We start from the raw sequence: 288,358 nt of genomic DNA, 5'->3' as shown, positions 1-288,358 counted from the left end.
ATTTGACAGGATTATGGGATTAACGGGCTAAGTGAGCCCCTCATTTAAACTCAAGGGTATTCAGGAACAAGAAGGAATTCATTTACCTCAATATGCAGGTATTGTATGACCATTTGCAGCACATCGTGTAAGCGAATGTCTGCTATTCGGGGAGATTCAATGGTGGTTTTATAATGAGAGAATTATCCATCTCACAGATCTTTGAGCTCGAATACAATGTGCATGGCTGGCTACCAGGTGACAAGGGTTGCTCCCGATACTCCAGTTTATGACTCCCTGAAAAAGACTCAGACATGAACTGAACACTCATACAACACCGGCTTAGTGTTAAGTGACGGGGCAAGCTGGAGGTAGACTTCTCCATCCCCTTAACAATGGTCCATAAGCTGCCATACAGGATATCCATTGCACCAACCATTTGGTTTGGTTTTCCTTCCTCTGAAGTTTGGGTGCCTAGCACTACTTAAAGGTATTCCCTAAAGTGGAGAAACATTGTGGCTGCTGGAAATGTTGAGAGTCTTTTCAGCAGTGTGCTGTGGAAGAATCAACAATGGCATAACATAGAGTGTGCACCTAGGTTTTCAGATACTGCACTGAGTTTTACTACATCAAAATCAAAAAATTGAATCCTAATAGTCACACTCTATTTTTAAATCATCAGTTATGCTAAAGATATTAAAAGTACAATGAACTCAGTTACCTATAATCTAAACCAAACTCCTCACATCCACTTTCCTTCTATACTCAATAGACTTAAATACCTAAAAATTCAAGTCAGATACTTATCAAAAATTAGAAGATTAACCATTGGCTCTGAGTACTGCTTTGAAGATTTATATAATTATTGAGAGTTCTTGGGCCTTCTACTTTCTTCTGACAAGGTTTTCCCTTCAAATCTTCTCCAACCATCCTATGGTTGCAAACTCCCTATTCAATACGGGCATCTCTAGCATCTGAAGTATAGCCACCTCAAGTCAGAACTCTCCTGGTTATAATAGTCTTTAAAATAGGAGCCTTATATCTGAATATCTTTCTATCTCTTATCAGCTGGGCTATACCAGAAATTCAACTCACTGTTAGTAGTTAAAACAAGAGTTTTAACACTTTTAGCCAACATCCAGAATTTCAACCAAATCTTTCAGAAATAGATGTTTTCTTCATTCCAGCTTGTTCTAAAGCTGAAAACTAAACTGCTTGAACAGAGAACCATCCTAGGAACCTACTCAGCCCTAAAGTTCACTTGTTGACCATTCTCCCCTACTGTTCATCTCCAATCCAACTTGGTCACAGGATCATTTACTGGAAGTCAGTCACTGTTTACCAGAAATCAGATTCTAGACAAGCAAGGTCTTAAAGGGACCAATATCCCAAGATAAAATATAACCTTTTACCCCTCAAAAGCACATGGGCCAGCACACAACTACCTCAGATATTGACGTTGCATATTTTAGAGGATAGGATAGAGCAGGTATCTGTATGTGGTGAAGTACTGGTGCACAGTGGCTAAAGCAGTGGCGGGATGGGTCAAGAAGAATTGTGGTTCCAGCTCAACGGAGGGTGAGATTGCACACTAGTTCTGCTGCAGAGTATTCAGATAAGGGCTTCAGTGGGCTGCAGATGATTGCTGCAGTGAAAGCCCAGGCTGCTGCTGTTATGGCTCTTGATAATAACATTCAAACGGGCTTCCAGGGCATCACAGCAGTTCACCAATCTGTCTTCCAACAGATTATTAGGATTGCTGAGACACTGCTCCAGGAGAATGTCAGTGGATCCATGGAGTTCAAACCTGCTGTTCTTCATCAGGATGATAGCATTTGTGCTCCCACCTTGCCCAGCAGAGTCACAGCTGACATTACAATCCAAATACAATTGGATAAACCGACTGGAAAACCTCATCAGGCTTGCCAGAAGAGAACGCAGGAAAGGCTTACAGATATTCGTGTCTGCACTCTCCTGTTCGCACTGCTGCAATCCAGCTTCAGTTATTGCTGTCAGATTCCATTGTTCAGTGGTTAGGTTCTCAAAAATAAAACCTACTTACTTGATCATAGTTTCCTCATACTAATCTATAATCCCCCTTTTGTGTTTTACAGTAATCAACCCCTGTCTCTTTCAAGTAAGCAATGGATGGAAATTTAATAGGATTAAAAATTCAAAATTAAAACATTGTCCAATGTAATGTCATCAGCAAAAATTATTTAGTAGAATATCAATCTCTAACACTCACTGGAACATATACACACAATTCATTTTTAACATTGGATGGTAAAAGCATGATCAATAAATTTATCTCTGCTGTTTTATACTCAGTGATGAAGTTTCAAAAGTACTCAATACTATCTGTTATTGATGATCACAAATATGATTTCTTTCATCCAACATTTCCAAAATTGTAAGATGAAAGCATGAAGGTGCAATGCCACAGGGATTGATAAACCATTTATTCAAAATCCAACATGTTTTCACCTCTGTCAACTTTTCCATATTAAATTCCTCATTGGCACAATTGTAACTGTCTATGCAAACTTGTCACATCATCCCTTCTTCCCATATGCCTCCGTGAAGTAGCTTTGGATGTTTTTCTACATTAAAGGTGCTGAGTAAATGCAACTTATTGTCATTAATCCTGCCTTCTAATTTCTCAAACCAGTTTTGAAATAAAATTATCCACTTCCCACTATTGCCCAAAAAAAAATTACCCTCGATATGCGGCTCTGATAAATAGTGCTACAGTTTTGTAGCCCTGAATCTTACCCACTTTTCTGACATTCCACTGGAACATGCAATTGGGGAGTTAATAAACCCCTTCCTTTCTTTTGCACTTTGGATAAGCAAACTATTTTTTCACCAGAAAAAAGATCCTTCCTTGCAATGTAACTGTTACGGTTTACTTTTAGACCAGATTTCAATATGTAACATACTAAGCAAAATGTGGTCAACAACCATGAGGAGGAAGTATCATAGCTTTACAGTAATTAATTAAGAAATTAGAAGAAAATTAGTTCTGTAATTTCCTCTTTTCAAAAATGGGTTAGATTACTTTGTAGAATTTAATCTGCACCAATCAAGGTGCTCAGGATTTTGCTGTGAATAATTTTGTAATTCCCTAGTGGGAATAAGACACCTAAAGTATTGCAGGGGTGCCACTTAACTCGTTTAAATTAAGAATACTTTATTCAAGTAGTGGAGTGCAAAAAACTTTTGAACAATGGCACAATGAAAATTTAGGAATTTCACTGACTGTGGTTTGAAGCTCCTTTAAGATTGTTTCTTTACAAAAATGTAATCAGCATATGGCCCAATAGTCAGAACACAAAATCACCCATGCCCCTATCCTTTTTGATCCAGTCTGTCAATCCTCATCCTTGTCTTTGAATTTCTCCATGGATTTGTCCCTTTCTATCCCTGTAACCTTTTCCAGCTGCAACTTCTCCTATCCCAAACTATCTTTTCTTATGTCTCAGGACTCATGTGCAACCACCCCATCCCTTCACTCTACCCCCATCATTGGTAGCTGTGCATTCAGCCACTTAGGCCCCTTGCTCTGAAATATCCTCTCTAAATACATCATCTTCTCCACAGCCCTCTTTTCCTTTTAAGGTTTTCCTTAAAACTCACTTCTTTAACGAAGATATTTGTCACCATCCCAATACCTCTTTCTTTTCCTCAGCATGCATTTTTTTGTTTGTGCTTCTGTACCGAGTTATTTAGGTGCAAGTTGTCATTCTTATTGTTTATCGGTGGTTCTGTTCCAGATGTTTTGGGGACAAAAATCCAAGATGCATTGAAAACTAGCTTACTTTAATAATACTTATAGACAACACTTAGATAGGGATTCAGATATCTCAGAGTGCCACTCTTCCAATTTGAAACACTCATTGGGCTTTATGTTGAGATGGCTTCCATTAGTGTCATGAAAATTGTGCAGTCAAGTTACATTAATGTTAGCAGAAGTTCTGGGCAAGACATAATCCTGCCAAAACAGTTATAGGCTTCACTTGAGAAAGCAATGTGCCAACAGTTAAGAACATTCCTGGCACATGGTGCAGATAATCAGAATTATTCATAGATGAAAATAACAAGCCTTCCAAATCAAAAGTAGTTGGTTCAATGATTACACACTGCTGCTACTGTGAATTTCTTGAGAAGAAACAGTAAGATTCAACAAGTCGTATTCAGAATCAGACCTGCACATGCTGTTAAAACATGGATTATTTTATTCTCCTTCTAAACTGCCTTTGCTGCTCTCCTGGTACATGGTTATGATAGCCTCAGGTGGACAAAATGCACAATGCAATTTTCAGTAGACTACATCCCTCCACTTCTTAGTAAATGAGAGTCATTGAGTGTTTCAAAGGTTTTTTCCAAAAATGTAAACAATAAACTTAAGCTTGACTTGAAAATTCAACTTCACCAGTAACACTATTACATATTCTAATTTTTGTATTTGCACCCAATCATCTACAATGGGATAAAAGACTGGTTCACCAACAGAAAATAGTTTACTTTGTAACATAATCATTTAACTATGGTGGACTTTTCTCTGACGAGTAGGATATCATCTGACATCAGACGTAAACTCATTTAACTCATTCTTCATCTAAGATGTCAATATCTAAATCATATTCAATGCTTGCGAATAGAGTTTTCAGTGCTTTGAAGAATGGCATATTTCCTATGATGATTTGTGAACCATGCCCAGTAGTGATCATTGATCCTTTTGTGTTGGCCACATCAAACAGCTGGATGTCATTGGAGTTGTTAGCTTTCCAGCATGACAATCTTGTTTCACAAGCACTTTATCTCTTAGCTTTAGCGGTGTAGCTCTAAATTTCATAGCCTGAATTTTTAGGTCCATGGGAGGGCGCAATTGGCAAGCCTGGGAACGGCCGAGGAATGGACCATCAACAATGATCAGCCCCCAACTGCGATTTTATGCTGACGGGCCAATTGATGGCCAGCCAGCAGGAAACACATGCTGGGAATCTTAGTGCTGCCAGGGTGGGAGCGGGAAGAGGGCGGGTGCTGATGTCCACGCAGGTGCAGGCCAGTGCTGACAGAAAGCTCCCTCAAGGCAGAGAGCTGCCTCAGGGAGCTGAAGACCTAAAAAAAAATCAAAAATAAAGGTTTCAGAAGCTAAGTGTCCATGCATCATAATGAATCACCTGAAAATATAGCTACGAAAAATGCTGTCCACAGAAATTTATTTGTATTTTATTTCATCATGGAAACCACCTGTGGGTGAGGTTTCATGAAAAATGTAAAGGCAACCTGGCCGATTTGCTCATCTGCCAACTGTAAGGTTGGACAGACAATGAAAAATTGGAGTCAATTGCTCCATTAATGGGCTTAATTGCCCTCTTAATTGTCGGCAGGCCACTTCCAACTTTTGCACACGCCCACTGACCGAAATATCGCACAAGTGCGGGCTGACATCAGGACTCTCGCCCAATGTCATCTCGCACGATTTCATGCTGATTGGCTTGGGCGCGCACCCATCCACTGAGCTAAAAATTCTACTCTATGTTTTGCTCTGCATTTATTTTCACTTGATCCTTCTGTTCTTGATCATGTTTGCATACATGCTGATCATTAGCTCCACAGGTTGGCTCAGGAAAATGTGTGTGCATTGGATGTGCAAAGATGATTGTAGTTGGAAGCTTTCCAATAGTCATTTTGCTCCGGCATCTCAAAAATATCTTCCAACTCTCTGCCTTCGTAGTGGCAAATAAGGCCTTTTTTTTTGTTTTCTATAATTACAAAACCTGCCATCACATCTTCGAAATGCAATAATCACTTTTGCCAATGTGGGAATACAGATGATGGCTCCAAATGCAAATCAATGTGGTAGATTGGGCATAGACAATGCTACATTGATCAGCAGTGCAGTGATCAAGCACAACGAAGTGTCCAGGAACATATTTGCTTCATAGAAAAATTCCTCTTTTTGGTTGGGTGTTTCTTTTCTGAGATCAATGTGTGTGTAGAATGTGCAGGCCTTCCTCTTGCTCATCCCAACAGGAGTGCCTCAGTGTGTGTCTAACAACAGGCTATAGCCTCAATGTGTTCCCTAAATCCCCAATTTAAAATGTTGTCTGTAGAAAGTAGACAAACACCTTCTAGTGTTTCATGCCTGAAAGCAATGTTTCCTATTTCTCACCCTCTTCATCACCATTGGGAAGTTCTTGGGGAGAAACAGTCTGATTCAGTTAGAATAATTCAGAATAGCATGTGCTATTAAAACATGGATTCTTTTATTCTCCTTCTAAACTCCTCTGCTGGCATATGGGTATGGTTGACTTCAGTGGACAAAATGCAGAATGCGCATTTCAATACACTACAACTACTAACACAACTAAGGGAATACCTGATAGTAGGACATCTTTATATGCAGTTCACAGTTGCACATATATCACAATGGGTATTGCTTGTCTAAGTTTAGTACCAATTTAAGACAAAAATGGCAGATGTATTTTAAAGGTGATAAATTAATCTATTTTGAAAATTTAGTCAACTTAGAAAATTTCCTCCATCACAGTCTCACTGTTTGAAATTGTTATAGCAGCCATTAGTCCACCTAATCAATCTGTCATTAGCACACTTTGATTCTTTCACAGTATTGAGAAAAACTTATACTTACTTCAGAAGCATTTTAAATACTGTGTGGAATTTGGATATAAATTATTTAACCATAAACAGACATGCACAATAGTTTTCATCAGAGGTTAGGTCAGCAGTATAACAAATTAACAAAAACAAAGGCCAATTACAATCATAAATTTCTGTTTTTGGCACAAATCAACAATGGATTAAAAGTACTTTCTTCAGAGAATAAATGTAACTCAGAAGTTGCACAGAATCCCAAAAGGATTTCAGATGTGTTGTTCATAAACGTGTAGTTAAATATGAGGGATGATTCTATGTAATTCCAGCACTGCAGCAATTTTGAAAAGGTATGCTGGCAGAATATTGAACAGTGTACCTTCTTGATTCATTGTGGTACTTAAAACTATTTGGTTACATCTACAAAAGTTGAAGAGCTAGAATTTTTCTGTTTATATGGCTTAGGATGTTTTGCATAAGCAGAGCCATACAAGTAATTTTTTTTTAGAAAATAACAATTTGATTAATTTGTTGAAATGTCACAGAAATTCCTTCTACTTGAAGAAATTTGCAGTTCACCTTTTATGCTTCATTGAACCCAGATTGGATGGAAACATATAGCTAACCACCTTTCCCGCTAAAACATAACAGAGAAGAAAATATATTCATACAGATCCTTTCATGTCATCCAAAAGAACTAGTAACCCAGAGATCCAGGGTAATGCTCTGGGGACCTGATTTCAAATCCCACCACGGCAGATGGTGGAATTTGATTTCAATAAAAATCTGGAATTACAAGTCTGATGATGACCATGAAACTATTGTTGATTGTTGTAAAAACACATCTGGTTCACTAATGTCGTTTAGGGAAGGAAATCTGTTGTCATTGCCTGGTCTGGTCTACACATGACTCCTGACCCTCAACAATGTGGTTGACTCTTAAATGTCCTCTGAAATGGCCTAGCAAGTTACTTAGTTGTAACAAACCGCTACACAAAAGTCACAAAAAAAGAATGAAACCGGACGGACAAACTGGCATCGACCTAGGCAGTGGAAACAATGGCAGCCTCAGCCCTGTCGACCCTGCAAAATTCTTACTCCTCACTAACATCTGGGGTCTAGTGCCAAAATTGGGAGAGTTGTCTCATAGACTAGTCAAACAACAGCCTAACATAGTAATCCTTACAGATAATGTTCCAGGCACCACCATCACCTTCCCTGGGTTGGTCCTGTCCCAGCAGCAGGACAGACCCTGCAGAGGTGGCGGCACAGTGGTATACAGTCGGGAGGGAGTTGCCTGGGAGTCCTCAACATCGACTTCAGACCCCATAAAGTCTCTTGGCATCAGGTCAAACATGGACAAGGAAACCTCCTGCTGATTACCATGTACCATGCACCCTCAGCTGATGAATCAATGCTCCTCCATGTTGAACACCAATTAGAGGAAGCACTAAGGGTGGCAAGGACGCAGAATGTACTCTGGCTGGGGTACTTTAATGTCCATCACCCAAGAGTGGCTAGGTTGTATCACTACTGACCAAGCTGGCCGAGTCCTAAATGGCATAACCGCTAGACTGGTTCTACGGCAGGTGGTGAAGGAACCAACAAGAGGGAAAAACATATTTGACCTCATCCTCACAAACCTAGCTGCCACAGATGCATCTGTCCATGACAGTATCGGTAGGAGTGACCACTGCACAGTCATTGTGGAGAAAAGGTCCCGCCTTCACATTGAGAATACCCTCCATTGTGTTGTGTGGCACTGCCACCGTGCTAAATGGGTTGGATTTTGACCAGATCTAGCAACTCAAGACTGGGCTTCCATGAGGCGCTGTGGGACATCAGCAGCAGCAGAATTCTACTCGAACACAATCTATAACCTCATGGCCCAGCATATGCCCCACTCTACAATTACCATCAAGCCAGGAGATCAATCTTGGTTTAATGAAGAGTGCAGGAGGGCATGCCAGCACCAGGCATATCTAAAAATTACGTGTCAACTTGGTGAAGCACAGGACCACTTGCATGCCAAACAGTATAAGCAGCAAGTGATAGACAGGGCTAAGTGATCCCACAACCAATGGATCTGCAGTCCTGCCACACCCAGTCATGAATGGTGGTGGACAATTAAACAACTCACTGTAGGAGGAGGCCCCTCAATGATGGAAGAGCCCAGCACATCAGTGCAAAAGATAAGGCTGAAGCATTTGCTGCAATCTTCAGAGAGAAGTGCCTAGTGGATGATCCATCTCAGCCTCCTCCGGAAGTCCCCAACATCACATATGCCAGGCTTTAGCCAATTCAATTCACTCCACGTAATATCAAGAAACAGCTGAAGGCACTGGACACTGCAAAGGCTATGTGGCCTGACAATATTCCAGCAATAGAACTGAAGACTTGTGCTCCAGAACTTGCCACGTCCCTAGCCAAACTGTTCCAGTACAGCTACAACACTGGCATCTGCCTGGCTATGTGGAAAATTGCCCAGGTATGTCCTGTTCACAAAAAGCAGGACGAATCCAGCCCGGTCAATTACTGCCCCATACTCTCCATCATCATTAAAGTAATGGAAGGGGTCATCAAATGTGCTATTAAGCGGCACTTGATTAGCAATAACCTGTTCACTGACGCCCAGTTTGGGTTCCGCCAGGGCCACTCAGCTCCTGACCTCTTTACAGCCTTGGTTCAAACATGGACAAAAGAGCTAAACTCCTGAGTTGAGGTGAGAGTGACTGCCCTTGATATCAAGGCCACAGTTAACCGAGTGTAGCATCAAGGAGCCCTAAAAAAATTGAAGTCAATGGGAATCAGGGGAAAAACTCTCTGCTGATTGGAGTCATACTGAACACAAAAGAGGATGGTTGTGGTTGGAGGTCAGTCATCTCAGGTCCAGGATATCACTGCAGAAGTTCCTCAGGGTACTGTCCTCAGCCTAACTATCTTCAGCTGCTTCATTGATGTCCATCCTTCCATCATAAGGTCAGAAGTGGGGATGTCGCTGGTGATTGCACAATGTTCAGCACCATTCGCAATTCCTCAGAAACTGAAGCAGTCCATGCCCAAATGCAACAAGACCTGGACAATATCCAGGCTTGGGCTGACAAGTGGCAAGTAACATTGGCACCACACAAGTGTCAGGCAATGTCCATCTTCAACAAGAGAGAATCCAACCATCACACTTTGATGTTCAATGGCATTACCATCACTGAACACCTCACTGTCAACATCCTGGGGGTTATCATTGACCGGAAACTGAACTGGAATAGACACATAAATACTATGGCTACAAAAGCAGGTCAGAAGCTAGGAATCGTGTGATGAGTAACTCACCTCCTGACTTCCCAAAGCCTGTCCACCATCTACAAGACACAAGTCAGGAGTGTGATGGAATACTCCCCACTTGCCTGCATGAGTGTATCTCCCACAACACACAAGAAGCTTGACACCATCCAGGACAAAGCAGCCTGCTTGATTGGCACCACATCCACAAACATTCACTCCCTCCACCACCAATGCACAGTGGCAGCAGTGTGTACCATCTACAAGATGCACTGCAGGAATTCACCAAGGCTCCTTCGACAGCACCTTCCAAACCCACAACCACTGCCTCCTAGAAGGGTAAGGACAGCAGATAGATGTGAACACCACCAGCTGGAAGTTCCCCTTCAAGTCACTCACCATCCTGACTTGGAAATATATCGCTGTTCCTTCACTGTCGCTGGGTCAAAATCCTGGAACTCCCTTTCTACCAGCACTGTGGGTGTACCTACATAGAGTGCTGCGGTTCAAGAAGGCAGCTCATCATCACCTTCTGAAAGGCAATTAGGCATGGGCAATAAATGCTGGCCCAGCCATGATGACCACATTCAATGAATGAATTTTTAAAAATGTCAAAATTCTTTACAGCCAACTTTGCAATGTTGTTATATTGACAAATGTGCAACCCAAGATGCACAGAGCAAGCTTCAACAAGCAATGAAACAAATGAGCAGTTAGTCTGTTTTTGATGTTCATTGAGGGTTAATGGTTACCTAGAACACCAGGGGAACTCCCATGTTCTTCTGCAAATAGTACTATGGTATTTGTAGATAGGGTCTTGGTTTAGGAACAATGAACAGGGGAAGGCAGTTAGCCCCTGACCCTGCTCCATCATTCAGTAAGATAATGGCTCATCTGTACTTCAATTCAATTTGCCTGTCTTTGTTCCATATCCGTCGATACTCTTACCTCTTAAAAATCAATCGCTCTTGGTCTTGAAAGTTTCAATTGATCTGCATCTGCAGATCATTGGGCGTGTGAATTCCTAGATTTCTACTACTCTGAGTTTGAAAAAATGTTTCCAGGTTTCACTGCTGAATGACCTACTTCTAATTTTAAGATTATGCTACCTTCTTCAGGATTCCCCCATAATAAGAAATACTGTCTGCATCCACCCTGACATCATTTCTGAATTATTTTAAGTACTGTGAGATCACTCCCCAAACTCTACATGGAATACCAGCCAAAGTTTTGCAACCTGTCCTCACAATTTAACCCTTTAACTTTGCTAACATTCACATCCAAAATTCAGCACTTCCAACAACACAGAGCTCAGTATTGTGCAGGTACTTTGGCCCAGATAATGTCCTTGGCTATGGTCCAAGTGCTGGTAAATGGGATGAGGTAGGTAGGTCAGGTGTTTCTCATGTGTTGGTGCAGACACAATGGGCCGAAGGGCCTCTTCTGCACTATGTGATTCTGTGATTCTGAATGGGGCCTGAACAGAGGACCTACTGCCACTGAAGCAAGAATGCAACCACTGCATCATAGTTGATCATTTATGCCCGCTTATTACAAAAATAGAATTCAGGTTCCTATGCTCTCAGCACTGGGACAGGCATTCAGGCTGAAGGTTTTGAACTGATTATTTCATTCCATTGGAGTTAGATTCTGATTTTTAGTTAGATTTATTGAGGAATTTTATCTGTTTCAAAATGAATTGGTCTTGCCTCAGCGATGGTGACATAATTCACACAGGTGCCAATGAGCATGATGATGTTTCATCAGGATGCCAATATATTGCACAACAGCGGATACAACAGCATATGTCACCTGTCTGCACTATAAATAAACTCAAAAGCTTAACAAGCCATAACTACAAGATGCTTCATCATCCAGAAACTGCATAATATTGATTTGTAACTGGCCTACTGATCCTCTGAGCCTGATCATGAATCACATTAGCTGGAATTATAAGCTGTTTAAAAATAATCGCTGCTCAGGACCATTTCTGGATCACGACCCACACTTCCTAGCAACATGCCCGCTGGCACAATCTCCTGGAGGTAGCCTCCTGATTTCCTGGCTCCACATCTGCCGTCCAATCGGCTGCAACTGTAGGAGAAGAACTGCAGGAGCTCCTCCATCTTGAGGCACCCTCTGAAGTCATGCCAATTTTGTAAAAATGAATTGTGGGCCACAGCTACCAGATCATCCCTGCATGCAGCCTTTGCCACTTCCACTGGCCTCTGGCAAAATTATCTGCAGGTAGGAACTCATTGGTCCATCAACCTGACACCCCCTCTACATTCCTCACAGTCCCGCCGCCAAATTCACCTTGGTGGGACCAGGAATGGTTCACCCATTATTTCTCTATTAGATTGCGTGTACTCCTTTCATTGTAATAATTTTCACACACCCTCCTTACCAAAGATCAAGTGTCAGGATATAAATAGCAACATCAACATTAGCAAAAACATTTGCTACTGCAGGGTGTAAACAGTGTTCAGTTCCACAAGGCACACCCATGGGGCAGAATTTTTCGTCTCACGGGCAGGCACACGCATGACCCAAACAGGAGTGAAATATCGGGCAAGCGTCCCGACGTCATTGCACACTCTCACGACCTTTTGATTGGCGGGCGCCGACAACTAACAGACCTATTAAGGTCCTTAAGTAAATAATTAAGCTTCATATTTTGCTGCCCACGCAGCCAATCGGTTGGCAGGAGGGCGAATCGGCCAGGCGGCCATTGTATTATTAACGAAACCACATCCACAGGCGGGATGAGGTTTCCAACGCTTACTAAAAAAAGCAATAAAAAATGTTTAACATCCTTTTTTGTCCCTCTTCATGTGACTGAGTCACCTGTGGGGACATGTGAAAAGTTTATTTTTGTATTTAAAATCTGTCAGCTCCCTGTGACAGCCCTGTGCCTTCAGGGAGCTGTCAGTCCGCGTTCCCCCACACATGAGCATACTTCAGCACTCGCGCTCCTCCCGCCCCGACCCTGGCAGCATTGAGGCTCTCAACCCGCGTTTCACGTTGGCTGGCCAATTAATGAGCGGACAGCAGGCGGTCTCACAGCCGTTCCCAGGCCTGCCTACCCAACAAGAGGAAAACCCTTCCCCATGATGTCAATGTATTAAAGTAAGTAGGCTTTAACAATACTCGCACACCAACACACTTTCTACCTCTGAATGATATTCTTTGGAATTTCATTCATTTTGAATTATTGCATTGTCAAATACATTCAGTCACTATCAATATGCATGTTATTGACCTCCTCCAGTAAACAAAAAAATGTTCGCTCTTTCATTCCTTCATGGGATATAAGTATCATTGGTAAGGCCATAATCTATTGTCTATCACTAGTTGTCCACAAATAGGTAACAGTGAGTCACCTTCTTGAACTGTTGCAGTCCATGTTGTGAAGATACCCACACAGCACTGTTAAGTAGGGAGTTCCAGGATTTTGACCCAGTGACAGTGAAGGAACAGCAATATTGTTCCAAGTCAGGATGTTGTGTGACTTGGGGAATTTGCAGCTGGTAGTGTTCTCATGCCTTTGTGTTTCTAGACGGTAGATGCTGCAAGTAGTTTTGGTGCTTATGAAGAAGCCAAGGCAAATTGATGCAGTGCATCTTGTAGAGGATCCACACATAGCTACAATGTGCCAGTGTTGGAGGGAGGGTATAATTAAGGTCTTGGATGGGATATCAGTCAAGCAAACTACTTTGTCCTGGATAGTGTCAAGCTTCTTGAGTGTAGTTGGAGCTCCACTTAATGGGCAAGTGGAGAATATTGCATCATACTCCTGACTTGTGTCTTGTAGGTAGTGGAATGGCCTTGTAGTCACTAGAGGAGTCACAGACTGCAGAATACCCAGCCTCTGGCTTTCTCTTTAAGCCACAGTATTAATATGACTGTTTCAATTAAATTTCTGGCCAATGGTGACACCGAAGACATTCTTTTCCAGGAAGTCAAGTTGTAAATTGAACTGGGCCTTTTAATAGCTTTATTTACAAAAATAACATTACAAGTCTGCACCTTATGAACTAGCCACAACATTTTTATCAAGCACTGCATGATTCCTTTCACAAAGTCTGTTGCTGAAAGGGTGTACTGCAGTGCTTTAAACGATCATGATGTTCATATTTCACACAAGTCTCAGAATTTGTCATTAACATGGAAGGAAATTTTCCAGTCAGAAACTTCGATATTGTCCCAAGTCAGTTGCCTAATCATTTCTCCATGATTTTGTCTATAGTAGCCCTTTTGTCTATGCTATGTATTATTGTAGAAAGACTAAATCTGATCGCCAGGTTTACAAAATATAGGATGAACATATTTCTGTCTTTGTCCCATACATTTAGCTCCATGGCAACTACCTCATTAAAGTGACAGGCCAATAGAAGGCTTACAATAGGGCATACCCTTCAATACTTTTTACAGCTATCATACTTCCTACTATTTTTTTCTAATAGCCTCATATACTCTTCATCAACTACAACTGAATCTTTTAGCAGGATTTTTAATATTTGACAAAAAGAATGAGCAAATTGCTTATGTAACTTCAAAACTTATTTTCCCTTTCTGATTCTTATCACCTGATGCCATTAATAAAGCTCATGGTGTAGGGGTTAACATATTGGCATGGATAGAAGATTGGCTAGCTAACAAGAAACAGAGGGTAGCCATAAATGGGTCCTTTTTTCTGGTTGGCGGGATGTAATGTGTGGTGTGCCACAGGGATTAGTGCTGGGGCCTCAACTTTTTACGATTCTTATAAATGACTTGGATGAAGGAACTGAAAACATGGTTGCTAAATTTGCTGACAATAGAAAAATAGGTAGGAAAGTAAAAGCAAAAAACTGTGAATGCTGGAAATTCGAAACAAAAACAAAAATAACTGGAAAAACTCAGCAGGTCTGACAGCATCTGCGGAAAGGAATAGAGTTAACGTTTCGAGTCCGTATGACTCTTCACCAGAACGAAGGAAAAATAGAAAAGAGGTGAAATATAATCTGGTTTAAGGGAGTTTGGGACAGGTAGACTTGGATAGAGGGCCAGAGATAGGTGGAGATTGCCAAAAGGTGCCATAGACAAAAGGACAAAGAAGTGTTGACGGTGGTGATATTAGCTAAGAAATGTGCTAATGGTGACATTAAGGGTAGAAAGCAGGACGAGCAAGGTACAGATAGCTCTAGAGGGGGTGGGGTGGGGGGGAAGGGATCGAAATAGGCTAAAAGATAGAGATAAAACAATGGATGGAAATACATTTACAAATAATGCAAATAGGTGGGAAAAGAAAAATATATATAAATTATTGGGAAAAGGGGGATTGGAAAGGGGTGGGGATGGAGGAGAGAGTTTATGATCTAAAGTTGTTGAACTCAATATTCAGTCTGGAAGGCTGTAAAGTGCCTAGTCGGAAGATGAGGTGCTGTTCCTCCAGTTTGCATTGAGCTTCACTGGAACATTGCAGCAGGCAAGGATAGACATGTGGGCATGAGAGCAGGGTGGTTTGTTGAAGTGACAAGCGACAGGGAGGTCTGGGTCATGCTTGCAGACAGACCGAAGGTATTCCGCAAAGTGGTCACCCAGTCTGCGTTTGGTCTCTCCAATGTAGAGGAAACCGCATTGGGAGCAGCGAATGCAGTAGAATAAATTGAGGAATGTGCAAGTGAAATGCTGCTTCACTTGAAAGGAATGTTTGGGCTCTTGGACGGTGAGGAGAGGGGAAGTAAAGAGGCAGGTGTTGCACCTTCTGTGGTTGCATGGGAAGATGCCGTGGGAGGGGTTGAGGTTTAGGGGGTGATGGAGGAGTGGAGCAGGGTGTCCCGGAGGGAACAATCCCTGCAGAATGCCACCAAGGGGGGTGAAGGGAAGATGTGTTTGGTGGTAGCATCATGCTGGAGTTGGCAGAAACGGCGGAGGATGATCCTTTGAATGCAGAGGCTGGTGGGGTGATAAGTGAGGAAAAGGGGGACTCTATCATGGTTCTGGGAGGGAGAGGAAGGTGTGAGGGCAGATGCGCGGGAGATGGGCTGGACACGGTTGGGGGCCCTGTCAACCGCCGTGGGTGGAAAACCCCGGTTAAGAAAGAAGGAAGACATGTCAGAGGAGCTGTTTTTGAAAATGGCATCATCAGAACAGATGCAACCGAGGCGAAGGAACTAAGAGAATGGGATGGAGTCCTTATGGGAGGCAAGGTGTGAGGAGCTGTAGTCAAGGTAGCTGTGGGAGTTGGTAAGCTTGTGATGAATATTGGTGGACAGTCTATCACCAGAAATTGAGACAGAGTGGTCAAGGAAGGGAAGTGTCAGAGATGAATCATGTGAAAATGATGGACGGGTGGAAATTGGAAGCAAAATTAATAAATTTTTCCAGGACCAGACGAGAGCATGAAGCAGCACCGAAGCAGTCATCGATGTACCGGAGAAAGAGTTGTGGGAGGGAGCTGGAGTAGGACTGGAACAAGGAATGTTCCACATACCCCATAAAGAGACAGGCATAACTGGGGCCCATGCGGGTACCCATAGCCACACCATCTATTTGGAGGAAGTGAGAGAAACTGAAGGAGAAATTGTTCAATGAGAGAATAAGTTCAACCCGACGGAGGAGAGTAGTGGTGGATGTGGATTGTTTGGGCCTCTGTTGGAGGAAGAAGCGGAGAGCCCTCGGACCATCTCGGTGAGGGATGGAGGTGTTGAGGGATTGGACATTCATGGTGAAGAGGAGGCGGTTGGGGCCAGGGAACTGGAAATTGTTGATATGATGTAGTGTGTCAGAGGAATCACGGATGTAGGTGGGAAGAGACTGGACAAGGGGAGAGAGAACGGAGTGAAGATAGCAAGAAATGAGTTCTATGGGGTGGGAACAGGCTGACATGATCAGTCTGCCGGGACAGTCCTGTTTGTGGATTTTGGGTAGGAGGTAGAAGCGGGCCGTCCGAGGTTGGGAGACTATGAGGTTGGAAGCTGTGGAGGGAAGATCTCCAGAGGAGATGAGGTCAGTAACAGTCCTAGAAACAATGGCTTGATGTTCAGTGGTGGGGTCATGGTCCAGAGGGAGGTAGGAGGAAATGTCTGCGAGTTGACGTTCAGCCTCTGTGAGATAGAGGTCAGTGCGCCTTGTGAAGAGGATGTAAGCAGGCTACAAAGTAGGTGAAGTGAGTGAGCAAAGATCTGGCAAATGGCGTATAAAGTAGGCAAATGTGAAGTTGTCCATTTTGGCAGGAAGAATAAAAAAGAAGCTTATTATTTAATTGGTGAAAGATTGCAGAGCTCTGAGATTCAGAGGGAGATGGGTGTCGTAGAGCATGAATCACAAAAAGCTCGTACGCCGGTTCGGCAAGTAATTAGGAAAGCTAATAGAATGTTATTGTTTATTGTGAGAGGAATTGATTACAAAAGTAGGGACATTATGCTTCAGTTATACAGGGTACTGGTGAGACCACATATGGAATATTGTGTACAGTATCGGTCTCCTTATTTAAGGAAGGATGTAAATGCATTAGAACCAGTTCAGTGAGGTTTACTAGGCTAATACAAAGATTGGGCAGGTTGTCTTATGAGGAAAGGTTAGACAGGTTAGACTTGTATCCACTGGACTTTAGAAGAGTAAGAGGCAACTTGATTGAATCCTTTAAGATTCTGAGGGGTCTGGACAGAGTGAATGTGGAGAAGGTGTTTCCTCTTGTGAGAGAATCTAGAGCTAGGAGTCATGGTTTGAATAAGAGGTTGTTAATTTAAGACAGAGATGAGGAGAATTTTTTTCTCTCAGAGGGTCATGAGTCTTTGGAACTCTATTCCTCAAAAGCAGTAGAAGCAGAGTCTTTGGAAATTTTTAAGGTCGAGTTAGATTCTTGATAAACAAGTGAGTGAAAGGTTATCAGGAGTGGGCAGGTATGTGGGGTTGAGGTTACAATCAGATCAGTGATGATCTTATTGAATGGCAGAGCAGGCCCGAGGGGCCAAGTGGCCTACTCCTGCTCCTGATTCATATGTCCATAATATTTGGCTAACATTTGGTTGAGAAACATAACCTCCTGGGTACACTACTAATCAACTGACTTTCCGAAAAATAAATTGGCTTATTATGCTCCATGTCAAGTCTCATTTGTGCAATTTCCATAGAAGGTTTACTCAACAGCATAGTTATCTCACTAGAGAATACATCAGTACTTGAGGAACCGTTTACTTTAGCTATGTTACATGGAATTACAACTCCCTTTAGTGAGCTCAATGTGATGTCATTGTCAAGCCTAAAGTAAGCAGTACATTTTATTCCTTCCTACTTAGTGAATCAGTATAACATTTTAACCAATGTGTTGCACATATTATAAAGGTGTAAGCACTATCCAGCCCAGTACAGATAAAGAAATCTGTGGTTAACACATTCATCACAGAACTAAAACTCATTGTGGCAAGTATAATATGTTCAGGTTCATCATTATCTTGATCTCCTCCTCAGAATTAATTTCATCATGTGTCATTTGAAGGACCATGCCTCTTCAGTTCGGGCATTTGAACACATAACGATACTTCAAATCACACCTGAAACATTTATTACTGTTCCTCGGGCATTATTGGTTTAATTTGCCCCTTGTTGTTGTTCCAATTTTGTCTTCTGCTGTAGTAGCCAGATCTGCTAATGGTGCTTTCATCCTCATTCTACCCATCTTTATTCTTTCCATTCTATTGATGCCTGTATGCAGCATCTGGAGTATTTCGAGTTCTGGCAATCACTGTGTCTTCCATTCTTTGTGTCACTGCAGAATGTCTCATTTGTTTCATGAAGGCTGAAGGAAATAATTGTTTCCTAGGATCTTGTTCAAGGCAATCCAATAGGTTTTCCTCCTCTGAGAATAGAATGCCAGTTCGAACCAGTCGCTTGTCCACATGACTTTAGCACAATCCAGTAATTTAAACACAAGTACCAACCTGGAGATCCCCAAAATGCATTTCATCAACTTTTTAAACAATCTGTTAAAGTCAATGATATATTCTTCAATGGAATGACCATCCGTGTTCTCAAATACATCAAATTCTGTTCATACCTGACAGGTATTTAACAGATCATCCTTCTGGTAGATTTCACCCAAGAACTCTTATAGAAGGTCCAACTGTTTATCACCATTAACTGATGGGCATCCATCTCACAAAATACTTTGAGCAGAATCTTCGGCTCGGCGAGTGGAGATAGGGCCCACTCGCCGAGGCATAAAGTGATGCACAGTGACGTCAGGCGTGCGTCCTGATGTCACCACGTGTCATGTAGATTTTCAGTTCAGCGGGTGTGCACCCGAGTCAGCTGTGCATCCGCCGAACTGTCAAAGGCCTATTAAGGATAGTTAACTATTAATTAAAGCAATAACCTGAGCTGCCCATCCAACCTAAAGGTTGGCGGGCAGGCGAAGAGTCCAGGCAGCCTTCGCATTTTTCATGAAACCTCATCCACGGGCGGGATGAAATTTCTTAAATGTTTTTAAAGATTTGAAAATTTTTTTAATAAAATTCATAGACGTGTCCCAGCTCATGTGGCAGTTTCACATGAGGGGACAGGTCCTAAAATTCTTTTGTTCCTTTATTAAAATATTTTAAACTTAAACTATTCTCCCTGAGGCAGCTCTGTGCGAAAGAGTGCAGGCCCCGACTCAGGCAACTTTCCCCCGGCCCGCACAGGGAGCGCTCAGCACTTCCAGGTGCGCTTTACGCTGGGCGGGCCTTAATTGGCCTGCCTATGTAAAATGGCAGCGCCTAGCCGATCGCCACGGCAATCAGCTGTGTGCACGCCTGCACCCGCACCTGCACAACCCCCCCAACGGGGAGGAAATTCTCCCCTTTATTTCTTAGTTTATTTCTGGTAGGAAGTAACAGTGCCAGTGCAAACTGTTTCCCTTTAGTAGGAGTGTAACCTGTGTCCACACACTGGGCAGAATTTAATATCTCTCCAGTAGTGAGTTTGCAGGTTTGCATTTAATTGGGCAGGAGGGTGCAGGCTGGGGACCCTGCTGCCTTTCCGTGTGTTTCCGATTAAGTCAGGGGCAAGAAAGCTCATGGACAACCTTCCCATCCAGAGGCTAGTTGAGGCTCTTAAGTGGGCAGTTAATGCCCACTTAAGGGACTGATCCCACCTCCATTGGTATTCAACCAGCAGCAACCTCTATCCTGTCCTCACTCACCTGTAGCCTGGGTCCTTTTGTGATCATAGGCCTCTGGTGGGTGCATTGCTCACAGCTGCCACCACTCCCAGTGGCACTGGTGTGCGATGGAGAGCTTCCAGCCCCTGATTGGTTGGAAGCTCCCAGGATTTCTGCTCCCGAGATCCTAAATCCCAAGAAGGCCCATCACTGGCCAGTTAAGTGCCTGATGGCTACTTAATTTGCAGGCCTTCCCTAACAGAGGCAACGCAGGGTTCTCACCAACTCTCCAGCTGATGGGCACAACTCCCGTCACCTAGATTAAATACAGACATCCACTTCATTCCTCCACTGATCATCTGGTTTAGACTCCGAGAATATCGGCGGGTAATCATACACCAAAAATTTGCACTTTCTGCCATGACCATTAAGATTTAGTTTTCTCTCTGAAAATGTTTCCTCCTAGTTTCCAACATTCATCTTTAAACAACATCCCCTGCTACCTTGTACTATTCCAGAAAGCGACGTGATGAAGGATAGAACTGACGCCAATCTTTATACATTTTTATAAGTTTTATTTGCAGTGATGCACATTATAAGCATGCATCCCTAACCTGGCCATCACAGTTTCACTTTGTTCTTACTTATTGGAGCACAAATTAATTCTCAGCTAATGTCCACCACTGCATACAGTTAAACACAACTAATATCCAGTTAGCATAGGATGTTGATGTTAGAGGATTTGACCATAGGAATGCTATTGAATGTCAAGGAGAGGTGGTAGATTCTCTTTTCTTGGGGATGGTTATTGCCTGAAGCTTGAATTACACAAATGTTACCTGCCACTTATCAGCCCTAGGTTGAATGTTGTAAGTGAATTGCTGCATGCAGGAACAGACTGCTTCATTGTCTGAGGAATTGTGAATACTGTGCAATCTCCATTCCTGACATTATGGTGGAGGAGAGATCAGTGATGAAACAGCTGAAGATTGTTGGATCTAGGATGCTGCTCTGAGGAACTCCTTCAGCAATGTCCTGTGGCTGAGCTGATTGGCCTACAACAACCACAACCATCTCGTGTTTGTGCTAGAGAGTTTTTCCCCTGATTCCCACTGACTTCAGTTTTTCTAGGAATACCTTGTGCCATGCTTGGTTAAATGCTTTCTTGTTTGTCACGGGCTGTCAATCTCACCTCACATATAGAATTCAGCTCTCTTGCCCATGTTTCCACCAAGGCTGTATGAGGTCTACAGCAGGGTGTCTCTGGCAGAACTCAAATTGAGCAATTGTGAGCAGGTTATTGCTGAGCAAGTGTCACTTGATACCATGACTGACAACTCTTTCCACCAGTTCCTGATGATTCACAGTATGCTACTTAGGCAGTAATTGGCTGGTTTGGATTTGTTCTGATTTTTGTGATTGGACCATACCTACGGCAATTTTCCATTTTGGTGGTGCCATTGCTGCAGCTGTACTAAAACACCTTGGCTAGAGGCACAGCTAGTTTTGGAACACCGACCTGAAGCACTATAGCCAGGGTGTTGTCAGGTTCCATGTGGCTTTTGCTGTATCCAGTGGGCTGGATTACATTGGCAGAAGACTGTGATGGTGGGATATCAGAATGAAATCTGCTGATACTGTAGTAATTTGATCACAATATCTATCAACCCAAAATCAGAACTACTGTTTTATAATAACTGAATGGCTTGATTACAGTAAAGTCCCACCATTCATGACTTCCCCTTTCACAAATTCGCTCATCTGCGCAAATGTCTTTGTACACCCATTGCATGCCCAAATGTTCACTTATTCGTGGTTTTAAAAATAAAAAAATTGAAGTCATCTATTGAAAATGCTAAAAAAAACACCCAAATAAAGTTAAAAAAGGAAGCTGTCAATGATGTATTTCCTGCAGTAGGAAATGCGCACTGCACGTGCTTCATCTGCCGTTGTTTGCACATGAGTGTTCCTTGGTGCAGTGATTTAATTACTGATCACAGTTCACCTCTACTCTCAAGTACTGTAAGTATGACAAACTTTACATTTTTCTTGTTTTATTAAACAATTTCTCCAGTAAATTTCTCCTTAAATTTATTAAAAGCATAGTTTTTATTCCCTTTGATCCTTTATACATGTAACATTTTAAAATGTCTGGAACCTATCTAATTGACTCCCATTGCAAAGTGTGTTCGGCATTCGCGGTTTTGCCATTTGCAAGATTTCGCAGGAATGTAACCCTCGCGAACGGCAGGACTTCACTGTATATTAGAAGCATAGTTTTTTAAAGGAGTTTCAGTAATCTCTTTCCATGCTTGTGGACCACAAAATGAGACACAATCTTGGCGGTTATGCCCACAGGTGTTCTCCCGTGCCAGCCCTGCCCATGTCTGTGGGGATAACATGAGGACATATTATTTGATTGGCTGGCTGGAATCCAGGTCACCATGGCAGATCTCAAGCACCTATCCATTCCATGAAGCCACTAAATTAGGCAATTCCTCACCACGGGGCAGGAAGACTGGAGGAGGAGGTGAGGGAGTGTGGCCTGGTCAATCCACCTCTTGAAATCTAATTCAGTTTTTCTTTGACTGAACCCATTTCATCTTTGGGATCCACTTTCTATATCTGTACAAACTTGAATTGGCCCTGCATACACAGCCTTTTGGGGATGGAGAATTCCAGATTTCCAATCTCCCTGTGTTTAAAAAGTGCTTCTTGATTTGTCTCCTAGCTATATTAGGTCATGGACCATGAACAGGTAACCTAGTGTGCAACATAGGACAAAGCCACAGCAAACTCGCACCTATTATAAGAAACAAGATAAAATGTTTAGATGACCCAAATGAAACTCTCTTACACATTTGATTTTAAAAGAATCAATACATTATATGCTTTTTAACAATTTTACTGTTTAATTAATTTTGATATCACCTTGGATGTAACAAACATCATATAGTTTTACATTGAATTTGGATATTTCAACCTTGTAAGGATGTGTCTGAAGGTTCCTGTCACAAAGAATCACTTGTCTTCCTTCATGCTTTGAGATAAACAGATTGCTAAGCAGTTAATAATAAGACTGCCTTTACTTAATCTTCTTACTTAGCTAGAAATCATGCTTTGTAATTAAATAGAGTGCTTTGAATATTTATGCTATTTCTGTCAGTCTTATATGTCTGATATATGTCTTAATAATGCAATTAATTTTATTTTAATTATTTTAGCTGATACTAATATACTTACCTCATTAAATGTTAATTTTCATATATATTAATCCTACTCCCCAAAATGCGATTAATGGTGTTTTATTAATATGTCATTAATAATGTAATATTATTTATTACAAATAGCATCCAAGAAGTAAACAACGGGATAATATTTTTCCATAATTTCTAACATTCATTTGTTTCATCTTTCTGAAGGCCTTCGTTCATGACACAAGGCACCCTTTATACATCTCGAAGAAGCCACAGGCCGCCATAAAAAGTGTCACCAGGCTATGTGACTTTAGGTGTATCTCAGCCCAATCCAGTCACAACCCAGCACCCAAGCCTATACATTAGCAGCACTACTTGTATAATAATCAGAAACAGGAACCCTGACTGACTTTCACTGTCCCTAGACCAGTGACACTATAGTGGCCCAACAATACTGCTGATGCTGAGCTTAGTTACACAGAATCATATCAGCACAGGAGGAGGCCATATCAGCCTATCGAGTCCATGCCAGCAGTTCCATAATAAATGTGAACATCGGAATATACAAAGGAAATTTCAAATCAGGATAAAACTACATTAAAATGAGATAAAGGCAAAATAATTTGGATGCTGGAAGTCTGAAATAAAAACAAAAAATGCTGGAAAACCCAGCAGGTCTGACAGCATCTGTAGAGAGAAAGATAGAGTTAACGTTTCGAGTCTGTATGACTCTTCTTCAGAGCAATTAAAATGAGAACTGATTTCTGTCTGTGCGCTCTGATCCAATTATCTAAGTCACCTAAATCAATCACTAACTTGTGTAGCAATTTCAATATCCAGTGAAAATTACTGTTACAAATTTCAAGTCTGTCTTAAATATTTTGTCAGGTTTGGTGGTGCTCCTTCCTCCTACCTACCTTATTTTCAGAACATGTTAGTATTACCCAATATGTAATCATATGATGGCACCAAGCAAGGTGCAATAGCAGTACCTTTTGGTGATATCAACTAAATATAAAAGAGTAGGGGAGGAAACTGAGGTGGAAAACTAACTTGTATTCTAAAGTAAGACTTAGCTTTTTTTACTGGAATCTCACTGAGAGAGCTGGCTGTGTTGAGAGCTTAATCCTGAGTAAGCCACGATTACAGTGACAATCTCATTTGACTCCTTTAAACTAAGTCAGGAAAATACCTTTAGATTGTTTTTGTTGGTGCAGCAAACACATTGCCACAAAATGTTTCATAAACTATGGTTTAGAAAAGTTACACCAAAACAGGAAGAACCAAAAGATACTCAAAAGATTGGACCTCAGCTGGAATCAAAGGGACAGGTTAGTTAACAACTAATTGATTTTTCCACTCAGTTCTGTTATTGTTACTATCACATAGTTTTTTTTATTCTTTGTTTATCATAGGAAACTAAAGTGAGTGATAATGACTCCTGGAATGCTGAGGAAAGGGATACAGGGGTCACGACAGCCCCCATGAACACTCATGAGCAAGGTCTGGATTGAGTAATAGATACTATGTACTGCTTAGAGCACGGTCATCAGTATTGTCAATATGCTTAGTACCGACATAATGTAAGAATTAGGAAAAATCATTGCTTTGTACGGCCGTTTAGTACCATGTTTTATAAAATTCACAAAAACACTGAATTTTAAACGCATCAGATGAACGTTCCTCAACTGCCAGTTTTGTCCTTTTGATATAATTGTAAGCAAGAAAGATTGATGAAGTATTTAAACATAGAGGAACCCAGAGAGTAAATTAACAAAATAATTAAGCTGTTTAAAAATATGAGAAGTACCTTCATTTAAAAGTATTTCATGACTACACAATTTTGCCACTCTTTTCCTACTTTACCACAGCACAAAAGTGAGGAACTGTAACTGAAATCAGTTTCAACAATAGTAGTAGTGTCACAGTGACAGCCAAGTTCCTGGCACTCACTCTTATGCACAGAATGGTACATGTTGCAGAACTTCTCACAATCCCTTACATAGCTAATCTTCATCCTCAGTGAGAGTAGCAATTGGTCTTGGAGAGCCTGTTCCCTCTCAATCTTGGTACCTATTTTCAACATAATACACTTTGGTCACCATCCTGTTGCATACCCTAGCATTTATCAAAGCTATTGGGACTAGAATATCTTAGACTGATAATACAATATTTTCTTTGTGCTGTCTTCAAATGGAGATTCCATGCTGGGAGTGCATGATCACAGTGTTATCCCTATAAAAATTGAATACATTACTAAAGAAGTATGTCAGTGAACTTCAGTATGCAGATGCGTATGTGTGTGTGTGTGTGTGTGTGTGTGTGTGTGTGTGTGTGTGTGTGTGTGTGTATGCACTCACTCAGAAACGGAGCTCCAGGTGATAGTTGACTTCTCTGAAACATACCAGAAAATGGCCTTTCAGTAGACACCTGGAAAACTATGGTCCTTTTCCAACCAGCTCCCAAAGCACAACACTTCCCCCTATCGACTCAGATCAACAGTGGAATCCTGGAAAATGTGGACATTTTTCCATATCTTGGGAGCCTCCTCTTGACAAAGGCAGACATAAATGACAAAATTCATCATTATTTGCAAAGTGCCAGCTCAGCCTTCAGCCGACTGAGGAAAAGAGCATTAGAGGACCAGGATCTCAAACCCGGACTAAGGTCACATAGCCAAGCTCCTGTATGCTTTGGAGACTTGGATGACCTGCAGCAGACGCCTCAAAGTTCTGGAGAATTCCAGCATGCCTTCTCAAGATCCCCCAAATCCAGTGGCAAAAAAGGAAGCCTCATAGCTGCATCTTCTCCCAAGCCAACATGCCCAGCATCAAGATGCTAATCACTCAAAACCAGGTCCACTGGGCAGGAAATGTCATTTGTATGCCTGACAGCAGATTCATGAAGCAACTGTTCTACTCAAAACTCAGGTGCAGCAGAAGGCTCCCAGGAGGAGAGCACTCCCCATCACTAACAATTCAGGGATGCGCTTAAAACATTCCTTGAAGAGATCAAACAGTCCTGCCACCTGATGGGAGTCCCTGGCTTGTGACCATTGAAAATGAAGAAGGCAACAAACAAAAGCAAAGTCAAGGCATCAAAGAGAGCGCACAAAACTCAACACTTCATGTACCTGGTCCTTCAAGCACCACCTGGCACGCATGAGGCAGAGTCAGCAGATCATGCATTGGACTTATCAGCCATCTCAGAACCCATTGAACCAGAGTGGAGCAAGAGGGCCTGAGAAGAGGCATTGGGAACACAGCATAAGATATAAGAGCAGGAGAAGGCCATATGACCTATCAAGCCTGTCTGAAGTTCAATAAGAACATGGCTGATACTGCGCCTCAACTCCATTTTCCCACTCACTTCCCATATCCCTTAATTCCCTGAGAGACCAAAATTCTGTTTACCCAGTCTTAAATAAAATCAATGATGCCGTATCCACAACCCTCTGGAACAGAGAATTTCAAAGATTCACAGCTCTTTGCGTGAAGGAAATTCTCCTCATCTGATTCCTAAGTGATTGTCCCCTTATCTTGAGACTGTACCCCCATGTTTTAGATTCCCAGCCAGCAGTAATAATCTATCAGTTTCTACCCTAACAAGCCTCTTCAGGATTTTGAATGTTTCAAATGAGATCACCTCTCATTTTTCTAAACTCCAGTGAATACAGGCCCAATTTATTCAGTTTCTCATTATAGGGCAACCCCCTCATCCCAGTGACAAATCTAGTGAACTTCTTTTGTATTGCCTCCAAGGACATCCTTCCTAAAATTTGGAGACCAATATTGCAGAAAGTATTCCAGGTGTGGTCTCACCAATGCCCTGTATAATTGTAGCAAGACTCCTTTCTTCTTGTACTCCAACAGGCCAACATGACATTTGCCTTCCTAATTACCTGCTGTACCTACATGCTAACCTTTTGTCTTCCTCATACAAGTACACCCATTCTTTCTCAACATTAACATTCACAAGTTTTACAACTGTTAAAAAATATTCTGCTTTTCTATTATTTCAACCAAAGTGAATAACCTCACATTTACACACAATTTACTGCAACTGCCATCTTGTTGCCCACTCACTTAACCTGTCTATATCTCTTTGCGTTCCTCTTAGCTCACATTTCCACCTAGCTTTGCATTGTCAGTAAACTTGGATACATTACTCCCTGTCTCTTTATCTAAGTCATTAATTTAGATTGGAAATAACTGAGGCCCTAGTACTGATCCTTGCAGCAATCCACTAGTCACAGCCTGCTACCTTGAAATTGACCCATTTATACCTACTCTTTGCTTCCTGTATTTTACTCTATCCATGCTAATATGTTACCTCCAACTCCATGAGCCCTTATGTTGCCTATTAACCTTTTGTGTGGCAACTTATCAAATGCCTTTTGGAAATCCAGTTATACTACATCGACTGGTTCCCCTTTATCTACTCTATTAGTTACACTAATAAATTTGTCAAACATGATTTCCCTATTTTAAAACCATGTTGCCTTTATCTGATCATACTGTGATTTTCTAAGTTATTGTTAAGACTTTCTTAACAGATTCCAGAACATTCTTGAGGACTGATGTAAGAATAACTGGCCTGTAGTTCCATGTTTTCTTTCTCCCTCAATTCATGAACAGTGGTGTTACATATGCTAACTTCCAATCTGCTGGGATCATTCCAGAATCTAGGGAATTTTAGGAAATCATAGCCAGCGTATCCATCACATCTTCAGCTATCTCTTTTAGAACCTTAGGAAATAAGTAAGTAGGAAGGAAATAAGCCATCAGGTCCTGGGGATTTGTTAAATTTTAGTACCTCAACTTTCTCCAGTACTTTTTTCTACTGAATTACCTAATTACCTTAATTTCCTCAATCCTTTTAGCACCTATATTTCAGCAACTCTGTTTCAGGTGTGTGTCCTTTACTGTGAAGGCAAAAAAATTTCAATGTTTCTGCTCATAATATCCCCCATAATAATTTCTCCTATTTCTACTTCTATTGGATCAATGTTTACTTAAGCTACTCTCTTTGTTTTTATATACTTTTAAAGGCTCGTAAAATCTGTTTTTATATTCCTGGCTGGTTCAATCTCTTTCCCCGCTTTTTTGTCAACTTTTTCCTGTCACTTTACTGGCTTCTAAAACACCCCAAATATTCTTTGCAAAATCAAAAGCCTCTTCTTTTGATTTAATATTATCCATAACTTCCTAAGCAAGTCACAGATGGATCCTTCTCCCTGAAATTCTCTTTTTTCAATGGAATACATTGTTGTTGAACATTTTGGTTTAATTCTTTAAATGTTTCCTACTGTTTATTTACCATCATACCTTTTATTCTATTGTTATGGGCCGAGAAGGGAAGAGTGCGCAGATAATTTTAGCCCTACATCTCCAAAGGTCATTACAATATTTTAAATGTTTAATTCATCCACAAAACTGGTCAATTGTTTACCTTTGATACTGTTATTCCCAGACTAAAAGGACTCTAGCCAGGCTTCTTCCAGTAAACACAAAAAAATGTTGATTTAATATAAAATAAACTACTTTTTTAAAAAACAAGTTAATAAACTGGTTAACATAGAAGTTCTAGTTTAGAAGTATAATGATTTTACCCTTTTAAAAAACAGATATTCAAACCCTCATATACGTACACAAACAGGACAAAACAAATACAGTCCCCTGCAGAGGCTAGAGGACGGGAAAGTTTCTTTTAAAAGGCTAAAATTCAAAGCGATCTTGATGCTATCATATCTAACAGAATTCTGGGAAGAATAGATCTGGAAATTCTTTCAGATGGATATTTTGGTGAAACAGTCGTCAATGACTCTTATTTATCACAACTTGCAGACTTTCAAAAGAAACAGAATAGTTATCCCGAAGAGAATTTTCTGAGGAAAGATTAACTCATTCTAGACCGCATATAACACAAAAGTGAGGCAGAGAGAAAAGGAAAGAGATTTTTCTTGCAGCCTGCTTCTAAGGCACGCCCACACATACTCACGTCCGACTGAGAGTTTTTTAGACCAAGATGTTCAAAGAATACTTCTCAAGTATTCAGCAACCAATCAGCAAGAGTCTTTAACAACACAGCTCAAAACGTTAACTCGGATTTTTTTTCTCTCTCCACAGATGCTGTTAGACCTGCTGAGTTTTTCCAGCGTTTTCTGTTTTTGTAGCAAGAGTCTTTAGCCTGGCAACAACAGTTCTTTGTTAACTTAGATATGCAAATTATCCCTTCCCTCTCCAGATGTTCCCACTGGACATTTCTGTTGACCAGTGGTTTCTTGAAGAATAACTTATTCAGAGCACCAAATTAACATTGCAGACTTTTGAAAATAACTCAGGAGGGAGAATGTCAAAATTCAACATCCTTCAATTTTTCCAAAAACAGGTTCCTCACATGCCCTCACCTGTAAGAAATGAAACATAATTTTCAAACGCATTTTATTACAAAACAGACAGGAAAAACACATACAACAAATATACAAAAATTTTAAACATTCACCCACCCATTCTCATTCACTCCTTATACAGAATCTCTGTATAGATCCTGACCTTTGACTTTCTATATTACACTAACAAAAATTACATTTTGGATAATACCTCAGCAGTTACCTTGGCCAGAATTTTCCCGTCAGTGATTTGGGGGCAGGGCCCGCTCGCTGACGGGAAAATGACGCGGGATGAGGTTTCATGTCCATTTTTAAGAAGTTTCATAAAGTTTGTGTTTCTTATTAACATGTCCCATCTTGAGTGACATTGTCACATGAGGGGGACATGTTAATAATTTTAATATTTTTCTATTTTTGGAGTTTTTTTACTTGTCAGTAATCTCCCTGAGGCAGCACTTGGTCTCAGGTAGCAGTGCGCTCTTTCTCATGCATGCACGAAAGAGTGCACTTTGACAGATGGGGAATCCCTTACCCCTGGCACAGGAAATGCATAGCGCTTCCTGTCAGGCAGACCACTGGGTGGTCCGCCCACTCAAAATGGCGGCAGGCCCCGTTTCGGCGGCGGAGTTCGGCTGCCCGCCCACTGCCGAGCAGGTGGAACCCACCCACCCACCAAGGGCAAAATTCTGCCCATTATCTTTTCCAGCAATATGGACAACCTTCAAGTTATAAGGCTATAATATTAGATTCAATCGATACAGTCTGACATTCTGATTCATAATCGTTTCTATGATGGCCGGGGGATTATGGTCAGTATATAATTAGGGTTTCTTTGCAGCCATGAAGGACACATTTCTCAAAATGTTTTAGAGCCAGGAATAATCCCAGGGCTTCTTTTTCTATAGTAGAATATCTTTTTTGATGCCAATTTAACTTTTTAGAAAAGTATCCCGCTGACTTTTCTATGCCTGATTCATCTTCTTGAAGGGTTTAGTGAAATTAGGGGCAGCCAATATCAGTTAAATTAAATGATTTTTCAACACGTGTTGGATTTCTGCCGCAACCTGAGCCTGTTTCTCTGGGCTTAAATGATAAAGGTGTTGTTTTATAGGAGAAGATCTCCCTATATCCATATCATGTGTGGCTGAAGTTGTACACTGATTTACCCCTGCAGATCCCTGCAGAACATTGGGCAGAATTTTACGTCCTGCTGGCGTAAAATAGCACACAATGACATTGAGTGAGCATCCCGACGTCATCACGCAATATTTCGGTTTGTGGGCACGAGTGGCTGCCAGAGCTGCACCCGCTATTAATTAAGAGGCCACTTAAGGCCATTAAAAAGCCAATTGACTGCGATTTTTCATTGCCCGTGCAATGAGTGTGAAATCACATGGGCAAAATCGGGAGGCAGCCAGCTAACAATTTCAAAAAGCTCATCCACGGGCAGCATAAAAGGGGTGAGCAGCATTGCCAATGTCAGCAGTGGGGAGTTTGGTTCATAATTTGCTGCTGGTGAATTATTGGCACTTGGGATCTTCTTCTCTGTTCAGGGCTTCATCGTGAGCATTTCCAGGCTTCATTGATGTCTCCAAGGCCCCTGGAGGATTAAGACCATATGGCCCCTTCCAGGTATCAGACAGTCTTCCGTTACCCTGGTAATGGGGATTATGTCCTCCGCCGGTGGCACTTTCTCTGAGTTGGAAGAGAAGGGCAGAAGGGAGCGGAGGCCAAGTGTCACAATGCAGCTTCCAGGGGAGGAAACTGTGGGAGGAGAGGCACAGGCACAAGGGGCACAGGGCCAGCAGGATTCCAAGGTGGAAGGGGCCACTATCCTGCTGCCAGGACTTACAGGCGGTGATGCAGCTACCTCAATATGTCTGAAGTGCAGTGCCAAAGAAGGCTCCGCCTCTCAAGGGAGATAGTGACCTCCATTTGTCAGATGATCAGCCCTGAAGTCAGCTCTGACTGTGTGGGTGGACACCCCATGCCATTGGCTCTGAAGGTCACAGTGGCCCTCAACTTCTATGCCTCCAGCTCTTTCTAGGACTCACTGGGGGATCTGTGTGCAGTCTCCCAATTGGCTGACCACAGTTGTATCAAGCTGGTGACAAAAGCTCTGTTCAGGTGGGTACTGACCATTATTCTTTATCGTACGGACGAGCCAGTCAGACACAGCGAGCCAGAGGCTTCGTGGCCATTGCTGGCTTCCCCCGCATCTAGTTGCAATAGACTGTACACATGTGGCCATCAAGGCGCCAGCAGGTGAGCCCGGTGCCTTCGTCAACAGGAAGGGCTTCACTCCATGAACGTGCAGATAGTGTGTGATCACAGGATGCTGATTCTACAAGTCTGTGCAAGGTACCCAGACAGCTCCCACGCCGCCTACATCCTGAAACACTCCCAGGTGCTGAGGCTCTTCAGTGCTCCAGCCCGACTGGATGGATGGCTGCTGGATGACAGGGTCTATCCATTGAAGGGGTGGCTCATGAAGCCTCTCAGCCACCCAAGAATAAAGACAGAGCAGCGTTACAATATGAGTCATGCCTCCACAAGGATGATAGAGAGGACCATAGGTCTTCTCAAGATATGATTCTGATGCCTGGACCATTAAGGGGGAGCACTAAAATATTCTCCAGAGCGGGTGTCACTGATAGTGGTTACATGCTGTGCTTCCCACAAGCTGGCACTGGCATGAGGGGACTCACTGGAGGAAGAGGATCTTGACGCAGCTGCTCAGGCAACTGATGCTGAGTCTAGTAGTGAGTCCAGAGGTGAGCACGGTGTGGAGAATGCTGAGGGCATGCAGCCAGACCTTGGTAACCTCCAGGGATGCAGGAACAGCAGGGTTGCCTTGATCCAGTGCTCCTTCAGCTAGGGTACCAAAGATCAGCCTCAACCTCATGCCAGGGCCGCCACCTCCATCCCAAATGTCTGAAATGACTCTTCCATTTGCAGCCAAAGTCCATTCAATGCCTGTGCAATAAAGTATCCAGCCACTCATGTCCAGCATTACATACTGACATACCCTGCACCAGAAAGAAAAATGGTGAAGCACACTCAGGCCATCAGAACTAAAGCAAATTTAATGTTATCATCACATTGAAATCATTATGACATTACAATTACTGGTGTTGATTTCCACACCAGCAGACATTAAACCAAACATAAATGAACAGAAAATCATGCGTGAACAGTCCCTCTTGTGCTCATGGTGCCTTTAACTTATGTTTGCGAGTGCTACGTCTTGGTGCCCCCACACCCCCCACACCACCCCCCACCCTCACCGGCACCGGTATTGGAGACAGCCTGCTGACTCTGGTGTCTTGTTGGCCTTAATGACCTTGGCGGTCATCCTTTAGCCATTGGAGTCTGTGGTGGCCCCGCCTGGGAGGGAGCAGCCCAGTGCCATGGCTCACATCTCCCCAGTCATCGCAGCCTCATCAGAAGTGATGTTATTAGCAGTGGGGCGGAGGAGCTGCTGCCGTCATCCAGAGCACCCTGAGAGGAGCCCACAGAGACAACAAGCAGCTCATATGCCATCATGAGGTCGCTCTGGACCTCCCTGCTCACCATGGATGGATGGACACCTAGCTGGGATATTGAGTGCCTCATCACCTGAGGTCATTGCCTGTGTGAGGGCTTGCAGGTTCAAGGGCAACCCCAGGAACCCCTGATTCTGTCCCTGGAGTTGCCTCTCCATGAGAGTCGCCACTTTCTCAATGAAGGGGGCAGTGCACTTGGCCATGAGGGTCAATGCAGTGCTCACACTCTACATGGACTCCTCCATAACAGAGACCATGGCACGCAGACCCTCATGGGTCTCCGCCAGATGCTCCCACATATCCTGCTGGACATCCAGCATCTGCCGTCTAATGGACAACTCCAGAGGCTCATCATCTGCCTTCGACTGAGCAACGTCCTGGTCCCCAGCCATCCTCCTACTGCCAGTGCCCTGGGGACTCTCTGTCTCTGCCTGCAACTACAGCAAGTATGAAGTGCTGTCACCAATGTGCTCCGACATTCTAGCTGCCAATTCTAATGCCCACCAAGATGCTGGTATCTGCACTGGTGCCTGCTTCAGAGACCAGGTGTGACCCAGGTGTAAGTGAAGCCCAGCGGTCCTCTGGTGTCAGGGGTGATCCTTCATGGTCCAGAAATCGATCGCATGCTGGCGAACCTAAATGGGAGAACAAGGACATGTCATTAGTTAAAGTTATCACACTGTCACTGTGCATGTCAGGCACTCTAGTCAGACAATGGAGATCTGCATCACAGTGGCAACATCTCTCAATGATCAAGGGGGATTCCAGGTTTGAGGCTCCCATCAATGAAGAGACTACATTAGAATGGTTGCACAATCCGAAACTCTCATCTCTGTACACTGCGGTCTTAGCTTCAGCTGGCACCCTTGCTTCTCCATGCCCAGTTAAACGGGGAGTGTGCCGGCTCTCGAGCTCTAAGACGCTCTGCTCGAACCTTCTGAGCAGCAGCAGATTGGGTGGGCCTCCGTCTGTACATGCCCTCTCTGCTTGGCTATGGCTCATCTTCTCCTGAAAGGACAGAGGAACATTGATTAGCCCACTCTCTACCTGCAGCCCCATTGCAGCCTGGCTGACCCCACCTGAGGAACACCTTGAGAGCACATCTGAGTCGTGGCCCTTGAGCCACTAGGTGCTTAGTCCAAGCAGCCAGGGCTTACTCCCTTGGCCAGATTCAGCATCATTAACAGTTGACACTCAGACTCTAGCATTCGAGGCCCACAGAGTGGGACAGCCAGACCTTAATACATCTGCACACTGACCCATGCAAACACAGTACTCAAACTTCCTGAGCACAGTAGGTCATAGCACCTCTTCTTTCACTGCATCCATGTGGGCCACACCATGTCATGGCTGCTCACCAGTACTGCAACCTCCTCCCATGTCCTCTTTGTGAGCTGCGATGGCCTGCTCCCTCCATCTCTGGGGACAAAGGTGTCCCTCCTAACAGCCACCTCCTCCAGCAGGACGGTGAGACACTCATCCGAAAAGCGGGGGGCCCAAGTGCCCACCCAACCTTCCCTCCTGCTTGGCGTCTCCAGCCGCACTCAACTCTATCAAGATAACTCAAAACAAACGTCATTCAGTGGCAGCCTTTCTGGGGCTGCCTGGGCCATTTTTAAACCAATGTGAGTCGCCATTGGACCTGGCCCACGCCGCACTCAGCCCTTCCCGATCAGTGAAGAGTTGTGTTTCAGGCTGGGCAAGCCTTAACTGGCTTGCCAGCGTGAAATTGTAGTCGGGGGCTGATTGCGGGCAGTGGGCCATTTCCAAGCCACTCCCAGTCCCACTGACCGCACCCGCCTGCCGACCACAAAATTCTGTCCATGGTGTCTAACTGTCCTGGTATTTCAGAATTAGCTAATTTAACAGGAGGTTTAATTGGTGAGCTGTCTAAATCTCCTTCTGTCTCACTCTCACTGTCTCCTTCATCCTCCACTCTCCTTACCACCTTAATTCCCTTTCCTCCTGACTATGATGGTATGGCTTCAACATGTTGATGTGACATAGTTGATACTTTCTCCTGTGACCTTGGGTGTCTATCAAATAACTTATTTTACTAACCATCTTAACTACCTTGGATGAACCATTGAACCATAGTTTCAGAGGGTCCTTCTGTAAAGGCAATTACACCAAAGCTTCATCCCCCGGTTGAAATTTTTGGGTGTCAGTTTTTTTAATCTGCCCATTCCTTATCTTTGAGAAACTTTAAGATGCTCTCGAGCCATTTTGCAGGCTCCCCTGAGCCATTCCTGTAACAAGGACACATATATACAGGATTCGTCCCTCTGTCCTAAAAACTTCTCTTTGATTAATTTCAGAGGACCTCTTATCTCATGTCCATAAATTAACTCAAAAGGACTAAAACCAGTAGATTCATTTGGTGAATCTCAGTTGGAAAATAAAAGAAAGTCCAGGGCTTTGTCCCAGTCACGGGGATATTTAGTATGTTTCAATAATTTTTTTGAGAGTTTGATTGTGCCTCTCTGAAGCTCCCTATGTTGTGCTGATGGTGTGCTGTGGACTTTAACTGTTGTATACCCAAAGTACTTGTTTTGAAAAATTTTAGACATAAAATTGGAACCTTGATCTGACTGGATCTCCATCAGTAATCCATATCTAGTAAATAATTGAGTTAGCTTCACTGCCATGACCTTAAATGTAACCGTTCTCAAAGGGATGAACTCTGGAAATCGAGTTGCCATACCAATAATGGTAAGGATATACTGGTATCCCATTTCATTTTCAGTAATGGTCCCATACAGTCTCCTAATGCTGTACTAAATGGTTCTCCCAAAACTGGTATGGGAATTAAAGGTACCGGTTTGATTGCATGCTGTGGTTTTTGCACCATCTGGCACATATGGCATATTTTACAAACCTGCACCATGCCCTTGCGGAGACCTGGCCAGCAAAACTGTTGACTTATACATGCTTGTGTCTTTTGGATCCCTACCTGCCCTGCCATAGGAATCTCATGAGCCATCCTTAATATTTCCTGACGATACTTGGGTGGTACCACTACCTGATGAACTGCCATCCACTCTTCATCCGCAGATCTGTGAGGAGGTCTCCACTTCCTCATCAGAATCCCACTTTTAATATAGTAGCGCCCCAGAACCCCTCCTGCTTCAGCTTCAGTTTGGGCTGATTGTGCCACTTTACTCTGGATAGGCTTGCTGAGCCTAAATCAGAGATAACTTACTGAACATTCCCTTTGGATTGTCCAAATCCCCAAAGAAAATTTCAGTTAGCCAAACATCTGTTTTCTGTGCCAATTTTACCTCTGATGATAGAACTTGTTTAGCTATTGCTCACATCACTACACAAGAAGGAAAAGTTGCTGGAATCTTTTCCTGCAACTGTTCTGTCTCCTTGACTTCACTTAGCCTTTCTGTAACTACTGGAGAAGCTGCTATTTTCACCCCGGCCAAATCATTTCCAAGGAGCAAGTCAACTCTGTCTACAGGCAACCTATGAACAACTCCTACTGTTACGATTTCAGACATTACACTCCAGGTGTACCCGATACAAAGGTACAGTTATATACTCCCCACCAATACTGTTCACTAAAACCTTGGCATTTAGTGAAGTCAGGTGGAATAGTCAAGCCTTTCTCCAGCAAAAGAGTTTGGGTAGCTCTTGTATCCCTAAGTATAACTATAGGTATACCTGCTTCACTGGAGGAATAAGGAGTTACTTTTCCTTTAGACCAGAATTCCCTGTAGCTTTCAGGTATCTTGTTCACCTCACCTGCACTCACAGCAGTGTTCACATTTGGACTCACAGCTGCAACTTGATCAATTGTATTTTCAGTTGGAGCTTTTTTTTCTGAATCATTCTTAGGTACCTCAATAAGTCCCATGGATTTTCCCATGCTACTTCCAGTAATTTTTCAGAATGTTTCCCATCTTGTTACAATGGAAACATTTAGGCCTTTGTATGTCACTCCCATCCTCAGAACTTTCCTTTCTAATCTGAGGAGGAGATTTCAGCACATCTCCAGTTGTCCCTTTTCTTCCTTGGCTACTTGCCTTCCTTTTACTCTTCCACTTTCTATCATTTTCAGATTTGTGGAGCTAATGGAAAAAGGGTTTGGATTTATGGACAAGCTTCAAATCATCAGCCTTCTCTGCTGCCTATCTAGCTGTTGAAACCATCTGGCTCTCCACATGAGTTCTTATATTGGAGGGACTGAATTTTTAAATTCCTGTAGAACTATTTCCCTAAGGATCTCATATGTGATCTCTACCTTTAGTGCCCGTATCCAACAATCAAAGCTAGTTTGCTTTACTCTCTCAAATTCAGTGTGGGTCTGCCCAGACTGTTTCCTTATGTTTTGAAACTTTTGCCTGTATGCCTTAGTGACCAACTCATATGCACTAAGAATAGCCTTCTTTACTGTATCATAATTCATAGACACCTCATCCAAAAGTGATGCATAAGCCTCATGAGCTCTGCCCACTATCCTACTTTGCAGGAGCAATGTCCAATTTCCTGGTGGCCACTTCATTTGCTTTGCTACCTTCTCAAACGAAATGAAGAATGCCTCTATATCGCTTTCCTCAAACTTTGGAAGGGCATGTGCAAATTTAAACATCTCCCCATTGGACTCTTGGTTGGGATAAGTTCTCCTGTCCGCAAAACGTTCCCAGCATCTGGTACCTCTGTTTTAAAGTTCAGCCCCTTAAACTATTATCCCCTTTCTCGTTCTTTCTCTCTTGTCTGAAATTCCAGTTCTAGCTGCTTAAATGCTCTTTCTCTTTCTTTCCCTGCCCTTTATGTTTCTCTTTCTGCTCTTTCCTGTTCGAGTTTAAGTTTCTTCATTTCTTTTTCATATTCAAGCTGCTTCATTTGCAACTGAATCGTAGCTAACTCAATTGACTCACCCTCTGGAAAATGTGGTCTCTCTTGTAACTCTTTCGAGTACAAACACGTTTCCATCTGTTCCTATTCAGATGAAGTTACTTGTTTCATACTTTACCATTATGAGATTTGAACTCTTGATCTTGGGGTTATAAGCCCAGTACCATAACCACTTAGCTATTTAGGCCAAGCGTGGTCTCTTTTGTATCCCTTCCAATTTCAAATGCTGTGCTATTACCTCAACTACGTCTGCTTTCCTCTCCTCTTCCGTTATTTCTAACTTAAACTTATCTGCCAATTCCCTTAGCTTAGCCATTGATATGTTTTGTAAGCCTGTCAGAGGTAAATCTTCCATCTTTAAAAATGTCATAGCAACCTCCAAAACCATATAGGTTACCAATGAATCAGAACCCTGGTATCTGTCTTTTATTCTTTAACAATTATTCTTAATCTGCATCCAATCACTCATTGTCCATGCTTTAAATCACCTGACAGACCCCAATCTAATGTTATGGACGAGATGGGAGGAGTGCATAGTTAATTCTAGCCACACTCCTCCACAGGTCGTAACAATAGTTTAAATATTTAATTCACCCACCAAACTGGCCAATTGTTTACCTTTGATACTGTTACTCACAGACTAAAAGGACTCTAACCAGGCTTCCCCCAGTAAACACAAAAAATTGTTGATTTACTATAAAACAAGCTACTTTTAAAAAACACAAGATAATAAACTGGCTAACATACAAGTTCTAGTTTAGAAGTGTAATGATTTTCCCTTTTTAAATAAACAGATGTTCGAAAACACAACCACAAAACAGCACTAGACAAATACAGTCCCTTGCAGAGACTGGAGTATGAGAAAGTCTTTTAAAATAATAAAATTTGAAGAGATCTTGATGCTGTTGATCTAATGGACTAATGATCAGAATAGATCTGGAAGTTCTTCCAGATGGATTTTTTTGGTGAAACTGTGCTTGATGACTTTTAGTTATCACAACTTTGCAGACTTTCAAAAAAAACAGATGAGTTATCCTGATAAGACATTTCTGAGGAAAGTTTAACTCACTCTAGACTGCATGTAACACAAAGGTGGGGCAGAGAGAGAGGGAAAGAGGGTGTCTTTTCTTGCAGTCTGCTTCTAGGGCACCCCAACACATTGTCATTCTGTGACTGAGAATTTTTAAGACCAAAATATTCAAAGAATACCTCTCCTAGGCCAGGTGTTTTTAACCAATCAGCAAGAGTCTTTAGCCTGGCAACAACAGTTCTTAGATAAAAGCAAAAAATTGCGGATGCTGGAAATCCAAAACAAAAATAAAAATATCTAGAAAAACTCAGCAGATCTGGCAGCATGTGTCCGGCCCATCTCCCGTGCATCTGCCCTCACATCTTCCTCTCCCTCCCAGAACCATGATAGGGTCCCCCTTATCCTCACATATCACCCCACCAGCCTCCGCATTCAAAGGATCATCCTCTGCCATTTCTGCCAACTCCAGCATGATGCCACCACCAAACACATCTTCACCCCCCACTCCCGCAGGGTTCGTTCCCTCCGGGACACCCTGGTCCACTCCTCCATCACCCCCTACACCTCAACCCCCTCCCACGGCACCTTCCCATGCAACCGCAGAAGATGCAACACCTGCCCCTTTACTTCCCCTCTCCTCACCGTCCAAGGGCCCAAACACTCATTTCAAGTGAAGCAGCATTTCAATTGCACATTCTTCAGTTTAGTCTACTGCATTTGTTGCTCCCAATGCGGTTTCCTCTACGTTGGAGAGACCAAACGCAGACTGGGTGACCGCTTTGCAGAACACCTTCGGTCTTTCTGCAAGCATGACCCAGACCTCCCTGTCGTTTGCCATTTCAACACTCCACCCTGCTCTTATGCCCACATGTCCGTCCTTGGCTTGCTGCATTGTTCCAGTGAAGCTCAATGCAAACTGGAGGAACAGCACCTCATCTTCCGACTAGGCACTTTACAGCCTTCCGGACTGAATATTGAGTTCAACAATTTTAGATCATGAACTCTCTCCTCCATCCCCAGCCCCTTTCTGATCCCCCCCCACACCCCCCCCCCCCCCCCCCCATTTTTTTCCAATAATTTATATATATTTTTCTTTTCCCACCTATTTCCATTATTTTTAAATGTATTTCCATCCATTGTTTTATTTCTATCTTTTAGCCTATTTCAATCCCTTCCCTTCACCCCACCCCCACTAGGGCTATCTGTACCTTGCTTGTCCTGCTTTCTACCCTTAATTAGTACATTCCTTAGATAATATCACCACCTTCAACACCTCTTTGTCCTTTTGTCTATGACATCTTTTGGAAATCTCCACTTATCACTGGCCCTCTATCTAGCTCTACTTGTCCCACCACCAACCCCCACCCCCCCCCACCTCCCCTTAAACCAGCTTATATTTCACCTCTTTTCTATTTTTCCTTAGTTCTGTTGAAGAGTCATGCGGACTTGAAACGTTAACTGTGTTCCTCTCCCCAGATGCTGCCAGAACAACAGTTCTTTGTTACCTTAGGTATATAAAGTATCTCTTCCCCCTCCAGGTGTTCCTGCTGGATATCTCTGTTGACCCAAGGTTTCTTGAAGAATAGCATATTCACAGCCCCGAATTAATCTTGCCGACTTATAAAAATAACTCAGAAGGGAGAATGTCCAAATGTCACTGTCCTTCAATTTTTTTCAAAAATGGGTTCCTCGTACTATTCACCCAATCAACCTTAGCCAGTTTTCCCTTCATACCTTTGTAATTGACTTTGTTCAAGTTTAAGATTCTTGTCTGTGATTGCAGTAATATGCTTTTAACATGGAATTTGGTTGCATTATGATTACTAGTTCCCAGAAGATATTTTACAATTAGATTACTATTCAGTCCTGCCTCATTACACAATATTAGATCTAACATTGTTTTATCCTGGCTCCCCCTCATTTTGCTCCAGGGAACTCTCACAAAAATATTCTACAACCTCATCTTCTGGACCATCTTTGTCAATTAGGTTGCTCCAGTATATAAGCAGATTAAAGTGTCCCACAACTTTTAAACTGCCTTTGTTACATGCTCCAATAATTCCTTGTTTAATGTTCTGTCTAATGGTAAAACTGCTATTAGGAGATCTATAAACGACTCCCACCAGCATTTTTTGACTCTTGCAATTATTATTTAAGGGGAGGCGACAATGGTGTAGTGGTATTGCCGCTGGACTAGTCATCCACAGACCCAGGGTACTACTTTGGGGATCCTGGTTTGAATCCCGCCACAGCAGATGGTGGAATTTGAATTTAATGAAAATCCAGAATTAAAAGTGTGATGATGACCATGAAACCATTGTCAATTGTTGTAAAAATCCATCTGGTTCACTAATGCCCTTTAGGAAAGGAATCTGTTGTCCTTACATGGTCTGGCTCACACATGACTCCAGACCCACAACAACGTGGTTGACTCTTAAAATGCCCTCTGAAATGGCTTAGCAAGCCACTCAGTTGTAAGAAACCACTACAAAGCCACAAAAAAGAAATGAAACCAGAGAGATCACCTGGCATCAATCTAGGCACCAGAAAAGACAATGGCAATCTCAGCCCTGTCGACTTTGCAAAGTCCTCCTTACCTGGGGGCTTGTGCCAAAATTGGGAGAGCTGTCTCACAGACAAGTCAAGCAGCAGCCTGACATAGTCATTCTCATGGAATCATATCTTACAGATAATGTTCCAGACACCATCATCGCCATCCCTGGGTATGTCCTGTCCCACCAGCAGGACAAACCCAGCAGAGGTGACGGCACAGTGGTATACAGTTGGAAGGGAGTTGCCCTGGGAGTCCTCAACATCAACTCCAGACCCCATGAAGTCTCATGGCATCAGGTCAAACATGAGCAAAGAAACCTCCTGCTGATTACCACGTACTGCCCTCCCTCAGCTGATGAATCAGTGCTCCTCCATGTTGAACACCACTTGGAGGAAGCACTAAGAGTGGCAAGGGTGCAGAATGTACTCTGGGTGGGGAACTTCAATATCCCTCACCACAAGTGGCTCAGTAGCACCACTACTGACTGAGCTGTCCGAATCCTAAATGACGTAGATGCCATACTGGGTCTGCAGCAGGTGGTAAGGGAACCAACAAGCGGGAAAAACATACTTGACCTCATTGTCACCAACCTGCTTGCTGCAGATGCATCTGTCCATGACAGTATCACTAGGAGTGACCACCACACAGTCATTGTGGAGACAAAGTCCCGCCTTCACATTGAGGATACCCTCATCGTGTCGTGTGGCAAAAGCACCGTGCTAAATGGGATAGATTTCAAACAGATCTAGTAATCCATGAGGCACTGTGGCCAATCAGCAGCAGCAGAATTGTACTCAAACATAATCTGTAACCTCATGGCCCGGCATATCCCCCACTCTACCATCACCATCAAGCCAGGGGGTCAATCCTGGTTCAATGAAGAGTTCAGGAGGGCATGGAAAGAGCAGCACCAGGCATACCTAAAATTGAGATGTCAACCTGGTGAAGCTATAACACAGGACCACTTGTGTGCCAAACAGCATAAGCAGCAAGTGATAGAGCTAAGAGATCCCACAACCAACGGATCAGATCTAAGCTCTGCAGTCCTGCCACATCCAGTCATGAATGGTGGTGGACAGTTAAATAACTCACTGGAGGAGGAGGCTCTGCAAATATCCCCATCCTCAATGATGGAGGAGCCCAGCACATCAGTGCAAAAGATAAGGCTGAAGTATTTGCTACAATCTTCAGCCAGAAGTGCCGAGTGGATGATCCATCTCCGCCTCCTCCGGAGGTCCCCAGCATCACAGATGCCAGTCTTCAACCAATTTGATTAACTTTACGTGATATCAAGAAATGGCTGAAGGCACTGGATACTGCAAAGACTATGGGCCCTGACAATATTCCGGCAATAGGATTGAAGACGTGTGCTCCAGAACTTGCCGTACCCCTAGCCAAGCTGTTCCAGTACAGCCACAACACTGGCATCTACCTGGCTACGTGGAAAATTGCCCAGGTATGTCCTGTACACAAAAAGCAGGACAAATCCAACCCAGCCAATTACCATCCCATCAGTCTACTCTTGATTATCAGTAAAGTAATGGAAGGCGTCATCAACAGTGCTATCAAGTGGCACATGCTTAGCAATAACCTGCTCACTAACGCCCAGTTTGGGTTCCACCAGGGTCACATTGCTCCTGACCTCATTACAGATTTGTTTAAAACATGGGCAAAAGAGCTGAACTCCCGAGGTGAAGTGAGAGTGACTGCCCTCGACATCTAGGCCGCATTTGACAGAGTGTGGCATCAAGGAGCCCTAGCAAAACTGGAATCAGTGGGAATCAGGGGGAAAGCTCTACACTGTTTGGAGTCATACCTAGCACAAAGGAAAATGGTTGTGGTTGTTGGAGCTCCAGGACATGACTACAGGAGTTCCTCAGGGTAGTGCCCTGGACCCAACCATCTTCAGCTGCTTCATCAATGACCTTCTTTCCATCATAAGGTCAGAAGTGGGGATATTCGCTGATGATTGCACAATGTTCAGCACCATTTGTGACTTCTCAGATACTGAAGCAGTTCATGTCCAAATGCAGCAAGACCTGGACAATATCCAGACTTAGGCTGACAAGTGGCAAGTAACATTCATGTCACACAAGCGTCAGGCAATGACCATCTCCATCAAGAGAGAATCTAACCATCACCTCTTGGTGTTCATTGGCATTACCATCACTGAATCCGCCACTGTCAACATCCTGGGAGTTATCATTGACCAGAAACTGAACTGGACTAGCCATATCAATGCTGTGGCTACAAAAGCAGGTCACAGGCTAGGAATAATACAACGAGTAAGCCACCTTCTAACTCCCCAAAGTTCCACAATTTACATTCCATAAGTCAGGAGAGTGATGGAATACTCCCCACTTGCCCGGATGAGTGCAACTCCCACAACACTAAAGAAGCTTGATACTGTCCGGGACAAAGCAGCCCACTTAATTGGCACCAAATCCACAAAAATTCACTCCGTCCACCACCAATGCACAGTAGCAAAAGTATGAACCATCTACAAAATGCACCACAAGAAGATCATCAGAGAAAACGCTGGCTGGAAGAAACAACAGTCCATAGATGCGGTTGTCAAATGGCATCAGGTCGATACAGGGTCGGTTGAGATCCGTACGATCAGAAGCACAAGGATTTCAAATGGAAATTCACAGGGCATTGTAATTCAAATAGCATTGGATGGACCTCTGGTAAACATGGAAGTTGATACTGGTGCTCAGTTAGCGTGACTCCTGAGTCATTGTAACATGAAAAGTTGAGTCAACATCAGCTGGAAAAATCATGTTAGGAGTTAAGCAGTTATTGAGGAAAGAAAATTCCCATAATTGGAAATGTATCATTTCTGGTCACCTATAATGAGCAATGTGGCAAACTTCCCATCATTGTTGTGAAAGGTGGAAAGCCAAGCGTGTTCAGAAGAAACTGATTAACAGCACTCAAGTTAAATTGGAACAAGCTTTTTCCTGTTGAAGTGAGATTCACAAAGCAAGCTGGCATGATCAACAAACACCCTAAGGTGATTAGTGAAACCAGCAAATCAATTCAAGACTATAAGACTAATGCATGTGTTTAGAGGAACACAAGACCAGTTTATTGAAGGCCGCATCCAGTATTCTGTGCTTTAAGAGAAAAGGATTGAAAAGACTTGAGTCTGAGAGCATTATTGCTAAACTAGATCAGAGTAATTGGGCCACTCCCATACAGTGGTGCTACTAAAGTCATATGGTAGTGTTAGAATATGTGCTGATATAAGGTAACTGTAAATCAGATACTAGAATGCAATCCACCTGATACTTTGCCAGAAGTGGAGAATTGTTGTCAAGTCAGATTTTTTCAAAGCCAGATCTGACAAATGCCTATCTGCAACTTCAATTTCGTAAACTGCCATTTGGTGTTTCTTCAGCCCCTGGAATTTTCCAAGGGGAATGAACCAAGCTCTGTGAGGAATTGAGGGAGTAATGTGCTATTTGGATGACATGCTTATTTCAGCTCTGAGCAGGCAGATCCATGATGACAAACTGAAAGAGGTGCTCAAACGTTTGGAAAAGTATTGAGTTCAGGTGAAGACACACAGATGTGAAATGTTTCAAAACTCTATCCAATACTTGAGTCACAGGATAGTCAAAGATGGGTTACATCGATCCTACCAAGAGTAAAGTTCAGGAAATAAAAAATGCACCACATCCTAGAACATTTCTGAGCTCAGCTATTTTTTGGGTTCAGTGAATTACTTTAGTAAATTCATACCAAATTTGGCAGCCTTATTGTAACAATTGAATGAAGTCTTGGGAAAGGGTGTTCCATGGAATTGATTAAAGGAGGGTGACAAAAAATCAATTTTTTTAAAAGTCAACTGGTAGAGGGCACAATGCTTGTACATTATGACGTGTCCAAAAATATTAAGGTAGCATGTGATGTCTTTCCATACGGAGGGGTTGCTGTGATCTCTCATGTGTTGGATAGTGGTGAAGAAAGACCAATTGCATTTGCTTCTTGCTCCCGCAGTGCCAGTGAGCAAAATTGTGCTCAGATAGAACATGAAACATTGTCTTTGATTTTTGGAGTAAGAAGATTTCATAATTACTTGTATGATTGTGGTTTCATGATTGAAACTGACCATAAGCCACTGACAACTATTTTGAATCTAAAGAGTCCATTACCCACTTTAGCTGCAGAGTGCAGAGATGGGCTTTAATTTTGTCTGCTTGTAAGTACAACATTAGATGCAGACGATCAGAAGATCATTGTAATGGTGATGCGACATCTAGATGTCACCTTCAGAGCTGGAGCCCAACAGGAAAGATGTACATTCCTTTTTGGATGCCGATGAGTTGACAGTCACAGCAGGTGATGTTGGTAGAACAACATGTGGGGACCACATATTGGCAAGAGTGTATGCCTATATTGCAATGGGTGGCCAACACAGATTCTGGATGTGGAAATCAGGCCATTTTCTATGTGTAAAATTGAGCTGTCACTTGATAGGTGTTGTGTTATATGAGGAGCCAGAGTTGTAATTCCTGAAAAGTACATATCACAGTTGCTAGGTGATCTACATAATCAGCACTTAGGGATGTTTTTGACAAAGAGTCTGGTCACTCTTTTGTGGCCAGGGTTAAGTAAGGACATAGAAAACAGAGTGGAACAGTGTATGTATGTTAAGCCATAGAGAGGAAGCTGCCATCAATAGCTTTGCAAACATGGAAATGGGGAGCTAAAGTGTGGTTGAGCCTGCATGTAGTTTTCACAGAATTTAAAGGGTAACAGCTATTCATTGTGATAGACAGCCATTTAAAGTAGGCTGGGGGGTTCCCGATGAATTGAACAATTAGCAAATCTCTAGATATTTTGCATTGTTTGTTTGCAGCTTATGAGTTACCAGAGGAAATTGTGTTTGGCAACAGACTTCAACTTTGTTCAGAAGAGTTTGCACAATTCAAGAGAATGAATGGGGTAAATCACAATGGAATTCCACCAAATCATCCTGCTTCCAATGGAGCAGCAGAGTGCACAGTACAAACTTTAAAGCATGCTCTTGTTAAGAAGTTGCTAGATACAAATCTGAAGAAACATCACTTGTCATTGGATTACAGGTTGGCAGATTTTCTGTTTGTTCATCATAACATACCTCATGACTACTGCAGAATGCCAGCTGAATTGTCTCTTAGAAAACAGGCCAAAACAAAGTTTTCATTGCTGAAGCCATATCATTTAGCACAGTCAGTAGAAGAGAAATAATCAAGAAAGAAAAAGGGTCGTGATAAGGGTAAAGTGAAAGAAAGAAGCCTAAAGTTAAACCAGAAGGTTAGAGGGAAGAATCATGATCACAAGAGGTTGAAGTGGCTGCCAGGAAGGTTCATGAAAATATGTGGTCCTCATACATATTTGGTTAAGAAGTTGGTGGATTTGGTGGAAAGGTTAGGTTTGTACAGAAAGATCAAGTTTTACCTTCAGAAGAAGAAGGAATTTTGGGAAGAATCAAACTAGTCTGATGAATCAGATAAAAGCAAAATACTGTGAATGCTGAAAAACTGAAATAAAAACAGAAAATGCTGGAAAAACTCAACAGGTCTGAGAGCAACTGTGGAGAGAAAAACAGAGTTACATTTTGAGTCTGCATGACCCTTCTTCAGGGCTAAAGAGAAGTAGAAATGTGACCTCATCTTCCGATTAGGCACTTTACAGCCTTCTGAAGTTAACATTGAGTTCGACAACTTCAGACCATGAACTCTCTCCTCTATCGTCACCCTATTTTAATCCACTTTCTTTAATACTTATTTTTATTTTTTATCCACTTATTTTCATTTTGATTCATTTATTCATTGTTGTATCCCCCTTTTTATCCCCTTTTTATTCTTTTCTCCACCCTTTTTCCCCAACCACAAAACCTACCCCCCATCCCACCCCAAAAAAGCCATCAGTTACTTGTTCCTTGTTGTTCTTTCACAGAGTGCTTACCCTTGTTCTGCTATTAACACATTCTGCTTTCTTACCTTTATACCACTTTCAGCATCTCCTTTAACCCTTACCACTACCATTAACACACCCTTTATCTTTTTATCCATGACATCTTTGTCAATCTCTCCTTAGCCCCCACATATCCCTATCCTTCTATCCAGCTTCACCTGCTCCACCCCACATTTCTACTACTTTTTATCTCTGAAAAAGGGTCATAAGGACTCGAAATGGTAACAATAATGAATCACATAGTTGGGCTGTAAGTCAAGTACCAATAGTCACTCTAACATTAAGTTCAGATTCAAGTCCAATTCAGACTGATATGCCTGATTAAAATGGAAAATACAAGATTAGTCAAGATCAGGATCAGTCTTTGTTGGAGGAAACTTCTCTTCAGACTCAGTCCAAGATGGGTAAAGTTGTCGTCCTACCCAGCTTCCACCCTACCCACTTACTCATCCATGTAGTCACCTATTCACTCACCCATTCACTCAAACACTGAGAAGCTTGGGGAACCTTAGAACACTTACCAGAATGTGGCAGTTTGTGCCATTAAAAAGGGAGCATGGCTTCTGCGTAGATTCTGCACTAAGGGAGTTTTTCAGGATCCTCCTTTGGAAGTTGGAGCCTTTTCAACATTTGTAGGTAAGTAGGTTGTTATTTTCAGACACAAGTCCAAAACGTTTGGGCCATTGTAATATTTTCATTAAGAAGGGAGGAATGTAATAACACCTTCTTAGGGCCATTAGTGTATTTATGTAGATAAGCAAAATCAGGTTAAACCAGTTCACCTTTGTATCAGACATTATGTTGTACACACAAGTGCTTTTGTTCTACGAAGGTGTATGAACATACGTTTGTATGAACATGGCCCAATAACTCACTTCCTGTAATTTGGAATGGGAATTGGGTCTGTTCAGGTGAATTTAGAGTTAGTTCTGCCACTCTTCAGCTAGCACAGCACCCAGCCAGAATTTTGGGGCCAACACTTCATCCATCACAATCTCAAATTGTCCAAATGCAGTCACTTGTGTCCTGTCCGCCACAAAGTCACAGTCACCCATTACCAATGTCCTAGCTAACATGCTAGCCATCTGCTTCACCACATATTAAATTCAGAATCCTTATGGATATCTTCAAATCCTCAAGTCCTGCCCCACCCCATCTAAGTGAGCATACGAAGTAGGAGCAGGAGTAGGCTACTCAGCCCCTCAAGCCTGCTCTGTCATTCAATAAGATCATGACCGATCTAATTTTAACTTCAATTCCACATTCCCCCTACCCCCAGTAACCTTTTGCCCCCTTACTTATCAAGAATCTATCTACCTCTGCCTTAAAAATATTCAGGCCTGAATCTTCTGGTTGGCATCCGGGGGCGGGCCCCACTCACTGAAGCATAAAATGATGCGCGGTGATGTCAGGCATGTGTCCCGACGTTGCTGCGCGTCATTCCGATCTACAGTTCGGCAGGTGTACACCGGAGTCAGCTGCGCGCCCACCGAACTGTCAAAGGCCTATTAAGTCCATTTAAAAACTAATTAAATGGATTAACAGAGCTGTCTGTCCAACTTTGATGTTGGTGGGCAGGCAAAGAGCCCAGGCGGCCTTTGCATTTATCATGAAACATCATCCATGGGCGGGATGAGGTTTCATGAAGGATTTACAAATCAAATAAATTTTTTTATTGAAATTCATCGACACGTCCCAGCTCATGTCACATGAGGGGACATGTCTGAATTTTTTTTTCTTTATTAAAATTTTTCATACCAAAATTAAACTCCCTGAGGCAGCTGGGTGGCTCAGGGAGATTTCTGCGCTCTTTTGCACGCAGGCCCCAACTCAGCCTCCTACTCCCCCCCACCCCCCAACATCCGCACAGGGAGCGCTCAGCGCTTCCGGGTGCGTGCCATGCTGAGCAGGCCTTAATTGGCCTGCCCATGTAAAATGGTGGGGCACGGCTGATCACGGGCAGCGATCAGCTGTGTGCCCGCCCACGCCCGCTCCCAGTCAGCCCCCCCGACGGGGAGAAAATTCTCCCCTCAGAATCTGCTTTCACTGCCTTTTGTGAAAGCGAGTTCCAAAGGCTCTGAGAGAGAAAAATCTTCTTCATCTCTTCTTTAAATGAGCGTCCCCTTATTTTGAAACAGTGACCCCTAGTTCTAGATTCTCCCACAACAGGAAACATCCTTTCCACATCCACCCTGTCAAGACCCCTCAGGATCTTATATGTTTCAATCAAGTCACCTCTTACTCTTCTAAATTCCAATGGGTACAAGCCTAGTTTATCCAAACTTTCCTCATGAGACAGCACTCCCATTCCAGGTATTAGTCTAGTAAACCTTCTCTGAACTGCTTCTATTGCATTTACATCCTTCCTTAAAAAAGGAGACCAATACTGTACGCAATATCCCAGATGTGGTCTCACCCTGTTTAATTGAAACATAACCTCCCTACTTTTATATTCAATTCCCCTCACAATAAATGATAACATTCTATTAACATTTCTAATTACTTGTTGTACCTGCATGCTAGCCTTTTGCAATTCATGCACGAGAACACCCAGATCCCTCCGCATCTCAGATCTCTGCAATCTCTCATCATTTAGATAACATGCTTCTTTTTTATGGCACAAATATTATTTGTCACCTAGTAGCCCAAGCAGAATGTTATCTAGGCCTTCCTCCATTTGAGCAAAGAATGTATCAAGATCTGAAGAGTTGCAAATGGTACTGAGCAATGTGCAAACACCAGCATTTATCTACATATCTGACTAAGTGGTTATTGAGGCTAATTATCTCAGTCCCAGGTAATCACTGCAGGAGTTCCTCCAGACAGTGCCCTATCTTTAGTTGCTTCATCAATGAACTTTCCTACAACACAAGGTCAGAAAATCATCATAAAATCAGGCAGAGTCAACATGGTTTATTGAAAGGGAAATCGTGTTTGACAAATTTGTCAGAGTTCTTTAAGGATGTAACAAGTAGGGTGGATAAAGGGAAACCAGTAGATGTAGTGTATTTGGACTTCCAAAAGATATTTAATAAGGTGCCACCTAAAGGGTCACTGAACAAGTTAAGAACTCATGGTGTTAGGGCGATATAATAGCATGGATAGATGATTGGTTCGCTACAGGCAGTAGAGTCAGGATTAATGGGTAATTTTCAGGTTGGCAAACTATAACAAGTGGAGGGATAAGTGCTTGTGCCTTGACTATTCACAATCTATATTAATGACTTGGATGAATGTATGTTAGACTAATTTGCTACCAATACAAGAATCAGTAGGAAAGCAAGTTATGACGAGGATACAAAGAGTATGCAAAGGGATATAGATAGTATTGCTGAAAAAAGAGATATGTCTAAGCTTTTTGTCTCGCACTCATCAGGATGCTCACAAGAATACCAATATAAGTGGGAAAACAACTATTTATACTGTATATGAAGAGAGTGCTGATTGGTTCACAAATGGCGTTGCCATGGAAAATGCACCATTGATGGTGACTGACAGTTAACTGCTAAGCATTGTTTGAAATTTAAACCAGGGGACAAGTTGGGGAAAAGTTGAGCAGACTGGGTCTTTACTCATTGGAGTTTAGAAGAATGAGAGGTGATCTTATTGAAACATATACGATTCTGAGGGAGCGTGACAGGGTAGATGCTGGAAGGATGTTTTCCCTCATGGGGCAACCTACAACTGGGGGACACAGTTTAAAAATAAGGGACTGCCCATTTAAAATTGAGATTCAAAGGAATTTTTTCTCTCAGAAGGTCATTAGTCTTTGGAATTCTCTTCCACAGAAAGCAATGCAGGCTGGGTAATTGAATAACTTCAAGGCTGAGCTAGGCAGATTTTTGACCTAAAAGGGAGTCAAGAGTTGTGAAGGTACAGGCAGGAAAGTGGCATTAAGGCCACAGTCAGATTAGCCATGATCTTATTGAATGGCAGAGAAGGCTCAATAGGCTGAATGGCCTACCCTTTGCCCCTTTTTCTTAGGACCACAGCTCCTCAAGGATGCCAGTTTTGAGCTGCTGGATGTTCTGATTCTATTCCATTTGGCATGGTGGTATTGCCACATGGTGCAAAGAAGGGTATCCTTAGTGCGAAGTTGAGACTTTGCCTCCACAAGGACTGTGTGGTGGTCACACAATACTGTCATGGACACTTGCATCTGCAACAAGTAGATTGGTGATGTTGAGGTAAGGTAGAGTTTCCCCTCTCATTTGCTCTTTCATCACCTGCCACACACTTAACCTGGCAGATATGCCCTTAGGAACTTGGCCAGCTCAGTCTATGGGTGATGCAAGCAAGCTATTCTTAGTGATGGACATTAAAGTGCCGCACCTGGTGTGATTCTGTGTCCTTGATATCCTCAGTGCTTCTTCCAAGTGATGTTTAATATGGAAGAATACTGATTCATCAGCTAAGGGAGGGTACTAGGTGATAGGCAGCAGGAAGCTTCTTTGCCCATGTTGAACTGATGCCATGAGACTTCATGCAGTCCATAGTCAATGTTGAAGACTTCCAGGGCCACTCCCACCCTACTATGTACTATTATGCCACCACCCTTTGGTGCATCTGTCCTACTGATGGGACAGGATATACTCAGGTATGGTAATGAAGGAGTCTGAAACCTTGCTTGTAATTTTGGCGCAAGTTTCTATATATTACTGAAGAGGAATTTGCAGGATTGACTTTTGTTGTTTCCAGTGCCTAGGTTGATACAGGGTTGGTCATCCGATTTTATTCTTATTTGACATTTTTGTAGTGGTTTGATACATTTGAGTATGCAATTAAGAGCCTATTACATTGCTGTGGACCTCAAATCGCAGAATCACAGAAAGGAGGCCAGTCAGCACCTTGTGTCTCCACTGGCTAACCGAATGAGCAGTTCATTTAGTGCCATTTCCCTGCCGTTCTGCCCATAACCCTTCAGAGTCTTCCTTTTCAGAAAACATTCTAATTCCCTCGTGAATGCCTGGATTGAACCTGTCTCCACCACACTCTCAGTCAGTGCATTCCAGACCTTAACCATTCAGTGCATGAAAAATTTTTCTTCATGTCACTTTTACCTTTTTTGCCAATTACTTTAAATCTGTGCCTTCTCATTATTGATCCTTTCTCCCTATCTGCACCATCCAAACCTCTCATGTAATTCACTAATTGACCCTGGTTCATTGATATAATATGAATATATTCTATTGAACATGAAGTAGCTGAGTCTCATGCAGGCCAGGCCAGGTAAGGATGGCAGATTTCCTCCCCTCAATGACATTAGTGAACCAGATGGCTTTTCACAACAATCCTCTAAGCTTCATGACACATTAATTAATTGAATTTAAATTTCCCCAACTGCCGTGGTGAGATTTGAACTCATGTCTCCAGCGCTTTAATTTGTAAAATTACCACCATACTACCTGAGAAGTGACATCTCTGTGCCTTGTCCAATATTTCCTCTATCCTACAGTCACACTTGTACTTCCAGATCAGGCTCCTGGATCGTGATCAGAGCATAATCTCAGGTTCATTTTCTCCTATGTAATTCAGAGCACTGTGGCACAATGTAGCTGCCCAACCACTGCTCCAGTTTTGATCAATGAATTCAGTACTAATGCAGGATTAAACTTTCGACCTTCCTGTTTGTATAGCTCAGCAACTGATGGCTAAAACTGGTTGAACCTTCAAAGAAGAACCCCATTATTTATTCTGTTTTTTTGTAAAAAATGACTAGTTTCTGTCTTTACTTCTTAATCTACTACTAAACATTATTGTTTTGTAGCTACATACTTTATCCAACCATTTTCTTCTCTCCTTATTTCACTCTCTCATGGTACATTTATAGAACAATTTATCTTACAACACTGTCACTAGAGTGGAAACCATGCAATTAATATCACATTTACTGTATGGAACCACTTTGGAACAAGAGCAGGTACTGTTCATAACTCTAGCTGTTGGTATGTCTAATACTTCAATTGTTGAGTAAGTACTGACAGCTTTCTAAACCAATTTTTAAATTAAAATTTTAATGTAATGTTCATGAAATTCCACATATAGGTTTCATTCTATTGTTACTGCTTTTTAAAAATTTGCTCAAAAATAACTAAAGAGAAGTGAGATGTGTTCTGATCAGAATGTGTGTAACAAAAGTACCATTGGCTTTCAAGGTGTTCAGTGAGTTTAGTGCATGACTGAAGCATCAGTCAGTGACTGGAGTACTATTTAACCAATACAATCACAATATTGTTTCCTATGCTACCAAAAACATTCTGAATCATAATGCCTCAGAAGACAGCGGGGGCCAGGTTGAGACTTAATTGCAATAAGTTGGTATGAAGATAGATTGGAGAGGTTGGGACTGTTCTCCGTGGAGATGAGAATGCTAAGAGGAGATTTGATAGAGGTGTTCAAATTCATGAGGAGGCTGGTTAGAGTAGATAGGGAGAAACTGTTCCCATTCACAAAAGGATTGAGAACGAGAGGGCAGAGGTTTAAAGTCTTTTGCAAAAGAAGCAAATGTGATGTGAGAAAAATACTTTTTTCACTCAGCGAGTGGTTCAAGTCTGGCATGCATTGTCTGGAAGCATGGTGGAGGCAGTTTGAATCGAGGCATTAAATTGAATTGAATTCAAGAGGGCATTAGATGATTATTTAAATAGAAAAATGTGCAAGGGTCAGCACATCCTTCCTGATATACGGGGCCCAAAATTGCTCACAATATTCGAAATGTGGTCTGACCAGAGTCTTATAAAGCCTCAGCAGCATATCCCTGCTTTTATATTCTAGTCCTCTCGAAATAAATGCCAACATTGCATTTGCCTTCCTAACTACCGACTCAACCTGCAAGTTAACCTTAAGAGAATCCTGGACTAGGACTCCCAGGTCCGTTTGCACTCCAGACTTCTGAATTCTCTCCCCATTTAGAAAATAGTCTTTGCCTCTATTCTTTCTACCAAAGTGCATGACCTCACAATTCCCCACATTGTATTCCATCTGCCACTTCTTTTCCCATTCTCCTAACCTGTTCAAATCCTTCTGCAGCCTCCCCACCTCCTGTCCCTCCACCTATCTTTATATCATCTGCAAACTTAGCCAGGATGCCCTCAGTTCCTTCATCTAGATCATTAATGTATAAAGTGAAAAGTTGTGGTCCCAGCACTGACCCCTGCGGAACTCCACTAGTCATCGGCCGCCATCCTGAGAAGGACCCCCTTATCCCCACTCTCTGCCTCCTGCCAGACAGCCAATCTTCTATCCATGCTAGTACCTTGCCTCTAACACCATGGGTTCTTATCTTACTGAGCAGCCTCCTATGCGGTACCTTGTCAAAGGCCTTCTGGAAGTCCAAGTAGATAACACCCATTGGCTCTCCTTTGTCTAACCTACTCATTGCCTCCTCAAAGAATTCTAACAGATTTGTCAGGCATGACCTCCCCTTGATGAAACCATGCTGACTTTGCCCTATTTTACCATGCACTTCCAAGTATTCTGAAATCTCATCCTTAATAAAGGACTCTAAAATCTTACCAACGACCAAGGTCAGGCTAATCGGCCTGTAATTTCCCGTCTTTTGCCTCACTTCCTTCTTAAACAGGGGGGTTACATTATCGATTTTCCAGTCCTCTGGGACCCTCCCTGACTCCAGTGATCCCTGAAAGATCACCACGAACGCCTCCACTATCTCTTCAGCTATCTCCTACAGAACTCTGGGGTGTAGGAGTGTAATCCATCTGGTCCAGGTGATTTATCCACCTTCAGACCTTTCAGTTTTCCTAGCACCTTCTCCTTGGTAATGGCCACCATACTCAACTCTGCCCCCCGACTCTCTTGAACTTTGGGGATGTCACTCGTGTCTTTCACTATGAAGACTGACACAAAGTACCTATTCAGTTCCTCTGCCATTTCTTTGTTCCCCACTACTACTTCTCCAGCGTCATTTTCCAGCGGCCCAATGTCCACTTTTGCCTCTCTCTTACCCTTTATATATCTAAAAAAAATTCTTGCAATCTTCTTTTATATTGCTGGCTAGTTTACCCTCATATTTAATCTTCTCCCTCCTTCTTTCATTTTTAGTTGTCCTCTGTTGGTCTTTGTAGGCTTTCCAATCCCCTAGTTTCCCACTGCTCTTCGCCACATTGTATGCTTCCTCTTTAGCTTTTATGCTAATTGACAATGATTTCATGGTCACCATTAAACATTTATCTCCAGTTTTTTTTTATTGATTTCAAATTTCACCATATGCCATGGTGGGATTCAAACCCAGGTCCCCAGAGCGTTACCGTAGGTCTCTAGAGAACGCCTCCAATGACAATACCATTACACCACCACCTTCCCATAATACTTCACAAGGAATGCTGAATCTAAAGCACAGGAACATAGTCTTAGGATAAGGGGCTGATCATTCAGGACTGAGATGAGGAAAATTATTTCACTCAAAGGGTTGTGGACCTTGGAATTCTCTACCCCAGAGGTTTGTGGATGCTCCATCGTTGAACACATTTAAAGCTGGGATAAACTGGTTATTGGTCTTTCAGGGAATCAAGGAATTTGGGAAGCAGACAAAAAAGTGGAGTTGAAGCCCAAGATCAACCATGTTCATATTGAATGGCAGAGCAGGCTCAATGGGCCTTATGGTCTACTCCTGTTCCTATTTTTTTGTGCATGTTCTTGTGTACTAGGTAATGTTTCTTTGATATTACTTTGACTTGTTGGTTTGTTGCAGTAGAAGTCTTAAAACTTGAAAGCCTGTCATGCAATTCCTTTACTTTGGTCACTGGGAATTCAAACTTCTTGTTTAAAATTATTGGTCTCTAGGGGGATTGTAACAGTATTCATATTTGAAAGTATATAATTGTATGTTGTAATTGAAACAAGTTATTTTTAATACTATACAATTTTTAAATGCTTTTTTTAAATGATAGAAGTTATAATACAAATGCATTTGGTTTAATGCAAAAAATAATATTTTCACAACAGCACCTTCCCAGCCTCCTCCTTGTTGGAAAAATGCAAAGTTGCAGACAGCAGCTGAAGCTCTCCCTGAACAGGGGCATGAATCAAGCTTCCAAATAGAACCAGCATCAAATGAAGAAGTTCGATTTAGGTAAGTAGCACTCAGCTAAAACTAATTAACACCTTAACATACGGAAGTATTCAAGTTGACATTAAAATTATCTTATTCTTTAAAATGTTTTATTAAGTACATAGTGAGACCGGATAAAACTAAAATAGCACATTGATATTCCTCACCTTGACCCTACAATTAAAAAAATAATAGTTTTGATGTGTTAATGGAAGGAACAACTTTGTTCTGCTTCATAACTAGTTAAACACAGGTTAAGGGTCTACTGGAAAATGAATAATATTTTGACAGTGATGAAATGTTCTAGGTTGTTCTCACTTGCATTGAATACTCAAAGCTTATGTGTGCCCTTGGACATAAGATTTAAGGATTGACAGTTAGAGTAAACCAGCTGAATTTAAACTTAGACATGGGGTCTGATTTTCATTTACTGGATAGTCAGATTTGAATTCCTTTGCATTACGATAGATTTTAGTAGGAGCTTTAAGTGCTATCTGTTACAACAGCTGTCCTGTGCTTACAGATTCTGTTGTGGATGAAGCTGAAAATAATCCTAACTGAGAAATTCAGAAATGTTCCAACAGACCTCTGGTGGTTTGGTTCAGAATCTAAAATGTCTTAAAAGCATCAGCTATATTTTATTTTGCACTGTCGACTGAACTAAACAGACTGTCATTGAATATTTGTGTGGAATCAAAGAAAGAGGATTTTGTTTTCACCTGATTAAATGACACCACATCATAAACTATCCTCCAAATATTGAGTCCTATTTAATACTTTGCTGCACGCTGGTTGTAATCTTAGTGCCATCTTCGTCAAGTATGTGCTGTCACCCAGATAGATTAATTATTATTTTGCTTGGCAGAGTGTAGCAATGCGCATTCTGCTATAAAAAGCATTTGGTGGGTCTATCCTTCCGGTGGGATGCAGGTGTAGGAGTTTGGTATGTTGGCTAACACAATTTTGTGAACATGACTATGCTAGGCTATTGCTTGACTGGTCTGTGGAACAGCTGTCTCAACTTGGGCACCAGCTCAGAGATGTTAGCCAAGGAAAACTTTGCATGCCTTAGTCTTGCCCAGAAGGGTGCTGTTTTGGTTCCAAAATGGTGCCACAATACACATGCATATTCCTGGTTAGAGCCATGCTGGACATAAACTTGGATAGGACATTAGTGTGGGTGCAGGGAGATTGCACCAGAAGTATGCAGGGCAGGAAGATCATAACTTCAATCGGTGAGTAATGTTGATTTAAATCCAGTTGTGCCATTTTGGAGTTCAACTCTTCAGCTAATGCTTTCTCTTAAACGCATGCTCATCTGTGCATGTTTGACAGTAGGAAGGACCCCTCCACAAGACTATTTAAAGGGATCATTATTTTCACTTGCCATTCACCAGCAGTCCCACACCTTACCTTCCCTCTGTCACTTACATTGCAATGTCCACTTGATCACAATGTTGAAATAAAAACCTTAACAAAATAAACAATTCAAAGCAAATTTATAAACCAAAACCATCCAACATTCCATTCAAAAGTTGATTAATCGCCCTTGTGTATCACCCTAATGCCTGACTTCTATGTGCCTTTGTCTAAATGCTCATACACAGTGGCACCCCAGTGGCTGCAGCATTCCTGCTGACTTACAGTAGAGGAACTACAGATGGCCTTGCAAGCTAACCTTGAGCAGCTCTGGACCTTGAAGGCTCAAATTCAGTCTCTACCATCTTAGCATAGACGGAAGCATTCTGGGCTTGGTGACTGATGAACAACAGCAAGGGCTCTGGTGGAGTGACAGCGTTAGGAGGAGGAACACCTACCTGACAGAGGACAGCAAGTTTGTGCTGCACAAAGCCACTGCCATTCCCATGGGGTGGCACCTCAGCAATCCTAGCATTTGTTGGCAGACAAATACAGGACTGCTATGACACTCTTCAAGTCCCTTTAAAAACTAATATCCACAGCTATGATGGCAGTCGTCTGAACTTGCATGGCAGCAAGCTGAGCTTGCATGACCTCAGTTTGAGTTTCCACTGGAACATCCAAATGTTGGGCAGGCTTTGCTTGTGCTGCAATGGAAGGTGAGATATCATCCATCAGATACCATAATATTGGTATGTCTGCATGTGTTCTCTTGGAGCTAGCCAGCGCTTCCATGCTGCAGAGAATGGGCTCCAAGCTCTGCACAATGCTGGGTGCCAAGCTGGTGCCTGTTTCACTCATGCACTTTGACATTGACCGCATTCAGTACATTACCCATTAGCCTTCATTTGTAGGCCATCTCATCAAAGACCACATCTGAATCCACTGCAGGAGAACTCAGGCATGACCTCCCCCTCAGGCAAGTTCTGTGCTACCCTTGTCCCTTGCCGAGGCTGCAGCCAACACTTGCCTGGTATGTTGCCAAATGCAAATCCCGCCCACCTTTACGCTATCCTCTAAAGTATGCACAATATGAGCTGGTGACTGCAAGAGTCTGAGCAAGTGTCTGTTCTTCTTTATGACTCTTCCTGCACTTCACTCTTTTGCTCTTTCATCAGATGGTGAGGTGAGAGTGACTGCCCTTGACATCAAGGTCGAATTTGACAGAGTGTGGCATCAAGGAGCCCTAGCAAAACTAGGGCCCTATTCAATGGGAATAGGGGGGAAACCTCTCCACTGGTTAGAGTCATACATAGCACAAAGGAAGATGGCTGTGGTTGTTGGAGGTCAATCTTCTCAACTCCAGGACATCACTGCAGAAGTTCCTCAGCGTACTGTCCTCAGCCCAACCATCCTGAGCTGCTTCATCAATGACCTTCTTTCTAGCATTAGGTCAGATGTGGGGATGTTCGCTGATGATTGCACAATGTTCAGCACCATTTGCGACTCCTCAGATACTGAAGCAGTCTATGTCCAAATGCAGCGAGACCTGAACAGTATCCAGGCTTGGGCTGACAAGTGGCAAGTGCCTGTGCCCCACCAGATTGGCTGTAGAATGGACATCACCAGATGAAAAAAAAAGACAGCCGACAAAAGACCTGGTGAACTACATTTAAGGAGGACCTTCAAGAGCCTCCTGGACTAGAGTGAAAGAAATTGCGATGGACTGGGGCTGGTAGTGGAGCCTTGCTGTCCATTGGTCCAGCACAGGACCGGAGGAACTAGGTCTAAGTAAGTTTATGTCATCTGGGCTGCTGGTCCGTACAATAGCCTGTAAGCTTCCCAGGGAATTTCACCCTTTGACCCCTTTAGAATCTGCAGCACAGCTCATGCCAACTGAGAGCTGGTGTGCATTGTGCTGAAACCCTGTGAAAGGCCTAAGAACTGTTTCTACAAGAAGCAATCAACCCTGGAAATGATCAGTTACCTGCAAAAAACTCTGCATTGGTTCCCCAAGAAGCTGAAGATTCCTATGTCCATTTTATCACTAAGCTCTTGCTGGGCCTCCTCTGCTTCATCAAAGTGGTATGATATTGCTCTGATATTCCACACAGTTGATCAGAGTAGGCACATCTGAAGTGCATCCTGCATATTTTACTGGCCCAGATCTTCCAAGCAGGGGCAATAATGATCAGATTGCCGCTGTGCTCGTAAATTCCCGACTTAACACTGCTCTGCATTTCTTTCCAGAACTTCCAATGCTAGCTCTCACAGCAGTTTGCAGTGCAGTCCCTCTGGGAACTCCATGGGAGCTGAGTAAAGTTGGGGGAAGATGAACATGTCCCTTTTTATGGCACTAACTTCTGTATTGTAATTTTAAACGTCCAGTCTTTGAATGTTAGTGAATGGATGGGTGAGTGGGTGAAGTAGAATACGTAGGTGAGTTAGGTGGGTAGTTGGGTGAGGTGGTGGGTGGGTGAGTTTGGTATCCAGTTCTGGTTAGGGTGAGGGAGTGATCAGGTAGGTATCAGGTCTGGTCAGGAGTTGGGGCCATTTGTCAGCCAGGTACTCTGGTCTGTTCGGGGGAGGTGAGTAGTCAGGTGGTCAGGAGGGATAGTCAGGTAGGGTGCGGAGGGTTAGACAGCTCTGATCAGAGTGGTTGTCACTTCTTCAGGAGGTGCAGTCTGATCTGGGGGTTGGTCAGGCCTGGTTGGGCGGGGAGGTAGACGGGGTTCAGGGGGATGATGGGACTCAGTTGTGGAGTTACCCAGGTGTTGGACTTGGATTTGATCTGTCTAACATTCCCTGGGGTAATTAGCGAGGTAAGTACTGAAGAATATTTCAAAGTCACCAACTCTAGCTCAGAGTCAGAGACATTTTCAGAGAGGCTCGGGAACAGGGGACTTTCTTATTGGAAGTTGAAACTTCTGGGCAATTACCACATAGGTTCAAAGGTCAGGAATCCCACACAGTCCCGACATGCATCTTCAGTTGTACGTCCAATCTCCAACAATCTGGAGACCGGAAGATTTGGCCCACTAACTCATTTCCTGTCATTTGTAATGGGAACTGGGTCTGTTCAGGTGAATTTAGAGTTAGTCCTGCCACTCTTCAGCTAGCTTGGGGCCATCACTTCATCCATCACAATCTCAAATTGTTCAAATGCAGTCATTTGTGCCATGTCCGTCACAAAGTCTCAATCACACATTACCAATGTCCTTGCTAACATGCTGGCCATCTGCTTCACAACTTATTAAATTCAGAATCATTATGGGTACCTTCAAATCTTGAAGTCCTGCCCCGCCCCATACATGTGAACATATTAATAGGAGCAGGGGTAGACCACTTGGCCTCTTGAACCTGCTTTGCCATTCAATAAGACGGGAACCTCACATTCCCGTCTACCCCAAATAACCTTTCACCCCCTTGCTTATCAAAATATCTATCAAGCGCTGCCTTAAAAATATTCAAAGGCTCTGCTTCCACTGCCTTTTTTAGGAAGAAAGTTCCAAAGACTCACGACCCTCTTCTCTGTCTCAAATGGGCCACCACTTCTTTTTAAACAGTGACCCCATGTTTTAGATTTTCCCAAGCTCTGAAAACTCCTTCAGCCACAGAGCACCCTCCCCCCACCCCTCCCTCACCTTTCACTCTTCTGACTCTGGTCTTTTATAAATTTTCCCCACCCATATTCTACCAATTATGTCAGAGTCTTCAACTGCTATGTTTCTGGAATTCCTTCCCAAATTCATCTCTCTCATGCTTTCTAGAATTTCCTCAAAATCTATCGTTTTTTCCATGCTTTTAATGTCTTTCTAAGACTCAGCATCAGTTCCTTCATTCTTCATCTATTCCTGAAACACATTGTATGTTTTTGGTGTTAAAATTGCTAGTGAGCTGATACTCAGTTCAAGTAGTCTGTATGAAGACCAGCATTTGCAGGGAGTATTAGTCATGAGCTAGCAAGCCTGGAATTCCTAATTTTCCATCTCTTAGTTTAAATGGACAAAAAAGTTACAGGCCACAGGCCACAAACACAGGCCTGTGATTTCCCAATTAGAGCTCCTCATTGTGTCCAGCAAGAACTGGACAATATCCAGGCTTGGGCTGACAAGTGGCAAGTAATATTTGTGCCACACAAGTGCCAGGCAATGACTGTCTCCAACAAAAGAGAATCTAACCATTATCCCTTGACATTCAAAGGCATTACCATCACTGAATCCCCCACTATCAACATCCTGAGGGGTTACCGTTGACCAGAAACTGAACTGGACTAGCCACATAAATACTGTGGCTACAAGAGTAGGTAAGAGGCTAGGAATCCTGCGCTGAGTAATTCACTTCATGACTCCCAAAAGCCTGTCCACCATCCACAAGGCACAAGTCAGGAATGTGGTGGAGTACTCTCTACTTGCCTGGATGAGTGCAACTCCAACAACACTCAAGAAGCTTGACATCATCCAGGATAAAACAGCCCGCTTTTTTGGCACCCCATCTACAAACATTCACTCCCTCCACCACTGATGCACAGTAGCAACAGTGTGTGCCATCTACAAGATGCACTACAGGAACTCAACAAGCCTCCTTAGACAGCAACTTCCAAACCCACGACCTCTATGATCTAGAAGGACAAGGGCAACAGACAGATGGGAACACCGCCACCTGCAAGTTCCCCTCCAATCCATTCACATATCGCCGTTCCTTCACTGTCACTGGGTCAGAATCCTGGAACTTCCTTCCTAACAGCTCTTGGGTGTACCTACACCACATGGACTGCAGCGGTTCAAGAAGGCAGCTCACCACCACCTACTCAAGGGCAATTAGGGATGGGCAATAATTGCTGGCCTATCCAGCAATGCCCACATCCCATGAACAATTTTTTAAAAAATTCCTTGAAGCTTCAAATTAGGCAATTAACCCTCAGTAAAATGCAAATTTTTGCTGCAGTATAAGTGAAATGTTCAGAGGTCCTGCACCATTGGTGAGGCATCATACATAGTGGGCAGCATATTGGCAATTATAGATACACTCTCCACATGTGATTATCCATTCATTGACATGACTTTCATTTTGCACAAGGTCTCAGAAAATTTTGCCCATATCGGCTGGAATATGTATATTGGTAATGAATTCAATACTAGATGGCCTTTGATTCAGATAAGTTAAACTTTCATTGTCCATAATCAGAAGGTCTTTTTTTTGTTCATGGGGTGTGAGCATTGCTGGCAGGGCCAGAATTTGTTGTCCATCCTTACTTGCCCTTGAGAAGGTAATGATGAGTTCCTTACCTTGTAGTGTTGGTACACCCACAATGCCGTTAGGAAGTTGCAGAGTTTGATCAATTATCACTGATGGAAATGTTCCTTAAGTTCCAAGTCAGGATGGTGTGAGTGTGTGTGACTTGGAGGGGAATCTGCAGACGGTAGCATTCCCATAAGCCTGGTGCCTTTGTTCTTCTAGAAGATAGAGATCACAGGTGCTGTTAAGAAGGCTGGTGAGTTACAGCAGTGCATTTTGTAAATTGTACACAGTGCAGGCACAGTGCACCGATGGTGGAGGGAGTGAATATTTAAGGTCACGGATGGGGTGCCAATCAAGCAGGCTGCTTTGAATTAGATATTCTTTAGTGTTTTTGAAGCTACACTCCTCTAGGCAAGTGGGGATAATTTCATCACATTCCTGACTTGTGCCTTGTAGATGGTTGACGCTCTTTGGGGAGTCAGAAGGTGAGATACTCGCCACAGAATTCCCAGCCTTTGATGTGGTTTTGTAGCCAGTTAATTTTCTGGTCAGTAGTAACCCCCAGGGTGTTGATGGTGGGAGATTCAAGTATGGTAAGGGGAAACAGCTAGATCCTCTCTTGTTGAAGATAGTCATCGCCTAACACCTATGAGGCATGAGTGTGACTTTGCCAATTGTTAGCTAAAACCTGTTCAGATATTGCAGCATGTGGGCATAGACTGCTTCAGTTGCTGAGAAGTTACAAATGGCACTGAAAATTGTGTAATCCTCATTGATTATCAACACTCCTGACCTTATGATGGAAGGAAGTTATTGATGAAGCAGCTAAAGATAGAAACTCCTGAGAACCCTGAAGAACTCCTGCAGCAATGTCCAGGGACTGAGATGACTGGCCTCAATAACTACAAGCATCTTCCTTTGCCCCTAGACATGATTCCAGTCATTGAAGAGTTTTGCCCCTGATTCCCATTGAATTCAATTTTGTTCAGGATTTTTGACTCCACATTCAGTCAATTATTGCCACGATGTCAAGGGCAGTCACTCTCATCTTAAATTCATCTTAAGTTTTCTGGCTCATCTGAACATAGTATTGTACCTGTTGAAGTAAACTTGTGTGTATTTTAGTAAAGAGCAACATCCTAGCATTGGATTGCACTTTACTGTTTTTATTAAACTAGATGTTAGTATGCATCATCATTGTAAAGCTGCAGATGAAATAAAGGTTCATACAAGTGTTATGCCTGTAGACAATGGCCAGAATTTGATGCCCCCTCCCCAGGAGTGTATAATCAGGTGGGCTGTTCAGGGGCTATGGTGCCTGTCACTTTTCCACCTCGCTGATATCTTACATGAGATGGGATAGAGATCATAAGAAATAGGAGCATGAGTAGGCCATTCAGTCCATTGTGCCTGCCCCACCATTCATTAGGATCATTGCTGATCTGATTGTGGCCTTAGCTCTACTTTCCTGTCTGCCCCCATAACCCTTGACACCCTTGTTGATTTAAAAATCTTTCTAATTCAGTCTTGAATATATTCAATGACCAGCCTCCAGTGCTTTCTGTGGAAGAGAATTCTAAAGATTAATGACCCTCTGAGAGAAGAAATACCTCTTCATCTCCACCTTAAATGGAAGAGCTCTTATTTTTAAACTGTGCCCCCTAGTTCTAGATTCCATCATGAGAGGAATCATCCTCTTAGCAAACATAAGCCCCCTCAGAATCTTAAACAAAATCAGAAAATTCTGGAAAAACTCAGCAGATCTGACAGCATCTGTGGGGAGAGAAACAGAGTTGACATTTTGAGTCCGTACAATTCTTCTTCAGAGCAGCAGAGAAGTAGAAATGTGATGAAATTTATACTCTTTAAGGGGGGTAGAGCAGGTGAAGCTGGATAGAAGGTCTGTGATAGGTGGGGACAAACGAGAGATTGACAAAGATGTCATGAACAAAAGGACAAAGGGAGTGTTAATGGTAGTGGTAAGGGCTAAAAAAAAAGGTGCTGATAGTGGCATTATGATAAGAAAGCAATATGTGGTAATAGCAGGACAGGGGTAAGCACTCTGAAAAGTGGTGGGGGAAAAGAAAAGGATCGAAATTGGGATAAAAAGTGGGGGAGGGAACATTAAGAACACGCCTCAATTTTCTAAACTCTGGGCTGAATCTGCTCAACCTTTCCTCATAACACAACCCCTTCATCCCAGGAATCACCCTGGTGAATCTTCTCTAAGCTGCTTCCAAGTGTATCCCTCCTTAAGTAAGGAGATAAAACCTGCACACAATACTCAAGATATGGCCTAAATTGTAGCAACCTACTTTTATACTCCACCCCTCTTTCAATAACGAGTATAAAACAGAAGGTGGTGGTGGCATAGTGTTATTGTCACTGGACCGGTAATCCAGGGGAATGCCCTGGGGACCCGGGTTTGAATCCCACAATGGCAGATGGTAGATTTTGAATTCAATAGAAATTTAATGTAAAAGTCTAATGTCAATTGTTGTAAAATTCCACCTGTTCACTAATGTCCTTTAGCAAAGAATGTCTGCCATCCTCACCTGCTCTGGCCTACATGTCACTCCAGATCCACAATAATGTGGGTGACTCTTAAATGTCATTCAGTTGTATCAAGGTCAATAAAACTGAATGAAACCATAGGACCACCCAGCATCGACCTAGGTACTGGAAATGACAATGGAAAACTCAGCACTGTCAACCCTGCAAAGTCCTCCTTACTAACATCTGGGGGCTTATGCCAAAATTGGTAGAACTGTCTGACAGTTCAGTGACAGCCTGACATCATCATCCTCACGGAATCATACCTTGTAGATCATCAGTTCCATTTGCCTTCCTAATGACTAATTGTATCTGCATGCTAACTTTATGTGATTCATGTACGAGAACAGCCAGATCCCCTTTACTACAGCAGTCTGCAGTCTCCCTCCACTTAAATAATATCCTGTTTTTTCTATTATTCCCACCAAAGTGGACAACCTCACATTTTCCCCTATTATACCTCATTTGTCAATTTTTTGCCCATTCACTAAACCTATCTATATCTCTTTGCAGACAATTTGCATCCTCCCCACAACTTTCTTTACTATCTTTGTATCATCAGCAAATTTGGCTACAATACAGTTGATTCCTTCATACAAGTCATTAATAGAGATCATAAACAGTTGAGGCCCCAGTACTGATCCCTGTGGCACTCCACTAGTTATAGTTTTCCAACCTGAAAATGACCCAATTATCCTGACTCTGTTTCTCTTCATTAGCCAATCCTCTATCCATGTTAATTTCTCACTTCCAACACCATGAGCTCCAAAGAAGAGTCGTGCAGACTCGAAATGTTAACTCTCTCTTTTCCACAGATGCTGTCAGACTTGCTGAGTTGTTCCAGCATTTTCTGTTTTTATTCATATTTCCAGCATCTGCAGTATTTTGCTTTTATATTACCATGAGCTCTTATCATGTGCAGTAACTTTTTGAATGCATTTTTTTTTAAATCCAAATACACTACACCTACCCTGCTTGTTACATCCTCAAATAACTCGAATAAATTTGTCAGACAATTTCCCTTTCAAACAACGATGCTGACTCTGCCTGATTGTGTTACAATTTTCTAAATGTCCTGCTGCTACCTCCTTAATAATGATAGATGTTAAACTAACTGGTCTATAGTTTCCTGTTTTCTATCTTCCTCATTCCTTGAAGAGTGATGTTGCATTTGAGGTTTTCAAATCCACTGGGATTCCAGAATCTAGGGTATTTTAGAAGATTTCAAGGAATGCATCCACTACCTCTGCAACACTTCCCTTAAGACTCTAGGTTGCAGGCCTTCAGGTCCAGGGGACTTATCTGCTTTTAATCCCATAAGTTTTCCTCGTATTTTTTCTCTATTGTTAGCGATTATTTGAAGTTCCTCCCTTCCTTTTGCCTCTTGATTTTCTATTAGTCTTAATATGCTTTTTGTGCCTTCCACTGTGAAGACAGACAAAAAATATTTGTTCAAAGTCTATACCAGTAAAACTTGGCAGTCTCCCTGCGGGCTCAGGAGACGAATGTTTCTGCTGATCAGGAATCTGGTGGCCCATGGAGGAAAGCCCAGTGTATGAACTGCTCCTGCTGCACAACCCCTCCTGCATTTATGATCAACCCACTCCCCTTCCCCCATCTGGGGCTTGCCTGATTGGACCCACCAATCCCCAACCCCATTTACATGTACTCCAGGCCTCCTCAATGGTTGCTGATCCTGAACCTGCTACAGATCTAGCAGTGGCCAGTGCTCCAAACGGAGCTGCTGGGTCTGAAGAGCTGCTGGCCCTTCAATTGTCTGGCAGCTCTTGGAGGCGTGGCATCCTGCCCCAGAGGGACTGAAGCTATGACTTCAGGCAACTAATTGCTTAAAGCACCTAAAATTGAGTTGCGGCTTCCAGGGCTGGTGGAGGCAGGCTTGCAGGCCACACCCCTCCATGTTAAATGCCAGTCAATGCTCTTGAGCTTTAGGCTGATCTTAATGAGTTGTGGGATAGTTTTGCTGACTGGTAAATAATGTCTAACTTGGAATGGTGCAATGTTATGCAAGTGGGCAAGGTGAATGCTGAACATGCATAAAGACTTCAGAGAAAAAAAGCATCAAAACAGGTGGAGACAGAAAGACGTCTGGGCCTCCCAGTGCACAGATATCTAATAGTTTATGAGCAATGCCATGAAGTGACAACTAGAGTGAATAAGGAGTTGGGATGCATTTACAAGACAATTGACTGTTAGGCAAAGCATACTATTTTGCCCTTGTACAAGATCTTGTGCAGGCCTCCGTTAGAATAATTTGTCCATTTTTCCTCACATGGTAGGTGAGATTGAAATTTTGGAAGGAGTGCAGAGGGGAGCCATTAGGCTAACTCCCAGTTTAGTGCATGTTAGTTATGAAGATAGCCTTAAAGATTTGGGTCTCTAAACTTTAGAGAAGCAAAAACTTAGGAGAGATCTGATTGAGATATTTAAGATGATGAAAGGGATAGATTGTGTTGCAGTGGGCAGTTTGTTCCAATAGGTTGGGGAGGACCACAGGTCACAATTTTAAGTTGTAGGTCTAAGTTAGATGCAGAAGGGGTTAGAATAGAATTATTGTACAATACAGCACAGAAAGATGTTGTTTGCCCCACCATGCCCATGGTATTCCTATCCAAATTAGCCCCTGATCTTTCCCCATAGCCTGCACAGGTTTTTCTTTCAAGTATTTATCCACTTTCCTTTGTAAGTTACTATTGAATCTGCTTTTATTTCCAGGCAGTGCATTCCAGATTACAACCACTTGCTATGTAAAAATAATTTTTCTCATATTGCCTCTGGTTCTTTTGCCAATCACCATAAACTTGTGTCCTTGTGTTATCTTTCCTTCTGTCACTGGAAATCATTTCTCCATCACACACTACACATGTATCAAATCACCTCTTAACCTTCTCTGCTGTTAGGAGAACAACCCCAGCTTCTCCAGTCTCTTCACAGAACTGAAGATCCTCATTCCTGGTACTATTTTAATGAATGCCCTTCTGCACCCTCTCCATATCTTGAAACCAGCATGATGCCCAATATTGAATAAATTGAAGCTAGAGTCTCAGTAACCTAGGACATATCCCATCCGAATCAGATGACAATTCTACTTTGAGGGCTGTAAACCATTTAAGTGCCTCCTCTTCATTTTTTTTATTATATTTATAATACTTTCTCTATTACTGCAATGCTGGAAGAAACTTCTTCTCTAGTGAAGACTAATACAAAGTACTCATTATTCTGGAGAATAGTTGAGCTCTGGAACAGACTGCCAACTTGGACAGTGGATGCAAATTGACTGAATTCCTTCAAACAAGAGCTAGACCTGTCTCCAACTAGAGTGGAGATTATCTCTTACAAAAGAAAGATACTGCATAGAATCACTAAGAACAGAAAGACCTCCTGGTCTAGTTTCCATCACCAGGGGTGATGGGGCGGGAGTGGGTAGGGTTTCTTAACGTTGAAATTTTGCAGCAATAGAATGCATGCTTTAAGTTGATAATTAAGCACAGCTGTGCCCAGTGGGGAAGGATTAGGGAATCACTCAACAGTATAGAAAACCAGTTCATTCTGGGTGTCTGGGAGAGTCTGTGACTTTGTTGTTTTAGAAATAAACCTGGTTTAAGATACAGCCCAGCTTCAGACTCATTCTTCTTCAATATGAAATTATTGGAATTAACAGGGTTCAGACAAGAATTTTCCCCAAAATTATTTTTCCCAAATGAACCGGTTTTTATCTGATTTATTTTTTTGCCTGTCCAAGGGGAGGGGTAGAGAGTGCACTTATTGTGATAAACAAGGTATTGAAATTGTGTGGGACCAGGGCATTATTTCCTGTTCATAAATGTTCATATATTCATCCTTTTACTTTGATTCCAGAATATAGCATGCCTCACTACATCGATTGATAATTCCTCAGGACTCCTGTTGCAACATCTCTAATAAAAAGTCATGCTAATTTTCAGTTAGCAGTGTCAAACTCCGAGCAATAAAAAAAACATTAAAATTGACCCATTAAGCCACAATGTTGACAAGCATAAGTGAAATACAAGGTGGAAGGGAGTTTTTGTCAGGAAGCCCGGAAGTCCTTGCACGACATTGATTTTTAACTCCACAGTGAGTGACTTTTTATGTTGAATTGGTTCCCAACCCAGAATCTAGCCTGAATGACAAACTTGGCTCCCTGTTACATGGAGAGTGCTCTGGAGGAGATTGCAGGAGCAGTTACAAAGCCTGCTCTTGTGTTAGCAGGTGCAGGAGGGGCTGAACATTCATGGCGGAGGTGAGGAGGAGGGTGGTGTCCAATCCCCAATCCAGGGGTTGGGATTTCAGATGGGTTAGTACTGCAATGGGAATGATCCCTGCTCAGGGTGTTGTCTCTTGAGTGGGAGTGGTGGTGGTGCTGGGAGCAAGCACTCCTGCTCCTCCTGCCCCACAAGCGGTGCTGTAAAGTCACTTAATTATTTTTTATTCTTTCATGGGATATGGGTATTGCTGGCAAGGCCAGAATTTGTTGGCCATTCCTAATTGCCTTTGAGAAGGTGGTGGTGGGCCACCTTCTTGAACCATCTGGTGTATTTACACCTTCAATGCTACTGGGAAGGGAATTCTAGGATTTTGATTCTATGACAGTGAAGGACTGGTGATATAGTTCCAAGTCAGGACAGTGTGAGTAGCTTTGAGGGGAACTTGCAAGTGGTGGTGTTCTCATGAATCTGCTGCCCTTGTCCTTCTAAGCGGTAGAGGTTGCGAATTTTGAAGGTGCTGTTGAAAGAGCCTTGGTGAGTTGCTGCCACGCATCTCGAAAATGATGCACACTGCTGCCGTTGTGCATTGGTTGTGGAGGGAATGAATATTTATGTTGGTGCATGGGGTGCCAATGGATTGCTTTGCCTTAAGTGGTGTTGATCTTCTTGAGTGTTGTTGGAGCCTCACTCTTCCCGACAATGGAGAGTATTCCTTTACACTCCTGACTTGTGCTTTGTAGATGGTGGACAGGATTTGGGGAGTCAGGAGGTGAGTTACATGCCTCAGAATTCACAGCCTCTGAACTGCTGTTGTAGTCACAGTATGTATATGGCTTGTCCAGTTCAGTTTCTGGTCAATGGTAACTCCCAGGATGTTGATAGTTTGGGATTCAGCGATGGTAATGCCATTGAATGTCAAGGTAGATGGTTAGATTCACTTTTGTTGGAGATGGTCATTGCCTGGCACTTGTATGGCACGAAAGTTTCTCCCCGCTTATTAGTGCAAGCCTGAATGTTCTCTTGGTGCATACTGGCATGGATCAGTATCTGAGGAGTTGTGAATGGTACTTTTCATTGTGGAATCGTCAGTGAAGTCCCCGCTTCTGATCTTGTGATGGAAGGAAGGTCACTGATGAAGCAGCTGAAGATGGTTGGGCCTTGGACACTATCCTCAGAAACTCCTGCAGCAATATTTAGGGACTGGGATGATTCACCTCCAACAACCACAACTTTCTTCCTTTGTTCTACATATGACTCCAGCCTGTGGAGAGTTTTCCCCTGGCTCCCATTGACTTCAATTTTGCCAAGGTCCTTGATGCTACACTCGGTCAAATGATGCCTTGATGTCCAGGGCAGTCACTCTTATCTCCCCTCTTGATTTCAGATCTGTTGTCCATGTTTGTATCAAGGCTGTAATGAGGTCAGGAACCTTGTGGCCTTGTCAGAACCCAAACTGAGCATCAGTGAGCATTTACTTATCTTTTATCTAAAGCAGTCCTTGTCTCCTTTGAGCTGTCAGGTTTCTCAAGCCTGGGAAATCGACATGACCAGGGTCAAACTTATAAGACAGGTTTTAAGTGTGAGGCCCCCAGACTCGTTATAAAATGGACAACCCACTTCCTATATGATAGATTGGCTGTCACCTTTTGTTTCACCTGTGTTAACTAGGAAATGGGTGGGTTGTAAGTGGGTTGTGATTGAGATTTTTAAAATTTTTACATCTTGTCCTATTCAAATTCAGCCATCTTTGGGTGTTAAAATCGCCCCCATTGTTGTCCATTTTTAATTTGATCTTGCACTTTAAACCTGACTCATTGGTATTGGTTTCTTGAAATAAGGCTAGTTGTCTGTCAAGGACCCAAGGATTTTCTGCTTGAGCAGGGATGACATTTCGATTGCTTAAAATAAGAGCTTAATTTAAAAGTTACCTTGCAATCTGTATAAATTAGTTTGTCAATAACAGATGGCAGGTATTTATTCAACACCTTGGGGTATGTATTTTAAAATGATCAGAATCCAATGTACATGCTCTGATATTTACAATTCTTTACAAGGTTCTTTAGAAACTTATTAAACCCGTGCATGCCCCATGTTGTTGGAAAATATAATAATGGTACTTTGTTAACTGTGGTCAGGCAAGATTACATGAACAAAATATTGATTTTTGATAGGATGATGTTGACATTTTCCATTCCTAATGCAGGCAAATGTCACTGAGTGTTCTATCTAACATAAACGATGAAGTAATCATCCATCACTGGTTGGTGGTGGCAGAATGTGTTATGTCCTTTAAGCACGCACAGTACAAAGACAATTAAGAGATTTATGGTGTGTCACTATTAAGGTATTAAAAGAATTGCCAGAAGCTTCAATGAGAAAAAGTAAACAGTCTTAAGTAACACAGAACAACAGTGCACTAATACTTTCTATATTAAGCCACAGCTATTTTAGCATCCTACAGTAAATCCCAGACTTCAACAAGGCAATTAGGATAAGTGTTTTGTGGTCATGCGTTCCCCATCTTGAAAGGATACATAGCTCCTGACATAGGGGCTAACCTTTTACTCATGCCTGAGCTGTGGTGAAGGATATGTAAAGTTTAGTTATTGTTACATTGTTGGATTTTTACTCGAGATATTTTTCTCAAGTTCAGGTCAATCTCCTCATAAAACTGGCCTTTCACCTCTGTAGTGGAGCACAGCATTGGAGCATAGATGTTCATGAGGTTAACTGGCCCTGTTTGAGTTGAAAGGCTGATGAAGAGAACACATTCTGAACAATTTTGTGGTGGTTTCTATGATCAAACAAATTCCTTACAACGAAGCCTAAATCCTGCTCATGCATTTCCTCCAAACTCTTTCTCTGCCAGACGAATGTGTAAAGTTTTTTCTGTCAGTATTCTTCTCGCAGCAGGCCTGGTCTCTTGTCAGGAAGCTATATTAATATTCAGCTTATCAAGTTCCACATTAATCATGACTGTTCTGTGCACATTATTAATCAGCTGCAACTCATCTCTCAGTCCCTTGCTGATGTTGTCAATCAAGGAGCTGGCATCTTCTTTCTTTTCATTTGTTTTGTTTGTTTGCCTTGTGTGATGGATTCTGTCCACTTGTTGCGCAGAGAGTCCAATCTCCAAGCACCTATTGAAGCAGATGGACTTTGGCGGGTCAGCAGCTCAGGAGGCTGCCTGAATTGACATGGGCAGTGGCTGACCAGTGAGAGATGACAGTCCTTCCCATCATCAGAGACAGCGCATAGCACCCATTCTCTACACCAATCAAGTTGGGCTTATCGCTTGTAACTCCTGACTCCAGTGTTGTGTTAATGCTCTGCAGTGAAATTGGAGTGTCCTCTCAAGGACGCAAGCCTGGGCAAAATTTATGGGGAGGCTGCGCTGCCCAAGCATCAGGGTCCCCTTCTCGACTTCACATGATGAGTCCAAATGAATGCAACGCACTTCGTCAGGCACTGGCTTGGTTGCAGGATTTGTTGGAAAGATGACATATTTAGACATGGGTGGTGTGATGTGGGGCTGAATAATATACCCCGGTGTAGTGGGTGGGATCCACAGCAGGAAATGGGCAGCCTTCTGACTTCCGGGCCTGGCATTGTAACATGCTGAATAAAGCGTCAAATAGGCCAGTAGGGAGTTGGGGGTGGGCTGAGGGCCAAAGGAATTGAAGATTCCGCCCAATCAATCCTGGAATGCGGGATATCCAGCATCAGATGTCGTTGGCCCTGACCTGGAACAAGATCCAGACCAGTCATTTATAGGGCCACCTGGCATGGGGCAGAGTCAGGTGACCCAGCAAATGTGGTCCAACTGCACAGGACTTCGGCATTAGTGACCTGGAGATATTTGCAGGCCTTTAAGGTGATTGTGCATCTGTTTAGGCTTTCTCTAAAATGTCCATGGTTTGCCACTGATCACAGGTGACATTAACAAGTTTCCTGATCTTAACATAGAGGAGTTGTCTAGTTATTGCATGTTTCTCTCCAGAGATGTCCGAGGCAAGGGAGTAAGGGGAGAGGTGGGGGAAGAAGGGTCAAAGCCACCCCTAGATTTGATGAGGACTCACTGCTTGGTCTCCCCCATTCTGCGTCCACCTGACACGAGCTACTAATGCGAGCAAACAGGAAGAGGAGACCACCGCCTGTAAGGCGTGCAGCCTAGGAGGAGATCAGCAGTGTTAGGCTGGTAAGGTGCACATGGGAACAATGCCAGAAGAGGCTCAATAACCCCCTGAGGTCAGCCAAGGTGAGAAATTCCTTAGCCTGTATATTCTTGTGCCAGGAAGATTTAAGGTAAGGGGCAGGAGGTTTAGAGGGCATGTGAGGAAGGATTTTTGCAGCCAGAAGGTGATGGGAATCTGGAACTCACTGCCTGAAAGGGTGGTAGAGGCAGAAACCCTCATAACGTTTAATAAGTGTTTGGATGTGCACTTGCAATGCCATGACATACAAAGCTATGGGCCTAGTGCTGGAAAATGGGATTAGAATAGTTAGGTATTTGCTTGACCAGTGCAGAATTGATGGGCTGAAGGGCCTTTTCCTGTGCTGTAGACCTCTATGACTCTATGAAGCTTCAGGATAACATTGCGAATGCTCGAGGCATGTGCATTTGTCTGGAGATCCAAAGTAACATGATGCAGCAAAGGAATTGTGCATTTATTGTGTTTGGTTTAGGTGGAGGGTGCGGGGTTAGGAGTCTATGCAGATGAAGAAAGTGAACATCATCTTGGCTGCCAAACATTTTTCTGATTATGCCTGGGTGGGGGGACATGAAATGACCTAACAGTGTTTTGACTGCAACGTAACACCGATTTTCAGGAGAAGCGTGCCCACAACGCCCAGGAAAGAGGCCGAACTGGAAGGGTTATTTCAGATCTGGTGATTCTGACACCATTCAAGGAGGAGGTTCTCGAGCTCTCCGTATCTGAGGCCTCCAGGTCAATTGGCAGAGATGAAATTGAAGGAAGGCGTGGGTCTGGTGAGGTTGCAAATGGCTGTAACCAGCAGAAAGGGGGATAGGGAAAGTGGGAGCTATGTTGATGTCTGGCACGATTGAATGAAAGACATAAATCTCAGCTGGAGACTAAAACCCAGGAAAGCTTACTAGTCAAAAGCTTTGGACATTGCTGCAAGTGTGTATGGTGTTTGCATCATCACATATCTAATGGTGCACATGACTGTTAAGCTGCTGAGCATTGTGACCTTGCACAGCAGTGAAAAGGCTTTTGAAAAGAACTAATGCCCTTTTGTTTGTCTCTCTGGTGCAGGTGATGTCTCTTCAGCTGACCCGAATGTCATTGCAGGACTGTCATTCCCCTTGGAGGAAGCACTGCCACAACCTCTTCCACAGCCTCAAGCACTAGTGCAGATATTGGTGAGGGCACTTCACAGTCATACACACAGATGCCAGAGGATGTGGTGGAGCAGGCTTCGGGCAGTCAGACGAGTGCCCGAGGTGATCCAGAGACTGATTCCGGGTCATCTGGAGCCCCTAAAGTTGGCTGTAAGGTGGCAGATGTTGGATTTACAGCACAAGGTGTTTGGCGATTTGGTGGATATACCAGAGGGGTTGCATGCTCTGGCCCAGACTGTGGAGGTGTCCATCCAGGCAATGTGCTAACCTGCACCTAATCTTCGGACCACCAAGCTACCTCCACGGACAGACTTGAGGGGCAAATGAGGGTATTCCAAAAGCAATCATGAGTATGCGCTCCAACCTGCACATCATCGCTCTGGCTCTGACCTCAGGGGCCCATAGCCAGGGCAATAGAGGAACATGGGCACTGAACCAGCTCCTGGGACCTCACGAAAGACAGGGAGGACCAAACGGATTTATTGGCAGAGGACAAGCGTCAGTTGCCACCATCTGGAAGCACCTCTCAGGGCACTCCTGATGAGGGCAGCATCTCCTCCATCCAGCTGCCATTGACACTTTCCTCATCTAATGCCACAGCGACAGAAGCTCCTCCTGCCACTCAGCAGGAGTCTTCTAACATGATGGGCTGCTCAAGGCTGCAGCTGCATAGAGGATGCCCACCAAAGCCATCCAGGGTAACGGAGATAGCAGATCAGCAGCCTGCCTCCATTGCAAGCAAAGGAGGAGCACAGTGCTGCAGCGCTAGGAAACACATCAACAAAGCTCCACAGTAGTCACCAAGTGGATCACATGGATACATTTCTGAAGCCTGTTAATGTTAAGTCTCCTAATTATTATGTAAATAAATCCTAACCTCATTGTTTCTCATGCAGAAGTTATTTTAATATGTTATGGCTGTTGAACTTCTTTAGGGAAATAGACAATAGCTTTAATAGTTTGCGGCAGGGCAGGATGCATCAAGTCAATAAATGGACAGGGTAAGTGCATTGGCAGTGACATGAGTCTCACATTCTACATGGAAAAATGTTTGGACACATGCCATGCTTGCGGCTCTGAGGCCAGGACTTCAAAAGCTATAGAAACCTCTGCCTTTTCAAGGCATGCCTGATGTCACAGCCATCCATGTGATCACATCCAGGGCCTTCCACCTAAATGTTGCTGTGGTCCCTCACCACATCCTCGCCCGCATCCTCAGACGAATGGCCTCTACCTGCCATCTCCTCTTTCTCAAAGGCATCCCCTTTCTGAACAGTACACCATGACCATGAGGAACAAACGTGATGGAGCACTTTGCATAGCCCCTCCTGATTTTCAGTAGCCCTGTGGTCTGTTTGATGATGGCCATGCTGCTTTCATAGCTCCCATTGTATCCCGCTCAATGTTTGTTCTGGGTGCCCTCACTGGGGTCATGAGCCATCTCTTCAAAGAGTAACCCTTGCCACCCAGAAGCCATCCATTGAGGGCATCAGAGCTGCTGAATAGGTGTGGCATCTGTGAGATACGCAGAATGCAACAGTCATGGTTGCTGCCCAGGTACCTGCTGCATACCTGAATTATCCATCAATGATGATCACAGACCAGCTAAATGTTCAATGAGTGGAAGCCCTTCCTGCTAATGAAGATGCAGGGCTGTCGATCTGGAGCCTTTATGTGCAGTCAATGGCTCCCTCTGCCCTGGGGAAACCAATTATTGCTGCAAACCCTCTGGCTCTTTTGAGTTGACTCTGATCATCCTCTATGAAAGAGATGTAATTTCCTGCCCTTCTGAACATAGCATTAGTGAAAACCCTGATGCAGTGGCGTGCAGCAGGCTGCGTTATGCAGTGGCGTGCAGCAGGTTGCGTTATGCAGTGGCGTGCAGCAGGCTGCGTTATGCAGTGGCGTGCAGCAGGCTGCGTTATGCAGTGGCGTGCAGCAGGCTGCGTTATGCAGTGGCGTGCAGCAGGCTGCGTTATGCAGTGGCATGCAGCAGGCTGTGTTCTGCCACTGAGGTCTCCCCATGCTGTCTGAAAGGACGCCACCATGAAGAGGTTTTGCACAACAGTGATCATTACAGCTACAGGCATTGGGTGACCCTCCAATGCAGAAATCTCCCCTGCCAGCATGTCGCACAGGGATGTAACTGTGGCTCTAGAAAGCCTGACCCTCCTTTTGCATTGTGTTATGGACATCTGCAGATAGCACAGACTCTGCCTATATACTTGAGGGGCTGCATAAGTCCTTCAATGCCTCCATTGGGATGGATGATTGCTTCATCACCTTCTGGGTCTGGCACAGCTCTGGTACTCTCACGCACCACCAGTGCATCCTGGACCTCCCAATGTGCCCTCCTATCTCTCATTGTCCTCCTCCTCATCCTCCTCTCCTCCATATTAGAGGTTGTGTCTCCCACAGAGACCATAGTCCCCATGTTTGGCCTAGTTTGAAGGCAAAGGTGATGATCAACACCTAAATGGACCTCTCTGCAGGAGGAACAAGGCCTCTAAATAAGATAAGTTACAAATGCAAACTCTACTCCTTGCATGAAGCATTTCCAGAACCCTGAACTGCTAAACTGAAACTCAGGATTCAACTGAACTCTTTAAACCTGCCCTAACAAGCACTTTATTTCTCACATTATGTATTATTCAGTCAATTACCTGATTAACGAGTTTAAATAACCACTTTAATGAAATTTGAATAACGCAGGTGGGCATCCGATTTTTAGCCCTACCCGCCAGCCAAATTACCCGCAATTGGGGTGATGATGTCGGGAAAGCGACCCAGTGTGATCGCACCTGATAATAAGCACATGCACATAACCTTCTTGTTTTTGGAGCGTATTATTCAGTCTAAATGGTATGTCCGACAGGTCGATGTGATGCATCTAGTCTATGGGTGAAGTTAGCAGGCTTTCCACTTTTCTGGGTTAGTTTGCTTCTCATTTTCATCCCACTCCACTGCCTAGCAGCAATGTAAAAAGCGAACCAAATGCATAAGTCTCTCCTGTCAGTACACAGTCTCTCCATCAGCAAGTCCTCAGCTGTGTCTCCACGTGGCAACACATGGAAACTGGGTCCTTCTAAAGCTTCAGAGGAACTCAGAGGATGTTTGGTCCCCAGACATTCAGGCTGCAGGCCCACTGGCAATGTGGATGCACCCTGGCACTCATGAACCAGCAATAGGTGAATAGCTCCACTAGCTTGTGGATACCTCAGGAGAGTTGAGGATTAAGGGAGTTAACCCTAACAAAAAATCTGGAGTGAAAGGCAGACTGATGTCTAAATATGATATTGTCCTGACAACTCCTTGATGCCACATTCAACTAGATGTTGTCTTGGTGCTTTAATGCAGGTTCTCACTGGCCTACATTAAAAGGACACAGTTAAAATATTGGATAAATGAATAGTAAACTCCATGCTTTGGGCTGGATTTCCTTGCAGGCTTCAGGGCACAGACATCAGCATCAAATGAGGGTGCTGAGCCCACACTTCCAAGGAGCTAGAACAACCGAGCAATCTTCCCTCCTAAATTAATCCCCTCCACAGTCACCATCCAATTAAGGACAGTGGATCATCTCCAGGTGCTGCTGGCCCCAATCAGAGGACTGGCAGCTCTTGAGCCTTGGCTATCCCATGAACAGAGGTGGGTGCTGCTGAGGCAGATCTGAGATCACAAGGGTGCCTTCATGTTTAACCACCCTTGGAGACGTAAATTTAAATGAGAAATTAAGTAAGGCCTCCAGTGGAAGCGTTTGGGCTGTGGGTGCAGCCTTGCCTGCCTGTGGCCCCCTCTTTGTGGCATGGTGCATCCTGTTCTGAAAGCCCCGGCCTGTCACAGGGACACCACCTCCATAGAGCTAGCAGTTTCCATTCATGGTTTGGCAGGGGCTGGGCTGCTCTGCCACTGGCAAAAATACTGGCAAGGCCACAAAATTGGGGCCTTAATTATGTAAATTGGCTGGCCCCCCTTGGTGCAGTGGATGGACAACCCACTTCTCGGGGTACCCTGGGAAAGTTGGCTGGAACAGGATTGCATCAGGAAGCTGTCCCAAAGGCACTCCCCTCTATTTTCCTGAAGCCTCGTCATCACGGAATCAGGAAAATTCTGCCCTTTGTTTCAGCAGGATAATATAACATTATGGTGTAAAAAATAGTTTTTCATGACAATAACTGCCATAGCACCTTACAATCTTCAGCAGAAAGTGGCTGCCACCATGTGACTTTAGAATCGTAGTTGTTGAAAATTACAAAGTAGATATGCTCATGCTCGCTGCAACCGTAAGAGCTTAGCCACCAAACTGTTAATTAACTAATTAATAACGCAATTAATGAGTTTTCCAAATAGCTTGAATCAGTTAATAATTTATAGTTCAATATCTTTTGTGCATAAGTGTTGATTTTTATTTTTGCAGCATTTCATCCTGCAATAAATGCGAGCAAAAACAACAACCCATACTTAGCAGTGATTTAGCTGATGCACAGATCCAGAACTTAGTGACACGTTTGCGGGAAAGGACGATACTGTACAAAGAAAAGCTACTTGATCAGCATGATTCTTCAGCAGAAGAAACTCCATCAGCTTGTAAGTTCTATCTTCAGAGACAAAGATCTGGTAACTAATGAATCATGTAGCACATGGTAATTAATGTACTGTGGCATTTAGTCATGTAAACTGATGAGTAATGTATCAACAGATAATGTAATTAATAATATGCACTTGTGTTCAGAGACCAAAGCTTGTTATGGGCTTATTTTCATCACACCAATTTTGACTCCAAGTGCTTTAACATGATATAGAAACTAAACTGGCTAAGAATATTTCACAATGTTGGATTTCCAATATTAGGAAATTAAGTTTAAGGACTAAATAATCTTATCTTGCTTTATGAGCCTCTCTTAGCGAATTGAATGAGTATGATAGAGTATATGCTAGGGTAGATTGCATATGGTTTTCAGAAGGAACAGACTAAATGGCCCTTCCTTATTCCGTGAACCTTTCAATTCCTTAGAAAGTGGCTGGAGGATATGCACTTTCACACTGATACATAGAAAAACATAACTTTTATTCAGAAATGTGATGATTGCAGTCAGCTGTTTATTTAAGGTACAGCATTGATATTGGCTAAAAAAACATATTACATAGGAACATTCATCCTACGTAGGGAGGAGAGTGTGCGAGGAGGACTCTGGGACAGGCAGTCAGCAGCACCTAGAGGAGAGTGTGAGAGGAGGACACTGGGACAGGCAGTCAGCAGCACCTAGAGGAGAGTGCAAAAGGAGGACCCTGGGACAGGCAGTCAGCAGCACCTAGGAGATCTAGTCCATCTAGAAGATCTAGCATCTAATCTATACTCAAGTAGGAGTACAGATAAAATAAAAGGAAGGGTCCATATTCTATTTAGTTAAGATATATCTAGGGAGCTCAGTCCCATGATTTGCACATCCTGTGCTATGTGGGCAACCCTAGATGCTCATGGTGGTCTGGATGACCATGTGTGCAGGAGTTGCCTCCAATTGGAGCAATTCGAGCTCCGGTTTTTGGAGCTTGAGCGGCAGCTGAGGGCACTACGGTGCATTCACGAAGCTGAGAGGTTTATGGCTAGCATGCTTCAGGACGTGGTTACCCCGCAGCTTAAGGAATTGCAAGCAGAGAGGGAAAGGGTGACTGCCTGACAAAAGAAGGCAGGGAGTGAGGGAATCTCCCGAGTGCATCTTGCTCACAAACAAATTTTCAGCCTTCGAAAATGGTGAGAGTGATGGTTCCTTGGTGGAGGCCAACCAGAACAAAAGCCATGGCACTGTGGGTGGTCCAGCTGCTCAGGGCAGGAGGAAGAAGTGTGGAAGAGCAATAGTGGTGGGGGATTTGTTGGTGAGGGGAGTAGACAGGCGCTTCTGCGGCTGTGGCCATGACTCAAGGATGGTATGTTGCCTCCTGGGTGCCGGGGTCAAGGTTGTTATGGAACAGCTGCAGGAAATTCTGAAGGGGGAGCGTGAACAGCCAGAGGCTATGGTCCATGTTGGGACCAATGACATAGGAGGAAAGAGAAATGAGGTTCTGCAAGCAGACTTTAGGGAGTTAGGTAGGAAATTGAAAAGCAGGACTTCAAAGGTAGTAATCTCCAGATTACTCCAGGTGCCACGCAGTAGTGAACATAGGAACAGGAGGATAGAGCAGAGGAATGTGTGGCTGGAGAGATGGTGCAGGAGGGAGGGCTTTAGATTCCTGGGGTATTAGGACTGTTTCTGGGGGAGGTGGGACCTATACCATTTGGGCGGGTTACATCTGAACAGGAACAGGACCAACATCCTCGCAGGGAGATTTGCCAATGCTTTGGGATGGATTTGAACTAAATTGGCAGTGGGGTGGGACCCTGAAAAGTAGTTCAGAGGGGAGAGAAGCTGAGCTGCAATTAGAAGTTAAAACACTAGTAAGTAAGTCTGGAAGGCAGAGGAAACATAGGCTAAATAAGAAAGAAGTGAATTTAGCAAGGCTAAATGGAATATATTTTAATGTAAGGAATCTGAGGAATGAGATAGATGAGTTTAGGGCACAGATAGGCCTATGGGAGTATGATATCATAGCTATGATCGAGACTTGGCTAAAAGGGCAGGATTGGCAACTCAACATTCTGGTTATAGGGTATTCAGGTGAGATAGAGAGGGGGATAGAAGAGGAGGGGAGGTTGCAATATTGATCAAAGAATCAATTATAGCAATGAGGAGGGACGATATCTTGAAAGGATCATCAAATGAGGCCATATGGGTAAAAGTAAAAAACACAAAAGGGGCAAACATGCTGTTGAGTGTGTGCTATAGGCCCCCAAAGTCAGGGAGGGATGGAGGATCATATAGGCAGTCAAATTTCAGAGAAGTGTAAGAATAATAAGGCAGTAATACTAGGGAATTTTAACTACCCAAATATTAACTGGGATAGTTTGAGTGTGCAAGGTAGAGAGGGAGCAAAATTGTTAAGTTGCATCCAGGAGAAATTCTTTAGCCAGTACATAGAAAGCCCTACAAGAGAGGGGCAGTTCTGGACCTAATATTCAGAAATTAGCCTGAGGAGGTGGAAGGCATATCAACAGGGGAGCATTTTGGAGATAGTGACCATAACTCAGTTAGATTTAGGATAGTTATGGAAAAGGATAAGATTGAGCCGGGAATAAAAGTTCTAAACTGGAGAGAGGCTAATTTTGATAAGATGACATGCGATTTGACCCAAGTGGACTGGGAGCAACTACTTGCAGATAAAACTGGGGAGGCATTCAAAGATGAAATAGCGAGAGTACAGGGCAAATACGTTCCCGTAAAGACAAAGCAGGGAACCAAGTCTGGAAAACATTTGATGTCAAGGGAAATAAAGGTTAGGATTAAGAAAAAAAGAAGTTTATGGCAGATATCGAGGGCTTAATACGGAAGAGTCCCTGGAGGAGTATAAAAGTGCAGAGGGGAACTTAAAAAGGAAATTAGGAAAGCTAAGAGAGCGCATGAGAAAGCATTGGTGGGTAGAATAAAGGAAAACCCAAAGGGGGTTTTTAAATATGTAGAGCAAGAGAATAACTAGGGAAAGAGTAGGGGCCAATTAGGAGCCATAGAGGTAATCTGTGTGTGGGACCCAAAGACTTAGATGAAGTCCTCAATGAATACTTTGTGTTGGTCTTCACAATGGAAAAAAACAATGCAGTTATAGACATCAGGGTGGAGGACTGTGAAATATTAGAGGAAATTAACATAGAGAGAGAGACGGTACTAGCAGGATTTAGCAGCCTTAGAAGTGGATAAATCCGCAGGCCCGGATAAGATATATCCCAGGCTATTGGGGAAGGCAAAGGAAGAGATATCAGGGGCCCTGCCAGTAATTTTCAAATCCTCTCTGGCCACAAGTGTGGTGCTAGAGGACTGGAGGACTGCCAACGTTGTCTCATTATTAAAAAAGGGGGGAAGAGATAGACTAGAAAATTACAGGCCAGTCAGTCTAACCTCGGTGGTGGGGAAGTTACTAGAAAGAATTCTAAGGGACAGAATAAGGGACTGCACTTAGAGAGACACGGATTAATCAAGGATAATCAGCATGGATTTGTTAAGGGAAGGTCATGTTTGACAAATTTGTGTTGATGAGGGTAATATATTTGATGTGGTTTACATGGACTTTAGAAAGGCTTTTGATAAAGTCCCTCATGGCATCTGGTCAAGAAAGAGCCCATGGGATCCAAGGCAAAATGGCACATTGGATCCAAAATTGGCTGAGAGGCAGGAAGCAGAGGATAATGGTAGGGGGATGTTTGTGTGATTGGAAGAATGCTTCCACTGGGATTCCGCAGGGCTCAGTGCTGGGACCCTTGCTGCTTGTGCTGTACATAAATGATTTGAATTAAACGTAGGGGGTGTGATCAAGAAGTTGGTAGAAGACACGAAAATTGGTAGGGAGGTAAATAGTGAGGTGGATAGCCATAAACTGCAGGAGGATATCAATGTACTGGTCAGGTGAGTAGAGCAGTGGCAAATAGAACTCAACCCAAGAAAGAGTGAGGTAATGCGCTCAGGGAGGGCTAATAAGGCAAGGGATTAGACTATGAATGGTAGGACTCTGGAAAGTACTAAAGATCAGAGAGACCTTGTGTGTATCCGTAGATACCTGAAGGTAGCAGGGCAGGTAGATAAGGCGGTCAAGAAAGCATATGACTTACTTGCCTTTATTAGCTGAGGCATAGAATACAAGAGCAGGGAGGTTATGCTGGAACTGTGTAAAATGCTGGTTCGGCCATAACTGGAGTACTGCATTCAGTTCTAGTCACCACATTATATGAGGAATGTGGTTGCACTAGAGAGGGTCCAGAGGAGATTTACCAAGATGCTGCCTCGGCTGGAAGGTCTGAATTATGAGGAAAGATTAGATAGGCTGGGGTTGTTTTCCTTGGAGCAGCAAAGGTTGAGAGGGGACCTGATAGAGCTGTATAAGATAATGAGGGACATAGTTAGGGTGGATAGGAAGGCACTTTTTCCATTAGTAGAGGGGTCAATAACCTGGGGGCATAGATTTAAGGTGAGAAGTAGAAGATTAAGAGGGGAGTTGTGGAGAAATCTTTTCCCCGGAGGATGGTGGTACTATGCCTGAAAGGTTGAGTCAGAAACTATTGTAACACTTAAGAAGTATTTATATATTCACTTGAGTTGCCATAGCCTCCAGGTCAATGGACCAAGTGCTGGAAGATGGGATTAGTGTAGTCAGATCTTTGTTGACTGGCATGGACATGATGGGCCAAATGGTCTCCTTCAGTGTGTAAATGTCTATAACTCTATCCAAATAATAGCATGGCTAGTGTTCAATTATCAGAAGTGACAGGTAAGTCCCTGAGTCTTCTTATTTCACACTCCCATTTTGTGTGGTCATGATATGGTGATGCTTTGTGACATTTATAATGCCTCTGTGGCATTGCATAATACATTAAGAGTATTAACAGTATTGTCCATTTTTATTACATGTAATAGGTTACATTGTAACACCTGCTATTAAATCCTCCCACTGGCACTATGGCTTGAATTACTCAACTCCATTTGCCAATTCTTTTTGCTTTTTCTTTTACGATAAGCACAATAAATACAGCTCAAAGTTAAACCAATTCCTGTGACTAACTGTGAGCAATATCACTGGAGATTCACTGGCAGCATTAAAATAATTTATATCTTGACAAGAAGTGTTTGCTTCAAATTCTAAGTACAAATCACATTTGATCATAACACAAGTACAATCCAGAATCCCCTACCTGGCATACAATGCAGCTCCAGATACCATTTCTCTGAGTCTGAATAAGCCTCTCAATGTGCCCACTCCCACTTTCATGTACAAAGTTTCAATTCTATTGCCTGTGAAACTGTGTGAAGCCATTTGGCCATGTAATGAACAGCAATTTGTGAGAGACTATGGTATGGCAACTGGTACCTGCAAACGCTGCAGTGGGATATCTCTCGGAAAATAGTATGAATTTTTGGGTGGAAGGCTGGGTGGTGAACATCTGGAAGAGACTTCAAAGCACTTGGGACAGAGCAACAGTTAGGAAACTTACAAAGAGGCCAACATGGGTGGGTGGCAGAATCTGAATTCTTGAGGCAGCCTTCACCGGGCCAGGAAAGCAAGAGGCTGGAGCCTTTTGTCACTTTGGAAGGGAGGGAATCAAATGAGAAAGTGAATGTCCTGCAAGTGAGCAAGGTAGGGATTAGATTGGAGAATGCAAGTGAACTAAGTTCCCATGTTTGATTCCACAGGTCTGCAAGACTCCATTTGACAATCATTGACTTGTGCATTCATTATAAGACCAAATGTGTTTAATAAAATGCCTTTTATGCTTTGTCAGTATGCATTGGCAATAAAGCTGCCTTATCCTTTTTATCTTTTATCTTCTCTGAGGCATGTTTCTTCACAGTCTCCCTTACTATTTTACACTTTCACAAAACTTATTCTTAACCCAACTCAGTGTCCTCTATGAATCCTCTATTCTAGCTCATGGTTTCAGTTGACTCTTCTTCCCTGGACTCTATTTTTTCTTGCTGTGAAATTTTGTTTGATAACACTCCTGTGAAGTGCCTTGGGATGTTTTACTTAGTTAAAGGCACCATATAAATGCACACCAATGCTGTGGAACTTTCTCTCCAACAACACTACGCAAAGCATCAAGGTACTTCTTGAGTTCAACTATCCATTGTTCAATTGCTGATTTGACAAAACCTTTGCCAATTTGGACTCCGCTGTTCCAGTGAACACCATATCCTAAACACCCTGGCTCAACAAGCACTCTTGCCTTTAGCTGCATAAGAGGCACCCCACTAGCATTATTTAAATGGTCCAGCCATGCAACTTGCAGGTAAGGTGCTTTTGACTTACTTTTAATTCTGCAATGTTAAAGTATCGGATGAGTTTTGGAGCCCTGCTGGGTTTTAGAGATAGCGTAGCTGCATCCTGATGGGGTGGAGTGTGGAGGGCGGGGATGGGATGGGGTGCACAGTGCAGGGCAGATGGTGGAAATTGTGCCGGTGGGGGAGTCAGAGAAGTTTTCTATGTAGAGAAAGCCTGCTGAAGTAATGGGGGCTTTATTTGCAGACCGTCTTGGTCTGCAATATGACAAGGAGATGGAGTTGAGGCTGCTGAGAGGGAAGCCATGCCCAGAGGGAGGAGGACGAGGGTTCTCCACAGAAGGCCCTCCCCACCAAGCGCCTTCAGGGAGCACTTCTCCTACCTCTGCTTTGACCAGGAGCAATTCCTGAGGCATCTGCAATTCACCATAGAGGTAGCTACGGAACTGCACCACTTCCTTCAACATGACCTGCAACCTCATAGCACTGCTAGTTGCCTTCAAGGTCACTATAACTTGAAACCTCTACGCAACTGGATAATTCCAGGTGAGACCAGACAACATTGCTAATATTTCCCAGTTTGCCAACCTTTGCTGCACCTGAGAGATGATGGAGTCTCTGTATGACAGGAGAGGAGCCTTCATCATCTTCTCTCTAACCAAAGAGAAACAAAAAGAGCGGGTACATGGCTTTACCAGGGTAATGGGATCCCCAATGCTGCAAGGAATCATGGGCAGCACAACATGTGGTTCTGCAACCCCACACGTAAATGGAGCGTTGTACCGCAATCGCAATGGGTTCCACTCTATAAAATGCAAGTTCAGCTAGCTGGACGTTCTCAAGCACTTGCAGTTGTCAGCTGAGGTGGAGGCAGGCTGCTGACCTTTCTGCTCTGTGGTCTTCAATGAATGTGACAGTTGTTCTCTGTTTGCCTGAGGCATTGAGGGCCCCAACACACTGGGGACCTCCTGGACAGATGTAGGAGCTGTCTTTGTTATCACAGCTTTCTGAAATGTTAATGTGTTTGTCAGAGGGGATGTAAAACCACCACCCATTCTAGGAACCCTCTGCGAGGAATTCCCCAGATGCTTCAGGCAGCCATTCCTCTTCTCTTTTAGGACATATTTGTCCTTCCCCCCTAACCTGAGGAGTTTGAGGACCTGATGACGATTTCAGACATCTCGTATCCCTCTCACCGAGCCATTGCTGAGCTCATGAAGGATGCAAAGGCAAGCAGGTCCACATGCACCTTCGGCATCCACTGTGTGGTTTGCTGGCTGTGGTTCTCCATGAAGGTCACCACTTCCTCAATGGAGGATACCATGTGTGCTTACCACATCAAAAGCCTGGGGCTTGGACTGTTGTCAATTGCTCCACATGTTGTCTTTCTCCTTACAACCATTTGCACTACACTGCAGTAGCTTCAGTGAAATGAATTCAGTTCTCTTTTAAGAGTGGGAGGCTGCCTTTAAGAGATGCAGGCTAGCTGCAACATGTGCTAGCCATGCAAGTTGCTGGTCCCCCAATTGAGTGTTCAGTCAGCCAGAAGCACAGATCCTGCTGTGCTGAACTTTGCAATCATTCAAATGAGGAGGTGGCTTAAAGTTTTAATATTATCGGTCTCAATGGGACTGCACAATGGGCTAATCATAAATTGCAAGCCCCAATTTTAAACAGAAGCAATCCAATTTTTAGCTCTTAGTTTATAGTTCTGATGAAACCTAACAAGCTGAACTATTAATTCTTCTCTCACCACAAAAACTGCCAGAACTGCGGAGTATTGCTAGCAGTTTCTGTTTCTATTTCATATTTCCAGCATCTTCAATATTTTGCTTGTGTGCTGAAAGGGAGAACTCTGCCTCTTATCTGCACCCACCATTCTTTTCACCCACTTGTAGGACAGTTTTGAAAATAACCTCCAGTCTTCTAAAAGCAGCTGGTATTTGATAATCCACTCTTTGATGGACTGGTCCTCCTAGAATTTAATGAAATCTATGATAAAAGTGCTGAACGTTTAATTACAATTAGCTGATTTCTTGCATAAGGTCATCAAGAAACAGTCCTGCAATTAATTTATGGATTGAATGTCTTTAAAATGTTATCTGTGAGCTACTAGAAATCCACTAGTAGCTGATTATTTCTAATTAGTCTGATTAACATTGCAAGATTACATTTCACATTTCTGTCTATAAGCATTGTCATTGGAGGTTAATCAGGAATTTTGCAGTTTTTTAAAGTTAGATTGAAGCACAAAACATCTCATTGGTTTGGTAAAATATAGCAAACACCATTTAATAGATATATATAGATATATATATAAAGTATATTTCTCTTCTGCTTAGCTCCAGAGAAGAAGCTTCCTCCACCAAAAGAAGACAAAAAGGAAGTAAAACAAGAAGAAATAAAAGATGATGAGATCAAATCTGAAGAAGAGCATTACTGTGACATGATTTGCTGCCAATTCAAGAGGCCTCCAATCAAAAAGTTCATACAAAAGTTAAGAATCCCTGAAAGCATTGATATGTACACAGGTAATTTATTGTTAATCCACAGTTTTATCAGTTTAGATTGAACGATGAACCAAATTTAGAATTAGGTGCCCTATTTTGTCTGATTCATGAAGAAGTGAATCTTGCCAAAATTTACATTTCCTTCTAGTGGGAGGCATTTGATTCTGCAGTCTTATGGTGGCATATTTGGTAATCTAGTGAAGAACTTGGATGTCTCTCAATTGTAGTTTGATGTGGGAGAAGGGAAAACCATATCCCAGGTGGTCTAATAATGCAGTATATATTTGTTTTGCTTGGTTAACTTGATGGACAGTTTCAATTGCAGGGTGTCTACTTCTATTTTGTAGCAATACTCATGATTTTTATTTAGCTTTCTTATAGTATAGTGGAGGAATAAATCAATATTTTCTGGCAACGTTGAGAAGACACCCTCACCAGTGGGATTAGGATTCCACTGTCATGAAGAAATGCTTTATGTCAACTAATGATTTCTAAACCACTGGCTAGAAACCTGAATTGAACTTTTAAAAAACATACTTTTTTTAAAATACAGAGACTAAAATATCTTGAACCCACAGCCCAAGATGACTCACCCCAATTTTCATTACTATACATTCCACATCCCAATTCATTGGAGTGGAGTCAGTCGACCTGCAAAACCCATAAAAAAAATGACTTCAGGGAGAATGAAGGACTCACATCTCCTGTCTCATTAGCAAGGCATCTATGGCAATCAACTGAGGCATTCAACTGCTGGAGATGAGCCTTTAAGACTAGTTGCTTGGATAATGGCAACCTAGCTAAGTTAGCTTCAAGACATCAGCTAATCAAGTCACCTTTGCAATACGAAGACAATGTTTCAATTATTTTAATTCCTCTTGCAGTTGGAGAAGGAATGTCACATGACAAGTCAACCTTTTGTATGTTTTAAGCACATGTTTCCTCAGCAGAACTGAGGACAAGCAGCTTAGGGAGAAGACCCAAGTGAGTGTCACTGTTCTTTTTCTCCAACCCACCTGGTAAGTTTCGAGACCTGCTTGCTGACTGATCATTCAGTGATGCCATGGTGCTGACAGAGATTTCTTAAAAGAACCCAAAACAGCGCTACTGTCTCCAGAAGAACAATTAACTCCATCAGCTACATCTTTAAATTGGAAGCATCAAGAGCATCAAATTCAATCTGAAGCCAGCTAAGTCACCAAAACCTACAGATTTTTTTTACTTTTTTATGGACTCTAATTTGGCCAAACATCCTCCCCATTCTATAATCTGTACTTGTTTGTATGTGTGTGTATTTTATTATTTTACTTAGATCGGTTTAAGTATAATAAAGCTAACTTCTTTCTTTGTTAACCTGTCCTAACGGTTCTTTTATAATCACAGCATGTAAACAGTTAAGTACTCATTGAATAGGCGAGTATATCCTTGACAATTAACAAAACCTGTTGTAGACAAACAAAGAGAGGCCAAAGAGGGGAACTATTTGATCCTCCTCGCCTGGTTGTAACACTATCATTAGGTTTAGAAATAACCAAATTTGCAGAATTCAAAACTGAAAATGAAGCTTTCGTGGCTCCCATGAACATAATTTTCCTGCACAAAGGAAGATAGTTGTTGGATGCTAAACACCTCTGTTCCAGGATGTTGCTGCAGGAGTTCCTCAAGGCAATGTCATAGTTCGAACCATCTTCAGCTGCTTCATAAGTGACTTTTCCTCCATTATAAGGACAGAGGCAGGATGCACAGTGAAGAATGCACATTTTTCTGTACCATTCGCAACTCCTGAGATAATGAAGCAGTCCATACCAGCATCCAGCAAGACCTGGACAACATTCAGTTTGCACTAATAAGTGGCAGGTAACATTTGCACCACACAAGTACCAGGTGATTACCATGTCCAAGAAGAATCTAACTACCTCTTCTTGACAACTTAGCCTTTACCACCTCCAAGTCCCCAACTATCAACATCCTGGGGGCCAACAGTGACTAGAAATTTAACTGGACCAGCCAGATAAATGCTGTGACTACAAGAGAAGATCAGAGGCTGGGAATTCTCTGAGAAACCATTCACTTCCTGACTCGCCAAAGCCTGTCCACCATCTACAAGGAACATGTCGGGAGTGTAATGGAATACTCTCCGCTTGACTGCATGAGTGCAATGCAATAACATTCAAGAAACTTGATTCCGTCCTGGACATAGCAGCCCACTTGATTAGACCTCATCCAACACCTTAAATATTCACTCCATCCACCACCATTGCAGAATGGCTGCAGTGTGTACCATTTACAAGAAGTAATGTAGCAACGTGTCAAAGCTTCTTCAACAGCACTTTCTAAGCCTATGACCACTACTACCAAGAAAAACAAGGGCAGCAGGGACATGGGAATATTGACAGTTGGACATTCCATTCCAATTCACACACTACCCCAAGCTTGGAAATTTATCACTGTTCCTTCATCATTGCCATTTCAAAATCTCTACCTAAGAGTACTATAGGTATACATGCAGTGGGGCAAATTCCCGTACCCTTCCATGGGTAACGCATCCCTGATGTGTGGCTAAATCCCCTGGATTACATGTTCCTGACATGTGGCTATTCAATTCCCCCTTTTTAGTTCTTAAATACTAGAATTACAAGATGATATGCCTATACCAGAATTTGGTTGCAAACCCGTTCACAGTGTTCTGGAATAAAACTACAATAAACAAAGTTTTCTTACAGTGTCCAGGAATGCTTACCAGCACCCACCCAGTCAGTCTTCTGTCGGTGAAGTGACCAGCCAAACTCCTCTTCCTGCATCTGTCTGCAGATCAGCTGTCTTCTATCTTTTTCTTTTCTTCTCCCATTCTCTCCCTTTCTCTTGTCTTTTTCCTCCTTTGGCTTAAAGCTGTCAGGTCTAATACCTTTCTTTGCTGCTAGGTTCCTTTCTTCATGTAGGCTGGGTTTCAAATGACCACAGTGATCTAATCAGTTGTTGGGTGACTTCATCCATTGTGGCCACAATTCACTGTGATCTAATTAGTTCAGCAACTTATGCCCTGGCCTTTGTTGATTTTTATAATAGGGTACAGTAATGGGCGATACAGTAAAAATATCAGTATTTAATAATGCTAAACGGTTTAACAATGCCCTTTTGCTCCGGGGTCAGTATTCCTTCTGCAGTTTGCTGAAGTCAGCTAAATCATCCCCAGGTCAATGACCTCTTACAAAGCACAATATGGATTGCAATGGTTCAAGATGGCGGTTCACCACCACCTTCTCAAGGGCAATTAGAGATGGACAATAAATGCTGGCCCAGCCAGCGACACCTACATCCCAGGAACAAATAAAAAAATAATATGTTGGCACTAAGTACAAGTGCAATTAGTGATGATAGGTGCGTTGTTATACTATGCTGTTCTGGTTAAGGGTGTGTCACAGTCCTTCCAGTGCCATCATCTGTAGGTACAAAAACAGGTACATTTACATAAATACATATTACCAATTCATTATTACTTTTAGAAATAATATGTATAATTGATTAAGGCATTCATGTTCACTGATTCACAAATCAAGAGAAATTAGCGTGAATTTGCAACATATCAGAGTACATGCATCACTTGCTCAACTCCTCAACAGCCTTTAATGAGTTCCTTATCATTGCAGACATCAGCTATTGACCAAAAATTGTTGGGGGTGTCATTATGTTACATCCCTATTTTGCATTACTTAGCCTGCTATTATTTTCTACATGAGTGGAATGAGAAGACTGTGTTGACTTATATAATAATGAATTAGTTTTCCTGGACTATAATGGCATGCATAACACAAATTTTAGAAGAAAACTGGGGGTGAATTTCACTGGGACTCTCCCAACAGTCTGCCATAACTTCAGTAAAAGGCTTGCAGAAACCCTGGGAAAGCAATGGCTCTTCTGCCAAAGTGAGCACATGGGAGAGTCCCCATGGAAATAAACCCCTTCCATTAATTATGGTAGTGCAATGTTTAGTATGATTTCTTTACTTTAAGGTGCCAGGTTGAAAATTTGAAAGCAGTAACAAATAGAGAAAAAAAGAAAGACATGCATTTATGTAGCACTTCTCATACCACCCCACCCCACCCCACCGGACGTCTCAGAGCACTTTAGAGCCAATGGATTACTTTTTGAAGCGAAGTCACTGTTGTAATGTAGGAGCAATAGCAACTGATTTGCACACAGCAAAAACCCACAGAAAGCACTGTGTTAATGATTAGATAATCTTCTTTAGTGATGTTGATTGTGGGATAATTATCGGCCAGGACACTGGGGATATTTCCCTGCTCTTCTTCAAAATAGGGCCATGGACTCCTTTACATCCATCTGAGTGGACAGATGGGCTTCAGTTTAACATCTCATCTGAAAGATGCAACCTCTGACTGTAATGCTCCCTCAGTACTGCACTAGAGTGTCAACCCTGATTTTTGTGCTCAAGTCCTGGAGTTGCACTTGAACCCAGAGCATTGTGATTCAGATGTGGGTGTGCTAAAGACGGAGCCACAGCTGACACACATATACAAAGCATAGTATTTGTGGTTCCATTTCAACATTACCTTAAATTATGGTTTTTATTTCTCACACTCTTCCAGGTCCAAAGAGTCTAGAAACGTGTTTAGTCGGCCATTTTATGGTCCCAAAAGACCATCTTGTTTGTCATGCATTCTATCAGAGTGAATACTATAACCTTGATCTAAAATAAAAGTATTTTGGATGTTGAAAACTTCCATTGCTTCTATCTTCAACTTCCTTCACTGTATAGCTCTATTTATTCTGAAACAGCTCTACTCCAAAATACAGATACTGCAGATCATGGCGTATAAGTCAATCCATCATATAAGAAAACCCCTTTTTTTAAACAACAAAATTCATTTTTAGACTGAGACTTGGTGCAGAATTTTATCCCTGGCGTGTGGGCTTGGCGGGCAAGGCAGGGGCAGCTGGGAAGCCCATGATTGGGCCCGGAAGGCAATTTCGCACTGGTGGGCCAATTAAGGGTAGCACAGTGTGAAACATGAGTGGCAGCACTCAACACTGCTTGTGTGGGTGGGGGAGGAGGGCAAGTGGGCCGAGCGGTAACTTTGTGTATGCACGCGAGTGCATTACATAATCTCCCTGAGGCATGGAGCTGCCTCAAGGAGATGAAAATATAGGAAAATAAATAAATAAAAATGTAATGAAACATGTCCCCTCATGTTATTAATGAAAAATGAAAGTTTTTATATTTTTATATTTGCTTTTGGAAACCTCATCTATGATGAGGTTTCCAAAAATGTGCAAAAGCCGCTTGGCGTTTTCGTCTGCCGGCCAACAGTTTGATATACAGGTACTACTCACAAACTGAAATATCTGAACTTTAATTTTTTTTCCCAAAGGAAGAAAATATGCTTATATATACTGTTATTTACACTATGGTTCAAGTACCATCAGTAGGCTGGGTTAGCCAATGGCATTGAAATTGAAAATCAGAGTCTGTAGTTTCACTGAGCCTACAACATGTAAAAAAAATTAGCTTGAGAAACATCATCGTCATAGCTTTAAGTAAAACATTAAATGGTTTGAAAATATTTACACTATGTGGAAATGTTTATTCCTGATATTGTATTATAATTATGAAATACTATGTTTCAGATTGGCTTTACGTGCTGTGGCTGTTTTTTGTGGTACTAGCATGGAACTGGAGCTGCTGGTTTATTCCTCTGCGCTGGACTTTCAACTATCAGATGCCAGAGACTCTTATCTTCTGGTTAACCATTGATTATATATGTGACTTCATCTATCTACTTGATATGTCAGTATTCCAGGTCCGACTGCAGTTCATTAAACGAGGAGACATAATAGTAAGTTTCTCTTTCATCAGCCAATTTCAAATAATCATGCAACTGATCATGTTTTGATGAAGAAGGAGCAGAAGCTCTAAATGCACCACTGATGTGCCATATCGAAATGGAAGATCCCTTATTTTTTCACCAGATTCTGTTGAATTAGTTAGTCTTGTTTTGGGCAGAAGTGGAAGTGCTCCAATTGGCTTCACTGTCCCTGAGGTAGGAAAGGCAAAATTAAATCAGAATTCCTGGTCCTGATTGCCACCTGGTGATAAGTGCTGGAAAGTGCATGGAACATATTTCCCCTTTTGCACTTGGTCATTAAAGAACTGCAGCACTTAAAGAAGATTTGCCCCCAACTTCTCAAGGGTAAGTAGGGATAGGAAATCAATGCCACCTTTGCCAACGATGCCAATATCCCATGAATGAATTTTTAAGAAGCACATGGACAGATTAAGGAATTGAGGTAATAGATCCCAAATGATTTTTCCATTCATTTAAATGATGATGCCCTTCACAGTCGAACAACCTGCCAACATTCATTGCCAAAGCTAAGACACAAAGATTAAGGGGAGCTTCTGGAGGACTTATGTGGCCTAGAGCTACATTTAAGCTTTTGTAATTACCTTTAAAGGAGGGATACAAAAAGATAAGAAAAATGTATGGAGAGGAATGGCCTTGGTATCCCTCATTGTCAGGATAGCTGCTGAAAGTGGGAAATGCTCCAGGGTCAACTTTGATGGGGCTTAAGTTAATTATGTATTCAGAGAGGGCTCCCAGCAGTATTTCATTTGAAGTATTCCACTGTGTGGGGCCATACTGTTCCCAAATTTGATGTCGTATTTGACATTGAGATGAGCTTCTGGCCATACATGGATACCACAGTTAAAACCATCTATTTCCACTTCTGTACTATTGCTCTACTCTGCCCCTCCCTCAGCACATCTGCTGCTGAAACCCTCAACCATGCCTTTGTTGCCTCTAGACTCAACTACACCAATGCACCGCTGGATGGTCTCCCCCATTCTACCCTCTGTAAATTTGAGTTCAGCAAAAACTCTGCTGCCTCTGACCTTACTCCTTATCTCACACGAGTTCACCCGTCATCTGTGCGTTCACTGATTGATAATGGCTCCCTATCAAGTAACAGCTCAATTATAGAATTTTCATCCTGTTCCCAAAGTCCTCCTAAGGTCTACCCCTTCCCTATCTAATCTCCTCCAGCCCCACAACCCTGTGGGATAACAAAAACAGAAAATGCTAGAAATACTCAGTAGGCCAGACAGCATCAATGGCGAGAGAAACAAAATTGACGTTTCAGATCAAAGACCTTTCATTAAAACCTTCCAAGATACCTGCACTCCTAATTTTGGCCACTTGACTATCCCCAATTTTAATCAATCCACCATGTCTTCAACTGCTTGGGCCCTAAACTCTGGAATTCCCTTCCTAAATCTCTGTATCTATTTTTTGCCTCCTTTAAGATACTCCTTAAAATGTATCTCTTTGACCAAGCTTTGTCATCTGCCCTAATATCCCTTATTGCGCTGTATCAAGTTTTACTTTATAATGCTCCAGTGAAGCACCTTAGGATGTTTTATTATGTTAAAAGTGCTATATAAACATAAGCTGTTGTTGTGGTAGAGATATCCACTTAATGCAGCTGCTTAACAGGATTAGAAAGAAAGACTTGCATGCATGTAACAGTTTTCACAACTACCAGACATCTCAAAGCCCTTTACAGTCAATGAAGTATTTTTGAAGTGTAGTCACTGTTGTAATGTGGGAAATGCAGCAGCCAAATTGCGCACAGCAAACTCCCACAAGTAGCAATGTGACAATGACCAGAGAGCTTGTTTCTTGTGATGTTGATTAACAAATAATTATTGGTCAGGACACTTGAGGGTAGCTCCCCGCACTTCTTCAAAACATTGCCATGGGATCTTTTATATCCACTGAGGCGTACACAGCCTTTTTAAAAATTATTTCATGGGATGTGGGCGCCACGGCTAGGTGAGCATTTATTGCTCATCCCTAATTGCCCTTGAGAAGTTGGTGGTGAGCTGCCTTCTTGAACTGCTGTAGTCCATGTGGTGTAGGTAGGCTGTGAAGAAGGGAGTTCCAGGATCTTGACCCAGTGACAGTGAAGGAAAGGCAATATATTTCTAAGTCAGGATGGTAAGTGGCTTGGAGGGGAACTTCTAGGTGGCAGTGTTCCCATCTATCTGCTGCCCTTGTCCTTGTAGATGGTCATGGTCGTGGGTTTGGAAGATGCTGTCGAAGGTGCCTCAGTGAGTTCCTGCGGTGGTGGAGGCACCAAGGATGTGGTGCCAGGCTGCTTTGGCCTGGATGGTGTCAAGCTTCTTGAGTGTTGTTGGAGCTGCACTCATCCAGGCAAGTGGGGAGTATTCCATCACACTCCTGACTTGTGCCTTGTGGATGGTGGACAGGCTTTGGGGAGTCAGGAGGTGAGTTACTTGCCACAGGATTCCTATCCTCTATCCTGCCCTTGTAGCCACAGTATTTATATGGCTAGTCCAGTTCAGTTTCTGGTCAATGGTAACCCCCAGGATGTTGATAGTGGGGGATTCAGCAATGGTAATAGCCATTGAATGTAAAGGGGTGATGGTTTGATTCTCTCTTGTTAGAGATGGTCATTGCCTGGCACTTGTTTGGCACAAATGTTACTTGCCACTTGTCAGCCCAAGCCTGTATATTGTCCAGGTCTTACTGCATTTGCTGCATCTGAAAGATGATACTTTTGACAGTGTCACACTCCCTCAGTACTCAGGCTTGATTTTCATGCTCAAGCCCTGGTGAGTGATTTGAATGCAGAACCTTGTGATTTGAGGGGAGAGTGCTACCAACTGAGCCAGCTGACACACATTGGGCAAAAATAGAATAAAATTACTTTGATATTAAAATATTTGATGAGATGTATGTTCCACTTTGACTGAGGACATTCCTTGAGGAAGTTGGAAAACTAACTGACTCAGATTTTCAAGATTCTGCATTCTGCCCCTAATTACCATCCAGTGACTGCAAAGTTGACTGAGATATGGAAATAGCATTAGGTTTGGCACCAGTAATATTAATTTGTAAGTTGCCACTGCTTCGAATAATACACATGAGGAGATGTGGAAGCAGCTGAAGAGAACCAGATGGTTGAAGGAAGGCCTTGTAATTAGACTCACCATCTGCCTTCTGCTGCCATTCATGCAGATGAGGTGATCTCATTGAAACCTACAAAATGCTTAAAGAAATAGACAGAGTAGATGCAAGTAAGATGTTTCTCCTGGTTGGGAAGCCTAGAACCAGGGGACACAATTTCAAAATAAGAGAGGAACCGAGACGAGAAGAAATTTCTTTACTCAGAGGCTTGTGAATCTTTGGAATTCTCTACCCCAGAGGGCTAGGAAGCGCGTTATTGAATATGTTTAAGGTAGAGATTGATAGATTTCTGATTAACAATAATGTAAAGGTTATGGAGATATAGGCATTGAAGTGCTTGATCAGCCATGGTCATATTGAATGAGGGAGCAGGCTCGATGGGCTGAATGGCCTTCTCCTATTTCTATGTTCTGAGATGTTGTTCTCCAGAGGTGGAGCTGGGCAGTGACTAAGAAAACTGAGTCATCAGACATAGCACCATCTTCTTGCTGGTGTTAACATATGATGGGGTGAACAAACAGTGAGTAGACTCCACTCCAAAGGACTTGAGGTAAATTTCTGTCCCATTTTCCTTCATTTTCTTCCTCCATACCAGTCAAAAGGCAGTGTTTGGGAAGAAAACCCAGTCACATGACTTAGTATTTCCAAATTTAAAATAGATTATTTTTGGAATATGTGACATTCCTAGATAGCAAAGATATCAAGGGATATGGGGAAATGGTGGAAAAAAAGTGTGGGAAAATGGCATTGACGTTGAAAATCAACCATGATCTAATAGAACGGCTGAGCAGGATCAAGGGGCTGAATGGCCTCTCCCTGCTCCTATTTCCTATGTTCTCATTTGTTGCATGAGAGAGTGCTTTCTTCTAAGAATGCAAATTGAATTGAAGTCAAAGCCTAAGTTGTTCTAATACTCAATTCTAATTTGCCATTGGTCTGTTCATTTTTGTCTTTACCTTCCCACTTAAGATAATGACTGTTAAGTATTCATCTTCAGCCAGGGCAACATAACCTTGTCAGCCACTGTCTTACAATCCCTGTCACAGGTGCTCAGGGTTAGCCAAAGGCAAATGAACAAACAAGTTTCCCTTCCCACCAACCACATCTTAGAGGGGCTCTGAATTTAGTGGTCTAGTGAAAAACTAACATTTCAGTCTTAGCAGTGGAGTAAAGTCCAAGAAACAGCATCTCATCTAGAGAAATGTGATGGCATACATGTCATTCACAATGGGCTTTCTTAAAGTCAAAATGTTTTTTGCTGGCCTTTTCTCAGTATGTGCAAGGAGCAACAACTGTGTAAATAAGAAAACAATGTGCAGCTTTGACGCCCTGAAGGAAATGGAAACATTTTGTTTGTAATAAAACCTTCTGTAATATACTCTATTTGTTAATCCGTGGACCCTATTCATACCTATTTTGGTGAAGTATTTAGCAGCTAATCAGTTGACGCAAGTGGTTGATCATCTCTTTCCCAACTAAATGGGTTGTGAACTGAAGTCCCCGGAGTGCATGTTTCTTAAGCCTATCTGACTCGATGGGAGACAAATTTTGTTCTTTCTGGGCAGGCTCAGTAGATCGAAAGCTTTGGCTATGGTGGGACACTTTGACAAGGAAAGGAGAGAACTGAAGCCACTTGCTCAGCTACAATTGCATCTGGTCTCAATGAGTCATACAGAAGCAATGACAGCTGCGGGACAAAAACTGAAATTCAGTAAAAAGAATTACACATCAATCAGTTCCAACTCAGTAAAGACTTTCAGTATGGAACCAGCAAGTTTAATAACGCATTCACTACACATCACCATTAAGCTGTTATGACAGCTATGGTCATTTTGTGCAGTTGCAATACTGCCATCACTTGGTGGATTCATTCAGTAGATATGAGACAATAATGAAAAAAAGCATAGGCCTGAATTTGTCCCCCGTTGGGTGGGCTTGGCAGGAGACAACCACCTCCTGCAATCAAGTCCACACCGCCATTTTATGTAGGCAGGCAAATAAAGACCCGCCCAGCGTAATATGCGAGCAGTAGTGCTATCTGTGCAGGTGGGGGGAGGAGGAAGAGTCGGGTTCAGTGCTCTTTCGTGAATGCGCGCAAAAGAGTGCTTCAATCTCCCTGAGGATCAGAGCTGCCTCAGGGAGATTGAAGCGCTTTTGAAAAAAATAAATGAATGTAATAAAAATTTGATGAAACATGCCCATCTCATGTGATTGTGTCACATGAGATGGGACATGTTTTTATTTTTCAGAAAAACTTTTTATTTAATTCGTAAAAGCTTTAAAAAACCTCATGCGGCTTGTGGATGATGTTTCCTAAAAAATGTAAAGGCCGCTTGGCCTTCTCATCTGCCCGCCAACCGTAAGATTGGATGGGCAGCGTAAACTTGACATTAATTACTAACGCTGGGACCAGGCCAGCCAGACTCAGTGAGCCAGAGGCTTCGCGGCCATTGCTGGCTTCCCCCACATCCAGGGTGCAATAGACTGTACACATGTGGCCATCAACGTGCCAGCAGGTGAGCCCAGTGCTTTCGCTAACAGGAAGGGCTTCCACTCCATGCACATGCAGATAGTGTGTGATCACAGGATGCTGATTCTACAAGTCTGTGCAAGGTACCCAGGCAGCTCCCACACTTACATACTCAGACACTCTCAGGTGCCGAGGCTCTTCAGTGCTCCAGCCCAGCTTGATGTATGGCTGCTGGGTGACACTGATATCACCTCAAAAGGTGGCTCATGATGCCTCTCTGCCATCCAAGAACAGAGGCTGAGCAGCGATACAATGGGAGTCACGCCTCCACAAGGGCTGTGGAGGAGATAACCACCAGTCTTCTCAAGATACGCTTCCGATGCCTGGAATGCTCAGGGGGCGCACTCCAGTAACCCCCAGATCATGTGTCGCTGATAGTGGTTGCATGCTGCACTCTCCACAATCTGGCGCTGGAAAGGGATGACGCTGTGGACAAGGAAGACATAGACACAGCTGCTCCGGCTGCACACGATGAGGCCAGCAGTGAGTCCAAGGATGACTACGCACAGGAGAATGCTGAGGGGGCAGACTCTGACCCGGGCATACTCCAGGGAGGCAAGGACACCTGAGAGGCTTTAATCCAAAGATTCAGCTAGCCCAACACAGATGGACCTTCAACATACACCAGGGTGCAGGCTGCATACTCGATACTTGAGTGCTAAATCCGGCTGGATACTAACATTAACTAAGGCCCTTGTCAATAAAGCTCAATGTCAAACAACTCACTCATAACATCATGGGTTCCTGTCCACTTGCAGAAGTAAGGAATCACCCTAAGGCATGGAAATATATCAACATTTACAGAGAGAACAAATGTAACTTGATAAGCCAAAAAAAAGGTGTTGGACATCACACCAAGTCTTCAATAAACTACTAGGCCAACATAAAAGCACCAGTGAGAAATCTGTGGTGTGCCTAAGGTGCCTTAAATTTACTCTTATGGGTGCTACATCTAGGTGCTGCCCCCTCGCTGGCACTGACATCTGAGGCAGCCTGCTCACTGTGCTGTCCTATTGGCCTTGATGACCTTGGTGAAAGTCTTCTGGCGCGTGGAGCCTGTGCTGGCCCCACCTGGGAGGGAGCGGCCAGTTCCACAGCTGGTATCTCTCCAGTCGCCGCAGTCTCATCAGATGCCATGGTCACTGGAAGAGCGGCAAAGGAGCTGCTGCCCTCAAGCAGAGCACCCTGAGAGGAGCCCACAGAGATGACAGGCAGCTGCTGCGCCGACATGAGGTCGCTTCGGACCACCCTGCTCAGATGGATGGGCACCGGGCTGGGATACTTGGTGCCCAAACCATCTCCCACATGGGCGATGAGGAGTTGAGGTCAATACTGCTGTGGGGGCTTGCAGATCCAAGTGCAACCCCAGGAGGCCCTGATTGGTCTCCTGGAGGAGCCTCTCCACGAGAGTTGCCACTCTGTCCATGGAGGAAGCATGGCGCTCGGCTATGAGGCTTAATGCATTGTGATGCTCCGCGTGGACTCCTCACGTACAGGCACCATGCCATGCATAGTCTCATGTATGTCCGCCAGATCATCCTGTGTACCCTGCTGGACTTCCAGCATTTGCTGCCTCACAGACGACTCCAGAGGCCCATCATCAGCCACTGACTGTACCTGGTCCCCTGCAGTCCTCCAATTACTGACGCCTTGCGCACTCTCTGACTCTGCCTGCACCTGAAGTGAGTGTGAAGTGCCCTCACTGCCATGCCCCGGGACATTAGCCGATGATCTAATTCCCACCGAGGTGCTAGCATCTGCGTTGGTGCCTGTCTGGCTGAGATGGTGTGACGCTGGTGAGTGGATTTCCTCAGGGGTGAGAGATGGCCCCTCTGCCTCCTCGTCCCGGCCCTGCTCCAGTGATGCTGAAAGGAAGAACAAGGACATTTGATTAGTTACAGTGCAAACAATGTCAATTTGCATTCCTGTCCCTCGGATCATTATGCGCTCATCCTTCTATAATCAATGGTCAAACCATGTTGCAAACTTCAATCACTGAGCACTCGGCAGTGCCATGGCTTTTGGGACACACATGGTGACCTCAGTGCTCGGCAAACAGACCTCCCCATGGCACCCCAGCCTCACCGCCACTGGTGGACCTGAGGGCCTCTCCAGATCCATGGCCTGCTGCTCATAAGGTGCCAGGATGGCCAATTGGGCCTGGCCTCCGCCAGTCCGTATCCACTCAGCTGAATTGTGTGCAGCCTTCTCCTGGAAAAGAGAGAAGAGCATTGATTAGTCCAGCCTGCACCTGGATTCCCAACATATCCCTGCCAACCCAGCCAGAGTGGGACATTGCAGGGCTTTAGTTCTTCGTTACCCTGCAGCTGCTGCACACTCACCCAAGAAGCCAGCGCTGACCCCGCTCCATTGCCCAAATGCTGCCCCCTTCACATGAAGTACCACTAGGTGTCACTTTGCTAAGCAATAAGGCACAAGCACGTTGAGTGCAAAGGCCAGCAGATAGATTGGTGCCCCGCCACCTGGAAGCTCCCCTCCCAGCATGTTAGCACCCTGACTTTGACACGCTTCCCAGTTCCAGCACGATGCCTAGATGCAGATCCTTGACTTTCACCCCCATTCTAAACTCTGAGTGTCAGTGTCACACGTGCTGCAGATGCAGAAGCCATTCTGGCTCAACCCTGGTGAACTAGGCATGGGCAATATCTGCTGGCCCACCCAGCGAGGGATACATGCCATGAAGGATTCAATGCTATTACTGTACTCAGAGTTGCCGGGGGTGGCGTGCTGGAGGCAAAGGGTGATGGCTACATTACGTGACCTCAGCCAACGTGGTACTCACCCTTCCAGAGCGCTGGAGGCTGTTGAAACTTTTGCGGCACTGGACCCATTTGCGCCGCACCACATCATGGGAGTTCACACTCTCGGCCACCTCCTCCCACAAATGTTTGGTCAGATGGGGAGGCCTCTGCCTCCCGTCCCTTGGAAGCAGAACATTCCGCCGCACTGCCACCTCCTCCAGGAGGGCATCTAGGCACTCGTTGGAGAAACGAGAGGCACACTACCCCGTTGGCCTACCCTCCGAATTTGCGTTGTGCACATTACCCCTATGATGTGCTCTTCTCTCAGCCATTGTGAGCAGCCTTGCAAAGGCTGCCAGGCCTTGATTTAAACAAGCCAATGACGACCGGTCTGTGCACGGCCGTCGCCACCCACCCGCTCCTGCTATCCTCAGGAGTCGTGAAATCTGCTGGGTGGGCCTTTATTGGCCCCCCCTGCGTAAAATGGCGACACGGACCCGATCTTGAGTGGCGTTCGGGTCTGGGCCCACCCGCGCCTGCTCCCATATGGCCCGCCCAACATGGGGAAAATTCTCCCACAGGGATCATAGCTGTTTGCACCTACCACTTCATGCTTCCATTGAACCTATCAAATTGTGTTGAGTCAGGATAACAGATCTCCGGGGGTGAGTGTTTGTTATTTTGGGGTGCAAATGCAGTGTTTCCCCAACTCGACTATTATCCTGGAAATGCATGTGGAAGCTCGTCTCACTGGGAGAGGTTGCCAGGTCACCCCTTACCTATATGAGAGATGCCACCTTAAAAATCAAATAATAAAATTTCCCCTCAATATTTGGGGTCTATATCCTCCAGTCATTTTCACTTCAAAGATTAAAGTGTCTCAACTTGCTTGGAGTGTCAATTTTCACATGTACACCTGATTTCTTTAAGTACAGTACATTAACTAAGTGGATATGTTACTTGATTATTAACCCAGAGGCCTGGGGTAATGATCTGAAGATATGAGTCTCAATTCCATCATGGCAGCTCATAAATTTAAAATCAGCTAATTTTTTTTTTTATTCGTATGGCTGGGGAAGCAGTTATAGTTTGATGTCAAGGTAAACAATCCATTCAACGGCTTTAGCTTACACAGTGGCCAGGATTTTCTGTGCCTGCTGGCGTTGGGCGTGTTCAGTGACGTGGGTGGACAATATGGCGAGAAGACCAAAAATCAGTTTCATGGTGCCATGAAACCAGATTGTGATTGTCCACTCAGCCCATCAATGGCGGGCCTCATCCCCCGCCACTGGACATCGGGAACCTCATTGTAATACATCAGCATATCATAGGCCAGCCTGTTAGAATCAGCCCCTCCCACCCCCCCACCCTTGCTGGATCGCCTGCCCACATCGGTGGGAAAACAAGCCAATGCAGAACATGACTTGGTAACTGTGATGTGCAAAAGTTGGGACTTGCCCACCAGGGCCTTTTTCACATCACAGACATTCGAGGAGCAGAAGATGCTGGAGCCCGAAAGCAATGGGAGCCTAGAGGAACGTTCATGACATGCTGGGTGGATTCTCATGGACATGGCTCTGAAAGTCACCAGTGATGTTCACAACAATGATGGTTAAGGGGGTAGAGAGAAAGGTCTAGTATCAGCTGGAAGAGGAAGAGGTGTTGGGGGGTTGAGGTTGGGAGACAGGGAATGAGGGTGTCGGGGGGTGAAGTTGGTAGGGGGGGAATGAAGGTGTTGGGAGGTGAGGTGGGGAGGAGAGGAATGAAGGTGTTGGGGGGTGAGTTTGGGAAAGGGGGAATGAAGATGGTGGGGGTGAGGTTGGGAAAGGGGAATGAAGATGTTGGGGGGGTGAAGTTGGTAAGGGGAGAATGAAGGTGTTGGGGGGATGAGATTGGGGTGGATGAAGGTGTCAGGGACGGATGAGGTTGTGAGGGGGAATTGAAGGTGTTATTAGGTGAGGTTGGGGGGAATGGAGGTTTTGGGGGGGGGGCTGAAGTTGTATTGTACAGAATACTGAAGTTTATGGCCAAAATATTCAGCATTATTTAAAACAAAAATAAATTACTGCAGATGCTGGAAATCTGAAATAAAAACAGAAAATGCCAGAGCCAAGCGGCAGGTCATAGCGTCTGTAGAAATAGACACAGATATTCTGATGATAAGTCATTTGCCAAAATCATAATTTTAGTATTTTTTCCTTTTTCTTGAGATACTAAATAATGAACTTCCTTTGAGGCATAAAATCAATGTGAATTTAAATTATTTTTAAACAGAACCTTACCATTCATAAAAGGATTACATGAATAGTTCTGCTTTTATTTTGTTCCCCATTTACAAGCTACCACTTCTGCAGCAAACTTTCTCATTTCATCTTCCTTTGTTACAGTACAGTAGTCTTTTCTCTCCGTGTCTTTAGTCTTTTGTATGACTTGTATAAAAATATGAAACAAAATTTCCCTCTAGGGAGTTACAAATCAGAAAATAAGATTCCTAACCATTAACTATGCACTAGCAGAATGAGTTGTGCTACCGTTGCTATGACAGCTAGCTTGCCGATGACACCTGCTTATTCAGAATGTCTAAATTATCCACTGAGGGAGGGCTTCCCCTGGTTTGCTTTGTCATCTTAAATCACATGAAAGAAAAAGGCCTGGTATTCACCTGATGCCTTTCATCTTAGGACAATGAAGCACTTTTTTTGTTGAAGAGCATCTGTAGGAACACAGCATTGAGAGCCAGCATGAACTCAATGGGCCAATTTTTTTATGCTGTCATGACTCTCTGGCCCGAATTTTCACTGGGTCAGAAGAGCTCCACACCTTAGCCAAAATAGTGCCAAAGTCCCACTCCCGAATTCGGCAACCACTTTCACCGGAGGTGGGAAGAATGGGGGCAGGAGGTATTTCACACCTAAGAACAGAAGAACATAAGAAATAGGAACAGGAGTAGACCATTCAGCCCCTCGAGCCTGCTCCGCCATTCATTAAGATCTTATTGTGTTTTGATTTCCACATTCCCATCTAACCCCAATAACCTTTGATTTCCTTGCCTAACAAGAATCTAACTACCTCTACCTTAAAAATATCCAATGACCCCCATCTCCACCACCATCTGAGGCAGAGAATTCTAAAGTCGCACAGCCCTCTGAGAGAAAAATATCCTCCTCATCTTTGTCCTAAAAGGGCGACCTCTAATTTTAAAATGGTGCCCTAAGTTCTGGACTCACCCACAAGAGGAATCATCCTTTCAATGTCCACCTTGTCAAGGCCGTTCAGGAATTTTTTTACTTCTTGTATCTTGTATACTTCAAATCACCCCTCGCTCTTCTAACCTCCAGTGGAAACAAACTCAGTCTGTCCAACCTTTCCTCATAAGACAACCCACTCATTCCCAGGTATCAATCTAGTAAACCTCCTCTGAACCACCTCCAATGCATTTATATCCTTACTTAAATAAGGAGACCAAAACTGCACACAGTATTCAGGTGCAATCTCACCAATACCCTGTATAACTGAAGTATAACATCCTTACTTTTATGTTCAATCCCTCTCATAATAAGCCTTCTTAGCCTTCTTGATTACTTGCTGTACCTGCATGCTAACATTTTGTGACTCGTACTAGAACACCTCGATCCCTCTGCACCTCAGAATTATACAGCCGTTCTCCATTTAAGTTATACTCTGCTTTTTTGTTCTTTCTGCCAAAGTGAACAACTGCACATTTTCCCACATTAAACTCCATTGACTAGATATTTGCCCACTCACTCAACCTTTCTATATACATGTGCAACCTCCCCATGTCCTCTTCACAACATACTTTCCTACCTATCTTTGTGTCATCTGCAAATTTAACTCCCCTCCTTTAAGTCATTGATGTAAACCATAAAAAGTTGAGGCCCCAGTACAGACCCCTGTGGGACACCACTTGTCACATCCTGCCAATCAGGAAAGACACACTAATGCATACTCTCTGCTTTCTGCCAGCCAGCCAATCTTCTATCCATGCTAATATGTTACCCACTACACCATGTACTTTTATTTTCCGTAATAATCTTTGATGTGGCACCTTATCAAATGCCTTCTGGAAATCCAAGTACAGTATGTTGACAGGCTCCCCTTTATCCACTGCACGTTACTCCTTCAAAAAACACCATTAAATTGGTTAAACATGGTTTTTCTTTCACAAAACCATGCTGACTCTTCCCAATTGCCTTGAGATCGTCTAAGTGCCCAGCTATAACCTCCTTAATGATCGATTCTAATAACTTCCACACGACAGATGTCAAGCTAACTGGCCTATAGTTTCCTGTTTTCTGCCTCCCTCTCTTCTTGAATAGAGGGGTTATATTTGCTATTTTCTAATCTGATGGAAACTTTCCAGAATCTAGTGAACTTTGGAAAATTAACACCAGCGCATCAACTACCTCATTAACCACCTCTTTTAAGACCCTAGTATGTAAACCATTGGGACCCGGAGACTTGCCAGCCCACAGCTCCATCAATTTGCTCAGTACCGTTTCCCTAGTAATTTCAATTTCACCAAGTTCCTTTCTCCTGTTCACCTCCTGATTTGCAGCTATCACTGGAAGGTTTTTTGTATCCACTATAGTGAACACTGAAGCAAAATGTTTGTTCATTTCTTCTGCCATTTCCTTATTATCTACTATTAACTCCCTACTGTCACTCTCTAGAGGGCAACACTCACCTTGCTTACTCTTTTCCTTTTTAAGTGCCTGTAGAAACTCTTGCTATCCATTTTTACATTTCTAGCTAGCTCCCTCTCATGCTCTAATTTCTTTCTCCTGATTTACCCTTTAGTCATTCTCTGCCATTCTTTGTATTCTGTTCAAACATTTGTCCTGCAACTCATCTTTGCAAGGTTGTACGCTTTTTCCTTAAGTTTGATGCTTTCCTTAACATCTCTAGTTAACCACAGATGGTGCGTCCACCCCTTAGAATTTTTCTTTATAGTAGGAATGTACTTATTCTGAATACACTGAAATACCCCCTTAAATGTCTGCCACTGCTTTTCTATTGATCTATTCTCTAGCTTAGTTTCCAAGTTCACTTCAGCTAGCTCAGCTTTCATCCCCACATAGATAAAAACAAAAAAACTGCGGATGCTGGAAATCCAAAACAAAAACAGAATTACCTGGAAAAACTCAGCAGGTCTGGCAGCATCGGCGGAGATGAAAAGAGTTGACGTTTCGAGTCCTCATGACCCTTCGACAGAACTGTCGAAGGGTCATGAGGACTCGAAACGTCAACTCTTTTCCTCTCCGCCGATGCTGCCAGACCTGCTGAGTTTTTCCAGGTAATTCTGTTTTTGTTTTTTCATCCCCACATAGTTGCCCTTCTTTAAGTTTAAGATGCTAACCTTAGGCCCACTCGTCTCCCTTTCAAACTGGATGTAAAATTCAGTCATATTGTGGTCACTGCTACCTAGGGGTGCCTTTACTCTGAGGTAGTTAATTAATCCACAGTTCACTGAGACAGCAGCACATTTAAAAGTGCAGCTGTCTTGACCCAGCAGCAATTTTTGTCACCCATGTTTCTGAAACATGACTCTTGGACTTTAAACATTTGATGTCTAAACATACCGGAATTCTTTGGAGAGGTGAGCTCTGCTTTTGGAGAGGTCCATGTACCCTTTTGGGAGAGGTCAGCTACCCTTTGGGAGAAACCAGGTACCCATTTGGATTGTAAACAGTAGACGTTAAAGTGTGTAAGATGTGGATAGGCTCTGTGGAACTGTCAAGCTATTTAAATCTCCTGCTCTTTGAATTTTGAAAAAAAAACAGCCTGCTTTGACTCACAAATGGAAAAAAGTCAATGCTTGCAATTTCAATAGATATTTGTTGATATAAGTCTGCGGGCCATCATCTAGGATTAGTACTGCTTGACTGCTACCATAACCTATCATTATCACAGTGGCGGGGGGGGGCTGTAAATTTGATTCATGACAGTTTGATTGGCAGCTGCAAGTGGAAATAAAGAGAGTAACTATCTTTGATGTCGTGATATGAATAAAAATATTTGTTAACATAATAGATTAAGTACTTGCATGGATTTACATGTATCGAATGGGCTTTTTCGATGAATGTTTTTACTTTAATTTATCTCAACTCATCAAAGCTCCTGAGGTCTGTCCACCATGGACACTGGGTGAGTTGGCATAGAGTGAATGAAAACAAAGGGTGGTGGGTGGGGGACATGGGTTAGCATGGGTTGGCAACAAGTTGGATAAGGGCTATAGAGGTTCTTTTGGAAGAGTGGGGGGGATTTATGGGCTGGCATTAGCTGGCATTACATTGGCATGGAGGGTATGAGAGCAACGGGCGATGGGCAGAGGGGCATAAGAAAGCATGGAAGGTATGAGAGCCATGGGCTGGTGGGTAGAAGGGCATGAGGTGGCATAAGTTGGCATGGATGGGATGGGAGGGGTGGGAGGGGTGAGGATTAGAGAGCTGATTTTTGTTTTGCTGTTTTTATTATAACTAGGATAAAGTCCCAGAGCACTGAGGTGGGCTGCTTAAACAGCCCACCTGTGCATTTGGCACCCCTTGTGGCTGCCCCCACATTGTTTCTGGGGACAATGAGCCTGACTTCAGTTAGCACTTGTTCCAGAATGAAAATCAGACCAATCAGGGAAATTTCTCCTGAGTTTGGTTTGGGGAGTCGGGAATTTTCCCAACTCTGTGCACCTGACTCAGGAGCAAACATGTGGTCCTTTGACTCTATGGGTCGGATTTTATGGAGGTGGAGGGGTCTCACCACTGGAGCCAAAAGCAGGGATGGGGGACAAACTCTCTTCAGCTATTAGCAGGACCTAGGGGCACATCTACTTGGCAGCAACAGCTGCAGAACAGCTATTCCTATTAAGGAGGGTGGCCCACCCCAATAGCTGCCAGCCCAACCAAAGGGCCAGCAGTGAGAGATGTGCACCTTCAGAATCGGGTACATGAAGTCTGGGGGTGCCAGAGCCAGTCAGGGAGGCTATTGCCACCAGAAGGCCCCTCAGATGCCAAAAAGTGATGAAAAGTCAGACACCCTCCCCAGAATCTGCTGAGAGACCACTAGGATTACCTAGTATATAGGAACAGTGGAGCAGGAGTAGACCATTCAGCCCATCAAGACTGCTCCACCATTCAATGCAATCATGGCTTATTATCCACTTCGATGCCTTTTTCCCACATTATCCCCATACCCTCTTATGTCATTAGTATTTAGAAATCTGTCAATCTCTATTTTAAATATACTCAATGACTGAGCTTCCACAGTCCACTGAGGTAGAAAATTCCAAAGCTTCACAACCCTCTGAGTAAAAAAATTCTCCTCATCTCAGTCATAAGTGGTTCTCCCCTTATTTTGAAACTGGGTACCCTGCTCCTAGACTTCCCAACCAGGTGAAACACCTTACCTGCATCCACCCTGTCTACCCCTTTAAGTATTTTGTCATTTTCAATGAGATTACCTCTCATTCTTCAAAACTGTAAAGAATACAGGCCCAGTTTCCCCAATCTCTCTTCATAGGACAATCCCACCATCCCAGGAACAAGCCTGGTGAACCTTCATTGCACTCCCTTGGTGGCAATAATATCCTCCCTAAGGTAATAGGACCAAAACTGCACACAATACTCCAGGTACGGTCTAACCAATAATTGAAACAAGACTTCGCTACCCCTGCACTCAAATCCTCTTACAATAAAGGCTAACATACCATTAGCCTTCCTAATTGCTTGCTGCACCTTCATGTTAGCTTTCAGTGATTTATTGATGAGTACATTCAGGTCCCTTTGTGCATCTACACTTTCTAATCTCTTACCATTTAAGAAATAACCTGCACATCTGTTCCTCCTACAAAAGGGGATAATTTCACATTTTTCCATATTATATCCCATCTGCCATGTTCTTGTCCACTCACTAAATCTGTCCAAATCCTCTTGAAGCCACTTTGCATTTTCGTCATAACACACATTCCCACCTAGCTTTGTGTCATCCACGAACTTGGAAATAGTACATTTGATCCCCATATCCAAATCATTGATATATATTGTGACCAGCTGGGGCCTAAGCACTGATCCCTGCAGTACCCAAATAGTCACAGCCTGCCAATGTGAGAATGACTCATTTATTCCTACGCTCTGTTTTCTGCCTGTTAGCCAATCCTTAATCCATGCCAGCATATTACCTTCTATCCCATGTGCTTTAATTTTGCTAACCAACCTCCTGTGAGGGACTTTATTAAAAGCCTTCTGAAAATCCAAGTATACTGCATCCACCAACTCCCCTTTATCAATTCTGTTTGTAACATCCTCAAAGAACTCCAACAGCTTTGTCAAACATGATTTCCATTCATAAATCCATGTTGACTATGCCCAATCAGATCATTGTTATCTAAGTGTCCATTTATCACATTCTCAGAGGCAGGAAGAGGCCGATAATTTCCTTCTTAAGTGGCTCAATTGGTATCTGGTTGGGTGGGCAGTCCACCAATCTTCTTGTCAATCTTCCCGCCTCCCAGCCCATCCCCATGACTAACAGCAATGTGATAATGATTGGACTCTAGCCTTGGTTGAGGAATAAGTACTGGCCAGGATTTCAGGAGAACTCCTCTGTTCTTTGAATAGTACAATGAGATTTCTTATGTATGCCTGAGAGCAATGATAGGATCTTGGTTTTGCATCTCATCCAAAAGACCATATCTCCAACAGTGCAACACTCGCACAATATCGCGCTGATGTGTTAGCCTAGATTTTTGTGCTTAAGTTGCTGGGATGGGGCTTTAACCCACTACCTGCTGAATCAGGTGAGATATTTATTACTGAGATATTGCTGACAACAATATTTGGATGGGAAACAAAAAAAAAATCACACCCATTATAGTAATTATTCTAATCTAAAATATTTCAGCCTAAGTATAAACATGATGAAGTAGTTCTGGTCAGAGTTGGGAGCAAAATTGTATATTACCTTTAATGGAATTTTCATTCTGATATAAATACATAAAATCAACATAAATACACAATATAATTAATGTAATAATTAAAAAGAGTACCTAATTACAGATGTTAATTTAGTTTTGTCTGGCACACAACTGAATTGGGCACAGCAAGTTAAACTGGAAAGCACGTTGTGTTTGAGATTGGCAACTTAACGTGACCAGCTCACAATACAAAAATAAATTTAATATTCAATGTGGAACATGGACTTATTGTCGATATATCATCTGTAAAAGCAGCCAAGTACCTCCATTACCTATGACATACTAGAAAATAAAAAAATTCATTCATATAGCACCACAAGGGCATCCCAAAGTGCTTACACCCACTTAGTTACTTTTGAAGTGCACTTACCTTTGTTATGCAGACAAATGTGCAATCCAATTTCTGTACAAGGTCCCACAAGTAATTTGTCATTATTGGGGGGGGAGGTGGGTAGAGGGACATAGGTTGGCATGGAGGCTATGAGGGGCAATGGAGTGGTTGGTAGAGGGGCATGAGGTGGTAAATAAAAGCAGGAAATGCTTGAAATACTCAGCAGGTCAGGCAGCATATGTAGTTAGAGAAACAGAGTTAACCTTTTAAGTCACTGACCTTTCGACAGAACTGGAAATTTTTAGAGGTGTATAAAAGCTGTAAAACAGTAGAGACAAGGAAAGGGAGGAGGAGAGGAAAGAACAAAAGGGAAGATCTGTGGTGGGGTGGAAGGCAGGAGTAATTAAAAATCAAAAATGAAGGGAAAGATTATGATCTGAAACTTTTGAACTACCCCACCCCACCTCCCGCTGCTGAACAGGTCTGGTAAAATTCCAGCCATTAATTTTACTTCTTCCCAGATGTTGCCTGACCTGCTCAGTATTTCCAGGATTTTCTGCTTTATTTAAGATTTCTAGCATCCACAGTATTTGGCTAACATGTTTTATGGTGCTGTTTCAGGGAAAAATGTTAACCAAGATGCCAGGAAAACTTACTGCTTTTCTGGAAATACCCCCAAACCTTTTATACCCCCATAGAACAACAAGTCTTGTTGTAAAGAAAGCACCTCTGACAATACAGCATCCCCTCAAAAAGCTGTTTATGTGTCAGCTTAGCATAGCCTAGCAGCAGTCCTGGGGCAGGCTTGTACCCAGGGTGGAAAGTCCATGTTCCAGGGTTGACTCCAGTCAAATCTCATGAACAGAGTCACAAAGGATTTGGAAACCCACACAATTAACATCTCTTCCTGTGTGCCCTTTCTAGTTGTATTTGATGCCCCCAATTATAAAACCAAGAACCCCGTAGACACTTGTTTACAGCTTCACCAATTTGAATTTACTTTTCACAAGTTTATGTAACTAAACCCCAAAACTTCTCTCTTGCTTTTAAAATTTTGCATTTGATGTTATTTGATATTTCATCTGCTTAGTCTTCTCCCAAAATGTATCAACTCAAATTTAAATAATACATTTAATTTGATACCTAGCTGCCAAATCTACTAAGGCATAAATGAAGCTGGTCTTGACATGCCTAGTTGAACTAGGATTTGTTTTTTGGTGAGGGAAGACAGAGAGGTCATGCCATATCTTAATGTTTCAGATTATAGTGCAATGCACTCAAGAACTTTATGGATTCACTGTTTTGGGCTGTGAGATATATCTTTAATCTACCCCAGTTAGAACAGAAGCAGTGCCACACTATACGACAGAATGTGTCTTCATCGTGGAAACAAGACTTCAAAAGGACCATGTGGTAGTTACTCCTGCCAATGCTATCATGGACTTTGGCTGAGGCAATAATTGCCAGAACAGCCAGAGGTGAAATGAGGAGATTTTTCTTATACAGCAAATTGCTGTGTTTCGTGAATGCACTCCTGAATGGATAGTGCAAGTAAATTCAATAACTTTCAAAATGAAATTGATAAGCTTAAAAGGAGAGATTTGTAGGGCTATGGGAAAAAGCAGGGGAATGAAACTAATTGAGCAGCTTTTTCAAAGGCTAGTACAGGCATGTGTAGAGTAAAGTGTGAACTCTAACACTACTCTAATAATAGCTACTGAGCATGTGCGTAAGGTGCTATGTCATAACGATTCACTCCGAGACAGATGAATGAGTAGAATCTTAAGAGAGCAGCAGTGGCTCTGGCCTGATGTTCTGTAATCTTGTATTTAGTTAGTTATGTAAATAAAAGTACTTTTAAGGAAAGATCTTTGCCTCTAGCCAGATGTCTTGCTAGAGTAAAACACCCAGTGTCTTCCAAGACAACCCAACAATAACAGATGGTGGCAACAGTGACTACACCCGCAGAGAAACAGTAAAAATTGGTGGGAAACAGCTTGAAGAGAAGCCCATCAACAGTAGAGAGCAGTGGCTAAAGGACCTTGAGGCCAATCTAGTAGTCAGACCAGAGAGGGAAACCATGAAGACAGTCCAATGATTGGCACAGAAAGCAGCAGGAGAAATGGGAACATCAATCCAGGTTGAGCAATGGCTTCTACCCTACCTCTCCCATAATCATTCTGATGTAGAGGCCCCAGATAGGCTGAGCAATGGAAAAACTGGAAAGGAGCTTCACTTGGTATTGCAATGCTTCATTCTTGTGAGCAAGAATGACAAACACCAGGTTAGCACCTTGTTATATGCTGTCAGTACCATTGCAGATGATGTGCTGGCCAGGCAGTGGGTGAATAAGGAATAAGCCTCCTGTGAGAACGTCATCAGAGCCTTTGACTCATATTCTAGTCTCCGTCCAAACGTCATAATCGAGTGGGCAAAATTTAATCAACAAAGTCACAGACCAGGTGAAGGAATTGATTCATTTATAAATAATCTATTATTTGGCTGACAACTCTGACTATGGAGCATTAAAGTATGACTTGATAAGAAATAGGTTAGTCATCGGTATTTTAGAAGAGACCCTGTCAGACTTTCTACAATCTCAGGAAGATTTGACACGATTAAAGTTGTACAACTGGCTAGGCTAGCCAAAGAACAAAGGCAAAATCGAGTCTTTGTCAGGGGTGAGAGAGAAATCCTGCCAGAACAGCCCAATAAAACCATTCAGTGCGTTGGGCGCAAAAGTGAAAGTACATTGTGACAGCAAACAGGAAAGCATGCTGAAAGGGCATCAACCGCCTTTTTCTAATAAGCCCAATGTGGTGGAAAAAAAGTCCACAGGCAACATTAAAATACAAAGATAGAAAAATCTCTGACACACTATAGGCGGAATTTTCTGCTCCTGTTGTCAGCAGGGATTGAGGTGGGCAGGGGCACTAAATTTGGCGTGATGGATAAAAGTCAGTTTCCTGCTAGCGGGAAATTAAGTTTTTTTTATTTGTTCATGGGATGTGGGCGTCACTGGCTGGGCCAGCATTTATTGCCCATCCCTAATTACCCTCATTAAGAGGCCATTTAAGAGTTAACCACTTTGCTGTGGGCCTGGAATCACATGTAGGCCAGGCCAGGTAAGGACAATAGGTTTCCTCCCCTAAAGGAAATCAGTGGATTAGATGGGTTTTTATGATAATCATCAATGGTTTCACGGTCATCAGTAGACTTTTAATTCCAGATTTTAATTGAATTCAAATTCCACCATCTGCTATGGTGGGATTCAAACCCAGCTCCCGAGAGCATTACCCTGGGTCTCTGGATTACCAGTCCAGTGACAATACCACAGCATGACTGCCTCCCCCTTTGGAATTTTGTTCTCCTGACTTTGATGATGGTTAAAGGTGGCTCGGGTTTCCTGCTCATCTATATCGGGAACCACATTTGCATTCATTTGCATCTCATGAATGTTCATTAAAAGGCCAACTCACTGGAATTATGCTCCCCCTCCAAATTAATTGTCCCACCAGCAGATTATTAGGATGGTCTGTTTCCCGACTGTATATAAGTGGTATGACCCTGGCAAGCTTCACTTCATCAACAACTTCGAGGTACATAGACACTGCTTTCGTCTACTTTTAAGAGTGTCACTGCAGGATTTTGGGCGCTTGTATTACAAGCTGCCTCAGGCTGGACAGGAGAAGCAGTCTTATGGGGGAAGGGTAGGGAGAGTATCTGGGGAACAAGGTGTGTCCGTAGAAGGGGAGAGTGTCTTAGAGAGCAAGGTCGGTGGTGTCAACAATGGGGTCCTGAGGGGAGAACTCAGAGCACTGGTGTTAGTAGGGAACAGTCATAGTCAGAGTGGGGAGAAGGATGTGGTGGGATGGCAGGTCTGGTAGGTGAAGGTCCAGTTGGGTGGATCACGGAGGGAGACAAGACAGGTGGCTTGGTTAAAGGGAGAGGGCAGGGTCAAGGTGAGCGTGGGGACAGTAACGGATGTCGGCTCTAAGGGAAAAAAGGCATGTGGAGATGGATTGTTATAGGGTCCAGGGTAATGGGGGGAGGTTCAAGGGTAACAGAAGGGAGAGGAATAATGATATTCCGTGGATCTATGGTGATGGGTGGAAGTTGGTGGGTGACAAGGGGAGGGTAGAAGATGGTGGAGCATTTCTGAAAAGTGACACCCAACATTTTCTCAATGCTGCTCTTGACAACACAGTTTCTCTGTAAGTGTAAATTCTTGAATTGGGAGGAGGGCTTTTTCAGGTGGGTAGAGTTCAAGGTCAGCACAAGTGGCTGACTAAAGGGATATCCTAATAATTATAAGGCAACTGGATGTCAAAGACACTCACTTGTGTTCTCCTCTCTATGGTGAAGGCCACATTGCAGCAGGTTTGTTCCAGACTCATGGGTCTCATAACATCAAAATCCCAGCAAGATGTGCAGCTGCCATTCATTCTGTATCATTTGCCATTGGCTGCAGTCAGAGGCAGGGATGAAGGGAGGGAGGGAGATGAGGGGCACAGCTGGTGGAAGGCAGCTAACTTGCAGCTCCAAACCTCCATCCTCCCAGGTGAATGGTCATGGCTGACAAGGGATCATGCTGCCAAAGCAATGGTTTTGCTATAGAATTTCGGGGGTGGTGAAGCTTCTTGCACAAGCTCTCATCACCCTGGTCAAAGAGCAATGTCTCCATATGCATTCATGTGTGAACAGGAGGAACACCCATCTCAGGTCCTCCAGGATGTCTTTTACCTCAAAGGGTGAATTGGGAATGCCATGTCTAGGCAGAGGCCAGGTGAAGGGCTTAGAACTTACCCTCTGGCTTTGAGATGGAGGGAAACCTGTAGTGGACATGCTCACTACATTTATCATTTCACTTTGTTCACATATCCACAGAGGCATCGATGATGCAGGCTGCAGGCAAACCTACCTTGATAATGACTCTCATCCAGATGAAGAGATGGAGAGCCCATTGCTGTTTGGCACAGAGCCATGAGGAACAAGGGTCTGAGCAGCAAGAGGCAGTGGGGTCTCCATAAGATCAAGAGGCTGGTGAACATTGGCCCAACCATGGGTACATTGCCAGCTATGCCCTTTTCTAGAGATGAGTGAAAGGCAATGCCAGAGGCGCCTTCAAATGTCCCTGGATACTGTTGCTTACATCTGCAAGCTTCTCAGTGTGAGTTGAGATCACAGTGACTCTGGAGGAACAATGTGAAGCCCCAGGCCTATAATGAATGAATGTCTATCCGGGTGCCATTTAAATATGGCGCCAGGACCTTTGACCCCATGAGGTAACAGCAGGGTGGGCAATTTCCTACCCACCCTTACACAGAATTTGCCGAGCTCCTTGCTAATGCATATTTAATGAGCTGAAAAGCAGAAGATCATGCATGTACTCCAGCCCCATCACCCGAGGGAATCACACCAAATTTCCCACCCGCCATTGCACTTCATCTCCAGAGCTGAAAACTCCACTCTATTTGTCATACAGAACCTGGAATGCTCTTCATTGAGCAGAAAAGCTTCCATAGGTCTGAACCTACTTCTTAAAGTAGGTGAAGTCAATGGGCAAGAATAAAAAACATTCACTGAGGAAGTTACGGCCTTCATGATCTTAACCATTCAATATTTGCCAGCAACAGAGTGGAATTTGCAAGAATTTTGAGAGACTCAAAGACAATATGAAGAATGAATGCAGATTCGCACATGCTGCCTTGATGGATGTCCACAGTATATTCCTAGTAATCCCGCCCTGAGGTAGTACTTGAACAGTATCGCTGCATTAGCATCATTAGTGACCTCTTAGTCTATAATGAGCAATTGGCGGTAACCATGAACAGGGCAAGGCCTTCACTGGGAAAGGGGTGAAAGTGGCAAAGGATGCACTCCAACACATGACTAGAGGGTTGCGGGTCGGAAGCATCCTCTGTCCCAGAATGAGGATCAGAGTCTTAGAGGGGGACATAAGCAAATTGGGGTCAAAATGGGAAGATGGCAGACTGAAGAGATGCTTCAGTTTACATTATTGCCCTTGCAAGGACTATCCCTGTCCTGGACTAGGGAGGGGGAGGGCATGTCAGTCAAATGTCATTCGTGCCCAGCATGTTGTGTGCAGGATGTGGTCATTCTAATAAGCGCCTTGGTCTGGCGGGGTGAGTTCTGCCTCAATAATGGGCTGAGAATTACACACTCACAGTCAGGGTAGGCTGCAAATGGCTAAAAAGGTAGTGTAGGGCCATTTGAGGGTTTCAAGGGGGTGGGGGGGCTGGGGTGGGCGGGTGCAGTGGTAGGCTCAATAGCTCACTGTGCAATAGGCCTCAAGAAAGGGTTGGCTAATCTGTAAATGGGGCATAAACGTATCTGCCTCAATGCATTCAGGAGGTCAATCAAAATAGTGTAAAGATTTGGAGGGGAAGACTTGAGAGTCATTGGAGGGAGGAAAACCTGAACATCCGCAAGCTGGTCTGGTAATGAGGCCTTAGCACCACCATATTGCAACCTGAAGCGATGGCACAGCACAAAATTAATCTGAGGCATAGTTCAGTTGTTAAAAGTTCTGGAGGCCATTTGAAGGACTGGTGCACTGCACTGGTGGAGCCAATTAAAGGGGCACCCGACTGAACTGTACATTGCCAAATGAGTAGAGATGCACACCTGAGACATATTAGGAGCCTTTCAATAATAATACAGGAAATCAGGAGAGTGAAGCAATGAAGCACATCCACACAAGATTAATGATGAGTCATGTAACTAATAGAACTCCTTGCTTTAACCCTTGTTCCAAGTGTGCCAGTTGCCTACAGTGATAAGAGGTGTATAGCATTTTGATAATTGGAGAAGTTGCAGATGCATCTTTAAAGCAAGAGTGCACAGTCTTGGTGCTGGCAGGCTCATGGCTAAGAAGTCTCAGAGCCCCCTCAAATAATCACAGTTCCTCAATGAACATTAAACCCCATGAGTATCATAAAGAGCAAAGTATAATTGTGCAGTGATTGAGGATCCCAGCGCCTGGTCAAATCAATCTCATAGCAACCAGTCACGTCAAGTTAGGCTGGAGAGGAAGGGTTGGAATCGCCAGGATTTCAGCGTCTAATAGGTGCAGGCACTGCGTCCAAACCCTTGAACGCATGGTCATACTCTGGTAACCTACAGAAGTTGGAGCTTTGGAGGTTCATATTTTTCTCATTGATGCCACAGAGAGGGAAACTTTAGGAGGATGGAGGCTGGATTTGTGGCTGCCTGCATTATTACACACAGGCAGGAGAGAAGGCGGAGACGATTGCATTTGCAGCACGAGGCTCAACGAAGGGAGGAGCTGAACCCTCAAGAGCAAGAAGCTGCAAGGCCCCCTCCAGACACAGGGGATGAGACTAACAGAAGCCTTGTGTGTCGGAGGCCCTCAAGACCAAGCGCAGGATTTTCACCTCATCAGCTGCGCACAGTGGGTGGGTCCGGGGCCTGCTGCGAAGCCGACAGCCCCCCGCAATCGGGCCCTGAGCATAATTTCACACTGGCTGGCCAATTAACTGCCAGCCAGCATGAAACCCGTATTGGGATCCTCAGCGCTGCCAGGGTGGGGGCGGGAAGAGAGTGAGCGTCGAAGTGTGCAAATGTGTGGGGGTGTGCACAGTGAAAGCTCACTGAAGGCACAAAGCTGCCTTAGGGAGCTGAAAAGTTTAACGTTAAAAATAAAGAATTAAAAAATAAGGAAAACGTCCTCTCATGTGACTGTCACATGAGCAGGGACATGTTAAAAATGAGTTTTAAAAGTTTTTCTTTATTTTTAACCACTTGTCGAAACCTCATCACGCCCATGGATGAGGTTTCGCAAAAAATACAAAGGCCGCCTGGCCTATTCGCCTGCTTGCCAACCAAGCGGTTGAACAGGGAGCGAAAAATTCAATTTAATTAATTGATTAAGGGCCTTATAGGCCTCTTAATTGTCGGCGGGCGCGCTGCTGCCTCTCACGCATGCCCACCAAGCGAAATATCACGAGAGTGCGCGATGAGGTCGGGATGTTCGCCAACATCAACCCGCACTACTTTACTCTCATTCGGGTCGGGCACATGCCCGTCCAAGGAGGGAAAATGTCTGTCCTAAGTGTGTACAGAACTCATGGGTCTTATCAGCAGATAAGTGAGAGACAATGTCACCAATGTCTCCACATGTCCAGGGATCTGGTGACTCACATTTGCCACATTCTCCAGGAATTGGGAGGACATCCATTATCAGTGGCTCTGAAAGTCACCGCTGTACTGAACTTTTATGTGACTGGCTCCTCCTGGGGGTCCACTGGGGACCTGTGCAGGATCTCTCAAGCTTCCGCTCACAAATGAATACATGAGGTGACAGATGGCCTTTCTTGTGAAGGCCCACAATTACGTGCACTTTGTCAAGGATCAAGAGAGTTAGCAAGCCAGAGCTTTGTTGAGATTTCGGATTCCCACAGGTGCTGGATGCTACTAACTACACTCGTGGCTATAAAAGCGCCTCAGCAACAGGAACTCCAATACATAAACTGGAAAGGCTTCCATTCACTCAATGTTCAGCTGGTCTGCAACCACAAGAAATAAATCATGCAGAGGTGTGTGAGATACCCAGGAAGCTGCTATGACTCATGCATCTTGAGTTGATCGCAGATCCCTGAGATCTTTGAGGGACCAAGCAGAATCCAAGGTTAGCTCCTCGGTGGCAAAGGGTATCTGCAAAGGACCTAGCTGATGACGCCCATGCGGTGGCCACAAAATCCTGCAGAGAGAAGGTACAGCGGTGCTCATATCGCTACCCACGGTGCTCATATCGCTACCCACGGTGCTCATATCACTCCTCGACACGAGTAGAGCAGAGCATTGGCACATTGAAGACGCGGTTTTGGTGTCTCGACAGATTTGGTGGAGCACTCCAGTACACTCCCCAGAAGGTCTCCCAGATCATCGTGGTCTGCTGCTGCAAAAGGGGGAGGACTTTCCAGATGCAGACATGGACGAGTTGCACATCATGCACAGTAGGACACTGAAAGAGTTGAGGGTGGTGAGTTCGAGGAAGCAGAGGCTGCAGGAGAAGAAGCCATAACATGGGGCAGAGAAGGCAGGTGTGCAGGAAAGGCCCTCATAGCCACCAGATTCCACAAGGAGGATGACAATTAGTAGTCATCAGACCCTTAGGCAAATGTCCTCTCTCATGAGCCCAGACGAACACCCGTGTTGCTGAACCTCTCCTTGCCACTTCAATCTGAGCGTGAGTACGCACCCATTTTGAGAACCATCGTCCTGGTTCTTTGAAGGATGATGAAGCCTCAAGAACATGTGCCCTTGTTTAGATGAGGCATACCGGCATCACACTTCAGAAGACACAGTTTCTTCTAGTGTCTCTCCAGTATCCCAGTGGCCACAGCAGCCTAGTGGAGGCAGGAGCTGCTGTACAATCCTCAGCGCACTTGTAGCTATATGCCTTTAGTCTGACAAAATTCCTCAAGGAGGTCCATTTGTCAAAACTGAAAGGTCACACGTGGGCCAAGGCAGGCGAGGATGATACACAGGTCTGACTCCATTTTGACATCACCCAATCCTCTGTCCACCTTCTCCGTCATATTGACATCTGTCACTATCAGTTAGGAATGCAGGCATGAATTCATCCTGCCCTTTCCATGGATTCAGACCACCTGAGGATTACCAAATTCATAAAGTCAGTCTGCCCTCATGGCTGGCCCTGGCCCTTGCTAGCTGCAAAATGTAAAGACACCATGAACCGCTCAAGGTAACGCTTTGTTGATAATAAAGAGCTCTCATCAGATTCATTACATTCTGGGTTGCATCCCATTTGTACCCTCAGAAGTGTCAAAAGCTATCATGTGCACTTCCAGCGTATACTCCAAGTTCCTTTGACAGCAACACATCACTATTTGTATGTATTTTCAATGACTTCAGTGAGGGTATAGGTGAGGGGACACTACTCAAAATATGTGGCTCAGCTCTGCATCCCTACATTGTGATGAGAGCCTTGTTGCAGCAAAGCAGACAATTACAAGTTTAGAAAGGCAGAAGGTTGGGGGTTTGAGTGCCAGCAGAATGAAGTGCCTTCAAGTGTCAGAGTTCCAGCACTTAAAGGTGGAAAGGTGCTCAGAATTCACAATGAGCTTACCTAATGTGCTCTGTGAGAGTCAGCAATGCTGAAGGCAGACAGGATCACACCCAAGCTCTGAGTAAGGGCTCATAGATAGGAAATCCTGCCAGATGACAATGAATAAATGGAGTACCAGGATCCAAGACCTTTCACCGTGCGTTTACACATGATTCAATGGACATGAGGCCTTCACCTTAGAATAATGCAGACGAGACAGGTGAACACCTTAGCCTCAATCTTAAACAGCCAAGAATGAAGATGACATGAACCGGCACATCATGTGAACGAGGTTCCTTACACAAGCAGGCTTGACATTAAGAACGAGGCATGAATGATGTTCAAAATGATATGAGACTGCACACACCCTCTGGTGATATGGAATCTGGCAACATCTAACAGGGATATCTGTTTTCAACATCTGCAATAAGTGGCGGTAGGAACCATGGTGTCTCACCTAATGGACAACAACATAGCTGATCATAAAGTGGAGGCATCCACAAAAGATTTGAAATAGATGGAATTCTATTTACATTAGTGCAAAGTATGTGACATGTGGTTAACACCAGTGCCATTGCTATGCTCTGAATATTTCTTAATTTTCCTAACCCTACTCTTATGTCTTGGTGCATCCCCGACATGCACAGTGCAGATGGAGGCAGCCTCATGACAGCTATGCCCTGTTGTCGTGATGACTTTGGCAGGCCAAGACTTGGATAGCCCCGGCCTGCTTTGGGTCACTTGCTGTGCGGCAGGTAGACCCTCCTCAGCCTGCGGAGCTGGAGGTGATGGAGTCACAGGAAGAGGAGATTGGGATTGCCTGAACACTATTGAATCGCCTGACTGGATAGTTCCGGGGTGTCCATCTGCTGGTCCCCCTCCCTATGGGTGCCCAAGGCCTGACTCTTTGAGGAGAAGGCAGCTGGAGTGAGATTGATGTGCCTTGGCCCCCTCTCGTGTAGTCACTGATCAATGCCGTCACTGTCTATGCCAATGAAGTGCAGCTCCTGGCGGAGGTCAGGACATATGTCCTGGACCAAGGTCCCCATGGTGGCCGCCATCCCACCAGTGTTGACCTGAGTGTGTTGGCATGCTGGCACCATAACCTTAGACTGAACGCAGAAGGACTCCTCCATTGTATGTTTCAACCTGTGGTAAGCAGCTGACAACCCTTCCTGATATTCCCCTGACTGTCACTGCAGCTCCACCAACTGAGTTAGGACTGAGTCCAGAGGCTTCTCATCAGACTCGAGTTCAGCAGAATCATGGCCTCTAGCAATCCTCTGAGTGCCGACAACCTCAGATGTCCCTGCCTGCAGTGGACCAGATTGTGTGCTGTGCTCACCAGGTTGTGACCCCGAGGTTACTCTAGAACTAGGTCCCGCCAAAGTTTCTGCACTGGTGGAGGGTGTGGGTGAGCGCTGTGACGGTCTTCAACGGTGCTCTCCTCTTCTTCCTCCAAAGTATCTTCAGCTCTGGAGATGAGTGCCTGCCTGCATGATGCCCTCAGATAGTTTCCAGATGTGCCTATGAAAGGAAGTAGAGATTACTTAAGCATGGCAAGTGATTGGAAGATACGACAATGGATTCGCAGTAAGGTTGTCTGAGGGGTGAGCTGGTGCAGGGTCCTCACTTGGGTTAGCACCGCCCATCTCATCGTCACCGCATGCAAAATCCCTATCCTCTCTGGCCAGCGTGATGGCACGCTCCTCATTTGGAGTGAGGGCCTTAATTTCAACCAAACCACCCCCCACCCTCCAGACTGGGACTCCTTACTCCTATTGTGTGCAAGCTTGTCCTGCATGAAGACAAATGAAGAGGGTGTGAGCAGGACATATGATAAGGATGCCTGCCTTGTGTGAGTGATGATGGAGCAGTGAATGCGATGAGGACGCAATCTACACAGGATATGAGCCCAAATGGAGATGCAGTGGTGTGTGAAAGACAGTGAGTGGTCATGTGCCTTAAGCTGGCACTATATGAGATCCCTGTGGAGTGCCATCCTGCTAAGGGCTGATGGACATGTGAATGTGCGAGTTGAGGATGATGAGATGGTTGATTTACCCTACCGGAACCGGTGAGAGCATTCACCCTCTTCCTGCGCTGGATTGCAGACCTTTTCTGTGCAGTGCTTGCACTGATCGCTGGAAACACCAGCTCCCAGGCCGGAGTGGTGGCATTAGTTGACCTCCTCCGGCCATTACTGGGGGACAGGACATGCTGGCGGGCCTTGATACCATCCAGTAGGTGGCCCAGCAAAGCATCACTAAATTTAGGAGCCGCACTCTTCTTGCCATTTGAGGCCATGTCTTCCCTGGGGCTATCCTGGCCTGGATAGACTGAGTGTGGTTGCTGTTTTAAATATAGCGCCTGGAGGAAAGAACTGCTGAGGTCACAGCGGGGCAGGTGAATCAGAGGCCGCCTGCTTGCAATCTGGCCTGTTTCCTGTTTTTGCATCATTAATGAGGCGCAGAGCAGAAAACCTACAATTGTGCAACACCACTTTTCCCACCCACCACCGCACTTAGGGCGCAAATGGGAAAGTCCCATCCATGGTCTCCAATTTCATCATCTGTGCCATTCACAGACACATCTGCTTTCCTCTTTCCCATCCAGTCTATGGGAATGCCTTGATATGGACCTATTTAAATTCAAGGGGGAAGTATTTCCCATCATTGTGGATTATTATTCCTGCTGGATAGAGATGCAAAAGCTACATGGCCTCACCTATGAACTGTTCTGACCTCTCTGAAGAGAATGTTTTCCACACACAGCATTCCGGACATTGTTGTCTCTGACAATGGGCCACAATTCACCAACAAGTGTTTCTAATCCTTTGCAACGTTATATGGATTTGTCCATGTCACAAGTTTGCCAAAGTACCCTCAGGCCAATGGAGAGGTTGAGAGAGGGATACATTTCATTAAAGACCTACTCAGAAAAGGTGAAAATTTTGAGATAGCCCTGCTCAGTTATCACTCCACACATTTGCTGAATTGTTTCACCCCATGCGAGCTTTTGATGGGCCTCAGACTAAGAGCACAACTTCCTTTCTTTCCCCACACATTGATGCCAAATGTCACAGTAGAAGACCATGGTCGTGCCAGACAAAGGGAAGAAAGTTACAGGGTAGGTCAAGCCCACATTTTCGACAATTCTGTTACCAGAAACTTAGCAGAAATAGATTCTGCCGCTAAGTGCACCCTACAAAATACCAGTATCCTCTACTTACACCAAAACATGAGTGTGGGGCACTATGGATAGAAAATCATAGGCAAAAAATGTAATAAGCATTCATGGCACACCTGAACTAGGTACATCAGATGTTTTATTATTATAATGCCAGCCTACTGTATTATTGCACACGGTGGGCAACACTAAGGGCAATTTTTTTCTGCTCCAGAGACTAAGTGCTGTGGCAGGTGGGATTAGTGGTGAGTTTCCTGCTGTTCGATGGGCTGTGTTCTCATGCCCGATCATCTGCTTGAAACTTCATTAATTATGCATAGGCATTAGAGTGTGAGTTTGGAGTGAGCTGAAGGTTGACTTAACCTGGCAATGCGGATGAGATCATTCAGCCTCTCCCTGCATCGAATGCCATTTCTCTGGTCGCCCACAAAGCTGACCTCCTTCATGACAACCTCCAAGGCTGGTGAGATGAGGTTGGTGGAACTCTTGGATCCATCCCTGGGAAAATAACTTCCCGGTGTTGGCAGACACCTCTAATTAAAGCCTCCAGGGAGCCACGGCTAAACCTTGGCACACTCTTCTAGTTCGTTGCGCCATCACCGGAACTTCTGATTACACAGTTGGGTTGCAGAGAGTAATGTGTGTGTTCGAGTGGTGTTTAAATATGGCGCCAGGAACTTTGACCCCCATGAGGTGAAGGTGGTTGGCTGAATCAGAGCCCACCCCACCACATGATCCAGCTGTGTGACCAGAAGTTCCGGAGAAAGCCCAAGGAACAAGAAGAGGCTGACGCAAGCCCCCACTCGGTGATCACCTTCCTTTGTGAGCCTCATATTCACATGATGTCCAGCTGACTCATGTTAATTACTCACCCTTTGTCTAACGTCAGGGATGTTAATTGTGTCAACCTTTTTATTGAAAGTGACTGCAAACTGCGCTAGGAAGTGATATTCATTAAAAGACATGTGGGTGATGCATTGGAAGTTTACCACTCATCTTGTCTCATCATGAAATAGCTGTCTTCATTGTTTGTGCCAAAGCAGAAGACCTGCAGCCATGCTGGTGTCTCCAGACATGTGTGCATCTCTGTGGCAGCAAGAAATGTCTCATTCAGGTGGCCATGGCGACATCAAATCTACTTGACACATGCTTTGGCTGGCATGCTGCCTTTCACTTCCCAGGACAGCTACATACAGCTTTGGCTGCTGACCTTTCCAAAGATTAGGGCCTGGTGAAACATGAGGGTTGGAGGTCCAAGGCCCAGTGCTGACGTTGCTCTCGAAGTTAGTGGTTGTAATGGCCTTTCAGATCACTGGCATGTCACTAAGGGACAGGAGAAACGTGCTTGGGTACCCTTGCCTGCACTCTACTCCTCCTGGAACCTTGTGGATATGAGTGTGTCATGGGCGTATCTTCCGCACCTTGTGGCTTCAATCACATTGACACAGGGAAGCTCCCCATTATCGCCCTCTTCATGCTCCTGCACTTGCAGTTCTTCATCGTCCGAGGAGTTCTCAGCCCCCTCCATGGCTCGCTCCACCAAGGCATCTCCCCTTTGAAGCACCAGGATGTGCAGGCGGCAACAGACCACGATGATACAGGACACCCTCCGTGGAGAGTATTGCAGAGCCCCACCTGAGCGGTCCAAATATCGGAAGCACATCTTCAGGATGCCAATAGTCTGCTCTATGACAGGTCTTGTGGCACAGCGCGCCATGTTGTATCTCTCCTCTGAGGCACTCTGAGGATGATGCACGGGTGTCATGAGCCATTTTTCAGTGGGTACCCCTTATCACCAAGCAGCCAGCCCTTTAGTGCTGTGGCTGTTCGAATATCTGAGGCACCTGGGAATGACTCAGGATGTATGAGCACGGAAATTCCCAGAGTGCCTGGCACAATTATGCACGATGTGGTTCTGATGATCACACACTAGTTGAATGTTCAACAAGTGGAACCCTTTCCTGTAATTGAGCAATAGAGGCTGCTGGCATGGAGCTCTCAAAGCCAAATGTGTGCAATTGATTCCACCCTGTACTCTAGGGAAGCCTGAGATTGCCATGAAACTCAGGAATCTAGCAGCCTGGCTAACTTAATCCAGTGTGAACTTCATATAATGATGAGCCTTACTATAGAGGGCTTCTGTCAGCTCCTTGATAGTCCTTGATAGGACTGAGAGATGCCACATAGGTCCCCTGTGGATCCCTGGAATGACCCACTGGCAAAAAAATTGGGTGTGGCGGTGACCTTCAGGGGCACTGGCAGGGGATGTCCTTCCAGTCCATGGGGCATTAGATCCTCCTGCAGAATGTGGCAGATATGATCCACCACATCTCTTGACATTGCTCATCTCCAGTTGGGAAAGTCTTCTCCAGTAGATCCTTGGTTGTGTGAATCATGGGATGGGTGTAATCTCCTCATCCTCTGGGTCTTACTGGGGCTCCCCTAGACCATGGACCTCAGGCCAGGCCTCCTCTCAAAGCTGCGCTAGGCAGTGCAATGTCCTTCTCCTCCTCAATTGGATCACTGCCATCAAGAAGGCAGCATTCAGTGCAGGCTCCATTATTCAACCCCCCTTCTCCCTGTCGACAAATAGAACCAACAGTTTAAAGAGTAATGGGCAACTATAGTAGATCTCCCAATTGTTACCAGAAAGCCGTTGTCATGCCCTAGAGCTGCATCTCGCCTTTCCCTGATCCAGCATTCCAGCTGAGATGCTACCTCACAGATCTAAGTGACCAAGATGCCACCCCAGCTACTTGACATCTTAACCCCACAATGTTTGGAAGAAGCTTGAGGGCATCCAGGTTCAACCTTACCTAATGTTTTCCTGTTCTATCTGATCTGGTTTACTAATTATACCTAACCTGCACTTTTGGAATGACTGGGTGTCCTTTGGCCCATTAGCCATGCCGATTGCAGAAAGCATGTTAGAGGCTTTCATTGGTCATCTTGCAGATATCCAGTGGCAGTGCTCCCTTCATGGTTGGCTGCATCACCCACTTACATTCCCCTCTGTTAGTGCTCAAACTAATCGACTTCATTGTGAACCCAATGACTCCGGAAGTCTCGAGTTAAAGTGTTCTAAATATCAATGGTTCCAATTGCACCTCCTCAATAAACTCTCCCTGAGTTCTATCAGCTCAGACTCCATTTCCATGTTGTTACTTGTAGTAATTATGATTTTATTTAGTGTATAATGTACCTCTAAAGATAATACTTGTTAAGGAAGATCATATGATCTGTAATAACCAATAGGAGAGTAGCACAGGCTACCTCAGCAGTCAGTGTAGAGATAGAGTTGAAGTTGAAAGCACATGTCTAGTTGCTGCTGAATATATTGTAAATAAACTTAATGCTTCCACCCAAGAAGTATCTGCAAATCAACTTTATCAACAATAGCAGCAACTCGAACACCCTTACTACATTATTCTAAGCAGTGTGGGGGTGCCCCATGTTAGGGCCGCTGAGTCCAACTGTGGACCCTAACTGCCCCACCACCACACTGCCCCCCCACCCCTCCTCCCCCCCCCACCCCCTCCATTGCGGATTCTTCTCCAGTTTTGATTTTAAACTGCATCATAACTTTGGGGTCTCAAGATCGTGGTGCTGCATTTGAGACCAGATTCGACCCTCCCCCTGTCAGTGTTTGGGTTCCCCAATCTTCCTGGAACCTCACAATGTGCAGGTAGACCTCCCTCAGGTTATTCTCCAGCCTCCCACAGTAACCCTGGATCCCCTTGTCATTGCAATAGACATTCCTGCCCTTCCCCCCGAACCCATCAATGTTGATGTCTCTGTGCCCTATGTGGTCCTCACCACTCCCCATCTTGAGGTTGTGTGCACAGTCACACACAGAAGTGACCCCCCTAGGAGAGTTTTGAGCACCTCACCATTACGCTTTCCCCATTTACAGGCTGCAGATGCCCCCCCAACCATGACCATCTGCAGTCCAGTACCGAGCTAGACAACCCCATCACCATCGACTGTGAGACTGTGACCATGTCCTGCACACAAGCCGTTCCTGATCCCCATTGAGCACACAGGCCTTGCCCCTCCCTGGAGCGGGAACACGGTGTGCGTGACATGCATAGCCCTGTAGCATGGCCCATAAAACCCCAGAACAGCCTTTAAACTCTCGCCCTAACTACAGGGTCTACAGAGCCCCAGGACTGCCTTTAATCTCTCACCACAATCTCTTGGTAACAGTTCAGGGACTATGATTGTCTTTCACTCAGCACTCTGACTCCTCAATGAATGACCACAAAACTGTTTTTCTTCCATCCCCGCTCCATGAGTCTCTGTGCAACCTACTCCTCTTGTTCTACACTAACTACTGCCTCCTTCACTTTCATAATCTAGAGTCTCTGTGCATCCCCTCCCCTTCATGCAAATTGAATCCCACTCACCTCCTTTTGTGTACATTCTAGTATTTCATGTCGGGGTCCAGCTTCCCCACCGCTAATCTTCTCTCTGCCTGCCATCATTCCCCATCCAACCTACCCAAACACCCTTCACCCTCATGTCTCTGTCACCTCCACCCCCAACTCCCCCCCCACTGACCATGCCAGTCTCTGTTTTAGAGTGTAGCCCTGCCTGATACTCGCAGGGCACAATGCTGTCCTGCCAGAGTAGCGCGACAACCATGGTGAGCAGCCCAGCTCAACGACCAAGGCAGCCACAGTGAGCAGCCCCATCATACACTTCCACCAATGTGGACTAATACTGACATCGCTGGGGAACTGGTGCAGTGCTGTTGCAGGTAGGCTTTGAATGTTGCACTCACCTTGAAGTCATAAGTGAAGTGAGGGTGCACGCCACTGATATCTGGTCGTGATTTAAACTGGTCTAATTTCCCACTGGGTGGGGGGGCGGTGGCATGTATCTGGGAGCGGAAACGTGATTCCAGTAAGTTGCATTTTTAATGAGTATTCCTGACATGCTAATACATGCAAATAGCGTTTCCGGCATGGAATCAGCAGGAAAGTTGATCCACCATCATCCTGCCATGAAAGTGGCGAAGGGGAAATTCCTACTCATTTTTTCCGCTGGCAGGTATCTGACTTTTGTCCTCTTTCTGATTTTTCCGCTCCTACCAACCATGAATCTCGCCCATGGTGGGCCCAGAAAATCCTGCCCTAGAACTTAGTGCAATTTAATATTCACATCTAATACTCCAGAAAGTAGGAAACTTTAACTCCAGTTTTAACCAAGAATGGAAAAGGCAGCCTGCAGTTAAGATAGAATACAGGAAATTTTACGCTGTATCTGTTGGAGTTACACTTAAACTGGGGATATTTGGCACTGAAATTGGATGATAAAAATGAAAAATGTTCTGCTCCCAATTACCTTTCTTTATTTGATGAACACAAAAAATCATAAAAAAATGATTTAATAGAAGAACATTAATTTTATGATTTACACATTTTCTTGTTGTTCAGGCTGATAAAGAAGGAATGAGAAAGAATTATACACAATCATTAAAATTCAAGGTAAGCTTTCATTTAGCTGTGAACATCCAACTAATTAGCAAATAAGTTTTTGGTTAAGTTACTTTTTCAGATTTAACAGTATGCTTCCAGATTTAAATTCTGTTTCCACAGCTTGATCTGGCATCGGTAATCCCATTTGATTTACTCTACCTGGTGTTTGGCTGTAATCCCCTATTTCGATTGAATCGTGTACTTAAGGTAAATGCACTTGTATTATTGGTTTCATATTGGAACTAATTTTCATGGACTGTGTTAAATTTAACTCTTGTTGTAGGTGTAAATCTCATCTTTTTTATTTTCTGGGGTCCTCAGAATGTATCTGGATTGCAAAGAGTTGGTGAGATCTATAAATCATATTCAACATGTTTAAAGTTTGACTGTCTATTGAATAAAATGGAATGCATGATCTTATGTCATTCAAGAGAGACGTGAAAATATTGGAAAAGTATTACACATGGGAGTGATATGCTGTAACCTTTTATTTCAATTATTCATGTAAAATCTCAATTCTCTTCTAACAAAATTCAATTTATTTCAGATAATATATAAAATATTTAAATATATTACCAAGATAAATGAGTTTCCAGGGCTCTCCTTTTTAATGTTTTCTCATCATTGTCACAACTCACTGGGGATAGCGCGCTGTAGTATCAAGCCCCACTGTTCCCCAAACCACGACAAATGTGAAAAGTTTGACCAAACCACCAGATTGCCTAACTGTTTAATTTAGGTTAACAGAATACGAGCACAAGGTTCGTAACCTTAATAAATAAATAACTGTTTATGGAACAAACTGTCGTTAACCAGTGGCAAAAGAAAGAAAGATGAACTACTAACTTCTAACACTATAACTTAAACTCTACCCCTTCTTCAACCCCTATACACAAACACACACACACAAACACACACATATAAGACACACAAAACATGGATTTTAAGGGTGAGATAAAACAGTTCAATATCACTATCCAGGATTAGCTGGGTTGATTTTGATTGATGCCTTCCAAATTCCTTGCAGTTTGTTGTTGATGGCATGAGGTGGTCTCCCAGCACTTTCAGTCTGTGGTTCACTGGTTGAAAAACTTGCTTTTCAATGGGCAGGATCTTCAACTCGGTGAGCAGGGGCAGGGCTCGCCAAACTGTCAAAGGCCCATTAAGGCCTGTTAAAAAGCAATTAAGGGAATCAGCTGAGCTGCCCACCCAGCCTTAAGGTTGGTGGGCAGGCAAAGAGCCCAGGCAGCCTTCTCATTTTTCAAGGAACCTCATCCATGGGCGGGATGAGGTTTCATGAATGATTCAAAATTTTCAGTAAGTTTTTTATTAAAATTAATGCACATGTCCCAGCTCATGTGACAGTTCCACATTAGGGGATATGTCATAACATTTTTAAAAATATTTTATTAAACTATTTAAACTTAAAACTAATCTCCCTGAGGCAGCTCTGTTGGCCTGCCCATGTAAAATGGTGCGCCCAGCCAATCGGGGGTGCCGTTCGGCTGCGTGCCCGCCCGCGCCCACCCCTGCACAACTGCTCCGACAGGGAGAAAATTCTCCCCAAAGTCTCTACCCCTTTTCCTCTTGACATGGGTTTTCAGACAAAGCAGGTTACAGGGACGTGAGGAATAGCCAGCTAGCTACTATAGCAGAATTACTGGAATCTTACAAACACAAGAGAGAGAAGTTTTAGGTCTTCCCTCTTTGCAGGCTATGAGCACTATTGCCTGCACTGTTACCACACAAAACCCTGGTCACCTGGTCATGAACAAATTAAAATGCAGTCATCAGGTAATTCCCCTTAGTCCAGGGCTCCTTTCAGGTACCATCCAGTTCTTTTATGGCACACTCTGCTCCAGGAGAGCAACATTATAGATATTCCTCATCTTATTCCAGTGAACATGTATTTCAACTGCAGCCATGGTAGTTTTTAAAGCCATGGTCCAGTTTTAAAGCCACAGTCCAAGAAAAATAAAAATAGGTTCTTTACATCATCTCAACCCTATTAAATGAAAGTTTTATTTGCTGTCCCTTTTCCTATTGTCACATTGTGGTGGGACTGTATGCAATATACATTTCTCCATAGGTTCAATCATTGCCGAACTGAAATTGGCTGAGAGGGATTAACTTGAATTAATTGTGCCAGATTTTCCTCCAGCTTAAATTGAAGTTTTCTGAAGTGCTTTGAATGATAGAGCTGGCCAATGATTTGAACTCGCGGAGAGAGAAATTCAACTAGTCTTGCTCACTTTTCAGGCATAAGATCCTCATTGAGGCCTGCAAATGGTCAACAAATCTTATGAGTTACGCTGGCAGCTCAACAATCTTGATTAAATGAGTCACATATGCCAATTTTGCACTTGCCTATGTCAGATAGTATTGGGCACATGTTCTGACCACACCACACATTTTTGTACCAGTACCGCTGCTGATTGAACTTTCCCCCATATATCAAGTCAATCCAGTGTTCAGTTTCTGGAGTGACGATAAGTATAAATAAATATTAACTTTCTGTACATAGAGCATTATATGGTGCCTATCAATACAACATACCAATTAACAATACCTATCGCTTGTAGATGACCCAGGATAGAGTGGCGATATGCTGATCTTTCTTTGACAACAACAGGATCCATAGCAAGTTTCTAACAGCCGAAAGCAAAAGATAGCAGGAAAGCCATTCACTGACCATTTCACAGCCTGTTCACCACAACTAATGCCTTCGACACAACTTGACAATAGAGGACAAAGAAAAGATGTCATGCAGATATAGAGGAGTAATTTTAAACCCCAGAAAGGGCAAGGAGGAGGCAGGGGTGTTAAATATGTAAAAGTCTAAAACCTGATTTCCAACCTATCTCCACCTCAGCCGCTTCCATTTTTATCAGAGGTGTCTTGACAGGAGAGTGACTGATCTCAGGAGACGGGTCTATCAAAAGATTTTTTTAATGAGTTTGAATGCCTTCAATTTAACTTTTAAAGCTGTCGGCCAAGTGACCCCAGCTTCAGGAATCTGAGAGCTACAGATTGATTCCTGGGATAAAGTAGTTGTTTTAAGAGGAAAGATTGAGCAGGATAGGCCTATGCCCATTGGAGTTTAGCAGAATGAGAAGTGATCTTATTGAAACATATAAAATTCTAAGGGGACTTGAAAGGGTAGATGCTAAGAGGATGTTTCCTCTTGTAAGGGGATCTAGAACTAGGAGCCACTGTTTAAAAATAAGGGGTCCCCAATAAACGCAGAGATGATGAGGGATGTCTTCTCTCAGCGGATCATTAATCTTTGGAATTCACTACCCCAGAGAGTAGTGGAGGCTGGTCATTGAATATATTCAAGGCTGAGTTCAAAACGTTTTGATCTACAATGGAGTCAAGGGTTTCAGGGAGCAGACAGGAAATTGGAGTTAAGGCCACAATAAGATCAGCCATGATCTTACTAAATGGTGGCGCAGACTGGACTGACCAAATGGCCTACTCCTGCTCATATTTCTTATGTCCTTATGTTTATGTTTGAAGTTTGCATGCTGCCTGCTGCAGAATTAACAGATGGGTGTTAATCATGCATTTTGATCCCTGTGCCTGTTTTGGGACCTTATCCAATTTTCCTGCATTAGCTTCTACCCTGGGTCTGGGCACATCTCCAGCATAACTACAGAAGGAGGGCCAGATAATTGGGCAGAACATGGTTCTACCTTAATTCTCTTCCCAAGACCCCATAATGCTTGAGGAAAAAGGTAACTGATCTCAGAAGAGATTGATGACATTTAGAAGCTTGCACTGGTCATCCTTTGGGGTAAAGGGGAAATATTTCATACTTGTCTGCACTATAGAATTGGGCTGTGCCTTCCAACATCAGGCTTAAGTGGCAAGTAACATTTGCAGCACACATCAACATTCTGGGGTCACCACTAACCAGAAATTTAATTGAACCAGCAACATAAATAACATAGCTACAAGAGCAGGCCAGAGGCTGTGAATTTTGTAGTCAGTAGCTCACCTCTTGGCTCCCCAAAGCTTTTGCACCACTTATAAGGCACAAGTGAGGAGCGTGATGCAATTATCTCCACTTGTCTGGATGGTTGTAGTTCCAACAGTACTAAAGAAGCTTAACGCCATCTCAACAAAGCAGCCCTTTTTTGTTGGTACCCCATCCATCACCTTAGCATTTACTTCCTCTGTGACTAGTTCAATATGGCTGCTGTGCACACCATCTATAAAAGAAGCAAATAAGGCTTCTTTGATAGCTGTTCACGAATGCCAGTGATGTCCACATGCTATAAAAGAATTTTAAAAACCTCCCAAACCCTTGACCGCAGCTACCGAAAAGGATAAGGGCAGCATGTTTATTGAAAGATTACAACTTTCAAGTTCACCAAGTCACCCAGCACCCTGACCTGGAAATATATAGATTTTGATTCATCATTATTGTGCAAAAACCTTGGAATTCCCAGCACTGTGGGAGTACCTGCACTACACAGACTGCAGAGGTTCAAAAAGGCAACTCACCAACTCCTTCTCTCAGGTATTAGGGTGGCCCATAAATGTTGGCCTTGGCAGCAATGCCCACATCCTGTAAATAAACAAATAAATAAATGGTTAGGATTTTAAACCTAGTGAGATTAAATCCAAAGTCTTTGTTACCCTGGGGGCAGAGTAGGGACCAGTGAATCATTTTCATTATTATCAAAATGAAAAAAGAAATAATTTGTTTTTAAAAATACTACGATTAGAATGTAATGAGTGTACATTATAAATGCATTAGGTCTCTCAAGAGCAGAATATGTACCTGAAACATGACTTTCTTTTTCCAATTTTCTCCCCATTCTTCCCCATTTTTGAACATTCTGACACATCTTTGAGTTTACCTCCACAGATGCCAGCAGCAATCTGTTGCCTTGGCCATATGGTACTGTTTTATATGTGAATATAATAGGCAATGAATAATGACAGTTCATCTGTCCATGGTAAGCTAGAGCCTGTCTGCATCTAAAATCCACATTTGCATACCTTTCAGAAAAGTGATTATAGTCATTAGGAATGGGAACTCTATCTAATTTTCTTCACCCTTAGGCCAACACTGAAGCCAAATAAAGCACATACTGAAGAGCATATTTGTAGGAAATGAAAAGTGCTTAAAGTGAGGTAAAACTACTAAGATCTAATGCACGTTTGACTTATACACCTCAGCTGTAAAACCAAACTTTTGACTGAGATGTTCAGGATCTGCTTTTGCATGAATATTAGCAACTAGAGCAGTAATGATACCTTACAACAGTCACTTATTTGGAAAATATGGGCTGAATTTTACATCCCGTGGGCGGGCGCACACTTGACGCGATCAGGCATAAAATCGCACGAGAAGATGTCGGACAAGCACCGCAACATCACCACACACTCATGCGGTATTTTGCTTGGCAGATGGGCGCTAAAGTCAGAAGTGCGCCCACCAAAAATTAAGAGGGCAATTGAGCCCATTAATGGCACAGGTGTCTCTGAATTTTCCTGGCACGTCCAACCTTACAATTGGTGGACAGGAGAATCAACCATGTGGCCTTTGTATTTTTCATCAAACCTCATCCAAGGGCTGGATGAAATTTCCATTATGAAATAAAATAAAAAGAATTTTTTTTTATTCATTCATGGAAAGTGGGCTTCGCTGGCTGGGCCAGCATTTATTGCCCATCCCTAGTTGCCCTTGAGAAGGTGGTGGTGAGCTGCCTTCTTCAACCGCTGCAGTCCATGTGGTGTAGGTACACCCACAGTGCTGTTAGGATGGGAGTTCCAGGATTTTGACCCAGCGACAGTGAAGGAATGGCGATATATTTCCAGGTCAGGATGGTGAGTGACTTAGAGGGGAACTTCCAGGTGGTGGTGTTCCCATCTATCTGCTGCCTTTGTTCTTCTAGGTAGTAGTGGTGGTGGGTTTGGAAGGTGCTGTCTAAGGAGCCTTGGTGAATTCCTGCAGCACATTTTATAGATGGTACACACTGCTGCTACTGTGCGTCAATAGTGGATGGAGTGAATGATTGTGGTGCCAATCAAACAAGCTGCTTTGTCCTGGATGCTGTCATGCTTCCTGAGTGTTGTGGGAGCTGCACTCATCCAGGCAAGTGGGGAGAATTCTATTACACTCCTGACTTGTGCCTTGTAGATGGTGGACAGGTTTTGGGGAGTCAGGAGAAGAGTTGCTCATTGCACAATTCCTAGCCACTGACCTGCTCTTGTAGCCACAGTATTTATATGGCTAGTCCAGTTCAGTTTCTGGCCAACAGTAACCCCCAGGATGTTGATAGTGGGGGTTCAGTGATGGTAATGCCATTGAACGTCAAGGGGCGCTGGTTAGATTCTCGCTTGTTGAAGATGGTTATTGCCTGACACTTGTGTAGTGCAAGATTGCCACTTATCAGCCCAAGCCTGGATATTGCCCAGGTTTTGCTGCATTTGGACATGAACTGCTTCAATATCCAAGGAGTCACGAATGGTGCTGAACATTTTGTAATCATCAGCAAATATCCCCACTCCTGATCTTTTGATGGAAAAAAGGTCATCGAAGAAGCAGTTGAAGATGGTTAGGTCGAGGGCACGACCCTGAGGAACTCCTGCTGTGATGTCCTGGAGCTGAGATGACTGACCTCCAACAACCACAGCCATCTTCCTTTGTGCCAGTTATGGCTCCAACCATTGGAGAGTTTTCCCCCTGATTCCCACTGACTCCAGTTTTGCTAAGGCTCCTTGATGCCACACTCAGTAACTCCCACCTCAGCTCAGGAGTACAACTCTTTTGTCCATGTTTGAACCAAGGCTGTAATGAGGTTAGGAGCTGGGTAATCCTGCCAGAACCCAAACTGGGCGTCAGTGAGCAAGTTTTTGCTAAGCAAGTGCCGCTTGATAGCACTGTTGATGACCCCTTCCATTCATATACTGATGATTGAGAGTAGACTGATGGAATGGTAATTGGCCGGGTTGGATTTGTCCTGCTTTTTGTGTACAGGACATACCTGGGCAATTTTCCATATAGCCAGGTAGATGCCAGTGTTGTAGCTGTACTGGAACAGCTTGGCTAGGGGCGTGGCAAGTTCTTGAGCAGACATATTCAGTATTATTGCCAAAATATTGTGAGGGCCCATTGCCTTTGCAGTATCCAGTGCCTTCAGCTGTTCCTTGATATCACGTGGAGTGAATCGAGTTGGCTGAAGGCTGGCATCTGTGGTGCTGGGGACCTCCGGAGGAGGCCGAGATGGATCATCCACTCGGCACTTCTGGCTGAAGATTGCAGCAAATGCTTCAGCCTTATCTTTTGCACTGCTGTGCTGGGCTCCTCCATCATTGAGCACGGGGATATTTGTGGAGCATCCTCCTCCAATGAGTTGTTTAATTCTCCGCCATCATTCACGACTGGATGAGGCAGGACTGCAGAGCTTAGATCTGATCCGTTGGTTGTGGGATCGCTTAGCCCTGTCTATCATCTGCTGCTTATGCTATTTGGCATGCAAGTAGTCCTGTTTTATAGCTTCACCAGGTTGACACGTCATTTTCAGGTATGCCTGGTGCTGCTCCTGGCATGCCCTCCTGCACTCTTCATTGAACAAGGATTGATCCCCTGGCTTGATAGTAATGGTAGAGTGGGGGATATGCCGGGCCATGAGGTTACAGATTGTGTTCGCATACAATTCTGCTGCTTCTGATGTCCCACAACGCCTCATGGATGCCCTGTCTTGAGTTGCTAGATCTGTTCAAAATCTATCGCATTTAGCATGATGGTAGTGCCACACAACACAATGGAGGGTATCCTCAATGTGAAGATGGGACTTCATCTCCACAACGACTGTGCGGTGGTCATTCCTACCGATACTTCATGGACAGATGCATCTGTGGCAGGAAAGTTGGCAAGGATGGGATCAAGTATGTTTTCCCTTCTTGTTCGTTCCCTCACCACCTGTCACAGACCCAGTCTAGCAACTATGTCCTTTAGGACTCAGCCAGCTTGGTCAGTAGTTGTGCTACCAAGCCACCCTTGGTGATGGACATTGAAGACCCCAACCGGGGTACATTCTGCGCCGTTGCCACCCTCAGTGCTTCTTCCAAGTGATATTCAACATGGAGGAGCACTGATTCATAAGCTGAGGGAGGGAAGTACGTGGTAATCGGCAGGAGGTTTCCTTGCCCATGCTTGACCTGATGCCATGAAGCTTCAAGAGGTCCAGAGTTGTTGTTGAGGACTCCTGGGGCAACTCCCTCCTCACTGTACCACTGTGCTGCCACCTCTGCTGGGTCTGTACTGCCGGTGGGACACGACATACTTAGGGATTGTGATGGTGGTATCTGGGACATTATCTGTAAGTTATGCTTCCGTGAGGATGACTGAATTTTACCTTTAGCGGGTGCACGTGACCGGTGGGCCCAGGAGAGGCCGGGAAAGGGAGATATTGTGACAACAATGAGCAACGGTGTTGCCACCAATTGGTTCCAGTCGGACAGTCCGTTCTTTGAATTGGGTGTCCAAAAATCTCTAAATTGCCAACCAGACAACTGGAAATTCAATCAATCTATTCTCCCACATGTATAGAGACTGCAAATCAAAGGACTGGGTATGAAGGTCAGCACACTTGATTTTCCAATGCCTAATTTCAATCCATTCTCATCTGGTGAGTCTGTAAACCAGCTATGTAGATGAATTCAAGTTACCTTCAGATGTCCAAAATTTTTTAAAGCAGAAAGCGGTTTACTTTACACATAGGCCAGGACGTTTTCGGGCAGGCAGGCCCTGGAGCAGTCACGAAGCCAACCGTCGCCTGCAATCGGGCCCTGAGGCGCTGCAGCGCACGTGTGCACACAATGAAAGCTCCCTGAGGCAGCTCCATGCCTCAGGGAGCTGAAGATTTAAAAACGTAAAAATAAAAAAATTACCACCGTTAAAAACATGTCCCCTCAAGGGACTCTGTCACATGCGCAGGGATATATTATTAATGAAATTTGAACATTTGAATTTAATTTTTAATTGCTGTTCGAAACCTCATCCCGCCCGTGGATGTTTCCTAAAAAAATCCAAAGGCCGCTTGGCCTCTTCGCCAGTGAAAAATTTCAGTCAATTATTATTTTAATAGCCTTAATAGGTCTGTTCATTGTTGGCGGGCGCACTGCCAACTCCCGCCCGTGCCCAGTGCGTGATGACATTGGGACACTTGCCTGACGCCATCACGGGTTATTTTACGCTCAAGCAGGTCAGGTGTGCACCCGCACACTCAATGCAAATTCTTACCCATAGTTTTACGTCTTAGGATGAAGAGATTTCAAGTACGAATGTTGCTAAAGTTTCCAATTACCTTTCTTATTAACAAAAAAGAAAAGATTGCATGTTGTAGTTCCTTTATGTGTCATTTTAATTGCACTATCTAACATTTTGGACTTAATTCCGTGTACGTTGGCTTGATGAATCATTAATTTATTTATTAAAGAAATACATTGAAGATATTGTTAAAATCACAAATACACACAGTTAAAGCAAACACAAAGCACAAACCCTCCCTACTCCATGGGCAGATTTTTCAGGTCGGCGGGTGGGCACAATTGTCAAGCCCAGGATCAGCCAGGAAACTGGCTGCCGCCCGCGATCGGCCCATGGCCGCGATTTCACACCAGCCCAGCATGAACCGCAGCTTCCCAATGCTCCAGAAGGGGCAGGCGGGGACGGGTGCCTATCGGCCGCCAGGTCCAATGGCGACCTGGCAGCCAGTTTAAAAATGGTCCAGGCAACCCCTTGAGGGTTGCTGGGGAAGAAGATCTCTTCTACATTCTCAATATTCAAGTTATGGAGTCAAGTGCAGCTGGAGACGCCAGGCAGGGAGCAAAGTCTGGTGGGCACTCGACATCCCCCCCCCCTCTGCTTTTTGATCAATGCCTCGCTGTCCTCCTGGAGCAGGTGGCTGCCAGAAGGGACACCCTTGTCCCCAGAGACGGGAGGAGGAGGCCACTGCACCTCACAAAGAGGGCATGGGAGTAAATGCAACACTGGTGAGCAGCCATGACGTGGTGTGGCCCACAGTGAAGGAAAAGGCTCAATGACCTGCTGCGCTCAGGAAGGATGGGTACCGTGTTGGCACGGGTCAATGTGCAGAAGTGTTAAAGTGTGGCCACCACCACCCCCCTCATGGACCTCAGTGGTGCCAGAGTCTGAGTGCCAACTCTCAATGAGGCCAGAGCTGGCCAAGGGGGTGAACCCTGGCTGCATGGACTGAGTGCCTTGCGGCTTGATGGTTGCAACTCGCACGTGACCTGTGAGGTGTTCCTCAAGTGGGGCCGGCCAGGCTGCAATGGTGCTGCAAGTAGAGAGTGGGCTCATCAATGTTCCTCTATACTTTCAAAGCAGAAAGTGGTTTACTTTACACATAGGCCAGGACTTTTACCTTGTCAGGTGGGCATGGTGGGCAGGCCCTGGAGTGGTCACAAAGCTGACCGTTGCCCGCAATCGGGCCTTATCGCGCTGCAGTGCTCAGCTTGGCCGAGGTGTGGGCGGGAGGAGGGCAAGCATGGAAGTTTGCGCATGCGTGCGAGTGCTTGAAATGAAAGCTCCCTGAAGCAGCATTTAAAAACACAAAAATAAAAAAAAATTACCACTGTTAAAAACATGTCCCCTCATGGGACTCTGTCACATGCGCAGGGTCGTTATTAATGCAATTTAAAAATTTTAATTTAATTTTTAATTGCTGTTGGAAACCTCATCCTGCCCATGGATTTTTCCTAAAAAATCCAACGGCCACTTGGCCTTTTCGCCAGTGAAAACATTAAATTTGCTTTATTTGTGATGGCCTGAGTATGCTTCACATTTTATATTTGGTGCAGGGTACACCAGTATGTAATGCTGGATGTGAGTGGCTCTAAACTATGTTGCACAGGCACTGAGTGGGTTCACATGACAGGGGCATTTCAGACATCATGGATGGAGGTGGCAGCCCTGGCATGAGGCGGGAGTGATTCTTTGGTAGCCTAGCTGAAGGAGAGTTGGATCAAGGTGTCCCTGCCTCCCTGAAGGATACAGAAGCCTGCCTCCACACCCTCAGCATTCTCCTCACTGTGCTCCTCTTCTGACTCACTACTGGATTCATCTTCTGTGGCCTATGGAGCTGCCTCAAGACTCTTTTCCTCCAGTGGGTCCCCTCTTGCCAGTGCCAGATTATGGAGAGTGCAGCATGCAACTACTATCAGTGACACCCGCTTTGGGGAGTATTGTAGTGCTCCCCTGAATGGTCCAGGCATCGGAGGTGCACCTTGAGAAGACTGATGGTCCTCCCTGTGACTGCCTTTGTGGAGGCATGACTCTTATTGTAACACTGCTCTGCCTCTGTTCTTGGGTGGCATCATAAGCCACCATTTCAACAGACAGCCCTTGTCACCCAACAGCCATCAATCCAGTTGAGCTGGAGCACTGAAGAGCCTCGACACCTGGGAGTATCCCAGGATGTAAGCGTCATGGGAGCTGCCTGGGTACCTTGCACAGACTTGCAGAACCTGCATCCTGTGATCACACACTATCTGCTCATTCATGGAGTGGAGTCCTTTCCTGTTGACAAAGGTACCCGGCTGACCCACTGGTACCTTGATGGCCACATGTGTGCGGTTGATGGCAGCCTGGATGCAGAGGAACCCAGCAATCGCTGCAATGTCCCTGGTTCGCTCAGCCTGGCTGGCCTCTTCCATATGGTAAAGAATAAGTGTCAGTATCTGCCTGAACAGATATTCTTTCACCAGTTAAGCAGCTTAAACTAATTGGGAAACTCCACAAAGGCCCCCCACTGAGCCTTGGAAAGAGCTGAAGGCATAGAAGTTAAGGGCCGCTGTGACCTTCAGGGCCAATGGGATGGGGTGTCCACCCACATAGTCGGAGCTGATCTCAGGCCCGATCATCTGTCAAATGGAGGTGAGAGGCGGAGCCTTCTTCAGCACTGCACCTCAGACATATTGAGGTAGCTGCTTCTCCACCTGTATACCCTGGCAGCAGGATAGTGGCTTCTTCTGCAGCCCCCTCCACCTTGGACTACCTGCTGGCCCTGCGCCTCTTGTGCCTGCACCTCTCCTCCCACAGACTGCTCCCCTGGAAGTTGCATTGGGACATCTGGCCTCCTCTCCCTCCTGCCCCTCTCTTCCTCCTCAGAGGAGGTGCCACCAGCGGAGACCACATTCCCACTACCAGGGTAAAAGAAAACCATCTGATACCTGGAAGGGTCCTCACGGTCAAAATCCTCTAGACACTAAGAGACCAACGAGTCCTTACATGCAGCCTGGAAGTGCTAACAATGAAGCCCCGAACAGAGATGAAGCCGTTAAGTACCAATAAACAAACAGCAGCAAACTATCTCCAAAACTCCTCACTACTCACAATGACAATGCTGCAGACCTTTTTTATCCCACCTCTGAATGAGGTTTATCAAAATGTCAGCTGCCCGCCTGCCCGTTTTGCTCATGCAATGAGCGCAAAATTGCACGGACAATGTGAAATCTTGGTCCATTGCCTTTTTAATGGCCTTAATGGTCTTTAATCGATGATAGGCGCAGCTCAGACACCCAAGCGCACCCGCCGACTGAAATATCACATGAGTGTGGGTTGAAGTCGGGACACTCGCCGGACATCATCTCAAGCAATTACATGCCCAATCAGCATAAAATTCAGCCCCATATTATGTTTCAATCAACACAGATAATGTGGCTGGATAACAATAGGATTGTACTTCAAAAGTGTCTCATTGAATGTGAAGCACTTGGAGGCACGGAATCGTCCGTGTCCACTGGCATGCTCGGTGGTGTGAGTGAACAATATGGTGAGAAGGCCGAAAATCAGTTTCACTATGACGTGAAACAATTTTGCGATCGTCCACTCAGCCTGTCAATGGGGGGCCGTGCTTCCCGCCATTGGACGTCAAGAACCTCATTGTAATGCATCTGTATATCATTATAAGGCTAGCCTGCCGGACTCATCCCTCCACACTGGATCATCCGTCCACGTTGGTGTGATTGCACACCGACATCTTTCACAACTGCACATAAGTAAAGTGCACCTGGTGAGCTGCATTTCACTCAGGACTTCAAGGTTTGTTTGCCCATCTTGCTATGGACAGCACTCGCAGCCATCAGCGCCAGGCTTCACAGAGAGCACCACAACACTTTTAGGGGGTTTCATAGGCAGTTTTCTACCTACCAGACCAGTCATAAGGCTATGCACAGCTGCAAGGCTAGGGCTTGCTTGGGGAAGGGGTAGAAGCAGCCTCAGACAAGGGAAGAGGCTACAGGGTAAGGGTTGTGCTGAAGAAGAAGGTATCCCAGCGTGTGTGTGGGGGCACATGTTGACTTGTGCAAGTGGCCTCAAGATAGTGAGGGCTGAGGAGGAGGTCTCCAGAGCAGATGAGGCCAGCTGGAGATGTGAGGGTGTGTGTGAAAGAGTGAATGGTGATGTCCCTTGAGCTGGCAATGAGTGAGATGTCAGGTGAATGTGTAATGGGCTTGAGTGTGAGTTTAGAGTGATGAAATGGTTGCCTTACCCTGGCTGCATGGATGAGATCATTCATCCTCTATCTGCATTGGATGACCAACCTCTTCTGTGCAGCATTGGCACTGATCACTACTGCCATCGCCTACCAAGCCAGAGTGGTAATGTTGCTGCCTCACCTGCGGCCAAAGCAGGGGTAGAGAACATCACAGCGCGCCCCCACAGCATCCAAAAGGCACTTAAGGGACACGTCACTAAACCTGGGGCTCTAGTCTTCTTGCCTTTTGAGGCCATGTCTTATTTGCAGCAGTCCGGGGCTGGAAGCACTGAGAGGTGTGCGTACGGCTGTACTTTTAATGTGGTGCCCAGCATGATGAAGCAGCGAGGTAACAGTATGGCAGGCGAATCGGAGACTGCCCGCCATGGAAACAGCGTGTTTCCCAGGAATGCATAATTAATGCGGCAGGTTGGGGCAATAGAGTGTGAGAAGCCGCCATTGTGGCCAGCTGGTAAACATCATTTTACCCACCCACTACTGCACTTAGTCCAAAGCTGGGACAATCCCACCCGGGACCTCCTGAGAACGTAATAAGCTGCTTTAAAATTTCAAGCTCATTCTTTATAATAAATAATAACAGTAATGATGAAACCTCTCTATAACTAAGCAATGCAGGTACTGGGAAAAAGATGTTGAAATAGAAACATTCAGTATGATTTTTGTTATGTTTCTTGGCTTTTATTTCCTCCAGTATTTAACATTCTTTGAGTTCAATCATCGACTTGAGGCGATGATGGAAAAAGCCTATATATACAGGTAAGCAACCATTTAGATGACAAAATCAATGTGTGAGTCGTGTGAAAATCTTTAGTAATAAAATGCCATGTTTATTGAACCTATGTTAAGAAATGCAGTAGACTTCTGCTTGTAAAAAATGCTTGAAATTTGTCCCTTTCTTTCGTTAAAATAAATGATGCACATTAGTTTCTTGTTGTGTAAATGCTGATATCAGACGCAGTGTTGAATTATCCACTGAATATATCTTTTTAAAGCTGCTAACAGAAATCAGCTTCTGTTCACCAAGCACAGAAAAAGACGTCACACATAAAATAAGTATTAGAGAGTTTAAGCCTACAGTCTGCCTCGATCTTAGGCTGCCTGCGCTGGCCAAGATTAGACTAAATTGGTGCACACTGCCACTTCACAGTTTCTTTAGTATAACCTCACTATATGCACCTAATTTGTTTTTGAAAGCTCAACATTGACCCACCAGCTGCAGTATCATAATCTATGTGCTGCATACTTTAATGAGTATTCTAAAAGAGTGTGTAGTCCAGAATCATGTGCTGAGATTGAGGTCAAGGGACTGTAGCAATAAGTTAATATTAGTTTTATTCTTTAGTTGACATTTCACTGCCTTTGCCTGAGGAGTGCAAACTAATTTCTGCAAGCCACATTTACATATCTGTGCCAGGTTTGTAATATATATAAAAAAGGCTATTGAACACAAAGTAGTGAGAATCGCTAGCGGCTAGAATTTGAATTGCAGCTGCATACAAATCAGCCCAGTTTTTCTGTTTTTGTGTCATTGGGGCACATCTTTAACATGATGGAAACCCCACCCACCACGCAGGTGCAGCCTCTTGGCCTAGGCCAATTTTCCAGCCTCAGACCATTTGGATAATTTGAAGGGCTCATTGTTCTCTATTGCAGAGATTGGCTGAGGACGCCTGTCAGCAGCACTGTACGGCTGGTGACTTCTGTGCTGCCAGCTGAAGATTGCCAAACAAAAATAAAATACTTGGAAGTCATGCCAAAGCCTATGCATCTCATCATCCTACAGTCAATTGCACAGGCTTTCCATATTTTTAAATTCAAATTTGCTCTCCCTCTCCCAACCTTTGCAATGCCGAACTCTAGGGACAAACAGGTGTCCTGGTGTTTATTGATATTTTAGTGTAAGTGGCAGAACACACATAAAATGACACATTTCTGTCACTTGAATATCATTATAATATTTCTACATCCATGTATTATACATCACCCAGCAAGTCTGGCAGGCATTTAGAGGATATAAAAATGGATGTAGACATGGAGCCCATCCTGATCTATTACCGACTTCTGCCCAATTCTTCCAAAAATCTCAGGGGAATGGGGGCAGAAGAACCTTCCTGGCATGTCTTTTCCCCTTCACTGAGCACTCAGGGACAGATCAGAGCCATACCAAAGTCTCTCTCTGATAGTGGATAAAAGGTCAAGTGGTCTTTCCTGACAGTTCTCAGAGACAGAGAGGCAGATCATAGCACCCACTGCCAATATTGAGTGATAGTTTCCAAATGTTCTCCCCAGAACTGAACAGCACACTTCAGTAAAAATGTTGAGTGACAAAACTTGGTGCTCTTCACCAAAACAGGATGACAAATTCCAGAACTCGGGAACTCATAAAATTTACCCCTATAAGGTCATAAGAGATTATGTTGAGGCTTTATAATGCACTTAAGGAGATGAAAAGGAAAACAAAACATGCTGACAATATGCAAGACATTGACAAGAAAGGAGAAAAAGGCAGATTCATGGTGCAATCATTTGTCACACTGAAACTGAAAAATAAGTGAGCATATGTTTTTATAACCAGAAGTATGAGACTTTCTCAAATCCATCTGAATTTAATGATAAGACATGATTATCATTTTTGCAATCCATTTTCCAATCACAGCCAGCCAGATTGAGCAACTGTGGCACCAGGCAACAGCCGTGGAATATGGAGGCTGTTGGGAGGGAGAGATTGTGAGGTCATCAGTTGGAGGGAGCTAGAGGGGCTTGGAGAACACACAGGAAAATTGGAGCTGGTGGGGGAGGGAGGGTGGGGATGTCAGCAAATGGATCATGAGGTGTGGTTTGCCAGGCAGAAGATCAAGGCCCATGGAGAACAGTGTGAGGGAATCAATTAACAGGACAAAGAGTCTGGTTGTGGAGGGCAGTCCAATTACTGGACAGCGTAGATTGGGGGGGCAGGATGGGTAAAGCACTCCTGCACTTCCTGGTTCACAAGCAGTGCTGGAAAGACAATCCTCATGTCCCTTCAGCTGCCAGGATTCCCAAGGCCTAAGAAACCAGGTCAGCCAGTGCTAAACCTGAACTAAAGATGCTGGGTGAGATATATCTCACTCAAAACCCATTCACTTGAACAGAGTTAAAATCGGGCCCAAAAGCAGGCAGCCTGATTAATATATTTAAATACCTGCCTCCTGAGAGTGAGCTGCCCATCCCTCTGTGAAAACTGGAAGTAAGCGGATTTGAGGTGGTTTGAGTTCAGGTTTGAAATTTTTAACATTTTAACTTCCCATCCGAGTCGAACCCACCCACTCTGGATGTTTAAATTCACTCTCAATGTGGGCTTCAATCCTTGACTTTCATCAGACCTAATTCTAGGTGTACAGTGCATTCGCACTAATATATCACAATCTGACAAAGCTTTGATAATGACATGAGCTACTAAGTTAGATAGCAACCCTGAAAGCCATACTACAGCTACTTTGTTGCAAAGCAAGTGGTTTCACCATTGATACTAACTAGCACATACATTTCATTCTGCTTTCAGAATTGCACGAACAACAGGATACCTACTTTTCCTACTGCATATAAATGCTTGTATTTATTACTGGGCTTCAGAGTATGAAGGCATTAACAGCACTAAGTGGGTCTACAATGGCAAAGGAAATAGGTAAAAGTTTCCTCAGATACCGTTTAAAATTGCTGCTGCAAAACGAAAAAGAGAGCAATTAGCACAGCATTTGCACAATGCATAATAGCACTTCACTTTTCCAAGCCCAATGATTATATTTTCATACCAACAGACAATAATTTCAAACTTTGGGAATATATGAGTGAGTTTTAAAATTCAAATCTACTGATATTCTGTATTTGCAGCCTCCCTCCCCCTTACCTGCGGTCCTCAGCAAATGTGTTGTTCCTTGTTGCTCTTGGCTGCTTTCCCACTGCTCAGTGACCCCGGAATTATCTCCCAGGGACAGAGGGAGAGGGAGAGCCGTGAAATGTAGTGGGAAAGACCCTTGACAAAAAGCTATTGAAATTCTTTGTTCAAGTCAAGTACAATTTATAGAGCTCTTTTGGCAATTTTGCATAACTTTACTGAGCTTAATCGAAGCCACCATTTGTCGCTTCACCAATATTTTTTTCAACACCAAAGGTTTTCTTGGTTAAGCTCTGCAGTCAATTTCTTTAACACCAAAATTATGTTAACCTTCCATGTTAAAAAAGGTATGGGTTATTTTAAGCAATAAGCAATTTTCTGGATCAATAATGCAGTTACCTATCTTCGAGTCCAGATGACAGTTGAACTCTGTCTCAGCTTTCCTATTACAGTTTAGAAATCCCATTCCTTGCATTGCCTTACAATCACACTCAGATATCACACTCAGGTAGAATGCAGAACTTCCAGTCAATAATTTAATAAAACAATTACTATCGGGACCATGTACAAATTATTTATTACTTATATTGAAAAATCTAAGTCTGCTTGTCCTTTTGCAAAATTTATTCTTTGAAGTGCTGATTGCATCACTGCTGCATGTCGCATTTTTCTTCTCTTTGGGCCTTCTCTTTGAAGTGTCTTCACTGAACCTTGCATTTATTTATTTTCTTCATATTTTAACATGTAGCTTTGATGATAAAATGTTATTTTTAACCATTCGATTTATGCTGGAATTCGAAAATTTTCTCTTTTTCTATTTTTTCAATCATTTCTTTTCTCTTCTTGCCCTGTTGGTAATTTTTTTTAGCTACATCAGCTGTTTCCTTTATGCGGAGAAATCCCTTCTGATGATTGCAGAGCTTCCACACCCCACCAATCAATTTGAGCAGATATTTCAGATGTGCAACTATTTTTTAGGAGTTCTTATTCTTTCAGCCATTCTTGGTCAGGTATACTCAACAATTTTGTTATTGCATTATAATAACACTATATTTTTCTTGAAACTGCTTGTTACATGATGAGATAAAGACCTTTTGGACATGTTTTTTTATACACTATTTTTATTTTCAGTTCTTTATAAGCTTCCAGATTTCCAATTTATTTTGGGCCAACTCAGTTGGAAACCTGGAACTGATGGTATCGTTGACAAAATCTCCTTCATATCAAAATAAGAGACAGAAAATACATTGGAAAAGCAATGTGTTTGAGTAGCACCTGTTCTGGTGGTGCAATGCAAACTTGCATCAATTCCCCAGGGGCAGGCAGCATTGTGCTATCTGCAAGGTCTGTCCAGCGTTCCGGCATTCCTCAATGAGTACTGCCTGCCCTGGGGAATCAAAGTAAGTCTGCGTAGCAGCAATGGAAGTGGCACTACACAAATACATTTCTCCTGATAGAGACAATGCAAGTTTTAGGACTTAACATGGGTGACAGACACAATACAATATATTAAAGTATAATAATAAAGTAGCAATAATACACAAGTTGCATTTATATAGCAGCAACATGTTAAAACAGCTCAATAAACTTCCAAAGAATAATTACTGTTCAAGTGCAGTGAATGTTGTTATACAGACAAGGACATACCCCCAAACAACAGTGGGCCATAACTTCTGAGCTGCCCAGCGTCGGATTGGGGGATACCCCAAAGATGCACTGGGAAATCCCTCGCAGAACTTCACAAGTAAGGGTTTGCATGGTAATTACCGAGAAATGCAAACTTCCTCTGGGCAATTGCCCTGTGCTGGGAACCATCTGAAAATGCTAAACAATTCACAAACTTGAGATGGTTCCGGCTGTGTTACACAAATAGCTACCCAGAAAAAGTTAGAAGAATTCAAACCTCTTCTAACTTCTGGGTAGCTATTGCAAATACCAAGTGCAATAACCACCTCCCACCCCACAGGACTACCCTCAGAGGGCTCCCCCAGTCATCCGACTGACTACACCCCCATGGTGATCCCCAGTCTCCGACTCCCAGCCCCCATCAACCCAACCTGCTCATCCCTCAGGCCTGACCCAACCCATATCCCCATCACCCCCGCAGGCCCAAATTCCCACCACCAGACCTGAAACACCCCCGCAGCCCTGATCCCACCACTGAACTGACATGACACCCCTGACCTTCAACCCCACCACCCAAGTCCTGACACCACTACCCCACCCCCCGAGGTCCGACATCCCCTTTCCCCTTCATCCCGCCCCCCCCCCCCACCCAAGGTCAGATCCTCCACCCTACCATCCCCCTCCTGAGGCCTAACCCCCCAAAACCCCCAAACCCCAAATCCTGAACCCCGACTACCCCCAACACCCTGTGGTCCAACTCCCACCCCTACCGAGGTCTGAACCCTCCCCCACCAAGGTCTGACCCCCTAGTCCACCTGAGGTCCAACCCTCTACCGCCCCAGCTCTGACCCCCCCACCAGTCCCCGAGGTCCAACCCCCACCCCACCCAAGGTCCGACCCATCACCCCAAAAATCCCCAAGGTCCAACCACCGCAGCACCCTAACCGGCCCCAAGGTCCAATCACTCAGAAACCCCCTCACACCACCAACCTCCAATTCCCCCTCCCAGACGTCTGATCTCCCCCACCCCTCCAAATCCTATCCACTTACCTTAGACACTCACCTTCTCCCTGGCCTGTCAATTTCAATGGGTCCTTTAACTTATCTGGTTTACATCAGCGAGTGACGTAAAAAGGGGGATGTGTCCTTCTTCAATCTGACTCTGCTGGACTGCGATGCTGGGCCTTGAGGATAGCTGCCCTGCCTGGATCTCACCCAGCCTGAGTCAGAAGGTTGGATGAGACAGGAAGAAATTTAGAGTAAGTAAATTGGGCATGGAGTGGCTATCCGAAGCTGATGCCACTCCACGGAAATTACGGTCCATTATGAATGACCAGTTAATCTGAATTTTTTGTGCATATTATTTGCTCTTTGGCTGCGAGCAAGACTACAATTTTAGTGCCCATCCTTAGTTGCCTTGAGAAGGGGGCCTTTCTCTGGGATTTTTGTAGTGATAGTGCTCCTACACTGTTAGTTATGTATCATATTCCAGGATAAGTAATTAATTGGTTACAATGCATTTTGAACCTTCCAGAGAATGAAAAAGGCACTATATGAATGCAACTTTTATCTATTTTTTAAATCCTTCTTGTTCTTATAAATACTGATGTTCTAACCAACAACTTCCATTCTGAATGTTTCCCCTAATTTAAACATGGTTTCAACTACTGAAAAATATTTGTGTTCTCCAGGTACCTGAGGTGTTACTATTGGGCAATCCGCTCTTTGATTACTATTGGTGGTATTTCCGAACCAGTCACTCTCTTTGAAATAATCTTTCAGGGGTGCAATTATTTCATAGGTGTCTTTGTTTTCTCCAGCTTACTTGGTCAGGTAAATTGATATACCTCAAAATGAATCGCTGATCACTACAGTGTATTCATTATGTCACTTATAAAGTGTAGACTAAGCCAATGAATAGAAGCAAAAGCTGAGAGAGAGGTTTGAAACCAGTGTCACTGAATCAAACACTAATAAATAATATGTTTTCAAACCTTTATTACACTATACTAGAAAACTTTGTTTCCCAAGTTTGACATGGGGTGGAATTGTTCTGCAATGAACTGTTTTTCCTTTAAACCTGCATTAATCACTGCATTGTATTACTTAGCAAAATAACAATACAACATTGGCAATGTTAATTTGATGTGTTCAACAATACTAAAAGGCCTTTCTTAGTGGGAAAGGATACTCAACTCAAATAATATTAATGGAAGTCTTTTAAGATAATTGGCAAAAAAGGGGGGAGATGAGGACAATTTCTTTTACTCAACAAATTGCTATAATCTGGAATACATTTTCTGAAAGGGTGATGAAAAAGTAACTGACAAAAGGAAAGTGGATATATAAAGAATGCAAAAACATTTTCAGAACAACAGTGAAAGAACAGGCCCATGGGACTAATTTCAAAGAGCTGGCAAAGGCAGAATGGGCAAATTGACCTCCTCCAGTGTTGCACGATTCGAAGTGCGATGATCTAACATTTCCCTGCCCCCGTTATATGTGAGATTTTAAGGCACTCACCAGATATCTGTCTCATGATTATCACCAGAGACCACCGTGGATATGTGCCCTCGCTCCCTGTTAATTGCATGTGACTTTATACATAATAGTCTACATTTCTGATTATCATTATTTCAGCAGTGATGTTCATTTATTTTAAACTAGTTATCAGCAGCCATGAGATAGAACCGAACAAATAACGCCAAACAGAAAATCTAGACTGCACTATCTACTTTGTTAGCTGTTATCATTCTGAACAGTAGCCTCAAATATTTCTTCATTTTCAGCAACAAAGACCAATTTTATAAGCAAAACCTCAACAGGAATCTAGAAGCCGCTCGCTAACTCCTATACCTGTGAAGATTAGCGGCCCAGAGGCCGAATGTACGCCACTTGGTTAGATTGCCAGAGGAGGTTATGATATTGTGGCTATAAGGCCTGATTTAAATGTGGACAGGAATGGGAACTAAACATTCCTGGTTACAATGTATTCTGGAGGGATGGGGAAGGAAATAAGGGAGGAGTGCTGAAACAGCTCTTAAAATCACAAATGATATCCTATGTGACTGATGTGACAAAGGTCAAACATTCTTCCTCTTCTTAACCTTTCTTCAGCCTTTGACATGATTGACCATGCTATCCTCCTCCAGCTTCTCTCTGCTATCATTCAGCTGCCTGGGTTCCATTAACTATCTAATCATATCCAGTGTATCATTTGCAATGGGTTCTCTACCCACTCTCATACAGTTAACTCTGGTGTCCCCTCAGGATCTATCCTTGGATTCCTGGTATTTTTCATGGCTGGGTCCATAAATGTTCTCATGGAGTTGGCCACACTGGAAAAAATGGACTCCAAGTTCTGTGCAAAGGCTGGTGCCAAGATGGAGCCACACTCATCCATACTCCTTGACAGTGCCTGCAGGCTTTCTGGCAGGCCTGCCAAAGCACCAAGCACCTCTGCATGCATACCCATCAGCCTTTATCTGTGCACCATCCTAAATTCCCCAGCTGCTCTGATGGGATTTGAACTCATGTCTCTGGATCAGTGGTCCATGCTTCAGGATTTCAAGTCTATCGTTCCCTTATCATTAACATTCCCTTATCTTCATCATTCCCTTATTTTCTACCATTGCAGGTGCACGTCACGCTGGGCGGGCCTTAATTGGCCCATCCATGTAAAATGGCGGCGCATAGCCAATCACAGGCAACGATCAGCTCAGCGCCCACCCGCACCCACTCCCAACTGGCCTGCCCAATGGGGAGAAAATTCTCCCAACTGTTTCTAAACTTCACCTGGCTAAGTGACACATTTCACCGCTCCTTTAAAAATTATCTATTCTGGTTTATTTCAAAATGCAAATTTTCCCTTGACACCTATATTTCTAAACTTTCCCATGTTTATCTAATTAACATTTCAAACCTAACCTTTTTTCTTAGATCCAAGCACCCAGACTAGCTGCCTCTAATTCAATAAAATCCGACACACACAGAGACACACACAGAGAGACACACACACACATACACACAGGCACATATAGACACATCCCACTCTATTTTACAGTAAATTCCAATAACATTATGAGAATTATACCACCTTGACAGTTTGCAGGAGTACTAGTTGTGTGAGACTGAGGTAAAACTATGAATGTGAGATAGTAGTCATGATTGATAAGAAATTATTGGTAGGTGAATTGAGCAGTGTATGAGTCTAGTGGCTCACGTTTTAGGATGGCATTTGAAGATGAATTCATTGGCCTTGAACAATCTTGTAATGTCATTGAATTTCTTGTAGCACTGTACCCAGGTCCTCGGGGCTCCAATCCTACATTGACCACAATGGATATTTGTTCCAGTTGCCTTCTGAGAGTTTATCTCAAGGGTCTCCTGGCCTCCTGTGCATAGAGGATATCTCTCTTCCTAATCTACCTCTGGTGCTGCATCTGAGAACCTTATGGTATGTTCTCTCCTTTGTTGCACTAATAGTGAGTTGTCTTTCCGATCAGACTTTCTTCCCCAGTCATCTTTAACACCTGCTGCAGCCAGAATGCACCATTACTTTAAGAGCTGGAGGCTGGCTTTAAGAATTTCAGGTTATCTTGAATTGATGACAACCTTGCACAAGCTTGAGCCCCCACTGAGGTACACAGCATGGCTCATTACAAAGTTTTGTGCGCTGCCTCAATATCAAGCGCACTATCCTCACCTCTTCTTAGGCATTCAGCTCTTGCACCTATTTCTGGATCACGACTGTAATGAGATTGGGAACCAAGAGCTTATGATAAAACCCAAATTGAGCAGTGCCAGGTAGGTATATGGTAATAGGTATTGTTTGACGGGCCTGTTGATGATTCCTCCCATCACTTTGCTGATGATTGCATGAAGGGTGGTAGTTGTCAAATTAGGTTCTTTTTGCTATTTGTAGGAGCATATACCTAGACCAATTTCTAAATTGGGAATATCAGGTTTCAGAGCTTCACTGGATCACACACTGAGACAGCCAGCAGGTCAGTCCAGGATAAGTGGAGATGCAGGCGGTAGGCAATCCAGAGCAGAGCCTCAAATGCAGGCTAGATTCTTTTCGAGGGCCCTTCACCCTTCAAAAAATTAATAGCTTTCTGGACCAATTTTTCAGCTGTCACCAGTGGCCCCTTTATGGCTAGCTAGACCACTCAATGGCTGGTAAAAATGGATAGAGTTTGTGCGGCACTCCATTAGCTGAACAGGCAAAGACATGATGGACTGAAGGACCACCTTGGCTTAGTAGTTGCAGAAGGTATGCAAATGGATGTCTGAGAAAATGTAGCTTTGGTAAGTTTCTGTTCTTTATTAACGTCATATAAATGATGTCCTTTTCCACCATTTTTCCATCTTGTCCAGCCTTGTGCTGGATGGTAAGGGGTCTTCTGAATTATTTGATGCTGAATGTGTGAACATGAATTGACAGGGACCAATGGGGGATTGTTGAAGGGCTGATTGGTTGGTTGCAGAATTGATTTGTGTCGGTGGTATCAATTGGGACATGAGGGGAGCAGAAAGAAATGTGTTTTTATTTATTTGTGACGTCATATAGCCAAAGTGAACCTTATGTTAATGAGGTCCATCCCTGGTAGAAATGTGCATTGCCCTCATCATCATTCTCCTCCTCTTCCTCCTCGCCTTCCAAGTCATCTGAGGAAAATCTGAGCTCTTGCCTTGTTCCTCCTGCAGCTCCAAGAATTGCTGTTGTGCAATGTTATGTATACAGCAAATTACAGCCATTCTGGAAACCCTGGTTGGTGCATATTGAAGGCCACTTCCAAATCTATCTAGTCATCTGAAGCCCATCTTGAGCACATCGGTGGCCTATCAAGTCACAAATCTGGTGGTGAAAAGACATTCATTACAGCACTATTTGGCTTCAATCAGGTTTCTAATGGTCTCATGAGCTAAGTTTGCTGTGGGTAAGCCTTTTCTTTTAGCCATTACCCATTAATTCTAATTCCAAGTCTAAAGAGATCAGAGAGCTTGGACCACTGTAGGCTGAAAGGTTCATGACAGCTGCCCCGAAACCTTGCACACAACTGCATTAACTGCTTTTTGTGGTTGCACACCTGCTCACATTGATAGAGTAGAAACCTTTAAAGTTAACAAATACTCTTGGTTGATCTGGGGTGCCCAAAATGCCATTTATCTGCAGTTGATGGCACTCTGCACCTACAGGAAGCAGCCGGAACCACAAAGCTGAGTACCTGCTCATTCTGACTGACATTATCAGTGGCAAAGTTGACATAATTGTCAGCCCTAGCAAACAAACCATCAGTCATCTATCTTATGCATTGGTGGGCCACCAAGTGGGAGATCTTGGATATATATATATATATCTGTGGCAGAGCCCATAAAGGACCTGGAGGCAAAAATGTTGAGGGTGGTGGTGACTTTTGAGAGCTATAGTAACAGATCCACAGTGCATCACATGATCTTCTAGGAGGCTGCAGACGTCTGCCACTACTTGACGTGACACCTTGAGCCTCCTAAGTCGCTAGTGTTCAATCATGGCAGGGAAACTGAGCCCTTACTTATAGACTTCATTTTGTGGGTATTGCTTGACTCCTGGAAGTTGCACCTCTCTGCTGGTCACTTCTCTGCTGCTTTCCTGCCTACTCTTCCCACTATCCTGAGAAACTACAGAGCTGTGAACATCAGGTTGCTCCAGATGCTGGTGCTGGTCTCCTTGGTTCTTATCTGCAGTCCAGTCTAAGGTAGCATAAGCAATATCCATCTTGATGTGATAGATCAAATCTCCAAAGTGTAGCAAGTAGCCACTCAGAAAAGGTACACAATCAAGTGTGAAAGCAGCTATGCATACTGAGTATTCATTGGCATATCTCCCTGAGATTGATTCAGCTCTGTTAATTGCTGTTGTGTATTCACCTTGCTGTCACAGGCATGTTTCAAGTAGCCCAGGAAACCCTTGGATTGATATTAAAGTCAAAAATATGCATTAATATAGCTCAAATTGAGTGATTAACAGATGTGGTGAAGAAGTCATACGGACTTGAAATGTTAATTCTGTTTCTCTCTCCACAGAAACTGCTAGACCTGCTGAGATTTTCCAGCATTTTCTGTTTTAATTTCAGATTTCCAGCATCCGTAGTATTTTGCTTTTATTAACATATGGTAATCGGCTGCCCGCTTTCCCCTAGAGATTGTGTGCAGGCAGCCTAACGTGCTCAAGTTAACTAAAAAAGTCGGTGAGTTAGAACAGACTTCTGCTTCAATTGCATTTTTCCTGGTTTTAACAGCCTGACTCGCACCCAAACCCACACACTCTTCCAGTTTAAAATTCGGCTCTTTATTTCACAATATAATCTATTACCTTGTGCCCGAGTCTATTTTATTATTTCAAAGTTATCTCAAATTCAAAGAGTAGTTTTGCTGGACTTACTGGACTTGAAATGTTCAATTTCACTTTCCCAAAATAAACTTGCTTCCTTGATACGCAGCACTGGGCAGGAACTACTTAGACTGCATTTTCTTTTTTAAAATAACCATTTGATTATCCCCTTAAGTTTCAGGTAAATTCTCCATTTTCAAGTGCTTGAGCAAATCATCTGGATTTATCAAATTAATTCCAATTTCAGGAACACATAATGACTGGTTTTGGTGGTGTTATATTAGCAACAGACTACATAGCATTTACTTAAGTTGTTTCCACCAGATTTTTTTCCACTTTACTGTCATAGAGATAGCAGGGGAGGCTTTAATCATTTTCTCCCCCCGTCGCTCGCTTTTTATCCCAGTCAATCACAAAATCAGAATGTGTCAGTTTACTAACAGCTATCACATCCCAGTTTGACCAAGATAATTGAAGAAGTAGAATCACCTCATATCTCCTCAAATTTTAGGGGCATCGGTCACATCAGTTGCCCTCAACGTTATCCACTTCAAACCATCAAGCATTCAAGAAATTCAACACTGTCACAGCAGTGTTATTTTAATGTCATTGGGGTTAATTTTGACTTTGGGAATGAAAATGAAAATCGGGAGAGATGCATAATGTGAAGCTGACCTGACATTACTCATTTACTTCTTGCTCAAAGTCAATATTACCATATTGTGTATGAGCTGAAAACTTGCAGAAACAGTTGGTTTTAACAACAGGCATTTCCTCAACTTGCAAGTAACTAAGGCTTCATACACCAAGGTCTATAAATGATTTATCTTTGTTAGGTAGCCTCTAAGATCTTCAATTGACGAATACAGTGAAAATGTTTGACAATAGACGATGAAGCAAGCTTACTGCAGCATTTAGTAGAAATGTCTGACGGGTCTGCCATTTTCCTCATTTTCAGATGCGTGATATTATTGGGAAAGCCACTGCAGGGAAGAACTATTACCAAATTTCAGTTGACAACACAATGAAGTACATGAATGCATATTCAGTTTCAAGAAGTGTGCAAAATCGTGTGCGTAAATGGTATGAATACATATGGGAATCACAAGGCCAGCTGGGTATGTAACCTGAGCCCACACTTTGCTTCCTCTTTCAGAAATTTCTCTGGTGTCTTCTTCTGCATAAAAAATAAACTGTATTCCTTTTAGATTCATCTGAGCTACTGGAAAGTATGCCAATAAAAATGCAGCTGTCCATTGCTATTGATCAAAACTATGCAATAATCAGCAAAGTTGACCTGTTTAAGGTATGTGTATTGGAACCTTTAAGCTGCAAGTACACTATTGAAAGTGAGCTTTGAAATTCTTCTGTATGTTACTTCCAGGACACAGTTCCACATGTTTGCATTGATTTCCTCATTGTGCCACATTAACATATTTATTAACTCATTTAAAATAATAGAGTACACAGAGATTTTTTGCAAATATGTTAATGAGTCTGCCAAAAAAACAGCACGCGCATAAAACAGGAATTATTCCTGGGCCTAATTTTATGGTGTTGGAGCAGACTTGCAGCGGCCCCAATCTTGTGTCAAATCGCACAAGAAGACGTCGGGGGTGGGTGGGGGGGGGGCGGGATCCCGAAGTCATCGCACCATCGCGCGATACTATGGTCAGGGTGCACACGGATCTCTGAAGCACGCCCGCTGACAATTATAGGAGCAATTAGACCAATTAAAAAGGCAATTCACTGGGATTTTATGTGACCAGTGCAATTTCAAGCTCAGTGCACGAGCCATTGGCCATTATTAAAACTCAATCCAGGATGGGATAAAAGAGAAATAGGATCTCGGCAAGTTGAGTAGGTAAGAGTTTGGCTATGAGTTGGCTGGAGTTGATTTTCAGACAGTTTGTTGCATTTTCTCTGCATCCTGGAGGACACTGGTTTACCAGCATTTTCAGAGGCTTTCTGCTGAGGGCCCCCTTCAGTGCACTATCCTGTGCACTCTGTATTGCAGTAAATGGGGATTATCTACTCTGCTGGAGGGGCATCCTCAGAAGGGGAGGGGAGGGCCAGAAGGGAGAGGAGGCCAGGTGCCTGCAGTCAGAGTCCCAAAGTGCGACCTGTGGAAAGAGAGGCACAGCCAAAGGAGATGCAAGGCTGGCAGAAGTACAAGGCAGAAGGGACCACAGAAGATGCCATTATACTGCAGCCAGAGATTACAGGCAGTGGGTCCAGTGCCAAAGAAGGCTCCAGCTCTCTAGGGACAATGTGACCTCCATTTGCCAGATTATTGGCCCAGGGATCGCCTTAAACTGTGTAGGTGGCCACCCTATGCCAGTAGCTCTTAAGGTTACTGTGGCCTTGAATTCTTTTGACTCAGATTCTTTCCAATGGGAGACCTATGTGGTGTTTCTCAATCTGCTACCCACAGCTGCGTGAAGCTCTGTTCAGATAGGTCAGTAACTTGATTCATTTACGGACCAACAAAGCCAATCAGCCTGAGCGAGCTAGATGCTTCATTGCAATTGCTAGGTTTCCCTGCATCCAGGGAACCATAGATTGTACCATGTGGCCGGGTGAGCTGGGTGCCTTTGTAAATAGAAAGGGGTTCCATTCCCTGAAGGTCCAACTTGTTTGTGATCACGAGACTCAGATATTTCAGGTCTGAGCCAGGTACCCTGGCAGCTGCCATGATGCATACATCCTGCGACAATCCCAGGTGCCAAGACTATTCATTGCTCCAGCTTGGTTGGATGGTTGGCTCCTGGAGGACAAAGGCTATCCCCTGAAACAGTGGCTCATTACTCCATTCAGAGACCCAATGATGAAAGTGGAGGAGAGATACAATCGAAGTCTACACTTCTACAAGGGTGGTAATTGAGAGGACCATTGGGTTGCTCAAGATGAAGTTCCGCTGCCTGGACCGATTGGGGGAGCACTGCAATATCCTCTAGAGTGCGTCTTGCTTATTGTTGTTTGCAGTGCTCTGCACAATCTGGCTCTGTCAAAGGGGGACCAATTGTAGGATGAAGACAGTGATCCTGATTTACATGCCGCAGAGGTCGAACTACTCAAGTGCTGGGTCGGAGGAGAAGCTGGAGGAGCCCCTAGGTGAGGAGGCGGAGGCCGTTGTGAAGATTCCTACGGGAGGTAGGGAGGCCTTGATTCTGAGAACTTTCAGCTAGGCATCCAATGTAGGGTGTCAAGGTGATAGCAAGGGAAGCGCCACCTTAATGACCTTTCCTGATGAGACAATCCTGTCACCCTTATTTCAAGGTCTGACCTCTGAAATAAAGTTTGTTTCCCTTCCTCTGTCTCACATGCGACTCCCAAGCCTATTCCCTTTCAAAGCATGAAGCACACTAACATCAATGCACATAATACAACATTTTTATAATGAAGCTGCATATATAAATGAAACAGTGCACATGTGCCAAAGAAACATAAACCACCTGTGACTATCCTTTTTGTGATCCTAATGACTTAAACTTCTGTTTGAGAGTACTACTTCTTGATGACGTTGGGTGGCAGTCCTCTGTGTGGGCACAGTCTGGGTGGGAGAGTCCAGCACCATGGCTGGGCATTCCTCAGTTGTCACGGTCTCATCAGATGCGACGGCCACTGGCAGAGGGGCAGAAGAGCGGCTGCCATCATCTACATCACCCTGAGAGGAGATTGCAGATGCGAGCTGCAGCTCGTCTGCCAACATGAGGTTGGTTTGAACCCCCCTGCTCAACATTGATGGAAGGGCAGCTAGCAGAGTTACTAGGTGCCTCATCCATATATCACACTGGCAGTGCCTTGCTGAGGTCACTGTCAGTGTGTGGGCTTACAGTTCTGAACTCAACCCCAGAAACCCCTGAGTCACCACTCTCTATGAAGGAGGCTGTGCACTCGGAGCTCCAGCTCAATGCAGTGTCCATGCTCTGCATGGACCCCCTCCAAGACAGAGACCATGGTACGCAGATCCTCAGGGACCTCCATCAGATCTTCCCGCACATCCCGCTGGACATCCATTTGCTGCCTGATGGATGACTCCAGTGGCTCATTATCTGCCTCAGACTCAACATGGTCCTGGTCTCCAGCAATCCTCCAACTGCTGGCGCCCTCTGAACTCTCTGCCACCGCTAGCTCCTCAGGCGAGTGTGATGTGCCCTTACCACTGTGCAGTACCATCTGATCCGACACACTTCTGCCCACCGACGTGCCTGTGTCTGCGCTAGTGCTTTGTGTAGAGGGAGGATGTGACATTGGTATACCTGTGAGTGGCTCCTCCTCAGGGGTAGGGAGGGTACTCAGGGTCTTCCAGGCATTTTGAGGAGGCGCACCTGAAGGAAGAAGAGAAAATGTCAGCAGCAAACATCATTACGAAGTCACAGTGCATGCACATTGGTTCCTTCTGCCTCGCAGAGGCATTGTGAATGGATGAGGAACAGGGACTATTGGTTTAAACATCTCATTCCAAATGCCACTACCCTACATCCCTTGTACCCTCCCACCAGTTCCTTCCCTGTCCACTTGACTCTTACCTTTCTCTGAGACCCCTGCCTCTCTGCGACCTGTGGACCTGGCTCCACGCTGACAGGTCATCTCCAGAGCTTCCTCCTCTGCCTGCGTCTAATTAAGGAGGTTGGGCACACCTCCATCCATTCGTCCTCGCTCCTGACCATTATGACTCCCCCTCTCCTGTAAGGACGAAAATGCTTTCATGAATCCCCCTCTACATGCCAGGCCATAACCCCCACCCCGCACCCCCACCCAGACGCATAGGTTCAGATGCCCATCACATTGGGACACCTCACCCTTGAATACATCCAAACCAACCAGGCACATTTCTCAGTCTCTCAAGGCACAGGGGTATGTGCGATTTGGCACTCTGCATTTCACGCTCATGAGCACCAACAAGCCCTGTCACCCACTAAGACATCTATACGCAGTTCCATACAGACTCAGTACTCACCCTGGCACAGAGCGCAAAAAGTCATTGAAACTTTTCCTGGAGCCAAGTGCAGCGCACAACATCATGCCAGTTCACCTGGGCAGTCACCTCCGCCCATGCCTTCTTGGTTAGGCAAGATGGTCTGCTCTTACAGTCCCACAGAATCGATATATCCTGCCTCCAGATGAACAGATAGGAGAGCAGAGTGCCCACAGGCATTGCCTTCCCGCCTCTCATGGGATGCTGGTCCTGAGGCCATAATTACTGCTCCAACAGAAAATATCCTTCCAGGCACTGACAGACTCACACACAACTCCCTGAGGCTTCTGACTACTTCTTGGCAGGCTTCAGGGAGCTCCCCCACCTCACCCCCTGAGACCCCATTAGGCCCGGCACCTGACCTGCTCCTGCCCCCACCAGCAATGCTGAGCCAGTCTCCGTATGTTTCACACTAGCCAGCCGTTAATTGGCCAGCCAGCTTGAAATCGGGGTCAGGAGCTGACCGTGGCCAGAATCGGATATCACATCCACCTCCAGGTTGGCCGAGCATGCTCCCGTGCTAAGCATAAAATTCAGGCACTGGCGTTTCTTTAATAGTGTTGTAAACAATGCTTGTTGTCTCAGACTGCTTCCATCCCTCCTGTTTTAGTGGAGGTGTTAATCCACATTTTTTCATCAGCATAAATAGTAGAGAGAGAAATTTCAGACAATACTTTAATCATTAATACACATGTATTCCACTGTATAATGTCTGGACATAGACCCTGATTTTAACTTCTTCTCCTTGGATAAATTAGGAGTGGGTAATTTTAACTGCCACCTGGGATAGCACAGGAAAGTGGCGTTGAGCTAGATGATCAGCTATGATCTAACCGAATGATAGACCTGGCTCAAAGGCCAAATGGCCTACACCTGCTCATACGTTCCTATCTTCCTATGCATAGAGGGCATGAAATGCCATGGGGGTTGGAAACAGGGGCATGGGTTGGAATGGGGGTATGAGGGACCATGGGGAGGGGGAAGTAAGGGCATGAGGTGGCATAGGTTAGCATGGATCTAACATGGAGAGATTGTGGGGGAGGCTGAAGGGTGAGAGCTGGAGGGTTGTTTTTTATTTCTTTTTAAATTTAATTTAGTAGAGTGCCGGAGCAGGCTTTCCACCCAGCCCACCTCTGCACCTGGCAACTTCCCTGACCTCTAATCCAGCCCGCCAACCCCTGGAATGAAACTCAGAACTGTTAGCAGCCATTTTTAAAGGTTGGGTTCACAGAGCCGGGAATTCTCCCATCTCTGTGCACCCGATGTGGGATGTGGGTATTGCTGGCTAGGCCAGCATTTATTGCCCATCCTTAATTGTCCTTTAGAGGGTGGTGGTGAGCTGCCTTCTTGAACGATTGCAGTCCATGTGGTGTAGGCACATCCACAGTGCTAATAGGATGGGACTTTATATTGCCCGCGGCAAGGGTACCTTCCTCGAGCTGCCTGGTTCATCCTTGAATATGGAAATTTGACTCTGATATATCACTGAAGCTCTGGCCTAGCCCCACACCATTTCCTATTACATTATTAGCTATGAACTTTGCAAATAAGCAACGAAAAGAGTTACATGGCAAAGCTGGTTCACACGTTATCCTGGATTTAAGTCCTATTGAAACTGTTTGGATTAAAGATTCCTGCTGCGACATTACTTTATGAAATTAATTTGGATAATCTCATCCCAGCTTTAATGGGCAGAATTCAGTGCCCCACCATGCACCATCCCTCAGCCACAACTGACAGGGTGATGGGTGAAGAGGCCATATAATCAGGTGGAAAGACACAGTTTGGAAAGCCCATTGCCTTCCTGACTCATTTAAGGTCAGGAGCTGGGAAGGTCAAGGTTGGGCTTCCCTATGCCAATTAAAGTCCTTAGGGAGCCAATTAAGGGCTACTTGAGGGCCTCATCCTGCCACAGGAACCATATGGCCAGGCCACTAGGTATAACCTGGCAGCCTGCCCATGGGCTTGTGGAGTCCCTTCTGATCATCTTTACCCCACAGAGAGCCCTGCCAGTGGCAAGGACCACCCCTGCTGGAAGAGCCCATGTATCCTATTGGCTGACAGCTCTTGGAAGAGAGCTTTTTGCCTTCAAAGCCCCAGGATCCTGATGGCAGGCAGCGCACTGTCTGTCAACCATTTAATCCCATCAGGGCTCCCAGAAATGGCTGCTGTGGCATTGTCACCGGCTTTCCAGGGAGTGGGCAGGGCTACCAGCATGGCCATTAAATTCAGCTCCTTGTATGCAGTCAAACAATGTGCATAAGCTGGCATAAACTGACTATGACTTGGAGATTCCATGAAGACAGCTATTGTGGGAAAAGGAATAAAAACATATTACACAATAAAGATTATTCATTGAGGTTGACTGCAAGGCAGATTGTTGGGACAGAATCGTGTAAGCTCCTAAAACTGCACAGTGCTGACATGGCTACCAAAAAATATTCTATTTCAAGCATTGACAATTATCACTTCCAAGGGCCAACAAATCAATTGAAAATATAATTTTTTCTTAGTAACTTGTACTCATTATTTTAATGGTGCGCTCTAGAGAAATTAGCCGACTCCCTGTGGTAAAATGATCAAACTTATGTCGGTGCTTAGTGAAATATGCATCAGCCTCCAGCTGTACACGAGCATTTGTTGCAGATGGTTACGTTTGGACAGCAATTATAAGCAACAAGGTAACATCAGCAGTATTTTTTTTTATTTTCAGTGTGGAAAGGTTCTGTACTTTTCCCAAGGGAATCTGAAATTAATCATTATAAGTAACCTGTTATACACTGCATCCTATGTTTCTGATTTTCAACAAACATATTTTGTTCAGAGGTGAAATCATAATAAACAGTATGTTTATTTGGCCTAGATAAAATCCAGATTCAGTAGACTCAGGTAACCAACCCATTGTTGCAATATGGAAAATGTGCCGTAGTCCAGAAGACAGTGAAACAATGGGCAGAATTTTCATGCAACCATTTAACTCACCCAGAGCATTAGCATCTGACTTTCAGGTTTTCCAAGCAATCACAGAATGAATGGAAGGATTTCTATTTAAAGAAATCCCAACAGGGTCAGAATGGCTGCGTTCCAGATTGATGCCTGAAGTTTCAGTAAGCACCATGGTAAGGCTGTCCCTCAATCTTCTGACTTTTCCCTGGAAGTCCAACTGCAGGCTGCGGTCCCATAGAGAAGTATCTTTTCCCACATATGGAAGAGGTCAGATGGGTGTGGCTAGGAGTGTGACAGATGCAATGAGCATGAAGAGTGTAGCCCCTCACACCTGGATATGGTGCCGCCAGAGGTTTAATGACCTCATGAGGACAGACAAGGTGAGTGGGAACCCACTTTCAGGTGCCAACCCCCAAAATCTGAGTTCTTCACTATTCTCCTGCAAAACACTTCTCAGACTTGCAGCTCTACTCATCTCTCTCTCTCTCAAGGCACCTCATCACATCCCCATCTGAACATTCAATACTTACACTGACCCTCACCTTAGTGCTATACCACACCCATCCCTCACAGTCACCCTCCATACATGTTGTCATTCCATCCTCTCCACACAATCCATTTCTCAAATTCATAACTCTCTGTTTTCTCTCCTCTCAGGAGTGGAGAGTGCAAAACTACAGGGAAAGACAGAGAGCCAGATGAGAACTCTCCAGTAATAGCCACTCCACCAGTGCAGGGCAGGAGGCCTTGAGGATCTGCAGGGTGGTGAGTGCATGATCACTAGTGATGAGAAATGGGGATCCCCCAGATAGCTTGTGACAGAATTAGAAATCACTCTGCCACTTTGCACATAACAATCACTCCTGTGCATTGCTGTCACTTTTGCATGTTGACTTTATACCTCTTTCTCGATGTCAGTTCTAATTCGCGTCTTTCATCCTACAAGTCCGTCAAGTGTGACACAGGAGCTGGAGCACAAGGAAGCCATGGAGTCTTCAGAGGAGGTTGAACACTCTGAGGAAGCATCATTACAGGACTCAGGTACACCCTCTATAAGCTCAGACACACCCTGGTGAGAACTCCAAAGCAGGTTGTCACATCGTGAGATACATATCACACAAGTGAGCAGGAGAAGGTGTTCAGAGACAGGGATAGCAGTGGAGAGTCCCCACCGTAAGGAGCTGGACACTCTAAATCAAAGCAAAATACTGTGGATGCTGGAAATCTGAAATAAAAACATAAAGTGCTGGAAAGACTCAGCAGATCTGCCAGCATCCCTGCAGAGAGAAACAGAGTTATCATTTTGAGTCAAATATGACTCTTCTTCAGAACGCCAAACTCTTCTCAGCTGGATGCAGATGCTGAGCCTCACGGGTCATCCATGAAGAGGACTATTCTGAAGTAGCAACAGAAAATGGACTTCAATCAGCATTTCCAGAGCCTATGCCTCTTTGAGATTGGAGGAGTCCATCTAAGACATGAGCGACATGATGCTTCTGAGGTTTTTTGCTGACGTCTGCCCCCATGGAAAGAGTGGCCAACTGCATGTGGCATTAAATGCGGCAGGCCATTCAGTGTATCCTTGCTCTGACCAATGTTCTGTTCACTTTAAACAGGATGGAAGAAAACCTCATCTTGTCTGTTCAGCACGTGACTGAGTTGCAGCAAAGTGCTCTTCAGCTTTTATGATTTTAGAAAAGTATCTGCCTTAATGTATTAGAAAATGTAAATAAATCATGCACTTTATTTCAAGTCGGCCTGGTAAAATCCAGAACTGAGCAGGCTTGTGTTGGGTTTTCAACATGCCAACTGTTTTTGGGTATTTAACTCACTGCCCGCACGCAAACTTGTGCCCCTCTAGCTCCCCTCTAGCTAGTTAAAATTCTGCCCCAAGGTTTCACGTATTCATTAATTCCCCTATCAATATATCTTTTGTAATTCATGCAGGTAGACATCAACCACCACTTTGGAAGAACAGAATTGCTTTCTATCCATAATTCAGTAAACAAGAAAGATGTGCTATTTCCTAGGTATTTTGTAGATTTAGTGCTGTCTAAAAGCCACTAAAATGCTTATCTGATTGGACTTTAATCAATATTGTATTCCCTTGTCTCTCCAGGACTGTGACCAACAGATGATATATGACATGCTGCTCAGGCTGAAGTCAGTTGTATATTTACCTGGTGATTTTGTATGTAAGAAGGTAAGCTTCATTTTTCTCATGATTTTCAAATGTGCCTAATTAAATTCAGTTCGACCTATACTTCAGTCATGTATAACATTGTGATCAGAATTAGCACTGAAGTCAAATTATAAATATCTTAAAAAAGTGAGGCTTGCCAGTCTCACTTGACAAAAATATTTGATAATTATATGTAATTATGGAAATGTGATAATTTAATTACATTATAGGCATGTACTAGAGAAATGCAAAGATTGTCAGAAGCTTTCACTATTAATGTAAATTATTATTGGAAGGCATAATTAAACATTATTAGAAAAGTGGGTTTGATGCAGAATTTCACAGGCAGCAAAAATAATTCAAGCCTTCAAATCCTTCTTTCTATTTATTATTATTCATTATGTCAAGTAGAACTTTTTGTTTCTCTAATTTCTTTTACTGCCATGTTGCTAATTACACCTTCAGAGTGTAAATAGAAACATGGCAGTCTTGCCTTTCATGATTGTCTTTCATGTCTGGAATCTGGACTTATATTATTAATTATTTGATTAGTTGTGTTCTCTTGTGAGATAAAAATATTTCTTTGTCCATTGATAATAATGATAAAACAATTCAAACAACTGCCATTCTGACAAGCCTTCCATTAAATCCTTTTTTGATTCAGGGAGGCACATGAGTCATGCTTCATTTCATTCATGATAGCATCACATAAAATGATGCATCTTAATGACATTTATATTTTTCTGCCAAGTGTTTCCAAACAAGCCAAACAGTGTCATCTGTGGCTCAGTTGTAGTACTTTTGCTTCTGAATTAGAGGGTTGTCAATTCAAATCCTGTTTCAGAGAGCATGTAATCTAGGCTGATACTTAAATACCATGCTGAGGGAGTGCGGCACTGTTGAAAGTGTTGTCTTTCAGCTGAGGCATTAAACTGAGCCTCCATCTGCCCTCTCAGATGAATCTAAAAGATTCCACATCAATAATCAAAAAAGTAGAGGAGTCCTTTCTGTATTCTAGCCAACATTTATCCGTCATCCAACATCTTAAACAGATGATCAAGTCATTAACTTAATTTCTGTTAGTAGGATCTTCCTGGGTGCAAATTCGCTGCCAACAATTACAGCAGTAATTACACCTCAAAATTATTTCATTGGTTGTAAAGCACTGTCAGATAGCTCAAAAGGCACAACATAAATTAAATCTTTCATTCAGATTTGCTAGTGCCATGTAGTGCTCCTTTAATTGAATTAATCTACTGAACATAATCCTAGATATTGCAAAGCATTGCTATGGACAGTGGGGGAATAGAACATAAGAACCAGGAGCAGAAGTAGGCAATTCAGCCCCTCGAGCCTGCCCTGCCATTCATTACGATCATGGCTGATCTCCAATTTCCCTCCCTTTCCCCATAACCTTTCAACCCATTACTAATTAAAAGTTAAAATTAAATTATGATAGGAATGATTCCCCTCTTCTTTCACCTCCCGATTGAAAGACAGCATGTTTTTTAAGAAAATGTTTTGATGCCTGAGTGCCATAACTGTCAGGAACAGACAAATGACGGGTTTCTCATTAAGTATGAAAAGAAAGATAAATCTTTATTGTTGAACACCCGAATATACACAATTACACCCATACACACACCCATACAGATACACACACACTCAAGAAAAGATTGTGATTACACACATAGCCTGTGTAGTAGCTTAAGATTTCAAGAGTTCTCTGTTATACTTGTTTTTCCCTGGGGTGAAGACTTGAAACAATGAAGGCCTGTGATCCTTTGACGTTCTCTGAAGGAAAAGTTCTGATCGTTTTAGAAGCAATGATTCTCTGTTGATTTATGTTTGCAGTCGCATTTTTCTCTTATTCCGCTCCAGCCAAGGTACAATAGTGAAGCCCTGGTATGGCTCATCAGATAGAGAGTCTCTGCCTACTGATGTTTCTTAGGCAGGGTCTTTTCCTTCACTGGTATAGATGTTTCAGTTCTGTCTGCTCAGAATATGCCTTATTATATCCTTATCAGAAATCTGGGGGCAGAATTTTCTGCATGCCGGACAGGTGGGCCTGATCCAATCTCCGGTGGGCGGGGGGGTCGATCCCTGCCGGAGAAGCGGGCCACACCGCCATTTTAGGTAGATTTTTTACATCGTTCCGCCCGACATCATCCCGTGTCATTTACGTGTCGGTGAGTGGGCCCCGCCCCCTGCTCGCCGACGGCAACATTTTGCCCTAGTTTCTGTCATCTGACCACCTCTTTCCATTGTCCTTGCGAATAGTTCCTGATGGTTAGGCCATTGTCAGACCACGGAGTTAGAGTATCATTCATCCACATACCATCTTAATAAAATAGAGCTTTTCACATCTATTTTCTGGATTTCAAGTTTGGATCGACACGTCTGCAACTCTGTTGTGAAATCAGTCTTTTTAATTAGTTGGAGAAGTGCATCCATTAACCGCAGGAAGGGTTGTGTGCATTTTAATGATTTCTCAAAGATATATCCAGGAAGGGCCATTTGCATTTTAATGACTACATCAAGACTTGTCCAGACATGAAAAATAGCTGAGGGTTCTTGTGTATTTGAATGAAAGAAAATGCCACCAGACCTCTCAACTCCATTCTGTTTTATAAGAAAGTGTACATTTTTGGTTTATACTCCATGAGTTCATACTTATATATCTTAAGTTCTCAGTAACCCCTTTAAGATTTATATTTACAACTGTTGGCTGGAAGGAGGCATCTAATGTAGAATACTCTCTCCTGTGACATGGGCAGGATTTTTCTAATGACAGGGTTTCGCACTGGAAGAGTTAGCAGGGAATGCATCCCTGTTGATACTGGCTGCCCCACAGCCATTTAATGTTCCAATCTGACTGGCAGGCAGCTCAGTAGTCCTAACAGTGCCAAGAAACAGTGGGCAGGACAGGGATGACAAGCAGTCCTCAGATTCTAAGTCCTAGAGTCTAGGAGTGGGTAATTGCAGATAATCTCATGGTTGGGAGGGGAGGAGAGGCCCGAGAGAGGTGGGGGTTGTGATGGAGAGAACAAGAGGGGAGGAAACACCCAGAGAGGGCAGACTTTGTGGGGGTGGAGCGTGAACTTCTGGGCTTCACCCCTGCTCTTGAATTCCTCCTGCCAGCCTGAAAATTGAGGCCAGGCAGGAAACGGCCCTTAAGCGGTCATTAATTGCCTACTTAAGGGCCTCAATGGAGGCAAGGCTGGTAGATGGGCCAGCCCACCCTAAAATTGTGGACAGGTAAGTGCAGGCAGGAGGGTGGTGGGAAGGCCATCCAGGGAATTTTACAGGTCCCCATGTCTGCAAACCCATCTGAGATCATAACAATGTTCTGTCCCCTTAGCCCAAAACATTACACCGATGATACCTCTGGAGTCAAATTTTATGTCACAAAAGAATTAAATAAAAACACATGTTCCTAGACTGCCTGTACTCTGTAATTCTAACATTTACAAGTGGATGACAAGGAGTGGCTCAAAAGTGATACGCATAAAAAGGGTGTTTAAATAATCCATCAGGACTGCCCCATTCAGACATGGTGCAGCGACATACACTATTGGTATATTCCTCAATCACTCAATCTCTTAGGAGAGACAAATTTAGGAAAAAGTCTAGGAAATTCAATCTGATTTCCTCGGGCAATTAAGGAAAGCTCAAGCAGAGGGCTTTTAACTCAGGAATCTCACGGTTTCCAACTACCCTGCAATTTTTTGAAAAACTGAAGGAAACCAATATTCATAGCAAACTTGACATCATTGACTCTGTGAACAGAAATGCTTCCATCAGTTAACCTAGCTCAAATAATTTATACACCTACAGCCTCCCATTCCTGTACTACTCAGCCAACCCATCCACCTGAACTAAGTCTAATTGCTTCATCATTTTAAACATCATATATCCTCTAAACCTGTGCTTTGCTAATTAGGTGAACTTGTTAATTAAAATAGCTCAAACTCATCAAGTTAGGAACCCAAAGACTTGGGGCAGAACTGGGGCATGAGGAGGTGAGCTGAAGTGCAGACAGGGGTTAAATCTCTGAAAAAGTAGGTGTTGGATTAGGACCCAGATATGATCCCACCTACTTCTGGGTTTAACCCAGGGGGGCTTTGCAGGTGCCCAGGAAACCTGGATTCAGCTGTTGGGTAAATATTTACAATATGCAAGCAGACAATTAAGTTTGAATTTAACCCAGCATTCTGGCTTTGACAGCCAGCACACATATTCCCCGAGCTGCCTGCAACTCACTGGGACGTGGGAGCACAACAAGGACTGATTGTTCAATGAAATGGATGTTCTGGAAAGCCTTTAGAAAGTGAAATCGCAAAGCTTGTGGCCAGCCTTAGTGAAAGACTTGTGCTTGCAGGGTTAGTTCTGACAGCCTGAAGTCACAACTTTGAAGATCAATTTCAACTGTTTGGAAGCACTTTCAACTACTTTGCCATCTGAGGAGGAGGAAGAGGAGAATTTGAGAAGCTAGATGTGGCCAGGGTGCCTCCAGCTGCATACTTGGCTGTCAGAGAAGCCCATGATGTCTTCATCCAGGTGCGGTTTACTTAATCTGCATTCATAAGATCATCTGACAGTGCCACCAGAAACCCTATGCCACCCCCAGACTCAATTTATTGCAACAATAAGCAAGTGAGGTGAGAGTGACTGCCCTTGACATCAATGCAGCATTTGACCGAGTGTGGCATCAAGGAGCTGTAGCAAAACTGAGGTCAATGGGAATCAGGGGGGAAATTCTCTGCTGGTTGGAGTCATACCTAGCACAAAAGAAGATGATTGTGGTTGCTGGAGGTCAGTCATCTCAGTTCCAGGACATCACTGCAGGAGTTCCTCAGGGTAGTGTCCTAGGCCCAACCATCTTCAGCTGCTTCATCAATGACCTTCCTTCCATCATAAGGTCAGAAGTGGGGATATTCGCTGATGATTGCACAATGTGCAGCACCATTCAGGACTCCTCAGATACTGAAGCAAATGAAGCATGGGCAATATCCAGGCTTGGGCTGACAAGTGGCAAGTAGCATTAACATCACACAAGTGCCAGGCAATGACCATCTCTGACAGGAGAGAATCCAACTGTTGCCCTTTGACATTAAATGGTATTACCATTGCTGAATCCCCCACTATCAACATCCTGGGGGTTACCATTGGCCAGAAACTAAATTGAACTTGCTATAAAAATACTGTGGCTACAAGAGTAGGTCAGAGGCTAGCATTCCTGAGGTGAGTAACTCACCTCCTGATTCCCAGGGCCTGTCCACCACCTACAAGGCACAAGTCAGGAGTGTGATGAGAATACTCTCCACTTGCCTGGATGAGTGCAGCTCCAACAACGCTCAAGAAGCTTGACACTATCCAGGACAAAGCAGCCAACTTAATTGGCACCACATCCACAAACATTCACTCCCTCCACCACCGGCATAGAGCGGCAGCAGTGTGTACCATCTACAAGATGTACTGCAGGAAGCCACCAAGGCTCCTTAGACAGCAACTTCCAAACCCACAACCACTACCATCTAGAAAGACAAGGACAGCAGACAGATGGGAACACCGCCACCTGGAAGTTCCCCTCCAAGCCATTCACCATCCTGACATGGAAATATATCATCGTTCCTTCACTGTTGCTGGGTCAAAATCCTGGAACCCCCCTCCCTAACAGCACTGTGAGTGTACCTACACCACAGGGACAGCAGTGGTTCATGAAGGCAGCTCACCACTACTTTCTCAAAGGCAATTAGTGATAGACAATACATGCTGGCCTAGCGTGATGCCTACATTCCATGAACAAACATAAAAAAACTGCCAAACATTACATTTGCAGTTTTTCCTCCTCATAAAGATAATCAGACCATTCACCTGAAGAGTACTTTCCAGGAGGAATGGAGAATGTAATAATGTAGAGGCCAGGAGAATGAGAAGTTCAAATAAAGTCTTCCATTCATTGAAATAAGTATTAGCATAACACCATTAACATTAGTATACATTCCTACATGAATTCCTTTGTGCAAATATTAAATCTTTCACAGCCTCATCTTCTTACTCCCACATAGTGCAACTCCTGTGGCTTAAGCAAAACAGGAGGCAGGCTATTTTTTCCACTGCTCTGACACATGAGATTCCCTTTGCTGACATTTTCTGGGTTTTAAAGCCTGTGAGGGCCCCGACAAAGATTGTTCCATTTGCACCTAAGGAGGGGCAGACTTGGTCTGTCTGAGGTGGATCGCAAGGGATGAGAAGTAGGGATCTCTTAAGAGTCCCCACTGCCATGTACCCTCTCTCTATCTTCCCTCTTATGGCCCTCCTGTACATCCCTGCTAACCAAGAGCTGGAGAAATGTGGCTACATGTCAGTGAGGCATTGAGCCAACAAGGCAAACCTCATTATGTATTCTTGGCTGAGAGCTCAGAAATCCATTGTCCTGTCGCAGCCCCAGACAAAACATTGCTTGATTGGCAGCTCTGGTTCTCTGCTCTATGGTGTCAATTTCACAATGTTTATTTACACAAGATAAAGAGGTTTCAAGTCCTTGCAGTTTCTACCATTGATACTTTAACTGTTTTGGATGATTGAAACTTTAATTGGGCTGTAGTAAAAAGGAGGGTTTTTTTAAGGAAGTGGTAAGTTATCAGTTAATGACTTTTTTAAGTTTTTTAACAATTCCTACTGTCACTACTGCATTCCTTGTTTCTATACAGTGTATAGTGGGTAAATGGACATGGAAGTTCCAAAGCTTGGCATGAGGGAGCAAAGGAGTTGTTTGGGGGCATACCTTGGCTTAGAGGATATGAGGGGCCAAAAGAGATGTGTTGGGGTGTATAGCTGGCATGGAGGGCATGAGGGGCCGTAGGAGTGGTTGGGGGGCATGAGGTGGCATGGATGGGATATGGGGCGTGTGGGTGTGTGAGAGATGAGGGCTGAAGGGTCTTTCTGTTTTTATTTGAACTGGGACAGAGTCCCACAGCATAGAGGCAGACCTTTTAAACAGCCCCTCACTGCACCCAGCAGCCCCAGTGACTGCCTTCGAGCAACTGGGTCGGCTGGCCCGATCTAACTTGCCACCTTCAATTAAAATCCCATCCTTGTGGGCACTTTGTCCCAAGGTTGTCGGGCAAAGCCAGAAACTTTCTCACTCCGACTTCCCACCTCAAGTATGAAAACCCATCTCCATGTGACAACCTATTTCTACTGCAGTACGCATCAAGGTGTGTGCATACATGCGTTGGTGGAGGGTGCACATGTGTCATGTGAAGGTCCATCCTAAGAGCACTCACCTTTCTCTGAGACCTCCTCAGTCTGCAACCTCATCAGCTGCTCCATCACTGGTGGGAGACGAAAGACATGCTTTATTGTTGCCATGCAGAAACGTACAATCTCAGCACAGTGCATTTGATAACATTTCAGTTACTGGTAACATCAAATCAACATGAGTGAGTGCTAAGTGCTAAGTGGCAGTCCATTATTTAATGCAGTCACCAGGTCTCTTTCCATCATCAATGCCTAGAGTATGTACAACTCTGCTGATCTCCAGGATCTCCTGGACTCCTCCAATGTGGTCAGGGTGACCCTGACTTCAGGCCCCACCTCCAGTTCTATGCCTCTCCCTGGAGTTGTGCACTCTCTTCTTCACAATGAGAGAAAGCAGAGACTTATGTGCGAGAAGTGGACTGTGTGCTGAGGGCAGATTGAGAACATGTAAAGAGGGTGACTATCAAAGCTGGATGTGAGATGACAACAGGTGAGGGTGAGGTTGAATGCTAGCAGTCCAGATGGAGATTTGAGCAAGTAACGGAGGGGAAAGGAATGGAACTGGAGGATGTGCCAGTCAGTGGAGTGCTGTACAGAGGAACGCTAGGGTGTCAGAGTGATGACTGCCATCTGAAATTGTTATGACATTCACTTTTCCAGACGTAATAAGGTATTATACCTTTTCCGGCATTGAGTCCAGGTCCTGGGCTCCACATTCCTGTTGTTGACAACCTCTGCTACATCCAGCTACTCCTGCTTCATTTGGGTGGCTGGCTGTTTTTTCCCATCTATGGGGATCTTAGCCTTCGTTCTGGCCCTGACCGCCTCTAGTCTGACCCCAAAAGAAGAGACAGAGAACCAGGGGGGAAATCTTCCCACATCTTTTCCTTCAGATTGCCTCAAAAGCAAATTTTCCTGCAGCCGTTTTCACCCCGATAGGGCCTATTTAAATATAGATCCTTCATTGACAGAGAATGGGTCATCATCATGGCCATATCTGTGAATGCTGGGAAACCCAGAAGCAGAATGCTAATGATATGGCTGAGTTAAAGAACCATGGAAAGTCCACTTCAATTGCAAACAGGTTCCTAATACTGTACTAGCCTCCCCACTATGTGGGGATCCATTCCATTAGGATTCCAAAGCCTTGACCAATCAGTGTCAAGCTGCCTGGTTTAAATTTCAAACAATGCTTGGCAGTTAACTGCCACTCACCATTATTGGTGCTTTTTCCATGTCAATTCCACTTGTTAACCAATCAGCGCTCTCTTCACATACAGTATAAATTGTTATTTTTCCACTTATATTGGTATGCTTGTGACTGTCCTGATGAGTGCGAGACAAAAAGCTTAGACATGTCTCTTTTTTCAGCAATACTCAAGTTCTGCACCACTAAGCAAGTATTTGCTTTGTATACTACCTCCCTCTCCTGCTCCACAGCCTTCAGTGAGGATACAGGCATTATATTCACCTGTCTGGAATCTCCCAGACCCAAAAGTATAATGCCTCTTAACCACATTGAAAGATAAGTGCCACACATTGGGCCATCATCCTAAATTGTTGTGGAACTACTTATCTATTTTATGTCAAAATCCAATTCCAGGTTCTGAACCCATGGGCTTTGGTTGTGCAGACACCAGCTATTTTTATGGGAGGCAGCCAACAAATAGGCCATTTCTGCATTCGCCATCCAATTAGGGGCAGTAGGCTGAACATGGATGTGGGAGGCCCAATAAGAGAGATCATCAACAGGATAGCTAGCTAGGAACTACACTGGGACAGGTGAGCGCTGCTCAGGCAGATGGAGAATGAGGGTACCTCAAAATAGAGAAGCTCATGAAAGCATCCAAATACTGTCCAGAAATCATGGCCCCATAACAGCCAGAGGCAACAGTCTGGAGATGGCACGCTTCCATGTGAATGAATTCACCCATATACAGCTTTTTTTATCCGTTATACTAATATGTTTAACAGGCTATGACAGCGCTATGACCTCGCACCATGAAGCCCCTCTGAGTCATTGCCAGGCTCTGGTCACATCAGAGGCTCATTCGGCGAGCTAGTTCTTGATTCCATTGACAATCCACCATTGGGAAACCTGCCTGGTTGTGGGATCACATCAGGGAGCTGTGTCTGATCAGAGTTTCCCTAATAACCCGTTTTCCCCTCATCTCCAAACGCGCACTAAGAGGTGTTATGATCTACTTAGAGACCAGTAACTATTTGCTTAAAGTAGACAAAGTTCAAAATCCCAGTCAACCTCTAGGAGAATAAAACCACAAGGTTCCATGATTTTAAACAAAAAAATAAACTTTACTGTATAAAGACAGAAAAGTATAACAATTTACAATAGCTATCTTATACTCTAACGTTCAGAGTTAGTATGACTTACATATGAATTAACATGCAAATTGTGATCAAACATACCACACTGAATGTAAAATAACAGATGTGACCAGGACAGATCCCACAGATTTCTCAGCAACTCACAAACATCAGTAACCACTGTGAATCACAAAATCTTGTTAAAACTCTGTCTCCCTCATTTTCAAAGATCTGACTTCTCTCAAGAGCCACTCTGATTCAGCATGCCTCAATGGCTGCTCAACTCCCAATGGTTCAACCTCTTCTCCTGAGAATGAAGGTATTGGGGGGCTGAAGTTCAGATGGTGGTGTTGGGGGTTGAAGTTGGAAGAGGGGAATGAAAGTGCTGGGAGTGAGGTTAGGGGGTAGGGAATACAGTGGGGAAGGGACTAAAGGGGAGAAGATGGCAACTGGGGAGGTAGGTGTAAGCGAGGTGGAAGGCATAAGGTAAGAAGTCTGGAGCAGGGAAGGAGTGCAGAGAGGGGAGGGGGGCCCCGGGGGGATGAAGGAGTGCAGAGAGAGGAGGGAGTAAGGGTGGAGGAAGAAGTAAGGATGGAGAAAGGAGTAAAACTGGAGGAAGAAGTGAGGGTGCCTGAGGGAGTCAGGAAGGGGGAAAAGTAAGGCTGGAGGATGAAGTGAGGCTGGATGTATGGCTAGAGGAAGGAGTGGGGGCGGGAATGGACTAAGGCTGGTGGAACAATGTCTCAGGAAGTCAGAAAGGGGGAAGGACTAAGTGGGGTGGGGAGTCCGGGCGGGGGGTGGTGGGTGAGGTGGTGGGGGGACTAAGGCGGGGGGGTAAAGGGTTCCAGGTGGGGGAGGGGTTCCGGAGGGCAAGGGGTCAGAGGAGGGCACGGGCTCCAGGGGGGGAAGGGGTCCCAAGAGGGGCAGGGGTTCTTGGGGGGAAGGAGTGCAGAGGAGGGAAGTCCAGGTGAACATGCAAGGAACATGATGGATCCATGACTATCCCCTGCGGAGTGAACTGAGGGTGGTCATGGTATGAGGGAATGGTGAGAATGACCGAGGGCAAAGTGAGGCTTTAGTGTGGGAATGTGAAGGTTTGATGGTAGCAATAGAATGGACGACATGGGTAGTTGGTGGGGACTCGGAGGCAGACATGGACCCTGGTGTAGGAAGGAGGAGGTCAGGGAAGTGAATGTGGATGGGGGTAGGATTTTTAGGAAGGAAGGAAACATGCATGTTCCACTTCTCCCAAAGAGAAAGGTTTGTGACCGATAAATCACAGAGGGGAAGGTGATGGTGGGGGGGGGTCAACTATGGTGGGGGAAAGGAAATGGGTGACTGATAGAGGGGAAAAAGCAAATCCAGCCCATGCTGTCTAGATCAAAAGTAAAATGACAGTCGTGTAGGGCGAGATCAGGTGCTGCATGTGAGTGTGATCATTGGGTGCACAGAGATGCAGGTCAACTCAGATGGACAATTGAAAATGAACCCCAGCAGGCAGCATTCAAAATGCTCAGGACATTGAGGTGAGTGTGATACGTGAAGGATCCTTGTGCGTGGGAGAGTGCTTACACGAGGCTCCGAAAGGCCCTGCTACAAACACACACACTTCTCCCTGCAGAATCACTCGTTGGCTGGCTGCTCCCCCTGCGGTGATAGAGGATGAGGCTGAGGGGCTCACAGACAAAGAGGATTTGGAGGGAGAGGACAGCCTCTGAGATTCCTTAATGGATGACCCAGGGGTGTCCAGCTGCTGCTTCTCCTTCCTTTGGGTGATTGGCGGCCCCAGCCTGACTCCTTGAGAGGAAGGAGCACCTGGAGGGATGTCGAGGTGCCCCTTTTCCCTCTCGTGTTGCCACTCCAGGGACTTACCCATGGCTTCCGAGATGTCTGCACACATCTCCACGTTCTGCTGGACCAGGGTCTCCATGGTGTCCGCCATCCTCCCCATGGAGACCCCCATACATGCACACGTGGGCACCACTTCATCAGAGAGCAGGCATACGTGCTCCTCCGGCTCTCATGCCATTCTGGTGAGGGCTTCCAACAGCTTTGCATGATGTTCCCATGCCTTCTGCTGACTCTCCACAATGAGTTGGAAGGCCAAATCCAGAGGCTTGTCATCTGACTCGGACCTCAAAGATGCTTCTTCCCCAGCAGTCCTCCGAGCGCCAGGGAGCTCGGCCGGACCTGCCTCCTCCTGCTACAGTCACATGTCGGTGTAGTGACCACCAGGTTGTGAACTCAAGCCTGCTCTAGATCTAAGTCCCACCAAGGTGTGTGTCTCGGCGCTGGTGGAGGGTGTGGGTGGGGGCTGTGACGGGTCTTCCAGGCAGCTTATTTCCAGCCCTTCAATAGAGGAAGTGTCCTCTTGGCTGGAAGTGAGGACATGGATGGAGCTGAGGGATTGGCTGGCTGAGGGTGTCAGCCGCTTGGCAGAGCTCCCTGTGAACAAAAGTAGAGATAATTAGTACATGGCAGCAAAGTCAAAAGCAAGAGAGAGAGCACTCACAGTTGCATTGAGAGAGGGATGATGTAGTGCAGGATCCTCACGTGGGTGTTCACCGCCGACCTCACCGTCACAGCAGGCATGGTCCACATCCTCACCAGTCAGCATGATGGCACACTCCTCAAAGTGAGTTAGGGACCTAATGTGGGCCACTGCAACCCCGGTCTGGGACCTCTCCCTGATATTGTGAGCAGGCTTCTACTGCATGGAAACAGATGGAGATAATGTGAGCAAGACACATGGGACTGTGTGGAATGTTTGTGCGGTGAGTGCAGCCATGGATGGGATGAGGACGTGAGCCGGAGAGGATATTGAGTCTGATGGTGATGTGAGGGTGTGAATGAGAGTTAGTGGTGTTGTCCTTTGAGGTGTGAGATCCCTGTGAATGTGTGATGGGTTTGTGAGTGTGTGAGTTGAGAGTGATGAGAAGAATAAATTACCCTGACGAAACAGATGAGACCATTCACCCTGTAGCAGTACTGGGTGGCTGTCCTCTTTTGCAGGACATTGGCGCTGAGCACCACTGCCACCGCCTCCCATGCTGGATTGGTGATGCTGCTGCCCATCCTGCAGCCAGAGCAGGGTTAGAGGACTTCACAGCGAGTCTCCACAGTGTCCAAAATACACTCAAGGAACACGTCACTAAACTTGGGGGCTGCAGTCTTTTTGCCTTTCAAGGCCATCCTGTCTTCCGTGCAGTAGTCGTGGGCTAGAAGCTCTGAGAGGTGTGCTCAATGCTACACTTTAAATATTGCACCCCACATGATGAAGTGGCAACGTGATGGTGTGACGGGCAAATGAGAGCCATGGAAACAGCATGTTTCCCGGGAATGCATAAATAATGTGGTGGGTTTGGGATGATACTGCATGAAAAGCCACCACTGCAGCCGGCAGGTGAAACGTCATTTTACTCACCTGCTACTGCACTTAGTGCAAATCTGGGATGATTCTACCCATAGATAAATTGAAACCAGAGAACCTTCTTAAGCTCCACCCTTCACCATGACAATGTAGTCTTTCGGGGTTCACTGAATGCTTTTAAACTAATTTTGCTCCAACTCCCAAAACAAAACATCTTTCTGGGCTGCACTTTGCAAGCAGCATAGGTATCATCCCTCCAGTTCTCCAGCCAAGCAAGCCCACTGCTGTTTTATGGCTCCATCTCTTATATTCTGGCTCGATTAAAAACACATGAGTAACCTTCTGAACTGCCATTTTCTTTTAGGTCTTCTGGCAATCTCTAAAGCCCAGCATTTTAGTTACCTTAATCTTCACAACAGCAGTCTTCTCAGAACTAAACTTTACCTCTAAAATATTAGCATGAACCATGAACTAGATATTCATCACAGAGGTCTGGAGGATTCTAGTTAAAGTGACTGTAAGGAGGGGTCATGGAAGAAGGTAACATATCTTTTACTCTCTGGTGAGGTAGTTGAATTTCTTCTGTCGCTATAAAGGTTTCCTATGTTCAAATAGATGGTACTCATAGCTGATGTGAACTTGCTCCATAATATTTTGCATGTCCCTCCTTCTCCATGAGTGGAATTTTGTGTAAGTGATGTGAGTTCAGCCCACCAGTGGGAAACCTGCATCCTCATTCCAAGGGGTGCCTGACACTATTTAAGTGCAAATCAGGCACTTACGTGGGTAGCGTCAGGCCTCCTACAGAAGTAAGTCCCCAGTGGGGTCAAAGTCCAACCCTCAAGAGCTACTGAAGGGGGTGGAAGCTCTCCAATGCCTGCAGTGCTGTTGGGAGTTGTGGCTGCTATCGATGATGCAGTGAGGCCTTCGCCAAGTATCAACGCTGAATCTTTGAAGACAAGTGAGTGTGAGCAGGTTGGGGGTCACAGGGAGGGGTTGGCTGGTGAGGTGGGGGGATGCAAGGGCAGTGGTTGGCTCCCAGCATTCCACCCCCCCCCCCAACCCCACCACTGCCCCTTTCCTGGGTCCTTCAATCAGGAATCAAGTATCTTTGAAAAATGGACTGTTCTGATTCCCTCAACAGGGTTTCTGGGAGGCCTTCAAGAGGGATGAGACCAGCATGAGTTCAGGAGAATCTCTGAGCCACCACTAAATGCTGGTGGGCTTAACAATAATGGCCTTTGTGGCTCGAAAATGAGCCTAATTAGCTAGTGCGCTCATTCCTCGTGTCATTACTTTACCTCCACTATCTAAATAGGGGTCAGTTTTTCAGCCAGCAGAAATGAGCCTCACAGCTTTCCCTGCCGAGCTCACTTCAGCGGGCTCCATTAAATCCCAGCAATGTCTCTGCAGGGAGGATATTCTGCATCAATTCCTGGAGATTAGCTGCTCTTTTCCTAGCTCTTCCAGATTTCTTGCTTTTCCAGTGCTATCTGTTCAACTCTGAGCAGCAGGAGGCTTATTATCTTGCTACTGCACAGGTCTCTTCCTTTTTTATCTTATTATCTGTCTTCCACTCCTCTCCAAAACAGCCATTCAGGGTCTCCTTGGGACATTACTACTGCCATATATAATTTCTGTCCTAATTACTCAAGCTTATATTTCTCAGACACAACTGTCAAAGTGGCTCAGAGTAACTAAAGATGTTTATTTATATAAATGTAACAATTTGACAAGTACATAACAGCAAAAGCTCTTGTACAATGACAGTGGTAACTGGTTTGATCTTTTAAAATTGAACTGATTGCAGTGAATGTAATGAGTCTTTTTTTATTCATTCATGGGATTTGGGTTTCACTGGCTGCACCAGCATTTATTGCCCATCCCTAATTGCCATTGAGAGGGTGGTGGTGAGCTGCCTCAAAGAACAAAGAACAAAGAAAAGTGCAGCACAGGAACAGGCCCTTCGGCCCTCCAAGCCTGCGCTGATCATATTGTCCGTCAACTAAAACATTTTGCACTTCCGGGGTCCATATCCCTCTATTCCCATCCTATTCACGTATTTGTGAAGCTGCCTCTTAAACACCACTATCGTACTTGCTTCCGCCACCTCCTCTGACAGCGATTTCCGTACACTTACTACCCTCTGCGTAAAAAACTTGCCCTGCACATCACCTCTATAGCTTTCTCTTCTCACCTTAAATCTATGTCTCCTAGTAATTGACTCTTCCACCCTGGGAAAAAGCCTTCTGACTATCTATTCTGTCCATGCCACTCATAATTTTGTAAACTTCTATCAAGTCACCCCTCAATCTCTGTCACTGTAGTGAGAACAACCAGACTTTCTCCAACCTCTCCTCATAGTTAACAACCTCCAGACCTGGCAGCATCCTGGTAAACCTCCTCTGCACCCTCTCCAACGCTTCCACATCCTTCTGGTAATGTGGTGACCAGAATTGCATGCAATATTCCAAGTGTGGCCTAACCAAGTTTTATACAGCTGCAGCATGACTTCCCAGCTTTTATACTGTATGCCAAATGCCTTCCTGACTACCTTATCCACCTGCATTGCCACTTTCAGTGACCTGTGGACCTGTACACCCAGATCCCTCTGCCCGTCGATGCTCTTAAGGGTTCTGCCATTTACTGTGTAATTCCTGAGCTGTATTAGACCTTCCAAAATGCAATACCTCGCATCTGTCCAGATTAAACTCCATCTGCCATTTCTCTGCCCAAGTCTCCAACTGATCTATATCTCGTTGTATCCTTTGACAATCCTCTTCACTACCTGCAACTCCTCCAACCTTGGTGTCGTCTGCAAACTTACTAATTAGCCCAGTTACATTTTCCTCCAAATCATTTATGTATACAACAAACAGCAAAGGTCCCAGCACTGATCCCTGTGGAACTCCAGTAGTCATAGCTCTCCATTCAGAAAAGCACCCTTCCACTGCTACCCTCTGTCTTCTATGACCAAGTCAATTCTGTATCCATCCTGTCAGCTCACCTCTGATCCTGTGCAACTTTACCTTCTGTACCAGTCTGCCATGAGGAACCTCGTCAAAGGCCTTACTGAAATTCATGTATATAACATCCACTGCCCTTCCATCGTTGATCATCTTTGTCACTTCCTCGAAAAATTCGATCAAGTTAGTGACACACGACCTCCCCTTCACAAAACCATGCTGCCTCTCACTAATATGCCAATTTGCTTCCAAATGGTACTAAATCCTGTCATGAAGAAACTTCTGCAATAACTTCCCTACTGACGTAAGGCTCACCGGCCTGTAATTTCCTGGATTATCCCTGCTACCCTTCTTAAACAATGGAACAACATTGGCCATTCTCCAGTCCTCTGGGACCTCACCCGTAGCCAGTGAGGATACAAAGATTTCTGTCAAGGCCCCAGCAACCTCCTCCCTTGCCTCCCTCAGTACTCTGGGGTAGATCCCATCTGGCCCTGGGGACTTATCCACCTTAGTATTCTTCAAGACGCCTAACACCTCCTTTTTTGATCTCAACATGATCCAGGCTATCTACACACTCTTTCCTAGACAAATCAACCGCTAAGTGCTTCTCTTTGGTGAATACTGATGACAAGTATTCATTCAGTATCTCTCCCATTTCTTCTGGCTCCACACACATATAGCCACACCATAGCCTTTGCAGTATCCAGTGCCTTCAGCTGTTTCTTGATGTCATGTGGAGTGAATCGAATTGGCTGAAGCCTGGCATCTGTGATGCTGGGGACTTCCGGATCATCCACTCGGCACTTCTGGCTGAAGGTTGTAGCAAATGCTTCAGCCTTACCTTTTGCACTGATGTCCTGGTGTCCATTGAGGATGGGAATACATGTGGAGTCTCCTCCTCCAGTGAGTTGTTTATTTGTCCACCACCATTCATGACTCAATGTGGCAGGACTGCAGAGCTTAGATCTGATCCATTGGTTGTGTTATTGGTTAGCTCTGTCAATCAATTGCTGCTTATGCTGTTTGGCATGCAAGTAGTCCCATGGTATAGCTTCACCAGGCTGACACCTCATTTTTAAGTATGCCTGGTGCTACTCCTGGCATGTCCTCCTGCACCCTTCATTGAACCAGGGTTAATCCCCTGGCTTGATGGTAATGATAAGGTGGGGGACATGCCGGGCCATGAGGTTACAGATTGTGTTCAAGTACAGTTTTGCTACTGCTGATGGCCCACAGCACCTCATGGATGCTCAGCCTTGAGTTCCTAGATCTGTTCAAAATCTACCCCATTTAGCACAATGGTAGTGCCCCATAACATGATGGAGAGTATCCTCAATGTGAAGGCGGAATTTCGTCTCCACAACGACTGTCCAGTGGTCACTCCTACGGACACTGTCATGGACAGATGCATCTGCAGCAGGCAGGTTGGTGAGGATGAGGTCAAGTATGTTTTTCCCTCCTGTTGGTTCCCTCACCACCTGTCGCAGACCCAGTCTATCCTTTAGGACTCAGCCAGCTTGGTCAGTAGTGATGCTACCAAGTCACTCTTAGTAATGGACATTGAAGTCCCCTACCCAGAATACATTCTGTGCCCTTGTCATCCTCACTGCTTCTTCCAAGTGGTATTCAATATGGAGCAGCACTGATTCATCAGAGGGAGGGTGGTACTTGGTAATCAGCTGGAGGTTTCTTTGCCCTTGTTTGACCTGATGCCAAGAGAATTCATGGGGTCCAGAATCGATGTTGGAGACTCCCGGGGCAACTCCCTCCCGACTGTATACCACTGTGCCACCACCTCTGCTGGGGCTGTCCTGACGTTGGGACAGGACATACCCAAGAATGGTGATGGTGGTGTCTGGGACATAATCTGTAAGGTATGATTCCATGAGGTCAAGCAGTTGCTCTCCCAATTTTGGCACTAGCCCCCAGATGTTGTAAGGAGGACATTGCAGGGTTGGCAGAGCTGAGTTTGCTGTTGTCATTTGCAGTGCCTTGGTCAATGCCAGGTGGTCTGTCCAGTTCCATTGATTTTTTGAGACTTTGGAGCAGTTTGATACAACTAAGTGGCTTGCTAGGCCATTTCAGAGTCAGTCACGTTGCTGTGTGTCTGGAGTCACATGTAAGCCAGGCCAGATCAAGTAAGGACAGCAGATTTTCTTCCCTAAGAGGCATTAGTCAATCAGATGGATTTTTATGACAATCGACATTAGATGTTTTAATTACAGATTTTTATTGAATTCCTGCCGTGGCAGGATTCGAACCTGGGTCCCCAGAGCATTACCCTGGGTCCCTGGATTATGCATCCAGTGACAATATCACTATGCCATCGCCTTAACCAACAGCGTATAACACATTCCAACATCCAGGAGAAACCAGACTCTGACACTTTTCATGATTCAATCTAGTAGGGCAGAATTTTTCCCGGCCCTATGGTGGCGGGAATAGAGGTGAGTGGACAAGTAAAGTAGCATGAGGATGCATCAGGTTGTCTTCCCCATGTTACCAACCAAATAACACAGATACAGGCTGCCAGACAGATTAGCCTTATACTGAACTGTCGCTAGCATTTAATTAAGGCCACTAGTCAGCCAATTGTCAGTGATTTTTCCAGTGATTTGTGATTTTGCAAGGGGCATACAGAACATCAATGAGACATTTCCTCAAAGGAGGGGACAGCACAGTGGCAGTTAAGGCATAGAGTGAAGTGGCAGCCATTTCCTGAGGCTTGTGCTGAGTCAGCAGGCTGTATGGCAGAGATGAGAGCTAGAAAGTTTGGAGCCAGTGCGCAGGATGAAGCCAGAGTGAAGGGCCGCTGGTGGAAAGTTGTCTCCCAGATCCACTGCGCCAATAAGACAGGATTAGGTGCTTGTGAGGTTCATCACCATGAAGACTTCATTTTTCGATGTATTCCCTGCAGTTAGAGTTTGAATCTTCCAGTGAGGAGAAGGGGGGTTAGAGGTGGGGAAGCAGCCACAGGGAGCAGCTGTGCAGCAGCCAGTTCCAATGGATTGAGGAAGTGATGGGACTTGGGCAAGGAGGGTGCATGGGGGTAAGAGAGCAACCTCATGATCAGAGAAGACATTACCCAACAGAAAGAGTGCACCATAAGAGGTTCAGGTTCATGGAAATGTGCGAACCAATGTCTCTCCAGGAAGTTGATGGTGAAACTGTGTAGAATGCTAGAGCAGGAGTTAACGCCATTTGGGAAAATGTGGACATCCAATGCCTATTGCAGTGAAGGTCATGGTCATTGACTGTGTCCACTCCAGAGTGATATATGTGGCATCTCTTGGTCAGTGGCTCATCGCCTGATGACAACCTGATGCATCCTCATGCTACTTTACTTGTCCACTCACCTCTATTCCCGCCACCATAGGGCCGGGAAAAATTCTGCCCTACTAGATTGAATCATGAAAAGTGTCAGAGTCTGGTTTCTCCTGGATGTTGGAATGTGTTATACGCTGTTGGTTAAGGCGATGGCATAGTGGTATTGTCACTGGATGCATAATCCAGAGACCCAGGGTAATGCTCTGGGGACCCAGGTTCGAATCCTGCCACGGCAGGAATTCAATAAAAATCTGTAATTAAAACATCTAAGCAGGTGACAGATGCCATGTGCCATTAGGCTGGCCAATATGTCAGGCTTATCACCAATCAGGCCACTCAGGATGAGAGGATGGTGGGCTGCAATGCCATTGTTGGAGTTCCCAGGTACATGGGGTCATTGACTGTACTCATGTGGCCATCAAGGATCTTTCAGAGCAGTCAGACACCTTTGTGAACAGAAAAGGGTTTCACTCACTGAATATTCAAGTTGTCTGCAACCACCGTAAGTGGATCTTACAGTGTGTGCAAGTTTTCTGGAAAGCTGCTATGACTCCTTCATCCTCAGACAGTCCAAATTGCCTCAGCCATTCTGACTACCCAATACCTTCATGGCTGGACACTGGGGCCAAATGGTATCAACTGAAGACATTGCTGCTGACACCTATTTGCAACCTCAACACAGGCAGAGAAGACACACAACTGCAGCCATCTCACTAAAATGGCCACTATCAAGCAGGCCATTGGCTTTTTGAAGATGAGGTTTTGATGCCACAACAGACCTTGGGGAGCCCTGAAATATGAACCCTCAGGGTGCTCCCCATAATCTGTGCGCTGTACACAATCTGTTGCTCCAGAGGAGAGTAGGGCTGGAGCTGGAGGACCACAATGAGTGCACCTCCTCAGAGGAGGAGAAGGATAAGCATGAGGCTCATCAACAGCTGCCAGCCAATGGAGAAGCCGCCTTGGGGCCTAGGTCAGAAGGTTATGACATGTATCACAACAAGACTTGTGACTCTCTCATCAGCACATGAATCCCAGTGTGACAGACTGCCAAATCATAAAGTCCTCATCCTGAGGCATCCTTGTCTTTTCATGGGATGCCCTTACCATCTCAGTGGCCCTGTTATCACAACATGCCAAGGCCTCTGTTAACATTCATGCTCATGAACTGCCTACCTTTACATGGTGTCCAGCTCATTGCATCCACAGCTAGCGAGGGCCCATTGGTGCAGGTAGCCCATCTCTTCCATCCATCGTTCCATAGACCTCATGGATGAGGCCATGCTATGAGGCTATGTGTACACTCTCTGCATCCACTTGGTGCTGACCTCTATGTATCTCTCAATGAGGGTGACCACTCTCTCAAAAGAGGAGGTTATGCACCCACATGCCAGAGACATGGCACTACTTGTAGAATGGTTGGACTCCTCCATCATTTTCAAATGGGGACGTACAGCCTCTGAAACTCTGACAGATTTTCACACATTTGACACGGCTACTCCAGGATTTGCTGTTAAGGTTCGCCATTTTCAAAAAACTACACATCATTAGGATTCTCTTCACTCCTCCAAGGGGAAGTGGCCACCATTCTCACTGCCTCCGTGACCTCCTACTGCACTGGTGGACTGAAATTATGTCATGGATCTTCTGAAATGTCCACTACACTAGATGCTCTTGTCTCTGTCTCACCCACTGCTGTATCTTCTGGAGAGACATGATTTAAGTGAAAGAGCTGCTCCTTCAAATAACTCCTGGTACCTTACCTTGATAAGGAGCTTCCAGTGGTATTAAAGGCCCTCACATCTGCCACAGCTCATACATGATCAAAGGAATAATGGAATCCACTATCACTTAACTAAATCACCATGGGTTCCATACCATGTCTCCCTCAACAACACTCATAACCCATCAAAGCTCTATCACATTGTCCTCCATTGGTGTCACCATGGTAATGAAAGGCATTCCACCTCCTGTCCATTTGCTCTCCTTGGCATTGTGAGTGTGAGGCAAAGACATATGCAGTGTCACTCACAGCTCATAGTCTTGCTATGCTGTTCATTATGAGGCACTGTAAATGTGTAGCAGCGCATCACTGGGATGGCAGCAGCAGACTATCACTCAGCCAACTCAATGTGCTACTTACCCCTAACTCATTAAGGACTACCGATACACAGAAACTGGGCACCTCAGTTGGACGGTGGTGCCTGGTCATGCCCATGCATGGGTCAACCACCTATTCTCACTTTTCATGGCGCCTTGTCATTTGTTCTGGACTGCCATATCATAATTATGAATGCCATTTTCCTTTTCAGACTGCACCAGGTCATTGACTTTCTTTGGGCACTGGGCCCACGGGCCCATGTCCTTGCAACCATTAATTTCCTTGGCCACCTCCAGCTATACTTAAAATTAAAGCAAAATACAGCAGATGCTTGAGATCAGAAATAAAAACAGAAAGTGCTGGAAAAACTCAGCAGGTCTGGCATCATCTATGGAGGGAGAAACAGAGTTAACATTTTGAGATCGATACATCCCTTCTTCAAAACTGAGGACAGGTAGAAATGTTGAAATCTTGTGGAAACTTTGATTTTTTTTTTACCAAGTGCCAGTCTGTATCTTGTTTTTGTTGTCAGGCTGAGATGACCTTTATTCTGCTATTGACACCTACACTCGGCCTATTCTAGCTAAGTTTTTCCAGCACTTTCTGTTTGATTCTAACTATACATTCTTCATGATGTTTGATGGCCTTTTCCTCCCATCAGTCGGAAACCACTCTCTGTTCCCTTGCTGCTTGCAGGAACATCTCCAGGGAGATGTCACTAAATCTTGGACTGACACTGCCACCATTCCTCTGCAGACTCCCTTGTTCAGCCTTCCAATGTACCCTGTGACTGCAGGCAGCAGACTCCCCTTTAAAAATAGTGCCCGCCTGCCACCCATAATTGGCCAGCTTGCCCGCCTGCTGGCCATTGATTGGCTCTGCATGGCAAAATCGGCAAGGAGGCCCCAAAACCCACTTGTGCGGCTGTCCAATCCAGAAATGACCCTGTCGTCGGGTTCTCCATATGATCAGTAAAATCCAGCTTTCTGTCTTAGTCCTGCAAGCCAAAGCCTTAAATTATCCATTGGCATTCAGACTGCCTGGACTACATGCTACTAGCTCAATGGTTCTTCTAACAGTTTCATTTCCAGGTTGAATGACCCATAGCTGGGAGTTGATTCCATTATTCAGATACAGCTTAAGGCTTTAGTTGCACATTAATGTTGTATTGAAGTCCAAACAGAAAGCAACCTTGTGAAATCCAGATATTTCAAAACCAGATGACCTGTTACGCCTTCCCAGTTTTAGCTTTACATTTGTATAAAGCACATATTATTAATACATACACAAAGCTCATTGTGCTTCTATTTATATTCAGTGACAATGCTGTGGACTGTGACAGTGAATTAAATGCTTTATTTATCTGCAATTTTTATGTTTTTATAATCATTTTATTGGTTATTCAGGTTACTTGGTGGATTTAGAGAAATAATACACTTGAAATAACATGGCAACTCTTACATTATCAAGCTGTATAAAAGTGTCATTCTTGTAGAAAAACACTGCAGCCAACGTGAGCATAACAAAGCCCCAAAAACAGCAGTAAGTTAAATGACCAGTTAAGCTTGTGGGATTGGATGAGAGTTGAATGTAGGCCTGGATGCCAATAGAATACCCAGGTCTTCCTCAAATATTGCCATGGGATCTGTACAAGCACATGGGGCCAAAGAACCCTTGACAATGTAGTTGTCTCTCATTACTACGCTGCAGTATCAGCCAAGGTTATGTGTTCAGAACCTGAAAACAAATTTGAATCCACAAACCTTTGACTCAGAGACCATGTTGGCAAGGCTGAAACAACTAACTTCAGGACTTCAACATGACAGAGCATGAGATACTAATTTGTGACAACATTAAATGGCTCTTAATCTCATGTTTTACATTTCAGGGAGATATAGGCAACGAAATGTATATCATCAAGACAGGACAGGTCCAAGTGCTTGGTGGACCTGATGGCAAAAAGGTTCTGATTACCTTGAAGGTTGGATCAGTATTTGGAGAAATCAGGTAATGTTGTTGCTGTTTAGGCATGGAAATAAATAAATATATATTTGTAATAGTATCAAATCTATTATACCCCAAAAAATTTATGGGAAGTATCTTGAAATCTTTATTAAGGTTATACAACATTAAAACAAAGACCTTTGAACATATTCGTGCAACATTTCTTGGAAGACTTTTGCAGCAGATTTGAAGTGTAACAGAACTGTCCTGTGGTTGTATCCATCACCATGGCCAATATCAATTACATAGCAAATGTAGCTTCTCTATTCAAGAACGGATGGAGACAGAAAGCAGGAAAGTACAGGCCAGTTAGCCTAACATCAGTCAGAGGGAAAATGTTAGAATTTAAATTATTAAGGAGGCTGTAACAGGGTAGGGAGGTCTTGTGGTGCATCGTTAGCTTTTCTGCCTCTGGGCCAGAATCTCTGGGTTCTTGATGGCCATAGAAGGTACGTTCATAGCATGGCCAAACAAGTTGATTATCAGCCTGTAAGTTCCTCCAATGCATTTGATGGTGGGCGGTAAAAGCAGGGGAGTTTCATGGTCAGCCATACTGTTGTACTTTGTCAAGCATAATCGTGATCCAATCCAATGGAAATTCCTGGGCACCAACATACTCATGGTACCTGAAGGAGGAAGAGGGTAGCAGAGCATTTAGAAAATCTTAATGCAATCAGGCAGAGTCAACATGGTTTCATGAAAGGAAATCATGTTTCATAAATATATTGGAGCTCCTTGAGGAAGTAATAAGCAATGTGGATAAAGGGAAACCTGTAGATGTGGTGTACTTGGATTTCCAGAAGGTTTTTGATAAGGAGTCACATCAAAGGTTACTACACAAAATAAGGGCTCATGGTGTAGGAGATATGAACATGGATAGAGGATTGGTTAGCTAACAAGAAGCAGAAAGTAGGGATAAATGGGTCATTTTCGGGTTGGCAAGTTGTAACTAGTGGACCACAGGGATCAGTGCAGCGCTCTCAACTATTTACAACTTATATCAATGACCTTGATGAAGGGACTGAATGTATGGTTGCTAAATTTGCTGATGACACAAAGATAGGAAGAAGAATAAGTTGTGAAGAGGACATAAGGAGTCTACAAAGAAATATGAATAGGCTAAGTGAGTGGACAAAAGTTTGGCAAGAATAGAAAAATAGCATATAATTTATGTGGTGAGAGATTGCAGAACACTGCAGCACATAGGGATCTGGGTGTCCTGGTACATGAATCACAAAATGTTGGTATGCAACAAGTGATTAGGAAGGCAAATGGAATTTTGTTCATTGCAAGGGGAATGGAATATAAAAGTAAGCAGGTTTTGTGGCACGTACACAGGATAGTGGTGAGACCATATCTCAAGTATTATGCACAGTTTTGGTCTCCTTACTTGAGAAAGGGTATGATTGCATTAGAGGCAGTTCAGAGAAGGTTCGCTCAACTGATTCTTGGGATTAAAGGATTATTTAATGAGGAAAGGTTGGGCAGGCTGGGCCTGCGTCCATTGGAGTTTAGAAGAATGAGAGATGATCGTATTGAAACACGTAAGATTCTAGGGAATTTGAAAGAGTGGACACTGAGAGGATGTTTCCCCTTATGGGAGAGACTAGAACAAGGGGGCACAGTTTAAAAATAAGGGGTCTCCCATTTAAGATGGAGAGGAGGAGATTTTTTTTCTCTCAGAGGGTCATTAGTCTATGGAGTTCTCTTCCCCAGAGAGCAGTGGAGGCAGTGTCATTGAATATTTTTAAGGCTGAGTTAGATGGTTTCTTGATTGACAAGGAAGTAAAAGAGTATAGGGGGTAGACAGGAAATTAGAGTTGAGGCCACAAGCAGATCAGCCATGACTTTAACAAATGGTGGAGCTGGCTCAAGGGGCCGAACAGCCAGCTCCTGCTCCTAATTCATATGTCCATATCCTAGGTCAGAGGCAATTACATATTACTGATGAGAAAATATGTTCATCTTCAATGAGATGTAGGCAATTCCCTGAAGCTGCTTTCATAAATGGGAGTCGGATAGGTGGTGGACCTGCGAGGAAGCAACCCAGAGCAGGAGAGTATAAATCAGGACCAAGGCTTGAGATCTACACCACTTATCTGGGAGTTGGAGAGGTGGCGGATCTGCAAGGAAGCAACACAGAGCAGGAGAGTATAAATCAGGACCAAGGCATGAGGCTTACACCATTTAGCTGGGAGTTACAGAGGCACACCAGTCAGCTGCTCAGAACCGGCCCGCACTGAGTTCAAAAAGAACAAAACAAATAGTGACATCACAGGAACGCCGTAAGTTCATTGGTTGATAAGAAACTGCTATTAGGGACTGTCTTTAAATTGCTGTAAATTAGAAAAGTGACCTTTAGAGAAGTGGCTATACTTGGATTTAAGTGAGAACCACCAGGAATAAGGGAAAGTCAAGGCCAGTATAATAAATTAATATAAATAAACCAAAGTAAAATAAAGTTAAGGCATGGCAGGGCAGCTCAGTCGAGCAGAATGTGTGTCCTGTAATATGTGGGAAGTTATGGATGCTACTGGTGTCCTAGTCGACCACATGTGCAGGAAGTGCTGCCAGCTGCAGAAGCTCTGAGTTTCAGAGTCATTGCGGCACATTGGCAAGGCCGAGAGCTATTTGGAAAGCACATTCAAAGAGGTGGTCACACTGCAGCTTAGGAATCTAGAGGCAGAAAGGGAATGGGTAACCAAAAGACAGTATAAGAAAACTAGGCAGGTGATGCAGGAGTCCCTTGAGGGTCCTGCTCACAAATCAGTTTTCCATTTTGGAAGCTGGTGGGGGCACAGGTTCCTCAGAAGAGTGCACTGGCACTCAGAGCCATTTTGTGACACTACGAGCAGATAGGCTGTGAAGGAAGAGTAATAATGATAGGGGATTCATAGTTAGGGAACAGACAGACATTTCTGTAGCTGTAGATGTGATTCCAAGATGGTATGTTGCCTCCCTGGTGCCAGGGTCAAGGATGTCACCGAGCAGCTACAGGACATTCTTTTGGGGAGGGTGATCAGCCAGAGGTCACGGTCTACATCGGTACCAATAACTTAGGTAGAAAGGGGGATGTGGTCCTGCAATCAGAATTTGGGGAACTAGCTCAAAAATTAGCAAACAGGCCCTCAAATGTAGTAATCTCTGGATTACATGCAAGTGAATACAGAAATAGGAGGATAAGGCAGATGGATGCATGGCTGGAAAGATGGTGCAGGAGGAAGGGCTTCAGAATCCTGGGACCCTGGGACTGGCTCTGGGGGAAATGGCACCTGTACAAGCTGGACAGGTTGCACCTGAACAGAGCTGGGACTGAGTTCCTTGGGGGGCGTTTTGTTAGTGCTGTTTGGAGGGCTTTAAACTAACTCAGCAGGGGTATGGGAACCAGGAGAGAATATTAGAGAGAAATACTAGGGTGCACAAATTACTGAGAGAGACTGATAGCACTAGTATAGGGCTTCCAATCGATCAAGGTGCTACTGGTGTGAAGCCATGAGAAAATAATCTGCAGATGTGCTCAAGATTCCTGGGGATCTGCCATGATGCTTTCATTCAAGCTCCTCAACCATTTTGAGCCTGCAAATGTACTTAAGGGCTAGCTGCTATGGGGCAAGGGATACTCTCCTCAAATTTTTTTGATGACATCCTTCAGAAACCCAATGAAGCCCAACAGTGCTACAATAAATGGTATAAGAACACCAAATGTGTGATTGAATAAGTTGTTGGTATTGATGTGAGTTATGCTTTCCACATTATTTTAGGATGTGCATGGGCACTTGTGCCTTTAGATACTTTGTGAAGTTATTAAGATGTTTCTGGGGCAGTATTGTAGGACATGTAGTGGTTGATATGGCACTGACTGGTCCAGTCATGTTTGGGGTTCATGTCTTGGGTTCCAAATGGTATTGTCATTTTTGCCCTTATTTCTACCAACATCACTTCCACATAAGCTTCCAAGAATCTTAAGATTGGACTATAGCACATATTCCTGATTCTGGTCCACCTTCTGTCATTCTGCTTACACGTGCACCTGTTCTATCTCTGCCTCCTTAACACTTTGATCACCTTCTACTCCTTTAAGCTGCAACAATAATCAACTGCCACAGCTAAATCAAATTTCCCTCTCTCCCAGCAGCGGAGAACAATTCGGCAGAAGGATTACCAATTTTACCTCATCAAGGATATTAAATCAGGACCTCACAGGAAAAAGCAGTTGGACATCATCAGCATTACATGGGTAGATGGAAGTCGCACCAATTTTCTAGCAGGCCCAGGAAAATCCAGGCCAATTTAATCAATAACTCTTCTAATCTGGGAATGATGTGTTAATATCTTTAACATTTACGCATGTCGATGTTCATCTGTTGATGAATCAGTTGAATTATTGCTGCACATAGAATATCTTATCACTAATTGTGAGCAGGCAAACTGTAAATTATTGGATTTAGAATTGGATTAAGATTTCAAACAAGTAGAAGACACCATTTCATTATCACCAAAAAGAGCAAAACAATTCCAAATCCAATCAGATTGCAGCTAATTTACTTACACTTTTTGCAACTAGAGCCAGTTAAAGTAACTATCCAAAAAAACTGAGACTCCATCCCATTGTAATTAACAAATATTCATTGTTTTTAATGCATTTGATTTGGATTAATTTAACTGCCACTGGATAAGAGGATACTAAAGCTTGTGGGATATTTCACTTTTTAAAATATTGTTCAAAGCATAGCTCAGAATTGTTTTTCCCCCTCATAAATGGAATGCAATTTATGAAATGTGTAGAGTTCCATTTATACTCGTAAATCAATTTAAGTCTTTAGTTGAACTGCTGTAAACTTTAGGCAATTACTCACGCTCTAAATATAATTTAAAATACATTGTTAGCATCTTGAGGGTAATTTGGTAGTCGGTATGCATTACTGCGCATTAAAGGGACAGCTGATCAAATACAACTTTAAAGAAGTTAGACAAATGTTCCATTGTATCTTATTATCTACAGCATTTGATAAAAAGTGAATAGCATTAAAATCCCAGCCATGCAGCCTGTGAACGTTATCATTTTTAACCATGTCTCTCTTCATGCAGCTAAAATGTAGGTTAGCCCCTTGTGGCAATTCAAACAAGGGACTTCCAGTTGCTGGCTGCATTCCAGTGGCACAATGTATGAGCCAATCAGATTTTCAGCTTCAGTAATTGATCCATAGGCAGGCCTAGATATAATTCATATCCTGCTCCAAAAACTAATGAAGGTAATCCTCTGTTAACTGCCACTAGATAAGAGGATACTAAAGCTTGGGGGATTTTTCACTTTTTACAACAATGTTCAAAGCATAGCTCAGAATTGCTTTTCCCCCTCATAAATGGAATGCAATTCATGAAATATGTAGAGTTCCATTTATACTCGTAAGTCAATTTAAGTCTTTAGTTGAATTGCTGTAAACTTTTTACTTTTAACTTTGGGTGTTGGGAAGAAAATAACAACTTCCATCAAAGGCAGAATAGATTGAGATCTTCTGAAAACAAACAATGGCAAACAGGAAAAGATCTATTGGTTCATCGAGCCTGTTCCACATGACTGTAAAGCCTTATGCATTACAAAACATGTACTCCGTACTGCACCCAACCCCACCCAAAAGCCATGTAATCATAGGGATCTCCGCAGTCCCCACAACCCCCTCCCTGGCTAAATAGTAAGGGGTGGGTGAAGCCTGCCCATGATCCAACAGCTGCCCTACAGCAGTTTAACACTGGGAGCAGCATTAATTGCTTTGAACTTCCACCCTTGTCTCTGGAGGAAGTTCCTACTTGACGTGCTGCCGGGGATGCTGGGTTCAAGAGGCCAAGGGGAGGGTTAAGTGGGGGGTTCCTCAATACAGCCAGGGAGCCCACGAAAGAGGTCACACCCACCACCACCCCCCCCCACCCCACTTTCCTGACACCAGCTAAAGCTACTGGGCTACCTGCAATGACATGGGCGACCCCCAATCATTGGTAAACACTGATAGAGGCAGGATGAAGCCCTTAAGTGGCCACCTAAGTGTCTCATCAGGCATCAGGCCCAAGAGTGGGTGGGCCATCCAACACCTCCCTTGCACCTGTAAAATTTCAGACAGACAGGGGCAGGTAGCAAGCAGGCCTCCCGCTGGATTTTGCAGGGCCTCCGCCTTCAAAGCTACCGGTAGGGAGCTTAAAATCCAGCCCATAATGATCACATAAGCAACAATATGCATTTATATAGCTCCTTTAACATAGAAAAATGACTCAAGGTCCTTCACAGAATCGTGGCCAGACAAAAAGGAACAATGCTGATTCAGAAAAGGCAAAACTAGGAATGACTAAAAGGCTAGTTTTAGAGGTGGATTTTAAGCAGGGTCTTAAAGGAAGAAAGGGTGGTAAACAGTCTAAGAGATTTTTTTTATTCATTCAGGAGATATGAATGCCACTGGCCAGGCCAGAATTTATTGCCATCCTTAACTGTCCTTATGAAGGTGAACCATTTTCTTGAGCCGTTGCCATCCATGCAGTGTAGGTACCCACAGTGCTGCAAGGGAGTTCTAGGATTTTGACCCAACAACAGTGAGGAGAATTGTCATATAGTTCCAAGTTGGATTGGTATGTGACTTGGACGAACTTGCAGGTGATGGTGTTTCTATGCGCCTGCTACCTTTGTTCTTCAAGGTGGTACAGATCACTGATTTGGGAGGTGTTGTCAAAGGAGGCTTCATGAATTGCTGCAGTGTATCTTGTAGAGGGTATAAACTGCAACCATGATGGTGTAGGTGTTGAATGTTTAAGGTGGCGAATAGGGTACCGATCAAATGGGATGCCTTATCCTGGATGGAGTCGAGCTTCTTGGGTGTTGTTGGAGCTGCACTGAACTAGCTGCATTGAATACAGGAATAGTATTCCATCACATTGCTGACCACTGCCTTGTAGATGGTGGGCAGACTTTGGGGAGTCAGAAGGTGAGTTACTCACTGCAGGGTTCCCAGCCTCTGACCTGCTCTTGTAGCCACAGTATTTATATGGTTGGTCTCCAGTTATGTCTCTGGTCAAAGGTACCCCATAGGACATTGGTGGTGTGGGATTCAGCAATGGCAATGCCATTGAATTTCAAGGCGAGATGGTTGATTCTCTCTTGTTTGAGATGGTCATTGCCTGGCACTTGTGTGCCACTTTTCAGCACAAGCCTGAATCTAGAGTGAATTGAATTGCTGAAGACTGGCACCTATAATGCCGGGGACCTCAAGAGGAGGCTGAGATTGGCGTGCGAAAAAGCACAAAACACACTGCAGTTTCTCTACACCAGAGGAAGTAATTTCTTTATATCTACCCTATCAAATCCTTTTATCACTTTAACCACCAATTAACTTCAACATTCTAAAGTTAAGAGAATGCAAGCCAAGTTCACACACCATCACTTCAAAGGTACCTAGCCGACTACGTTGATTCTGCACAGGCAGACAGCACTGAATGCCACTGCCTGTGTGACTCATGCAGCGTTCTCCAATAAGGAAACTCGTACAGGCCACACAGGTAGTGGCACTGTCTGTCCCCATGGAATCCCCGGGGATAAGCTTGAACAGTGCAGTGCTCAGATACTGAACAGTGGCACAACGTGAGCAGATATTTTTCCCCCCAATATATTTTCCACAAGCCTGAGCTAATGCTATGTTATTACATTTTTTCTATGTATTATATGCAACAACTCAAATCTATGCTAGGAGCTAGTGAAAATGTAGTTTAGGAGAATTATATGAGCACAATTTTAACTTCAAATGCATTATTAATGCACACCTTCTCTGGCTTACGTAGATTGGAATAGTCTATAAGGCAATGCCCATTACTATAGTATATTAATGATGGAACCAACTCTATTAGATGCAAAGAATATCTCATTGTAATAGATGCTGTTTGCAGCTCCAGTAACTGATTTGATTTGTGCCAGTGCCCAAAAATATTTATCAATGAGTGGGTGTAACCTCTGAAATCAGGATTGATAGTGGCTGGGTCCAGTCACAAAAAAATTATCAATTGCATCTGTTAAGCTGTTCAGAATGTATGATTGTGGCTTAACTAGACATTTATAACATTCAATTAGTGTATTCAGATTTACTACACCTGCTGTTAAAATAACCATTTACAGCGATTGAATTTTGCAAATGATAAAAGTTCGGCAAAGTAACATTTGATATTATGCCCAAACATTTGAGATTGCTGTAGCCCAAGTAGATCCACTTTTCACCTGACTTGCTGACATCAATGGGTATTTATGACTTCTACCATTGAGTAGGTCATCAATGATCTTCCTTCCACCAGAAGTGGAGATGTTCACTGATGATTTCACAATGTTCAGCACCATTCATGACTCCTCAGATACTGAAGCAGTCCATGTCCAAATGCAGCAAGACCTGGACAATATCCAGGTTTGGGCTTACAAGTGACAAATAACATTCATGCCTCACAAGTGCCAGGCAATGACCATCTCCAACAAAGGAGAATCTAACCATCGCCCCTTGATATTCAATGGCATTACCATCACTGAATCCCCCACTATCAACATCCTGGGGGTTACCATTAACCAGAAACTGAACTGGACTAGCCATATAAATACTGTGGCCACAAGAGTAGGTCAGAGGCTAGGAATCCTGCAGCGAGTAACTCACCTCCTGACTCCCCAAACCTGTCCACTATCTACAAGGCACAAGTAAAGTGTGTGATGGAATACTCCCCACTGGTCTGGATGAGCGCAGCTCCAACAACACTCAAGAAGGTTGACACCATCGAGGACAAAGCAGACTACTTGATTGGCACCCCTTCCACATTCACTCCCTCCACCACTGACAAACTGTGGCAGCAATGTGTGCCATCTACAAGATGCACTGCAGAAATTCAACATGTCTCCTTCAACAGCACCTTCCAATCTGTCATTGGGAAAACGTTGGAGTCTATTGTAAAGGATGTAATAGCAGAGCATTTAGAAATACATAATTTAATCAAGCAGAGTCAGCATGGTTTCATGAAGGGGAAATCATGTCGAACAAATTAACTAGAATTCTTTGCGGAGGTAACAAGCAGGATAGATAAAGGGGAACCAGTAGGTGTAGAATACTTGGATCTCCAAAAGGTGTTCGAGAAGATACTGCACATAAGGCTACTTAAGATAAGGGCCCATGATGTTGGGGGTAGTATATTATCATAGATAGAGGATTAGCTAACTAACAGAAAACAGAGAGTTGGATAAGGGAGGCATTTTTGGGATGGCAACCTGCAACTAGTGGAGTGCCATAGAGATCGATGCTGGGGCCTCAATTATTTCCAATATATATTAATGACTTAGATGAGGAAAGTGAATGTACTATTGGCAAGTTTGCGGATGACACAAAAATTGGTGAGAAGATAAGTGTTGAGGATGACACAAGGAGTTCACAGAGGGATATGGACAGGTTAAGTGAGTTGGCAAAAACTTGGCAGATGGAATATAATGTGAGAAAATATGAGGTTATGGACTTTGGCAGGAAGAATAGAGGAGCTAAATACTATTGAAGTGGAGAAAGACCACAGAAGGCTGCAGCACAGAGTGATTTGGGGGTCCTTGAATCACAAAAAGCAAACATACAAGTTCAATAGGTAATAGGGAAGGCAAGTGGAATGTTGGCCTTTATTTCAAAGGGAACGGGGAAGTCTTGCTAAAACTATACAAGGCACTAGTTAGACCACACCTAGAATCCTGTGAACAGTTTTGGTCCACTTATCCAAGGAAATATATATTGGTATTGGAGGCAGTCCAGAGAAGATTCACTAGGTTGATCCCAGGTATGGAGAGATTTTCTTATGAGGAGAGGTTCAGTAGGTTGAGTCTGTACTCATTGGAGTTTAGAAGAATGAGAGGTGGCCTTATTGAAACATAAGATTCTTAGGGAGCTTGACAGGGTAGCTGCTGAGAGGTTGTTTCCCCTTGTGGGAGAGTCTAGGACCAGATGGCATAATCTCAGAGTAAGGGGGTCACCCATTTTAGACAGAGATGAGGAGGAATTTCTTCTCTCAGAGTCTAGTCAATCTGTGGAATTCTTTACCACAGAGGGCTACAGAGGCTGGACTGTTAAGTATGTTCAAGGGTGAGATAGACAGATTTTTAATCAGTAAGGGAATCAAAGGTTATGGGGACAAGGCAGGAAAGTGGAGTTGAGGATTATCAGATCAGCCATGATCTCATTGAATGGCAGAGTAGACTCGATGGGCCGAATGGCCTACCTCTGTTCCTACGTCTTATGGTCAATCCCACGACCGCTACCATTTAGAAGGACAAGGGCAGCAGACACATGGGAACATCTCCACCTGGAAGTTACCCTCCAAGCTACTCACCATCCTGACTTGGAAATATATCCTTCACTGTCACTGAGTCAAAATCCTGGAACTGCCTCCCTAACAGCACTGTGGGTGTACCTTCACAAAGGGACCACAGCAGTTAAAGAAGGCAGCTCACCACCAACGTCTCAAGGGAAATTAGACATGGGCAATAAAGGTGTCTCGGAAGGAGCCCAGGTTGCATGGTATTGCTCTAATTTCAAGCAGGAATCATACATCTCCTGCTGGCATTGGTGTACATTGCTCAGCATATTTGATACCATCACTGAATTACCCACTATCAATATCTAGGACTATTGACCAGAAACTTTACTTGACCTGCCATATAAATAGTATGGCAACAAGACCAGCTCAGAGCCTGGGTTCTTTTTTTTTTTGCAGATATTGACTCACTTCCTGACTCCCCAAAGCCTGTCCACCATCTAAAGGCACAAGTCAGGAGTGTGATGGAATACTTTCCATTTGCCTGGCTGAGTGCATCTCCAACAACACTCAAGAAACTTGACACCATCCAAAACAAAGCAGCCACTGGATAAGCACCTCATCTAACACCATGAACATTTACCCTCTCCCCCACTGATCCAGTATGGCTGCTGTGTGTGCCATCTACAAGACGCACTGCAGCAACTTAGCAATGCTTCTCCAACAGCGCCTCCCAAACTCTGGTCCTCTGCACCTAGAAGGACCAGGGCAGCAGGCATGTTGGAACACCGAAACATCCAAGTTCCCCTTTCAATTCACACACCAAACTGACTTGGAAAATATTGCCATTCCTTCATCTTGCTAAGTTAACACCCTGGAACTCCTTATCTAGCAGCAATCTATCTTCACCACACAGGCTGCAACTGCAGCAGTTCAAGAAGGGCCTTCTCAAGAGTAATTGGGAATGGGCAATATATATCTTTGTCAGCAATGCCCATGTCCAATGAATGAATAAAACACAGGAAATATGGTTGCACTTTGTCTCATTCCCCCAGCAGAAAAGGAGTGCTGGAGACCACTTCACCGAAATCCTGACCCAAAACTTCACACCTTTCCTTTAGAGAATCATAGAATAGCACAGCACAGAAGGAGGCTATTCAGCCCATCAAGTCCATGATCGCTTTTTCAAAAAGCAACCCACTAAGTCCCACTCCCCTGCTGTTCCCCCATATTTCTGCTATTTGTTTTTCTCCTCTTGAAGGCTACAATTGAATTTGTATCCACCACCCATCAGGCAGTGCATTCCAAATACTAACCAATCATTGCATAAAGATGTTTTCTTCATGCACACTCTGGTTCTTTTGTCAATAACTTTAAATCTATGCTCTATCAGAATTAGCCTCTCAGCCATTGGAAACAGTTTATCTTTATTAATCTATCTAAATCCTTCATGATTTTAAACACCTCTGTCAAATTTCCTCTTTGCCTTCTCTAAGGAGAAAAATCCAGCTTCTCCAATCTATCCACATAACTCTCATCCCTTATACAGAGAACCATTCTATTACATCTTATCTGCACCCTCTCCAAAGTTGTCCTTCCTAAAGTGTGGTACCCAGATGTGGACACAGTGGACTAATATTTTATATAGGTTTAGCATAACTTCCTGGCTGTATTAGAACCTTCTCTTTATAAAGCTCAAGGTCTCATGTGTTACATTAACTGCTTTATTAACCTCTCCTGCCATCTTCAAAGATTTGTAAACATGCAGGTGGATATTCCGAGGGAATGGCTAACTTGCAATCCCCACTCCCCGCCCCTCCAACAACTAAAAGGTCCGTTGGCACCGCACTGACTACAAAACCCGACTACCCCACTGTGATAATACACTGGGGCAGCCTTAATTGGATCAGAGTGAAACTTCCACCCCCACCTGGAAGGAAGTCCCACCCTAGAGACCTGCCGGCCAATTAGATTAGCTGGCAGCTCTCTAGCCTCAGCAGCACCAGAATCAAGCTGCGGCCACTGCTGGGACTTAGGCAGTCCACAAAGATGAAGATGTGATGGATCCCGGACTTCAGGTAAGTCAGGGATATTCATGGTCCTGCCTGGCAGACCACAGCAAGAAGAGGAAGGTGGGGAGGCTGGTGGGTTGGGTTTTAGAGGTAAGGGAGACGGGTAAAGAGGGGACATGATCTCAGGAGGGGTCTCCCCAATAGGCACAGGAGACATCCCTAAGGAGGTATCCCCCCTTTCTGCCCAGCAGCTTTCACTGCATGGGCTACTTGCCTTGCTTCCGCTTTCTCCTGATTGCAAGTATTATAGCAGGGAAGGCAGAAAGAGATCCTTAAGTGGCCAGAAATTGGCCTTTTAAGGGCCTCAGTCAGTCCAAGGGCTGGCAGGCTGCCTGATGCATTATCTGCCTACCATAATATGGGACACAGGTCTACGGGTAGGCCAGGAGGCAGTGGGAAGGCCACCCATTTTATTTTACAAGCTCCTGCCCCTTGCCTTCAAATACACTGGCGGAGGACAGTCATTTTTTAATTCTTGCATGGGATGTGGGCATCACTGGTAAGGCCAGCAATTGTTGACTATCCCTAATTGCCCTTGAACTTGAACTGAGTAGCTTGCTAGGCTACGTCAGAGGGCAGTTAAAAGTCAACCACATTGCTGTGCATCTGGAGTCACATGTAGGCCAAACCAGGTAAAGATGACAGGTTTCCTTCCCTAAAGGGCATTATGGAACCAGATGTGTATCTGCAACAATTGATGATAGTTGTCATCATCATCATTACTGAGACTATTTTTGAGTTTCCAGTTAAATTAATGGAATTCAAATTTAATCAGCTGCCCTCATAGGATTTGAATCCATGTCCTCATGAGCATTAATCTGGGCCTCTAGTTTACTAGCCCAGTGGCATTACCACTACTCCACCATTCTCCTCACGGTCTGACTTTTAAACCTTTAAAATTACATCGTTTAACATGTTTTGTCTGTTCTCATTGTTCCTGTCAAAATGTATCACTTCACACTTACACTGTGCTGGATTTCATCTGCAATGTGTCCAGCTTTTTCACCAGCTGGTCTGCATCCTCTTGAAATCTTGTCTCTGGACTCTTCCAGAACTCTTCTGGAGATATTCTGAGGCTCAGTAGGCTGTCCATAAATGCTTAAGATAAGTGACTGATGACTTGTTTACCAGGGCCATCAGTTATATCAATTTTTCCTGCAATGATAACAATCAGAATGAGTGAGCACATGGTTGTGTTTTGGCTGCTCCTATAGTTGCTAGGCTACAGCAACTGTTGATCTCCTGGGCCACACAATGCAGAGGGCTGCACTTTCTTCCTTCTGCCTTGCTCTCACCTGCATGACTCCCGCCAGGAGTGAACATTGACCCTTAAGTTTCACCTCACAGACAATCCAATAACACCAATAGTAGGAATTATTTGGCAGGTTAAGGAAATTATGTTGTGCATTATGTTATGTTCTGCTGTGCGGAGGGTTAGGTTAATCCACCTGAAATAGGCTAAGTTTAGGTATTCATCTGAATAACCTGAATTTATCCCCTTTGGATTTATCGGAGTTATCACTAGTCCTGTTCTCCTCCCAAATAATTATATTGATCGGTTATTTAAATCCATAGAATAAACCTCATCTGATCAGATTAATCATTTTTTTGTACTTGTGCCCTATTACAAATAGATTGTTTTAGTCACTGACTCCATTGAATCTTGATGATCTGGTTTCATTTTGCATTAGTGCCTTTGCATTGATTCAGTGGTATTGATTTTTCATAAGGATTGGCTTTCTGTTCATACACAAATGTATATTCTAATGTTGAAAGATCTGCTCAAGTCTATCAAAGTTGCTATCCTCTATTAGAAAACGCTGTCTATAGGTTATTTAGGTGTGACTGCATCCATTCTGTGGCTTTAGTCCATTACATATGATTTGCTTGATAAAATAAACAATTTATTTTCCAGTACAAATGTATAAATGATGATTGAAGCATGAAGTTGGAACTGATTAGGTTCTATTATTATTGCAGTCTTCTGGCAGGAGCTGGAGGGAATCGACGCACTGCCAATGTAATTGCCAGTGGATTTGCAAACTTGTTTATTTTGAACAAAAAGACTCTGAGTGAAATTCTGGTGAATTATCCATATTCCCAAAAGATCCTTAAAATGAAGGCCAAGTAAGTAAAGAATACTTAAAATAGAATCAAGTATTGTAATGCAGACTTATATGAAAAACAAACCATCACTTACACATCTAGATCTAGGGGCTACACTGTACCCATGCTTGAGAAGTGTGTAAAAGAGTTCATAGTCATTGGTAACACTGCTCACTTTCCCACTTCCCTCTTTCATTACCAAGGTTAGGTGGAACACTGAAAACACATTTATAAATCTAAAACACACAAGAAATTGTCCATTTTCATTTAGATTATGGCCAAGCCACAAGCTGTGTTTTAGTCAACAGATACACGAGCTACACGTAGCTTAGTGCCACATACACTTTTACTTACCTTGTTTGACACTGCCATCCTAACTATTCTATCTTGCTGAATGTCATTTATATTGTTATACATGAGGCTTATTCATAAATAAGCATGATCCAAAGTGGAGAAAATAGAGCTTTATTTCATAACACATGTAGTAAAGTATCCATCTTTGACACCACCTCTGTCTGTCCCAATGATCATGGCATCACCTCAAAAGTTTATCTGCCTTTATATTTTTGCTTCTTTGGTAACTTTTTATTTATCATTTGCATGTCATCTGTTCACATCATCTGCTTCGGATTCCATGTGATGTGCACCCTACCTCTACGCAAGATTGTTGCTGTATTATCAAACTGACACTCCAACATCGGATTGTAGATGAGTTGAAATTCCTTCTGTTCAATGCCAGCTAAACAAAAGTCAAACTTTTCAGTTCTTGCGATTGCCTGCATGTCAAAGCATCAATTTCCCTAGTAACCTAATTATATTGAATGCAATGGTGCACAACTACTATAATCTTTTTCATCCCAAGTTTCACTTTCACATTCTTCTTCCTTAGTTATATTTTCTACTAACACCTTAGTATCTCCCTCACTGCCACTGAAATTATAACAAACATCTTCATCATTACATTTTTTTAGTTCAACAAGTTCTAGGGAATAAAATGCAACAACAAAGTCATGTAAGGGTAGAGAAACATTTAAGAAACGGTTACTATAACATAGTTGGGATCAACTTAAAACAGAAAAGGAGAAAGACAGATGAAGGTACTTGACTGAAAAAAGCAAATTTCTAAGTGATAAAAAGGAAACTAGCCCAGATAAACTGAAATGATAAAAAAAAGTTAGTAAATCCAGCATACAGATAATGGGAAAGTTCAAGTAGGATATTGTTAGAATAAAAAGAGTTCCTAGGTGTGTAAATTAAAATAGGACTTATGAAGAGGTGCATAACAAACCTGGATCTAATAATACACAGCAAATAAAATATAGAATGTAAACAAAGTAGGACACCAAAAATGCTGAAAGGTAAAGAAAGACTATTAGGTAACATTAAGAGAAACAGCAAAAGATCTTAGAAACATGTAAAAAGTAGAAGAACAGCTATAGCTGTAAGACTGAAAATAAAAAGATATATTTTTATGGAAGATGATACTGGGGGCTGGATTTTCTTGCACAATTGGGTGTATGTATGTGTTTTATTGTTGCCTGTAATCAAAGTATTTTAAAATGTAAGGTTAGTATGTTTTCTTATCCTCAGAGTGTTTTGCCTAAACTTTTACATGGTTCCAGAAGCAAGCTTTTGTGAATTTAAAAATAATGATTATTTATTATCACACACTTGCCCCAAAGGTTTAAATGCGTCATCTCACACACACTACCACATTCTTAAAGGTTAGATACAAATGAAGGAAAAAAAACACATTACAATCTGGAATTATTTCAGTCTTTTTTGTAGCAGGCCTGTTGTTTCTTAGATGAATGGGTGCTTTAGCTTAGATGAATGGAGTGGAAATCTTCTAAGAGCAGAGAATTCTCAGTAAGCCATGAAGCTTCTTGTAGTTGAATTGTCAGAAGATTCCCAGGTGAACTTTCAAGGAATAACTGTATATTACCTTGGCTGCATAGTTGTCTTGCAGTTGGTCAGATGGTTTAGATGACGTTTTTGATGGTATCCATTCAGAACAGATTCTGCTGCTATTTTTTAAGAGCAGGTAACAAATATGGCTGCCTTACTCCTGTGACAAGTTACAAGTCCAAAATCCTTTTCCAAATAAGATAGTATGTCAGACCAGCAAACATTCTGTGTTATGGCTTTTCATACCCTGAGAGATTCAGGCTGCCAAGGTTTGTATGTTCAGGGTGAGGAGACATCACAATACAATGAAAGGTCAATGAGATCCATTTCATATTTGTCTAACACCCATTAAGTTTTGATGTCTTTATTGCCCATGGTGAAGCATAAAGATGAGTCAGTTGGTATGTTATGGTCCTCTCTGTTGACGGTCCATTCTTAACGAGGGATATGTGAATTTCACAAATGGCTGTGATTGTTCATATGTAATTAGGGATTTTCTTAAGTTCCAGGACTGTCTGGAGCTGAACAGTGCAAGTCACATGTTATGCTACAGCCATCTTAATCAGCTTTTGGTGTCCACTTTTTTTAAAATTTGCTTTAAAATTTGTAATATCTTCATGCCTGTGCTAGGCTTGATAGGCAGTACAGTGCTAATAGAACAGGGCAGATGGGCAAGCAAGCCTAGCACAGATTCCGTCCCTGAAGATGATGCGAGGAAACTTCATGTCCACCATCTGCAGGGAGCTGCCATCCACCTCCTAACCGTTCCACCAAATTTAATGACGGTGAGCAGGGACAGGGTTATAAGAAACAGCTGATTTCACTGCCTTCTCATTGCAGTAGCACTGACCCCAGGTAAGATCTGTACAGGGATGGGGATGCTGGGGCAGCAATGAGGAGAGGGCCTGGTATTGGCCTCTTTTATTTCTTTTCTGACCCCATAATAAATTATGGCTCACTCAGAGGCTTTGTAAACCATTTGAATAGGCTGGTTTGGGGTGCTTCTTCCCCTTTTAGTTGTAGTTCTTCCACTGCTTGGTGCTGAATTGAATGTCCCACTTGAGCACAGCTGAATTTACCAGCATTGTAGTGGTAGGCTCGGTCTTTATGGTACAGGTACCACCAGGAGCCTGTCATACATGCTTAATGAATCCTAACCCAAGAAAAATGGCTAGGATCATGATGGGTTCAGCATGTCTGGTAGCAGTCTGCTCTGGCTCGCCACCAATTACGAAACCAACCAGGAGAAAAATCTAGCTGACATTAAGTATGTTGGCCTAGAATTTAGCTTTGGGACAGTTTTTGGCAAGTGAGTTTGGGCCCCAATATTTATTCGGGCGGTGAAGAGAGCAGTGGGTGGTCGGAGGGCAGGGAGGGGAGGACCTAGAATGGGAAACTCAGAATCAAAACTGTCCCAGGCATCCTTCAAAATTTAACAGGAGGATGTGTTTTAAATTATTTCAGGAGGTTTCCTACCAGAGAAGCTGATTGACAGGCAGATTGTCCTTCGAGTGGAAAAACAGCTGAGGATCACCAGAGTGGGAAGTCAGAGTACCCAGAACGGGGTGGGAAAGCAAAGGTTGAGTGATTTGATCACAGGGTCTTACTTCTTTGGCCTGGAGGAGACAATTAAACTACACTACTGGGTGTTTTCTATTCACTATCAACTAGTGGAAAATATGCAGAAGAGCAAATTTGCAAGAAAATTACAGAAAGATACAAGAGCTATCAAACAATGATAAAGGGGGACTTTGATTAACCAAATATAGACTTGGATAATAATAAACGTACAGGGCAAAGACAGAAAAGAGTTTCTGAAGTGTATTCAGGAGAATTTTCTTGATCAGTATGTTTCCGACTCGACAAGGAGGGAGCTTTGCTGGATTTGGTTGGTATAAGGTGGGTCGTGTAGATCAATTGACAAGAGGAGAACATTAAAGGAACAATGATCATAGTTTTGTAAATTTTAAGTTAGTCATAGAAAAGGACAAAGAGCAGTCTAAAGCAAAAATATTTAATTGGAGGAGGATGAATTTCTTTGGGTTGAGAACAGATCTCTTCAGGTTAATTGGAATCAAAGAGTTAAAACTGTAACAAAACAATGGGCTGTCTTTAAAGAGAAGATAGGTTGGGTACAGCGGAGGTACATTCCTATAAGCAGGAAAGGTAGAGCAACCAAAGCCAGAGCTCCCTGGATGATGAAGGAGATAAAGATTAAGATGAAGCAGCAAAAGGGTGCTTATGACAGATGTCAGGCTAAACCAGACTGAATATAGAAAGATCAGAGGGGAAGTGAAGGAGGAAATGTGAAAGGCAAAGAGAGACTATGAGACAGGACAGACAGCTAACATGAAAGGGAATCTTCTATATAAATAATAATAGGGTATTAAAAGGCCGAGAGGGATGGATTAGGAACTTAAAAGTGGATCTACATGTGCAAGCTGAAGGCATAGCTGAGGTAATAAATGAGTACTTAGCATCTGTCTTTAAAGGTGCTGCCGAAGTCATCATTTAATAGGAGGTATTTGGATGGGCTAAGCATTGATAAAAAGGCTGTATCAGAAAGGCTGGTTGCAGTTTTCTCAGGGTGGTGTTCTTGGTCGCTTCAGTGATTTCATCCAGTTTGGCTACTGCCACAGGTAAGTTCTTTGTCAGCATGTGAACCTGTGCTTCCATTTCTTTATCCTCTTCCTCTGTGATGGGTAAGTATGCACATGACAGTGTCTGTGATGTACATTTCCTTGCCCAGTTTGTATTTAACTCTGACCTGGTACTTCTGCAGATGCATTAGTAATCCTATGCTCAGACTGTCTATTTGTTCTTTCCCGGGGTTGTTTCTGTTTAACTGCATCTAACTGCTTGATTAAGCAACACAACTTGTAAGTACGTGAGCACACATAACCCTATGGTACGTTCTAAGGCCTAAAGATTCCAAACTCAAGGTGCAGACACTTTTAGGAAAGAGCTTGACGCAACTCCCTGACTTTACACAAGGGGCAAGTAACTAACATGAGTCCGCTCAGCAATACATGAGTCTGAGGCACACAAAAGAAGGCAATGACGAACTGGAAGCTTGGGTCTCCCTCGCAACAAGAGGGTACATAGATGCATATGAATGATGCATTCAAGTTATGAGACCCATTGTCATGAACAGGAGATGTATTTATAAAGGCACATTATTTATACAATGAGTAAACACCCATGCCCCCATAGTGATTTCAGAATTTCTTAATTTTTCCAATCCTACCGCCACGTCTTGGTGCATCCCCGACATCCGCAGTAGAGGTGGAGGCATCCTGCTGACGCCCTGTTGTCTGTAATGACTTTGGCAGGCACCCTCAGGGCCCTGGCTTGCTTTGGGACTCCTGCTGTGAGGCAGATGCACTCTCCTTGGCCTGTGGAGCTGGAGGTGATGGGGTCACAGACAGAGGGGATTGGATTCGGCTGGCATTCGCAGAATCACCTAGGAGGATGAGCCTGGGGTGTCCAGCTGATGGTGCCACTTCCTGTGGGTCCCCTAAGGCCCCTGCCTGACTCCTTGAGGAGAAGGGGCTCCTGGTGGGAGGTCTAGGTGCCCCATCCCACACCCCCCTTGCCTAGCCACTGATGGATTGCATCTATGTCTAGACCAATGGAGTGCAGGTCTGAGCACAAATCTGGCAGCCACCACCCTTCTCATGGAGACCTCGAGGCACTCGCATGCTGCAGTCACAACATCAGACAGAATGCGAATGGATTCCTCCATTCTTTATTCTGGCCTGATGACTGCCTCTCACAACTTTCCCTGATGTTCCGCTGCCTGCCGTTGCATCTCCAGCTCACCATCTGACTTGGATTCAGCAAATGCCTGTTCTCCAAAAGTGCTCCAAGTGCTAGAGACCTGGCTGTCACTGCCTCCAACTGCTGCGGAGATGTATCAGTTCCCCAGAATGTGATCCTGAGCCCAATCTAGATCCATGACCCACTGAGGTGTGTGTCTCTGTGCTGGTAAATGCTATGACAGATCTTTATCTGAAGCATCCTCAGTATCCTCTTGTGAGGTGGCCTGGGGGTCAGGGTTTATGTTACCTGTGCTGGTCTGTCTGAGCCTGCTGCTGCCTGTAAGAGAGAGAAGATCAACTGAGTTCATGAGCAGGCTGAATACAACATGGTATGTCACTCACTGTGAATGTCCTGATGTTATCAATTCATGGAAGTCTCATCCGTACTGGCTTGCTGGGAGAAGCCAATCTCACCTTCACCACAGCAGCAATCACTGTCCTCCCCTGTAAACTAGGTAGCATCCTCCTCGAAGCAACTCAACTGCAAGATGTTGCTCTTCCGGTATAGGATCTCGCACCTTCTGTTGTGGGCAAGCTTAGCCTGCATGAAGACAAATGGATGGGATATGATGAGAAAGGATGAAGCAGAGGTTGGGAAGCCCGCATGAATACTGTGTGCGCTGAGTCCTCTTTATAAACGGCTAAAGACACTGTTTGTGCAACATGGTGGATGAGATGCTGGTGATGTTAAGCTGTCTGTGAGGCATTCAATGCTGATTATTTCCCCACTAATTTTGTGTGAAATCCTTGAGGAGGTAACCCTTTGAGTGCATGATGCCATTATGAGGGTGAAAGTTTGGAATGAGCCAAAGGTTGACTTACCCTGTGGATGAGATCATTCATCCTCTTCCTGCACCGCAGGGCATTTCATTGGTGGTTGCCTGCAGCACAGACCTCCTTTGAGCCAGGCTCACAGGCCAACGAGATGAGGTTAGTGGACCTCCTGGAATCAACCCTTGGGTAAAGGGTAGCCCAGAGATGGCAGGCACCTCTTATTAAAGCCTCCAAGGAGACATGGTTAAACCTTAAGGTTGGCCGGCAGGCGAAAAGCCCAGGTGGCCTTCGCATTTTCCATTGAACCCCATCCACGGGCGGGATGAGGGGTTTCATGAAGGGTTTATTATTAAATACATTTTTTCCTGAAAGTTCATTGATATGTCCCAGCTCACGTGACACTGTCACATGAGGGGACATGTCTTAAAATTTTTTTTTCTTTATTAAAATTTTTGGAACTGAAACTAATCTCCCAGAGGCGGCTCTGTGCCTTGGAGATTTCTGCGCTCTTTCGTGTGCATTTGCAAAAGAGCACACTCCCAACACAGGGAACCCCCCCTGCCCGCACAGGGAGCGCTCAGTGTTTCCGGGTGCGCGTCACATTGGGTGGGCCTTAATTAGCCCGCCCATGTAAAATCGGGGGCATCGTGCCTGCCCCTGCACAATTTGGGGAAAATTCTACTCTAGGGGCAGAATTTTCTGCCTGTCGGGTGGGTGGAGCAGGAGCGGCTACAGACCCAATCAGCGCCTGCGATTGGGCTGTGCCACCATTTTGCGTGGGCGGGCCAATTAAGGCCCACCCAGCACATTTCCAACTCCTGTGAATAGCGGGACTGTGCAGGCTGTGGTCGATGTGCACAGACCACTGGGTCCAATGGCGACCTGGCAGTCTGTTTAAAGGAAGGCCTGGCAGCCTCCTGTAGGCTGCTCACAATGGTCAGTTCCTGGTCACACCACAGGGGGTCAGCTGAGCAGGGCAGGCTGCAGGTCTGCCACAGGAGCAGGGCAGGCTGCAGGGTCTGCCACAGGAGCAGGGCAGGCTGCAGGGTAGGCCAGCGGGGGGCCAATGTGCCCCTTGCTTTTGATGACTGCCTTGCTGCCCTCCTCGAGGAGGTGGCAGCACGGTGGGAGGTGTTGGTCCTCCAGGATGGGAGAAGGAGGCCCCCCACATGACCAAACATGCCTATGGGGAGGTGGCAGAGGTGGTGAGCTCCTGCAACATAGTGCAGCGCTCCTGGACCCAGTGCCGTAAGTGCTTCAACGATATGGAAGGGCCAGTAACATGTTGGCATTGGGCATTTAACCCAGAAGGTAGCCTGATCCTTTCAGGCCCACCCCCTGCCAAGTCTTACTGTCGCAACTGCATTGAATCATGTTGGGCATTTCTCATATGCTGGGTGGGCAAGCAGATAGTGCCCATGTTTACATCAGCCTGAGTGGTCCATGAGTTCTCCCCCACACCATGTGTTCTTAGTCGCACATGACTAGTCTGGGGGCAACCTGCAGGAGATGCAGCTAGGCACATACTCAGAACTCCAACACATGTCCTACTCACGGTGGTGAGATTGTGGAAGGGGAGCCTCAAGGTCTCATGGCTAATAGCCATCTGCTGACCTCAATGCTGCACGTAGTTGTGCCTCCTTGCTATGGGAGAAAAGACCGTGTGTTTTCCAAAGTGATGGATACAGAATGTGTCCAAGGTGGCCGTCGGAGGGGGGGTTGGTGTTGGGAGCAGACGTACTATCTTTGTGTAACTGATCAGCAGTAGCAAGGAGAAGAGGCACTGGAGGGCTGATATGGGCCACTGTGGTTGGGGTGTGGCATGCGCGTGCAGAGTCCATGTGCGATTAGCACCAATGAATGGTCTTCTCTGTTTTTGTTTTTCAAGAGAAGAATGCTCACAATGCATCTGAGTATTCTGAGGACTGAACGTGGCCAGGCCCAGCTCATGATTTTAAGCCGCTTCGAGCAAGAGGCCCTGGAGCTTGAGAGGTATCATGCGCCCAGGTCCACTGGGGTCAGTGAGGCTAGGGTGGAACGGCTAGGTATTTGAGGTCAACAATGAGATCTGCTCTGTCTTCCCACTATGATTGTTTGATTCGTCATTGTTGCAACATTGCTCATTCACAGACTGACAGAGTCAGAGATGTGGGTCATAAACAAAGGTCCTTCGAAGATGTGCATGTCACGCACCTTCCAATGTCGCCTTATCCCACTTCCGACCACTATCCCCATGGCTTTGTATGCCATGGCATCGCAACTGCACATCCAAATACTCATTACATGTTAGGAGGGTTTCAATGTTCACACCCTTTCAGGCAGTGCATTCCACATTCCCAACACACACTGTGTGCAAAAGTTGCTCATCACATCACCTGTCAGCCTTATGCCCCTTGCCTTAAATCAATGCCACCAGGATACTCATCCCTCTGCCAAGGGGAAAAGTTCCTTTCTGTTGACCCTATCTATGCCCATCAATGTTATAAACCTCAATAATTTCACCCCTCAATCTCCTCTGCTCCAGGGGAAATAACCCCAGTCTATGCTATGTCTCCTCATAAGTCAAACTCTCCAGCCCAGCCAGCATCCTGGTCAATGACCTCTGCACTCTCTCCACTCCAATCACATCCCTCACCCGAAGCGCATATCACAACTGCACGAAGAACTATAACTGTGGCCTAGGCAGCGTTTTCTTCACTTGCAACATGACCTTCCTGTTCCTATGTTCTATTCCTCAGCTAATAAAGGCAAGTATGGCATTTACCTTCCTAAACACCTTATGTACCTGTCCCGCTACATTAATGGGCCTATCGACATGCCCAGCAAGGTCCCTCTGATCCTCCTTACTTTCCATGGTCCTACCATTCCACCTGTATTCCCATATCTTGTTTCTCCTGCCCAAGTGCATCACCTCACACTTATCCACATAACATTCCATTTGGCATTCCTTAGGCCATCTGACCAACCCCTCTATATCTGCCTGTAATGTTAGGGTCTCCTCCTGTCTATTTTCCACCCCACCAACATTCATCTCCATAGGTTCTGGAAGGTTGACCGCATAATGAGCCAGGGGGAAAGGGATGAAGTGTGTCACTGTGTGCACATTAACTGATCCACTGTCCTTGTTGTTCATTTCAGCATCATCAGAGCCTATCCACCAGGAGCAGTTCCAGATGCCCCTTCTCATACCTGAGGGTCCTCAGCTGTCACCTGCATCACACCATTTCTGCAAGGCAGGCACCAGCGCAGATACTAACACCTCAGTGGGCATTGCAACATCAGCTTGTGTCCCGGGGCACAGTGGAGAGGGCATTTCACAATCGCTGAAGGAGCTGGCAGAGACAGAGTATGCCGATGGTGCCAGCAGTCGGATGACTGCAGGGGACAGGCACATACTCAGTCGGTACGTGATGATGTGCCCCTGGAGTCGTCCACGATGCAGCAGCTGCAGAAAATGCAGCCAGGTGAGCGGGAGCATCTGGGAGTGTTGCATGAGTGTTGCTTCGCTTGGTGTCCGTGGTGGAGGAGTCCACACAGAGCCTCAGTATTGCAATGAGACTCATGGCTTCCTCCATGGAGAGAGTGGCGACTCTCATGGAGAGGGGCCTCCAGGAGAACAGGCAGCTTCTCCTGGGGTTATGCTCGGACCTGCAAGCCCTCAGTGCCAGTGGCCACAGCTGGTCATTGACAATGTGGGAGATGGTGTGGGCTTCAAGCTTCCCAACTCATTGCCCATCCATCGATGATGAGCAGGGAGGTCCAGGGCGACCTCACGTCGACGGAGCTGTCATATCTGTGGGTGCCTCTCATGGTGCTCCAGATGAGGACAACAGCTGCTTTCGCCCCTCTCCCAGTGACCATTTAAGTCTGGCGAGGCTGCGGCGACTGGGGAGATGCCAGCTGTCGACCTGGCTGCTCCCTCCCAGGCAGGGCCAGTACAGGCTCGACAGGCCAGAGGATGACCATCAAGGTCATCGAGGCCAACAGGACAGCAAGGTCAGCAGGCTGTCTCAGATGCCACTCCAAGCGAAGGGGCATCACCAAGACGTAGCACCCATGAACATAAGCATAAGGCACACCACGGGTTTCCCACTGGTGCTTGTGTTGGCCCTAGATTAGGGAATTATTATTCATTTATGCTTGAAAAATGTTTTGTTTTGACCTTGTGTGCCTTATGATAGTGAAAATTAGAACCAGATGTGTTACCATGGCTAAGGGTGGCTCCTTTGTTCTGCATTTGTATGTTTTACATCCATGTCATGAGTGTTTGAGTGGACATTGAAGTTTATGTCCAAAGCCCTTAGTTGCAGCTGATGACCTGGCAGATTTAGCACTTAAGTGCCGAGTATGGAAGCGCCAGGCAAGGCGGGTCCTGCTGATCCATTTGTGTGGAGCTAGCTGAAAGTTTGTTGGATTAAAGTCTCCTGGGTGTCCCTGCCTCCTTGGTGTAGTCCTGGGTCAGCGTTTAGCCCCTCATCATTCCCCGTGCTTCCTCATCCTCAGAATCAGTGCTGGACTCATCATGTGCAGCTGCATCCACTGCGTCAACGTCTTCATCGTCCACTGCATCCCCCCTTTCCAGCGCAAGATTGTGGAGAGCACAGCATGCAACCGCTATAACCGATACACGATCTAGTGGGTACTAGAGTGCGCCCCCGGAGTGGTCCAGGCATCGGAAGTGCATCTTGAGAAGACCAATGGCTTTCTGTGCCCCTGTGGAGGCGTGGCTCCTATTGTACCGCTGCTCAGCCTCTGTTCTTGGATGGCGGAAAGGTGTCATGAGCCACCTTCTGAGGGGATAGCTCGTCACCCAGCAGCCATCCATCAAGCCGGGCTGGAGCAGTGAAGAGCCCCGGCACCTGGGAGTGTCTGAGGATGTAGGTGTCGTGGGACCTGCCTGGGTACCTTACACAGACTTGTAGAATCAGCATCCTGTGATCACACACTATCTGCACGTTCATGGAGTGGAAGCCCTTCCTGTTGACAAAGGCACTGGGCTCACCTGCTGGTGCCTTGATGGCCACATGTGTACAGTCTATTGCACCCTGGACGCGGGGGAAGCCAGCAATGGCCGTGAAGCCTCTGGCTCACTGTGTCTGGCTGGCCTGGTCCCAATGGTAGTGGATGAAGGTCAATGCACGCCTGAACAGAGCGTCTGTAACCTGTTTGACACAAGTGTGCGCAGCTGATTGGGAGACACAGGAAAGATCACCCACCGAGCCCTGGAAGGAGCCAGAGGCATAGAAGTTGAGGGCAGCTGTGACCTCCAGAGCCACTGACATGGGGTGTCCGCCCACACAGTTAGGAGATACTTCACAGCCAATCATCTGACAGATGCATTTGACTGTCGCCCTTGATAGATGGAGCCTCCTTTGGCACTGCACCTCAGTCATATTGAGATAGCTGCTTCGCTGCCTGTATACCCTGGCAGAAAAGTGGCGTCTTCTGTGGCCCCTTCCACCTTGGACAACCTCTTGGCCCTGCACCCCCTTGTGCCAGCGCCTGTCCTCCCAAAGGTGGCGCCCCTGGAGGCTGATTGTGCACTCCTGGCCTCCTTATTCTAGCCCTCCCTTCCTCCTCAGAGGAGCTACTCCAGTTGTCATGTCAGAACCCAAACCTAGGCTAAAGGGAGGCCTCCAGAAAGCTACAGGCCCGATACTGACTGAAGAGTGCTGACCTGAAGGTTCAAAGTATGCAGAAAACAGCTGGAATTTGTTCTGAACTGCTGCAGATCACACAAGCAAGTTTAAAAAACTTTCTGCAATAAATACTCACAGACCAGCTTGACAACCCCACTCTTATCCCACCCGTGGATGAGTTTTATTTAAAAGTCTCTTACCTGCCTGCCCTTTGCGCCGACCTGAACATTGCACGGGCGCCTGAAAATCTGTGTCAATTGCCGATTTAAGGGCCTTAACTAACCTGTTAATTAATGGCGGGTGCACGTTGAACTTCATTGCCCGTGCGCCCAGCGAAATATCGCGATGACGTCAGGATGCTCACCCGACATCACCACATGTCATTTTACACACTGACATGTGGGACCCGCCCTCCCACGTCAAGCAGAAAATTCTGCCCTAGGTGAAATTTACCCTTTTTGATATAATTAAAGGTTATTAAGATCTATCCCAATATTAGTTTGCTTTATTGACAACACCTCCCTCTGAGTTAGTTCTTGAGTCAAAAGTCAATAATTTACACTTTTGTTAATGCAACTGGAACACATTTGTTTTTAAATTTCTTATTATCTGCACATTAATATGCTTTACATCAGAATAATAATTCTTTTGAATGCTATTACTATTGACCCTCTCTGTCATGCTACCATTGAGATCCGTGTAAAGTCGTAAGGAGTATGATAAAAAGTGTTTCATAAAGCTAATCTTTACAAAATATATGACACAGAGCATGAGTGTTTTAAATGGGTACTTCATTGATAAATATATTATAAGGACTGTATCATGGAGTATTTTATATGCTTACTTCACAAGTAAATGTATTATGATGATGCATTAGGAAGAATAATGAAGAGCTAATGTATTTGACTTTAAATATGCCCTGTTCCATCACAAATGAACTCTCATAGAACATACTGATCCTTCCATTATTCAGGAAGTTTCCATAGTAACAAACTGACCCTTTCTCCAATGTAACCCATCTGAGATATTGAATGCTATCATATGCAAACCAGAAGCTCAGAGATTACCATTGCCCATTTCTTCCAGATATGTAGCCAGCCTGGGTTTGACCTCAGGTCAATTGCTTTATTTTCCACAGGAATTATTTAGCACGCGTACTCACCTTTCGCTCCTCTGTACTCAGCTGGTCCTGATTCTAAAGAATCAGAATTCTGCAAATTTGATAACTGCTTTAATTATGCAGTAATGTTGTACCTCTTTTGAAGAGTATACTGGATCTATAGTTCCCCTGTTGTGTATAGTTTAGTGAGTTTGAAAATAAATCACTGCTTAGTATATGTAAATCTGATACCAACTGTCATATCTCCACATGTATAGGAATGAAATTTATTTAAGTGTCAAAGTAACAGAAACTAAACACCACGCTCAAATTTAGGTGCTTTCCAACTACAGTAACATGATTAAGGACCCAATTCCTCCATCACTGATTATTCACTCACACATTGTACATTTGTGTTGTTATAATAGGAAGTATTATAATGTGTTTAAATGGATTGTATGTAGGATTATGTCACAAAACAAATTGTGTCCAAGTGAATGTTATTAAGTAATCAAACAATTGACTGTTTAACAAAAGAAAAAGTCAAATAATTGACTTCAGGGAAATTACTAATTTTAATAGAAGTTAAATGCTCAATTTAAAAAAAACTATTTGTTGCTAGTGCAGAAGAACAATAGATGAAGGCTTTGAGACACTAAGATTTTTCAAAGGTTTAAATGATAATTCTGCCTGGACTGTGAATTACATGTGGTGAGTAAATGCAGATTGTATAATCCATTGTACACCAGATTGATTCCATGGATATTGGAATGTTATATTCACTAAATAACCTTCAAATCCCAGAGGAACCATAATGTCTCAATCACAATTACTTTTAAGATGTCCTACTTAATCTTCAATGAATGCATAATAGTGAAATATCTTCAAATACTGAAATCTCATGAACATTAAAGTGTAAATATGGACAGTTACCTTTGGGGGTTTGAAATGCTACATGTTTTGTGAATGTTGCTGTTCTTTTTTTCAGAAAATTGTTTCCTAAAGAAGACAAGAAGGATGCAGCCAAAATTCAATGCACTAAAGGCTCAATGCTCTTAATCCCACAGAGACCATCTACTCCAAAACTTTTCCGTATCCTGTTGGCTACAGTAAAAATTAGCGGATCACATCTTCTAAAAAAATTCAGGGAACCTGAATCCAAGGTAATCGGGCTTCTTTGTAGTTAATCTTTATTTCGTTATTGATCCAATGCACAGGAAGAAAAGTCAAAGTACAAAATTAATTTAGGATATTCACAATGTACAAGGTGCACTTGATGCTGTTATGCAAAGAAAATATGTTGGACGATATCTCTTTTGCCTTCCAATCAGATGCGATGTGAAATTCTGGATATTATTTTTTTAAATAAATACTGCTTATTTATTAGTTGTTCTTTAATGAGGTATGTAATATTTTTAAATATTTAACTTTAATCTACTGTAAAATTTTGCTCTTAAGATTTCAGTTGTAGAATTGATATATAGGCACAAAACATTGCTTATATATAGTTTTAGTATGATGAAGAAGTACTGACAATGCATATCACATGTTACGATCCCCGTAGAGGCAGATAACTTAAAAAATATTTGAATTTCCAGTAACAGACTGAAAGGAGAACATGACAAGATTTCAAGTTAAGATTTTTACTATAACAAATAAGCAAAAAAAGCACCATTATCTAAACACCTCAGCAGGCAAATTGTGCTCTAAACGACAGGCAAGAAATTCCTCTTTTAACTTTTGCCATGACCAAAAATCTCCCACCACAGTTATACTTTACACTTTTCTTAAGTTGGCACTTCATCACCAAAATTATTCTCAGCTCCAAATGGCTTCCTTCCTTTTTTCCTTTTCCAACCTAGTAACTTCAAACCCCAGAAATGACTTTCACTGTGAGCATTACACTGCTGATACCTCTCTCTAGCCCAATCCAGGTGAATCCTTCAGTCACCTTTGAATCCCCATAAACTTGATGCCTTCAATCTGAGTACGAGCTCCCACATTTGCATGGTGACCGACAGAGTCAGCAATTTCTCTGCTCTCGCACAGGACTGGCTGCCTCTGTCTTCATGATATCTCTCTCTCTCAGATTCTTGCCTGTGAGTTTCAGTGATATCTTAGAAAACCCACAACCAGATTCCACAATGGCTTTCTGATGACGTTTCCCTTCCCAAAGCTCATCTCCATGGTAAATTGGGGCTTGAATCCAGGTAGAAATACTAATTAGCTATCTTCTAGACCCACAACTCCATTCTAGCTTGGAATTAAACAGATAATTTAAAATTTAACCATTTATAAACCCTGACATTCCCAACAGATCCCTCTGAATCTTGGGGCAGAATTGTACAGCCCCTTTTTGGCGGGGACAGGGCCTTAATATGCAGCAAGCCATTATAAATCCTGTTGACTTCAGTGGGAACGTAAAATCCTGCCGTGGTAAAATTCTGCCCTTGGAGACTAACAGTCTACCCACAGTCAGCACAGTCGTCTATGGGTGTGAACATCATGAACCTTCTTCCCAGTAAGTCAACTTATGCCCCCTTCCCCCCACAGCAACCAAACCACCAAGGCTTGTTGTCGAGCAGAATTTGGAGCATGTCACGTGATCGTCACCGCTACTCCATTTTACCTTAAGTTAAAGAGACAGGGCCAAAATATTACAAATCTGTTCAGAATCACAGAATTTTAATGGCACCGAAGGAGACCATTCTGCACCGGCTCTCCAAATGAGCATTATGACCTAGTGCCACTGCCCTGCCTTTTCACCGGACCCCTGCACACTGGTCGTATTCAAATGCCCTTGACTGCCTCGATTGAACCTGCCTCCACCACACTTCCAGGCAGTGCTTTCCAGACCCAAACCAATCATTGTGTGAAAACGTTTTTTCTCATGTCACATTTTCTTTTTTGCAAATTACTTTAAATCTGTGCCCTCTCATTCTTGATCATTTTATGAGCGGGAACAGCTTCTCCCTATCTATTCTGTCCAGCCCCCTCATGATTTTGAACATCTCAATCAAATCTCCTCTTAGCAATCCCAACCTCTCCAATCTATCTTTGTAACTGAAGTTTCTCATCGCTGGAATCATTCTTGTAAACCTCTTCTGCACTCTCACCAATGTGTTCACATCCTTCCTATAAGGTGGCACCCAGAACTGTACACAATACTCCAGTGAGATCTAACTGGTGTCTTATATAAATTCAGCATAACCTCCTTGCTCTTGTATGCTGTGCCCCTATTAATAAAGTCCAGGATACTATATGCTTTATTAACTGCTCTCTCCACCTGTCCTGCCACCTTCAATGATCTATGTACATATACATCCAGGCCTTTCTGCTCCTGCACCTCCTTCAAAATTTCACCTCTTATTTTATATTGTCTGTCCATGTTCTCCTTACCAAAATGCATTACCTCACACTTCCACACATTGAACGTCATCTGCCACCTATCTGCCCGATCCACCAACTTGTCCTTTTGAAGTTCTACGCTGTCCTCCTCAGTTTACAACACTCCCAAGCTTCATATAATCCTCAAGCTTTGAAATTGTCCCCTGCACACCAGGATCTAGATTATTAATATATATCAGGAAAAGCAAAGGTCCTAATACCAACCCCTGGGGAACTCCACTACAAGCCTCCCCCCAGCCCGAAAAATATCCATTGATCATTACTCTCTGCTTCCTATTTTTCAACCAATTTTGTACCCACATTGCTACTGTCCCTTTTATTCCACGAGCAATAACCTTTCTCACAAGTCTGTTGTATGGCACCATATCAAACGCCTTTTCAAAGTTCATGTACACTAAATCAACAGCATTACCTTCATTGACCTTTTCAGTTACCTCTTCAAAAAACTCCAGCAAGTCAATTGAACATGATTTCCCCTTTAGAAATCCATGCTGGTTCTTCCTTATCAACCCATATCTTTCCATGTGACTACTAATTCTATCCCAATAATTATTTCTAGAATCTTGCCCACCACTGAAGTTAAACTGACCGGTCTGCAATTGCTGGGCTTATCCTTACAACCTCTTTTGAATAAGGGCATAATGTTTGTAATTCTCCAGTCCTCTGGCACTTCCCCTGAGACTAGGGAAGACTGAAAAATTATGGCCAGTACCCCTGCAATTTCTACTCTCACTTCTTTCAATATCCTTGGATGCATCTCATCCAGTCTCAGTGCCTTGTCAACTTTAAGTACCGAGAGTCTATTCAACACTTTCTCCTTATCAATTTTGAGCCCTTCTAGTGACAGAGTTTCCTCCTCTGTCACCATGACCTGGGTAGCATCTACCCCCTTGGTAAAGATGGATGCAAAGTATTCATTTAATACCTCAGCCATGGCCCCTTCATCCATGTGTAAATTCTCTTTTAGGTCCCTAATCAATCCTACTCCCCCTTTTACCACCCCTTTACTATTTATATGCCTATAGAAGACTTTGACATGCCCCATTATGTTGGCTGCCAGTTTTTTCTCATAATCCCTCTTCACTTCTCTAACATGCTTTTTCACCTCCCCTCTGACCCTTCTGTATTCCTCTTGGTTCTCAATTGTATTTTCTACCTGACACCTGTCACAAGCACATTTTCTTCTTCATCTTAATTTCTATCTCCTTTTTCATCCAAGGAGCTCTGGATTAGTTTGCCCTACCTTTCCCTTTCGATAGAATATATCTTGGCTGTGCCCGAACCAATTCTATTTTGAAGGTAGCCCATTGTTCAGCTAGTTTTTCCTGTCAATCATTCCAGTCTATCTGGCCCAGCTCTGTTCTTGCCCCATTGAAATCGGCCCTCATCCAGTTAATTATTCTTGCTCTGGATTGCCTATCATCCTTTTCTATCATCATCCTAAAACATACAACAATCACTGTCTCCTAAATGTTCCCCCACTGACACTTGATCTACTTGGCCCACCTCATTTCAAAGAACCAGGTCCAACAGTGCATCTTTTCTTGTTGGATTGGACACATACTACTGTAGAAAATGTTCCTGAACTCAATCTAGGAACTTTTGCCCCTCTCTGTCCTTTACACTACTGCCCCAGCCTACGTTCGGGTAATTAAAGCCACCCACTATAACTACTCTATAATGCTGTCACCTCTGCAATTTACCTGCAGGTTTGTTTTTCTATATCCATATCACTAGTTGGCAGACTATAAACAAGCAATCTAACTGCACCTTTTTTGTTCCTTAGCTCTAGCCAAATTGACTCTGTCCTTGAACAATCTGGGACATCCTCTTTCTCCAGCACTGCAATGCTCTCCTTAACCAATACTGCCAGCCCCTCCTCCTTTCCTATCTTTTCCAAACACCTTGTACCAGGGAATATTTAACACCCAGTGCTGCCCTTCCTTGAGCCGGTCTCTGTTATTGCTTGAACATCATATTTCCACATGACAATCTGTGTCTGTAATTCCCCAATCTTATTTCTATACTCTGTGCATTCATATACTTGCATAGTAACCCCGACTTAGATTTTGTTACTCTCTCCCTCACCCCATCTTCACCTATTAACTTACTATTCTCTATACTAGATCTATCTGTCAGTCCCAGTGTTTTTTGCACCCTTGTATTCCATTCTAATATTTTCTCTTGGTCCCCACATCCCTGCCAAGTTAGTTTAAAACTCTCCCAACAGCACCCTCCTCTATGTGCTGCTGGCTGCCTGTCCCAGGATCCTCCTCTCACTTTCATAAAAAGTAGATTAAAAATAAAATGATAAAATAACAGGTCGATTATACCTGCATCAAAAAGAAGTGAGATAAATTGAATTAGAATATGTTAATATTAGTTTGATCTGGCTGTAGTCTTGATCTGTTACACTATGAAAATCACTCAGAATTTGATGAATGGCCCTTTTAAATTATAACAAAATCTAGACCCAGAAGTGATGACATGGAAGATTAACCTGCAAATACTTGACCTATTGATCCAAAAGTGTTTTTTTTCTTTAATTTTAGATATATCCACTTGTTTTAAAAGGTTTAATACCTTCCTTAAATTAGTGAAGAGAGCATTTCAAATGAATACATTAAACAACTATGTTAGAATCTAATGATATAATTTCAAGGTTCTACTTCTAGAGTTTCTAATTTCTAGAGCTACCATGTGGTGGATTTTAACACCTAAAAACAGATAGGTTGGGGTTAGGAAAGAAGGTGAAATTTTTAAACATCTCAAACCTGAGCCCCTCCAATCCATCCACTCCCAGGTTTAATGGAGACAGGACAGGGGCAAAAGCCAACCCACTCCCAGATGGTGAGTTAGCAATTTAACTATTTTAATGATCTGGCAGCCTCACATTTAACTCGGTCTGTAGTTTTATCCCAGGCCTTGGTAAACCCAGCAGCTAAAGTGAAGCGAGAACGTATTCAGGAAGAGGCTAAATGCCTTTACAGCACAGGATGAATAAGAGTGCTTGACCCTGGCTCCCCAAAGCTTAATCTCTTCCCTCATGAGAAGGTTCCCCGCCCCCCTCATTCAAAGACCCCAGTGGGATCAAGAGTGATTCTGCCCTCCCACTCCCCATCGTAGAGTCAGAGATTGATTCCATCGATACTCCCATTAGCAACTGCACGCTTCCTACCTGGGCCTTTCATCTGGCACTCCCATCTCTCCATGCCCGGTAGCATGGGGACCATGCCAGTTCTCCAGCTCAAGAGTGTCTTACTTGAACCAGGAGAGCAGCAGCCAGTGACGAGCCGCAGTGAGTGAGATGCCAGCGAATGTGTGATGGCCTTGAATGCATGATGGTCTTGTGAGAGTTTAGAGTGACAATAAGGTTGCCATTTCTCCAGCAGCATGGATGAGATCATTTATCCGTTTTCTGCACTGGATGGTCGACCTAGTGTGCAGGATTAGCACTGCCCACCTCTGCTCCAGCCTCCTGTGGCCAGAGCAGGGTTAGAGGACATCACAGCGGGCCTCCATGGTGTCCAGAAGGCATGCCAGGGATGCATCACTGAATCAGGGGTCTGCACTTCTTGGATTTTGTTGCCATATTTTTCACCAGAACAGTCTTTGGCTGCAAGCATTGAGAAGTATGCACACAGCTGCAATTTAAATATGGCACCCTACATGAGGGAGCAGCAAGGTAACAGTGTGTTGGGCAAATTGGAGGCTGCCTTCCAGCAGTACCCATACACTAGAACACTTAGATCTTTGCACACCTCAGAATTTTGCAGCCCCTCTCTGTTTAAGTAATACCCTACTTTTTTATTTTTCCTGCCAAATTGAACAACTTTAGCTTAAAGCCCTCTCTCCTTCCCTAGTTATGCAATTGGCAAGAACACTTGTCCCGGCATGGTTCAGGTGTAGACCGTCCCAACGGTACAGCCCCCACTTTCCCCAGTACTGGTGCCAGTGCCCCACAAACTGGAACCCATATCCTCCACACCAGTCTTTGAGCCACACATTCATCCCTTTAATCTTATTTGCCCTATGTTAACTTGCACGTGGCTCAGGTAATAATCCAGAGAATATTACCTTTGAGGTTCTGCTTCTAAACTTTTACCAGCTCCTCATACTGACTATGCAGAACGTCTTTCCTTTACCTACCTATGTTGTCGGTACCTACATGGACCACAATGAATGAATCCTCCCCCCCTCACTGCAAGTTCCCCTTCAGCCCTGAGCAGTTGTACCGAACCCTGGCACCGGGCAGGCAATACCGCCTCTGCACTCTCACTCTTTGCTACAGAGAACAGTGTCAATCCCATTCACTATGCTGTCCCCTATTACCACTACATTCCTGTTTTCTCCCCCCACTTGAACAGCTTCCTGTACCATGGTGCCATGGCCAACTTGAAGATTCACCTTGTAGACCTTACTTTTGTCCACCCAGGCTGTGAGCACTTCAAACACGTTGACAATTGCAAAGTCTGAGGTTCCTCCACTACTGTCTGCTCGGTCCCTTTACCTGCCTCACTCACGGTCATATCCTCCTGTAGCTCACTGCTGACCACAACAGATATCCCTATTCTAAGTGGTGTGACCGTCTTCAGTTCAGCTTCCAGGTCGTTAATCCTGATCCGGAATTCCTCCAGCTGCTTACACTTCCTGCAGACACATTTGTCCTGAATCGCCTTGTTGTCCAAAAGCACCCACATTCCACAGCTGCAACATAAGTAACAATGGCAGGACACGTGTTATGTTATTTAGTTAATTTAATGACTTTCTTAATTAACAGAGTAATTCTTATGTATGCTACAATTTACTGTGCTTATTAAATGCTAGTACAATGGACGATTAAAATTTACACGTTTCTTGACTACATAGATGTGTGTTTTAGGTGTTTAATTATTTTACCTTAATTTTAAAGTTTTAGTTCTGTTTTATTTCTAGATCTACCTTAACTCCTGTGCCCTAAGCTGGCTATTAACACACTATTCCTAACCCTAAGCTCTTACTGGCCAATCAACTTACAAAAGTTCAGTGACTATACTGTTTTAAACCCTAGGATCAGAATATACCTTCACTACTTACTAGATATTCACCAAATAGCTAGCTTCTCCAACCAAATTTCTTCTTTGCTATAATGTCACTATTTGTTTTCTCACTCTGTTTTCAAACTCCTGACTGCCTCTCCTCTCATGCTGTTGTCAATCTCCCGATTTCCTCTCCATCTACTGGCTGCCTCTCCTCTCCCGATGTTTTCAATCTCCTAACTGCCTCCCCCCTCACGTGTTTTCAATCTCCCGACTGCCTTTCCTTTCATGTTGTTTTCAATTTCCCAACTGCCTTACCTCTCGTGTCGTTTTCAGACTCCTGACTGCCTCTCTACTCGCGCTTATAATAAATGTTTGGAGCATGTGGAGGTGATCACTTGACTTCACTTTATTAGAGTCAGCATCTCATCATACAATAAATGGCTTTCATTTTGAAACATAAGATAAAACCGATCTCAAAGTGATTACACAATAAATGTTCACCTTTGATGGGTTGGATTTTAATATGCAGAGAGGGGCGTGATACCATAGTGATTATGTAGAAGCCTGGACTAATGATCCAGAGACACGAATTCAAATCCCACCATGGCTGCTGGGGATCTAAATTCAATTAATTTAGTGAGCATGTAATTTTTTTAAAAAAGTAATGGTGTTATTGGTGTTTAATGGTGACCATGAAATTACCAAATTGTCATAAAACCCCATCTGCCTCATGGATGCCCTTTAGGGAAGAAAATCTATTGTCCTTACCCAGCCTGCATGATATGTGACTACAGACTCCCAGCAACGTAGTTGACATTTAACTGGTCTCTGAAATGGCCTAGCAAGGCATGAAGTTCTCAAGAAAGCACCACACCTTTTCAAGAGCAATTATAGATGGGCAATAATGCTGATCTTGCTACTGCCACCCAAGCCCCATAATCAATGCATGGAGGCTGAGGGCCTCCTTCTCCCTGCTCACATAACCTGCCAGCATCAAGAATCAGCACCATTGCATTCATAACTATGAACTTTTAAACACTTTTCACACCGCTAATAAGTTATTTAAGCAATATAAATGCTGAAAGGTTTGTTCATCCACCTATGGAGCAAACAGTTATTGCGATTGAAAACCAAATTGAAACACCAAATCTGAAAATACCTGGGGACCATTTGCTGACTTCATACCAGTGGCAGAGTTTGCTATGGGTGGACCAGTGAAATTTGGTTGCCTGCTAGATTAGTGGTAGTAAACTGCACACAGTACATGCTCTACATGCTTAAATTTCCTATATTCACTTCCAGAAATAAGTTCTAATTGGCTGCACATATTGAAAATCCAGCCACATTGTTCTCTTATAAAATAACCTTTTACATGCTGGATGCTGGATCCATTGGTCATTGCTGATAATGAAATAAGCAAGTACATTTTTTGGAGGACCACTGCTGTATTCCACATCTATTCCAGGAAGAGCAGCAGGAAGGAGGAGGACAAGCAGGAACAGCAGTCTAGCTTTAAGCAGTTCTAACAAGTTACTACTTTGGGCTTACTGTTGTTTCGTGCAACCAGTGAACAGGGTGGTTACCATTAGTTGCACACAGAAATCATTATAATGAGCAGGCACAGCACAGTGTTAGAGGGCTGCCTTCATTTCAATCAATGGATACAAGTTAATTGCAATCCCTGTGCCTGTTTTTGGGGACTATTCAGTTTTCCTCCCAACATCTTGTCCTCTGCAGCAAGGCCGGCACATGATCTAGCTTTACATCAAGTCATCATATCATCCTGCCCAGCTCCTAAGCACTTGTGCTCAGTCACTTGAAGACCGATCTAGTAGCTTAAATACACATGGTGATTTACCTGCTTGCCAGGGTCAAAATGAGTAACACTGAATTTGCAGGAAGGTTCCTCACATTTTTCATTTGACCTTCTAGATTTTCTGTACCTGAAATGAAAGAGAAGGATAAGCGTTAGCTTTTAGTGTGAAAGGTAAGCAGAGCAAAGTGATTGCCGAAAGCAGCTGCAGTTTGCCATGCTGACATTATAGGATAATTTATAAATCAGAAGGGAAAAAAAGGTATAATATGAAGCAATCCTACAGGGTGTCTCCTCCGGCCTAACCAGTGACCATGGCATGACTTGTCACCCCCATCCCCTCTTCCTGTAACGTGGAGATCCTGCTTCTCCAGTAGCAACAGGGTGTGTAAGTTGTATCATCCTCCTCCAGCTGTCACCCACTTCCTCAAGTTGTGTGAGGAACACCATTTCTACTCTCCTTCTGGCCCTTTGGCCAAGGGCCTCCATAGCTAAAAGTGAAAATCTGGGGGCCTATCTGCAGCCATTCAACTTATTTATTCAGTTTTAAGTATTTCAGTGTGCAGCTATAGTGTTCCCATGCACCCCCACCCCCCTCCGATCCTGTTTTTAAAGAGGTGGAGGTCATCAATAAGTAGCACTAATTTTTTATTATTCATTCATGGGATGTGGGCATCACTGGCTACACCAGCATTTATTGCCCATCCCCAATTGCCCTTGATCAGAGGGCATTTTAAGAGTCAATCTTGTTGCTGCGGGTCTGGCGTCACATGTAGGCCAGACCAGGTAAAGATGGCAGATTCCCTTCCCTAAAGGACATTAGTGAACCATTACAACAATCAACATGGTTTCATGGAGATTAGATTTTTAATTCCAGATTTTTATTGAATTCAGATTTCACCATCTGCCATGGTGGGATTCAAACCCAGGTCCCTAGAGTATTACCCTGGGTATCTGGAATACCAGTCCAGTGACAATACCACTATGCCACCGCATCCCCCTAATGACACCCCATTACCTGCTACTCCTCCCATCAACCAAGCACAAATGCAGCCAATAAACAAACAGTGTGGGTAGAACTGGCATTGCACCCTTTCCCGATAATGAGCTGACAACAAGAATTTCCCATGATCTTGGTGACCAGCTGAACAGGCACATGCAGTGCAACTATTATCCAGATGGTTTTAGATATGAAGAAAAGTGGAAGCTATTAAAAATAAATTTGTACTCCACTGGTACTGAGAAACATTGTCAAGGCTGGAACCTTGTGTGAAATAATAAAATTGCAGAACTATGTAAATTACTTTACACTTACCGTAATAACAGAGAGATTATATTGAAGGAAATAATTCTGAAGTAAGTAAATAATTCTGAAGGGTTAAATTACCCTCTCTCAATCTCATTGGTCTTATGCTTAAAAGGAAGATAATCAAGGGTTGCTACAAGCAACAGTTGGTGGAGCCGCAAACGTGAAACAGTTCACACCTGATGTCAAGAGGGAGAGATTAGAAGGCAATGAGTGTACAGAAATTAAAGAAGCAAGCAGAACATGTGGTATGTGTTATTATTCAAAGCTTGAGTTTTGCCTGATATATTACATCAATCTGTCAACAGAAGGGGTAATTTTGACCTAAATGGACAATACTGTAAAACAGGTGATAGGGATTGAGTTATATAACTCTGATGAGAATCAGGGTAGATGGTAATGGGTAGCGGAATCAATATTGTAGTAGTAGGGTCTGGTGCTAACTGGGTTAATGCAGGACAGAGTACTGTACCGCCCACTCTGATGTCAAAAGGCACATGACACAGAGCCAGGGTCAGCCTAGTGATGGACAGAGATATGTAAAGGCCAAGGATGGAGTCAGCTCTATATTTGTACCCTCCACTGTATATATGTATATAGTTATGAGTTGTTAATAATGACTTGCTGTGAATGCACTAAAGACTCCAAAGCCTACTTCCATGGGGCAGGATTTTACTGTCAGTGAGCGAGGGCTGGGCCCGCTCGCTGACGCATCAAATTTCACGGGATAATGATGGGCGGAAGTCCCGATGTCACTGCGCTCCATTTAAATTTTTAGGAAGGCGGGGGCGCAGCAAAATCAGCTGCATGCCCGCCAACCTGTCAATGGCCAATTGAGGCCATTGACAGGATCAATTAAAGTAATTAAAGGACCTGCCCATCCAACCTTAAGGTTGGCGGGAAGTAGAAAAAATATGAAACCTTATCCACAGGCGGGATGAGGTTTCATGTAGGGTTTTAAAAATTTTAATAAAGTTTTGTGGGAAATTATGAACATGTCCCAACTCATGTGACATTGTCACATGAGGGGACATGTAAGGGAAATTTTTTTCTATTTTTAATATTTTTGAAAGTAGAGGCGATCTCCCTGAGGCAGCACTTAGCCTCAGGGAGATGACTGCACTCTTTTGTGCGCATGCGTGAAAGAACGCACTCTCAAATTTAGGCATTCCACCCCCCCACCACTCCGCCTGCACAGGGAGCACATAGCCCTTCCCTGCGGACGTCATGCTGGACAGGCCTTAAATGGCTGGATAGACAGCACAGACACGCACAATGAAGAGGAGTTTGATACTTGTGAAGATATGAAAGTATAGTGTAAGTAACTGAATACTGGTGAGGTAGGGATATGGTGGTTGAGGAGTGGTCGACTGATGCAAGCAAAGGATAACCCTTCCTGAGTTGTATTATAATAAAAATCTAATTGAGCTTGGTTTTGCATTGATGTATTGCAGTAGTAGGCCTGTGCCAATGCATCCTTGTGCAAAATAGAGGATCTGAGTCATTAAAGGACTACAGCACCCAGATTGGGTGTTACCTTGCACCTGAGTGCTGCTGCAGAGAAAGGTTTACCCTTATTGCAATCTGCCATTGAACACATTGCAGCATTATGTCTCCCACAATGGAAGACTTATTTATGCAAGTCATTAGCACAGCAGAAACATGTAGCATATTGCTGTAGATGTTTTGAGGTTCAAACTCTGACTTTAGATCACTTGGAAACCGGTTACAAATAATGAGAAAGGGATACGAAGATCTCACAAACACATGAGGCAGGATTTTCCCATTGGCGAGTGGGGGGGTGGGGCCCACTCGCCGACGCGAAAAATGATATGTGGTGACATCAGGTGGAACTCCTGACGTCACCGCGCCGGGGTGGGGGCGCAGCAAAATCAGCTGTGCGCCTGCCGACCTGTCAATGGCCAATTGAGGCCATTGACAGAGTCATTAAACTAATTAGTGGACCTGACCATCCAACCTTAAGGTTAGCGGGCAGGCCAGGAGGCCCGGCGGGAACTAGAAAAAGCATGAAATCTCATCCACGGGCGGGATGAGGTTTCATGTAGGGTTTTTAAAATGTTAATAAAGTTTTTGTAAAAATTATGGGCATGTCCCAACTCATGTGACAGTGTTAGGGAAATGTTATTATTCTATTTTTACATTTAGAGCCGATCTCCCGAGGCTGCACTTAGCCTCAGGAAGACGAGTGCACTCTTTCGTGCACATGCATGAAAAAGCATGCTCTCGATTATGGGATGCCCCCCCTCCCCCCCCAGTCCACACAGGGAGTGTACAGCACTTCTGTGCAAACATCATGCTGGGTGGGCCAATTAAGACCCACCCACGTAAAATGGCACTGCGCCCCCAATCGAGGGCGCCGATCGGAAGTGCGCCTGTGCATGTGCGCCTTTCAGCTTCACCCCCGACGGGGGAAGAATCCTGCCCATGAGGTTTTCTTCGGTAATATTTACCAGACCCCACCCCCCCATCCTCCTATCTAGATATTAAAGATAACAATTCATATGGGGATAGTATGGGAAAATGGCTTTGAGGTAGGTGATCAGCCCTGATCTAGTAGAATGGCGGCTCAGGCTCGAGGATTTGAATGGCCCTCTTCTCCTATTTTCTGGACATAATTTAGTTCAGGAGTGGGCGCATCTCCAATTAAGGCCCACCCAGCGTGACGTCTGCCAAGAAGCGCTACGCTATGACAAATTCAAAAATGTTAAATATAGAAAAGTTAAATTTCCGATATGTCCTCTCCTGTGACACTGTCACATGAGTTGGGACATGTTCATCACTTTTTTCAAAAATGAAAAAGTGTATTACTTTTAATATTTTTGCTTTCAACAGAGCTTTGAAGTACCTCAACCAGCTCATTCACCTAAACCCAGAAAAAGGAAAATAAAAAGCATATCACATTAATTACATGCATTCTCCAGCCAAGCAGTGAACATGGACAGCCTACTTGCAAAACAGATTCCAAAGGCAAACAACCTCTGCAGAAAGATTTCAGTTTGTCAAGAAGAATCACTAATAAATACCTTGTTATCTGAATTACTCTTTTTGCCCATTGAAGGGGAACTCCTTATAGTTGAAGTCAAATCAAATTAGTTAAATAAATAACTTTTGAACTTTGTGAAGTCCCTAGGACTTGTGCTCTAGTACCTGTTTATTTAGGCTTTATCAGTTACATTTGGCTAAACCACTTCCACATTTGTGTTTTAGATAAATATAGCTATAAAGATACCATCATTGCATGCTCCCAGAAGAGAGTTGGGATTGCAAGGTTTGTGGGTCAAAAAATGGGCTACAAAATGGAGCCTAGGCTGTCTGATTAACATTGCCCACAAGTGCAGCAAAGGATCACAGAATCACCTCTATATATTCTTACTAAAGTACAAACCATTGCTATATCAATAAAGCAACCATCATTTGTTTTTAATCCCTAATAATACAAATATTGAAGTTGTATAATACCTTCTCATTTGTGAAGTTTTCAATCATTACATTAGTTTTCCTTGTTACATCATACTTAATTACAGTAGATGAAACTTTTACAAGGTTTATGTTTGAGTATTATGTTTGAGTAAATGTTTGTAAGTGTTCATGGAGCCTGGATTGGCAGCCCCAAAATTGTTGTAGTCCTTAACTGAAAGTTGTGTTCTTCACTAATTTCATGTCCATTTGAGGTGTCCGATGTCTAGTACAAGCTATACTGTCAGTAAATATCCTCAGCGGGAGAATATTTCTTCTGTTTGCTATTTGTAGTCAATTTGTAAGTAAATAACTGAGAATTTTAACTCCAGATGATAATTCTATTCTAGCTCTTGATTTCAATGCAAGTTGCTTGGACTTTCTCAGCTGTTGTTCAAAATGTTCCACTGAGTTTATATCATTATTCTGAAACAGCTAGCGAACTAAACAATAGAGGTTTTTACTTCAAGACATTTTGATATAAATTAATTTCCAATAAACTCAAGTTCAGTAAAGTAAAGCTGATAATCAGAAGTTAGTTTCTCCATCCTGTGACATGCAGAACAACATCCCAGGACCATTTGCTATTTTGGAGAGATTCCACTTTTAAATTAAAAAAAGCAAGAATACTAGTTTATCCTTAATAATTAACAACCCACTCCTGAAAACATATTTTCAGAAATTGCACATTTCGAAGCTGTACATTCTTGTATTTTATTCCTGAGAAAACAACCATTCCCCTGCTTAAAAAAAAGCACTTGACCTTCCATACATAGTGCATACCAAGAGTTTGGGGATTGGGGTCAGGGGGGGGGCGGGGGATGTGGTTGTGGGCAGGGAGGGACATGCAGGAAAGTGGAGTTAGGCCACAATCAGATCAGCCATGATCTTATTGAATGGTTGGAGCTGGCTTGATGGGTGAATGGCCTACTCCTGCTCCTATTTCTTGTGATCTTATGATATCTTCTAGTCTATAATAAAAAAATATACTTTTGCACTTTTGACTGCATAAATCTGTCTGTATAAGCTTAATTTTACTTGTTCTATTGCAAAAGGAAAAGCTCCAAAATTGCTTTGGCTACTGAGGTCCATGGCAATAGTTTTGCTAATTTACTTTAGCAGCAATGTTAGCAGCTCAAAAAAGGTTTCTACCTATTGCCTGAGTCTTTTGCTGATCAATTTTAACATCCATCTATACACTATAGTATGAATTTCCATATTTGTGGTACATTGTTGAGGGAAGAGAAGTTTATATTGTAAACCAAGAGAAAATCTAATAATGTCCCCTTGATTTTTAATAGTATTATCACTGAATCTCTCACCAGCAACATTCTGGAGGTTACTATTGTCCAAAAACTTAATTGGACAGTCACATGAAGAGTGCTGCCATAAGAACAGGTCAGAGGCTGAGTATTCTGCGGTGAGTAACTCACCTCCAGACCACACAAAGCCTGTCCACCATCTACAAAGCACATGTTAGGAGTGCGATGGAATACTCCTCACTTACCTGTGTGAGTACAGCTCCAACAACTCTGAAGAAGCTCAACACCATCCAAGACAAAGCAACCTGTTTGATTGGCACCCCATTCACTACCCTCAACACCAGTGCAACATGAATGCAGTGTGTACCATCTACAAGATGTACTGCAGCATTCACTAAGGCTTCTTTGACAGCACGTCACAAACCTACAACCTCTACCACCAGGAAGGACAAGGGCAGCAGGTGCTTGGGCACACTGCCACCTACAAGTTCCCCTCCAAGTCACACACTATCCTGACTTGAAAGTATATGACCGTTCCCTTATTATCACTGGGTCAAATCCCAGAATACCTTCCTGAAAACATTGTTCGAGTGCCTACACCACAAGAACTCCAGTGGTTCAAGAAGGCAGCTCACCACCACCTTCAAAAGGATGATTAGGGATAGGAAGTAAATGCTGGTCTTGCCGCAACATTTACATCCTTTAAATGAATAATAAATAAAAACAAAGACTGTGATATATCTTTCTCCTTATTTGCCACATATCTCTCTATATTTCTATGTTTAACATGACCATGCATTCCTGGGCCTAGAAAATGGAAAAATCTTGATATATTGACGTAATGGATGTACAAATTCCACAGTGATCCTACAGTGCTAGAGATGCCCCACAAGCAGCTGGTGGCTTATTAGGAGATCATTGGCGTACTGTCCATAATTTCCTATCTGTTAATTTCAATGAGTGGAAACTTTTGGACAACAAAGTCTCAATTATTCAATAAGCCAGCCAGGTAAGACCCTGCCATTGGTCCTGGTTCTTGAAAAATTGCTACTTGTATGTCAGCTTGTTGTTAGCACTCTTGGTCTAGAAATTATACCTTGTAGCGCCATGTCTATTGGGGTGAAACTGGATACAAAGGCCGAATTCAGATACCAGCTTATATTGGGGTGGCCAGTTTTTCAGGCGTTTCTGGTGTAGACATTTATCGCCATTCCTTTATTGGTCAAAATCTTGGATCTCCCTACCTAACACCATTGTGGAAGTACCCTTCACCACAAGAACTGCAAAACTGCTAGAAGAATGCCCACCATTTCCTTTTCAAGGGTGATTGATGATAGGAAAAATGCCACATCCCAGAAACGATTTTTTTTTAAAGAAATGAATAATACAATCAAGACAATAGCATTGAGCTAACCTTCAACCTAAAGGAAGAAGACAGAAAGGAATAAAGGAAAGACAATATCAAAAGCTAATATTTGTAATTACACTGAAAGCATTTTACTGTTTACATCTCTCTTGAATTCAATGTCACCATTTTATTAGATGGGTTATAAATACTCACATAAATCCTAGCTTTCATTTTCCCACTGCTTCAATTTGTAGCACAACCGCTATGATCATCTTTCTTCTGAGACAGCATTAATAGCTTGGTGTCCTCTGACTACATCACCAGGACATTTTCCTACCAACTTCTGCCTTTCAGTGCCTGCATGACTTCTACTCATCTACAGAGACTTATATATTATATAGAGGAGATAATTTGGCCTACATTTCCTTCTTAACACTCACAGTAAATCTGCTAAAGAGTTTATTTTAAACAACTAATTAAGGAAGAAAAACTAATTCAAATTTGACCAGATTGGGGGAAAGACTGTAATGTAATGGTAATGTCACTGGACCAGTAATCCGGAGGTCTAGGCTAATATTCTGGGGCCATGGTGTTAAATCTTACAATAACAGCTGGTGGAATTGAAAGCTCATCTTATAAAACGATCATCAATCGTCACAGATACCTATCTGGTTCATTAATGCCCTTTAGGCTGCAGGCTGCCCTTACCTGGCCTGGCCTACATGTGACTCCAGATGCACAGCAATGTGGCTGACTCTTAACTGCCTTCTGAAATGGCCTAGCCAATTACTGAGGGATGGGTAACAAAAACTGACCCTGTCAGCAACACCAGCATCCCATGAAAAATGGCAGATGAACTGAACAGGTATTTGTATCAGTTTTCACTATAGAGGATATAAGTGACATCCCAGAAGCAGCTATAGAGCAGGAAATGGAAGTGGGGAAGGAAGTCAGAAAAATTACAGTCACCAGAGAAGTGGTGCCGAGTAAATTGTTGGAGCTGCTGACTGACAAATGCCCGGGTCCTAATGGGCTTCATCCTAGCGTCTTAAAAGAAATGTCTAGTGAGATAGTTGATGCATTGGTTTCAATTTTCCAAAACTCCCTAGATTCAGGGAAAGTCCCATTAGATTGGAAGATAATCTATCTATATCGGTTTGTATCCTAAGTTAGTGGGCAAAGATCCAGCAGGTGGAGTTTAATGTAGGAAAAATGTGAAATTGTCCATTTTGTCAGGAAGAATAAAAGAGAAAAATGATCTAAATGGTGAGAGTTTGCAGAGCTCTGAGGTGCAGAGGAATCAGAGTGTCCTAGTGCATGAATCACAAAAGACTAGTAATTAGGAAAACTAAAAATGTTATCATTTATTGTGAGGAGAATTTAATTCAAAAGTAGGAATGTTGTACAGGGCACTAGTGAGACTGCCTTCGGTGTACTGTGTACAGTACTGGTCACCTTATTTAAAAGGAGGATGTAAATGTGTTAGAAGCAGCTCAGAGGAGGTTTACCAGACTAGTACCTGGAATGGGTGGGTTGTTTTATGAGGAAAGTTTGGACAGACTAGGCTTGTGGCCACTGGAGTTTAGAAGAGTAAGAGGCTACTTAATTGAAACATAAGACCCTGAGGGGTCTTGATAGGGTGGATGTGGAGAGGATGTTTTCTTTTGTGGGAGAATCTAGAACTAGGGGTCACTGTTTAAAAATAAAGGGTTGCCCATTTAAAACAGAAATGAGGCAAATTTTTTTCACTCAGTTGATCGTGATTATTTGGAACGCTCTTCCAGAAGAGATGGTGGAAGCAAAGTCTTTGAATATTGTTAGGGCAGAGGTGGATAGACTCTTGGTAAGCAAGTGGGTGATAGGTTACCAGCGGTAGGTGGGACGCAGATTTCTGGCAACTATCAGATCAGCCATGATCTTATTGAATGGTGGAGCAGGCTTGAGGGGCTGAATGGCCTACTCCTGCCCCTTGTTCGTAATATTTTTTAAAAATTGGTAGTTTACATAAATCATCAATTTTTATTAAATATTTGGATGTAGATCTTTGGCATTAGAAATTGTATTCAATAGAGAATTTTTCAGCTGGATGGAATGGGAATACTGGAGATTTCTCTCTCTACATGGAGCTTCACTTGATGTGAGCCAGATTAGAGAATTAGGCTTGGAATTGAACAAGGCAAATTTGCAGTGCTCTTGATTTTCAAACTATTACTTTAATCATTAAACTATTCTTTCCACAACCAAAATGTTTTCCAACTCAATTGCTGTAAAGGTTCTTCCTGTTCTGGCAGTCACTTTTGATACCTCTAGGAATTGGATCAAAAGGGCTTAGGCTTTGCTGTTGGTGAGTTTGCTGGGCTTACATCAGCAGAATCCGCTTAGTGCTCATCTAACTGAACCATTGCCTGCCTGGAAAATATCCTGGCATCGATCTAATATGGGAAAGCTCCCAGTAGCAGTCAAGTAGGTAATCAATGTTAACAAGTTGATAGCAAAATAAGTGACATTTTCCAGATCAAAACCTCAACTGGTGCTTACCACATAGTGGAGAGCTGGGCCTTTAAATATTTTCAAGGCTGAGGGCAGAATTTTACGTGCCTGTTGGCGTCGGGCATCATGGTGGGCATGTTCAGACAATATGGCAGGAAGGCGAAAAATCAGTTTCATGACGTCGTGAAACCAGTTTGCAATCGTCCGCTCCACTAGTCATTGGCAGGCCACGTTTCCCGCCACTGAACTTTGGCAACTTCATTATAATACATCTGTATATCCCTATAAGCCCAGCTCACAGGAATAATGCCCCCCCCCCAACCCATTCTGGAGCATCCAGGCATGTTGGCATAATTGCACACCAACGTGTTTCACAACTGAACATAAGCAATGTGTACCTGGCAAGCTGCACTTCACTCAGGACTTCGAGGCTAGTTTGCCTACCTTGCTTCAGGCAGCACTTGCATTCATCAGCCCCAGGCTTCGCAGGCAGTACCACATCGTTTTGGGTGCTCACAGGCAGGTGTCTATACTTATGAGACAAGCCGTAAGGTGGGGACGGCTTTTCAATGGCTGCAGGGCTAGGGCTTGCTTGAGGAAGAGGGAGAGGTGGTCTCAGGCAAGGGAAGAGGTTGCAGGGCTAGGGCATTACTGAAAAAGAGAGGTATCTCAGGGTGTGGGTGGGGACACATGTTGATCTGAGCAGGTATCCTGAAAAGAACGAGGGCTGAGGGGGCAGCCTCCAGAGGAGATGAATCCAGATGGAGATGTGAGGGTGTGTGAGAGAGAGAGTGAGTGGTGATGTCTCTTGAGCTGGCAGTGAGTGAGATGCCAGCAAATGTGTGATGGCCTTATGAGTGTGTGAGTTTAGAGTGATGAGATGGTTGCCTTACCCTGGCAGCATGGATGAGATCATTCATCCTCTTTCTGCACTGGATGGCGAACCGCTTTTGTGCAGCATTGGCACCGACCACCATTACCACCGCTTCCCAAGCTGGAATGGTGACACTGAAGGGCCTCCCGTGGCTAGAGCGAGGGTAGAGGACATTGCGGCGGGCTCCAACAGTGTCCAGAAGGCATCCTGGGGATGTGTCATTGAATCAGGGGGCTGCAGTCTTCTTGCCTTTCAGGGCCATGTCTTCTGTGCAGCAGTCCTGGGCTGGAAGTACTGAGAGGTGTGCATGGATACACTTTAAATATGGCGTGAGGAAGCAGTGAGGTGATGGTGTGGCAGGCAAATGAGAGCCCACCTGCCATTGAAAAAGTGTTCCCCAGGAATGCATGGTTAATGAGGTGGGTTTGGGACAATACAGTGCGAAAACCTGCCATTGTGGCCAGCAAGTAAAATGTCCTTATTCCTGCCCACTGTCGTATTTAGTGCAAATCTGAAACAATTCCGCCCTGAGTTAGATTTTTGATCGATGAGGGAGTTAAGGGCTAATGGTGAAAGGCAGGAAAGTGGAGTTAAGGCCACAATCATATCATCCATGTTCTTATTGAATGGCGGACCAGGCTCGATGGGCAGAGTGGCCTACTCCTGCTCCTATCTCTTATGATTATATCTAATGTCCAGTTTTGCCAAGATGATAAAAAATGAAAAATGCCCTCACTGATGTTACTCTCTCATCATTGCCTACCCTGAATGCGACATCTGCCTCACATTTGGTGGGAAATATATCTGCAGCACGTGTCCCTCTGTAGTCAAGTGGGATAGCATCAAGGGACTATTTTACCCACCTCCTGTTATCTTCCAAACCACACATACAGGTAGAGCAGCTATGTTTGAGCAGCTATGGGAAAGAAATTGGTTGACTCTTGAACATAAGCACAAAAACAGTAGCAATCAGGACACAACTACCATGCAGTGGGTGCCAACCACGCCCCAAGAAACAGGGCACCTGTTCTGATGAGGATGAAGGTCCCGTGGAAAGTTCAGGAAGGAGGGAGGAGATTGGGTGGTGGGAGAAGAGGAGCAGTAGTTAAGAGCAATGACCTGCAGTGTTTCCTGGTTAGTTATAACCTCAAGCAATCCCTTTAAGTATCACTGGTTTAGTTGCTCCAAGGCCTGAGAAAACTGACCACAGCAAGCACACTGGCTCACTGTGGTATAGCACTTCACACCACAACCCTCTGTGTAAAAGAAAATCTCCTAGTCGCTCATTTTGCATTCTCAATGACAACGGAATAGAGCTCCTGACTTCCTAGGTAGTGGAAATAATGTTTCCCTATTCATTCTAACAACCACATTCATAATTTTAAAAATACTCTATTATATCTCCACAGCCTTCTCTAGTCCAATGGAGATAGTCCCAGAAATTTATGCCTTTCCTTTATAATTTCCTTCCCTGTCTATGGGCTTTATGGCCTTTCTACAGTGTACAAGTGTGGCTTAACAAGTATTTTGTATAACTTCATCATTACTTCTTCGCTCTTGAATTTTATGCCCTATTTATAAAATCCAAAATTCTATTGGTTTTTTTGTGGTTTCATTACATTTGCATTTTCATAGAGTGATGAATTTGAACCCCCAAGTCTCTCTGTTCGTCTAATCTCTTCAGTGTTATTCCATTATGTGCATACTCCTATAACTTGTTTTCTCCCAAAACGTATTACCTCACACATCCACCTTAAATTCCATCTGCCACTTTCTTCTCATTCTGCCCAGCTCTTGATGACTTTGAAATCTTTTGCAGTCTTTCTTAGCATTGACAAACCTCCACTTTTGAATCATCAGCAAATTTTGAGGTTGTCCAAGTCTAAATCATCCCCTCTACCCCTATAGGAACACTGCTAGCGTGGTGGCAGAAAGGCTAGGTCCCATGCCAATGGAGGATTTTCTTCCTAGCTCTTGCCAGGCCTACTGCTTCTTTATGATGGTCCTGGGAGGCAGCAATAAATGGGCCAGGCAGAAATAATATAGTCCTTCAAGGAAGGAGAAAGTTTTGTAAAGGCTTCCTTTTCCTCCAAGCTGAGCTCTGGTGACACCTATGTAGGCCTTATTTTCTGCTATGTCTACAAGGCTGCAGCCCCAACAGCCTTTGGGGTGCTTCTGCCCTTTTAATTCAGTACCCTGTCCTCTGGGTACAGCAGGGGGTGCTTGCATTTGCCTTCAGGCTGTTGGTGGGCTCCCAAATGGGTAATGAGAATCCCATCATCGGCATGCCATGCAAATTCAATGAGCACTGACTAAGTAAAAGCGATCAGTGTTAGAGTGGAATAATAGGGGCAAGGGGAAATCCTGCTCTGCCAGAGTTCCAACTTAGAGAACCCCAGCCACTGCATCAAATGGGAACTTACTTTGTTTGCTATGTACTTACAGGGTGCTATAGCTACATCTTTGCTTTTATTTTAAGATTCTCCACAAGACCTTCGTGGACACTGCCTTCAGCAATCTCCTTAGATATAGAGAAATCTCCCTTGAAATCTTCTGACAGTGTTGAATGGCCCTATTTATTTTACAGGCCCTCTCAGGTGAGTTTTGACTCAAATTAAATATTTGAGGTACCATCACTTCAATCTCCTGTCAGTATTTATAGTATTTTTCCAACCACTTGCACTGCTGAACATTTATCTTTCCTGTAACCTTACACATCTTTCATTATCTATGTGACAACATTAGCTTTTTCAGTTGATTCGGAGAATGCTATTAGCGAAAAAAAGTTCTATTTTTACTTTATTGGTGTCTCTCTTCATAAATGTTCTTTTCAACAGATTTCAAAGTATACTTTATGAAAATGGAAAGGATATGTTGATTCATATACTATAAAGAAAAATCACACCAACCTCTTTTCTGAGGATAATGAATTCTGTTTCTGACCGTGAAAGATATGAAGCATATCTTTAGCCTCCTCCATCAAAGTTATTTGATTTAGTACCCTCCAAATTTACTGCTGCTGTCCTTCTCTTTCCTAAAATAATTGAGGTTCCATTATTAAAGAGTTAAGTTAAAGCAAATAGATAAATGCAACAAGAATCTACATGTGCTGCTAAAAAATGTTACAGACAGTACTTCACTTCACAAATGGAAAGTGGACAGTTTCAGGGCGAAATGTATTTAGTGTATCCAGCAGCATAAATGGTGCCTTATCATTTTTTCCACTTACTGGCCCCAGCTTGATGGCACCACACTGCCATGAAATATAAGCATGAATAGCTAACTTACAGGAAACAGAAGACGGAATCGTCCCAGGTTTGCACAAAGTGCAACATTGGGCATGAAAATAAAATTTTACCCATCAGCTGTAAGTGGATTTTTGTACCCTGTCATCCCCTTCCCGCATCATTAAATTATGCAGCCACTCTCTCACACCCCCCCTTGCATCTTTATCTGGCCTCATTTCCTCTGGAGACTACCTCCTCAGCCCTCACCACCTTGAGACCACTTGCACAGGTCAGCACGTGCCCTCACACACAGCCTTCGCCAGTACAGCCCTCGCCCTACAGCCTCTTGCCTTAGGCGACTTCTTCCCCCTTCCCCAAGCAAACCCTAGCCCTTACAGGTGGCCTGGTAGGCACAGACCTGCACGTGAGCTGCCCGAAAAGTGATGCGGGGCTGCCTGCAAGGCCTGGGGCTGATAACCGTGAGTGCTTCCCGAAGCAAGATAGGCAAACAAACCTTAAAGTCTCAAGCGAAGTGCAGCTTGCCAGGTGTTTTTTACTTATGTATAGCTGTGAAACACGTCTCCGTGGCCCTGATGATCCAGCAAGGGGAGGATGACTCTGGCGAGCAGGGCTTATAATGAGATGCTAAAGTATTGAAATTAGGTTCCCGAAGTGCTGTGCAGTAAACATGGCCCGCCATTGACCGGTGGAGCGAACAATCGCAAACTGGTGTAAAACTGATTTTTGGCCTACTTACCATATTGTCTGCTCACACCCACCAAGGCATAATCCCCTAATGGGCCAGAAAATTCTGGCCAGAGAGCCAGGATAAATGGGCAATTTTCAGGTTGGCAAACTGTAACTAGTGGATTGCCACAGGGTTCAGTTGTGAGGAAGATACAACGGGTCCACAAAGGGATATGGATAGGTTAAGTGAGTGGGCAAAAATTTGGCAGATGGTGTATAATGTGGGTAAATGTGAGGTTGTCCACTTTGACAGGAAGAATAAAAAAAAATTATTTAAATGGAGAGAGACTACAAAATTCTGCAGTATAGAGGGAGCTGAGTGTCCTGGTACATGAATCATAAAATGTTAGCATGCAGATACAGCAGGTAATTATGAACATAAGGAATAGGAGGAGAAGTAGACCATTCAGCACCTTGAGCTTGCTCCACCATTCATTAAGGTTATGCTGGTCTATTTGTGTTTCAAATTCTACATTCCCATCTACCCCTGATAATACTTTGATTCCCTTGCCTAACAAGATTTTATCTACCTCCACCTTAAAAACATTCAATGACCCCACCTCCACCACCTTCTGAGACAGAGAGTTCCAAAGTCGCGCAACCCTCAGAGAGAAAAAAATTCTCCTCATCTCTGTCCTAAAAGGACAACCCCTCATTTTAAAACAGTGCCCCCTAGTTCTGGACTCACCCAGAAGTGGAAACATCCTTTCCATGTCCCCCTTGTTTCTACTGTTCAGGGTCTTATGTACTTCAACCAAATCATCCCTCACTCTAAGCTCCTGTAGCCAGTCTGTGTAACTTTTCATTATAAGACCAGGTATCATTCATTCCAGGTAACAATCTAATAAACCTCCTCTGAGCTGCCTCCAATGCATTTACATCCTTCCTTAAATAAGGAGACCAAGGCCTGAATTGCTCGGTCATCAAGCACATGTGATCGGTGGGCCCGGCACATGAAATGGGCCCCTGGCTGCGATAGGCACCTGACTACGATTTTATGCTGACTGGCCAATTAACAGCCAGCCAGTGTGAAATGCGCACTGAAATGCTCAGCACTGCCAGGGTGGGGGCGGGAAGAGGGCAGGCGCCAACAGAACCAAAAGTACGGGTGAGCGCTTCGAAAGAGCTCCCTGATGGCAGACAGCTGCCCCTGGGAGCTGCAGATCTCGACAGACTAACAGGACAAGAATGTCCATCCGGCACAATCAAGCACCTGAAAGCATACCTTATAAAAAAACCAGTACCCAGATATCTTTTTATTTTATTTCCCCGCAGAGGTTTCATCCTGTCCTGGGTCGAGGTTTGACCAAAAATGTGAATGCTGCCTGGGAGAATGGCCTGTCCATCAATGCAAATGTGGACAGGACACATAAAATCGCTGTTAATTGCATCATTAATGGGCTAAATTGCCCATTTAATTCTTGGCAGGCATGCTTCCGACTGCGACACATGCCCACCAAACAAAATACCACGTGAGTGTGCAATGACGTCAGGACTCGCCCGATGTCATCTCGTGATATTTCACATCTGTTCAAGTCAGGCACATGCCCACCCACAGGATGTAAAATTCTGGCCCAAAACTACACACAATATTCGAGATGCCCTGTATAACTGAAGCATAACATCTTAACTTTTATGTTCAATTCCTCTTTTAATAGAAGATGACATTCCATTAGCCTTCCTAATTACTTGTACCTGCATACTAACTTTCTGTGACCCATGCACTAGAACACCTAGATCCCTGCACACCTCAGGATTTTGCAGCCCCTCTCTGTTTAAGGAATGCTTTTTTATTCTTCCTGCTAAAGTGAACAACTTGCTTAGTTTAAAGCCTTCTCTCCTTCCATAGTTATGCAATTCGCAAGAACATCCGTCCCAACACGGGTCAGATGTAGACCATCCCAACGGTCCAGCCCCCACTTTCTCCAGTACTGGTACCAGTGCCCCACAAACTGGAACCCACACCCTCCATGCCAGTCTTTGAGCCACACATTCATCCCTCTAATTTTATTTGCCCAATTTGCATGTGGCTCAGGTAATAACCCACAGAATATTACCTTTGAGGTTCTGCTTCTTAATTTTGTACCTAGCTTCTCATACTGAACATGCAGAACCTCTCCCCTTATCCTACCTATGTCATTGGTACCTAAATGGGCCACGACAACTGGATCCTCCCCCTCTCACTACAAGTTTTTTTCCTAGCCCTGAACAGATGTCCCAAACCCTAACACCGGGCAGGCAACACAGTCGACTGCAGAGAACAGTATCAATTCCCCTCACTGTACAGTCCCCTACTACCACTACATTCCTGTTTGCTCCCTCCACTTGAAAAGCTTCGCATACCATAGTGCCATGGCCAGCCTTCTCATCCACCTTGCCTTCATCCACACAGATTGTGAGCACCTCAAATCTGTTTGACAACTGCAAAGTCTGAGGCTCCTCCGCTACTGTCTGCTTGGTCCCATTATCTGCCTCACTCATGGTCACATCCTCCTGTCCTTCACTGCTGACCAAAACAAACAACCCTATTCTCAGAGGCATAGCCATCTTCTAGAACAAAGCATCCAGATATTTCTCCCCCTCCTTTTGTTGCAGTGACTGCAGTTTGGTTTACAGATCAATAATCCTGATCCGGAATTCCTCTATCTGCTTACACTTCCTCCAGACATGTTTGTCCTAGATCACCTTGTTGTCTAAAACCCCACATTCCACAGGTGCAACATAACACCTGTACTGTCATTGTTACATATGTTATTTAGTTAATTTAATTTAACTACTTACTTAATCAACTTAGAATAATTCCTATGTATACAACACTTCTTGCCCTCTTGCACCAACTGTGCTTGATTTGTCCTCATTTTGTTGATTTGGTTTAATTGGTTTCACCAGAAAGATACCCTCTTGCACCAAATTCCCACATGAACCTAATTCATTACTCACTCAATCTCCATCAGTTTGAAAAGTCTGTTTCTTTTATAAACCTTCTGATGAGTCACTAGCTAGTTTAGCTTCCTGCTACAACTTAACATGACTTGAACCAACTGCTTTCAGGTGATTGACAGATAACTGCCATTCCAGGCAATTCTCTACTGAACAAGCTGACCTAACTTACTTGAATGTTAGTGCTATATCTGATCTTGATTCTTAATTTATAGTTAAAAGCTGGAAAGGACTTATCAGAACTCATCATGTGAACCTAATTCTCTACTTATTCAGTTTCCATCTCACTCTGCCCTGTGTCCTTGTGCAGACATTACTGGGAGGTAAATGGAATGTTAGCCTTTATTGCAAGGGGGGATGGAGTACAAAGGTAAGGAAATGTTGCTACATCTGTACAGGGCATTGATCAGATCATGTTTTGGTCTTCTTAATTAAGGAAGGATTTACTTGCATTGGAAGCAGTTCAAAGAAGGTTCACTCAGCTGATTCCCATGATAAAGTTGCTGTCAGCAAAGGCTGAGTAGGTTGGACTTATACGTATTGGAGCTTAGAAGGATGTGAGGTGATCTTGTTGAAACAAATAAGATTCTGAGGGGGCTTGACAGGGTAGATGCTGAGAGGTTACAAGCATATGAAATAAAAACAGAAGTAGTTCATTCGGCCCCTTAAACCTGCTCCGCCATTCAATAAGATCATGGCTGATCTGTTTGTGTTTCAAGTTCTACATTCCTATCTACCCCCAATAACCTTTGATTCCCTTGTTTAACAATAATCTATCTACCTCTGCCTTAAAATATTCAGTGGCCCTGCCTCCACTGCCTTCTGAGGCAGAGAGTTCCAAAGTCACACAACTCTCTGAGAAAAAAAAATTCCCCTCATCTGTCCTAAAAGGGCAAATCCTAATTCTAAAACAGTGCCCTTAGTTCTGGATTCATCCACAAGAGGAGACATCCTTTCCACATCCACCTTGTCAAAGTCACTCAGAGTCTTCTATACTTCAATCAAGTCACCCTTCACTCTTATAAACTCCAGTGGAAACAAGCCCAGCCTGTCCAACCTAACCTCATAAGACAACCTGGTCAATCCAGGTATCAATCTAGTAAATCTCCTCTGAACCGCCTCCAATGCATTTACATCCTTCCTTAAACAAGGAGACCAAAACTGTACACGGTACTTGAGGTGCGTTCTCACCAATACCCTGCATAATTAAAGCATAACATCCTTACTATTATGTTCAATTCCTCCTGCAATAAAGAATAGCATTGCATTAGCCTTCTTAATTACTTGCTGTACATGCATACTAGCTTTTTGTGACTCATGCATGAGAACACCTAGATCCCCCTGCACATTGGAATTCTGCCTCATTGGTTTAGCATTCCTGGGAAACACACTGTTTCAATAGCGTCAGGCCCATATTCACCTGCTATGCCGTCACCTCGCTGCTTCATCATGCCAGGCACCACATTTAAGTACAGTCACTCTCAGTGCTTCCAGCCCAGGACTGCAGCAAAGTAGACATGGCCCCCAGGTTTAGTGATGTGCCCCGCGAGCACCTTTTGGATGCTGTGGAGGCCCGCCATGATGTCCTCTACCCCGATTCTGGCTGCAAGAGAGGCAGGAACATTACCACTCCAGTCTGATAGACGATGGCAGTGGTGATCAGTGCCAATGCTGCCCAGAAGAGGACGGCCATCCAATGCAGATAGAGGATGAATGATCTCATCCGTGCAGCCAAGGTATGGTAACCATCTCATCACTCTAAACTCACACACTCAAGCCCATCCACACTTTCATTGGCACTGCCAATGTCACTCATTGCCAACTCAAGAAACATCACCACTCATTCTCTCGCACATACCCTCACATTTCAATCTGGCCTCATCTGCTCTGGAGACTGCCTCCTCAGGCCTCTTGAAGCCACTTGCACAGATCAACTTGTGCCCCTACACACACCATGGGATACCCTCCTTCCTCTTGCCCTAGAGCCTTTTCCCTTGCCAGAGACCATTTCTTACCCTTCCCCAAGCAAGCCCTAGCCCAGCAGTCATCAAAAAGCCTTATAGCTGGTCTGGTAGATAGAGACCTGTCCATGAGCCCCCCCACCCCCTAAAAGTAGAGGTGCTGTCTGCAAAGCCTGGCGCTGATGACTGCGAGTACTGCCTGAAGCAAGGTAGGCAAACAAACCTTGATGTCCCGAATGAAGTGCAGCTCGCCAAGTGTAGGCCTTATATATGCTGCTGTGAAACACGTTATCTTGCTCGGACAATCCAGCATGGGGAGAAGATTCTGTCGGGCTAGGCTTATAAAGATATGCAGATGTTTACAATAAGGTTCCCGATGTCCAATGGTGGGACAATGCCCGCCATCGATGGGCAGAGCGGACAATTGCACACTGGTTTTTGGCCTTCTTGCCATATTTGTCCACTCATGTTGCCAAACACACCCAACACCAGCAGGCATGGAAAATTCCACCCATAAATTGTAAAAGGTGAGCCCTTAGTGGGACTCCATTTGGCACATCCTGCCAAGGGGTTGTTTCCCCTTGTGCAGTTGTTGAGAACTAGAGGGTGCAGTCTCAGAATAAGGGGTCTCCATTGAGAGTTTTGGGGGTTTTGAGATATAAAATCCTTTTACTTAAAATATCTAAGTTTTGAATTCTCAGTTTATACCAATGGGTTTCCTCAGTTGTGATTGACCTAACAAGGTACTATTAATTAGTATTCCTGAATCAAGTAGAATTTATTAAGCAAGATGTTACATATACTAAACAAAAGCCGTGAAGACGCCATGGAAGGCTCTTATCCCTCAAGATTCCTTGAGTGTTACCAGCGCAGGTAAGGCCCTTCTTCTTCTGTATCTGAAGTGACCAAATTTTGAACTGTGTCTGAGAAGAATTATACCACAGAAGCAATGGTAAACTGTACCAACAAAGACCTTGATTTTCCACTTTTTATCTCTAATTCTGACCGTTCCTCCTTATTAGGAAATAGTCCATATTAGCCTCTTTCATTGGCTTAGGTTGAGGGTCATCTGGTGTAACTCTATCTCTATAAATAGAGTCATGTAGAGTGAAGACAAATGTCCATCACTTATTCCCTGGGTCCTGGAGTTACATTCCATTGTGAACAAATCACACATTCTTGTAGATACAAAGCAGTTGTTAAAACAATAGTACATCCTCTTATCAATAACACAATTTATTGTAAACAACTCAGATTAACATATTACCAATTCCCACAGATACTAAGACAATTAAGAGTAACAATTCCGACTATAATGTCATTAAAGGAGTGTCTTTCTTTTAACTTTAGGTGCTCTACCCTACAGATATGGTTAATCAATTAAGACAGTTAGTAATCTAAAACTTAATAATACATGGTTCTTGTTTAAAGATAAGGTGTCATACTAAGCTCAAGCTGCTGAGCTCAAACCTTTTGCTTTTTTTCAAATCTGACAAAGATGCCCTCAATTGCACATAGAGTAATTAAAACAACTACAATTCCTTGAACCCAGAGTTTCTCAGAAGCAGATGCCTTATCTGTCAATTGTCTCATGAGCACAAATTCAAAATGAATTGTTTGAAAGATGGTCAAGATAAAATCCCTAAATGTTACTTCTGCCCAACACAGAACCCTAAAAATTAGTAGTATTATCAAAATCTTACACCGTGCAAGATGGAGATGAGGAGGAGCTTCTTCTCTCAGAGTTAATCTTTGGAATTTGCTACCGCAGAGAGCAAGAGGCTGGGTAATTGATTATATTCTAGACTGAATTACACAGATTTTTGATCTTTAGGAGTCAAGCTTCATGGGGGAGTGGGCTGTAGCAGGGGGTCAGGCAGGATAGTGGAGCAAAGGCCACAATCAAATCAGCCATGATCTTATTGAATGGCAGAGCTGGCTCAAGGGGCTGAATGGCCTACCCCTGCTTCTATTTCTTATGATCCTCCAAGTACAGCATTACAAATATCTTGCTACCTTTTCTATTTTCATATTGTTGATATTCTTAAACAGAGGAGTAGGTCGGAGGTTGGGAATTTCTGTGAAAAGTAACTCACATCCTGACTCCCCAAAGCTGTTCACCATCTACAAGGCACAAGACAGGAGTGTGATAGAATACATCCTGTTTGCCTGGATGAATATAACTCCAACACCATTCAAGAAGCTTGACACCATCCAAACAGCCTGCTTGATTATCAGTCCATCCTCCACAGGCACACGGTGTTTGCATTATGTCCCATCTGAAATATGCACTGCAACATCTCGCCAAGTATCCTTCAACAGTGCCTTCCAAAACTGCAGCTTCTACCTCCTAGAAGAAGGCAGCAGGCACATGGGAACACCACCACCTGCAAGTTCCCTCCTAAGTTAGACAGTATCCTGACTTGGAACTATACCACCACCATTCCTTCACTGTCACTGGGTCAAAATCCTGGAACTCCCTCCCTATTAGCATTATGGGCGTATTTACACCAAATGGACTGCAGTAGTCCAAGAAGTTGGCACCACCACCTTCTCAAGGGCAATTATGGAATGGACAACAAATGTTAGCCTTGCCAGGGAGGCTCACATCCCATGAATGTATTTTGAAAATTATCCCCAGCCTGATCAATCCCTAATCTATTTTATGGTCCAATCACCCCAATCCTGATTGGTCCTCATCCTGATATCCCTGTTCTAACCACCATTTTCTTGGTCACCTGATAAACCCTCTCCAGGATTGTTTTCTCCTCTCCAAGTTCATCTCCCCCCTCCCAATTGTCACCCTCTCCCTTAACACTTGCTTGCAGGCCAAAATTCAAGTGGTCTTCACCTGAAAGGTGCCTGGCACATGCAGCAGTGGTCCATCTCTGACACTTCCCTTCCCTTCCTTGACCTCTTTGTCTCAATTTCTGGTGATAGGCTGTCCACCAATATCCATTACAAACCTACCGACTCCCACAGCTACCTCGACTACAGCTCCTCACACCCCACTTCCTGTAAAGACTCCATCCCATTCTTTCAGTTCCTTCACCTCCGTCGCATCTGTTCTGATGATGCCACTTTCAAAAACAGTTCCTCTGACATGTCCTCCTTCTTCCTTAACCGAGGTTTTCCACTCACAGTGGTTGACAGGGCCCTTAACCGTGTCCGGCCCATCTCCCGCGCATCTGCCCTCACACCTTCTTCTCCCTCCCAGAAACATGATAGGGTCCTCCGTGTCCTCACTTACCCCCCCAGCCTCCACATTCAAAGGATCATCCTCCGCCATTTCCGCCAACTCCAGCATGATGCCACCACCAAACACATCTTCCTTTCACCGCTCCCCCCCCCAACCCCCAGTGGCATTCCATAGGGATTATTCCCTCCGTGACACCCTGGTCCACTCTTCCATCACCCCCTACACCTCAACCCCCTCCCACGGCACCTTCCCATGCAACCACAGAAGATGCAACACCTGCCCCTTTACTTCCCCTCTCCTCACTGTCCAAGGGCCCAAACACTCATTTCAAGTGAAGCAGCATTTCACTTGCACTTCCCTCAACTTAGTCTACTGCATTCGTTGCTCCCAATGCAGTTTCCTCTATATTGGAGAGACCAAACGCAGACTGGGTGACCACTTTGCAGAACACCTTTGGTCTGTCCGCAAGCATTACCCAGACCTCCCTGTCGCTTGCCATTTCAACACTCCACCCTGCTCTCATGCCCACATGTCCGTCCTTGGCTTGCTGCATTGTTCCAGTGAAGCTCAACGTAAACTGGAGGAACAGCACCTCATCTTCCGACTAGGCACTTTACAGCCTTCCAGACTGAATATTGAGTTCAATAATTTTAGATCATGAACTCTCTCCTCCATCCCCACCCCCTTTCCGATTTTCCCCCTCCTTTTTGTTTTTTCCAATAATTTATATAGATTTTTCTTTTCCCACCTATTTCCATTATTTTTAAATGTATTTCCATCCATTGTTTTATCTCTACCTTTTAGCCTTTTTCGATTCCTTCAGCCCACCTCACCCCCACTAGGGCTATCTGTACCTTGCTCATCCTGCTTTCTACCCTTAATTAGCACATTCCTTTAGATAATATCACCATCTTCAACACCTCTTTGTCCTTTTGTCTGTGACATCTTTACCTCCACCTATCACTGGCCCTCTATCCAGCTCTTCTTGTCCCACCCACCCCCCTTAACCAGCTTATATTTCACCCCTTTTCTGCGCGTCCACTGAACTGAAAACCTAAATGACGCGGGGTGACATGGGGTTCGCATGCCCAACGACACCTCACTTCATTTTACAAATCAGCGAGCGGGGCCCGGCCCTGCTCACTGATCAGAAAATGCAGCCCACTATATTGCTGACAAAAGAGACATGCTATTGAAACTTTTCATCTTGCACTAAACAGGACAGGTGCAAGAATGCCAAATTTCAAAAGGCAACAACAATTTATACTGCTTTGGAAAAGGATTGGTTGGCAAGTCAGCTCTGATTGGGCGAGATGTTGCCATTGCCAAATGCACCAGTGAACTTTGACCTCCATGCTTGTGTTTATTCAAAAATGTACAATGTATGGACATATTCATTTTGCCTGCAGAGGACAGGAGTCGCATATAACATTAAATATGATGTTCTAAGTTTTCAACCAACCAGTACTTACTGAACAATCCCAAGTGTGCTAAGGATTATGCCAACAACCAGTTTAATATTATCAGTCAGGTTCACAATATAACTCACTTACACTTGCTAGAAGCTACATATATTCATATGCAGGGACCTCATACAGTATAAATTGTTGTTCCCTTTGAAATTTGGCATTTGTGTATCTGCCCTGATGAGTGCAAGATGAAAAGCTTCAACAGCATGTCTCTTTCTTCAGCAATACTCAATCCCCGTACTACCAACTAAAAATAATAGTATAAAATCCTCAGACCCATATCCTTATAAGAATTTTTCTTCTCCACAAATTATCGTGATTGTTCTGGTAGTAGCACTTTTGTTTTTGATTCAGAAGATAGTGGCCTGAATAGCACACTCCAAAAACGGGAGTGAAATGTGCACAAGCCATGCACAAACCAATGTATTATCGGGTGCAAAGCTGTTCACATCACATCAGTCTGGGATAATACAGTTAGCAGGTGGGCCTGCAGGAACCCAACCACACTATGCAAATTGAAGGTAATAGACTAGTTGAGTTCATTAAGAAGGCAATCAACTGCCATAATACATGCAGAATGGAATAAAAAAACTATCAGGATGGGTTTTATGCCAGCTGTACTTCCTGTTTTTTCATCAGGTGGGTGGGTTATCTGAAGGCAGTTAAATCTTGGCTGCTTAGTGCTCTTTGGCCATTGAAAATGCTTCATAGAAGAAGTAGGTGTATACTGACTTAAATTCATGATTTAAGAACCTGAGACCTCATGCAGAGAGGTCCATGTCTATATTGTGCTGCTAAAGAGGCCAGGATCATCCTTTAAATTACAGGCCATGACCTCGACCAGGATATCCCACCCTACTGCTTGGATTGGGCGGGATACTCAGTGTGCGCCCAGCACTCTTAATTGGCCCAAATGACGCATTATTCGGTGTATTTGGACAACGGGCTCGGAAGTCTGAATACCGGCCGCTCCTGGGTGCGTACTATTTATCCATGTGTGTTCAAGCCCCTTTCCAAGACTTATGCACATAATTGAAATGATCTATGAATTGCTGTAGGTCCTGCCATCGGATTGGATGTCAACAAAGGCACTGTCTGTCTAACTGGAAGCTCCCTGCACTTTTTGTAAAACAGTCTCCTGGGCCCTTTCTAACTTTTTTTCCTGAAGAGTGATTTGTCTTTCACATATTTGCTATTTATGGGATTTTACAGTGTATAAAATCACTTCCATATTTGCCTAAATAACAACAATATTCTATTGAATATGATGTACTTATGATATTTGATGCTTATCGGGAAATCAAGATAAATGGAACCTGGATAGTAGGTGTTGGCCATGGATGTCATCACAGCCAAACCTAACCAAATTGTACCCTCATCCAGTGTCAGCACTTACAGCACTAGTAACTACTTGGTGCTCAAAAACTGATCAATTTTTCTCTTCTTAGCTCCAAGGTGCTAAAGTAAATTATAGTGTCCCACTGCCGCTGAAGAGCAGCTAATTCAGTGATAGCAAGGATCAAAAAGGGAGGACTCGCTATCTGTCTTGCTCAGTCACAAAATGTAGCTAATTTACCCCAACAGCTGCAAGGATCCTTAATAAGAGATAGCATTCTGGGATTCACCACTCAGCTGAATCTAGATAGTACCCTTTAAGGAGATTAATGATCTGAGGGTGATAAAGGATTCACAGGACTGAATGTTTCCATTCGTGAACTGAAGGCCAGGAAGAATCGTGGTCTAAGTTTAAATTACTGAATGCAATAGGTACTACAGGCATACCATAAGCTGTGAGTGAAATACTAGAGTGCACAAGCACAAATTTAAAAAAAATTCACCAGAATGAATGACGAGAAAAATTTTTTCATGCACAACAGCAGACATATTAAATATGCTGTGTTGATAACTCATCCAAAAAAATGAATTGGATAAATATCGATTTAGCAAAGAAGCTAGCTTCTGTACAAAAAAAGATGAAATGTGCAAATATTCCATGAAAAGCAATGGCTCCTGCAGTGCTGGAATCGTGGAAATATTATCTGTAAACTGAACTTTTTTCAAAAATGCATAAGTATAGATAGATATTGGAGCAAAAACAAGGGACTGCTGATTCAGGTTCAATTGTGTAGCATTGCTTGACTATCTTTAAGGGTCAGGAAGAAATCTTTGCTGAATTTCTCCTTTGGGTGGAGTCCACACATGGGAAATTTGTGTATATTCCATGGGTGCAATGGAATTGATGGGCTGAATTCCGTTTTTTAGTTCTATGCTATTTTTTTTTCTGGCTAGTTGCAGGATATCGTCATGGGTTAGAAATCCATTTTTTTGCTCAACATGTTCTGTCCTGCTATGTGCTTTTTCTATTAAAGAAAGATTCAATAAAATTAGAGGTCGTTTGATTTTATTTGAGGGAATATTTAGTCAAAGGCTGTGATTTTCGGGGCCGGCCAGCAATAGGTGTGTTCGGTGGTGTGGGTGGACAATAAGGTGAGAAGGCCAAAAATCAGTTTCACGATGACATGAAACCAATTTGCGATCGTCCACTCTGCCCACCGATGGCGCGGCGCGTTCCCCGCCATTGGACATCGGGAATCTTATTGTAATATATCAGCATATCATTGTAAGGTCAGCCCCCTAGACTCATCCACCCCGCTTATCTGCCCACATCGATTGGGGGGGGGGGGGGGGGGGGAGGGGGGAGGGGGAAGGGGAGGGGTGTGGTGTGCGGGTGGGGTTGGGCATAAAATCCTGCAGCTTTAGGAAGAAGTGGATGAGGAAAATAAAGGAGAGATGGTTCAGCTGCAGTAGGTGAGGGGAATAAATGAAAGATGGTTTAGCTGCTCTAGGAGAAGAAAGCATTTTCTGGCATAAATCAATGCAATCTTTCAGTGCTGTGCCCATATTTACAAAGAATCAGAATTTGGTCTCAATTACTGACAATAAAACAGAAAGTGATGAAAGTGGACAGGTAGTGCCATCAGTGGACTCTGAGACAGCCATCTATCTTTTCAAGACTTAGTCAAAAACAGAGACTGCAAGCAATCAATGCATTACATCAGTTCATATTCAGTAAGCTACAGCAACTGTTACAAATTGTCATTATTTACCCTGGTACAGAACCTGGGCCGAATTACACAAAATTAATTTCCTTCTGCTAGAAAACTGAAAGGAACTCCTTTACACAATACTTTAAATGTCCAGTGGTTGTGAAAGGTGCTATATAGATTCAAGTCTTTGTTTTATTCTTTTTTTCAAAGTAATCTGCATGATATATTCAGAGTTTATTAATTGAACTACTGCTACGAGTAAGCAAATAAAATACTTTATTCTCTATTCTAATTTGATACTTTTCTGCCTGTGATCCATTTCCTGCTCAATATCTAATGTAGTCTGAATTGAGTGGGGCCCTGGCTGGGAATGCTGAGCCATCGCATCCACCAGCCCAACTTTAACCTCACTGGACCAGCCTGGTTTCTGTGATTCGGCAATGCAGAGGCCATGCCCGCAGTAGCTGCTGCTCCCATGTGCAGCTTCCAGAACACCTTCCTGGCTGGATTGTATGTATGCTGCTGTCTCAGTTGCAGGAGTCGATGTCACAGGACTGGGTTGACAGGGGGCCCAGAGCTAATAATCTAGGTAAAAACAAAATACATTGGATGCTGAAAATCTGAAATAAAAGCAAAAGTGCCGGAAATACTGCGCAGGTCTGGCGGCATCTGTGCAGAGAAAAACTAAGTTAATGTTTCAACTCGAATATGACTCTTAACATTTTGAAATGTTAACTCTTTCTGTCTTCTCCAAAGACACTGCAAGACCTGCTGAGTATTTCCAGAATTAATGTAGGATTGTCTAGTCAGAAACTAGAGAACTAACATTTATTGAAGTGTCCATTCCGCCTCTTTTTCTTCTATTATTTATTCTTTCATGGGATGTGGGTGTCGCTGGCTAGGCCAGTATTCATTGCCCATCCCTAGATCCATAATCTTAATCAATGGGAAAGAGGAGCTATGATTAAGATTTGATTTTGTGCACAGATTACATTTATATGTGATAAGCTGCAAACCTTATGTCCAGGGAATTTCAAATATCTAATTACTGAAAGGGAAATATAACAAAGAAATAATAATTACATGATATTCAACATGATGGTCAAGCAGTGTGTTATGCATATGATTTTGTATTCTATGGGGAGAATTTTCTCCCCATCGGGCGGGCCAGTCAGGAGCAAATGGGGGCAGGCACGGAGCCGATCGCCACCCGCGATCAGCTGCGCACTGCCATTTTGCATGGGCAGGCCAGTTAAGGCCCGCCCAGCGTGACGCATGTCCGGAAGTGCTCAGTGCTACCTGAGTGGGTGGGGGGAAAAGGGAGAGTCGGGGCCTGTGCACGAAAGTGCGCAGAAATCATCCTGAGGCACAGAGCTGCCTCAGGGAGATTAAGTTCAGTTATAAAGATGGCAGGAAAAAAAAAATAAAATTATTCAGACATCTGACACTGACACATGAGGGGACATGAGCTGGGACATGTTTATGAATTTTCATGAAGAATTTTATTTCATTAATAAACACTTCATGAAACCTCATCCCACCCGTGGATGAGGTTTCATGAAAATTGCGAAGGTCTGCTGGGTTCTTTGCCTGCCTGCTGACCTTAAGGTTGGATGGGCAGTCCTGACAATTACTTTAATTAGTTTATTAATGGCCTAACAGGCCTTTGACAGTTTGGCGGGTGCGCAACCGACTCCAATACGCACCCGCTGAACTAAAGATCAGAATGACGAGCGGTGACATCGGGAGGCACACCCAACATCACCATGCATCATTTTACATGTCAGCGTGCGGGGCCAGCCCCACACTCCGAACAGAAGGTTCTGCCCTATGAGACAATACTCAAAGCTACTTTAGCACGCATTAGATTCTACATCAGTTAAATGCATGCCCAGTGCTTTAAGACTAAAACATTAATAGATATGGATGAGACACCAATCAGAACTAATCACCTTTGTTTAGTCAGCCTGGTTTAATTCTAATAGTGCCAAATGCAAAAGGCCAGAGGAAGGAGCCTTAAAAAAGGGAAATGATTTAAATGAGAAGAAAATATAATAATGATTAAAATATAAGTAGCATAAGATCACAGACTATATGCAACTCTTCCATAGATTGGACATTATCTGCTGTTAGGAAATAAAGATGGTTTAAGTAAGTTGGATTGGTATTTGTGGGTGTTTTGAATGAGTATTGGTTTTAAAGTTTAAGTTTGATTTGTATTTCCATATCTGTGTATTAAGAAAGGTCAAATGGAGTTTTAGTTTCACTTTAAAAGGCTGCTTGCATTTCTAATGAGAAGTTTACTATTAAGTAAAAGTAAACAGACAAGAGTAGAAAGAAGAGTGCTGTTGCCTAGCAAAGGGTTGGGGGGGGGGTGGTGGCGGTGGGTGGTGCATATAGGCAGGTTCCTCCCACAGACATACAAGAAGCAGCAGTTTTAAGTTCAGTCGAAGCCAGGGCTCCAGAGAGACTGGACACTGGGAGAGGGAATTGCAGATTTCCCAAAATAACAAAAAGGTCCCAAGCAAAGAAAAAAACCCCAAAAATCCAGGAGAGTGGAAGAAGTGAAAGTCCAAAAGAGCCCTCGTAGACAAAGGAAGGACAGGAACCTAGGAAAAGATTCCATTAAGTGAAGTTAAGAGTGAGGGGCAGAGAGAAAGGCTCCAAGCTTCAGATTTAAAGTGAGAACAGCTTGCAAGAAGCAAAGGGTTCAAAGAGACAACTGAAGGTCTGTAACTCTTTGCTATGGGCATGTGAAGCAGTGGTGTACTGTTGACGGCTGAGTTGGTGGGAGAGAGTGCGTGGAAGACAGCTTGAATGCATGTGGTGACCCAGGGAAGAGGAACATCAAAGGGCGAGTTAAAAACCCTGGAAGTGGAACCCTTGTGGAAGGTGTCTGAGAGAAAACGTCAGTTTGGGAGAAGGTTCCAAGGCGAGGTCTTGGAGAGTGGAGATTAGAAACCCTCAGGTGAAGGACGTAATTCAGTGAGACCGGTTGGCTTATGGTATGACAGTGTCTGGTTGGGAGGCGGTGGGGGGGGGGCGGTGGGGGGTGTAGTTGAGGAGAGATCCATAGCATCTAGTTGAGGAGACATCTGTTACTTGGTTTCAGAGTGTGGTGTGTCTGACCGCAGGAGGCTGTAGGTGTACATGGACTGTGTATTTACTGTGAACATTAAAGTATAAGATGGCTTTTGTAACTTGTGTTATCCTTACAAATCTGTGTACATCTGTAAAGGTATAGATGCGGGCGAAGTAGTATTGTCATATGATTCATCTTTTCTTGTTGAATAAATGTTTTATTCTTGAGTTAAAAGTTCATCAGCTGACTCCTGTGACTCTGTTCAATAGCTACTCTCCATGTATTTAAACAAACAAATACAATTTATGGTCTATCAGGCTGGATTCCACGCTGGATCAGGCTTGTCCAGGGATAATCTTAGCTTAGGAATGTAACACTGCTCCCTTACAGAATTTACTCTCTCACGTAGTAGAAATTATGGGCAAAATCATCCCAGATTTACACTAAGTGCAGTAGCGGGCGGATAATACGATGTTTTACCCACCAGCCGCAATGGTGGGTTTTCATGCCGTATCGTCCCAAATCCACCGCATTACTTATGTATTCCCAGGAACAAGCCGTTTCCATAGCAGGCAGGCTCTCATTCGCCCATCACATCATCACCTCGCTACTTCATCACGCCAGGCACAATATTTAAAGCACACCTGCACTCAGTGCTTCCAGTCCAGGAATGCAACAAAGAAGACTTGACCCCAAAAGGCAAGAAGATTGCAGTCCTTGAACACCTTTTGGATGCCATGGAGACCCACTGTGATGTCCTCCACACCTGCTGTGGCCACAGGAGGGGCAGCTACATTACCACTCTGGCTTAGCAGGCAATGACAGCAGTGATCAGTGCCAATGTTGCACAGAAGACATTGGCTGTACAATGCAGATCAAGGATGAATGATCTCATCCGTGCAGCCAGGGTATGGCAACCATCTCATATCATTCTAAACTCACACACTCAAGCCCATCACACATTCACCAGCATCTCATTTCCTGCCAGCTCAAGGGACATCACGACCCATTCACACACACATACCCTCACATGTCCATCTAGCCTCAACTCCCCAGGAGACTGCCTCCTCGGCCCTTACCACATTGAGGTCACTTGCACTGGACTTATCTTTGAGTCCGGTTTCCATGACTATTCATCCTCAAGGACTGTCTATAGTCCCAACATTGGCCACTGCTATATCCTGGTGCTGGTGGGACTTCAGAACTGCCAACCAATTAGATTGGCTGGCAGGTCTCTAGGGTGAGACTTCTAGCCCAGATGGGGTCAGGCTGCTCCCAGCACAATATCACTGCAGGTCAGCCAGATTCTGAGTTGAGAGTCTCAAGGCCAACTTTTCCATTGGGTGGGGGTGGTGTTGTTCTCACATGGGGAATATACCTCTCCAGAAAATCCAGCCCTTAACTTCCTTCATTTACTTCTAAACTACTTCCCATAATGAAAATCAGCCTTCACTTGCAATTGAGTACGGAGATGCGCTAATTTGTTTCTCTTTAACTTTGGGGGCATCATTCATTCATGTGAGGGCAATTACTAGCTGACAAGCTGCCCTATACATGTATTGCCTGGATCATAATGTATGACTAACATCTCATGAAGCTAAGAAAGTACACAAAATTCAAACATTAATTTTCCATATTTCAGCAACAAAAGAAAATCAGAGAGTGTTTTTTCTCAAGCTTGTATTATTTAGGAAATATTCTCAACACTGAAGGAAATGATAGGGTCAACTTTAGACCATTGTCCAACTGTTGCCTCTGTCTCATTAGCACAAAAGGCCACAGGTATATCAATAATTAGGCTGGAAATTCTTGTCAGTGATGGTATGGGAGTTGTGCAAACAGGAGTAGGAAACCTTTTTATCTTTATACTTATACATGGGATATAGGCATCATTGGCAGCAATGTTCCCTTTAAGATGTGTGCATGCATGGCCATGGCTGTGCAGCAATCCAGAATGCGCCACACAATGAAATAAACAGGCTGCTCACAATTTACTACCTTCTTTCATGCTTACATTTCTGTCCTCGACCTGCTACACTGTTCCGGTGAAGCCCAACACAAGCTGGAGGAACAGCACCTCATCTTCAGTTAAGCACTTTACAGCCTTCTGGACTCAACATTAAGTTCAACAAATTCAGACCATGAACTCTGTCCTTCATTTTGAATTATTTTTCTCCACAACTGCCAGTTTGTATCTTGCTTTCATTTTTTTTGCTTTTGGACTAAGTTGACCTTTATTCTGCTATTAATACCTACTCTGGACCAATGTTTTGTTTCTTATTACTCCCATTACCACTCCCTTTGCTTTTTGGGATATTTAATCTCCTCTGCCCTCTACCTATGCCTAACCTTCCCTTTCGTTCTTCCTGACCCTCACCGCCCTTTATCAACAGCAGACAACACATCACATTTCTACCTGTTCTATCATTTCAGTTCCAAAGAAGTGATATTGGACTTGAAATGTTAACTCTGTTTCTCTCTCCACAGATACTTCCAAACCTGCTGAGTTTTGCCAACACTTTCTGTTTTTACTTCAGATTTCCAGCATCCGCAATATTTCCCATTTATTTTAGCATATTATGGGGATCAGCTCAGGGTGGATGAGAAGGTGGGAGGCTTTTCACCCAACTTAATTTACATGTCCCCCACTGCAAACACACCTAGCTGGGGGCTGTAAAATTCAGCCTCATAAGTGAGGAACCATAGATGCCTCCGAGCTCCGAGAGAAACTGAACTTCTGACGGTGAGAATTCCCCAGATTCAGCCATCAAGGGTTGTGGGAAGGGAAGAGACAAGAGAAAATTCTCCAGTAGCTAGTCGACCTGTGGGAGGAGATGATGATCTGAGCTGGATGAAGGGAACAGGGACAACGAAGCATCTGGTTACCAGCCTGGATTAATGCGATGCTTGGAATTGCTCCCATTCAGCAGCTCTCAACACTCCAGGAGTCACTCTGGATCTGAATGTCCTGCAGTAACTAAAGATCACAAACTCAGTGAGCATGGGTCTTCATGACCAGATAAACACATGCATATCCTAGAGTGAAGTTGGTCAATGGATTTTGTCCCAATGAGAACTGAGGGGCAGGTTTATGGTGCAGAATTGGTTGTTGACATTATTAAAGAAAGTAGCCCAGAGTCCATCTCTGCAGAACACTGTTTCCACAGAGTACTTAGCTCAGGGAATTTGGTGAGTGGGGGAATTGAGTAGAGTGAGGGAAGAGATGCTGTTCTGCTCAATTGGAATAAATATAACAGGAAGTGAATCAATAAGAATATTAGCCCAGAGTGGGTCTGGAGGCATAAATTAAAATTAATGCTTTATACCAGGTAGTAACAAGATTATAAAAGAAAGATTTTGTTTTCTTAGCTCATGGATGGACAGCTGAGGCCTGCTGCTTCTTGCACCATGTGGGTACTTCAGAACATTTGTTATGAATGTGAGACTTTATAAAGTGGTTAGTTTGAAAAATGTTCCATTCAATTAAAAGTGAGATAGAATTTCTTGAATAGGAGGGTCTTGGGATCATACTAAACTCTATCCAGAGACAGGCCCATGTGGTCTGGTTGTCATGGGGAAAGAGGCCCAGGCAAAAACCTATAGAAAATCAAGTTTCAAATTTCACACCTTGACACGAAGGAGGGGCAGCTGAATTTCCGGACACACAAACGCACAGACTCAGAGACGCAAAGAGGGAGGCAGAAACAGGATCTGCTGTGAAAAGCAGAGGAAACAACTGTTTTTTGTGTTAGACAGCAAGCAAGATACTGGTGGGAATTGGTTCTCTGTTCAAAGAGATAGAACTGGTAGACAAAAGAGTCACCAGAGTGTGCCTTGCTGGTGGAAGCTGGTTCAGGGATACACAGAAGATTGAAAGGAACAACTTTGAAAGGACACTGGAAACCTCACCCAAGGAGAAGGGAGCCTGCTGAAAAGCCAGGAGGAGTTTGGAACTGAATTGTCAAGGCTACATGTTTACTGGGAATATGGCATAAAGTGTCTTAGTTGTGTTAATTAGTTAATGAGAAAGTGATCTTTCTGTAGTTTATGTATTAGTTGCCTGTTAAGTAATGCTTAGTCTATGGTGATTATGTTTGTTTATTATAGTACAAGTCTTAAAATGTGAAATCTTGTACAATTCTTTCCGTCAGTCACTGGGAAATTCATATCTCTTTTTAAAAGTTATTAGTCTCTATGGGAATCAAAAAATATTTCATATATCTTAGAGGACCATGAGTGTTGGATATGTCTCCAGTTGCTTGAGCTCAAGTTCAGGATTTCTGAGCTGGAGGGGCAGCTGGTATCACTATGGAGCATCAGAGACACTGAGCATTTCCTGGATCATACGTTCCAGAAGTGGTTACCCCATAGGCAGTAAACATTTGGGATAGTGAATAGGTGGCCTTCCAGAAGAGTCAGAAGAGGCAGGAAGTACAGGAGTTTTCAGGGTGCTTCCCATTCTCAAACCACTAACTTAGCTTTGGAGACAGCTGGGAGTGATGGCACCTTGAAGGACTTTAGTTTTGTTGGCGTCTATTATGTGGGACATTATCAAAAGCCTTTTGGGAGTCCGTGTACACGACATCAACTGCATTAACTTTATCAATCCTTTGCTCCTCTATCAAAAAATGCAATCAAGTTGGTTTAATATGACTTAACTCTAACAAATCCATGCTGGCTTTCCTTAATTAATGAACATTTCCCCAAGTGACTATTAATTATGCCTTAAGTTATCATTTCTAAAAGCTTTCTCACCACTGAGGCTAAACTGAGTAGCCTGGAGTTGCTGGCTTTATCATTACTGCCTTTCTTGAACAAGATGTAACATTTGCATTTCTCCAATCCTCTGGCACCAACCTGTATCCAAGAAGCACCAGAAGATTATAGCCAGTGCCTCTGCAATTTTCAGCCTTACTTCTCTCAGCAACTTCAGATACATCCCATCCAGTCCTGCTAACTTTAAATACAGCTAGGCATTTTAATACCTTCTCCTTACTAATTTTTAGTCCAACCAGTATGCCTCCCTTTTCATTATGAATTTGACAGCATCTTCTTCCTTGATATAGACCAATACAAAGTATTCATTTTGTACTTCAGCTATGCCATCAGGTTCCATGCATATTTCCCCTTTTGATCCCTAATGGGCCCTCTTCTTGCTACCTTTTTTACTATTTATATGCCAAAAGATGACTTTAGAATTCCCTTTTATATTAGTTGCCATTCTCTTCTCATACTCGCTCTCAGGTATTCTTATTTCTTTTTTCACTCTTCTCTTAACTTTCTACATCCGGCTTTACTGCCACTTGTACTATAAACCTGACATCTGTCATGTGGACACTTTGGCTGCGTCATCTTGTTCTCTGTCTCTTTCACCATTCAGTGAATTCTGGCTTTGGTTGCCCTATCTTTGCCCCTCAAGGGAATGTATCTTGACTGTACCTGGACCACCTACTTTCTAAAGGTAGCCCATTATTCTGTTACAATTTTGCCTGCCAATCTTTAATTCCAATTTCCTGACAGATTTGTTCTCACCTCACTGAAGTTGTCTCTCCTCCAATTAAGTATTGCTACTCTGGATTGCTCCTTGCTCTTTTTCATAGCTAATGTAAGACTTATGATACTATGATCACTGTTGCCTAAATGTCCCCCTCCTGGCACTTCATCCACTTGATCCACCACGTTTTCTGGAACCAGATCCAGCAATGCATTTTTTCTCATTGGGCAGGAAATATGCTGATCAAGAAAATTCTCCCGAGCACATTTCAGAAACTGTTCCCACTGTAAGATTATTAGGTTACCAACAAGGATACTAATTGTTAAAACCTAACTTTATTGCAAGAAACTAACATCGAACATTGTAGTTTACTAACACTTGACTTTATGGTTACCTTTCTTTGTAGAATAGTACAGTGAGAAAACTTAGAAGTATGGGACAGTTTGGAAAAGATGCCAAAGTAGAGGGGTTCTGGGAGTTTGTGTCAAGTTATAAAAGGCTTGCCCGCAGCAAAAATGGACAAGTCCTTGAAGGCTGTCTGTGAGAAACTGCTTGTCTCCCTCTACCAGGCATAAAAAAGCATTGAGAATCAAAGGATATTATTTACATAAATATGAAAAGTTAGCAACAGCCACAAAATATTCCTGGTTGCCACATGGACTGCAGCAGTTCAAGAAAGCAGCTCATCACCATCTTCTCAAAGGCAACTAGGGATGGGCAATAAATGCTGGCCCAGCCAGCGAACCCCACATCCCGTGAATGAATAAAAATAAAGAAAAATATCCTCACACATGGGGCTGAAGATAATTGTGGTGAGTGAGGGGCTAACTGAATAACAGCCAGAATAAAAGATGCCCTGAGTTTGCCTTCTTCACAGTGGACAGAAGGACCATCCAGAGACAAGAACAAAACCAAGACAGGAGACAAGAGAAAGAGAGAGAGTGGGGAGGAAGAAGCTTAAAGACTAAAAGACCAAAGCTGTGAGAGAAACCATTTTGTGTGCTTTGCTGTCTCCAGACCTTGACAAGGGATTATATTCCACGTTAAACTGTAAATCACAGCCCAAGTTTATTGGCATAGTTTATATGAGAACTTAATAAACTTGTCATGACTTTGTCTTCATAAAGTTGATTCACAACAAAGCTTTGCTGCCAAGTCTGTTCCTGCCTTAAAGGGCTGCAGAGACCCCCAAAATCTTACATGCTGTATACCCTCTACACTATTACTATTCCCAGCTGCCTGCTTGGGTTGATGTAAAAGATCCAAGCCATTATTTTGAAGAAGAGGAGGTGAGTTATGCCCAGTGTCCTGGACAATGTTTACCTGCAATCAACATCACAAAAACAGATTATCTGGTCATCACATTGCTGTTTGTAGAAGTTTTCAGAGTGCAAATTCACTGCCATGTATCCTAGATTACAACAGTGACTACACTTCAAAAATACTTCATTGCTGTAAAGTGCTTTAAAATTCCAGTGGTCATGAAAAGCACCATATAAATGCAGGTCTTTTTCTTTTTCCAAGTCGATGTTAGAATAATTAAAGTCTCACATTATCACTACTCTTTAAAGATTTATGGCAAGTTTTTGTGCCTCTCTGTAATTTCCCTGCAAATTTGCACCTCCAAATCTTGCCCACTATTTGGTGGCCTATAGAATACACCCTGTAGTATTATGGTACCTTGTTCTTAATTCTAACCAAATAGATTATATTCTTGACCCATCTAAGATATCCTCTCTCTTCGGCATAGTAATATTCTCCTTAATCAATGCTGCCACCTCTCCTCCTTTCTTTCCTTTCCTATCTGTCCTGAACACCTTGTACCCAAGAATATTTAATATTCTTTCCTGCCTTTTTTTAAGCCTGTCTCCATTATTGTCATGTCATCACATTCCTATGTGGCTATTATTCACCTCTACTCCTATCTCAGCCCTTGTGCTACTGCCACCATTAATCCATTCCATTGCCACCTCCAGATTCTATTAATACAATATTTTGTGCTCCCTTGACCCAGCACTCCATCCTCCATTCTCTGTAACCTTCAGCTCGTCCAAAACTCTGCCACTTCTGTCCTGCCCTGCTCGTCCTAACTTCCCATGTCTATTGACCTACTTCGACTCCTTAGGCCCCAATGCCACAAATTCTCATCCTTGTATTGAAAGCCCTTCATGGCCTCACTCTCCCTACCTGTCTAACCTTCTCCAGCTCTACAACCAGCATTACCTCCCTCCCCTGCTAAACTCTCCAAATCCACTGACTCATTTGGTCACCTCTCCTAATATATAATTCTTTCACCTAGCACCCATTTTTCCATTACACATTTCTGCCAGGTTTTGAGATGTTTTTCTATATTAAAACCATTATATTAACTTAAGTTGTTTTTGATCTGGCATTCCTAGCCATCATCAAACCAGTCATATGTGGCTATTGCATAAGCATCAGAAACAAAGGCTGAAACACTAACTGTTAGGCTCAGGAAGCAGGCAGAGTTCGCAATATGAAGTTTTCTGGTAATGCAAATTAGAGAGCATGGCACGTTGTGAGAAAGAAACCAGGTGATCTCAAGTCCAACCATTCTAGTAGTTTCCATTATCACCTGCAAATTCCTAAATGCAGACATTCCTCTCCCAATCACAACAAAATAACCATCCTACATAGTCTCTGACTGAAACAGTAACCGTGCTTGTGCATGTGTATCCTGCTCAGTGCCAGTCTCAGAGTACTTACACTCACACCATCGAGAGGTCGGTTCAGGAAGGGCCCAGCCCAAGACCACACACCATTGAATGGCAGTTTATTTTTGATTTTGATTTTATTCATTTTTAAATAGTATACATTTGGCCAGTTCAAATGAAAAAAGTAATTTTAGAAAGGAGTTAGATAATTGAACTGGAAATATAGTTGCCAAGAGTATTCCATGTATATCACACATATATAACAATGGTATTTGACTTTAGCAGTCAAACAGAGAAAATTATTTTCTTAATTATATAGAAGACTAGTAATTAAGAAATATAAAGACCTAATGAAGAAATTAATAGAACAGGGGTTATTAACATGACTTACGGCAGTAATTAAGATATTAGCCAATCAGCAATTAATCAAAGAAATAAGGTAAAAGCAAGAGAGAAATAAAATAGTAAAAGTCCAGTGGTTATAATCCACTAATTATGTGTAACCTGTGATACACAAATAAAACAACTAGAACAATGCTAAAACCATTGTAATAAATCAAAGGAAACTGTACAGGAGGGAAATAAAAAACCTAAAAACTCACAAGGCTTATCTACATTTTCACTCCACCAAGCTCGGGTGAAGTCATTTCAATTGTCTGTAGAGGAGAACGTGCTCTGAAAATGGCACATGGGGTGCTTTAGTGGGCCAGCACCTGCACGGGCAGGTGAGAGCACGATCAAGGATGGACACGACTACATCACACAGAATGCACCCGGTTATCAAAATAAATGGCAACATGGACTTTGGCTTTCGTTCCAGGATCTCGAACACTGAAACTTTGCCTGGGAGTGAAGCACCCACTTCTATGTTTTTGGTCATTAGGTTCGCCTTGTCCAGTGAATGCTAGCTGCGCCCTTGATATTAACCATTAGTTGGTGCTTGAAACAATACAGGCAGAGAGACTGATTAATTGAACAAACATTGGTGGTTTAATGGAACTAAGAACAGAGCGCTAACACCATGTGTGCTTCTTCAATCAACTCCAGTTCTAGATTTAGATACACAAGTAGCCCATGCTGTGTAGTGATTGGTCAATACAGTCACATGGTCAATTAACCACATTCTCTTAAAGGTACATAGCACTCCACTTTATCACACCCACCATGCACTTGTTTGAGAGCACATTGTGGCGTGAGGCAGCCACTTAAGAGAAGGGCATTGCTGCATGAGCCCAGGGCCCCAAAAGCGTAATTAGCACTGTGTGCACCCCCTCTCCCAGGTCCTGAAAACAACACCTGATTACACTCAGCTATTCTGCAAACCATGATACTCTTACCATTAATTCTATTGACATGTTAAACCACTTCCAATATTAACTAATGGTCAACATAGAACATCGATTACTGAAGCCTTCATAATTAAGACAACTTAACTCATTTCCAATCATAAATTAGCCATACTGTGTCTCCATACACTTTGGACAATAATCACTTTCTGAATAAATTACATCAGCACGCTAGTAAAAAGCTCAGGCCCTGAAACGCTGAAGATCTGCATGACACAATCCCAGCAGTTTCACCAGGGCTGGCCTGACAGTGCCCTCCAGCTTTGCCAGACTTTGAGGGGTCGATGGAACAATACCTAATTAGGTTGGGGCCAGTGGACATCCACACCACTAATGATGTCTCTAACGTGCCTACCTACCCATTGCTGGGCTGCAATCCGAAGCTCCCTTTTCAGGACCCCATGGAATCCCTGCTTATCCCTAGTGTAGGGGAGCAGATGCCGAACTTTTTAGAAGAATAATTTGTTCCTTAGTTTCAGGGAAACCTGCCATTTTCCTGTCCTGTGCTTCCCTGGTGTGACACACGTCATTTTTTATGCTAGTTCACCTCAACTCTTTGGGTTAAGCAGCCTTCTGTCTATCACCAGGTATCTTCTGGACTAGGAAGCATGTATGTCCAGTGTAGGGAACCCCAATTTCATCCACGTTGATGTCATTCTCCCTGTAATCAACAGGCAGAGGCTCTATCCTTTAGAATACTGAAAAGCCATCTATATCCCTGTCTGTTTCCAGCATGTTTTTCCTTGGTTCCTGCTAGAGATATCATGATGAAATCCATTGCTACACAATTTAAAAAGTTTGTTCAGCACAATTGAACTGAACACATTTTTCAATTAGCTCAGTTTTCCTTTCCAAACTCATACTCAGTCATATTCCAAATGAATGTTCTTCAAAGCTAAATTAATTGAACCAATAATAACTGAGCTTAAGAGCAAGAGGACAATTAATTATGAGAAGTAATACATTAGTGATTTAGTACCTCTGGCCTTCATTTATAAATTGCAATGTGCCCTTGAAATGTATAAACTTGTATGTAAAGCAGAGAAATGCTAGACAATTCAACATCTGTTTTGTAAATCAGGACAAATTTCCCTGTCAAAAAACACTGAACACCAAGACAGCAAATTTTATTCAAGCTCTCTTAGGACTGACAAATAATATTCATGGCTTTTCTGAATGTCCATTTGAGAGACAAGTACAGTAAGTTTCAAAGTCACAGAACTACTCAAACTACAACAGATACATCTAAAATGTTAGGAAAGCTGTCATAAAATTCTGCATCAGAAAGCACTATATTTGAAAAATAGAAATGAAAAGGAGGAAAACACAAGATTTTTCAGTTTGTTTAAATTAAATGATGATTACTTACTAATTTTTGAAGCACAATGTGGTGATTTTGCTGTACCGCAAAGGAATAAAGCAACAAGAGCCTAAGTGAGTTGCGTCCAGATAAAGAGTTGTTTGCAATTGTTTTTGTATTACCAGATTCTACCAATTCATCTCATTTAAGAAAAGCTAACACCACAAATCAAGGGTTTGTTAATGTAATTGTATCATATTAAATCACAGATATTTTCAAATATGGATCCCAACCTTAGGAGATCTTTTAGGGAAAACCAAAGGAAAGCTTTCTGTCATGTGTGTGTTTAATGTTAGTAACCCTTTCTCCTATGTCCCCTAACAGTGAAGGATGCTGGTGGGGGGTGCGGGGGTGCGGTTGGGATTTGCAGAGTCTCATTGATGGTGATTGAGAGAGTCTGTAATAGTAGATACCCTTGTGAAGTCTGGAGAAGCACCCCTGGCTTTTTCTGGCCCTACAAAGAAAAAGTTTCACTCAACTTTTTGGGGTCTGTGTTGGGTGTCCAGCAGGTTTCACTGATTCAAACAACCACAATGAACATGTCACACAGTTCTGCTGAACAGACATAGGATAGTACATTTTGGACATAAGAACGACAAATAAAAATACAACCTAAATGAGGATGATGAGGGGAAGACAGATGACCAAAGGGATTTTGGGTGCAGATGCATAACTCAATATAAGCTTGTTCACAACTTCACACAGAGATCAAAAATCTTAATAGAATTCTGAGGTATATAATAAAAAGTACACAAAGTAAAAGCTAAGAATTGGTGCTGAAATTCGGACCTTATTTGGAACATTGTGTTTAGACTTAGATGCTCACTTCAGGAAGAATATACTTGGACAAAAGCAAAATATTATGGTTGCTGGAAATAGGAACATAGGAACACAGAAACATATGACTTAGGAGCAGGAGTAGACTATTCGGTCCTTCGAGCCTGCTCTGCCATTCGATAAGATCATGGCTGATCTGATTGTAGTCTCAACTCGACTTTCCTGTCTGCCCTCCATAACCCTTGACTCCCTTGTCTATCAAAAATGTATCTAACTCAATCTTGAATAAATTCAATGACTCAGCCATCACTGCTCTCTGGGAGAAGAGAATTCCACAGACTAACATCCCTCTGAGAGAAAGAAATCCTTCTCACCTCCCTCCTATAAGGGAAACTTGTTATTTCGAGTCTCCCCCACAAGAGAAAACATCCTCCTGGTATTCCCCCTATCAATCCCCCACAGGATTTTATATGTTTCAATATCTCATATTAACTCAATATCTCTCTTATTCTTCTGACTTCCAACCTGTTCAACCTTTCTTCATAAGATAAGCCCTTCATCCCAAGAATGAGTCAAGTTATGCTTCTCCAAATTACTTAGAATCATAGAAAGTTTATGGCACAGAGAAGTCACTTGACCCGTCATGGTCTGACTGAAAAACAAGCCACCCAGCCTGATCCCACTTTCCAGCATTTGGTCCAAAGCCCTGCAGGTTAAGCACTTCTGGTGCATATCCAGACACCTTTTACATGAGTTGAGCTTTTTTGCCTCTGCCACCCTTTCAGGCAGTGAGTTCTAGATGCTTACAACCCTCTGAGTTAAAATATTTTTCCTCATCTCCCCTCTAATCTTTCTACTAATCACTTTAAATCTATGCCCCGTAATCATTGACCTCTTTACTAAAGTAAATAGGCCTTTCCATTCCATTCTGTCCAGGCCTCTCACCATTTTGTACATCTCAATCAAATCTCCTTTCAGCCTCCTCTGTTCCAAGGAGAACAACCCCAGCCTATCCAATATTTCTTCGTGCAATTTTCCAGTCCTAGCAACATCTTTATAAATCTCCTCTGCATCATCTCTAATACAATGACATCCTTTCTATAATGAGGTGACCAGAACTGTGCACAGTACTCAAGTTGTGACCTAGCTAATGTTTTACATAGCTCCCTGCTCTTATATTCTATGCTGTGGCTAATAAATAAAATGATTCCATATGCCTTCTTAATCACCTTATCAATCTGTCCTGCTACCTTCATGGATCTGTGGACAGTCACTCCAATGTCCCTCACTACCTCTACGCCTCTCAGTATCATCCCATTTATTGTGCAATCCTTTGCCTTGTTTGACATCATACTTCTCTGGGTTGAATTCCATTTGCCACTTTTCTGCCCATCTGACCAAACCATTGATATCTTCCTGCAGTTCACAGAATTCTCCTCACTGTCTACTACGCAGCCAATTTTTGTGTCGCCTGCAAACTTCTTGATCATTCCGTCTACATTTATGTCCAAATCATTAATATACACCACAAAAAGCAGGGGACCTAGTACTCAACACTAAGGAATTCCACTGGAAACAGCCTTCCAGTTACAAAAACACCACCAACAATTACCCTTTGTTTCCTGCCACTGAGCCAATTTTGTATCCAGCTTGCCACATTCCCTTGGATCCCATGGGCTTTTATCTTATTAACCAGTCTGCCACATGGGACCTTCTAACACTTTTATATCCTTTTATAAATAAGGAGGCCAAAACTGTCCACAGTATTCCAGATGTGGTCTCACCAGCTCCAGTACAACTCCAGTAAAACTTTTATATTCATTCTCCTTGCAATAAATGCCAACATTCCCTTTGCTTTCTTAATCACTTTCTGTACCTGCATGTACCAGGACACCCAGATCCCTCTGATTACCAGAGTTCTGCAACCTCTCTCCATTTAGTTAGTATATTGCTTTTCTATTCTTCCTGATGAAGTGGACAAGTTCACATTTTCCCACATTATATTCCATCTATCAAATTTTTGTCCACTCACTTAATCTATCAATATCCCTTTGTAGAAGCTTTACCTCATGGCAACTTGCTTCCCTACCTATGTTGGTGTCATTGGCAAATTTAGCTACCCTACATTCGGTCCCCTCATCCAGGTCATTGATATTGATTGTAAATAGTTGAAGCCCCAGCACTGATCCCTGTGGCACACAGTACTCAAGTTGTGGCCTAACTAATGTTTTATATAGTTCCAGCATAACCTCCATGCTCTTATATTCTATGCCACGGCTTATAAATAAAAGGATTCCACATGCCTTTTTAATCACATTATCAACTTGTCCTGCTTGTGAACCCCAAAATTACCTATTTATCCCTACACTCTCCTTCCTGTTAGATAACCAATCCTCTATTCATGATGATATATTATCCCCTAAACCATGAGCTCTTTTATTGTACAGCAACCTTTGATGTGGCAGCTTATCAACTATCTTTTGGTAATTCAGATAAGCCACATCTACAGGTTCTCCTTTATCTACCTTGCTTGTTATTTCCTCTGAGAACTCTTTTAAGACCCTAGGATGCAGGCCATCCGGTCTTGGGGAATTGTGAGCCTTTAAGCCTAATAGTTTTCCCAGTACTTTCCCTAGTGATGGCAATTGTTTTAAGTTCCTCCCTTCCATTCACCTTTTGTTTTTGAAAATGAGTACAGAAAATGCTGGAAATACTTAACTCAGGCAGCATCTGGGGAGAGAGAAGCAGAGTTTGCATTAAGGTTGATGATCTTTCTTCAGAACTGGAAAACATTAAAGATGTTGCGGGTTTGAAGCAAGTACAGAGGCAGAGAAAGTGGGGAGGGGAGGAAAGAAAAAAAGGAAGGTCTGTGATAGGTAGGAGAGATTAAATAACAAAAGGGAGGTGATGCAAGGCAAAAGGGATGGTAATGGGATATGTGAAAAAACAACAGATGGGTCTAAAGAGGAATGTAACAAAAGCAGAATCATTCCTAACGGCTGCTGTCTGCAAAAAAGGGGAGCAGTGGTTATGATCTGAATTGTTGAACTCAATGCTAAATCTGGATGATTGTAAATGCCTAACTGAAAGATAAAGTACTGTTCTCAAGCTTACGCTGGGTTCATTTGAATAATATAAGAAGCCAAGGATAGAGACATCAATGGGAATGGGGTGGAGAATTAAAACAACAGGTGAGCAGAAGCTCAGGGTCACACTGTGGACTGAACTGAGGTATTTCGCAAAGCAGTTACCACACCCAATCTGCATTTGGTTTCCATAACGTAGAGAAGACTGCATTGTGAGCAGTGAACACAGTATACTAAATTATATGCACAAGCAAATTGCCATTTCATCTGGAAGAAGTGTTTAGAGTCCTGGACAGTGCTATAGGAAGTAGAGGTGTTGAAGGTAATTGAAGAGCAGACTAGGGTGTCACAGAGGGAATGGTCCCTTCAGAATGTTGACTGGGGAGGGGAAGATGTGTTTGGTGATGGCATTGTGCTGGAGGTGCAGAATGGCAAAGGATAATATTGAATGTGGAGGCACGAGGTGGAAGGTGAAGACAAAATTGTGGTTCCAGGAGGGAGGGGAAAGGGCAAGGGCAGAAGTGCAGGAAACATGATGGACATGGTCAAGATAGAGAGAAATACTCAGTCAAGTTAAAAGGAAGTCATATTGGAAGGATTGACATCAGAAGTGATACAATGGAGATGGAGAAACTTGGGAGCATGGAAAAGTGTCTTTACAGGAAGCAAGGTGAAAGAAAGTGTAATAAAAGGTAGCTGTGGGAGTCAGTGGGCTTATAGTCAACAGGCTGTTCCTAGAAATGGAGATAGAGAAGTCAGGAAGGGAAGGGTTGCAGGTGGATCATATGAAGGCAAGGGAGGAATGGAAATTGGAAGCAAAGATGACATTTTAAAATTCGGGCCCAGAGCTGAAATCAGCACTGATAGTCTTCAATTTACTAGAATAAGAGGTGGGGGGCGGGGGGCGGATCTGAGTAGCACTGGAACAAAGAATGTTCCACATAGCCCATAGCAACAACTTTCATTTGGAGATAGTGAGTGGAGTCAAAGGATAGTTTTGTTAATGTAAGAACCCGTTCAGCCAGGCAGAGGAAAGTGGTGCTGGATGGGACTTGGTTGGACCTCCATTTAATACACCAGCATTAGAGAGAGACCAGTAAAGATTAACCAGTGTGATGAAAGACTGAGTGATGATGAATAATGGGTAAATTTGGATTCCTGGAGGTGAGGAGGTTAAGGAATGCTTTAATTGAAGTATAAAAAATAATGAGAAGAATTGTCAAGATAGATAAGAAGCATTTATTCTATGGAGTGAAGAAATCCAGAAGGTGGTCCAATCTTAGAATTTGATCTAAATTGAAAAATGAATCCAAGAAGAACACACAAAGGCCTGTGAAAATATGGGACATACTATTCCATAAGTCTACAACCACAAATTTAATTCAGCAGTTTTAACAACAATAATTGGATTTATATAGAACCTTTACGATAATGATTTGCTGAGACATATTGGACAAAAATTACATAGAAGGAAAATACCTAGAAAGTAAGGCTATTAAGAGATGCACAGAAAAGGCAGGGAATTGGGATTAAAAAGATGAAATTCATAAGAACACTGGGATCAAAATCCTGACAAGAATATTCAGGAAAGATATCAGATGAATCCTTGACACCTTCACCAAATTCCTCATCAATCTGGGGTTTACATCCAGTCTATGCCTAGGATTTAATGAAACTTAAATCTGTCTCATCAAACAGTCTTACATCAACCAGTTCTGATTATATTAGCATTTAAACTATCAACCTCTCGCCAGGATCCACACAAGCTACCAAATAAATGATAATTGTCAAGGGAGGGCTAATTCAAGGAAGAATTCAAACAACTTCATGAATTACTAAATGCTTATTAAGCATAGAATCATAATTAGCTGCTGAAACATTAAGTATATAAATAAATAATAGATAACATTAATTGGTAACTAAATAACAAGTTACAAAGGCAGTTCAATTATGTCAGTAATCAGGTATTAACTGCTTGTCGATCAAACAAGCTCTTTAGATGCTCTTTAGATAGCTGACAAACTAACAGCTTTTGATGGATTAAAACCGATAAGCTTACAGTTAGCAACATTTCCGGAACTTACATGACCTAGTCCTTATGAGCTGAGATTTGTTATCCATTTTACTCTGGGAGGATGATGTTAGGGTGATGAACCTCCATCTGCAGAGGTGTTATCCATTCTTCCTGAATGATCTCTTCCTAGATAAATTCATTGTCTGTGCTCATAGCTGTATCTGGTCTAACTGGCATAAATCTCATCTTCCTTGAGCTCAGGAAAACTTGTATACCTAAGTGACACACTTATATCTGGCTGGTATAACTGTACTATTTTAACTTCTGTAACTATTCTTACACTCAGTTGGAGATGATCTTTCCATTTTTCTGAGACACCCTTTTATACATTCCCAGAACTCCTACTGTGATGAAACTCAAATACTTGAGTGGGTCGTGGGTCGGAAACTCCAGTTCCCCATGAACCTCAGGCCTCCTGCACCAGCTGGGAAATGACCGCACATGCAAAGTTTGGTTGTTTTGTGTTCTTTAAGCCAAAGAGCAGCCCTATGCACATGCGTAGAAAGGAAAAGAGAACACAATGTGAAGAGGCAGGTCAGATGACCTGGAACGGAGCGTCATTGTAGTAAATGTGCCCCAGGGAGCAAGACACAGAAGAGGAAAAGGGAGAAAGTCCAAAACAAGGGATGGGAACAGGAAGATGCCCCAAAAGGCTGTCCCAGGTAAGGAATAAAAACGAGGACAGAAATAGGTCCCTTAAGTGAAGTTAAAGAAAGGAGCAAAGCAATCAGCTCCAAATTCAAGAAAGAGCTTCATGGAGCAGGCATTGAGTGAAGTGGGCATGAAAGAGGCCCTGAAGGCAGCCAAAGGTTGGTGACTCTGTGCTGTGGGCAGTTGGGGCAAAGGTATTACTTTGGAGAAGTGGTGTTCTGCTTGGCATGGCCAAAGATCTGAGACTGTGCATGAAAAGTAAAGCTTGAATGTACTCAGAGATCCAGGGAAAAGGAATCTTGGAAGGCGAGATTGAAACATTGCAAGGTGGGTCATTGTTGAAGTTGTCTGAATGGGAGCGACTTTTGAAGAGAATTCCAAGGCAAGATCTTCAGATGTGGAGATTGGAAACCCTCATTAGAAAGACAAGATCTCAGTGAGATTGGTTGGCTCACATCTGGATTGGTTGTTGAGAAATCCATGGAGTCTATTTTGGACACATCTGTCAGCTATTGTGTAGTATGGCGTGTCTGACCACAGTTTGCCTGTTAATTCACACATACCTCATACTTACCCTGAATGTTAGATTATCAGCTAGATGTTGTAAATTGTTTTATCTTCCTGAAATGGTATAGTAAAGGTTATTTTTGTTTGTTAAAAACTCATGGAATCTTGTGGCTTTATTCATTTTATTAAGCATCCTGAATCTCAAACTTTATCTACTTTAAATAAGACATTGTTGATCCCTAACTGGATCTTTCCCCAAGTCCCTGGGCCTGGCCAAGGATCATAATACTACACTTTCTACTACAAAAACTATTAAATTAAGTAGAACTAAACTAAGCAGTACTGAGGACTAAATCAGTGAAATTTAGTGTAAAAATACCATATTATATATTCTTATTTTCCAAAGAAATCTCAATGATATTGACAAATCTGAGTGACATGTTAGAAAAGATGAGCCCTTCTGGTAGCAATCACATCACAACCTATTGATGCCCTCATGACCTCCAAATCAATGAAACCCCAGAGCCTAAGGATGCCAGTTTACATATGTTCTCCCTAAATTCCCCAGTTCTTTGCTTACAGAGTCCCAATAAGACAGAATGTTCTCAACAAGCATCATTTACCCTATGATCTTGAAGGCTTGTCTTCTATTCCTGGTAAGAAATATTTTGTCTTATGAGCTTCCATGTTCAATTAGCGTTAGTCCTTTCCATTTCTCAGCTGTCAATGTGGCCACTGACTCCAATTTGAGGACAAAATTAAGGCATTTCTTAGATTTCTTTTGTGATGTATGTGTCACTGGCAAGGTCAGCATTTATTGCCTATCCCTGATGGCCATGATAAGGAGGTGATGAGCTGCCTTCTTGAACCACTGCAGTCCAAGCAGGGTAAGTATACCTACAGTGCTGTTAGGGAGCGATTTCCAGGATTTCAACCCAGCAACAGTGAAGGAGCAGCAATATAGTTTCAAGTCAGAATAGTGTGTGACTTGGAGGGTAACTTGTAGATGGTGGTGTTCCCATGTACCTGCTTCCCTTGTTCTTCATGGTGATGAATGTTGCAGGTTTGTTAGGTGCTATTGAAGGAGATTTTTGTTGCCATTGCAGTGCATTCTATACATATATACACACTGCTGCCACTGTGCTCTGGTGCAGCAGGGAGTAATTGTTCAAGGTGATGGAAAGGGTGCCAATCAAGCGGGCTGCTTTGCCCTGAGTGATATTGCATTTCTTGATAATTGTTGGAGGGTATTCATCCAGGTAAGTAGGAACTATTCATTCACACACCTGACTTGTGACTTGCAGATGGTGGCAGGCTTTGGGGAGCCAGGAAGTGAGTTACACATCACAAAATTCCCAGTCTCTGCTCTTGCAGCTACAATATTTATAGTGCTGATCCAGTTAAGTTTCTTGTCAATATGTCCCGTGGATGTTGATGGTGGGGGATATTCAGCAATGGGAATATAGTTGAATGTCAAAGGAAGGTGATTAAATTCTTTCTTGCTAGAGATGGTCATTGCCTGGCACTTGTGTGACACAAATGTTCCTTACCATTTATCAGCTCCAGGCTGAATGTCATCCCAAGGTATCTGAGGAGTTGCGAATGGAATTGAACACTGTGCAATTATCAGCAAACATCCCCACTTCTGACTTTATGATGGAGTGAAGATTATTGATGAACCAACTCAAGATGATTGGGCCCAGGACACTACCCTGAAGAGCTCCTGCAGAAATATCCTGTAGTTGAGATGATTGGCCTCCAACAATCACTACCATCTTCCTTTCTCTTTTTATTCATTCTAAGGATATGGGCTCCAGTGGCTACTCCGGCATTTATTGTCCATCCTTAATTGTCCTAGAGAAGGCGATGGTGAGCTGGCTCCTTAAGCCGCTGCAGTCCATGTGGCATAGGTACATCCACAGTGCTGTTAGGACGGGAGTTTCAGGATTTTGACCCAGCAACAATGAAGGAATGGTAATATATTTCCAGGTCAAGATGGTGAATGGCTTGGAGGGGTACTTCCAGGTGGTGGTGTTCCTACCTATCTGCTGCCCTTGTCCTTCTAGATGGTAGGAATCATGGGTTTGGAAAGTGCTGCCTAAGGAGCCTTGGTGAATTCCTGCAGTGCATCTTCTAAATGGTACACACTGTGCTACTGTGCATCGGTGGTGGAGGGAGCAAATGTTTGTGGATGTGGTGCCAATTAAGTGGGCTGCTTTGTCCTGGATGGTGTCAAGCTTCTTTAGTGTTGTTGGAGCTGTAGTCATCCAGGTAAGTGGAGAGTATTCCCATCACACTCCTGACTTGTGCCTTGTAGATTATGGACAGGCTCTGGGGAGTCAGGAGGTGAGTAACTCTTCATAGGATTCCTAGCCTCTGACCTGCCCTTGCAGCCACAGTATTTATATGGCCAGTCCAGTTCAATTTCTAGACAATGGTAGCCCCTAGGATGTTGATAGTGGGAAATTCAGCGATCGTAATGCCATTGAATGTCAAGGGGCAATGGTTAGATCCTCTCTTGTTGGAGGTGGCCATTGCCTGACACATGTGGCATGAATGTGACTTGGCACTTGTCAGCCCAAGTCTGGATGTTGACCAGATCTTGCTGCATTTGGCCATGGACTGCTTCAGTATCTGAGGAGTCATGAATGGTGCCGAACGTTGTGCAATCATCAGTGAACATTCCCACTCCTGTCCTTATGATGGAAGGAAGGTCATTGATGAAGCAGCTGAAGATGGTTGAGCCTAGGGCACTACCCTGAGGAACTCCTGCAGTGATGTCCTGGAGCTGAGATGACTGACCTCCAACAACCATAATGATCTTCCTTTGTGCTAGATATGACTCCAAGTAGTGGAGAGTTTTGCCCCCGATTCCCATGGACTCCAGTTTTGCTAGGGCTCCTTGATGTCACGCTCAGTCAAATGCAGCCTTGATTTCAAGGACAGTCACTTTCACCTCACCTCCGCAGTTCAGCTCTTTTGTCCATGTTTGACCAAAGTTGTAATAAGGTCAGAAGCTGAGTGGCCCCAGCTAGGTACGATTCCAACCAGTGGAGAATATAATATATTGTAGAGTTCTCTGTTCTTCCATCTCTGTTGTGGAGGTGTAAGTAAAGTGCTTCAACATGACTACTTGCATTTGAGAACGTGTGAGCCTTTTCTCAGTGCAGCGCCGATAGATGATGATGAGGATGAGATGACATTCTTCTCTACATTTCAATTGAGAAATTATGGACCAAAGAACATGGTGACACACTTTTGGAACTCCTAAAGTTGATTTTGAGGAAGTTTGATCAGGTTGGAAGGTTGTTCCATGTGCATGTAAGATTCATAAACAGTTCAGTGAGTTGGCATGGTATGTAATTTAAAAAGATTGAAAAGAAGGCTTATTTGGGGACAGTGGGGGAATTCAACACTTACAAAAAGGGCTGGTTTAATTACAAATAAAGCTTCCACATTTAGCTGAAAACGAACATAATAAAAGATGAGGATAAAGTAAATGTTTTCCTCACCAAGGTGGGGGCAGATGCTTTTGATGTAGTGCCTAACCAATGCTGTCTGAAAGACCCCAGTACTCTGGAATATCCTGGAATGAATGAGATTCTGGACTCTGAATGTGGCACAACTGATAATGAAATTGCACCTGAGAGTTGCAGTCCTTCAAAGGAAACAGTTGCCAAGTAAGGCTGTTACATGATTATATCCTTGAGTTAAAGAAACTCTCTCACCACTGTGGATCTGGCGCAAACTTAGAAATCAGCCTTAGAGACAATTTCAAGAAGGACTAAAAAAACAAGAAAATCCAAGCCAAGCTTTTGAGTAAAGACTAAGCTGACACGAAAGGCGGCTTGCAATGAGGTCATGACCATGGAAGTAGCAGAAAGAGACCTTTGCAAATTGCAAGAAAGTTCTGTTGCTGAGCTAGCAGGGAGGTTCATCAGATTTTAATGAGATCCAGTCTACGGCAGCCAAGTTCACAGATTCAGAATCAGAAATGTTGATGTTACCCCTGCCATGGTAGCCACCAACCATCTAAAATCCCCCATTTCCAGTTAAAGTGTCATGCTGGTGGGAAAGTCCGTCATATCCAGATATCCAGGAGCAGAGAAACAATAACGCTTCAGGTTATGGTAAAGCATCAACTCACAGCAATGCACCAGACCGAGGTTGCGGTAGATCTAAAGTTAATTCCTCAAATGATAGATATGGAAACAGAAAAGCCTCCTTAGATAGCACCTTGCAAACCCACGACTGCTACAATTTAGAAGGACAAACGCAGCAGATACATCAGAACACCACCACCTGGAACTTCCCCTCCAAGCTACATACCATCCTGACTTGGAAATGTATCGCTGTTCCCTTACTGTCGCTGGATCAAAATCATGGAAGTCCCTCCCTAACAGCACCTACACCACATGGACTGCAGTGGTTCAAGAAGGCAGCTCATCAGCGCTTTCTCAAGGGCAATTAGGGATGGACAATAAATGCTTGCCTAGCCAGCGACGCCCACATCCCATGAATGAATAAAAAAAAGACTCAGAGAACAAGAAAAATAGCCTATGGAAGATGAAAGTAAATAGGGCTGAAGACAGAATTCCAAAGCTTGTGGTAGAAACAGAGATTCACAGCTTCCTTTCATTGTTGATATAGCTGCACAGTTATCTCAGAAGGAAAACACAAGAAATCCCTAAGTCACATCCCCTTACACAAAACTGCTGTGAAATTGATTTGTTATTCCAGTAACAGTACTCCAGCTTTAGGTCAAATTAGTGTTAGGGTGGAATATCATGATACATCCAATTGCTTGCTATTGATATGAGTAAGAGGAAACAAAGTCTCCCTGCTGGAAAGGAATTGGCTTAAGAAGATACACTTCAACTGAGCCAAATTATTCACAGTAAGGATCAGTAAGAATATGTCTGGCAGTGAGAAAGTACCAAGAGAGCACAAAGCGGTCATTAAGCAAGGAAAACCAAATAATAAAATTTGGCATCACAAGGCCAAAGTCAAGTCAAAAGACAATGTACAGCTGAGATTTTGTAAGGCTAGGCCAGTGCTGTATGCACAGTTAAAAGCAGTAAATAAAAAAGGTGAATAGGTTAGAAAGAACAGGGGTAATTAAGAAGATGAAGAGCAGTAATTGGGCTGCATGCATTATGACAATTTAGAAAGTAAACAGGGCCGTTCAGGTTTGTGGAGATTTTAAATTTGCGGTAAATAAGGTGACTGAGAATGACACTTACTGCCTACCAGTTAAGATTTATTTTCTAATTTTGCTAATGGAAAGGTGCTCAGTAAGAAAGATCTGTCAAAAGCATATTTGCAGTTGGAATTAACTGACAAGAGCAAATTCTGCCATTCATAAACACAAAGTTGTCCTGGTTTGAAGGATTACCATTTGGGGTGTCTACTGCTCCCACAGTGTTCCAGAGCATCATGGACCAGGTATTATGTGCAATGAAGGGAGTATGCCATTTCTTAGATGACATTCTAATTAACAGTAAGACAGAGAACGAGCAAATTGTAAGGTTGAACAAAGTCCAAGTCAACTTCAAGAGTATGGCAACAAAGCTAAAAAGCACAAGTGCTTCATGGTGTCTAGTGTAACCTGGGTCACCAAAGGTATCCATCCAAAGAAGGTGAACGTATCCATCCAAAGAAGGTTGGGGAATTTTGAAAGCAAAGAGACCAGGGAGCAAAGAGCACCTTAAAACTTTCATAGGGATTGTTGTGTGTTAGTCTAAGTTCATCCCCAACTTAGCCAATATGTTCACCCCATTGTATCAACTGCTCAAAGATAGAATAGATTGGGAGTGGTGTGTGGAATGTCAGAAAGCACTTATAGAAGTGAAGGAGGTACTGACTAGTGATGTTGTTTTGACCCACTTTAATTCCAAGAAACAATTATTTTTGTGTGTGTAATGCCTCACTACAAGGATTAGGTGTCTTATCTCACACAATGGACGACAGTACGTGGAAGCCTGTAGCATATGCTTCATGCAATGAAGTCAGAGCAAAATTACTCAAGTTGAAAAAGAGCCATTAGCAATCATATATGGGGCAGAATTTTTAGGTCGGATGTATAGCACATGATGACGTTGGGCGAGTGTCCTGATGCCATCCCGTGCTCACTTGATATTTTGGTCGGCGGGCACCCACAAAAGTCAGAAGTACGCCCGCCAACAATTAAGGTGGCAATTAAGTCCTTTAAAGTTCCAATTGTCCCCGATTTTTCATGGCCCGTCCAACCGTATGGTTGGCAGATGGACGAACCTGCCAGGGGGACTTTGCATTTTTGATGAAACCTCATTCAAGGGCGGGATGAGATTTCCGTTATTACATTAAAAAAATGTATGTACAGAATTTTCATCATGTGTATGTTCAGGTGACTGATTCTGATGTGTGGACATTTTTTCCAGATTTTAAAATCTTTATTTATTGCTTTTAAATTCTTCAGCTTCCTGACGCAGCTTTCTGCCTTCAGGGGGCTTTCATTCTGCACTCCCTCTCGCCCATACTTATGTCAGTGCCCGTACTCCTCCCATCCCACCCCTGTAGCGCTGAGCATTTCAGCACACGTTTCACACTGGCTGACCTTTAACTGGCCATCCAGCATGAAGTCGCGGTTGGGGGCCGATTGCATGCGGCGGTCCATTCCCCAGCTGCTCCCGGGTCTGCCAATCATGCCCGCACACCAACCTAAAAATCCTGATGTTACAAAATTCCACAAATACCCGTATGGTAGGAAGTTCCATTTGTTAACTGACTACCAAGTGTTTTGATGGGGTTTTACTTACAGTATGAGTGACTTAAAGATAGTATATAGCTTTGCTTCAGGCTATTTATTTAAAACTACTTAGAAAGACCTCATGGTAAGTACATTGTTCTTTGGAGGACACAGACTGTTCTGTGTCTTCATCTTTAAGAATCTCTTTGACCTCTGACCCTGATGTCATGCTTACATCATCATTAACATTATTGTCTCATTAACATTATTGTCTCATTAACATAACCATTAACCCTTTACTCTATATCTCCTCCCCAAGTTTAACCTCAAAACTGTTACATTATTTTGTTAAACTATTTACATTGCATTCCGCCCATCTGTTAAAAACATATACGGTTTACAGTTTCCATCCAAATCCTACCTCTGCCCACTTCCCAAGAAAGAATGAAGAAAAAAAAATGGATTTCTCCTAGGAAATCATCAAGTTGAAATGCTGTATTTCCAAAAATCCTGCACTTCAAAATGGTTGGAAATCTGTTCCAGCTTTCTCCCCATATTGTGCTTTAGATCTGCAAAATTGTTTAACATGTCCGGTCTTGCCACAGAGAAAGCATTTGGCTCCCCCTGCTGAGCAGTCTTCACAGTATTTTGGCATTGCATCTGGAAATTTTAAACATAGGTGTAAGGGTTCTCCCCGCCCCTTTGGAGGCTTTGGCAGGCTTTTTCACAGGCTTTTCAGTGGGTGGGGCTCCCAACTTTGGGCCTACATACTGGATCAACCACACCCAAGCCTCGATGTCTCCCTGAAGTATGGCCCAATTCTGCTGTCACAGCTCTGCCTGCCTTATCAACTGTTTGTCCTTGTCTAATGTTAAACCCTATTTGGTTTGCAAAAAGTCCAATAGCAAATTGTGAGCACACTGACTACTGATGCGGTCACAAATTAAATTGTGCTTTAAAGCCCTGTAGCCGCAACTATTAGCCAGTTGATGCAAGTTGTTAATAAATATATCAATGGATTCACCCAGCCTTTGGCTCTTTTGATTGAAGCTTGCCCGCTCAACAACCAGATTCTTCTTCAGGCTGAAGTAATTAGCAAAGGCTCTCAAAACCTCCTCAGAGGACACCAAGGTTTCCTTGACTTTTGTCTCACCAGGGCATCATCAGCTATGGCCCCAATTCATAAAAAGGTCTTTCCTTGAAAGCCCAGATCTGTTCAGCAGCTTTCAAACTGTCTCTCCAGGGTTCCCATTGTTGTCCTTGCTACAGATCCTAGATTCATAGACTTATGGACACTTATAGCACAGAAAGGAGGCCCATCGTGTTCACGCCTGTCAACAAATATCTGACTACACTAATCCCATTTCCAAGTGTTTGGCCCGTAGCTTTGGATGCTATGGCAATGCAAGTGAATATCTAAATACTCCTTAAATGTTACGAGAGTTTCTGACTCAACGACCCTTTCAGGCAGTGAGTTCCAGACTTTCACCACCCTCTGGGTGAAAAAATTTCTCCTCAACTCCCCTCTTAGCTTCTGCCTCTTACCTTAAATCCATGCCCCCTGGTTATTGACCCCCCCTACTAATGGAAAAGTGCTTTCCTATTCACCCTATCTATGCCCCTCATAATCTTATACATCTCTATCAGGTCCCCTCTCAACCTTCGCTGCTCCAAGAAAATAACCCCAGACTATCCAATCTTTCCTCCTAGCCCAGACCCTCCAGCCCAGGCAGCACCCTGGTAAATTTGCTCTGCACCCTCTACAGTGCAATCACACCCTTCCTATAATATGGTGACCAGAACTGCACGCAGTACTCCAGCTGTGGCATAACCAGCATTTTATACAGTTCCAGCATAACCTCTCTGCTCTTGTATTCTATGACTCAGCTAATAAAGTATCCAATATGCCTTCTTAACCACCTTATCTACCTGCCCTGCTACGTTCAGGAATCTTTGGATATGCACACCAAGGTCCCTCTGATCTTCAGCACTTTCCAGGGTCCTACTATTCATAGTGTAATCCCTTGCCTTGTTAGCCCTCCCCAAGAGCATTACCTCACACTTTTCTGGGTTGAATTCTATGTGCCACTGCTCTGCCCACCTGACCAGTCTATTGATATCCTCCTGCAGTTTTGGCTATCCTCCTCACTATTTGTCACCCGACCAATTTTTGTGTCATCCGCGAACTTCTTGATCATACCCCCTACATTTAAGTCCAAATCATTTATGTACACCGCAAACAGCAAGGGCCCCAGCACTGAGCCCTGCGGAACCCCACTGGAAACAGATATCCAGTCACAGAAACATCCCTCCACCATCACCCTCTATTTCCTGCCTCTCAGCCAATTTTGGATCCAATGTGCCACTTTGCCTTGGATCCCATGGGCCCTTATTTTCTTGACCAGTCTGCCATGAGGGACCTTATCTAAAGCCTTGCTAAAGTCCATGTGGACCACATCAATGCACTACCGTCATCAACACTCCTGGTTACCTCCTCAGAAAAGTCGATCAGATTTGTCAAACCTGACTTTCCCTTAACAAATCCATGCTGACTATCCCTGATTAATCTGTGTCTCTCGAAGTGCAGATATATTCTGTCCCTCAGAATTCTTTCTAGTTACGCTCCACCATCAAGGTTAGACTGACTGGCCTGTAATTTCCTGGTTTATCCCTTCCTCTCTTTTTTAATAATGGGACAATGTTAGCAGTCCTCCAGTCCTCTGGCACCTCACCTGTGGCCAGAGAGGATTTGAAAATTACTGCCAGGCCCCCTGATATCTCTTCCTTTGCCACCCTAACAGCCTGGGATATATCTCATCTGGACCTGTGGATTTATCCACTTTTAAAGCTGCTAAACCTACCAGTACCTCCTCTTTCTCTCTCTCTATGTTAATTTCCTATAATATTTTACAGTCCCCCCCATCCGGATGTCTGTATCTACATCGTCCTTTTCCATTGTGAAGACAGAAGCAAAGTAATCATTGAGGACTGTACCCATGTCTTCCGGCTCCACACACAGATTACCTCTATGGTCCCTAATTAGGCCTACTCTTTCCCTAGTTATTCTCTTGCTCTTTATATATTTCAAAAACCCCTTTAGGTTCTCCTTTATTCTACCCACCAATGCTTTCACATGCACTCTCTTAGCTTTCTTAATTTTCTTTTTAAGTTGCCCCCTGCACTTTTTATACTCCTCTAGGGACTCTGTATTATTGAGCCCTCGATATCTGCCATAAGCTTCTCTTTTTTTCTTAACTCTAATCTTTATTTCCCTTAACACTAAGGGTTCTCTGGACTTGGTCCCCACCCCCCCTCCCCCCAACCCACCTTAGTCTTTACGGGAGCATATTTTGCACTGTACTTCCGCTGTTTCCTTCTTAAATGCCTCCCACTGCTCTGACACAGTCTTATCTGCAAGTAGCTGCTCCAAGTCCACTCGGGTCAAATCATATCTCATCTTATCAAATTAGCCTTTTCCCAGTTTAGAACTTTTATTCCTGGCCCAACCTTACCCTTTTCCATAACTATCCTAAATCTAACTGAGTTATAGTCACTATCTCCAAAATATTCCCCTACAGACATACCTTCCAGCTGCCCAAGCTCATTTCCGAATATTAGGTCCAGAACTGCCCCCTCACTTGTTGGGCTTTCTACGTACTGGCTGCAAAAGTTCTCCTGGATACAACTTAAGAATTTTGATCGCTCCCTACCTTGCACACTAAACTATTCCAGTTAATATTTGGGTAGTTAAAATCCTCTACTATTACTGCCTTATTAATCTTACATTTCTCTGAAATTTGGTTACATAGTTGATCCTCTATCTCTCCCTGACTGTTTGGGGGCCTATAGTACACCCAACAGCATGTTTGCCCCTTTTGTGTTTTTTACCGCTACTCATATGGCCTCATTTGATGATCCTTCCAAAATATCGTCCCTCCTCACTGCTATAATTGGTTCCTTGATCAGTATTGCAACCCCCCCTCCTCTTCTATCCCCCTCTCTATCTCATCTGAATACGCTCCAACCAGGAATGGTGACTGCCAATCCTGTCCTTCTTTTAGCCAAGTCTCGGTCATAGCTATGATATCATATTCCCATGTGCCTCTGTGCCCTCAGTTCATCTGTCCTATTCCTCAGGCTCCTTGCATTAAAATATATTCCATTTAGCCTTGCAAAACTCACCTCTTTCTTATCTATCCTATGTTTCCTCTGCCTTCCAGACTCACTTATTAGCATTTTAA

At 43.7% G+C, this 288,358-nt stretch overlaps 2 protein-coding genes across 2 annotated transcripts; both read left to right on the top strand.

Annotated features, from left to right (window-relative positions):
• The first annotated feature begins 24,294 nt into the window (after positions 1-24,294).
• Positions 24,295-81,065, top strand: LOC121278828 (cyclic nucleotide-gated cation channel beta-3-like). The gene is made up of 5 exons (XM_041189282.1): positions 24,295-24,536; positions 24,621-24,708; positions 56,520-56,646; positions 79,805-79,974; positions 80,860-81,065. The coding sequence occupies exons 1-5, from the start codon at positions 24,441-24,443 to the stop codon at positions 81,063-81,065; spliced, it is 687 nt and encodes a 228-aa protein (XP_041045216.1). The 5' UTR covers positions 24,295-24,440.
• A 5,480-nt stretch (positions 81,066-86,545) lies between these two features.
• Positions 86,546-205,533, top strand: LOC121278827 (cyclic nucleotide-gated cation channel beta-3-like). The gene is made up of 13 exons (XM_041189281.1): positions 86,546-86,786; positions 88,583-88,771; positions 94,397-94,605; positions 131,112-131,162; positions 131,274-131,360; positions 145,383-145,447; positions 148,233-148,355; positions 151,883-152,024; positions 158,525-158,684; positions 158,775-158,872; positions 167,613-167,696; positions 190,922-191,040; positions 205,383-205,533. Exons 1-13 carry the CDS (start codon positions 86,546-86,548, stop codon positions 205,531-205,533), a joined length of 1,719 nt encoding a protein of 572 aa, XP_041045215.1.
• The last annotated feature ends 82,825 nt before the right edge of the window (positions 205,534-288,358 follow it).

This window comes from Carcharodon carcharias, chromosome 6 (genome assembly GCF_017639515.1).
Source record: "Carcharodon carcharias isolate sCarCar2 chromosome 6, sCarCar2.pri, whole genome shotgun sequence".
NCBI classification, from domain to species: domain Eukaryota; kingdom Metazoa; phylum Chordata; class Chondrichthyes; order Lamniformes; family Lamnidae; genus Carcharodon; species Carcharodon carcharias.
The sequence above is the reverse complement of the archived record's forward strand: the minus strand, read 5'-3'. Positions and strand labels throughout refer to the sequence as shown.

Coding starts and splice junctions, on each gene's coding strand:
- LOC121278828 (XM_041189282.1), top strand. CDS start 24,441: ATGTTTCATAAACTATGGTTTAGAAAAGTTACACCAAAACAGGAAGAA. Junction 24,709..56,519: donor CATGAACACTCATGAGCAAG/GTCTGGATTGAG, acceptor TTTTCACAACAG/CACCTTCCCAGCCTCCTCCT. Junction 79,975..80,859: donor AGAAGAAACTCCATCAGCTT/GTAAGTTCTATC, acceptor GGGCAACCCTAG/ATGCTCATGGTGGTCTGGAT.
- LOC121278827 (XM_041189281.1), top strand. CDS start 86,546: ATGCCCAGAGGGAGGAGGACGAGGGTTCTCCACAGAAGGCCCTCCCCA. Junction 158,685..158,774: donor GGAATCACAAGGCCAGCTGG/GTATGTAACCTG, acceptor TATTCCTTTTAG/ATTCATCTGAGCTACTGGAA. Junction 191,041..205,382: donor TCAGTATTTGGAGAAATCAG/GTAATGTTGTTG, acceptor TTATTATTGCAG/TCTTCTGGCAGGAGCTGGAG.